The sequence below is a fragment of the Nylanderia fulva genome, unplaced genomic scaffold, assembly GCF_048542155.1.
Source record: "Nylanderia fulva isolate GAGA-0341 unplaced genomic scaffold, ASM4854215v1 Scaffold29, whole genome shotgun sequence".
NCBI lineage: Eukaryota > Metazoa > Arthropoda > Insecta > Hymenoptera > Formicidae > Nylanderia > Nylanderia fulva.
In genome coordinates this window covers 32,123-267,750 of record NW_028190358.1, presented here as the reverse complement: position 1 = coordinate 267,750, position 235,628 = coordinate 32,123, and the positions used below count along the sequence as shown (strand labels likewise).

The 235,628-nt window shown below is 31.8% G+C and overlaps 34 protein-coding genes and 2 long non-coding RNA genes across 93 annotated transcripts; 23 read left to right on the top strand and 13 right to left on the bottom strand.

Annotated features, from left to right (window-relative positions):
- The first annotated feature begins 4,265 nt into the window (after positions 1-4,265).
- Grd (GABA-gated ion channel) lies at positions 4,266-30,875 on the top strand. Of its 7 annotated transcripts, XM_085484083.1 has the most exons (10): positions 4,266-4,481; positions 7,421-7,502; positions 15,194-15,335; positions 17,171-17,363; positions 17,692-17,912; positions 26,606-26,688; positions 27,242-27,382; positions 28,332-28,484; positions 29,211-29,452; positions 29,888-30,875. In XM_085484083.1, the coding sequence occupies exons 3-10, from the start codon at positions 15,271-15,273 to the stop codon at positions 30,293-30,295; spliced, it is 1,506 nt and encodes a 501-aa protein (XP_085340209.1). In that variant the 5' UTR covers positions 4,266-4,481; positions 7,421-7,502; positions 15,194-15,270; the 3' UTR covers positions 30,296-30,875. The 7 variants fall into 7 exon arrangements, with proteins under 7 accessions (XP_085340209.1, XP_029161417.1, XP_029161416.1 ...); XM_029305584.2 differs by lacking the exon at positions 7,421-7,502 and having other exon boundaries at positions 17,171-17,327; XM_029305583.2 differs by lacking the exon at positions 7,421-7,502.
- On the bottom strand, positions 7,950-12,016 carry LOC114933050 (uncharacterized). The gene is made up of 5 exons (XM_029305484.1): positions 11,739-12,016; positions 11,042-11,265; positions 9,605-9,725; positions 8,908-9,115; positions 7,950-8,437 (listed from the first exon to the last, which is right to left on the bottom strand). The coding sequence occupies exons 1-5, from the start codon at positions 11,880-11,882 to the stop codon at positions 8,145-8,147; spliced, it is 990 nt and encodes a 329-aa protein (XP_029161317.1). The 5' UTR covers positions 11,883-12,016; the 3' UTR covers positions 7,950-8,144.
- Positions 30,876-31,168: 293 nt separating the features above from the next.
- On the bottom strand, positions 31,169-33,925 carry LOC114933073 (uncharacterized). Its single transcript, XM_029305517.2, has 3 exons — positions 33,635-33,925; positions 32,192-33,387; positions 31,169-32,043 (listed from the first exon to the last, which is right to left on the bottom strand). Exons 2-3 carry the CDS (start codon positions 33,373-33,375, stop codon positions 31,914-31,916), a joined length of 1,314 nt encoding a protein of 437 aa, XP_029161350.2. The 5' UTR covers positions 33,376-33,387; positions 33,635-33,925; the 3' UTR covers positions 31,169-31,913.
- Positions 33,926-34,160: 235 nt separating this feature from the next.
- LOC114933059 (fructose-bisphosphate aldolase) lies at positions 34,161-39,197 on the top strand. The gene is made up of 7 exons (XM_029305493.2): positions 34,161-34,275; positions 35,169-35,378; positions 35,979-36,295; positions 36,570-36,792; positions 37,085-37,264; positions 37,514-37,677; positions 38,962-39,197. The coding sequence occupies exons 1-6, from the start codon at positions 34,237-34,239 to the stop codon at positions 37,673-37,675; spliced, it is 1,131 nt and encodes a 376-aa protein (XP_029161326.2). The 5' UTR covers positions 34,161-34,236; the 3' UTR covers positions 37,676-37,677; positions 38,962-39,197.
- On the top strand, positions 39,047-48,994 carry Ald1 (fructose-bisphosphate aldolase). Of its 3 annotated transcripts, none has more exons than XM_029305494.2 (6): positions 39,047-39,197; positions 44,921-45,130; positions 45,339-45,782; positions 46,130-46,483; positions 47,200-47,326; positions 47,548-47,662. In XM_029305494.2, the coding sequence occupies exons 2-5, from the start codon at positions 44,924-44,926 to the stop codon at positions 47,293-47,295; spliced, it is 1,101 nt and encodes a 366-aa protein (XP_029161327.1). In that variant the 5' UTR covers positions 39,047-39,197; positions 44,921-44,923; the 3' UTR covers positions 47,296-47,326; positions 47,548-47,662. The 3 variants fall into 3 exon arrangements, with proteins under 3 accessions (XP_029161327.1, XP_029161329.1, XP_029161328.1); XM_029305495.2 differs by lacking the exon at positions 39,047-39,197 and adding an exon at positions 43,964-44,637; XM_029305496.2 differs by lacking the exon at positions 47,200-47,326 and having other exon boundaries at positions 39,049-39,197; positions 47,548-48,994.
- Positions 48,995-49,052: 58 nt separating this feature from the next.
- On the top strand, positions 49,053-50,711 carry slx1 (structure-specific endonuclease subunit SLX1). Its single transcript, XM_029305564.2, has 3 exons — positions 49,053-49,600; positions 49,743-49,794; positions 49,921-50,711. The coding sequence occupies exons 1-3, from the start codon at positions 49,416-49,418 to the stop codon at positions 50,497-50,499; spliced, it is 816 nt and encodes a 271-aa protein (XP_029161397.1). The 5' UTR covers positions 49,053-49,415; the 3' UTR covers positions 50,500-50,711.
- A 921-nt stretch (positions 50,712-51,632) lies between these two features.
- LOC114933121 (uncharacterized) lies at positions 51,633-53,438 on the bottom strand. The gene is made up of 2 exons (XM_029305601.2): positions 53,151-53,438; positions 51,633-52,900 (listed from the first exon to the last, which is right to left on the bottom strand). Exons 1-2 carry the CDS (start codon positions 53,196-53,198, stop codon positions 52,661-52,663), a joined length of 288 nt encoding a protein of 95 aa, XP_029161434.1. The 5' UTR covers positions 53,199-53,438; the 3' UTR covers positions 51,633-52,660.
- Positions 53,439-57,312: 3,874 nt separating this feature from the next.
- Positions 57,313-61,907, top strand: LOC114933113 (organic cation transporter protein). Of its 2 annotated transcripts, none has more exons than XM_029305581.2 (8): positions 57,313-57,903; positions 58,209-58,544; positions 58,873-59,120; positions 59,222-59,508; positions 59,574-59,916; positions 60,467-60,705; positions 60,924-61,099; positions 61,259-61,907. In XM_029305581.2, exons 1-8 carry the CDS (start codon positions 57,766-57,768, stop codon positions 61,556-61,558), a joined length of 2,067 nt encoding a protein of 688 aa, XP_029161414.2. In that variant the 5' UTR covers positions 57,313-57,765; the 3' UTR covers positions 61,559-61,907. The 2 variants fall into 2 exon arrangements, with proteins under 2 accessions (XP_029161414.2, XP_029161413.1); XM_029305580.2 differs by having other exon boundaries at positions 57,314-57,903; positions 58,209-58,550.
- Positions 61,585-63,215, bottom strand: MED31 (mediator complex subunit 31). The gene is made up of 3 exons (XM_029305582.2): positions 63,035-63,215; positions 62,633-62,722; positions 61,585-62,556 (listed from the first exon to the last, which is right to left on the bottom strand). The coding sequence occupies exons 1-3, from the start codon at positions 63,096-63,098 to the stop codon at positions 62,243-62,245; spliced, it is 468 nt and encodes a 155-aa protein (XP_029161415.1). The 5' UTR covers positions 63,099-63,215; the 3' UTR covers positions 61,585-62,242.
- Positions 63,216-63,858: 643 nt separating this feature from the next.
- Positions 63,859-67,364, top strand: LOC114933052 (alpha-tocopherol transfer protein-like). The gene is made up of 4 exons (XM_029305485.2): positions 63,859-63,933; positions 64,164-64,471; positions 65,450-65,813; positions 65,903-67,364. Exons 2-4 carry the CDS (start codon positions 64,185-64,187, stop codon positions 66,161-66,163), a joined length of 912 nt encoding a protein of 303 aa, XP_029161318.2. The 5' UTR covers positions 63,859-63,933; positions 64,164-64,184; the 3' UTR covers positions 66,164-67,364.
- LOC146722659 (alpha-tocopherol transfer protein-like) lies at positions 67,194-69,451 on the top strand. Of its 2 annotated transcripts, none has more exons than XM_085484035.1 (4): positions 67,194-67,259; positions 68,222-68,539; positions 68,680-69,043; positions 69,161-69,451. In XM_085484035.1, the coding sequence occupies exons 2-4, from the start codon at positions 68,244-68,246 to the stop codon at positions 69,416-69,418; spliced, it is 918 nt and encodes a 305-aa protein (XP_085340161.1). In that variant the 5' UTR covers positions 67,194-67,259; positions 68,222-68,243; the 3' UTR covers positions 69,419-69,451. The 2 variants fall into 2 exon arrangements, with proteins under 2 accessions (XP_085340161.1, XP_085340162.1); XM_085484036.1 differs by lacking the exon at positions 67,194-67,259 and adding an exon at positions 67,266-67,431.
- Positions 69,452-69,530: 79 nt separating this feature from the next.
- Positions 69,531-73,036, top strand: LOC146722658 (alpha-tocopherol transfer protein-like). Its single transcript, XM_085484037.1, has 3 exons — positions 69,531-71,794; positions 72,086-72,449; positions 72,676-73,036. The coding sequence occupies exons 1-3, from the start codon at positions 71,511-71,513 to the stop codon at positions 72,931-72,933; spliced, it is 906 nt and encodes a 301-aa protein (XP_085340163.1). The 5' UTR covers positions 69,531-71,510; the 3' UTR covers positions 72,934-73,036.
- Positions 73,037-73,585: 549 nt separating this feature from the next.
- On the top strand, positions 73,586-77,148 carry LOC114933053 (alpha-tocopherol transfer protein-like). Of its 2 annotated transcripts, none has more exons than XM_085484026.1 (4): positions 73,586-73,746; positions 74,652-75,059; positions 75,470-75,833; positions 76,061-77,148. In XM_085484026.1, the coding sequence occupies exons 2-4, from the start codon at positions 74,776-74,778 to the stop codon at positions 76,316-76,318; spliced, it is 906 nt and encodes a 301-aa protein (XP_085340152.1). In that variant the 5' UTR covers positions 73,586-73,746; positions 74,652-74,775; the 3' UTR covers positions 76,319-77,148. The 2 variants fall into 2 exon arrangements, with proteins under 2 accessions (XP_085340152.1, XP_085340151.1); XM_085484025.1 differs by having other exon boundaries at positions 73,586-73,804.
- A 57-nt stretch (positions 77,149-77,205) lies between these two features.
- LOC114933123 (alpha-tocopherol transfer protein-like) lies at positions 77,206-82,065 on the top strand. Of its 3 annotated transcripts, none has more exons than XM_029305603.2 (4): positions 77,206-77,534; positions 80,005-80,312; positions 80,457-80,820; positions 81,498-82,065. In XM_029305603.2, exons 2-4 carry the CDS (start codon positions 80,029-80,031, stop codon positions 81,753-81,755), a joined length of 906 nt encoding a protein of 301 aa, XP_029161436.1. In that variant the 5' UTR covers positions 77,206-77,534; positions 80,005-80,028; the 3' UTR covers positions 81,756-82,065. The 3 variants fall into 3 exon arrangements, with proteins under 3 accessions (XP_029161436.1, XP_085340153.1, XP_029161438.1); XM_085484027.1 differs by lacking the exon at positions 77,206-77,534 and adding an exon at positions 79,323-79,442; XM_029305605.2 differs by lacking the exon at positions 77,206-77,534 and adding an exon at positions 79,796-79,923.
- Positions 82,066-82,812: 747 nt separating this feature from the next.
- LOC114933125 (uncharacterized) lies at positions 82,813-87,788 on the top strand. The gene is made up of 6 exons (XM_029305606.2): positions 82,813-82,977; positions 83,625-83,805; positions 84,126-84,340; positions 84,780-85,864; positions 86,426-86,549; positions 87,459-87,788. Exons 1-4 carry the CDS (start codon positions 82,963-82,965, stop codon positions 84,936-84,938), a joined length of 570 nt encoding a protein of 189 aa, XP_029161439.1. The 5' UTR covers positions 82,813-82,962; the 3' UTR covers positions 84,939-85,864; positions 86,426-86,549; positions 87,459-87,788.
- A 686-nt stretch (positions 87,789-88,474) lies between these two features.
- Snap29 (Synaptosomal-associated protein 29kDa) lies at positions 88,475-90,328 on the bottom strand. The gene is made up of 2 exons (XM_029305530.2): positions 89,786-90,328; positions 88,475-89,495 (listed from the first exon to the last, which is right to left on the bottom strand). The coding sequence occupies exons 1-2, from the start codon at positions 90,047-90,049 to the stop codon at positions 88,971-88,973; spliced, it is 789 nt and encodes a 262-aa protein (XP_029161363.2). The 5' UTR covers positions 90,050-90,328; the 3' UTR covers positions 88,475-88,970.
- A 919-nt stretch (positions 90,329-91,247) lies between these two features.
- Positions 91,248-98,589, top strand: emb (exportin-1 emb). 5 transcript variants are annotated; one of them, XM_029305557.2, is made up of 14 exons: positions 91,248-91,428; positions 92,668-92,902; positions 92,989-93,183; positions 93,262-93,612; positions 93,711-94,436; positions 94,525-94,759; positions 94,995-95,158; positions 95,359-95,493; positions 95,605-95,748; positions 95,826-95,972; positions 96,074-96,322; positions 96,411-96,663; positions 96,753-97,003; positions 97,184-98,589. In XM_029305557.2, exons 2-14 carry the CDS (start codon positions 92,705-92,707, stop codon positions 97,328-97,330), a joined length of 3,195 nt encoding a protein of 1,064 aa, XP_029161390.1. In that variant the 5' UTR covers positions 91,248-91,428; positions 92,668-92,704; the 3' UTR covers positions 97,331-98,589. The 5 variants fall into 5 exon arrangements, with proteins under 5 accessions (XP_029161390.1, XP_029161388.1, XP_085340160.1 ...); XM_029305555.2 differs by having other exon boundaries at positions 92,665-92,902; XM_085484034.1 differs by lacking the exon at positions 91,248-91,428 and adding an exon at positions 91,436-91,793.
- A 2,054-nt stretch (positions 98,590-100,643) lies between these two features.
- Hecw (Hecw ubiquitin protein ligase) lies at positions 100,644-107,985 on the top strand. Of its 7 annotated transcripts, none has more exons than XM_029305539.2 (10): positions 100,644-100,771; positions 101,221-101,520; positions 101,609-102,630; positions 102,758-103,048; positions 103,224-103,419; positions 103,516-104,045; positions 104,178-104,515; positions 104,685-104,885; positions 105,023-105,982; positions 106,073-107,985. In XM_029305539.2, exons 2-10 carry the CDS (start codon positions 101,226-101,228, stop codon positions 106,182-106,184), a joined length of 3,945 nt encoding a protein of 1,314 aa, XP_029161372.1. In that variant the 5' UTR covers positions 100,644-100,771; positions 101,221-101,225; the 3' UTR covers positions 106,185-107,985. The 7 variants fall into 7 exon arrangements, with proteins under 7 accessions (XP_029161372.1, XP_029161369.1, XP_029161371.1 ...); XM_029305536.2 differs by having other exon boundaries at positions 101,198-101,520; XM_029305538.2 differs by having other exon boundaries at positions 100,644-100,781.
- Positions 107,986-108,800: 815 nt separating this feature from the next.
- On the bottom strand, positions 108,801-118,777 carry LOC114933069 (cilia- and flagella-associated protein 44). The gene is given in 27 exon segments (XM_029305507.2): positions 108,801-108,836; positions 108,839-108,973; positions 109,064-109,206; positions 109,327-109,544; positions 109,642-109,838; positions 109,915-110,198; positions 110,297-110,468; positions 110,574-111,086; positions 111,197-111,394; positions 111,493-111,681; positions 111,781-111,997; positions 112,078-112,215; positions 112,324-112,542; positions 112,630-112,796; positions 112,921-113,191; positions 113,297-113,534; positions 113,682-113,955; positions 114,043-114,181; positions 114,313-114,494; positions 115,718-115,957; positions 116,053-116,249; positions 116,336-116,480; positions 116,546-116,840; positions 116,968-117,107; positions 117,688-117,850; positions 118,176-118,405; positions 118,559-118,777. Coding segments are annotated over 26 exon segments (5,283 nt in total). The 5' UTR covers positions 118,349-118,405; positions 118,559-118,777.
- Positions 118,778-118,918: 141 nt separating this feature from the next.
- LOC114933071 (protein SPT2 homolog) lies at positions 118,919-123,919 on the top strand. The gene is made up of 7 exons (XM_029305513.2): positions 118,919-119,221; positions 119,364-119,510; positions 119,633-119,762; positions 121,792-121,949; positions 122,123-123,044; positions 123,136-123,345; positions 123,434-123,919. The coding sequence occupies exons 1-7, from the start codon at positions 119,168-119,170 to the stop codon at positions 123,517-123,519; spliced, it is 1,707 nt and encodes a 568-aa protein (XP_029161346.1). The 5' UTR covers positions 118,919-119,167; the 3' UTR covers positions 123,520-123,919.
- Positions 123,920-124,787: 868 nt separating this feature from the next.
- On the top strand, positions 124,788-131,957 carry LOC114933062 (uncharacterized). 2 transcript variants are annotated; one of them, XM_029305497.2, is made up of 9 exons: positions 124,788-125,273; positions 125,419-126,647; positions 126,933-127,035; positions 129,329-129,513; positions 129,771-130,114; positions 130,171-130,495; positions 130,670-130,754; positions 130,844-130,973; positions 131,061-131,957. In XM_029305497.2, the coding sequence occupies exons 1-9, from the start codon at positions 125,056-125,058 to the stop codon at positions 131,085-131,087; spliced, it is 2,646 nt and encodes an 881-aa protein (XP_029161330.1). In that variant the 5' UTR covers positions 124,788-125,055; the 3' UTR covers positions 131,088-131,957. The 2 variants fall into 2 exon arrangements, with proteins under 2 accessions (XP_029161330.1, XP_029161331.1); XM_029305498.2 differs by having other exon boundaries at positions 124,789-125,273; positions 129,774-130,114.
- Positions 130,234-134,411, bottom strand: LOC114933063 (uncharacterized). The gene is made up of 4 exons (XM_029305499.2): positions 133,801-134,411; positions 132,657-132,905; positions 132,354-132,518; positions 130,234-132,171 (listed from the first exon to the last, which is right to left on the bottom strand). Exons 1-4 carry the CDS (start codon positions 134,173-134,175, stop codon positions 131,752-131,754), a joined length of 1,209 nt encoding a protein of 402 aa, XP_029161332.2. The 5' UTR covers positions 134,176-134,411; the 3' UTR covers positions 130,234-131,751.
- A 3,213-nt stretch (positions 134,412-137,624) lies between these two features.
- LOC114933117 (uncharacterized) lies at positions 137,625-144,325 on the top strand. 5 transcript variants are annotated; one of them, XM_029305591.1, is made up of 11 exons: positions 137,625-137,754; positions 139,376-139,490; positions 140,103-140,380; positions 140,648-141,183; positions 141,336-141,598; positions 142,315-142,591; positions 142,783-142,914; positions 143,165-143,352; positions 143,538-143,681; positions 143,820-143,944; positions 144,083-144,325. In XM_029305591.1, the coding sequence occupies exons 3-11, from the start codon at positions 140,200-140,202 to the stop codon at positions 144,187-144,189; spliced, it is 1,953 nt and encodes a 650-aa protein (XP_029161424.1). In that variant the 5' UTR covers positions 137,625-137,754; positions 139,376-139,490; positions 140,103-140,199; the 3' UTR covers positions 144,190-144,325. The 5 variants fall into 5 exon arrangements, with proteins under 5 accessions (XP_029161424.1, XP_029161423.1, XP_029161422.1 ...); XM_029305590.2 differs by having other exon boundaries at positions 137,688-137,754; positions 139,308-139,490; XM_029305589.2 differs by lacking the exon at positions 137,625-137,754 and adding an exon at positions 138,330-138,485 and having other exon boundaries at positions 139,308-139,490.
- A 2,564-nt stretch (positions 144,326-146,889) lies between these two features.
- On the bottom strand, positions 146,890-167,199 carry unc79 (UNC-79 domain-containing protein). Of its 9 annotated transcripts, XM_085484092.1 has the most exons (48): positions 166,912-167,199; positions 166,632-166,751; positions 166,345-166,506; positions 165,935-166,105; positions 165,469-165,558; positions 165,085-165,270; positions 164,533-164,765; positions 164,190-164,404; positions 163,735-164,075; positions 163,026-163,167; positions 162,687-162,863; positions 162,312-162,583; positions 161,835-161,977; positions 161,499-161,723; positions 161,208-161,351; positions 160,670-160,799; positions 160,395-160,561; positions 160,016-160,164; positions 159,777-159,934; positions 159,522-159,703; positions 159,114-159,315; positions 158,821-159,015; positions 158,578-158,691; positions 157,593-157,741; positions 157,278-157,399; positions 156,144-156,375; positions 155,808-155,949; positions 155,528-155,729; positions 154,851-155,118; positions 154,260-154,495; positions 153,501-153,739; positions 153,252-153,428; positions 152,580-152,669; positions 152,290-152,469; positions 151,797-151,882; positions 151,268-151,518; positions 150,579-150,692; positions 150,360-150,500; positions 149,965-150,119; positions 149,616-149,710; positions 149,187-149,438; positions 148,814-149,041; positions 148,562-148,723; positions 148,283-148,458; positions 147,874-148,135; positions 147,632-147,772; positions 147,392-147,514; positions 146,891-147,309 (listed from the first exon to the last, which is right to left on the bottom strand). In XM_085484092.1, the coding sequence occupies exons 1-48, from the start codon at positions 166,931-166,933 to the stop codon at positions 147,121-147,123; spliced, it is 8,352 nt and encodes a 2,783-aa protein (XP_085340218.1). In that variant the 5' UTR covers positions 166,934-167,199; the 3' UTR covers positions 146,891-147,120. The 9 variants fall into 9 exon arrangements, with proteins under 9 accessions (XP_085340220.1, XP_085340219.1, XP_085340218.1 ...); XM_029305470.2 differs by having other exon boundaries at positions 153,252-153,739; XM_085484091.1 differs by having other exon boundaries at positions 153,252-153,739; positions 158,620-158,691.
- Positions 160,318-163,182, top strand: LOC114933037 (uncharacterized). The gene is made up of 3 exons (XR_003820011.2): positions 160,318-161,682; positions 161,844-162,451; positions 162,704-163,182. It is a non-coding gene; the product is annotated as an uncharacterized LOC114933037 (long non-coding RNA).
- Positions 167,200-167,445: 246 nt separating the features above from the next.
- Positions 167,446-170,946, top strand: LOC114933085 (ubiquitin domain-containing protein 1). Its single transcript, XM_029305529.2, has 4 exons — positions 167,446-167,664; positions 168,464-168,823; positions 168,910-169,028; positions 169,142-170,946. Exons 1-4 carry the CDS (start codon positions 167,583-167,585, stop codon positions 169,301-169,303), a joined length of 723 nt encoding a protein of 240 aa, XP_029161362.2. The 5' UTR covers positions 167,446-167,582; the 3' UTR covers positions 169,304-170,946.
- LOC114933084 (heme A synthase COX15) lies at positions 170,932-174,359 on the bottom strand. Its single transcript, XM_029305528.2, has 5 exons — positions 173,974-174,359; positions 173,711-173,837; positions 173,339-173,471; positions 172,624-173,251; positions 170,932-172,556 (listed from the first exon to the last, which is right to left on the bottom strand). The coding sequence occupies exons 1-5, from the start codon at positions 174,163-174,165 to the stop codon at positions 172,308-172,310; spliced, it is 1,329 nt and encodes a 442-aa protein (XP_029161361.2). The 5' UTR covers positions 174,166-174,359; the 3' UTR covers positions 170,932-172,307.
- A 619-nt stretch (positions 174,360-174,978) lies between these two features.
- On the top strand, positions 174,979-176,254 carry l(1)G0004 (RNA-binding protein pno1). 2 transcript variants are annotated; one of them, XM_029305629.2, is made up of 4 exons: positions 174,979-175,099; positions 175,176-175,233; positions 175,411-175,500; positions 175,627-176,254. In XM_029305629.2, the coding sequence occupies exons 2-4, from the start codon at positions 175,186-175,188 to the stop codon at positions 176,152-176,154; spliced, it is 666 nt and encodes a 221-aa protein (XP_029161462.1). In that variant the 5' UTR covers positions 174,979-175,099; positions 175,176-175,185; the 3' UTR covers positions 176,155-176,254. The 2 variants fall into 2 exon arrangements, with proteins under 2 accessions (XP_029161462.1, XP_085340241.1); XM_085484115.1 differs by having other exon boundaries at positions 174,979-175,116.
- LOC114933150 (EARP-interacting protein homolog) lies at positions 175,882-179,397 on the bottom strand. The gene is made up of 6 exons (XM_029305630.2): positions 178,824-179,397; positions 178,454-178,679; positions 178,047-178,267; positions 177,765-177,946; positions 177,351-177,650; positions 175,882-177,271 (listed from the first exon to the last, which is right to left on the bottom strand). The coding sequence occupies exons 1-6, from the start codon at positions 178,863-178,865 to the stop codon at positions 177,109-177,111; spliced, it is 1,134 nt and encodes a 377-aa protein (XP_029161463.1). The 5' UTR covers positions 178,866-179,397; the 3' UTR covers positions 175,882-177,108.
- Positions 179,044-183,830, top strand: Mms19 (MMS19 nucleotide excision repair protein). Of its 2 annotated transcripts, XM_085484113.1 has the most exons (10): positions 179,044-179,395; positions 179,844-180,082; positions 180,171-180,503; positions 180,581-181,175; positions 181,357-181,638; positions 181,726-182,441; positions 182,671-182,928; positions 183,008-183,172; positions 183,260-183,450; positions 183,694-183,830. In XM_085484113.1, the coding sequence occupies exons 1-10, from the start codon at positions 179,299-179,301 to the stop codon at positions 183,752-183,754; spliced, it is 2,937 nt and encodes a 978-aa protein (XP_085340239.1). In that variant the 5' UTR covers positions 179,044-179,298; the 3' UTR covers positions 183,755-183,830. The 2 variants fall into 2 exon arrangements, with proteins under 2 accessions (XP_085340239.1, XP_085340240.1); XM_085484114.1 differs by lacking the exon at positions 183,694-183,830 and having other exon boundaries at positions 179,048-179,395; positions 183,260-183,589.
- rtp (MORN repeat-containing protein retinophilin) lies at positions 183,769-185,398 on the top strand. 2 transcript variants are annotated; one of them, XM_085484117.1, is made up of 4 exons: positions 183,769-183,836; positions 184,010-184,193; positions 184,301-184,410; positions 185,239-185,398. In XM_085484117.1, exons 1-4 carry the CDS (start codon positions 183,827-183,829, stop codon positions 185,322-185,324), a joined length of 390 nt encoding a protein of 129 aa, XP_085340243.1. In that variant the 5' UTR covers positions 183,769-183,826; the 3' UTR covers positions 185,325-185,398. The 2 variants fall into 2 exon arrangements, with proteins under 2 accessions (XP_085340243.1, XP_085340242.1); XM_085484116.1 differs by lacking the exon at positions 185,239-185,398 and adding an exon at positions 184,622-184,926.
- A 902-nt stretch (positions 185,399-186,300) lies between these two features.
- On the top strand, positions 186,301-187,233 carry LOC146722657 (cuticle protein 76-like). Its single transcript, XM_085484118.1, has 2 exons — positions 186,301-186,520; positions 186,654-187,233. The coding sequence occupies exons 1-2, from the start codon at positions 186,509-186,511 to the stop codon at positions 187,062-187,064; spliced, it is 423 nt and encodes a 140-aa protein (XP_085340244.1). The 5' UTR covers positions 186,301-186,508; the 3' UTR covers positions 187,065-187,233.
- Positions 187,234-188,041: 808 nt separating this feature from the next.
- On the bottom strand, positions 188,042-190,548 carry CPF2 (cuticular protein CPF2). The gene is made up of 3 exons (XM_029305633.2): positions 189,459-190,548; positions 188,795-188,912; positions 188,042-188,485 (listed from the first exon to the last, which is right to left on the bottom strand). The coding sequence occupies exons 1-3, from the start codon at positions 189,465-189,467 to the stop codon at positions 188,265-188,267; spliced, it is 348 nt and encodes a 115-aa protein (XP_029161466.1). The 5' UTR covers positions 189,468-190,548; the 3' UTR covers positions 188,042-188,264.
- Positions 190,549-193,180: 2,632 nt separating this feature from the next.
- LOC114933152 (pyridoxal phosphate homeostasis protein) lies at positions 193,181-194,880 on the bottom strand. Of its 2 annotated transcripts, XM_029305631.2 has the most exons (5): positions 194,537-194,879; positions 193,993-194,353; positions 193,623-193,864; positions 193,440-193,528; positions 193,181-193,320 (listed from the first exon to the last, which is right to left on the bottom strand). In XM_029305631.2, exons 1-4 carry the CDS (start codon positions 194,606-194,608, stop codon positions 193,454-193,456), a joined length of 750 nt encoding a protein of 249 aa, XP_029161464.1. In that variant the 5' UTR covers positions 194,609-194,879; the 3' UTR covers positions 193,181-193,320; positions 193,440-193,453. The 2 variants fall into 2 exon arrangements, with proteins under 2 accessions (XP_029161464.1, XP_029161465.1); XM_029305632.2 differs by lacking the exon at positions 193,181-193,320 and having other exon boundaries at positions 193,353-193,528; positions 193,623-193,768; positions 194,537-194,880.
- A 210-nt stretch (positions 194,881-195,090) lies between these two features.
- Positions 195,091-198,698, top strand: LOC114933094 (uncharacterized). The gene is made up of 4 exons (XM_029305552.2): positions 195,091-195,262; positions 195,347-195,666; positions 196,381-196,646; positions 196,732-198,698. Exons 2-4 carry the CDS (start codon positions 195,644-195,646, stop codon positions 197,322-197,324), a joined length of 882 nt encoding a protein of 293 aa, XP_029161385.2. The 5' UTR covers positions 195,091-195,262; positions 195,347-195,643; the 3' UTR covers positions 197,325-198,698.
- Positions 198,699-207,912: 9,214 nt separating this feature from the next.
- LOC114935889 (uncharacterized) lies at positions 207,913-228,224 on the bottom strand. 18 transcript variants are annotated; one of them, XR_014924987.1, is made up of 14 exons: positions 213,680-213,835; positions 213,397-213,567; positions 213,167-213,229; positions 212,915-212,976; positions 212,569-212,646; positions 212,016-212,228; positions 211,792-211,917; positions 211,140-211,505; positions 210,701-210,910; positions 210,482-210,604; positions 209,531-210,193; positions 208,988-209,180; positions 208,302-208,556; positions 207,913-208,115 (listed from the first exon to the last, which is right to left on the bottom strand). It is a non-coding gene; the product is annotated as an uncharacterized LOC114935889 (long non-coding RNA). The 18 variants fall into 18 exon arrangements; XR_014924988.1 differs by having other exon boundaries at positions 208,302-208,553; XR_014925001.1 differs by having other exon boundaries at positions 209,026-209,180.
- Positions 228,225-235,628: the final 7,404 nt, after the last annotated feature.

The following is a 235,628-nucleotide window of genomic DNA, read 5'->3' as shown; positions in this document are numbered from 1 at the left end:
CAATTAAATGCGCGTACCCTTCGCTCTTTAAATTTAAACTATCGTATAATATACATATATATTCAAAATTTATCAAGGTTAAAAAAAAAATTCATTAAACGTTTTCTTATCAAATTTTTCGTACAATAATTAATTCAATCTCTTCGACTTTTTGAGTTCATAGAGATTACGAGATGACTAATGTAAATGGAAAAAGTAATTAATAGCGGCAAAAGAACGCGAATCATTCGACTGCGATGAGCTGCGGTGGTGTAATGAGAGTAAGAAATGAAATGGGTGACTCGCGCGGAGATTAGATTCGAATAGGAAACGATAGCACAGAGATTTCTGCTCACGGATGAGGGATTAAAGATCTAGGAGTGGCCCGCTTGGGATTAAAGTTGAATTATACCGGCAAACACGCGATATGGATGGCTGCAAAATGAGAAATGTCTTATCGGCATGATTGGAAAAATTTTTATGCAATTATGCTTCGTTAATCGTTTATATATACGTATAATATTTTTTTTCTTTACATAACAAAAGAGCATTATAAATAATTATATAAATAGTATTAATAATAAATTATATAAAATATATATATATAAAATAATATATAGAACAGAACACACAGCACACGCGCGCTATAGATGTTTAAAGATTGATATTGTGGTTCCCGAGACGCGATACGATTCATGAAAAGAGAATACCAAGGGTTCTGGAGAAGAGCGCGATGCTATGCGCCGTCTTTGGATAGAAAGTTTCATTCGCTTTCTCAAGTTCGACATATGGGTATTGCCTACCTTTCACTTTACATGTAAATTTACAAGTTTCGAGACAAAAGAAAAGGTACTTTTAACAGATAGAAGATGAGTATCTGTGATTTGATTCAATTTGATCAAATTTTTAATGTCTTGTATTTTATTCTGAAACATTTTCTAGATTTTAAATATAAAATGTATGACGCATCAAGTTTTCCAGTGGACGAATAAATTAAAATATGAAATAAGTGTTTAGAATATAGGGTGATTAAACACACGTGCGATACACAATCTTGAATTAAAATTATATAAAACTTTTGCTTGTGAACAATTCATATTTAATTAGTATATATCTAAAAATCAACATAATAACGTTTGGATATTTTGAGAGAATGAAAAGAGAAATACGCAGATCGATCATTGAAATTAAAGTCGAGCTTTTATGGGACGACCACATGTAGTGGGACGAAATAAATTTGGTATCGGCGACACGTCAGGATGCGTCGCGCATCCTGTTTGGAAATGCCGGAAATTGTGAGCACCGCTAACAGATCTGGTCCTCGAACGAAGACACCTCCGATGACGGAAGCTCCCGATTGTCTCAAGTAAATCCGTGTCGATCTTTTTACTTCCGTTTTTCGATAAAGACGATACGAAGACGTCGCGACGTCGCGGATGTCACGCAATATATATCTTTGCGACATTTTCGTTTATAGAAATGACCAGGATTCGTTGTTTCAGATAAATCGAAACGTTATCGAGATAAATCGTTTCAATTATTTTCCGAGTCTTTTGATAGCTTGCGTTTTACAAAGTCTCAAGATAAAAGTTTACTGCTACATTATATTGTATTGTGTATGTATACATGTATATATGGCGTTGCAATTTTAATGGTCAGCAGTGCGTATGTGTATACATAAAAAAAAAATACAAACATGATTTTTAAAACAATTTACATTTAATATGTACACGGCAAATATATTATCGTATTATCATATAATAATTAATAACGAGAAAAATGTCGAGGCATTCGATTTTCTGCGTCGTATTCTCTTATAAAAGAGTACGCATTTAAAATCCAAGCACTCACAATACGATTCGACTATTTGTCAAATATTAACGCACACATATGTCGTCCTGTAATGGAGATGCATCCTCGAGGACTCTCGTTCACGAAAGATTGACATGCAATTAAATCATGTCCGATACGATCCTCGCACATCAAAAGTTGTAGAATATGTTGTTATCGCTGCAATCAAGGCCGATGAGATCCCGCGCATTATAGTAAAAGGAGTTTAATAATCATTTTCAATTATTTCGACAAATTACGCGTAAAAAATCTAACTTAATCATTTTGTCACATAGTACAATTTTCTAAATAAAGGTCCATGTTGGCAATAATAAATCTAATAATTTAATTTATTTATATATAATATTTCATATAAAATTACAAATGTTCGTATTTAACTTTATATTTAATATTTACGCGTACGAGAGATTCGAGAGATATCTGCCATTCGTCGCTGGGAATTGTACGAGAGTTACAATGACAGAAAAATATGTATGTAATATGTAGACACCTATGAGGTATCCCCACGCGGGGAATATCCCGTTGTAGAAATTCTGATTCTCTCGGGAATGACGTGTGCGCAGCTTCACCATGAACGTATCGGATTTCGTATGGTCATTCTGCGAGAACGAATGGGCGCTTTCGTTGAAATCCCGATATAAAGTGGCCTTCTGTTTTCTTCCTTATTTCAGCGCGATTATTCCATCCGAAACTTCATATATTGCCTCTGTCGGCTTAATACCAATCTTTATTATTAGGAAAAGGTAGCGAAATAAAGTGACAGAGCTATAATGTGTGTAATCATTTTTTTCATATTTATGTTATATCCGAAATAATTTGTTAAATATTGTAGTATATAATAAATGTATAATAAAATTTATGTGGCAAAATTTGATATATAATTAATCTAATATAATAATATGTATTTTTCAAAAACACACAAAGAGACATGATATTATTCATTTTTAACATTTAGCTGCAAATCGACAGCGCTATTTGTTAAAATTACCAAATCATTTATCAATTCTTATGTATACAATTGAATCTATTTCTATATATACAAATATGGTTTATTTTAGATGTAAAAGAAACACATGCGTCACATTGTAATGAAACATATGCATGTGGCTATCTTGCTAGAGAATTTATAACGATGGAGAATAAATTTGTGGATAATTCCGATCATCGATACGCGTCATCAACTTAATCGACGGTAAAAAACAGCTTTGCTGATATTTTTGGCAGACAACGGGTGACCGTAATGTTGGATGCGTTTCCGACAAGCGAGGGACATGGTTTACTTTCTATATACGGATTTATTTGCTCGCAAAACTTATACGCTGGCTATATACTTGAAAACAGACAAGATCTTCCTGTTCTCTTTAGCAAAATGATCATTAATCTTAGATAATTTTCTTCTTCGTTTATTGTTTTTGTAGACGTCATAGAACATTTGTGCCAACTATTTTGCGGATATCTAATATTTTAAATGTTACATGTAATATTGTACTTTGAACGTTATATATACAATTAAAACGCACGAACAATTAAATAAGTATTTGTAATTCCGTCTTGTATTTAGTCAATTTGAAAAATTTTTTAAATTATAAATTATGATAATTGCAATGGAGTTACACTACAGATGGAGTTTGTTAATTGCAAGAAACTCGACACGCATATATTGAAAATACCATTATCGAACAAGTTTCTCTGGAACTGAAAGATTCAATCAAGGAAGAAAGGAAGAACCCTTAATGCATCCTTGGGAACGAAAGTAAAGTCCTGCATCGCGATGTCGTAAAATCAGTTCTGTCATTCCGCACTCGGCCACAAAAATGTATCCGAAGTGCTTCCTATTGATTGATTACTTACACAAGAATCTTTTTGTAGGACCATATATGAAAGATCATATATCACTCACTTTTTCCCCACACTACTATCTTCAAAGTAGAAGAGGATAATTAATTTAAGATCAATGAAAAGCCGCGGCAACTTGATGAGTTTATATAGACATAATTATGATTGTGATTGAGATTTATGTAAAAAGCAAATATTATAAAATCAATCTTTGTAATATTATTAGCATTTTCTACTTTATAAAAAACATCGATATTAATAGATAAAAATAATTTAAAACCCATCAAAATTTAATAAAGACCAGCACGACCAATCGAGTGTTTCGCGCATTCCATTATGAACCTTGTCGCTTCTTTTTTAAATAATTCATTCCCTTATAAAAATAATAACATATTCTCGTTCCAACTGATAAGTTAAATTATTTTTCTGGAATGCGAAAAATTTGTGGTGAGATCAACATAACGATTATGACGATCGAGAACATAAAGAATGGAGATAGAGAAAGGAGTGCGAGGCTGGTGGGGATTGATAGCGGAGGGCGGAAAGTGCGGCGTTTCCACCCTTCGTCAGCTGTCCTGTTTGGAGCAGTCAGTGCGCGTTGTGGCTTCGCCACGTGCTTCTCGCGATTCTTACCCTTATTTTGTCCAACACACGCATCGAGATCATACCGTCATTTCCACAATGAAAATAATTTTCCAGAAATAATTCGACCTAACATACTTGATCGGCTTTCAAAATATCGAGATAACATTCCTGCTATCATCGTGATTATGTGTCAAAAGCTTCACGAATTGGCACAAACACGTGCGCTCTTGGTAAGTTTTTGAAAAATATATGTATGTCAATTAAGATATTAAAGCTCATTAGAAATTCATTAGAATTTCACTCGATGGATTCACTTCCGTGTCATATAAAATAAAATGTTTGTATACGATTTGATTTATCGATGATACTCACTAAATTTATAAAACGTTTCGAAAATTTTCATTAACATCAGCAAATCACAAAAAATGTAGCATTATTTTTTAGAAATATCCTCTTTATACGTGTGTATCCTTTTCTAACAATATATATGTATATGTATATGTACAAGTGACAAAAATTTTCTCTACATGCCTATTTTCCTCTTCCTTCCTTTCCTTTTCTCTTTATCATATGCAAAAAAATGTGTTAAAAAATTTATTAAAATGTTGAAACATTTAATTAAAAGTAAAAATATTTATATTATTAAAATAAAATTTGCTCATAATTGCATATAATTTTTTTCTAATGAAAGTTTTCAATCTCAATTAAAATATTCCTTTTTAAAGCGTTATTTAAAAAATTCTAAATCTATTTTATAATTAATTTATTTTAAAGACTGAATAAAATAAGCATTTAAAAAAATTTCTTAGTTTATATTTCGTAATAAAAAAATTAAAATTTTTTTTATAAATGACAATATGATGCAATATTTAGCACGACGGATTTCTAGAACTCATCGATGTTTGTGAAAGAATTTAATCGTTCGAGTGTGTGCTCTCTTTAATCTCTCACAAAAAAATTGTACAAATCATGATATCGAGAAATGAAATGCCAAGAGTGATTTTTATTTATAATGTATTATATATATATTCTCTTTCTGATTTTAATATTATTTTATTATTAATTATTTATTATGTCACATAAAACATAATCTATTTTAAAAACTTTTAACTGTTACGTTTGTGAACGCGACGCGACGTGTAGCTCAAAGCATATTCAATAAGCGAGATGGATGTGAAATAACGTTTAACATACAAAAATAATTTTCTTTTATCCAAAATATTTGTACAAAAAGAGTGTCCAAGGGCAGATAAAAGTTGTATAATTTACAACTTACAATTTACAACTTTAAAAACCTATTCAAATTTAAAGACAATTTAAATATATATAGCAATGGTCAATATAAAAAATTACTTTTTATCTTTTTTATTGCAAAATATAAACTGAGAAATTGTTTAAAATGTTCTTTACTTTAAATACAGTATTTAATACATGAATTGATATATTATTTATAAATCTCTCCCTGCTTGTCTCTTCCCCACCCTTCTCCCCTTTCTTTCTATATATGTATATAATATATACGTAATATAAAATTTCTCTCTCTATAAATTAATTATTTCTATAAACTATAATTAGAGTATTCTGATATTTTTATTTAAACAGAATCACCTGAGTTTTAAAGTTTTCACAATTTTATCGACATAAAAATGTAATTAGCACAATCTGTATGTAATCTAAATATCTACATCTGCATATATGTATATTGTTTTATATATTTAGATACCACTATATTATAACAGTATGGTTTTATCTTAATTAGTTGATGTGCTCAAAAAATTGCTAAAAATGATAATTTCCTACATTTATGTCAAGAAATATGAAGTGATCTTTTTTCAGCAATGTCATAATTATCGGTTCTTTTGTCCGAGGAAATAGGTTTTTTCTGCTTTAACTTAAATGAACTTCGTTGACCAGTCCTTCAACATACCCTTGTTTTTTTACTATTTCGATTCTTTCAATCTATCTAACCGTTGTCGCATCTTTTTCTTCTGTCACCGTGAGGAAAAACGTTCTTATTCTTCATTGAAAACATTTACACAATTAACTCGAATGCTTGAAAAATATATATAAAATCATCAAATATACAATTGTGAGCGTAAAATAGAATAATAATTTGTTTTGATATTATTCGGTGCACAATCAAAAGACAAACGTGTGCAATATACTTTTTAAAAAATTTTGCGGAATAAAATTTCTGACAAACTTGAGTAAACAGTCCCGTACAGGGAGCCGAATCCGGGAGACTGTGCCCAGCGCGGTAAACTTTGCCAGCGAAGATAAAACGCCATTGGCTAAACCGATAAACATCAGAAAGCTTTAGTTACGTTGAAAAATGCGCCGCTTCGAGGCTTCGTTCGAGCGTGGTGAGAAAAATGTAAAAAGTGACGTTTACTATAGTATATTCGCTTCTGCGGAAGCTTCCGTACTTTGTTCAAGTATTTGCCCGTCATACATTTATCGGTTCCCAGCAGGGACGAAAGCGTCTATCCTTCAGCGATACGATGAGGAAACATCGCGATCAGAAACGAGCTTCGCTCAACGATACACGGAGAGACAGAAAGAGAGAGACAGTCATCTGTGTGCTCCATTGGAGAACTTGATCAATCACATCGATATCAATCCGTCTCTCTTCTCACCTTTCCCATAAGCAAAGAATCATGACAAGAGGCGCGAGAATATGCCATCTGTTCATAATATATCTTTGAGAAATGTCACATACCTATTCAAACGCGCAAATGTAGATTTATATTTGATATATAATATGGCTGATTTTTTGAGATATCATTTTTTTCCTTCATATTTTTTCTATTAAAAATAAGCATTTTTTAACAATGAATAATTATTAATGACATAATTCTTTTGCAGCTCTGATATGCTTATGAAACTATTATTATTTTATAATTTTTAAGTTTTTATAGAGAAAAAGAGATATTAATCTGAAAGATTGTCGCGTTTCCAATTCATTGGGTAATTTATTTTCCCTTTTTGTTCCTCATTAATTAATTTTCGCTTTCGATAATGAAGAGATGAATCTCTTGACACATCAGCCATAGCATATATTTATATTTGACAATGTAAAAGATGTAATACTTAATGCAAAACTCTATCGATAGATAATGCGACATTATTTGCGAACTTTGCTCTGAAATACAACATTTCTTTTTTGTAGTGAATATGTTCGAATTGCATTTGTTGGAAACATATGTCGAGACAAGTGCCTACAAATGACTATGATTATAAGAAATTTCAGAGTAAGTAAACCTCATTGTTACATTAGCAATAATAGACGTGTGGCTCACAATTGAACAATATATGCAATTTGTAGCTAACAAGCAGTAAGTGTGTTACGTATTGAGAATCTAAAGATCTGTCAATCTGTATTACGATGTCTGTGTTATTTTGAATCGTAGTTAATAGTGCATTATTAATATATTAAAAAATGAAAAGTCATAAATTACAATAAGAACCGTGCATAGTAGAGACATTCGATAATGTGTCTAATTGTAAGTAAACTTACAATTAAATACAATTTAAAGCTCGAGCAAAATATCGAAAGTCGACTGGTACGACCTTCTTTGATGTTCTCGTCAAGATAAAATTGATGTGAAATTGGTTGAGAGAAATCTATTGTTAAAGAATAACACGATAAAAGTGGGACACTCCGTATAACAAATAAGACTTCCCAGCAGACACACAGATATATATTTCAAGCTGTCCTTACACGATTAAAGCGCTCAAAAATTTATCACTTAAAACGAGACACATTTCAGTACAAGAAAATAGATAGAAAACAAAATAGATTGACGTGTACATACGCGCAGTCGTTAAAAAGGCAGTAGCAAAAGAAAGAAAGAAGGCGTGAGGGAAAAAACGTAGAATGGCAATTTTCTCCCTCAGTCTCTCAAATTCTCCAGGGTGCTGCCACTGTGGCTGTGGCTGTCATTCGGTTCGCATACTCCCGCGACGTCTTCCTCTTGGTGCGCTTCCTGAGAGTGTGCCGTGTCGCGCTCCATGGACCCGCGATTCTCGTCACATTGCTGCCTATCGTTTCCGACTTCCTCGATCGGATGCTGTCGCCCTTGCATTGTTCGTTGCAGTAGCTGCGGACTACGAGCTCGCGACGCCGATCTGCCCCTTTTTTCCTTCGTTTCTTTCCGTCTCGGTTGTCGACTCAATGCTTTACTCGCTGAAACGAACATCTACAGATTAAATGATAGGAAAGAGATATCATTACACTGAACAAAAAATTATTAAGTTCAAATAAATATTTATTTCAATATTGCCTAATAAATTATTTATTTGAAACTAATGATGATTTGATGTGAAAAATATTTATTTGTTTCAAATAAATGATTTACTTCTTTGGCAGTATTAAAATAAATATCTATTAATTTGATAATTTATAATATTTTTCATATTTTTTAATAATTTTCCTCGATAATGTATCTACAATTCAGATCATTTAAAAATGTAAATCCCTGATAAACATTTTCGCGAAGGCTGATGCGGTATTGTTACAAATATTTTATTTTGAATTAAAGTATCGAAATACCTACAAATTGTTGTTTAAGAGAATCGTTAAATGAGAGGAAGGAGCGCATAATTTTTATTCTACCACTCTATAATTGCACTCTATTCCAGTGTGCTATAAATTACATCGAGAGACGCGCTTCCGGTTCACGTCGCTTTCGCGATCGCTCTCGTCGGAAAAGTCGGATTCAAGCTCTCGCTTGGATACTCTCGAACGTTTCGTTTTGCGATTGAATGGTACGGGCGACTCGTTGTCTCTCCCGTGCAAGGTGTACCGTTCGGATGACTGATCCTCGACCTCCTCATCCTCGTACTTGCGCTTTCGCTGTCGTCGCTGCGAACATCAGAATTGTATTTCGTATGATTTGTCCAACCGAATGGACCAATAATCCTCGTTCGAACATGGAAGGAATTGTGATAATGTTATAATTATTCAACTTTAATTTCTTTTAATTTGTTAAAATTTCTTTCGCGTTGTAATATCACAGTTGCGATATTTATATACAATAAGTATTAATTCTTAGAGTTCGATAAATCATTTAATTTCGCCTTCTCTTTTTGCCTTACAATTAAAGTCTCATATTATTGTCGTTATGCGCTGCGATAGGTTCTTGTTACAATTCAGCCCCACTTGGGCTCGCTTAGATCAAAGTGTAATGAATAATGCAATATCAGTAGCAGTTATATACTATAGAAAGGCTAATACACCTAGAGAAAGAGAATTAGGGAGAAGGGGGAAGATGGCAAATATATTTAAATGATTATAATATTAAATAGCATTGTTAAGATAATCGAAACTGTTTAGGACGATAGATTGACCCACCTTTCGATTCTGAACGGTCTTATTGGATCGTCTGGGATATGGCGAACGTCGCGATCTCCTTACTTTGCTGCTATTACGTCTGCTACGATGTCTAGTATTTGGTTGCCTTGATGTAGTTTTTCTACATTCATAAATATTAAGCAGGGAATCGTAAGATATTTCCAATCATGTGTTCCATTCTCATGTTTCATTTATATACAATTATACGATAAGAGAGACATTTTTTGTAGTAATTTAACATTATTTACATAGATTATTTACAATTTACATAGACTAGACACGCTTCTCGCGTGTCTTTGATATTATTTCTATTATTTATTTTACAACTGTTATTGTTAATCTTCAAGATGACAGTTGGTATGAATATGATTATAATTTTGATTCGCCAAATTTTTATTATATACATAATTTTAATTCGCCGAATTTCAATTGTATTGTTTGAGAACTATTTTATATATATGTATCTCTTTATATGTATTTTTCTCATTTCGTTTAGTTTAACCGAATATACATATATAATTACGTGCGCGAAACGAAATTATATTATTCTTTCATAGTAAAACCTTGAAAATTGCAACGCATATATAAAATTATTATTGCAATGCATAGAAATATATTTATAATTATGTGATTTATAACAAATCAATATATAAATTTTTAACAGAAAACAAAAAATAGAATTTTCTACAAGAATCTTTCGATCAAAAAATCTACGCTTTCATTAGATTCGCGCGTCTGTACGCGTCTGCTACGCTGCACACGGTTCGCGCGAGACTGATCACGTGATCATCAGTCTCGCAATCGCAATGTCTCGAACGAGAATCAGTCTCGCGCGAGGCGCGCAGCGTGACGGACGTGTGGAGTGTACATACATAATTTTAATTTGCCGAATTTTAATTATGTATATAATTTTTATTTTTGAATTTTTGTTATGTACTAAACAACACAAGCGCGCGTTATTGATATTATTTTTATTTTTTATTTTACTGTTAACCTTCACGATGACAGTCGCTTGGTGCTATTAATAGTAAGATACACACTGTTAATCAAGACAACCAATCAGCATCGCGGAAAAGCAGAAACAATATTTGCGATAATCGACTTTGCATGCCTCTTTTAGAAAGGTATTGCAACTTTTCACAAAATTGCAAACGAGAAATAACTTTTCTAATATTTTAGTGAGATCTTAATAAGTTGAAAAAGATATTTTATGTTATAATAATAAATTGAAAAGGTTCTCATATAGAAATACAAAATTAGTCGATTATCATTCAACTGATCTGCTGAAGATGATCTGATGAAAGAACCGAACCGTTCAAAATAATTAGAGAAAAAATTAAAAACAAGTTTGTTGCGCTCAATGTCTATCCTTTAGCCTTTTTCATATCAGATTTTATATTTCATGTAATTCATCGATAAAAATAATACACGGCATACTTGCGTTCCTGTGTTCGACGAGAAGAGGATTCCGCGTCGGCGAGTGGCACTTTTACGTCAGATTTTGATTTTTTCTCCTTAGTTTTTTGATTGTCGTTAATTGTCTCCTTGTTGGCGGATGGAGTAGGGACAGAAGTAGGATTCAGAGTAGCCAGTGCCTTGTAACGACCACTCCTATGTCGTAAAAGTCCGGCATTCACCGCGTGTTTTAGAGCTCGATGCACCTGCAATACAGCGAGCATCATAAAAAAATATATAATACATATATATGTATATATAATTTGTAACAGATTATGATACATAAAAACTAGACAATTTTTCATTCAAAGAAATTAACATTTTCTCTTATATGGTATATCTGTTTCAAAAAATTTAGATACATGCACAAAAATAAATTTGTATCTTCTATGAAAATCTTAATTTATATAGAATCAAAAAATCTTAATTTTAAAAAATCCACAGAAACGCGTATAGAGTTCTTCTTTGCTAATATAACATGCTACTTCATTACAATGCAAATGCGAAGAATGTGATTTTAAAATGCCTCGAATCGCAAAGCAATTATAAATATTACCTACTAATATATGAAAGATATTAAATTATATTACAGAAAAATGAACTGCACATAAAATATTGATTAACTCATGAATTACCAGAGAAGAAAATCTCAAATCGTAATGCAAAATGTGTTACAAACCTGTACTGTCAGGTTCTTGGGTGATACGTTGCTCTGCCGGATAAAACTGAGAACTTCGCGAGCCGATGAACCTTTGGTGTCGCCCAGATTTGTCACTGCATCTAGCACACGAGCCATGAGTCGAGGATTCGACGGTCGAACCATCTTGAAATTTCGCGATTCGCAATGCTTGAGTAACTTGTTTCACTTTTAAGTAAATTTATATAAACCTGGCAACTAAACTTTAAATTATTACTTATGATCTTGAATAAAGGATCACTTATATATGGACGCTTGTATAGTTGGACAATCCTATAAATTGTCACAAACTTTTAATCTTACATATATATATTTATTGCATTTTTTATATCATTTTTATATTTTCCAGTTATATATGCAATGTAAAATATTTACATTTTATAAAGATAAAGGTCGTACATTTATTCGTTCCTCTGTGCGTGTGTGTTTCCAGTCGATTAATCACGGGATTACACTCGGAATTTTTGATGTCGCTTTGAATTTCGAGATCAATGTTACACATGCACACACATTATCCGACGAATGTTTGAAGCCAAGAAACATTCAATCGCTCTTTTTCGCGCAACAAACGGTCTTGATAAATCCGTCGTAAACGCGAGTCGATCTTTCTCTCACGAGCACCACAGCGAATTTCGTTGAGACATGTCATCCACGTCGAAGTTGTCGCCGAAATGTCCATTGTCTGCGATTGCGATACTCGCTTCGTCTGTTCGACGATGCTCCTTTTTCGGAATGTCCAAGCTTCTCATTTCGACACCTGCCATATGCGCAGGCAAATCAGCATCCCAAGTATTCCGATGATTAACTAACAAAGGAAGTTAGGTAGCCCGAAAATTCAAAAATTCTGAAACTTTGTGTACAAGTAGAATAGTTTATCCGTAACAAAACTATTTATTCTTTGTGCTGAATTATGGTCTGAGAGGATGAAACCATCCCTCATAAGTAGAATGGCTTTTTGCTTTTCTCGATATATATCTCGAAAATTATTCAAGATATCAAAAAATATTTTAGACAAAAGTTTTATAAGTTAAATAGAGGTTAAATAGAGGTCTTTTTACCATATATAAGACCTGTAACTTCCCTTGTAAGAAAGCTAATTGGTTGAGACGCGCGTACGGTTTGATTTCAGGAATCGAGATTCAGACTAAAGCCTCAGTTGTTCATTGAAATTGATATAATTCGACGAGAGTTTGAAACTCTTGATCTATTGGATATATGATCTCTGAATGTAATTGAGGAAGACTGGAAACGCGCGATAATCGACAGCTATATATACATACGTATTTTGCCACAGTTTACAAAGATGTTGAAAATTGACATTACTTTACTTATAATTTTGTAAACCCAAGTACTGTCAGGATACGTCATGATCGGGGATTTTCACGGTATCGCGATCTCGAATTACGAATTAAACTTTAAGGAAACGCCTGTTACCCTGTCTCGTTACATGCGTTCGTTAAACACCGTGTGACTTGTCTATTCTCTGCCGCTGACAGGGATACGTTGTACGTACACGACGCGCCGGAATATATTCGTATTATATAACGAAAATGATGTACGACAACACACGGTATCGTCGCTTTATATTATTATTTCTAAAAGATGTGCCATACATCTATTAAAAATTTTGTATCGATCTTAAAAAATTGTTCTCGTTGATCTCTAAGATACTACATGGAATATTTCTGAAAATGTTTTCAAGGATTATATAAAACACGTTATTGTTATCATATTTTGATTTAAAAGCATACTTTAAAAGAATGATTGCGCACACCGTAATGTAAAAAATTTGATTCTCACGCAACAGCCTTTTTCAAGGCGCATTGAGTAATTAAAATGTTTACTTGAAACGCTTCCGCTTTACGATACGTGGTACGCAAATAATCATGACGACGCTGATAATCAGACCGTTCTAGTCGCAAACTGTGCCCATCTTTCAAAGCCGCATCCCTGTATTTACGAATAGCTGTTTGCGTTGCGGAGCGGTTCGTTCGCTTTGAAATACACGTCGCTATCTTTCGCTACAAACTATTTTCGAGAGAGGACGTGGTACAGGCAGCGAATGTGTATGCATTTGCCGCTAGGATTTACCGATTCGACACCTGTCTATCCAGCGCACGTTATCGCGCGTCGACACGCCCAAAATTGCAACAACGCGTAAAAAAACGTTTAAGAGACATTTAAAAAACGCCTGAAAAATTAGACTCTCTGTTGAACATTCGTGTTATTTAGAAAGATAGTTATTGTATTATAAAAAAATAACAAAAAATGAAAACAACGCGAAAAAGATATAACTGCTTGTATTTAAATTAAATTTAAACTTGAAGTCTTTTTTTCTCCAATATTAATTTAAATTAGTTTACAAAATGTACACAAATTATCATGCGTAAATAATATAATCGTTCCAATTGACCGTTGTAATTCTTTTCAAGTTTATGATCGATGTTATTAATTATTTCAAAGGCACTTGGCAATCCGACACATGAGCGTTTATCGAACAGATTCACGTCATGTGAGATAATAGCATTATTAAGCTTCGAAACACGTCGTTATTTTCCACCTCGTTTATCGCCAAAGAAGAAACGTTTGTTTCGCGCACGAGCGTCATCATCGTGTTATTCATGCAAGCAAAATCAAATTCTAGCTTTCCGCCAACTCTCGCGCGAATCGCGACATTTTGTGCTATTGCCGAAGAGTGGAACTATTTATTTAAACATTATCGATTGGAATTTATAATCACTAAATAGCTCATCAATGTGAAAAATTGACAAACAAGAGCATAGAGCATATAAAATGACATGATTATGTTACTACGCATCTTTTGAATTCGATAGTCCGATAGTTATATAATAGAAGAAACTGACAATGAGACAGAAGATTTCTTAGAGTTAAAAGTTAGAAAAAAGACAATTAAACTTACTTATATTTTATATATAATATATTTTTTTTATATTTTCTTCATAAATGTAAATCTATTGCAAATATTTTTTTCTAAAAGAAGTCTATAGACAAAAATTTATATATATATATATATATATATATATATATATATATATATATAAAATATATTATATATAAAATATAAGTAAGTTTAATTGTCTTTTTTCTAACTTTTAACTCTGATAAATCTTCTGTCTCATTGTCAGTTTCTTCTATTATATAACTATCGGACTATCGAATTCAAAAGATGCGTAGTAACATAATCATATCATTTTATATGCTCTATGCTCTTGTTTGTCAATTTTTCACATTGATGAGCTATTATATATAAAGCTATTATATATAATTTATATATATATTATATATAATTTATATATATATATATATATATATATATGTGTGTGTGTGTGTGTAAAGAGAGAGACAGAGAGAGAGAGAGAGAGATTTGCTTCAACATAAACTTATCTTTACTAACGTTGTATCAATTTTTGTTGCAGCGCGAAATGTCGAGCGACTTTATTGTTAAATTGAATTGATGAACGAGTCTTCAGTCATAATAGAATAAAGCAAAGATATGGCCTGGAACATTATGAAGCCAAGAGTCTTGCTTGCTCTAATCAACCTCACCACATCATTTTTGTAAGTTTAATCTATGAACCTCTCTTTTTCTATAATTTATTATATTTGCACCCAATTGATGTTAATAATTATAAAAGTTAATACTTATTGTTAGTGCGAGATTGTTTATTTGACTTCAATGACACGTCGCAATTCATTAAACAGCTTGTAAATTCCGCAGATAATTATGCATTCATTTAACGAGAGGCGATACGGCCTTTATAGTGTATAAATCAATCTTATGCTCGCTCATTGTTGTCATTGAATACGCAGCTCGTATAATTGAAAGAAATAATTTTTTTACATATATTAAGTACAGAGAAGCCACTTTGATTAAAACAGTTTTATCATGAAATTGAATACATGAATACAAACTGTCGAGAGTAGATATTTTTTCTCCGTCCAATTACAATGAAACTGATGCTCCAATTAATTACATATTATGAATATTAATATAACATTACATTCCGCCAAAAGCGAACATTATTGACTATCTAATTAACATGATATGCATGAGAACCCCACGTGTGATTTATAAATATAACGACGATAACAGCAGGTCTATGTGTATAAGTATGTATGATTACACAACAAAAGTTTTCAACTATTTGATTGATTCTGCATTCCAATCTTGTTGGAATGCAGAATCAATCAAATAGTTTGTTTTTAATACTTACAATAATTTTACATATGCACACATTCTCTAGTTTTTACATCATTGTTAAGAATCTTAATAATAATATAAAGTTATTATTTGCGTTATCTATATAAATAAATAACAAGAACAAAGACGACTATATGGACAGTTGATATTTCTACAATATATGCGCAATTATTACGAAATTATTACATGCGGCTCATTTGTTAATTATTTGATATCCGATTCATTATAATTGCTGAATCACTTTGTAGTTATTACCGTCATTCCTCCAATATCGAGTAAAAATTTAAATCGCTTCATTTTTACCTTCTCCCGGCTTTAATCTCAAGTTAAGAGCTCCAGAATAAAAATCAAATTAAGAGTGTATTTTGATAATTAACAAAATAATTAATAATAAACGCTATTAAAAGCATACAATCAGTACAAAAGAGAATATAAGTTTTCTCTCTTATTTCTTTTAAAAATATAAATTCAAGCAATATGAAGTAAATTTAGCCACGCGACAACGAGTATATCGGAAGGAGAGAGCGGTTTTGTGTTAATGCGCTTTTAAGTATGATTCCGGTTTAATTTAGTTCTCTCTTGCTTGTGAATTTCGGTCGTTTTAATTGCGCGGGCCGTGTACAGAGATCCACACAGATATTCAGCAAGAATTCGGAACGCCGCGGTCGAGTGAAAGTAAAGCATGGCTTATTCCATACGTACTCGTCCGTATACACATACACGCGTATATACGAGTAGATGGATTAGTATTGCGGCGAAATTGTGTGAGGAGAACCAAGCCGGAATACGTATGCGAGCATTTAGGGCGCGATAATTTCGACTAGTTGCGCACCCTCTTACACCCGGAAACCGCTCGATTTCGATGTGTTGTGTTAATGCAGATCAACCGATCAATTTGCTCGCTGTACTAGACTTGTCTATAATCCTCCGACGAGATATCCGAATTCTACGTGTCGAATTTATCGACATCATTTACATCGATTCTTGCAAAGTAACTTTCTTTATACAATACATTTTTCCATGTTTTCACTCAATTTTAGGGGACTATAACTCGAGAAGAAAAGCATTTTTGGAAACCATGTTTATAGGATATTTTTTTCTTATTTTGACTCCTAGAATACGCCCTTAACACTCTGTAGAATGAATTGAAAGAAACAAGATCTACCGAGCCGATGAACGACGCTTATTTCAGAATGGCCGCGGGTACGAGAATCGCTGCCAGACAACAGACTCAGAGCAACAACCACGGCAACATTAGCGACCTGCTGGACAATCTACTTCGCGGTTACGACAACAGCATCAGGCCAGATTTTGGCGGGCCCCCGGCTACCGTTGAGGTCGATATCATGGTACGCAGCATGGGTCCCATTTCCGAAGTGGATATGGTCAGTCATACTTTTTCTTCATCTCGCGCGACGTACATGCGAGACAAACTTTGCTCTCGACTTGACTGTCTGAATCAGAAAATCAATCGAGCAGTAGGAGACTTGTCAAATATAATATATTGCACATGTCAATTGATTCAACTTTGCACCGTAAATTTTAAACATTTTTTCATTATTTATGTATCGCGTGCATATTTTTTCTAGACAAAGGAAAACTTGTATGATTGATTTCCTGAGCTTTATTTATTTTTAAAAAATACTATAATTGCAAAGATAAAATTCAGTATCAGTGACACAGAGTTTTATCAAATTTTTAAATTTTCCGCAGACATACTCGATGGACTGTTACTTTCGACAGTCATGGGTCGACAGACGTTTAGCCTTTCAAGGTGGTAAGGAAACACTCGCGTTGAGCATTTCCATGTTGGCAAGGATCTGGAAACCCGACACGTACTTCTACAACGGCAAACACAGTTATTTGCATACGATCACCAGTCCGAATAAGTTCGTCAGGCTTTACCAGGATGGCAGAGTACTTTACAGCTCAAGGTATGCATGATCGCGATTAATATTTCCAATATTATCATAATCTTTCTTTAAAAACACATTCATGACTTCTCTATAAATCTTGCATTTTCATACAAAAAACAGATTTATAATAAATTATCGCCAGTCTGGTCGACTTTAAACGTTGAGGAGTGGTTTTTTAAAAAACAGATTGTCACGTGAATGAGAGAAATTTGTTTTAATCGCAACAAGTGGAAACTATATTAGAAGCGTAAGAATATTTAGATGCTACTATTTTTTACTGTTTATATTTATTTATAAATATATTTTGTTTTATTTAATATTTGTTTATTATATTATATAATCGAAATATGTCGATACGGTATAAAAAGAGAGGAAACCTTATGTATCACGTTATAAATTTATTTTAAATCATTATTATACCGTCACGAGAAAAAGCGAGTCTCTGTTTCGTGTTACCTTCCATAAAAACATCCCTTAGGAAATTGTGAGAAGCGCATTCCCTTCTCACGTTTGTGGAAGCGTCGTGAGATTTATAACCCAGTCTTGGTCCGATTTCATCTCTTGACTACTCTATCATAACCGCTTATAAAGAATATTCTCTTCTCTCCCTCGTCGTCACGTATCATTCCTTTTTCCTAAATAATGCTTCTACATTACTCGAGAATATGCTACAACTAGATGCTTTATCAGTTAAATACACTTTTAAATTTTAATTTACAAAAGTCCAAGGAAAACCAGTAGAAGTTAATATAGAATAAATCAGCTTAAAGAATCAATAAACAGGAAAAACGCCTACAGTCTACAGTTTATTAATAGTGCATGATATCTTGTTTTCTGAACAAGGTGATAAAAAATCGCGCAGATAGGATCGCAGCAAGTAAGTACGTAATTCAGTGCTCACTCGACCGAATCTTTGCAAATCTTTTCTCAGCGACGTGACATGTGCAAGGTCTGAGACGTCTCGAACTCGAGGGTTAATTCTGTCATGGACACAATGGGACCGATTCGGAAGACTAGGTCAAGAGAAAGGGAACGGATTAACAAAGAGGAAACACGGGGTATATCGTTCGATCCAGCATCTTTCCTCTTCCCTTCATTCCTCTTTCATATTTGTATTTAGCTTGTGCAACAACGCGAAGCAGCGCCCGATGAAGCGCGACTCGGAAGGGAGGAAAATGTGACAACCTCAAGTATTTTGCGCGTTATTCCACTCCCCTTTTGTCGCCTCGTTCCTCAGGGAACAATTTCTTGAATCTCTAAACGAGCACGGGTTTAGCGAATCCAAGGTATCCGAACTATCGAACGACGGGAAATTTTTTAGCGCCCAAATCTCCTGGAAATTTAGATAAGGCATAATATAATATATGTTTCGAGGACAATGCTCATATTTTAAATATTAGTGTTAGAGTTGTCTTAAATAGGCTGTTGTTAATAGACATTTTCTTATATATAAGTTATGAACATAGATTTCCCTCTTATTTATTTCTCTTTCATTTATTTGTGTTTATTATTCCAGTTATCCAATTTGATTGAAGATTTCCAATTATAAAATTGGATATTTATTTTTGCTCGAGAATTTTTAGTCGTTTCTTTCAAAAATATTCAAACTATTTTAATAAAACATACACAATTCTCTGATATTATCATTCGATATAACTATATCCTTTGTTTATATTTTGGGTGGAAAAATTTTATAAAAGAAAATGATCGGAATAAAAGTTTATAGAAGTAAAAAAATACTGTTTTCCATCTTCGAATTTTTACGACGTTTTTCATGCGTTTGCTACAATGCTAATGCATCAATAATATCTTGTTTTAAATTTTTATAGTAATGAAATCATGTATAGATATATGCAGACTTGTAGACGCATATTTTTCGAGAAATTCTCATAATAATTTATTGGTTCGAATAACTTTCAATAGCATACATGTCTAATACTAGAAGAATTTTAATTATAATGCTCTAATTTGTTCATGTTGAAGATAATATTACAAGATAATATTACATATATTTACATATGTTATTTTAATCTTATATACATATATTGAAATATACAGTAAAGGTTGTTAGAGGTATTGCGAAATAATATATATTATAATTACAAATGATTTCTTTTTCATTTAATTTTCCGCATTTTATTCTAATTTATGTTTCAAAATCTACTTTCACAATATAATTATGTTTTATTTTAATTTAATATACGATATATGTGTCTTAAGTGAATTTTTATGGACGTTTACTCAATCTTTGAAGAAAATTATTATTTGATAAATATTAGACATAAAATAAGGAACATCTGCGGATATATAATTACACGGAAACCTTCCGTTAAAGAGCGGGAAACTTTTCTGCAATCGCTGTCTCATCTCGAGCGTTCTTTGAAAAAGGAAGTTCCGGACCTTCCTCTGACCAGCCGAATCCATTCGTACTGGAAAATGTCGCAATCACGTCCATGGTGTTATTTACTCAACACTTTATTAGCTGCCACTACCCTTTATCCGACCATCGAGGCTTATCTGAACTATCGAGAGAGGGAGAGAGAGCTCACGCAAAGTTTTGCCAACTTCAACATTTCAGAATTTACAAATACAGAGCAATCTTGTGTTATCAACTATGTCAGTTTATTATTACACGACTTTGGATTATATGCAAATTGCATTTGTTTCTTTTTGCATATTCTACGAGAGCATTAATAATGTGAACAAATTATAATGTTTTCGATTAATTAGTGTAATTAATACTCTCGTAGAATGCAAAAAGTAACAAATATGCAATTTGCATATAATCCAAAGTCTTATTATTACAATTTAAATTATACAATTAATAGTTTGTACAGTGGATAAATAAATGATTTGTAATAAACTATAATATACTAAATATTATAATTAATTAATATAAATGTAAAAATTTATTTCTATATAATTTAGATTATAGTGACAAAACACATGTGTGTGTCACAAAAAGAAAACAGTTTTTGAATAAAATTTTTATAAATTATTATTATTTAAATGTAAAAAGAAGAAGAAAAATTCAATTCCATCGAATATGTTTGTATCAGTTCCAGAAAAGAGAGAGTGTATCGAATTGATAAGTAATTGCATTGATTTAATATCATATACTTACTACTAGCAATTATATTGATATGTAGCCAAAATGTGATTATTTATTGTTGGTACATTCTTTTCGAAATTAAAGCAAACATATTCGATGGAATTGATTTTTTCTTTTTTTTGTAAATTTAAATTTTAAATAATAATATAATTTATTAAAAAATGGAATTCAAGAACATTTTACCCTTGTACGCACGCACATGTTTTATCATTGTGATCTAATTTATATATATATGTATAATAAATCTTTACATTAATATATAAATTAATTTTATTCTTTTTCATTCCGCGTTCTTCATCACATTCATGAAGCATGGCGGAAGAAAAGAATAAATTCTTGGCACGCGCTTAAATGTCGAAGTTAACCAAGTTTCGTGTTCTGGCGAGGAAAAATTAAGAATTCCGCACCGTGACTACCAACGTTGTTGCGGACAATCAAGTGCAATTGTGAGATTTGCATCTAATTTAATGCCGCCACACAAACGGCCACCTGTTTTATAAAATTTCACGATTAATGTGCGACGTTACGCAATGTCAGACTGATCGAGAATTTTTCATTCCTCAAGATACACAATTCTATTCTTTTCGACTAACAATGCATTTCAAACTTTTTATTGTAACTCTTAATTACTTTTTGCAAACAATGGAAAAAGAGAATTGTGAAGAATTGATAAAAAAATTTCTCAGAAACCAAACAACTGATTATGTGTGAATCCCTTTTTATAAATATATATTTTATAAATTAAACTTCGGCTCGTATACAATTAAAATATGTGATATAATAAAAGGCCAACTTAACGAGCTTATATGATATTAATTGAAAAATTTTTTTATTGATTTACGTCATAATATACAAAAGTTAAGATAAACGTTTTGACTGTACGACAGTCTTTTTCAATATCATGCTAATATGTCAAAAAATTAATTTAGTCATATCGACCTTATTATAAATACAACATTTATGAGATTATCATATGACGAACGCAGTACAAAATTCATGTTTGTTGGCTTGAGTTAGAGCGTCAGATTTATGTATGTCATGCTGTTATATTATGTAACGACATTTTTTGTCACGAACATAACACTTTTTTTAAAAAATTATTTCTTTTTACTTAATTTTTTGACATATTAGCATGATATTGAAAAAGACTGTCGTACAGTCGAAACCCTTTTTATAAATTTATTAATTTTAATCTTAATTAGAGCATTAAATCCAAAAAATAAAAAGTAAAATCGATGAGTTTTATATCTGATCGACAATTTTAATATAATTATGTGAAAACTGTACCTGCGTCTTTGCATATTTAAATAAATATAAACAAATAACAATTCGAAATGCAAAACGGAACATTGTATAACTCATCTACAACAGAGAGTTGCGTTTTTTAATTCATGTCCGAAATAGACAATTTTCGAAAATTCGGACTTCTCGTACCGATAGTGCAAGATTGCGCATTAGTTGCGCAAATCGGCGCTAATCGAACTCTCAACCCCATCATCATCATACCGGAAACACGCGAGCAAGCGAATATGTAGACCACACCGTGTACTAATAACAGCAATAACAGTCGAGGTAAACACAGATGGAAAGAGAAAAAGGGAACTAGTCTGAGAAGAGGTGGATGGATACGTTGAAAAGCGCATCGAGATCGAGAACGAGCTGCGATGCACGCATGAATGGAAGGATGACCAGTTGTTGGAAGTAACCCATTGCATTTCCAAGAGAGAAAGAGAGAGACCTTCAATTTCGTGGAATATGTCGAGCATAAAGTGTGTACACTATATACCGTGTAGAGAGTTTCTCTCTATATCCTTCTGCCGATTGAGAGACCTTATCCTCTTGGACCCGTTGAATTTTGTCAACTAGACTAGTCTGACATGACAAACGATCGAGCAAAGCTTTAATAAGAGCTTTTCGTGATATGAAATAAACTAAACTTGCCTTATATCTTGTCAAATTCTACCGCATATGATTTTTTAAACATTATTTTTATTGGAGTAATGTAAAATTGTCTGATATAAATCTCTTGAAATTTGATCAGTCATGAAATTGCAACAATTAATTCGTTACTTAAATTATGCATTTTATATCTATAGAATAAAATATGAAATATTAGATATTGAATAAAAGGACTGAATTATGTAAATTACATCATCTTGACGAATTAAAAAGAGAGAACAATTAAACTTTGAGATAATTTGTATATAATATTTATGAAAACGATAGTATATGTATGGTAGTAAATATAACAAATATAATCTGGTACTACAGTTTTTTATGCAAAAGATTTATTTTCTAACTCGAGCTCGAGAATAAATTTTCTTTTTTTTTCAAAAAACAAGCATCCCTAAAAAATATGAAAAAAAAAACAGACTGATAGACATAATGAAATATCGAGCGGCAATCATCGATAATCTATAAAAACTTCATTTTTTTCGCGTTCGTCAAAGCTGGCAACGAGTAGATGCGTGTGTTACCTACAAAATTTATTCGCGAAACGGGGTGAAAAGCGACCGGCTAAATTAATGCGGAAAGAAAATATTTGTGCTGATGGCATGGCACTATGTCCGTTAGAACGATCATTAGTATGCGCGCTTTCGTCGACAAGATCTCTTATTTGCATAAAAATAATGTACTTAATTAGCATAGCATACGCATTCTATGAGTTTTTAATATCATATCGTGCGGTGTGTGTGCCCATACGTCTCTCACAAAAACGTGAAATTTCGAATTCGGGAGATTTTCATCGGATGACATTCCGGAGATTGCGTACGAATGGTGAAAATCATTTCTCAACAATTTAGCTCTTGATGTCATGTCACGAGAGATTTCAAACGCAAAAGTAACAATTGTTTCGTTTAAATAAACGATATAAATTACACAATTTTACACAAATTTCAAAGCGAAAAGCAATATAGAAATCAAATATTTTTTAATTATTCTACCTACGTTTTATGAATTTAATCAATTAATTGTGAACTAAAAAAATCTGTAAAAATTCCCGAGTAAATTACATAAAAATAACTTGTAAAAAATTCCATTTTTTTTTTTATTTTGTTTTTAAAATAAATGATCAAGATATTGAAAATTATAATGATTTCAAGGGGATCAAATTCTTAAATAAAATATGAAAACGTCAAAATGATTATATGACATTTATAATACTTTCTTCTAAATGTTCGCAATTAACACTGTTATTGAAAAATTCAATTAATTCGCGTGCTAAGTCGAAAAATATTTTTTTCTATATATCAGCATATTATTTTTTATTCTGCAGTATCCATTTCCTCATTTGGCGATATCTACAAAATCCGCGTTGTTTATCACAGATTAAAGTTGAAACTTTATTTTAATTATCCATCCTGAAGCCAGACATCATCACCTGAATTCGCTCGTGACGAGATCAAAGAATCCGCGTTCAATACGATAGAAAAATCACACACTTCTTCCATAATTCCTACTTGAATCGCGAGAAACTCTGCGAAAGCATGGCTCTCGCTTTCCCTTTTTCTCCGAGTTGGACGACACCTAGTTTTCGGATGAACTTGCGTCATTCGAACATTTACCCGAGAATTGTGATATCTCGAAGAGAGATTAAAACGACAAATTATATCAAATTTCTATCAACACAATCGACATTTTACGATAGCTTGTGCTATTTTCTCGAAAGACATTAATTTCTATTATGTCGAAGCATTATTTTGTTAGAATTGCAAAATTGGTATTAAATCGCTTTCTTCATTTTCTTTGCTTTCCAATCTATCCATAGAAATTTACTAAAAGTGTCGAAAAAATGTCGCCGTTGCGACGATCCTGCCTTTAAAATCGTCGTAAATTATTTATTTTTTGGGCCGTTTAACTTTTCGCCGCTCGGTTGATTCTTTTCTCACACAATATCTCTCTCTTCCTTCTTTTAAAATCTCATTCCATTCGATTTCGTTTTATCTTACACTTCTCCCGCTCATCGTTATTCATGAGACAGAGGAAACTCGTCATTACAAAGGAATAAAATTTCTTCTTTTATTTCTTCCCATCAAAGTTTTCAAAGAGAAAAGAACGAGAAAAGAAGGAGAAAAGAATATATTTACTGTAATAAATTTTAAAATCACATACGCGATATTAAAGCAGTTATCTGTAGTATAACATGATCTACATCAGCTTAAAAAGAAAACTTTGAATTTTTGAATTATAACGAATGACGAAATTCTACAATTAAAGAATGAACAATACATCATGAATTTTGCAAATTGTAAACTCTGCGTGTGTCATAATTAATTTAAAATCATAGCATTTCATAATAAATTAAACAATTTATAATCGCTTAATGTGCAATGCGATCAAAGATGATCGACATCATACAAGATGAGTCGGTGTAAGAAGCAAAGCGACACTTTTTGAGAAATACGAACTTATTTCGAGAATATAAAATATTTTCTTCGATCAATGTCAAACTGACATTACCAAAGCATTCGATACACATTTCATACACATTTCAATAAGCTGACATAAGGATTTCTGTCTGTCTTGGGACATCGAATATAATCTAATTCAAGACAGCACGGCCGCAACGTTTGCTCGTGTTTTATGTATTCGAAAGCTCAACTTCTGTGTCTCAATAATCGGAATTCTTTTTTCGGTAACCGTTCTAACGATTTTGTTGTCTGATCCTGCCTTACCGAGAATAAAAAGCAGCCGTGACACACTGAAACCGAAAATGGTCCGAGGCAAATTGCCCGAGTCCCATCCTCGCACATAAAACGTGGCCAATCTCAAAGCATGTCGTCAAGATACGTGAGAGAAATATGTACATATTTTGTGACAAAGACTTTTTTGAAACCCTACTTTGCGCGAAATGAAAATTCTTATCTCATCTCTTTATTCTTATCATTATTTATTATCCTTTGACGTTTTTATTATTCATTACCCATATTCTACTACAAAAAAATTATGAAAAAATCTTTGAAAAACTTGTTTTAGTTTTCGTTATTTGTACTTAGAAAAAATATATATTTTGTCTTTATCCGTCAGATGAATCGAATAGATGTAGTCGCAAAGTTAGAGTAAACTGCAATAAAATTCTCCAAAATTGATAAAAATGCCGAGATGCAAGAAAGCTCTATGGAGAAAGCTATGTCTTTTGAGCGATCGAACGAGCAGCAGAGTGTTAGGGGATGATGGATCCGATCAACTACGGATTGCCTTATCCTTCGGTCCTAACTTCCTTAACGGAATTAAATCACGCATAGTGCAGTAACTCGATCAAATTCGAATAGATTAACTCTACTATCCACACATATGCATTTGCGCTTGAGCGAAATATTACATACATTTTATCGACTTTGCAAATATTACGTAACAAGAAGCAAGAATGATTCTGTTGTAAATGGATTCTTTTCATTTAATATGCAAAGTGCATCTCGAAATTGTCATCATCATCATTGAATATTGCAATTACTAGCGATCAAATTGAAAAATATGTTTCAATATCGAGGTATTGACAGTTTTTCAATTAAAAACGACTGCATTTATGTGTGTGTAAGTTACATGTTAAAATTATGTTACAATTCTGTTTTATTGAAATTTCTCTGCATCGTTTCAGACTTACCATCAAAGCGGGATGTCCGATGAATCTCGAGGATTTTCCGATGGATACACAGAGATGTCCGTTGCAATTCGGCAGCTGTAAGTTTAGTAAAGATTTATTTGTTCCGTCGAAGATATCATTCGTCTTTCTCTTTTTCCTTCTCGTTTGCGACATACGTATTCCTGTCGATCCATCGTAAGATCTCGACGACGAGGAAACAGTGCCAAACTTATCCAAGTAATTTGTAATCCTGTAGATGATCCTGATAGATACATGTAAAAATTGTGCGGCATTATTTCTCATCATATCAATTTGATATATTGTGGAACATAAGATTATAAAAATTCACAAATTAATATGTATACGCGTTTGGATAATTGATGTACATATGTGGGACACATCAAATATTAATAAATATATTTTTCATTTAGTTAAATATATATATAAATGAGTCATAAAAATAAAATTAATCGAATAAAATTATCGCCACGTCGAGTTTGACTCACTATATTTATTCTTTTCTCGTGCGTTTTCGAGTACTGTGAATATTGAAATGGTCAGAAAGGTCTTGCGAAGGCAGATTTCAATCGTCAACTATTATTAGATCGACATGTTAATCCTTTTGGCAGTGTGAAATTAATCCATTTATAGTTGGCTACACGACACGCGACGTAATCTACAAGTGGAACAGTGCAAGACAGGTCGCTATAGCGGAGGACATGAAGCTGTCGCAATTTGATCTGGTCGCCAATCCGACCGCAAATCATTCCACTGCACCAGGATTATCACATGGTGAGTGAAATCTTGCAGTTCAAGAATATCCGACGTGCGTGTGAATGTCTCTCTCGTAAAAATCGAAAAGAAAAGATACACACAATCGTGCTAAACACAAATATCTTATAACAAATCAATTATGCTATATAAAAATCGATAAAAATCTAACTCTGATGTACAACCATTTTTTCGACGAGATGAACAAAGGCTCATACGAATCAAAATGATTTAATTTTAATAAAGAGGCCTTTCTATAGAAAATTCGGTCGCGAGAAACAAGTATTCCGTGCACCTCACACTACCATCGAATATCGAGGACGAGGAAAGGAACACGTTCGGTGGTGATGAGGAGGATGAGGAAAAGTAGCGTCGAAAGTCGTGTAGAAGCGACTAATTGCAGTCTTCTCTTAAAGACGACTCTCATCTTTCTCCCCTTCCCCCTTCCTCTTTCTTTCTCTTTCATTGTCCTGAGTTATACCTGTATTCAGCAGACAAGATTCGACTACAAATTTTAATTGGATTATTATCGATTAAACGACAAATAGCCGATTTACCTAAAGATCTCCTTAAAGTCACCAAATTGATACTAATATTAAAAAATTCGTATAACTTTAAAGCAAACAATGTTATATTGTATAACACACACACACGATAAATTGTATAATAATTATTATATTCAGATCAATCTCGTTTTTAAACACAGAAAGAAAGAGAGAGAGAGAGAAAAAATGAGAAATTATACAAAGTTTATACAAATGTTTCTAAATTGCTGTAAATGTATAAGATTATATATGTTTGTGTTAGAGTTTTTAGTGATTCATCTACAGAGAGAGAAAAACTGCATAGTAAAATTATTCTTCTCAATCTGTCATGCTGATTAAAAGTGACTATAGATTTAAAGTTTTTAATTTGGCCGCATTATTCTCATAGTCGCACAATGTTAAATATACACGTTAATACATTTCAGCTGACTATTCGATGCTTCTGGTAAACTTCCACTTACAAAGGCACATGGGTAACTTTCTAATACAAGTATACGGTCCTTGCGTCCTGCTGGTCGTCCTGTCTTGGGTTTCCTTCTGGTTAAATAGAGAAGCCACTGCCGATCGAGTGTCGTTGGGTGAGGAGAGAAGCTACTCATTGTCGTTAATAATTTAAACGTTCTTTGAGACTTGTACCGTTGTAACATATGTGCCCCTTGAACATCGCTTTGGTGTATATTCATGGGAGAAGTGTGTATGTGTGTATGTATGCCGTAAATACTTATAGGAGAATATATAGTGCGGCGCGAAACAATGCATCAAAAGGAATCTACATTAACCGCAAGCGAGAAAGCGCGCAAACCGCATAATTTAATATGCAATGCTTTCTCGACGTACTGTAATTGTTATAACAATTTCTGGCATCGTTAAGCTCATAGCTTTCCTACATCGAATGCCAAAAATGGAGAATACATAGTTTCTTTAACTTATGCCATCTGTAAATTGTTATATGTTACGAATCAGATGTATAAAATAACATTGTATCTCTCGAAATTCTCGACCAAATTATAACAATATATTCTCTACCGATACAAAATCGGTTAAATGCCATTTTTTCTTTTTAATTATATTTATGTATTTATTTTATATGTCGTATTTCACGAAAATCTGTTGCAACACAAAGATTTTATGAATTGAAGAATTAAGAGTAAGTGACGGAAAAAACGTTTTGTAGACTAAATTATTGATAAAAGATATAATTGGAATTATACCTAAATTTTGTCACTACTCGCATTTAAATTCGAGCAAATTTGACTCTTTTAAGATTGATAATTTCGTTCGATTGTCATTCGTTCTTGTTTCAGGCATAACTACCGTGTTGACGATGACGTTCTTAGGGTTGGAAGCAAGAACCGATCTGCCAAAGGTCCCTTACCCTACTGCCTTGGATTTCTTCGTCTTTCTATCATTCGCATTCATCTTCGCTACTATAATACAGTTCGCGGTCGTACATTACTTTACCAAGCACGGATCGGGCGAGTGTTATTTCAGTTCTGATCTAAGCGATACCGAAAGTTCGAGCGGGGAAGAAGACATGGGTGGGAAAGTAAGCAAAGAATCAACTGATAAAAAATGCATAAACAAGCAAAAAATTATTGATTCTTTAATTTGTTCGATTTTTCTTTTGTTTCTCAATAATAAATATAAATATCCAGATCATATCGGCACAAAAATCATTTAATTTTATTTCGCTTTTTAAGGCTCCTGGATCCTCGCCACGGCCATGTTGGATTGTAATGTCAGAGGCGAGAAAGCACACGCTGAAAATTAAAGGATAGCCTTTGAAATATTTTAAGAGTATTTTAAAATCATCTGCATGAGATGCTGTTTCAGCGAAGTATCTTTTTATTTCGAAATTCAAGAATATTTAGCGCGTGTTTTCTCGCCTCTAACGTCACAATTCCAGTTTGGTCGGCGAAGAACCTTCATTCAATATTTTCATATAAATACTTGGATTCGATTGCGCAAAAATTTGTTTCAGACACGTCGGAGGAGTTCCGGCACGCGAGGACGCGAAAATCGTAACTTTGCGATAAACGGCGACAATATGATCGAAGTGATACCATTATCGGCGATCTCGATACGTCCCGATCGAGATCCCGCGGTAGCTGGTCACTGGCAAATATCCTGTGTGACCTGTAGCCCATCGTCGAGACAGACGACAACGACGACGCCGCCGCCTCCACCGCCGTTGTCATCTTCCAGACGAACAACGTTGTCCACTTCTAGAAGAAGACGACGTCGGAGAACGCCCAGGTACAACTCGGTATCGAAGATCGACCGTGCCAGTCGCGTGGTGTTTCCTCTCTTCTTCCTAGCCATCAACGTCTTCTACTGGTATGCGTATCTTTCGCGCAGCGAACGAATCCACTATTCCAATGTCGCGTGATATGCATTCATCGAAGAGTACATCTTGCTTCTCAAAGTTTTGCAAAGTTTCACGCGTTAAAATTGGTAATTAAATACATAAATCCGAAAAACTTCTACAAGAGTGAACAAGTAGTTATATGCAAAATGTCACATGTGAATTTACTACGTAATTTCTCTCTCGAATTATTAAAATACCGCCAGGAAAATGAGATTTTATCTCGAGTAAGATGGAAATTTGGAATAATGAAAAGCGAAAGCTGTAAAAGTTTATCGATAATAATGTGATGAGAAAATTCTAACATCCATTCCGAAGATGAATGTGAAGATTAGAAGAGACATCATAGTGTGTAAAATTTAAGAGCTAGAAACCTTCCTACAAGATAAATCATACTAAAATTTAGCCAAAAAGAATATTATCTTAATATAATAATTTATTTACACGTTATCTCTGTGGATGTGCATCTTTTGACCTGCCTAAAAAAAAGACTAATGCTACTCGAATATAATCAAATTAATGTAAAAAGTGAGAATTTTTATATTTTTTATATTAAACGATGATTTCATATAAAATTATGTTAATAAAAAATAGAATGTTATAACTGCAGATGATTATTTTTTTAAATATATGTATATATATATATATATATGAATATATCATTTAAAATTATATAAATTCAGAATTATTAAAATAAACTACCAAGAAAAATACTTAAGATTTTCTGATAAGAAAATAACAAATATTTAGTAAACATTGAAAACTTAAAAATCTAATAAAAGTTTAAATTGGTGATATTTATTTTACATATATTCTACTAGCAAGTATCTGAATTCATTTTAAAAATATGCGACATTTTGTGAAACGAACAGGACAAAACAAATAAAAAATCACTAATTTTTACAAATAAGTTGTTTTATAATTTGGATCGTGGTTGGAAATTAAATATGTTAACGATGCGTTATTTACACTATTATCGAATACCATATATGCAAAAATTACCAATAAGCGAGTATTTATCTTTTAGTGCTTTATGTGCACACGCGTTCGCACGATCACGGATGTGGCCTGTAGCGGCACAATATATATATATTACTAACATTAAAATAAATTTAATTTTATTTTTATTTCTACCTTAATAATATAAAAAAGATTTGAAATATATATAATAGTTTTTTATTTTTATTTTCAATCATATTATAACATTCTATAATAGCCACATTGTAAAAAAAAAAATTTAATCTTATTTCTGTTGCATGTAAATTATGATTATAATGTGTATATATACACAGATAAATGCATTTAGAACATAAAGGTAAGAAATATAGACTGCGCATATATTATATTTTAAATTTGTGTGCCAAAATTAGAAAAAGAAAACAATATCTATGTTTCTCTCTACTCTTTCATTTGAGAGAGAAAACTATACTTTGCAAAGTTTTTTTTTCCTTATTTTGATGTAGTATTTGTGCAATATGCGCAGTCTATATATTTCCTACATCTATGATTTAGAACGGCAATACAATAGAAACATATTTTAATATGAGATATCCTCACTGTATGTACGAGATGAAGATAAGTTTTATACATATATAACTTAAGTAAAGATTCCAATTATGATTAATTACATAAAAAAAATACCTTACAGAGCTTTCATCTTTAAATGAGCTTGAAAGTACTCGCCGTCTCCTTTGGTTGCTTGTTTATTTATTTCCTTATGACGTTCCCGGCTAACAATCTCTTCCAAAATTTCTCCATCGCCTTTGATTAATCTTTTCACGAAAAGATAAAAATTCATTTTAACAATCATATACAAAATGTGAGAGAAATAATGTTACAGATAAAGAACAAAAATAATTAAAAAATTTTTGTATATATCACTTTTATTATCATTGTTTTATTACTTAACAATATATTCACCTGTATCTTCCAGTTTCTTGGTCGAAAACTTTGCGAATTATATTTTGCCTCTTTTCCCATTCCTCTTTTGTCATGGGCGCCATAGCCTTTGCTTTTTCTGTTACTTCAAGTACAACTTCTTTGATACTCTCCTTTTTAGAATCCTGAATTTCTTTATTTTCCTTGGATTTCTTCTTACTATGTCCCTTTCTCTTAAGTGAAGATTTTTTTAACTTCTTCTTTAATTTCTTCTTCATCCGTTTCTTATTCTTTTTCTTCAGAGCTTTCTTCATAGCCTTTTTTTTAGCCTTCTTCTTGGCTTTCTTATGCTTTCTTTCATCTTCTGAACTGTCAGTACTACTAGTACTACTGTCGGTATTACTGCTGCTACCACTGCTACTGGAGATGCTGCTAGTACTATTACTACTGCTGCTACTACTACTACTACTGACACTGGAAGAACTAGAAGTAGAGAAAGATCTCTTTCTTTTTAATTTTTTACGACTTGGCTGAGTCTTATCTCGCGAAATTCTTGCTTTCTTCTCCTCTCTCTCTTTTATTTTCTCAACTGTTTCTATGTTATCTTTTATTGAATCAAGCCTTTCCATCATTAAGGTTCGTGATTGATTCATACGTTCTTTCGAATTGTCTTCTCGAACAGGCTGACTAGATGCATTTTTACCAGTATTTTTATAATAATCTTGCACTCTTGATCTGCCATAATTAGATGTTCTTTCGTAATTTCTATTATTATATCTATTATAATAATTATTATATGCATCCCTTCTATTTCTATCGTAATAATTCTGACGTCTATAAGGTCGTGAATTAAAATAACCATAATCTTTTTGATTATTATATAACACATGATTATTATACCGTCTCTTGTTATACCATCTTTGATCATTACTGTACTTGCCACCTCTTCGCTGTGAATCCATACCATTTTCATATCTCCTACTATTGTGCTCTATATCCTCATCTTTTTTTTCTCTATGTACATTTCTCTCTGGACATGCGCTAGAAGAACTGGAATTACTGGAACTACTTCTATGCTTTGACTTCTTTCTCTTGTCCTTACTACATACGTTCCGCCTCTTCTTATTTTTCTCAGAGCTGTCACTGGAAGAAGCTGATCGTCTTTTTAATTTGCTCCTTGTTGCAGATGACTCTATCAGCGTAGTAGGTTTCTCTGGATTATTCATTGTTCCAATAACCTGTCGACAAGAAAAATCTTATTTAAAGCCGATTTTATACACTCGAGTGTATTAAGGTAAATATTACGCACATAATTAAGTTTTACACGATTAAATCTATAAAATTATAGCATTCTCTGTATCAATATCAAGTTTATAATTCATAACGAAACGTATAATTGTTTATTTCCAAAAGACACATCTTCGTACACAAATCGCAGAGGAATTAGCTTTCATAAAGAATTTGAAGAGATGTTTATATACTTACCTATTACAAACCGTTACAGAAATAAAATAACCTCTCTCTCTCGCTTTCTATCTTTCTGTCGACCATAATCATTGACATTTCATCGTCAAAATTATCGCATCTCGCACCTTTCAATTTATCGATTAAAAAAATGACAGTTTGCAAAATCGCGCTAGTAGACATTTACTTGTTTCATCGACCTCTAATCACTAGAATCGTCCTCTCGCTGATTCCTATTTCTTCATTTCGAAAAACCAGAAGCCAGAGACTCAGACGAGCCGACAAGATTATACTTCTCATATTTCTTTATACGGACATGCGAGGAAGCAGAATTAGTGCGATAAATTATCTGACGTCGATAATTTTACATATCTGTGTTATCAATTAATAATAAGAAACACATCCTATATTATCGATTAATAGTAATATCACAATTTGCGGTGTTACATACGCGCGCGTTTGAGAAAAATTAAACGTCTTTATTTCGATTGTCAAACAAAGAGTTCTGTTTTGTTAATTATATTTATACAATCATGTGATAATAAGATATAAATGCTAATACATTGATTTTGAATTAAAAAATATAATATATGTATGTGTCATTAGCTCTCTGACGTCTGGAAATGATGCAATTGGAAGCGAAATGTTGCTGCAAAAACAAAGTAACCTTAATTGTTGCTTTTTAATTTTTATATTATTATTTACAAAAATACTCAGTAAAGCGAAGCTATTATATTTTTTATTAATATTTAGAAATAATTAAATTATATATAGGTATTATTTTATTATTTTTATTATGCAACAGAATATATAAAAAATGGAACAGAAACATTTTTATTTCTATATATATGTATAGTTATATAAAACACACTAATAATTCTTAGAAAACAGGAAATATATATAATATATTGATTAAAAATAATTAAAACAATGATAAGGGCAAAGTATATATATATCTCTTTCTTCTGAAAAAAACCAATTTCGACTGCGTGATAAAACGATGAGATTCACGATCACAAAATGTGATCGCGTGTTGTCCTATCGTTATTTGATTTTGCACACAAAACGGCTTTTCAGTCAACATATTTATTAATATCAAAATTCCACTCTTTGTACGATATCTCGCAGATATCGGTAATGAGCGTAAAATATGTCATTGGGTTATCAGAAATTACCAGAAATTTCATAACAGTCATCAAATTTTCATCAAATATATGTACATTTTCCAATATATTTAAATATTTGACGTCAATCATATATCTGCATCAGATAGAAAAAGAGAGAGAAAAAGTATGAGAATTATGTATTTAGGATAAAAAGTATGTCCTAGTTTAATATATACTTTCCAACATTCCAACTATTGTTAAAATCCAAAATATATATATATATATATATATATATATATATATATATGCTAAATACACTAAATAAAAATATATATAAAGAGCTGCTTTATTAATTATAAGTATTTTATTAACTCTAAATACACATTTTATTAAAAAATGTTATTTTACATCAGTACTCTTATCTTTCCAATAACATTTCATTCGTTTAGATTTCATCATCTACAAAATGCACCGAACTCGATCCCGCTCTCTGTTTGGAATTGCAAAAAATTATCGAGGTAATAAGCACACCTGGAAAAGGGCTGTTAGCCTGTGACGAGTCACCGGCAAGTTTGGATCAGAGATTCCAAGAGCTCGGTATAGAAAACACGGAAATCACAAGACGTGCTTATCGGGAGATGCTGTTGTCGGCTGATAAGGTCGCTACATATAATTGCGGTCAAAGTTTTAGATTACGTGGCAAAAACACACAACGCGATAGAATGTAAAAATAGCTTCAATATAGTAAACAACTTCTTACACTCAGTAATATTCAAAAGTATTAGCGTAAAACAATTAACGCAATTGAAAAATGTATTCTCTGCAAACAATAAAATAACAGTAAAAAACAGTCTCTTCTCTAATAGCACAACATATCCGAAAGATATTCAGAGAATATCCAGAGGACATTCGAACATTCTCAGGATGTTCTTTGAATGTCTTCGGGATATGTGTGCTAAGCTGTTAGGGTTTCTTCTTAATTATCGATATACATGTAAATTCGTTACAATTTTTGTTATTAAAAATACATTTATTATTCAGAAATAGGAATATGCAAAGATATTTTATATTCGTACCATTTTAAACTCTATATATCAGGTGTATAATATATATAAATAATATCAGCGAATATTAATTATTTCTCTTTTTCTCTAAATTAATATATAATTTTAGTACAATAACAACGTATAATATTTGATTTATTATATTTTTATTATACATATAATATTAATTTCTCATATATATTTTCGGTATTTCAGACTCAACTCTCGCGATACATAAGTGGCGTGATTCTACATCACGAAACGATCTATCAGAAAACATCGAAAGACGTGGAATTTGTCGAATTGCTGCGACAAAAAAACATTGTAGCCGGTGTCAAAGTCGATCGAGGCTTAGTGCCGCTCCATGGCACCGAGGACGAAAAAACCACACAAGGTCTGGACGATTTGAAGGAAAATTGTATTCGGTACAAAAAGGAGGGCTGTCATTTCGCCAAGTGGAGATGCATTTTTTCAATTTCGGAACGGTGTCCCAGTCAATTGGCTTTGAACACCAACGCAAACGTTCTCGCAAGGTGCCTAATTATTTCATATTCGTATTTGTTGCATAATAAACTTTATTTCATGAAACCTATATACATCTATATGCTTTTCACAATTGTGATAGAGGTACGATAATATTTGTTGTACATGGATTAAAATTCGCATTTAATTTGAAATTGTAAAAGAACAGTTTGCATATGGATAAACAGTTAGGAAACATATAGTCGTTACGCAACGTAGAATTCCCGTTGTGCAATGTCTAACATATTTTCGCTGATGTATTTTTGAATATCTCGTCTTATTCAGGTTCGCTAGCATCTGCCAGAGCGCGCGAATGGTTCCCATAGTAGAACCAGAAATATTGAGCAAAAGCGAATACGATTTAGATCGGGCATTGCAAGTTCACGAAAAGATGCTGTCCATTCTATTCCGTACTCTGAACGAACATCACGTGTACCTCGAGGGGATGATTTTGAAGCCAGCAATGGTGTTATCGGAAATTCAAAATCCCGCAAGATGCACCCCGCAGGTGTCATTTAACACATTTTGATAGAATAAAGCACATATACATATTGTGATTTTTATTCTTCTAAGAATATATTCTTTTTTAATATTTTTCTTAAAAAATTATAGTAATTTTAAATGTATTAAGATACTCCTATCATAAATATAAATTGATAATTTATATTAATAATTATTATTTTTGAAATGTAGAAACTTTGAAATTAAATTTCAAAAAATTTTTATATTAAATAAATAATTAATTCCGCGTAAATTGATATATGACAAAAATAATATTACAGAAAATAACTGCTTTTCAGATTGTCGCTGAATATACGCTAAGAGCATTACGAAGAACAGTTCCTGCAGCAGTTCCAGCAATCTTTTTTTTGAGCGGTGGTCAAAGTGATAAAGAAGCCGTACTAAATCTTAACGCAATTAACATGCACAATGATAAGAAACCATGGAGACTCAGTTTCTGTTACGGACGTGCTCTGCAGGTGCCTCAAAATTCACGTACCTTAAATAATTAAACTTATTTAATAACATCTTTCATCATAAATTCTTTGGCAAATTTGAGAATTCTTTCAAATTTATAATCTAAAAATTTGACTAGATTTTAAATTTCCAAATATATTAAAAAAATTTATGCAGTAAGAAAAGACAAGAATAATTTGAAATATCTTATAATAAAGTGTTGAAGCTTAAAAACTTGATTCATCTTTTCTGAAATTTACGTTTTGTTGTAGAATGCAGCGATGAAAATTTGGAGAAACAATCCGGAGAATGTAAATAAAGCTCGAGCGATCTTTCTTGAAAGAGCAAAGTTATGCTCCGAAGCATCTTTAGGAGAGTTACAATTAAACGAGAAGAACGACACGTGTACTCAAAACATCAATAATATCGTTTAATCGTAAGAACATTAAAAATTAAATTTATTATACACGAAGCACTTGTAAAATTTTACACAAATATATTACAAGCACATGTTTTTATTATACATAAAAAATGATAAAGGATAAAACTATTTTCTACATCTAATTTTCATACTTTTTGTTGGTATCAATAATTAAGTTTTTACATTTTTATTTTTTCTTATTAAAAAATATTCTTTAATAATTAAAAAATTAACTTTTATATATATATATATATATATATATATATCTTTTATTCAACTTTTCGTCGGTGGTTTTAAAATTGTACAAGTACCATATGAAAACGTATATGTATATAAAGAATAATAAATTATTTCACGTGATATTAAAGTCGCATGCCTACGAAAACATCATTTATTATTCAAAATATATATGTAGAAAAATTGAATAGCATAAACGTGTTTGCATTCACATTATCAGTACTTGCATTCGTGTATTCGAGAACGTATTAAAATTTCGACAACACATTGAATAAATATGATATAAAAAAAATGAGAAATTGGAGCTGAAAGTTCAAATCCTGAATTCTGACGAAATCATATCATTTGGAGTTCATTGATAAATAATGAGGTCTAAAGCAAGCAGGAGGCTCGAGTTCACTTTATCAGCAGACTTATCACTCGTGATTAGATTGTTTGAAAAAATAAGGGAGGCACGTCTCGACGTGATGATAAAGCGCGCATCAACGAATGTATCGAGTTTAATAGTGTTTAGAAAGCGCGCTTGTCAATTTTGGTGAAGATCGAGCAAGGTGCCCTTGACTGACCTTTAAAATAGCGGTTCTCAACGCGAAGCTCTCGTATGCTCGAACTTCTGTCTGTCTATGTACTGGTCGATATGTCGTCATCTCGAGTAATACTCCAATGCCCTCTTTCCTAGGTGGCTCATTCACCACGTGGTATACGGCAGTAACGTACCAAGCGAAAATATATCTTGTCAAACGATTATACAAGATACTCCAATATTGCATAAGACAGTTTTTAATTAATTGAGTTTAGCCGTGTTCATATATACACACGTATGTTTAGTCATGCGATGAGATAGTCAAATAATCAGCAAAATTATTCTGAAATAATATTTGATAATAAGGACGAAAGCGAATATTGATTGTCAGTTATATATCAAACTTTTTTCTGTTTCATATCACATACGCTTGTTATGCATTTCTCACATTTTTATCATTATTATCGCCGATCCTTTACAAATGTGTCTGAGAGAAATTGTGCAAGAGATTAAATTACATATTACTCTTTTGACTCCAGGTTTAAGGTCAAACGAGACCAGCTGATCGTCTGACCATCCCACATGATGAGTTGAGTACCCGTATAAATAAGCGAGCAGAGCGCATGCGTTCAACAAATACACTCTCGATCAGAAAGACTTTGAAACCGACAGCTCGCGTACTTCCTCTCAGTCGCACTCCAAGCATCAGCTGGATCCAACGCGGATTGACACGCACGATTTTCACACACAAATCAGTCCACATTTTCACAGACAGGTGAGTCTTGCATGCGCTATCACTCGGGAAGGTTCATGCCTTTCTTCGGAATATCGATCGTTTCGAGATTCGAGAGAAATACTCGAAATTTTACACGCTCAATTTTATCTATATAACGACCTTTGACCTTGACTGACATTTGATCGTCACCAATGTCGTGGCTCTCATCCGCTTGTTAATTGACGAGTATCAATCGACGTATATACATCATCCGTCTCTAAACCTTGCCTCGAAATCTTAACACGTCTTATCATTTCTAGCTCCAGAATTTCTATATGCACACACCATACACATGTCGCGTGACCTATCATATGACGTATATGAAAGATTTGCGCGAATCTCTTGTCAAACATGTGTGTTTATAGCAAAATTTAAATTTATCGAAATTGCATATCAGTTTCAATCTTTAAAGCTTTTAACCGGATAATATATATAATTATAAAAGATTTTTCACAACTACCGATATAATTAATGGTAAAGGTAAAATTATATTTTTGTTTTGAGAAACGTTTCTAAATCTCGATGTAAGATAGAAAATTTATTGATGTTTTTTAACATTTAATTTATGATAAAATAATAGACACGAAGAGATTATTCTTTCAGGTCATTTTTTCTACAATTTCTATTCTGATGATAATGATCACATGTTAATAAAGTGTACGGTATTTATGCTTGACAAAAATGTATACATATGCTATAAATTATATATTATACTATAAAAAATGACAAATAACATAATTATATCGCACTATTGAGAATATAATTTTTTATATAAAAAACTGACAAATATATTTGAAAAGATAGACTTTATATTTTTACCCAAAGTACAATTTTAGGACTCACGCCATTTGTCGGAATTAAAGCGCATAGATACATCAAAATTATATTATATTATATGTGATTATAAATTATTCCGCTATTCCATTCACATAAAGTGTTGAAAAAGTATTTATTTGTGCTTTAGAGAATTTTATTAAGCAAACTACAACTTTATTATGAGTTACGTCATTCACCTGAGAATCGGAAAAAGTGTCTCGTCACATGCAGTTGAGCACATTCACCTTCGTACACATGGTAACATACTAATACACGCTTCTGAAAGGGCACACATTCCGTACGATCGATAAGATTTGAGTGTGTAGTTCTAAGCACATGTATTTACTATATTTTTGAAAGATTATATTTTTTAATACGAAAAATTAAATGCAGACATTTTCTGTGACTAAAAACACTTCAGACTCATAAAACTCTTGAGAAAATAAATTGTTATTGCACAATTGCAGCATATAAAATAGATAAAAGTTATCTATGGACAAACATATATTTATTCAATATCTATATGAGTGAACATGCTGACAGATATTTTGACAAATGACGAAATAGTCACGTGCAAGTCGAATTATTAGCGCGTACCTATGTGCATCATGTGACAATTATTGGCGTGTATGCATGCATGCGCGAATGCACTTGCAGCTGTTGCACTCTCTCTCTCTAGCGTGTTACATTATATTATTATATGTATATTTTTTCAAATTATAAATATGCATGATCAAAATTATCACAATTACATTATATCTCTTGTATCTCAAAATCATTTTTTTTTTAATATTAGGAGAGAAAGAAATATTTGTTTTTTTAATATTTTTATTATAATTAAAATGGATAATTACAAAATGTTGACACTTGAAAATATTTTTCTTAAAAGAAAAAGGGAGGATAAAATTATATTTAAAATACTACAAAGGTGCTCATGCATTTTCTCACAAAAAAAATTGATCTACGTTTTCTATATGGTGCAGATTTTCTATTTTTCAAGAAAGGTAGATACACGTGTATGAAAATTGTTGCTATTTTACATTAATAATATTAAAATAAACTATTTCAAGTTTTAGCAATTTTATTTGACAATTCTCACTTTCACTTTCCTTCGATCTGATATAGTGATAATATTAAAAAAATATTGTTGGCCTAAATATATCTCGTCGCTATGCAAATTGCATTCGCGTTTGGCAAGTTAACAACTTCTACATCGCGCTATAATATGCACTTGTTTTCTCCGGTGATGCAATTCATTGAGTGCGCTGTTTTAAAAAAAGAGACTCTTTTTGCTATTTTATGGTTTTAAAAATTTGTTACGAGACTGAGTTTATATACACATATAGAGAAAGCTATTACTTGATACCTTGTGCAATATTCGTTTGCGTTACGTCAAAAATAATTTTTGCTGGTACAACTTGAAGCAATTTTCTAAATTAATTGTCAATAATTGCCAAAATTCTTAAAACTATGTGCATCTTTAGTCCTAAAGCGGTTTTAATAAATGATAATAAACGATGCGAATAGATTTAGTGGAAAATCTTACCTATTTAGTGGGTCTATTTATACAAAGTCAGCATCGCGAACTCGCGTAAACGCCTTGCGTGCTCCGAAAATAGCAAATGCGTTCGGAATTGGAATTTTCTGATGGTGAAGCTTTTCTAATCAGCTAAGAAATAAACGCGCAAGCGTATTTCGCGCAAACCTCCACGTTAGTCAACCGCAGCGCGGTTTCACCAGCCTTGTATGTATTATATTGACCGATCGAACAGAGGCTCAGTTTGCGAAGACCCCAGAGAAAATAATGCGGCAAAATCGCATCTTGCAACAGTAGCTTCCCATACTCGACGCACAATCGCCATTATATCGGCGTAAGACGCGGTAAAAATAATGCGTATACATAATTAAGCAAGTACAATCAGAAATATCCTTGTACTTGCCTCCGATTCGACATGCGCGTGGCTTAGCAAACATATCTTTGCATCGCATTGCGCCACGAAAGCGATTTACATAAGATCGTGCAATGCATACGGCGTTTTAATTTTTTTGGACATCAAATTATATCAAATATCTCTTCAAACAATAACCGCACATGACGTGCAAATTGCTTTTTATCCATTATAACTTTATTCCTCGTGCCGACTTCCGCGTCTCCTAGTATTTCATTTTTTTAATTCTATACTTTTCAGATGTTACTTGATAAAACCAAAAATTACAAAAACATTTAATTTGAAATTGAAAATAAACTTGGAAATTTCGCATTTTAAATAAATTATGAAATATAATCAGATAATGTAATTACATCTTATATTTATACCGTACTGTGCACGAAAATCATTTAGCGCTGCGGTCCAAATCCGTGGTTATTTTGGGCAGTTTATAACTGTCTCACACAATAAAAATAAAAATAACAGTTCTCATAGACTTTTTGTCGAAGGCCGTCATCCAGAATTTAGTTTGTATTCGATTACCTGCGCTATAATATTTTCAATCAATAGATTATATTTTTTTCTAATTTAGTTGTTTCCTAACTAAATCAATGATTTCCTCATATAAATTCCTCAATGCCTTCTAATATAAATTTATTTTATCAAAAGTGTACTTTGCATAACAAATTAGAAAAATGTTTCATTTTGTCAAGAGAAAAAAGAGAATTTAATTTTGATTAAATCTTGAAGCAAAACGAATCGCATCATATTTACGGTGCAATGCAAATGTTTTTTTTTTAATGATTGAGTATAGAAAAATAAAAATTTAATTAAATGTACAAATGAACAATTTCGAACTCTCGCAATTTTAGCTCACCATTTCATAGCAATTTTTGTTACAGTGACAACTGGATTGTGTGTAGTCTACACTTCCTTTAGCCTCCTATTTCTTTGTGATCATAAATTCTCATCTTTAGCCCCGCCGTGGATAACGTTACATTCTCCAGAGAGTTTTTCAAAACAACAAGAACAAACACGGCAACATTTCCGTATATAAATAAGTAATATTCTGAGATTTCAACAAAGTATCTCAAAATTATTCCAACACACCGGCAATAAATTGGGTTTACATGCGAAATAAATAAAATAGCATGCCACATTATTACTCTTTATTTATTGTTACTTGTTCTTACTGTGTTTCATAATACTTTTCTTCTTCAGGTATCCTCGGTCCGCGATCGAAAAATTGAATAATTTAACAATGGTTTCACTTTTATTTTTTTCAAAGTTTGACAAAATTGATTTTAAAGAATTTAAACTGAATTTAATCACAAATTGTGAGTTTATACATCATTTTTTCCCTACTTCTTAAGAAAAAGTTTTGCATCAAACTCTTCAATTTTTTCAATAATTATACATAATAATTAAATTATAATATTTTTCGCGTTTATATTCGTTTTCATTAATAATTTATAATCACATTCTCACCGAGATCGAGAAAATTAGTCCAATTTGCTGTTGAACTTTTTTTAGATCAAACGGAGCAACGATTGGCTAACTTATAGAACCAAAACCAACTAACTATAACCGGTACCGATTCCATGATGAATAAGTGTGCGCGTTTCAGGTCATGTGATGCGAAGGGTAAATTCAGGGTGAACGCAGGGTGAACGCAGGGTGAGGAACAGGAGCACTCGCAGGAAGAGAGAGAGAGCGCGCGCGCACGCACCCCGAGGACGTCTGCGCGTGCTGCATTGCGGCTAGCTCGTCCTCTCTCTCTTTCTCTCTCTCTCTCTCTCTCTCTCTCTCACCCTCCTTTCCCTCGCGTCGCGTCGGTATACAACGGTGCAGGACACCCCTCGTGCATCCACCCCTTCCCGTCGTTTTCGCCTTTCTTCGATTCTCCCTGTCTTGTGCGGCGTACGGCACGGCTGCAGTGCACTACTGCAGGCCAGGTACACCACCCATCCGCCCGTCATCCCCCTTCCTTCTCCATCAGCAGGGGTTGGGTGGAATGCGTCTCGGCGAAAACGACACAGTCGGCGAGTCGCGGCCGGACGAGACGCGCTCGCCAGATTCGTTCGCTGTCTCGAGAACGCAACGCGAACGAGATGTAGTCGAACAAGGGGATATTAAGCCGCGCCGGGGGCTTAACGCCACCCTCGTCCCCGTAGTCCACTTTCTCTCTCTCTCTTTTTTAGTTTACTTCTCTTTCTCTCTTTCTTCATCGTATTCGGTGCTCGATTCGTCGTTGATTGATTAAAGATGCTCGATTGAATCGCTCGCTGTCGCGGCTCTCTCGTTTCGCGAGAAGTGACGAGGGCGTAAGCAAGTGCAAAACGCCGATCATCTGGAAAAAAAACGATAATTGTAATACGTAAGGTATATAATATATATACCACGTTTATTCCACGTCTAATCGAATAACGCGTCCCACAACGAGATGAGAGACGCTACGCGTTCGCGACGAAGCTGCCCTGCTTCTTCGATCATCCCGTTAAGTCCTCGAGAGAGATAAGAGAGCTATGATGTTGTCCCGTGTGACATTCGGTTTTAAGAGATCGATATATTTTTATTCTACGGTACGGTCTTTCGGTCTTTATCTCTATAATCTTTAAAAGCCTTGGCTCTCGGTTATGTTTCGTTAATCGACGACAAACGCACATTCTCGCTATAATCCGATAAAGGAGTTACGGGTAAGAATAAGTGAGCACGATTCCTCCTTGAATCGATAGATTTGCAATTGTGTATAAATTTATTTCATTTTTTTTTTTTTTACTTTTATCAAAGCGGCCGATAATTGTCATCCATCAATGATTCGAACTTTTCAATCAGCTTTGCATCAGTTTTAATCATTTCCCGACTCATCGAAGACGCAATTTAATTCGATACAATGAGGATTATTGTTAACGATAAGGAAAACCGAATCATCGTCGATGTATGCGATTTTACGATAGAACACTAATTTGTGCGTTACAGAAAATGGTCGCAGAAACGTACAGTAAGGCCAATCCCGAGCTGAAGGAAGAACTAAGCGCGATCGCTCAACAGATCGTCGAACCAGGCAGGGGTATCCTAGCCGCCGATGAGTCGACCTCGACAATTGGCAAACGTCTTCAGGATATCAACGTTGAGAACAACGAGGACAACCGCAGAGCTTATAGGCAACTTCTTTTCACTACAACGAAAGTACGTCTGATTAGTAAAAAATTGAATATAAAAAAATGTTGCTTTCAGTGAGAATATTTATCTTTTAAAATATAAACTATGTTAAATTCATTCGAAATGAATCACTTGTATATTCTCTTTGCAAAAGAATCCACGTTACATTTAAACAATTTCGCTTGAACGAAACATCACAATCGTAATAAATACGTTTGACCTCGCTTTTCCTTAGGATGTTATCGGACAGCACATCTCCGGAGTGATCCTCTTCCACGAAACTCTCTATCAGAAGGCCGACGACGGCACGCCGTTTGTCGAGCTACTGAAGCAGCGCAATATCATCCCCGGCATCAAGGTCGACAAAGGTATTGTGCCGCTCTTCGGCACGGATAACGAATGCACAACCCAGGGTCTCGATGACCTCCAGGCGCGTTGCGTCCAGTACAAGAAGGACGGCTGCCACTTTGCCAAATGGCGATGCGTGCTGAAGATCACGAAGGACACGCCGAGCAAACTTGCCATCTTGGAGAACGCAAATGTGCTGGCCCGTTACGCTTCCATCTGTCAGAGCGCCAGGATCGTGCCGATCGTGGAACCCGAGATTCTGCCCGATGGTGACCATGATCTCGCTCGTTGTCAGCAGGTCACGGAAGAGGTCCTCGCAGCCGTTTACAAGGTGCCGCTTATTTCTACATTATTTAGAAAATTAAATTGCAACCGCAGTTCCGCTTTGTTCCAGATTCATTATCTACTCCTAATAGCACATAGCCGAAGGATATTCAGAGGATATCTAGAGGACATTCGAACGTCCTCAGGATGTTCTCTGAACATTTTCGGGATATGTGTTCTGTTAGGGATATATTAATAAAGCACATGATTTTAAATTGAAAGATCAAGATATTGTTTTAAGAATCACTTGTACACAATGAATTTATTGAAAATCATAGTCTTTCAATGATGTTCAAAAAACTGACTGAACTTTGATTAGTAAGCTTGATGTAATATTTATTTTTATTTTTTCAGGCACTCTCAGATCACCATGTATACCTCGAGGGAACGCTGCTCAAGCCCAATATGGTGACGCCGGGCCAGAGCTGTCCGACGAGAGCGACTCCCCAGCAGATCGCTGCCGCTACGGTGACAGCGTTGAGACGTACCGTACCAGCAGCGGTACCCGGCATCACCTTCCTCAGCGGTGGTCAGTCCGAGGAGGAGGCGTCGGTCAATCTGGACGCCATCAATAAGCACCCAGCAAAGAAACCTTGGGCGTTGACCTTCAGCTACGGACGTGCTCTTCAAGCTTCCGTACTTCGCGCATGGCAAGGCAAAGCTGATCAGGTCTCCGCTGGCCAGCAAGAGTTGCTTAAGAGAGCCAAGGTAAATATACGATGATAAGCACACGATAAAACGTCGGAAAGTTGTGCATTTATCGAGACGTTATTTAATACCGAAGCTTTATTAATTGCTGTTACGACTCTTAATTATTATTGTAATTTTTAAGCAATACAATTATTTTTTATCGTGTAACCAATTTGATTCTGCCAAACATGTAATGTGTATATAATATTATAACTGATATTAATAGAGATTAGAAAACAACAAAATTTATTTTTTCATACATGTTAAAATTAACTAAAAAATGTCGTTCTCTTCGATACTTTATATTTAAATATTTGTATATAATTTATTGCTACGATAGTAATTGAGAGTTGAAATAGTATTTATAATTAAATTGCGTGTATAAATTTGAGTTTGCACCAAGCACCAACTATTTATATTGCACATTTACATCTTTTATTCACTTATTCTCACTTATGCATCTGTAGATATATGTACATAGTTGTCATTAACTGTTTATCTTTCACAATCTTTATAGTCTTTCTATTTTGCTTTTTAAAATGATTGTTTTTATGGTTTTAATGGTTGTTGAATTGCGCGCTTTGTACTTTTATTCAATTTCTTCTATATACTCAATGCAAGCAAGAAAAGAATAATTTTGTGGTTTTCTCTAACTGCCTAATTGTTAATCACTTCTAGTCATACTTGAGTGTTTTTTTTTCTTTTGCATGTCTATGTAATGTGTGCTTATTTAGGCAAACACCGCAGCTTCCCAAGGCAAATACGTCGCTGGTAGCATTTCTAGCAAAGCTGCTCACACCACTCTTTTCACCTCAACTCTCGACTTCTAAAAATTTCTTTTTTTTTGCATTTTCTATAACGGTAAGTATGGATCTTAATATCTCGAATGTTGGCTTTTCTTGCTAATCTTTCTCTATTTTCTGTAATAAATCATTGATTTTTAATTGTAAAAAGTGACAAAACTTGTTTGCAGTATTTGCCCTCAAATATGCTGTCTCCGTTTATCATGAAATTTTATTTTGCATTTGCTTGTTTGAAAGGGACAATTAATAAAAACTATGTTTTTTCTGTTTCTACAATAGGCTAATAGCGATTCGGCACTTGGCAAATATGCGGGTGGTGTCACTGGCGCCGCAGGAGATGCAGCACTTTTCATCGCCAACCACGCGTATTAGATTCATCTATAGAGAAATTCGATGTAAGAGAGAGAATACCGTTAGAAACGTGGAATATTAAAACCTATCGTTGGAAGCACTTTGCAAGATCATCGTTGTCACCGTCCTTCAAGTTGCGCGAAAGAAGAGAGATTTTCCTCGGGGACGAACAAAACGCACACAAAGCCGGAAGTTGTAAACAAATTCTTACTTTTTTCTGCTTTTAAATATAGATTATTTCTCACGGAAATAATCTACATTTTTTAATCGAGTTTTAAGCAGCCTTTTACGTTTTACATAAAATCTTTTATAGTGATTTCTGTCGATTGATTGTGAGTATAATTTTTAATTGCTTCGCGGCTGTGATTTGATTCGTCGCTTGTTAAATCGATATTTGTGAGATTTTACCAATGAAATCTATCCTATTGGAACAAACTATTATTATTCAGTCACATAATTTTTTTTTTAAAAAAGATTATAAAGAAGAAATTTATATTTCTTTTTAACGATTTATAAAAATTTTCATTTAAATATGACAGAGAATATCAGAGAATAGTTTCTTCATACAGTTTGATATATAAAGAAATATATAAAGAAAGAAACAAGGACAATATTTTTCCGATTTTATCTAATTTATAATTAAGTTGGAAAATATGTTGCAAGAATTGATAAATAATTCAATAAACAAATAATTTTCATAATAAATGTATATAATCAAGTTTGAAATCAATTTTTTACGCAAGCAATAATTAATTTCTTGTCAGTGCATACTACTTTCGCTATTGTTTCGATTCGCCCAACAATCAATAATTTGACGAGATCCGATTCCATCGGCATTAAATGATCGAAGGACGAAGATCGAAATGTTACACACCGAACGCGAGTATATTTTGCATTGACATTCGATATTATATATACACATACAATACGTATTATTATTATATTCTATAATAAAAAAATGAATACACGCATACACATACACTCACACACATACATACATACATATATATATTGTCAATGTCGTTAATACGGTATTCTACGCGTATAAAATAAAAAGATATACAAAAAAGAAATAATATGCAAAATAAAGCGAATATTATAAATGTTGTTTAATAGCGACTGTGTCGAATATATTACGAAATCGTGCTATATATATTGTGTCATCTATACTTATAATAATATATATTATATGTATCTTGCATAGACACCTATAAGTAATCTATTGAGAATTATCTCTCGGTGTTAAATATATCTGTATAAATATTTTCATTGTAATCTAGGTCACCAAATACAACTGTGGAGGGCAAAAAAATTGCTTGATTTATTTGAAAATTTCCCCTAAATAAATAAATAAATAAATATAAAATATAAATAATATATACATGAATAAATTAATAAAGTTTATAAATATTGATAAAGAGAATGTAATGCTAATGATATATGATAATAATATATGTATAATATAAAAAAATGAGTTTTATATAATGTACTTTGTATATACATATGTATCATACATATAAGGGTGTGTTCAAAAATCTTACTCGTAGGGTAAAGACCAGAGGATTTCTTTATTCGATTGGTTCTCAAATGCTATTATACTTGACAGATAAAAATTCTGAACACACTCCAGAAGAAAGGTAGACGGGCAATACACCTCGGGACATTCCGTCAACGTAGCTCGGATGGGCTCGGGTTGTATATATTCAAAAGGACTACAAACAAACATAAAAACTTAATTTTATATGTTAAAATTGACTTAAAAATTAAATATACCCGAAAAATTAAAGAAATGCTCAATGATGGAAGAAGAGCCTGAAGTGGTGGAGCATTTTTTTGGAGTATATCTATTGTATTGCATCAATCCAAAATACAGTGGTAGAACATATATAGGTTATACTGTAGATCCAAAACGCAGGATCAAGCAACATAATGCTGGTAAGAAATATGGTGGGGCTTGGAAAACTAGCAACAAAGGACCATGGTAAGCATTAATATATACATTTATTTTTTTCCTATTATACAGCAAATTTTATCTATTTATCTACCTTCTAAATAAATTAATAAATTGAAATAAATACTTTCCATGCATATACATTCTAAATTCTGATCATTGTTATATTTAGGAACATGGTTTTGATTGTTCATGGATTCCCGAATAGCACTTCTGCACTCAGAGTAAGTTTTCAGTGATAAAAGATAAGTGTGAATTATATATATATATATATATATATATATATATATATATATATATATATATTAAAATAGGTGTATATTTGAATGTGTATGACATTTAAATTTTAGTTTGAATGGGCTTGGCAGCATCCACACGAGAGTAGGCGGCTGAAACATATTCCCAAGAAGAAGTCGATTCAAAAGAAATTTGATTTCTGTTTGACAGTTCTGTCTGAAATGTTGAAAGTTGGGCCTTGGTGCCGTTTACCCTTGACATTGCGTTGGTTGGATTACGAATTTTCCACCCGCTATCGCGGATGTATATCTTTACCATTACACATGCCTATATGCTATGGCAAAGTTACTAGTTGTAAACCTAAGCCAGCACAAATTATAAAAACAGATAATATTTTATCACAAGAGTCACATTTATTAGTAGAAAATTCACCTATATTTTGTTTTCTTTGTGGCTCAAATATGACGGAGAAAGAGTCTGTCACTTGTATAAAACCAAATTGTTTTTTAATTGTACACTTAATCTGTTTAGCAAAAATATTCAGCAAAGATGGAATGATCTTACCCCTTGAAGGCACTTGTCCTACATGCAAAACTAGTATTCTCTGGGGAGATCTTATAAAAAAAAAGAAAGGATGTTATCAAAATGTCGGCGAAAACACCGATTTTTCTTCTAGCGATAGTGACATTTAAACATTTCAAGTAATGTGACATAATTTGTATATAAAAAATACGATTTTTATCAAATTTTTATTTAATTTAGTTTATTGTAACAGATCATATAATATCATTAATGAATCATCTGTTATCTCGTTAACATATATCGTTAAAGACCGATAAGAGAAAAATTGTACATAAATATTTTTATATAATATATGTCATTTAATACATATGTGTCCATATATTACAGTAGTTTTATTTCAGCATCTGAAATCCTTATGTATATATTTCTCTTCTCTCCGTACGTCTATTTACTTTTACAAAATTTCACTTGCAATGTTATCATGTTGTATACAATGTTATTAGATTAACGTTATATGGTCAACAACGTGAATACACTACGCTATATCGACCTTAATTCGAACAATGTGTGACATGTAAAACGTTAACTGTTACACAGGTGCATTAGTGATTTCTATTCGGTGGACATTATTGTGTAATTAGCACGCGCCAAACCGTTAGTAGAACTCGTACGTGATCAAGCAATACCATTCACGAAGTGTATGCAAAGAGTAAGAACGTCAAAAAATACATTCTTTCTCTTTCTCGGTCCTAGATTCGTAGTCGCGTATTGATTTTCTCACACATTTAGCAACAGTAATATATTATACGGACTAATTCATACATTCTAATAGAAGCATAAATAATAAGAATTCTATTTGTCAATATTTAATTCTTCAAGAAAGGTAACGTAATAATTTTTCTTCAATTTTTTTCTTTTTGATGACGCAAAGCTTTGTCCTTTTACGTATATATAAAAGTTTATATATTTCGGAAAAAAGTCTCCATATTTAATCATATATATACAATAATTATGCATAAAATATGTCCATATATGTTCTTTCTCTTTTACAATTTCTGTATATGTGTGTACATACAGGAAAAATAATAAAAAGAATATAATGGAAAAATATTAAAAGAATAATTTTAGCATTGTTTTTTTATAGAAAAAGTAAGATTTAAAAAATGAAAAATTACTATAATGAGAAAATTATTATTATAACAACAGAAACTATACAAGAGATTATACATTTTACACACAATTATATACATATATGTATAATATATAATATAATGTTACATAAAGATTATATATGTATAGACTTTCTTCCGCGGGATATGCATAATGTTAAATTAAAAATATTATTACTTAAAGATAGAATAAATAAATAAATAATTACAACTTTGTTAATATATAGTAATAAACGCACTTTCCGTTTTACATTTACCGATATCGATATACAGAATATTTTTCATAAATGCAAACGTAGTAATTTTATTACATGTTTGAGCTGATTATTTTGAAAGTGGTTCACAGTTCTACATTTTAATTCATTTCAACGAGGTGCGAAATAAAGTAATAAAACCGTTGCGTCTTATCAAGATGACCGCGAAGCTAATGGTTCTTGCAAACATTTTCCAAACATAAACATGAAATTTATTTCTAGATTTTTATTTTTATAGAGATTATTATCGCGATTAGCAGATACGAATTTCATCGAACCGAGACCAACGGAATTGATGGGTACGATACGGAGTAAAACGGAAAGCGGTAACGAACGATTTGCTATCCATATCTCCACCTGTGGTAACCGATGCGCATCCATTAGCTTTACCGAAATTACGGATAACGGTACGGAAGACTTAAAAAGCCTCTCGCGCGCGAGCTCGACGGACTCACGTCTGAATCATAATCCGGTTGTTGCGCCATACGAGTGACTATTTATATTTTCCAATATTTCACGTTATTGTGATAAGTAATGTAAAATATAAAAAAAGAGAGAGAAAGAGCCTTTTTAATTCCATTGCCAACATTGTTAAGTTATATCTTTCTCGGAATCTCTTTTATACAAAGTTTGTTAAACATCATAAATTGATATCTTTTTATACAATTCTTATTTATCCTTCAATAGGCTACAATATCTTGCTAATAAAAAATAATCAGAATATTATAACTTTTTCAGGTATTGATTTACTTCATTCCGTTTGATTCCGGTAATTTTTCTAAGACGCAAGGCTATAGTAAAGAAATGATGTCTTATTATTCGAATCGATCGATTTTGTCGAAATAACGATACGATCGTCTTCGAAAACGCGCGCGCGATAATGAAGTAGGCTAGATGCGAAATCTACTCTAAAATAAATCAGGTACGAAACCGCCGACATCGTCGCCGTAATCTTCGTAGTCTTCGGCTCCAGGTGGCACGAAAATTCCGCCGAGTACACCCGAAAGATTTTCACCCAACCCCATTGCCGAAGCTACCCCGAAGACCAATCTCATCATCAGCAATCGCATAAAGTTCACCACGTTGGTCTCTTTGCTCTGCAGCGACAGCTGCGTCGTCTTTTTCGATCTACCCTCTGCATATCGCATCTGTGAATTATGAGACAATTTTCCGAGTGTTGCCAAAGAGCGATTAAAAATTTCGAAAGGAAAATTTACTCGTATAAAAAAAAGTTTATCGATCGTAAACATTTTACAATGATAATAATAAAATGGAATTTTTTGTTAATATATACTCTATCAAATTTCAGACTAACATGACTGACAAAAGGTGATTCGAAGGCGACTCGAATCTTGAAGAGAGCGGAAGGAATTTGAGGAAATTTAAGGAAAAACTCACGCTCGTGCAGACGAGTAGAACTCCTAGGAAAACTATCCTTGCTCTCATGTTGATGCGCTGGTTAGTAGTAGGCTCCTACGTGCGGATAATCACTTTTGGGCAACGAGTTTTGGGGAGCGGCCGGTGACTCGCGAGAGGGATCGGCGTTCACCCTGGGAAAAGAGTACGTAGGACGTAGTCGCGATATTTGCATATGAGACATCCGAGACGAAAGCAAGGAAGAAGAACGATCTATCGCGCTACGTTCGCCGAGTAGAACTGAGCGAGGAAAATCGAGCGAACGGCCAGTCTCTGGATCTGCGCGAGAGTCCGCGCTCTTTTTGTCCATCGCAACGTGCGCGCTTTGTGGCTCTCGTATAGAAGAAGAGAGGCGGAGGCGGCAATAGTCGAAACGCTATGACAATCCGCCTCCCCCCTGCGAGAATGCCCGGGCGAAATCGACACGTCGTCGATACACGCGGACTGCAGATCGCGGAACATCGACGAGTTACTCCGCGATAACGGTACACGACGAAAAAAAGGCATCCAGGCCAATCTCAGCTTCCTCGCGCATCCTCTTGGTCTTGGTCGCGCGCCATAAGGTTGAACGCCAGTCATTCGGCCTTTTATCGCTATGTCACTGCTCGCTGCTCGCGTGTGTGTTTTCCATACAAGCCGTATTCAGTATTACTCGCTACGATTGTTTGACGAAAGCTGTGGGAATTTATTATACATCTCTGTGAAAGTATTACGCTTATTTAGCGAAAACCGATACTATCGCTTAGCGAAATCCAAGTCGGATAAAAAACATGAAATACTGACCAATTTTCAAATTTTTAATTAAGCGGCATAATGCCTATACACTTATCTATGTACATATACAGGGTGTTAAAAAAAGATTACATATTCTGAGAGCAAGTGGTATTGATCAAGGTAGGAAAAACAGATCTAATGAACATGGGTCCCTACAACTTATCTCTTTTTTATCGATTGTATCCACTTTTATATATTGTAGTAAACAGAAGAACACTTACTAGTTTTGCTATAGTAATATTTTATAATAACATTACTAATGTAAAGATGATAAAATCAATAAGAAAAAGATAATAAGCTCAAATAGAATAAAGATAGCCTGCATCTTCGAAGATACATATTATAATTGTAGGATCTATATGTTCATCGGACAATTTTTTTATTTCGATCGATATACTACTCGCTCTCAAAATATGTAATTCTTTTTTAACACCCTGTATGTGTACACCTTTTTTAATTATCGCGTAGCAAAAAATTTTTACAACATGTAGCGAGATTTTTAGAAATCAAATAATTATTTATAGCGATGACAATGACAACTTTAGAGAAGAAAAATATGTCAATTATTTTAATGAAATCGTTCAAATGTTTATATTACTACGGAACAGAGGAGATATTTAAATTTTATAGAATCTATTAAATTATAGCTTTCATAAAAAAAAATAAATTGAATAAATGTGCTCGCAATGACGTTTGATACTCTGAATGGAGATTTATGGTCGCTCTTTCACTATTCTCGAATGACCTTTATTCCGATTATTACCACAACCCTGTGCTATTGGCCTGCTTACCGTTACGCGGGAAAATGATGCGCGGTAAATCCTGAGGAGCTGCGTGGTACTAGAAAACGCATACAAGAAATTAGCCTAAATCGTAAGAGCCAATGAAATCCGGCACGGATCGTTAGCCAGTGCATCATCCATTCGTGCCGTATATTACGCGATGTGTTACGAAATTTTTTTTTGCCCGCTGTAATAACGCTAGCCGCCATTCTCTCGCGATTATCTTACGTGGTTCAGAAAACCACTTACGATTCAAGCTACTTTGGGGATAAATCTATTTAGCGGTACTCTAATAATCTCTTTAATTGCGTAGCAAATTTACTTTTCAGTTTCTATTCACGTTTACACGTTTTTATGTCAACCGGTATTACCGCACTGAAAAAATGTGCTAACTTGACTAAATCATTTCAACTAAATTACTATTTTGTTCAAATTAAACATTTATATTAATATTTAAGTCAAATATACACGTTTTCTTAGATTTAATGTTATATTTAATTTAAATATTTTTACATGTTCAATTAACAACCTAATATTTAATTGAAAGATTTAGTAGAGTTAACAATTTTTTTCAGTGCGTAATTTATTTTACTAATAAACCTAATTGAAAAAAAAAAGAAATCTTAACAAGTATACTCTATATATACATATAGGCCCAAGTTACAATTTCAGACGAATAATTAAAGTATCGCTGGAAAAAGTATACAACTTTATTTGATTATTTTAAAATACCTGCAAAAATTATATATATTAACACATAGTAGCTTTTCATATATTTATTTATTATATGAGAATGATAAAATAATTCTATTATTATAGTTTATTTTTAATTGATATTCAACCGATGCTGTGCCTAACATTCTTTGTTGCACCGACGAAAGCGAAGAATAATAACTGAACGATTATGCGTTTATCAATAATCGAGTGGAATGAAAAGCCTTCTGTGAATGGCAAAGTATACGATCTGAAAATGTCGACATATATACATATGTATATCTGCTGTGACGTTCGATCAAATTGATGGATAACAATAATGCAAGAAGAGAGAGACAGCGAGTTTTCTTCAGATTCGGTCGTCCATCTCGGCGATAAACCACGAATGAAAGGCAGGATGTGACCGGGACCGGACGTAACGAGTCCGGCATACCTAAACAGTTCCAGAAACGAAGGAAACACCTTTGTCGTCATCGTTGTGTCGTGATGATTTTACACCCTATCGCGTACACCCACGTATATAATCACAAGTTAATGTCGCTAAATATGGCATGTCTTTTAAGTCGACTGCTAAAATAGATATTGTAATCGGTTCGTTAAGAAATCTATAAGGCTCCGCGCCTTTTGCATCAAACATGCTAACTAATTTCAGAATATACGTGTAATATGTATAATTGATTTTTATTACATTTATATAAGAAAAATCTCATCTTTTTGAAACGCAATTATCTCCGTTGCTGAAAAAGTGTCATCGCATCAAAATTATTCCGTTTTTACAAGATATATGTGAGATCATTATACACGATGTTTCTAAAACTATATAAGAGATTTTAAGGGTCTAATCTTGAGGTCAAAATAAGAAAAAGTTCCTATAAACGTGGGTCCAAAATTCAAAATTAGCACTCTCCCTCTCAAAATCGGATCAAATTGTCAAAACCGCGTAAAAATGAAGTATTCGCTACTAATTAAATTTTAACGATCTGTGAAAAAGTTTCCGAGAGCTATTTTGGATCTACACCCTTAAAATCTCTGACATGTAGTTTTGGAAACATCCAGTGTGTGAACTATACTAACAAGATATATAGAAATAAATTGGACAAAGTAATGAAAGTCGATATCGATCAGAAGTGTGCCTTTCTGGCAGGAGCAGAATAATGCGTACACTAATACAAGTGACGTTAAATGCAATTTGTAAAGTTTGTGTACCTAGCTGGGACATTATCTGTCTCGTCGCGACAGCTCAAGATAGATAGACATGACCACCATGAAAATACGCGATGTATCGTATGAAATTACATTTTCCACACACACTTTCCATAGAAATAACTATCATTTAGGAAAGTGGCACGTGCGCGTCAGAGGTACACATTGTTCGCGTGTATGCGCGTGTGTGTATTACGGCTATTTTTTGTGTCGGGTCTTCAATTTCGATCGCGACCGCATAAACCGGTGAATCGAGATTCACACCGTAATTATTCCGCAATTATCCCGCGAGAACGCGTCATTAAATTCAATGTCTTCCACCTGACTCGGCTCGAAAATTGAAAAATCCAGTATGTTCCGTTATCGTCGTCTGCGTCAGATGCAACTAATAACGAGGACGATTTAAAAGAACAATCTGTCGATAGTTGCGTCAGTCGCGAAAATATTAATCGTTTTTATTGACAGAGAAGATCGTTTTCTCTTCTCGCAATATATGTACTCCGCATGTCGATATATACGTGCATGTCGTTATAGGTGTCGGAACAATAGGCTGTACCCTGTACATCCTCCTGTCGTCCTCCTCCGTTTTCATTCGCCGACTTCGCCGTAGTGTGTTTCCTCTTTCGCGTCTCGCGTCCTGCGAGAGAAACGAGGCGTACTCCTGGCCGATCCTCTCTCTGTCAGTGCATGCTTTACCTTCGTGCATGACACTTTATTTCAATCTCGCGATATATTTCGTTCGCCGCTATCCGCGTAAATAAACCATTTTTTTCACCACTTTTATTCTAAACTTTATTCTCTCCGAGAGAAAAACGTACAATTTATTTTTCTCTTTAATTATTTTTCTAATATAAATTGTATTACTATAATTAAACATTTTTTTGTAAAAAGATTAAATTTTCTGTATGTCGCAAATGGATCGAACACACATTCGATATAAATAAAAAAAATGTTTTCTTCCTTTTAAAATCGTTGATTTCCATTTGAAGTGAAGAAACGAACAAATGTGATATATTGGATTTGGGTGATGTTGAAACTGCACTACGTACGTGTCGCATCTCTTGGACGGACAGAGTTACGGTCGTCGGATTATCAAGGGTTGATGTAGAGAGCTTGCTATTCGCATGATGAATGCCGAGAAAGTTAAAGTGGGCTGCTTTCAAATGATGCTGGTACTGTTGCTTGGAATAAACTATGTCATCGTCGCTATGAGTCATGCATTGTTGATTTTCCATAATTATACACCAAAATTTTATTGTCAGGTAAGATTAGATAAAACGTATGAAAAAAAAGAACTCGAAGCGAGTCGCAGAAATAAAACAGAGAGCTATTATTTTTTAATACAACTACACATATGTGAATTAAAAAAAAAAAATCTAATTGATAAATAACCAAAAATATATACGACAAATTTATTATATTCTCCATATCACTTTAGCTTTCGCGCTAAATATAAAAAAATTATAAAGAAAAAGATTATCCAAAAAACATACATGAAAACAATTTTCTCTTTGCTGCGATAATTTAATGAAATAATTTCATCAAACAAATGCATTACATATTCTAGACGACAGACTCGTCGCATAAAACCTATGGATGCCAAGAGACCGCAAATTTGTCGATCGTCGCCAATTCAACTTCCACGTTGTCGAAAGTACCGGTCCTTACGGCTTGTTCCGGCGAATATCGCTTCGTGACGGAATTTGCTGAGAGCAGCGTCGTCACTGAATGGAGCTTGATATGCGAGAGACGATATCTGTCCTTCCTCGGGCCGACTGTTTATTACACCGGAGTTCTCTTGGGTGCGTGGATCACCGGATTTCTGACCGATCGTATCGGCAGACTTCCGGTCCAAGCGATATGTCTTTACGCGCAAGGCACGATGGCGGTGGCACTCTACATGGTACAGGTGATAAACGTTTAACTACGATAATAAATTCAGAGACTTTTTAAATCACCAAAGAATTCATTCGAAAATCGAACAAAATTTAATTTTTTTTAATTCTAAAAAATGGAATAAATTATACATATTGCGCTCAATTCTTCAATTGTAAAACAAAATTATAATTTTAATCATTATTTTATTAAAAAATAGATGAGTTATTTTACAATTTGATGTCTGACGAGATAAGAAAAAGAATAACATTAGCAGCGCGAAATAACGCGTATCTATGAGTAAAAAATTAAAATTTGCAAATGTTAAAAAAGAATAAAAAATTCTCGTTTTTTAGAGTTATCCCGCGTTTTTGGCACTACGTGGTCTTCAGGGAGTATTCGTTCAGGGCTTACAAAACTCCACGTATATTCTTTCTATGGAGCTATTCCCCGTACGATTTCGCACCCTCGTCGCACTGATTATGCAGATTTTTTGGTCGATCGGTCTTATACTACTCGCAATGCTCAACTACGTGATTCCCGATTGGCGAATTTTACAACTGGTCGTTTCCGTACCCACCGCAATCACTGTGTTGTATATTTGGTAAGGAAATGAAAAAAAAACCTGGTCGACACAAATTGTGAATTTGCAATATAAAAAATAATATAAAATAATCTCGATCTAATTTTCCTATCACGTTACAGGGTCATACCGGAATCACCGAGATGGCTGTTAGCTAAAGGGAAATCGACAGAGGCCGATATAGCTTTTGAAAGAATCACAAAGTATAACAGCTGCTGCACCAGATCGCGAACGGAGGATATCTTTGTGCAAGAAGCATGCGTGAAAAGTAACACAACACCGATAAAACCAGAAAGGAAGTCGCGCGTCACTAGCATCGAACTAAAGAAAGCGAAGGCCGATGAAAACCAGCGGGAAGAAGCTACGAGTTTATTGAACCGCTCAGAACTGACTGAACAAAACGTTATAGGTACAAGAGATATTCTATCTTATTATTTTAATTCAATTTATTTCATATAGTACTATTTATTGCAGAAATAACTTCGGAAGCCAATTCGGTGAACTTGGAAAACAGATCTTTTAACTTGGATTTACAGAAAAAGACATCGAGTTTCATCAAAAATTGCGACGAAAAAAATCGACCTTCTAGTTCGAAATGCGATCAAAACTCGAGAACAATTTCACAATTAAATGACCAAAAAGAAGATCTTCACTTCAAAGATACGGAGGTAGTATTGCGTAGAATAAAGAAGGAAAGAATGAACGAAAATGAAGAAAAGACGGAAAATAAGAAGCGGAAGAACAAGAACTCGATATTAAAAATCATATCGGAATCATTGATGTTAAGAAAACACAGCGTTATAATGATTTGTCAATGGTAAACTTTTTTCTTAATCCGGTCTCCTGCCTCAATTTTAAAATTATTTCTTAATTTTCCTCTTTCTCGTCCTCTCGTCTCTGTTAAATATAATTGGTACATTTTTCTGAATGCATATTAATAATTCAAGACTTAAATAGTCGAAAAATAAAAAAATAAAAGTAAAAAAATTTATTTAAAAAATTTGTGTGTAGAAATATATCGGAAGTTAATAAAATTATTATTTAGATCTGAATGTTTCCAATAGAACATTTCAAACATTTTAAAATATATAATAAATTCGATTACAATCATCTAGGAATTAAAAATATGAATATGAAATTTAAATATTAAAATTGTACATATAGTAGATGCAATTGAGTAAGATAAAAATAAGTAAAATATCTATAAATAAATATACCTCATATTTATTTGCCTATTGAAACGTTCTTTATAAAATATGTTTTTTTTTTATATTCATCTAGTATATTTGTATTGTAGTCAGAAAAATTGAGGGAAATCTAAAAAGAATGGGCTCGCAAATAAAATTATAATCAATTTTTCATTCAAGGTGGACATCTGCTATGGCATGCGGCATACTTGATCTGATGCCAAATTTTCCAGTCAATAGACATGTCACGTTTGCCTTGGGAGGAGCTCTCGAGATAGCAACGTACATATTTGTATATTTTGTAATATCTAGATATGGTAGACGGGTGCCTATGTGCATTTACCAGTCTTTCAATGGTGCCATTTGTATTTTAATTGCAACTTTTCTCATTTTAACAACTGTCATTACACCGTGGTTCGGTACGTAAAACAAACGGGAGATAATTAAATGGTTTCTTTAAATAAATTGAATTTTATAAGATTTATGTTTTTTCAAGTTCTCTTATACTATAGATGACGATTGAGTTATTATATACAATATATTCTGCAAAATATTCTTTATATAAAATTCATATAATATTTAAGCATCTGTAACAAATCTTTTTTTTTAATATATATATGTAATATTTCTTTTTCAGATCTTGTGAAAACGATAATGTTGCTATTTGGCAAAGTGACTGTCACAAGTACCATATCTATTGCCTACTTATATACTATTGAAACATTTCCAACAGTGATACGAGGTAGCTGTCTAGGTTTATGCGTGGTATTCGCAAAACTCGGCAGCCTAAGCATGCCATATTTGCTGTTATTGGTATAGTATCAATGCTGCTTATTTCTTTCTATTTATTTCAACATTACAGTGTGTACCTATTGATTGTTACTGCTTTTTACGAATCGAGCGAGAACCGTTAATCGCGAAATAAGCTAATTAATTATACAAGTATTGAGATTCGAAAAATCTATTTATCAGGAACAACATGTGCCACTTTCAATACCGTTATTGGTTATTGGCACATTGTGCCTCATTGCCGGACTTTTGGCTCTGATTTTACCGGAGACTCTCGGTAGAATTCTACCAGATCGAATCGCGAGTATGGAGAAAATAATCGGTGACAACAATTGCAAGAGAAATAGCGTTAATATAGAAAATGATACAGAGAAAAGTTTAACAGATGGACAAATTCTGAGAGAGAAACTTTTTTCAGAGGACTGGGTGGATGCTGGCAATGGAATTTTGGTGAATTTTATGGAAAATAAAAATATCGAATAATCTATTGGATAAAGCAATTTTGTATAAAAAAAAAAACTAGTTTATTTTTATTGAGTAGATATCATACGCATATTATCTTCTCTCCCTCTCTTTTTCTCTCTCTCTGATACTACTAACTATAAGATATACATTGTATAAGAATCCAATAATCTTGTTGCATTTATATATAGCAACAGGTATTTATTTTAATTTGAAACATAAAAAATTTATAAAGAGAAGATTCAGGATAACGCGGCAGAAATTCGTGTGTGCCCATTTTAAAATAATGTGACAGATGATCTAGATAATTTTTAATGTACATATGATAGAATTTAAAGATAGCTTATGCAAATATAACGGATTGTTTATAGATGATTGCATTTTACTATATCTAAATACACACATGTACACTCATTATAATGTAATAATAAAAAACTGAACATTAGAATGAAAGAAAAGTCTTTCAAATATCTTTCTTGATGTTTAATAATGCTTTTTTATAAATAATTTATTCGCATGTATATGAGAAAGCGATATTATTTGATTATATAAAAGTGTATAAGAAATTTCATCAATTATCACAGTCAAACAATATACTTCATTTCTTACACAAATATATCGTGTCAAAAACAATCACGTAAAATGTAAATATCTATGTTTAGTATTTCGAATATGTGGAATGAGAACATGATTAAAATTGCAATTTCAGGGAACTTTAGATTGCGTGATACCGTTATTTTGAGGATTGATGTGTTGCGTTTGCTCAGCAGCTGTTTGCAAAAGTCTCGTTCGACGTCGTGTATAATGCTGCCACAATAAAATTTGTTGATCGTCGATAAATTTTGTGCACTGAGAATTTACAACTTCTCGTCTAAAGTGCTCGTATTGCAATAAATCAAGAAAATATAGGCACATAGGATATTTCAAATATTTGGCATACTCTGGCTCTTTCCAGTACAGTAGATATTTAAGGTAATTGATAAATGTCGAGTCTTTAAAGTAGCCACGTTGTGCTAAAACTACAATTATACATTTATTATGAGATTAAAATCTTTTTCCAACAATCTGATAGAAATAATAACTAATAATACTTACAGTTCAGATAATTTGGATTTGCAAGGCATTGTACAAACTCTAATTCAACTTGAAACCGTAATCGCTGTTGATCATCCGTCTCGGGAGCCCCTAAAATAAAATTAATTTCAAGTTACTAGTTCTTATTAAAGTAAAATCAAAAATAAAAACTGAGAGTTTATTGCAGAGAAAATGCAATTTACAATTTGTACCTATTTAAAAAAGATTATTATATTTCTTAACATGAGATATAAAGCCAGAATATAGAATACATCAAATAATTTTTCGAATTTTTTTTTTAATCATAACGTAATAAAAACTGTAATGGAAATTTGGAAAAAATTTATTAAATTTTAGGTTAAATATTTATTTTAAAGATTAAGGTTAGAACTGATAAAGACAAATTATAAGCAGTTGTCTCACCATTCATCCCAATAAAAGATGGTTTTCTGCCTTTCATGAGCCCCGAATCATCCAATCGATTCATAGTACATCAATTGTATTAATTGTTTCAACACAGCAAAGTATATACGAAAATACAATTGCAAACGTTCAGAATTGATCATCATCACAGACGACGTAAAAAAAACAGACGTGTGATCATACGACGTCGACGCGCCGAACGCAGCGCTAAACTTGGCCGATCGAGGAATTAATTTGAGCGTAATTTCTGAACGTGCACAAAAATGCAAAATATTTAAATGTTGCCTAAGTACAAAAACTTATAAATAATATTGACATATATTTGTGAAATAAATTTCTCTTCATAACACGATAATTTTAATCGGTTAATTGTTATTTAAATTTTAAATTATATGGAAAACAGGTAGTGTTTATCTTTATGGATGTAATAATTTTTTGCACACAAGCAACAATAATAACTATATATTTCCATCAAGTTTCTGCAATAAGGTCATCTGTTGCAGCGTGATTTCTTGCAATTATAGTTCTATTTATACACTTATTATATCTCTGTTTTTAATGAGATTCGATGAATTATACATTGACGTAATAGTACAAAAGATTCAAATTGAATAAACATATACAAAAGAATAATGTGCATTATTTTTTCTTATAAATGATACGGCAAAATTATTAGTTAATAATTTTTTTGTCAATAATTTAATTTATGATTACATGTTATGCTGCATAATCACATGTTTAATTGTAAATAAACCGCCTCCACCATCACCCTGATGCTTTAAAACACAAGTGCTCGAGTCGTGGCGCTTAGTGATATTTGAGATTTTATAAAGAGTCGATATATAGACAGTAGTAGAACAGATCGGTTGCGCGGGCGCTTATAATCTTCGAGGAAATAAGTATATATTTTGTCATTTAAGTGTTATTTAATACTATTAGTGATACATTCTGTAAGAAAATTTTTGCTCTCTAGTTTTTCTTTTTTCCTTTTTCTCGCTCTTCGCTTTTTTTTTTTTTCTTTACAGTGCTACTTAATTATGACTTATAGATGAGATACAGTATTATAAAAGCATTTTTACAGAATAGATTTTATTAATAATTTCATTCTTTAATTTTTTCGAATAATTAGTAGAAGATTGAAGAGAACGTCATGTCTCATGAGAAGAAGAGAATCTCCTATGACGAAGAGAAGAAGAAAAATCCCGAGTTGAAGGATTCCGACGTACAAATTTTAAAGGACTGGTGCGCGAAACAACCGCATCTTCCGAAAATCTCGGACAGTGAATACGCGTTGTTTTTACACAGCAATTACTATCGTATCGAACCTACTAAGAGCACTATCGAGGCATATTATACATCTAGGACTCATCTCGTAGAATTTTTCTCCAATAGAGATCCGCTTGGAACAAAGCAGTTGCGGGAAGCGTTTAAAGTTACGTAAGTACTCCAATATCTATTTTAATATATTATGTTTCTTTTTGAATAAATATTATATAAAAAGTTTAGTTGGCCTACAATATTTATTTCTTTTAATTTCGTTAATTTATACGAGCCTTTTATTAATTAAATTTAAATATTATATAATTAATATAATGTCAAGGTTTTGATTTCGTAATAACACGAATATTTTGCATATTTAATTACAAATTTTTATACTTGAACTGTAAATGTATTTCGAAAGGTAAAGAAATTTACACTACAATATTTACAGGATAAAAAAAAGACACAATAAATGTGTATATATGTGTTTATTAGGATCTGTGTCATTAAAATTAGGAAACGTACGTAAATTTAATTATAAGAAATCATTTATTTGTTTAGAAATAGTTTCGACATTATAGATTATTTATAATTGAAATAAGTTATTTATATTTCAAGTATTCTTGTAATTTATGTTCTTTATGTGAAAATATAATTCACGTAATTCACACATGCATAATGTACATAAATAATGATGTGTACATTCAGTAACGATCAATCTTTTTTTTTTTGGTAGTAATTTAATCAACCAACTCTGGCTATTTAATAATCTTTATTTAATATTCACGACGTTTCGGCCATAGGTTTCGGCCCTTATCAAGTGCTACAAATTATAATAATGACAATTATTAGAAAATTAAAAAATTAATTAAAAAGTAACTGAGTAACAATAATATTTCCACACATTAATATGTAGGTAGGATACATATTAATGTGTGGAAATATTATTGTTACTCAGTTACTTTTTAATTAATTTTTTAATTTTCTAATAATTGTCATTATTATAATTTGTAGCACTTGATAAGGGCCGAAACCCATGGCCGAAACGTCGTGAATATTAAATAGCCAGAGTTGGTTGATTAAATTACTACCATTTTTTAATTATCATCTGGTGACTTCAGAGATTTTTACATCACTTTTTTTTTGTTTAAAAAGAGGACAGATAGTATTGTCAATGCCGACGAAGGAAGGATACATAATCTCCTATGGAAAACTAATAGATTATGATCCGTCACATTTTGTTTACAACAACATTATGAAATACTTTATTATGATGATGGATGCATGGCAGTATACCGAAGGAACCACTAAGGGCCATATAATAGTCTTAGACATGGAAGGTGTCACCTTTGCTCACGCTGCCCGTCTTAGCCCTATGGGAATTAAGAAATTTCTTTTTTATCTACAAGAGGCTATACCGATCAGACTCATGGGTTTGCATTTTATAAATACCAACGCGGTTATGGATATCATTTTGGCGATGATGAAGCCGTTCATGAAAAAGGAACTGATGGAAGTGGTGAGAAAAAATATAAAGATAAACAAAAATTAATTTTCACTCAATTGTGTGTGCATGTATAAGTCTAATGAAAGTAAAAATATTTTTAGTTGCATATTCATACGTCGAAGGATACGTTCGCAAAGTTTGTACCATTGGAAGCGTTTCCGTGCGACATCAGTTTACATGGAAGTTCTAGGCCGCTAAAAGAACAGCAAGAGGAGCAATTAAAAAAGTTGGAAAATCATCGTGAATGGTTTCTGAAAGATGAAGCTACGGGTCGAGTGAACGAATCCTTGAGAGTAGGCGAAAATAAGACAATGGATTTGTTCGGTGTTGAAGGAAGTTTCAAGAAACTCGATATAGATTAATTTTCTGAATTCCTTTATATAGATAGAGAAGGTTGCCAATCAATGGAAAATGTTACATAAAATGTTGATATCTCTCTCTCTATTTTTTATGGTCACATTTGTTTTAAAAATCGAATAGTTCAAATATGCATAATACAATGTATGCGATAATTGTAAAAAGTAAATGAGAAAATGCGATGCTTAACATACGACGCAATAAACATGCTAGCGAAAACACATAACAGTGATATCAATATATAATTTAAAATTTGATTTAAATTTATGAATCTGAAACTATTTATTTTTGTAAAAGTGCCGTTTATCGAGAATATAATCAAAAGTTTTTTCAAAATAATATGCAAAGTATATGATAACTATAATATATGCTGTAAAAAATCTAAATAAATTGTTATTACGTGAAAATTACATGAAACCATTAAACATGATTTACATAATAACAGACATATGAGAATGCTAATAAAACTTTTTATCTACAAGGATTATAATTTACATATATTGTAGATATTAAAGTTTAAAAAAATGGAGCATGTGTTAATATTAACGTTCATAATAAACGTTCAATGATAAATGAATGATCTTTTAAAATTATATAGTGTCATCCTGCGTATTATGACCAGTTATATAAGTAGAACTTTGTTACTCATTGTCAGAAGATTTTGAATTATGATTTTATAATCATAAGAATGGCATTCGTGTCAAGTGTCAAATGTTATTAAAAAAATTAGAAGAGAGACATCTATGATACGTATTTTATTAGTACAAAAATGGCCTCGATCTAGTAATGTAATATAAAACAGAGAACAGAATTGATGACTCTGTTTCCCGAAGATATACATATATGCAAAAAAGATTTTCAAAGAGATAAGATGGCACCTTCTTTGAATGGAATTAAATCGATGTTTTGTCATTACGCAATTATATCATGTTTGCTCTTTCAACGACTTTTTATACCATTCATTATTTGATTGCAAGTATATATACGCAGAATGTTTTCCGTGTGCTGAGCTAGCTTAGAACGATCATTCTTGCATTAAATCTGACTTTCTCAACACGTGTCAAGAGCGTTCAAACTTCTAACATTCTCCTCGAGAAATCAGTAAGTTGTCGACTTATCGCATGCGTAGCAGTGTTATTCTGCGCTACCTGGATTTCTAGGACAAATATATCTGTGAATAAAACGGTTAAAAATATGTGATCTTGATATGCAATGTGATATAATTATTTTCGCTCAACAAAAATTTTATTTTAATTTGTGAAAACGATTAACTGTACGTGTCAAATGACTATTAAAATATATATATATATGTACACCTGCAAATTACAAATGCAAGAAAAGTTATAATATATACATATCCGCGTGAACAGAAAATTATTCATGAATGAGTGGTTCTGAAAAATAATTGTTTTTAATGTTCATTTAACAATCAATATTGTATCGTAGTTAAAAGATATAATATATCAATTAAAAGATGATAATACAATAATGAAATGAGAATATCACTTATGCACGCTTTTATACATATACATATATAAATTACTTGAAACAAAATATTTATCAATTCTACATAAATATAAGAAATCAATGTCGTACAATGTTTATTTAGAAATTATAATACATAAATTGTAAATATATTTAAAATATGTGAATGTTGGAATCTCTAAAAAATAAATTGCTATTTCATATTTGTATCTTTTTCTTTAATTATATGACATTACACAAAAATAAATACAGATTTAAACAAATAAAATTATACTCGTGTATCTAATCAATATATACAATACATATTAGACGAATATATTTTTATTAAATAAATCATAATATCAACAAAAAGATATCGCACACACGTATCAAGTAGATGCAGTAGAGAGCAATATTTTGCCGAGACTTTGTGCGTGAATTAATATTATGAATTTATACTATTTTATATTTTTTTTTTGTCATAATGTTGTTATAATTTTTTTAATCAAAATGTTTACATGCAAAAAACATCTGCATTAATTTCTTTTGCGCGAATATTTTAGGAAAAAATTATGAACAAAGTCAAATTTGCCTTACAGATTACCTTCGAGCTTTGCAATCATGTCAGGTGTAATATCACCGCCTCGATACATTACTATAGAAGAAGAGTGCAAACGGAACCCGGAACTCAAAATGTCAGATCTGCAAATGTTGAAGGATTGGATGGACAAGGAACCTCATTTGCCTAATATAGAAATACTATACTTCGTTCTATTTCTTCATAGTAATTATTATCATCTAGAGGCAACGAAAAAAACAATAGACACTTTTTTTACCGTAAGAACGCATGTGCCGGAAGTGTTCTCCAATAGAGATCCAATTGCATGGAAAGAATTGCGGAAGACTTTTACCGTCGTGTGAGTATATAATTTGTATTAAATTAAACTGTATGTACAAATTAAATTGTATTTGTATTTAATTATTAAGATGAAAAAAAACATCCGCGTTATTATAAAGGTGACAGTATAAGAAAAATATTCTTTATTCGATAACACAGAGCGGCTATACCATTGGAGCAGAAAACCAAAGAGGGATACATCGTGGCATTTGCCAAGCTTTTGGATTCAGATCTGAGTAAATTTGATTATCTCGAGTGTATGAAATATTTATTTATGACATGTGAAGTACAAAACTTGATAAGAGGCACTAGTGAGGGACTAGTTGTCGTCATTGACGCATCGGGTGCAACCTTTGGTCATCTCGCTCGTATGAATTTAATGAATTTGAAAAAGATATTGTTCTATATACAAGAAGCTGTCCCAGTTCGATTAAAGGCCATACATATACTCAATACCGCACCTGTAGTAGACATGATGCTAAATATGATAAAGCCTTTCGCGAAAGCAGAATTGCTAAAGCTTGTAAGTTTTCACACATGTTATTCGATATTAATTAGAGTTCTGTTTGAGAAAAATGAAAAAAAAAAACAGAAAGAATGAAAAAGAGAGCGAGATGTAAATATATATTTATTATTTTAGATACACTGTCATTCCAACTTGGAGACTGTGCAAAAGTTTTTGTCCATCGACATTTTGCCGAACGAATATGGCGGGAAAGCGGGATCTATCGAGGAATTAATTGCTAAACACATCAAATTATTGGAAGAATTCCGCGCATGGTTTCAGTACGAGGAACATATTGGGCGGGTGAATGAATCCCTACGAGTTGAGAAATTTCAAAATGCGGATAGCTTGTTCGGTGTGGACGGTAGCTTTAAAAAATTAGAGCTAGATTGAGCCGAATAAATACAAAATCAAAGATTTTTAAAAGGATTTCTAATTTTTTATCTCCTTCAAATATATATAGTAAAAGATCATATTCTCATGTTAATCGATCATTTCTTTTTATTATTGTAACTCGGATTATATTTTTGTACAGATAAATAAAAAAAAAGAAAAAATGTAATTTAATTTATATTTAATTACTTTAATAATAATAACTTACTTTGCACTATATACACACACATAATTTACTATATATATGTATAGTTACATAATTAAGTTATTCGATAAATTATTATGGTTTATTATATGTACATACATATACGTTTATTAACTCATTTTAATTGTTTCTCTCCGGTTGTTATAAATACGCGCTACTGAAACCTTGATGTATGCATTACTATCTTATAAGGCCCAGAAGTTACACAATGCATAATTTCATGCACGCTACTCTAATTACGATTGGTTTATAATACAAATTAGACTCGTACACTCGCGGTAAAAGAGTATTCTAGCAGTATTCGCTAGATCTTTGAATTGTTCATAACATCTTTGCTATATAGCTTTGAAAGAAATTGCGTGAGAAACACGGACATAAAAGTGTAAGATAATATCGTATTATAAATTGATGTTATAATTGATTTATACAATACCATTGAATAATTTATGTATGTACATATATTAACTTGTGTGTATCATACTTTTTAAGAAAAGGCAAAAAGCCGCGAAGTACACTCGCGCCAGTGAAAAATTACCCATTGCAAACCGATGTAAAATCGTAATAATTAAAAAAAGAATAATACAAAAATACAAAATTATAAATTAATAGAAAAATTAGAAAATAAGACAAATAAAAAATAAAAAATTTTAATTAAAAAAACTTGGCACTGCTAAATTTAACAATATGTTAAAGTTAATTTTAAAATAAACTTTATCTTGCCGTGCTTTCACTTTCTGTCAAATCTCAGAGCCCCACCAGCGCAATCTTTTAATGAGCGGGTCACTGTACATGATTATTATCATTAGAATTGCATGTGTTGTGTACATGTATATGCGTGTGGTACTATACCATTATATTTTTTTGCATGTATATTATGTATGTGTATAGCACGTGTAAAACAACGGTGACAGTAATCACCGATGACGTTTCTTAAAGGAAAATATATTTATATTTTATATCACTAGACAACACAAGCGCGCGCTTTGCGCTTTAGCAGTGCCAAGTTTTTTAAATTAAAATTTTTTATTTTTTAATTTTTCTATTAATTTATAATTTTGTATTTTTGTATTATTATTATTTTTTTAATTATTACGATTTTACATGGGTTTGCAACGGGTAATGTTTTACTGGCGCAAGTGTACTTGGTGACTTTTTGCCTTTTCTTAAAAAGTATGATACACACAAGTTAATATATGTACAATGAATTATTCAATGGTATTGTATAAATCAATTTATAACATAAATTTATAATATGATATATCTTACACTTTTATGTCCGTGTTTCTCACGCAAATTTATATGCTTTGATTTAATATTATTTAGAACAACTGTCAAACTATTAATCTTAGCAATGACAGCTGTTTGATATGAATATAATACACTATGCGAATCGAGACAACGAATCAGCAACGCAAAAAAGCGGCAAGATTACATGTGAGAATCGATTTTGGATGCCTTTTATTATAAACAGATGCAAAATGTTTACATTTATAATGGAAGTAAAGAAAAAATAAAGATTTTTCTTATACAATTCGCAAACCTAGTAAGAATTCGAACGCTTCAGTCGTTATTGAACGCTTTAATAACGTATTCGATTTGTTGATTCTATCCGACTACTCGCGACTCTTTTCGATTCTGACGATGAGTCAAGTCTGGTCCATCGGGTTCATAATTTAATATAATTTACAAATTATACTGTTGATTCTTTAATTATTAATATAATTTACAAATTGAACTATATGATATTCTTTTATCTGTCCGATTCGGGTCTAGATACACAGAGTGTCTCATCGCTGCTGCACGCGTGATTTCGACTGTGCGGTATTATTTATATATACTGGTTGTAACAAAATATATTTTGTACCACGGTTGAGCTGAATTTCAACAATGTCAATGGTAAAATCCGTGACACTGGAAGAAGAATTGAAGAAAAATCCCCAATTGAAGCTATCAGATATACAATCACTGAAAGAATGGTGCGAGAAGCAACCGCACTTGCCAAAGATTGAAGACAGCTTCCTTGCAATGTTTCTTCATAGTAACTATTATCGAATGGAACCGACAAAGAACACAATTGAGAATTATTACACGACTAGGACGCATGTACCAGAATTTTTTTCCAATCGGGATCCACTCGGGGGAAAAGATCTGCGACAAGCTTTCAAAATTGCGTAAGCATATAATTTTTAATTTTAGTAGCATAAAATTTGTTCATATATATATATGTGTGTAGTAACAATTTATATAATATTTTAAACTACAAGTATTTTATACATGTGTATTTCTCTTAAAATCCGCACGTAGAAAATGAAATAAAAATTATACAAATTGTATATTTAAGAAAATTATACTTCTAATATTTTCTCAGACATATATCTCAATCAATGTTTTATATAATATATCTAATATATTAAAATATAATAATTTAAAATTAAAATACAATAATTTTTTATTTAAAATAGAGCTAATCTTCCCTTAAAAAAAATAACAAAGGATGGGTATAAAATCATGTACGGTGCATTTCTGGACACCGATTCTTCTCGTTTCGTCTACAATGACAATGTTAAATATTTCCTAATGGTGACCGACATATGGTTTCTGACTGAGGGTACGAATAACGGATACATTTATTTGGCCGATGCTAGCGGACTATCCTTTGGTCACCTTACGCGACTTAGCCCTTTGGGTCTCAAAAAATATTTATATTACATACAAGAGGCAGCGCCAATACGTCTGATGGGAATCCATTTGTTAAATGCGCCACCCGCTATGGAATTGCTAATGAATATGATGAAACCATTTATGAAAAAAGAGATGATAGATATGGTAAATATTCAAAATGAAAACACATTAATGTTGAGCAGACCTAGCTTATATGTATGTAAATAGAATTTATACAATGCTTATCTCATATTAACGAGAAATATTTTCGCGTATCCATAATTTATTGATAGCAGCAAAAAACTCGCAATAAAAATTAAACTGATTTATACCAATATTTCTTTATTTTACACTCAAAGGAATTTTTTCTCAATTTACTCAACTTTTTTAGATACATTTTCATTCATCGCTAAAAAGTGCTGCCGAACACATTCCGGTAGACGCGTTACCGAACGAGATAGGTGGAAAAGCCGGTTCCATGTACGACCTTGCCGAAATTGAAGTGAAGAAGCTCGAGGACTATCGCGAATGGTTTTTGATGGACGAAGCAACTCGTCGTGTAAACGAAGCGTTGAGGATCGGCAATAGTAAATCGGCGAGCGATTTGTTTGGCATAGAGGGTAGCTTTAAGAAGCTCGATATAGATTGATCAGAATATATTATTTAGTATATTATTAGTATGAATTTTTAGAATTGTTTAGCACACTGTTGTACATTTTTGGAAAATATAATACAACTCTATTTATGCAAAACTCTATTTTGTATGTTACAATGCAATTTTATGTAATGACATACAACATGCACTTTGCGTCTGAAATAAAAAAAAACCTCTTATGTAAAAGTGTTGTTTTTCTATGATTAATTAATCATTTTTACGCCGATTATAGAGCGTCTTACAGAATCAACATCATTACTTTAACGAGATATCAATTTCGATTAGAAAGGTATATAGCGTCAAAAAAGAAGAACAATTAAGAAATCTCATTTTATCAGAAAAAATAATTACTTTTTTATACTTTTGTTAAAGAAATAAAATTGACTAAAAGATCATCTACCTAAAGACATAATCAATTGTTTTTGCAATACTCTGTACGTTAGAACTGTTTAATTTGCATGACTCGTCATACGAACGAGCAATTAGAAGGCGAATTAAAAAAAAATGCGATTGCTCGCTTATCTTTTGCTATACGCGTGATGTGGATAAGTCAAGGCAATCAAGATGTAACAGGTTTTTATATTGCAACATATAAAACCTGAATATAATTTCTTCCTTTGCTGTTACGATATATATACCTATTACCTATATATGCTCGTGTTAGAAAAACTATAATAAGCTAACTATGACTGTTGGGCAAGTTTCATAGTAGTTTCTATCTTACAATTAGAGATGAAGCAGTTTCAATCTTGTGAGTGTTCAAACTAACAGACGACGTATAAAGAAAAAAAAGAAGAAGAAGAATTTGTAATTCAAATTTATCGCATTGTAATATTGAAGTGAGAGCATATATAATATTGATCAAGTGAGAGAAACAACGAAGAAGTTCGTTCTAAAATATATATCTATTGTGTTCCTTATTTTTGCAAAAAATAAAAAATTATATAAAAATCCCTATTAATTTAATGATTTAGTTGATTTATATTTAACAAAATTAATGATTCAAAATGTTCAAATAACCATCCTATACTAAAGAATATCCAGCCAGAAATGATATCGAATCAATGTCAATTCGTCGTTGAAAATCGATGTCAATTCGATCGGGTAAATCGCCATCGAATTGATGTTGATTCGACGTCGATTTGATCATTCATTTCTGGCTGGGTAAATATATGTATATTAAATAAAGTGAGAAGCAATTCTAATAGATTATCTATAATAAAGGAGAAAAATTTATAGCAGATTTGAATCAACAATGTCTTATTGCACATTAATTTACATATATGCTTTGATTTAATATTATTTAGAACAACTGTCAAACTATTAACTTTGACAATGACAGCTGTTTGATATGAATATAATACACTATGCGAATCGAGATAACGAATCAGCAACGCAAAAAAGCGACAAGATTACATGCGAGAATCGACTTTGTATGCCTTTATTATAAAAAGATGCAAAATATTTACATTTATAATACAAGTAAAGAAAAAATAAAGACTTTCCTTATTATACAATTCGCAAGTAAGAATTCGAACGCTTCAGTCGTTATTGAACGCTTTAATAACGTATTCGATTTGTTGATTCTATCCGACTACTCGCAACTCTTTTCGATTCTGACGATGAGTCAAGTCTGGTCCATCGGGTTCATAATTTAATATAATTTACAAATTAAACTATGATATTCTTTTATCTGTCCGATTTGCGTCTAGATACACAGAGTGTCTCATCGCTGCTGCACGCGTGACTTCGACTGTGCGGTATTATTTAGCGTAATTTATATATACTGGTTGTAACAAAGTATATTTTGTACCACGGTTGAGCTGAATTTCAACAATGTCAATGGTAAAATCCATGACACTGGAAGAAGAGATGAAGAAAAATCCCGAACTGAAGATGTCAGATGTACAGATTCTAAGAGAATGGTGCGACAAGCAACCTCATTTACCAAAAATGCAGGATATCCAGCTCTTTATATTTTTGCACTGCAATTACTATCAGATAGAGCCGACGAAGAACACAATTGAGAATTACTTTACTGTTAGGACACACGTGCCGGAATTTTTTTCCAACAGAGATCTACTTCAAGTTAAAGAACTACAAAAAGCCTTTCAAATTGTGTAAGTATAAATTTTGTTTTTTTCGATATCGATGATAGTTAAAAAAAAAATATATATATATATATATATATATATATATAATCTATATATGTATATCATTTATTATCTAAATATTGTATAAATAAATCTCAGCTATTATATAAAATATGTATAAACTTTCTTCTTATAAGTAATTTCTAATATAAAATTATAATCTAAATTAATCATATAAAAGTGAAAATCTTGTGCATAAAAATAATTTGTATTATAAATGAAGAATTGAAACGGATTGTAATTTTGAGTAGAGTTTGAAAATTGAATATAAATATTGAATATTTGAATCTACAATTATGGTGCAATGCAATGCAGTCTCATAATTGAATTCAAATACAATAATTATAGTAACATTTATTTGTGTGTTAAAACAAAAGGACACATCTTCATTTGGAGAAAAAAACAAAGGAAAATTATAACATAATGATGGGACGACTTTTCGATTGTGATCCGTCGAATTTCGACTTCAATGATCAACTAAAGGCTGGCTTCATGATATTCGACAAATTGGTTTGGACCCACGATTTGAGTCCCGGATTCATCTACATCGGCGATGCTACTGGCTTCTCGTTTGGACACGTGGGACGTATAAATCTAATGTCCTTAAAAAAATTTGCATATTATATACAGAATGCTTTACCGGTGCGCCTAAAGGCGATTCATGTCCTAAACATGTCACCAGCTGTCGAATTATTATACAGTATGCTTAAGCCTTTCATTAATGCAGAATTGATAAAGTTGGTAAGATTTTAATTCAACATATTTTTAATTAATTTTCTTTTACGTAACGCATCAATATAATTATGGATTTTTGTAATGACAACACTCTGTCTGTGATTGCAATTAAAAGATTTGTACATCGATAAATAAACAAAAATAGTTATTAAGTTAAAAAATATTATACAAGATGCATTACATTGTAATTTAATTAAACCAGTTGAAGATGTTTAACACTTCATTTCTTTCAGATACACTTTCATACATCAATGGAGAGTACAAGGAAGTATTTTCCAATAGAAGCACTGCCCAATGAACTCGGCGGAAAAGCTGGTACTATTCAAGAATTATCGAATATGGAAGTAAAAAAATTGAATAATTTCCACGAATGGTTTTTGGAAGACGAAAAAATCAATCGAGTAAACGAATCATTGCGGATCGGCAAGAATCAAACTTGCAACGATTTGTTCGGCGTGGATGGTACTTTTAAAAAATTGGAAATAGATTGAGACACAAAAAATAATTTTGGGATAGAGTATAGAGTATGCCTTCTATATAATTATTATTCAATCGAAGAGATACTTTTCCAGAAAAAATCTATAGAGGAATTTCACATTGTGCACTTCTTTTAAAATAAATAAACTCACTGGGTTTAATCATATAATCGTAAAGCTTGCAAAAAAACCTATAATTTAAAAAATAAAAATTCTTATATAAAATAATTGTAAAAAAAAACACAAGTTATTGTGCCTTTTTCATTAAACTTTGATTATAATTTTCTACGAAATTTTACGATACCTGGTATAGCGCCAGATGCGATAATACATATATTTATTTTGTTAATAAAATATAATTTATATATACTTTTCTCTATCATTGTTGATGTTAAAAATACGAATCATATATCTATCAAGTCGTGTCGACTTCACCGCTAAATATATCGTGAATTGACAAAACAATGTTATTTTTCTTGCATTCGTTTTAATACTTATTTATTAAGATATAATGATGCAACCTTTGCCATATCAATGACAAACATTATTTTCACACAATGTACTTGCATATCTCTTAATGTCATTCCAATAGATTTACCGAGCGAGGACATACACGTTTCACTTTTGTGAGAAACATGTTTCTCAAGATATGTATAGTCATGCGCATAATGAAAAGATGTTAGATATAATTATCACATGTAGAATTTTACACGTGTATATGTGTTCAAATAGAACTATATATGTAACGAATTATTGATATTATGATACGATAGTATGCATATATATTATTGCGAGAAGTATTGGACACCGATTGGAATAAATATATGTTATATTTTTCTTATAAAGCTCTCTTATATTATATGTACATACATGATATATGAAAAATGCATAAATATATATCATTATAAATGTGCACACACACACACACATACACACACACACACTTGTTTAAATTGCATGTTTCTCGTTTCTGCTGCTTGGGAAAATTATGTATTCGACATTTCTTCGGTGTCTAATGAAACCGATGATGAATTTTCAACGTGTATGTTGTTTTCCATACTATTCATCGCGAAAATGGCACGTTACTGTCACGCTATACTCATCTGTTGACATTTCGGTCCCGCGGGGTGCAACTTAAGAAGTCTATTATATTTCAGCACAGATCTCAATCAGTACTCTTCGAGTTACCGAGTGACATCCTTTCATCGCATCCTTGTAGAACATATTCGAGGTAAAGGGAATTCATTCAGACGCGCGTTTATTCGCTAATAAATATTGAGTAAATTAATAAAATATGCCTATGATAAAAAAATGTGTCTAATAATAGAACACATACTGTACAGTATATATATATATATATATATATATATATATATATATTAGATAAAACAATTTTTTTCGATAATTCGAAGAATATTGATTGAGATCTACATTGAAATATATTGTGTGTGTGCATATATATGTATATATATATATATATATATATATATATATATATGTATATATATATATATATATATGTATATATATATATATATATATATATATATATTATACAATATATTTTAATGTAGATCTCAATCAATATTCTTTGAATTATCGAAAAAAATTGTTTTATCTAATTAGCACATATTCGAGATAAAATTAATTCATCTGAACACGCGTTATTCGCTAATATTGAATAAATTAATGATGAGTTACACCTATATCATAAGATTGCATCTAATAGCCTAACATAGAGTGTATATCTCATCAACACAGATTTCAATTAGTACGAGTTACTAAGAGGAATCTTTTTATTTGATTATCACATTATAATAAATAAAATTTATCTAAATGCGCATTCTAATAAAGATATATATTTTAATTAATTTTTTAATTAATTTGTAATTTATAGTAAATTAATAATCTATATATACAATCATTACATACACACACACACACACAAATACATAATGTCCCATTTTACCTTTTTGATTAAAATTTCTCGAAAACCAAGACTTCCAAAAATATTTCATATCAACAAAAGTTGTAGGATTTTAATTTATTAAAAAAAAAGAAAGAAATTATGCAGTTGCACGTTGCAAATTGCAATTTTTTTAAATTACTTTTTAATAAATTATTTTTTATAAGACTATACTTTTCTTACACAATTGATTTATCTCATTATATATCTATACAAAAAATCATTGAGATTATCAAAAAAATGAATTTATATTACATGAGAATATATTACAAGAGATTTCATTTTTTTTTGTCAAAATATATCAGAATAAAGCATAGAATCTCGTAAGGTAAACCATTCATTTTTTGACTATTTCACTCCAATAATTTTTTATCAAATATTATGAGGAATCGACTTATGTAAAAAATTATAGTGGTTTCGTTTAAAAAAGGTAATGACCTTAAAATCTTGAAAATATATCTCTACCTAGAATAAGACTACCTGGAATAAAATGTTTATAACAAGATATACATATATCTCTCTCGAAATCCTACAATTTTTATATGAAAAATGTTTCGATAAAAGCCCTTTCATTTTCGAGAAATTTCAATAAGAAAGTTAAAATAATACACTCTATATGTGTATATGTATATATACATGTATATATACATGTATATATACATGTATATATATATATATATATATATGCATGTATATATATTATATACATATGTCCCTAAAGTCTGTTACCCTAATATTTCGGAAATGAATCAAAATTTCAAAAAATCGATTTTCAAGGGGGGTCGCCCCCTTTGGACCCCCTTGAGGGGCGACTCCCTTCGACCCCCTTAAAAAAGCAGCCCCTTGAAATGATCAAACACGTGTTTTGCAATTTTTCGAAATTTTGATTCATTTCCGAAATATTAGGGGTGGTAATGGACTTTAGGGACACCCTGTATATATATATATATATATATAGTATATGTATATATATATATATATATATATACATATATATATGTCCTCGGGCCAGTCCGGTACTAAATCCGGTTTCCAAGATATTGGGTTATTTATTTTTCGGCTTTAGTTGTGAGTGGTATGTGACGCAGAGCGATTCAAGATTCACGGTCACGGTCCATGGGAGTAATATATGTATTGTATACATATATATGTAATAGTATATATACAATATATGTAATTAGTTCAATACATTATTGTAATTATACACGCTGGCTTAAACGCGTTTGTTTATCAACATTATTACATATAACAGAGAAAAGTATAGAATCGAAAGGATCTGAATAGCTCATCAGTTGGAAGAGCAGTCGCCCGGCAAGCGAAAGGTCTCGGGTTCGATTCCCGATTCAGCGACTTTCGGATCTATATTTTTCTCTTGCATTTACTTATTTCCGTAGGGGGATGAAAGGATTATTGAAATTAAATTTCAAATATGAGATTATTTCATATTTTAAATCTTGGCCGTGATCAAGTAAAATTTGGTGCCTTGTGCACAGATACTTAATCCTAACAAAAAATTTAGTTTTGTTAGGATAACGCACTGTCATCTGCGAGTTGGCTCTTATTGCTTGACATTATTGTAATGTTTATGATCTTTTGTTAGACATCTTACAGAAAAAAAGCGTGACTCATTTTACTAGCTCATCGCAATAGACACGTAAACAAAAACACATATGACCAAGTCAATTTTGCCAGCAATTTTGCTAAAGATATTAATTAATTTCAATCCTCTATACAGGAAGAAGTGCGGAAAGTGTGAATCATGGCTTCGATAGATTTAGTACCATTTGAAGAAGAATTGAAAAGAAATCCTGAATTGAAAGAAGCAGATATACAAATGTTAAGAGAATGGTGCGAAAAACAGCCTCATCTGCCTAAAATATCAGACAGCGAATTAGCATTGTTCTTACACAGCAATTATTATCGATTGGAGCCAACAAAGAGTACCATTGATACCTTCTTCACGGTCAGAAGTCACGTACCTGAGTTCTTTTGCAATCGGGATATTATAAACAACAAAGAGCTCAAAAAAGCGTCGGAGGTTGTGTAAGTATACGCGTGTGTATTTACGATTTTTTCTCTTTGTATTTAATCTATTTAGAAATTATACATACACAAATACATACATAAATATTGTCTCGTACAAGAAAAATTTCGCGTATAAAGTAAAGATTATCCAATTATCAATAGAACACAACAGATTTTGGAAGGATCTACTAAAGAGGGCTACAAAATCATCTTCGGAAGATTGCTGGATAGCGAGCCATCGCACTTTGTTTATAACGATGCAATGAAATTGCTAAATATGACAATAGATTTGTGGCTCTACACGGAGGGTACCTGTGACGGCCACGTGATATTATTTGACATGAAAAACGTTTCTTTCGGCCACGTTGGCCGTTTGAGTCCTATGGCACTCAAAAAGTTTCTTTACTATTTACAAGACGGTTTGCCTGTCCGCCTCAAGGGTTTTCACTTTATGAACGCTTCTCCGGTAATCGATGTTATTCTAAACATGATGAGACCCTTTATGAAAAAGCAGCTGATGGATATGGTAAGAAATCAAATTATACGTACAATAGATCTATACAGGTTCTTTCTAAAACTATAACAGAGATTTTATGGGAGTATTCTAAAAAGAAGTTCCTATAAACATATGTCCGAAAATAAAAATCAGCATATCTTCCTTTTAAAATCCGATCAAATTATCAAAACTACATTCAAATGAAGTATTTACTACTAATTATTACGCTGTGAAAAAACGATCTGTGAAAAAATCTCCGAAAGCTATTATAATACACTTTTCGATTTTTTCCCCAATTTTATGAGCTATATAACTCCAAAGAAAAGCATTTTTAAATCAATGTTTAGGATGATAGGAACTTTTTTTTTATTTTAATCCGTAGAATATCTTTAAATCTCTGACATAGTTTCAGAAACACCCTGTATATATCAGCATGAATTAAGAGATCTGAAAGCGAATCTATATTTTAAAAAACGAAAAATAATAACATACATAATTCTTTTCAAGAGAATATGCGTGTTTTAAAATACAATATAATTTACACTTTACTGATTAAATATATCACGCGCGCGATATAAATTGCATTCTTCGTATATGTATATTTATATATGTACCTATATCCTTTATAGTTGTTAAAAAAATAAAATAAGCAAGCACAAGTATATAAAAAGCATACGTTTTATATTAATTACATGTGTAAATTCTAGTTTCACATGCATACCACAAATGACACTTTGGAGAAATTCGTACCACTCGAAGTTCTTCCGAATGAATCGGGCGGTAAAGCCGGCCCGATACAGGAATTATGCGACAAGCAGGTAAAGAGATTGGAAGATCACGTTGCTTGGTTTCAAGAGGAAGAGGCTAATCATCGCGTCAATGAAGCTCTGCGACCTGGCAAGGCAAAGACAGCGACAGATTTATTTGGCGTTGAAGGAAGCTTTAAGAAGCTCGAGATTGATTAATGGAATAATAATAATCTTTCAATCTTTTAATACGCACTTTGCGTTTTTATCTTCGAGATAATCCAATGTCCGAAGATAAAAATATAGTCTAACAATACACATTTATCATATTATACACTAATATTTAGCAGTATTTCAGTATCAATATAGCATTGAATATACAGTGTAGCGGTAGCAACACGTGATATTCTAATTAATAATCGTTGAAAAATTATATATTAAATATAACATATATATAATAAAAAAACACATTATACAATTGCACTAAAAGTTTAATTATAGCAATTAAAACATTATTAATATCATATTACTTTAATCAGATTGCTTATTTATCCTTCGTGCCTATATTTTTCATCTCTACGATACTTTATTTTTATATGCAATATTTTTATAATCTTACTGTAGACTTGATTACCTTGACAGTCACATAAAATAAGCCGTATAGAAGAAACCATGACCGAATTTTACTATCGACCGCTATTTTTAAGCAAGATAATGAAGATTTAATCTCTCTTCACAGTTATATCAAAAAACTTTTTACATCAGAAAGAATTTTAAATCATGCTTTATATATATATATATATATATAGATGCACACACACATAATTAAAAATACTTGTTTTTTGTCTTCAAATCTTGTATTATCTCATGTGGCAATAACATAATGACACAGTTGCACAATATTCTACTTTTACGTAACCAACTGCATGATTAATAATGGACTGATCTCTCTGATTTGAAATTATCGTGTATGTATCTCTTCACACAATGCATGACATTTTATTATTAAAACGCGAGACGTGAAACGTCACAACTTTTAATCGTGACAAACAAATTAATATCTATAATAGTACCTATAAGAAATGCACGATACATTATTAACCGTTAATATAATCATTTTAAATCTAATCAACATAATTGATTATGCCTGAATAAAAAAATATAGCGAATAAAAAAATACGCTAATAAAAAGCAGCAATAATTTCTATTTATAACTTTCGTCTCGCTCACATTTTATGTATCAGTTTGAATGTATACATATATGTATATGTATACAAGTTGCATCGTGGTGTGGAGAGACCTTTACAATATCTCCTTTTCGACAGTTTCTTATAATACTTTCACCATCAAACTATCCGCGCAGTAAACGACAACACTCGTATGCGAACATATCGATCCTGATAAACAATCCAGACTTCATCTCGTAATGAAACGTTTAATAGTAAGTATGTATAAATTTATCATTTATTAATAATATAAATTTTAAATGCATCTTTGCGCCTTGAATTTAATGATATTAGATATGTTTCTTGCGATAAATTTCTGCATATATATTTTTTTATATAGATATATGTCATTGTAAATAAGTTAAATACGGTAATAATACAATGTTTTTAACACGAAATTATTTAAAATAAAGTAAGAAAATAATCACAAGATTATCCGCGAATAAATGATTCCATGTGAAAAGATTCTTCCAAATTAATACACGCAGTGCTTTTTATGATGAAACCAAATGATTTCACAATTCGCCTTGGAATTTTAATAATACGTATTCGCTATGTTGCCGCGTCCTTTGCAATATAATGACTAATATATCATCAGATATCATTAGTTTTCCTCTAATAAATTGAATAAATCGTCAAAATTTTATCACTCTGATTATTAGTAGTTAAATTGTATATGTAGAATTTCATCACAAAATATTTTAAAAACTTTCTAAAAAAAAAAATAAAATACTTTTGCCAAAATTATATCTTTTAAATTTAATCTCAAACTTTAGATATAACTGTATATACAGAAAATTTACACGATTAAGATTACAATATTATTTGGCGTTATTAATATATATTGTGTATTAAATTATAGATAGTCACCGCATTGGTTAACATTTGCTTGGCGGATGTATCACATATTTTATCGGAATACCAGACAACGACCACAACATTACCTCCAAAACCGTACAGTTTCCAATATGAAGCAGGACGATACCCGGGACACATTGATCGGGTTCATCAAGAAGTCGGAGGTGGAGATGGAATTATTTATGGTAATTGCAGTTTATAAATATATATACATCATTCAAATTGTTCAGGGACGATGCGGATCTAAAGCTTTATTTTCTAATCTGTCTCAATGTTTCAAACTTGCTCATTAAGATTATACCATGATTCTTCATCGATCACGAATCTTTTTCTATTTAATCCAAGTGCAAAAAAGACGCAGAAATTGTAACAGGAAATTAATTCTAATGCAAAATAATTATTGATTCGTCAGATAGTAAACGGAAAAAATCTTTAATGCTACTATAATTAGAAAGAAGATTGTATAGTGCAATCATTTTAATAAATAAACGTGTATCTCTTTCAGGAACATATTCGTATGTTGATCCAAAGTACAAAGTACGAACAGTCGAGTACAGAGCTGACAAAAATGGATTTCATCCTGCATTAATCAACTTTGAAGACACTTTTGCTCAACCTGTCGATTCGGAAGCTGTAAGATTGGCTAAGGAGCAACATATGCGTCTTTACCAAAAAATTGCAGAAGCAAATGCTCATAATATTCCAGTAAATTTGCCACGGGTAATTGTTTTATACATTCATTGATATAATGCATCAAAGATAAAAAAAAGGAGGATTTCATTTTCAAATCATTTAATTTTCAATCATATTTAAAAATTACAATTTCTTGGAAAAGAAGACAAAATCCATATCTTTTTTTTTTATTTTTTAACGCGTTTGAAGAATTTTATGTACGTATATCTAATACACCGATTGTTTAAGATTGTAAATAACGATAATTATATATAATCAGTAATAATTTTCTAAAACTGATCATAATATAAGAAATATGAATAAGCGATTTAATTATTTTTCTGAAAAATACGCGTGTTTACATTTTTCAAGAATTGGAATATTTTTTGGATAAATAGTTTGATTAAATCGCTCGCGCAGTTTTATTTGTTTTTTCTTATACCTTTCCTTATACTTTACTTCGTTACTTGACTTAATTACTCCATAGGATTCAGCCAGCGTAGCAAGAGCGAAGGACATGCACAACGAATTGTACCACAGGATCGTGGAACAACACGCGGCGATTGCCGCGCAGAGGGAAGCTGAACGACTGGCTTATGAAGCGACTTCCGTTGCCAATGACGTTGATGATCATCGGACACGTTAATCGCGTATTATGCACGTGTTGGCATCACGTCCGACACGTAGTGTATATTCTAATAACAAGAAATATATATTACGCGTGATGTCATCGAAATGCTCACATATAATGATTTTCTTAAGCTGATTCGAATAATAGAGAAATGTTTTCGTTCGATGACTTACGAATAAAAATTTCTAATCTTTGCTAATCTATAATATAATAATATGTGCTTCTTGTGTAAATATATAAGACTATAGTTATTTTATACTCTCACAGTCCTCAACATGTATACGGATAATAAAAGACTTTAGAGGCATAGAAAAAGAAAAAATATAAAACATTAAATATGCTATAGTAAAATGAGTGTCGTGTTTTATAAACGAATCTAGAATTTATGATAGATAATGCGAAAAATAAAAGATCAATATACATTTATAATAATAAAAATTGTAATAATAATTGTAGAATCAAACGGAAAATTAAATTTTCATACAAATTGTTTTTTTTATCTTCTGAAACAGAATTTAAATTTATTTCTTATCAACTTGTAAGATATTATAATTACAAAATTATTGCGTATTCCCCATAAATATTCCAATAAACAACAAAGATATAAATAATGCACTGCAGATAAATAATTACTCCATATGTTGTATTTCTTCTTTTGACATATAATTATTCGCAAATTTAACAATCTGATTACGAGAGAGCAGTAACGCGAATAGTTACATACACGTCGTCATTTTTAAATGCCGGAAATGCTATTGCGCTAAACAAAAAAATTGCCGATAAAAGATAATGAAAAATGATAATTTAACAAACACACAATTATTTTGTATGATATAAAAACGACCAAGCTACACCAAAAGCGACATTAGTTCGAGTGAGTATCTTGATGAAAGATGAAGTTCCTGAGCCAACTATTTTGTTTCTTTTTGCTGTGCATCGCGGTAGGAATAATATATATTTTTGTCACGCAATTCAAAAATATAAATAAGCACATTTAAAACATTTAAAAAGTTTCATAAAATAAAAATTTTTACATATACACACGGAATCTATAAATAAATTAAAACTTTTAAATTTATTTCCTGTGTATGTATAACAATAAATTATGTCTCAATAAGAGCAAAAAACTAAAATCTGAAAAAAGAAAAAATCAAATATTAGGAGAGATAAATAAAGTTTCAAGTATCTATAATGTGTGCATTTCTATACATTTCTCAAATTTTTTATATGAAATTCTATATATAACAATGTAAAATATTAAATTATATATATATATATTAGTAAATATTAAAATATTATATATATATATATATATATATATATATATATATACATTTTTTGATAATAAAAATGACATTAACTCCTTGATATATATCTATAGGAGTTATAATGTCATTAAAACACGAAATATTTGATGCAAATTTAGTACGATAGAAGAATTTATATTATTGCATGTTATTTACAATATATACTTATCTTATATTACTTACTTTTTCTTCTAGGCATCGATGTGCATGAGCATTGGAAATCAATCCCCAGGGAATCCAACTTCTGCGCTTACAGGACAGAGTAAAGTAGCTTGTAGGAACAGAGGGACTACTACTACCGCAGCATCTACATAAATGAGTAAAATTAAATTCTCTCTAATAATGTGTAGTACATTCTTAAATAATAATTTAAACGGATTAATTTACACACACACACACACACACACTTCTCTCTTTATTCTTTTATCTCTCTCTTCTCTCGCCTTTTATCTTTCTTTCCCCTCGTTATATTTACTTTATTTTGTCTCTATGGATTTTAATTGTAAATCAAGCAATGCCATAAAATCACTTTTCCATAAAAAATAAAGCGAAATTTACTTTAATTACATTCAATTACATATATTTGATTTATGTTCGAGCAATGTCACTCACCTATTAATTTTTCCTAACTTTATTTATTAAGCACTTCCATTTTACAGTTATTGGTTTAATTTTTAATTTATTTTTTATTTACATTTTATTATTTTTATAGTTTAATTTTGTTTATTTTTAATTTTTTTATTCTATTATTGGTATACGAATACACTTTTTATATTGATTTAAACAATTATATCTATCAAATTGAACTTATTATTGTATTTATGCGCGCAAAATTACCAAACGTTTCAAAGAGACGCACTCTTATATTAATTATTTTCCAATTAAAAGATATCTTTTCATACTGACAATTTCGATACTCATTTTTAGCAAAAATATCACTTGTTTAAAGATTATAAAGATACCAATTTGTCATTTATTGTGATCACATGACATCTGTCAGTACGAAAAAATTTATTTTATTTAAGTCCGATTTTTCAATAATAGTTTAAACTTGAAGTTTTTAACTGTATACACACATGTATTCTCTGTGCAAAGTTTAAACTTCGTGTATATTGATTATTTTTAATTCCTCTTTTTTGTATATATCAATTTATACATATACACACACGCTAGCGCACACGCATTTTTAAATTACAAATATAATAAAATTCAATTAATCATGTTTTAGGTAGAAGACAATGGAGAAGTTTTATGACGATGGATTAAAATATCTAGAAGAATCTAAAATTATTATGTACAATGAATAATATAAATCGATTTCTCTATATATTTTTCTAAAGACAAAGTATAGAAATACATGTGAAAAAGTTATTCATCATGATTTTCCGCATGCTTCATAACTTTACATTGTACTTAAAAGTTTTCAAAACTAATTATATAATATAAAAATTAAATAAACATAAACAAGAAATAAACAAAGCAACATTTTCAAATTATTATTTTTATAATATTAACAAATAGTAAATGTTTTGGCTTAATAAATAACAAAAAAACAAAATTGTATGGATTTTTATTAAATAATCCTGGCAGTCATAATATAGGTGTAATTTTACTCGTACACATATATATTTTTCTTGCATGTAAATTAATGTAACAATATGCGATTTTCTCATATAATTGTTCATAATCTTAATATCTATAAAAAAAAAAAAAAAGAACAAAATTGAAAAATTGAAAAATTATAATTATACACAATTATTGTCCTCTATATATATACTATTACTTAATTTCATAAATCTGCTTTCTTATATAAACTATCTTTTATATACATAGTGCATATATATATATATATATATATATATATATATGATTTCTAAACTATAAAAGATTATAAGCATAATTTTGAAAAGTGCTTGTAGAGATTCACTTTAACATCGAGTATTTTGAATATCTTTACAAAAAGAACTGAATCACATACATATAAATAATTTATAATTTATGCACTATATACACATAGCTTTATTAAAAATTAAAGATAATCAAAATAACATTGAGATAATTAACGATCATTTTCAGTATTATATAAAAATGTGTGTGCATATTTGCATATATATAAAATATATAAAAATCATGTACTTTTATATTGATAATAAATTAAAGAATTAACTTGGAATAGAATTACGAATATGGGTGCTTATCACAGAAAGTTTTCATCTCAAAAACCTACAAAATCTTGACAAATAATTGAAAGTTTTTCAAGGATTATAATCATTTGTATTTGTACATTGTATAAAGATATTGCCTGTATTCTTATAGTATCGACAATCATTCTCAAAATGGATTCTTTCTCTAGGATGATATATTGACACTCATTCTATTACTGTATCATTATATTATAAAGATTGCGCAATTATTTTATGAAAAACTCTATAAAACTTGTTGCATAACATAATTACATGATTGATACATCTCAGGGCAGCTATTATGTATCTATTTGGAAACATTTCTGATTAGAAAAATTTTATTTTTCTCTAGATTTCTTACATTATATTATCTAGGAAAAAATAAAATTATTTCAATCGGAAACCTTTTCAAACAGTTTCATAATAAGTACCCAGATTCGACAGTATAAATTAATGCCTCAAAGATTCACTTCATTGTATTATGTTTATACTTTGTAAAAGTATAGTTAATATTTTGTTTTATAAACGAAATCTCTGATATATAACGGTCTTCTAATTTATTTCTTCAATAAATGTAACATGTCTTTATTTTGTTGTTGCAACATTATATCTGCGTTTTCAGTTTTATCAGTAATATTATCAATCAGATCGTTTTGTGAGTCTATTTCTTCGGATAAACCAATTGCCAGATGTTTCAATCTCGCCAATGATCCGCTCATCTCACTTAGATTTTGCTCTAAAGCTCTGGTTACTCTGTCATTGGCAGGCTTAATATCTTCACGATTGTTGTCGTTGTAACTTTCTTGTATCTTTGATGATGAATATGAATTGCTAATGTTGCTTTGTACTTGTTCTAACGTATTGGATAGCGCAGGGGATGTTATGGATCCAGAACTGGAAGACTCTGATAATTTTGTCGATGGTATTGGCGCATCCAGAGATTTACCACTGAGATAATTTTTTAGACTACCAAAGACACTCTTTATGCCCTGTATATGTTTCTGACTAAATCTTAATGTGCTATTAATATCATCTAGTCTCTTTTCTGTTCTCTGCAATTGTTCTCTTTGTCTAATTAATTCCTGAAAGCAGAAATTAAATATTAAATGTATCATATATCACTGGCCAAGCAAAACACATTGTGTTAGAATTATCTTAAGCCTGTTCTACAAATGCAGATGTGTTTGGTTGTACGATGTCGTAAAAAGCAGTTGTAAACCATTACTACCGTTGGCAAACATACAACTTACATCTACGTTTATACAATTGTAAAACAGGCTTTATGCTTATCGTATGTTTCATATATATCTCGCGATATTGGTTGTACTATCTGTACAACGGTGATACAATGTACAGACTGATATATCGTTACCTCAGCTGTAGCTACGCCAATTTGTTCAGAATCTCTCAAAAGCGAGACGGATCTTTCCGAAGATTGTATGGTGCGTTCCTCTATTTCTTTCTTACGTTGCACCAATTGTTGACGTTTCTGTGTCATGTCATCGTCAAAATTCTGATAATGCCCAGCAGGGAAATTCCTGGGGGGCGCACTCTTCAGAAATGTCTCATCGTCTATGTCGTCTTCCAACGAAAAGAACGGATTCTTCGGATCGCTCAGATAATTATGACCTGCCATTATTTATTCGATTCGACTTTTCGCTACGCACGAGATCGGCGGACCTTTCGGTCGAATTTATTCTCGACGTCCGTTTATCCTTTTTCGCTCGACGCTTCTCCGATGACAAGATATCAATGTATATTATACATATCGTATATCGTATCACGAGAATCGAGAATGCACGACACAACTCCCACAACCGAGTTTCGGATTTCTAGATGCGAAGGAAACTGCGCATGCGTTGATATAACATAATGCAGATTCATACTACATTCGAGATCCGATATATCGATACGATATATCTGATATCCAATAGAAACCTTTCGCGTTTCTAGGATCTCAAAATATTACTAATAATTAGAATAATTAAAAAACACACTTTTATTAGATATCGAATATCGGATAAATGTAATAATATAATCGCGGATGTCGGACATAGAATGAATCCTGCATAAAACCTTGTATCTATGATATACTGCAACTCGAACAGAGTTCTCTCCGAGACTGCGTTCGAAAATGTACCGTCAAAAATAAAATATATTTAACAATTTAACCAACAGTCATAATACAAAAATATCTAGGCACGATGCATTCGAAAATGCCTAGTGTAGATCTCAAAAATATTAAAAAGCATTCTTTATTGTTGCTTTTAGCTTGCAGAATATCAAAATTTAAAAATTTCTATTTTACATATATATAATAATTATGTGATAATAATATATGATAATTATATATATATATATATGTATGTATGTATCACAATAAATAATAAAGCAATTTTTTGGAAAACTTTATTATTTTGGAAATAATACTACTTGAATTAAAATTTGTTTAATCTATTAAACGTTATGAATAATAAAATAATGAAGTTTTATTATGGTGTAAGGTTGCCAAAAATTTGCATCATTTCAAAATCACACAGATAGCTGTATAATATATTGACATACCTTTAAAATATCTCCCGTTTTTAGAGAAAGCAAAACGCGGTGGTAATCGCAATAATTCATTATTATGATATAATTGTCGTATTATTAATGATTGAATTTCGTAGCTCGATTTGTGAAGTGGAGTACTGGAAAGCGAAGCGCACGTGTATGTACATACGTGACGTCAGACGACGCTGCCGTGGCGTCACGGGAAACAGCCGTTTAGCGTCAGCCTGATTGGCCGAAAGCGGCTAGTAAAGCCAATCGTCGCAACGGTTTGTCCGCAATGGTCGCGTAAACTTTTTCCGGCCATCTTGTTATTATTTTCGAAAATCTTGAGGTTGGATTTTCGGGAAGACGCAGTAGTAGTAGGTGCGAACGCCTTCGGCACTTTGTTCCGAGCGACTGGCGAGAGTAAGACGCGGCTCGTATGAGGTCAAGAGCACAGAGTTACGACGAAGAACAGTATCGGTGGGTATCACGCGAACTTGAATCTCTCCTCGCCTCGCTACTGTGACTGTCGCAAGAGTAGAGCGGAGCGAGCGAGCGAGAGAAAGAGAGAGAGAGAGAGAGCGCGCGCGAACGAGAGAGAAAGAGTACGAGAGATAGAATGGGAGAGAAGAAAGAGAGAGAGAGAGCGAGAACGAGACGGTGAGGAATGACTGCGTTGGAGTGCGTGAAACGAGGTACGAAAGTGGTCGTGCGCGGGAATCGGCGGTTGTGTATTTGCCGCTTTACGCTTGTGATCTTCCGCGATATACCGCGATCCTCGGTGTGAAACGTGTGCCCTTTTTTAATTCCTGAACGAAGAATCGTCGTGTATGAGAGTGAATACGGTAAGTTGGCGCGTTGTGTTCTTCGCGCGGCGCTTGACCGACGCAACGGCCGCGAATACTCCCTACTTCCCGAAGCTTAGGGGCTGGGTCTGGGCCTAAACCCGGGGCCTAAGCCTGGGCCCGCGGACGCCAATGATTCCGCAAATTCTTCGCGATTCGTCTCCTCCTTCTCCTTGCGCTCCCGACTCCAACTTGTTTACTTTTCCCTGTGATCAATTTATCTTCGCCAACCGTTCACATAACCTTGCTTCCGATTGTCAAATGTAGGTTAGATCGGTTCGGAACGGTCGTCTCTCCTGCGGCGCATCAGTCCTACTCTTTATTCCGCTGCTCCTGATTTAACTCGCATTTTCCTCTCTTCCTTATCGAATATTTATTATCTTGTCCTTGCGTTGTCGCGCATTTTTCACGATCCGCGATCCATTTCGATTCATTTTCGATCCAATACGGACACGTGCGACGCAAACACCTTTGACTTTACGATTCCCTTCGATTCCCTCCAACGTTTCTTTCTTTTGGCGTAAACTTTTATCACATAATTCTGCTAAATTTCACTTATTTTGTATGCGCAACATTTCCAATTACCAACACGACAGGATACTTATTCGTTGAAAAGCAAATCTCGGGGGTGTCAAAATTGGCTCGTTACATATTTGCTTCGTTCAATTATAAGTACGTATTCAACTTTCTGCACTGTGCGCGCCAAGGTTCACGATTGTTAATTGTGAAAGTTTAGAATTTTAAATCTATAAAAATCAAAATGCCCATGTACATGTGTAATTAACATGCGTAAGCATTTCATTATTAAGAATAACATTTTTTACATGTTTTTTCTCTTTCTCTTTCTCTCTCCCTCTATTTTTCCATTTAGAAGATAAAAGGTACGGAAGAATATATAATTACGCGATACAATGGCAACTTTGGCTGAGCAAGCATCTAAATTATTGGACTTCAATCAGAAATTGGATATAACGCTCCTCGACAATATAGTAGGATGTATGTATACTGGCATAGGTGAGCAACAAAGAGTCGCCCAAGAAGTGCTAACAACCCTCAAAGAACATCCAAATGCTTGGACACGAGTAGATACCATTCTAGAATATTCACAGGTATAAATATATTTATCTTTTATCTCTCATTATCAATCGTGCATATATTTATTCGCAAATAGCTCTATTGTTGCGTTATTCTACAGAATCAACAAACAAAATATTACGGCTTGCAAATATTGGAGCAAGTTATAAAGACACGATGGAAAGTGCTACCGAGAAATCAGTGCGAAGGTATAAAAAAGTATATTGTAGGCCTTATCATAAAGACAAGCAGCGATCCTGAGACAATGGAAGCTTCCAAAGTTTATCTTAACAAACTCAATATGATCCTTGTGCAAGTGAGTAGCTAATTTTACTCATTTATATTTTGTGCCAGGAATATATATAGATTATTACCATTGCTCTTTCATTCTTAGGTATTGAAACGTGAGTGGCCGAAAAATTGGGAGTCCTTTATCAGTGATATTGTCGGTGCGAGTAAAACTAATGAGAGTCTCTGTCAAAACAACATGGCTATTTTGAAACTTTTGTCAGAGGAAGTATTTGACTTTTCTAGCGGCCAAATGACTCAGACAAAAGCAAAACATTTAAAGGATACAATGTGCAGTGAATTTTCACAAATATTTCAGCTTTGCCAATTTGTGATGGATAATTCACAAAATGTTCCATTAGTAGCAGTCACATTAGAGACGCTACTAAGGTTTTTAAATTGGATACCTCTTGGATATATTTTTGAAACTAAATTGATAACTACTTTAATATTCAAGGTGAGCTTGTGTGTGTTTCTTTTTCTTGTCTTTATTACAAATTTGTTTCTACTATGTTATTTAATATCTAATAATCTTTGTTTCTAATATATTTGCAGTTTTTGAATGTACCAATATTTCGAAATGTTACTCTGAAGTGTCTAACTGAAATCGCGGCCGTTACCGCCACTGTGCCGAATTATGACGACATGTTTGTTATATTATTTATCAATACGATGCAGCAATTAGAACTAATGCTCCCGCTAGAAACCAACATACGCGAAGCATATGCAGCTGGCCAAGACCAAGAACAAAATTTTATCCAAAACCTAGCTATGTTTCTTTGCACTTATCTCAAAGATCATGGCGAGCTAATAGAGAAGAAACAATTGAATGAAACGCTAGTGAAGGCATTACATTACCTCGTTCTCATATCTGAAGTAGACGAGGTTGAAATATTTAAAATTTGTTTAGAATACTGGAATGGATTAGCCGCCGATTTGTATAAAGAAAATCCTTTTGTTACCTCTTCGCCACTTTTCATGTCTAAGAACATGACGGTTCCTCCTCGGAGATTATTTTATGGTCCAGTTTTAACAAAAGTACGATATATCATGATCAGCAGAATGGCAAAACCTGAAGAAGTGCTTGTCGTAGAGAACGAAAATGGAGAGGTTGTCAGAGAATTCATGAAAGATACCGATTCTATAAATCTCTATAAAAATATGAGAGAAACTCTTGTATATCTTACTCATCTCGATTATTTGGATACGGAAAGAGTAATGACAGAGAAATTACAGAATCAAGTTAATGGTACAGAGTGGTCCTGGAAGAATCTCAACACGGTACTTGTCTATTTGAAAATATGCTTGTGATAAAATCTTAAGCGACATATACAGCGATTATATTTATCATGTTTTATTCATTTATTAGTTATGCTGGGCAATAGGCAGTATTTCTGGTGCTATGCACGAAGAAGACGAAAAACGCTTTTTAGTAACTGTAATCAAGGATTTACTTGGTTTGTGTGAACAAAAGAAAGGAAAAGATAACAAAGCTATAATTGCTAGCAATATCATGTATGTTGTTGGCCAGTATCCACGATTTCTTCGAGCTCATTGGAAATTTTTAAAGACTGTTGTAAATAAACTTTTTGAGTTCATGCATGGTAAGAATATATATATATATATATATATATATATATATATATATATATATATATATATATATACATATATATATATATATATATATATATATATATACATACATATATATATATATATACATACACGCACACGCCGCCCCCCCCCCTCCCCTCTTTCTCTGTCTCTCTTTCTTGTAAAAGATCCCTTTCTTAATTATATAATGCAAGTTGATTAGAACTAAGTTAATTGTTGTAGAAACACATGATGGAGTGCAAGATATGGCCTGCGATACTTTTATTAAAATAGCACTGAAATGCAGACGACATTTTGTTACTATACAAATTGGAGAAGCAATGCCATTCATTGAAGAAATTCTTTCCACAATTAGTACCATCATATGCGATCTTCAAACACAACAAGTAAGATAAAAACACATTTATCTAGTATATATTCAATTACTGTATATATAATAAGCTATGTATTTTTATACAACTTTGTATATTACATAACATATTGCAACATTTATCTTTACATCAATATACTTTTTGTTTCTCTTTGTCTCTCTTTCTCTCTAATGTAATATTGTATACTGTAATGTAATATTGTATTACTGCAATAGGTACATACATTTTATGAAGCAGTTGGTTATATGATAAGTGCTCAAGCTGATACTGTAATACAGGAACAATTGATTGAGAAATATATGCTTCTTCCTAATCAAGTTTGGGATGACATTATAAGCCAAGCATCCAAAGTATGTATCCAAAGTTTATTAATAAATATTTATTTGTAAATTTTCAGACTGTACTTTATAATGCATTTATGTATAATTTATATTTGAATAAAAATATTAATTTTTTTCCAGAATGTGGATGTCTTGAAGGACCAAGAAGCTGTAAAACAACTCGCCAGCATCTTAAAAACAAATGTTAGAGCTTGCAAAGCTCTTGGACATCCGTACGTGATACAATTAGGGAAAATATACTTAGATATGTTGAATGTTTATAAGGTATAATTTTCTTTCTATTTGTGTGAAGTTTTTAAAAAGAAAATCGTTGATACACTGAACAAGCGAATTTGCTTTAGGTTATGAGTGAAAATATAAGCGCTGCGATATCTGTAAATGGTGAGATAGTAATGAAGCAACCTTTAATCAAGAGTATGAGAGTAGTGAAAAAGGAAACGCTGAAATTAATCTCAGATTGGGTGAGCAGGACGAATGACCATCAAATGGTAAGTTTTTTTAATTGAGTACATTTTTACAAGATTTTTTTTACTCTACAAATGTATTTATTTTATTTTACATTTTTATATAAAATTTCTTTGTTTGTTAGGTGTTGGAAAACTTTATACCGCCATTGTTGGACGCCGTTTTACTGGATTATCAAAAAACGAATGTTCATTGTGCTAGAGAGCCTGAAGTGCTTAGTGCTATGGCCACCATAGTGAATAAACTAGAAGCCCATATCACTAGCGAGGTGCCCAAAATATTCGATGCAGTATTTGAATGTACTTTAGAAATGATAAACAAAGACTTTGAAGAATTTCCCGAACACAGAACGAACTTTTTTCTTCTCTTACAAGTAAGTGTGTGGGTGTATGTGTGTATCAATTTGCTCTTCATATATAACTTGACTGCATTTTTAAGTTGTCATTTTATTTTCACTTTAGGCAGTGAATGTTCATTGTTTCCCTGCATTTCTTTCAATTCCGCCAGCCCAGTTTAAACTGGTTCTTGACTCAATTATCTGGGCCTTTAAACATACAATGAGGAATGTAGCAGATACAGGATTACAAATTCTTTATCAACTTCTGTTAAACATTGAACAGCACGAGCAAGCGGGTCAAAGTTTTTACCAAACATATTTTACAGACATCCTACAACATATATTTAGTGTTGTCACGGATACATCGCATACAGCAGGTAAAACAAATTTAACAATTTGCACAATTGATTAATATATTATTATTATTATTATCTATATTTATTTAATTGATATTATTGTGATACAGGCCTTACGATGCACGCTACAATTCTCGCTTATATGTTTACATTAATTGAACGTGGGAAAATTCAGGTGCCACTTGGCCCTGTACCTGATAATACTTTATACATACAAGAATTTGTTGCAAGATTGCTTAGAGCAGCCTTTCCGCATTTAACTGATAATCAGATAAAAATAACTGTGCAAGGTTTATTCCATCTTAATCAGGATATCACTGCGTTTAAGGAACACCTCAGAGATTTTCTCGTGCAAATCAAAGTAAGCGACATACAATATTGGCAAGATTTATCTAAAAACGTATAAGCATGAAACAATATTTGTTACTTTTTTTTTAAATTTAGTAATGTAAGAAAGATCTAGCGGCTACTTGACTATATTTGGCTCACAAAGGTATTTTTAAAAAACATTGCTATAATGCATTTCTTTTCCCTCATTTAGGAATACACAGGCGAGGACGATTCCGAGCTTTACTTGGAGGAACGAGAAACAGCTTTACGGCTAGCCCAAGAAGAGAAAAGGCGGCAACAAATGGCTGTACCAGGCATTCTTAATCCCCATGAAATGCCAGAAGAGATGCAGGACTGAATTAATCATAGTCCGCGTATCCTATCATTTTATGCACATTTGATGAGAAACACTCTGTTAAAGGAATTCTTGTATCCTTTGAGCTGTAATTATCCCTTCGACATCACCGTCATCACCATCATCAAAAATAGATAAAATATTAATTACTTACTAAAACCGAGTCTACAAAAGTATATCCTTGTTAAGGAGGTAAGCCCGAAACGTGGTGACTGTTTGTTTGTCTGTTATAGGATTTTAAAGAAATTCGAGTTTCTGTTGTGGATATAATGGGACAATTGCCTGCTAGCGATGCTATTTCATGTAACGAGATAAAAAGAATTGTTTCTCTCAGAGAGAATCGATTATTTAAGAAACCTAGGATATAAAACTTTTACAGATTAATTCCCATTAATCAGAATTATATAAAAAAAAAAGAAAAAAACGGTGAATATGGCAAAAGTAACGTTACCATTCTTCAGAATTATCCTCAAAAACGACTCGATATATTGTATGATAAATTTCTGTATAAGGGATTTCTACACGAATACACACACACACACATACACACACAGATATGTGAGAGATCTATAATACTATTATATTAAGTTTCGTTTTAGCATTTCTATGCGAGTTAAGAGAATGCCTGTAGTCCACAGAATTGTTTTGTGCACACTTTTGGCCATTTAAATTTACCGTTGGATGGATATGAATATGTATGTATGTATGTAAGCTTACTTGTGATAGCTTATACTAATGTATTGATACATGAATTTGTTATAATATAAATAATACACAAAATTTTTTCCTGTTCCATATTTTTATTCAGCAAAATGATACATTCTTTGTATAATTAAAGATGTATCTTATTGTTCAGCTATGAGCAATAAAATAATTTCTATTTACAAAAGATAATAAATAATTGATGGAATATATTTATAAATACTCTGAGAAAGAGAGACATAAAAAAGCGCGGATGATAAACTACATCTATTCTACTTTATCTATTTATATATATTAGATGAATGCAAATATATCATATATCTAATTATTTAAATCATTCAAAGCCATGTATAAAAATATACATATATATACATACATATATGTATACATAAAATATAAAACAGCGACCTATATTTAACTTGTTAAATGACTAATGCATTTATTTGTGATCATTATAATTAGATTTCAGTAAATATTTGGTGAGTTAGTGTACTTTATTGAGTGTGAACGCGCGAATAGGATCTTTGGTATAATACAAAATATATTGTGTATAAAATATAGTCTTGGTGATATTTGATTGATATACAAATATAATTCCTGTTGCAATGAATCGTACAGTGACTGTCGTATGTATGTTTAAATCAATGTAGAGCGCGTGCGCGCTTTATAGTATATATAGAGCATAATATTATATTTAATTATACTTGATAGAAAAGAATACAATTGGATATTTTGTGAATAATTTGCATAAAATAGTATCGTCACAGCAGGCTTTGAAGATAATGTGTAAATGTGTGTTTTTATCTAATGATCAATGAGCAGTTGTAAAGTAATATTATTATTATTATATGAGCCATACAATAGATACTTGTAAATTAAAATGCTCGCAACATACATTTAGCGCTTATTTAGGTCCTCTCTTTGATTTGTATTCCCATATATAGTTCAGCAATTATATAAAGCAATATGTTAAAAAACCTATCATTGATGAGAGGCAAGAGTTATAAAAAAGAACAATTAAGTTTTTTTTCAATATACATTCTGTGTTTATATATAAATCATATATCGTACTATTAGTCATGTGCGACATTCTATTAAGGTTTTCTATCAAGTTGTTTAATGACAAATTCAAATAAATGATTTTAGTTCATTATATGATTGCTTTATTGTCTTTTTATCTGAAACATTAGTTTATCCACTGTCACTTTTATAGTTTTAATAATTTATCTTTAGCTTATCAAGAAAAATTGCTAAAAGCAATATAAAAATACAATAAAATTTCAAATATTATATAAATATTTAAAAGAGTCTCTCTACATACAAAAGATATATATTTAATAATTGCTTGTGTAAAATCAATATAAAATTTAAAGCTGAATAAAAAAATTTCAAATATATTTTTGATACAACCTAGATGAGATCATAAAAAAACTGTACTTATACATATATTAAATCAAATACAAATACTTTGAAAAATATTCCCAAAATAAAATAAACATAATTTTCAAGTTTTCTCGTCTCTATTAGAGAAACTCATTTTAGTTAGATTTCTAAATAAATAAGTTAAAATATAATTTATAGTAAAATTGTAAAAATTATTATATCACATTTATTATGATAAATAGAAATATTTTATATATATATATATATATATATATATATATATATATCTTTCTCTATAAAGAAAAAGAAAATATAAATTTCATTCTTTTATTTTACCGTCGTCATATTTATATACTATTATATACGACACAAAATCAAGCGATGCCACAGTATATCATGATGCACCTGCGGATACGAAAATTTTGTGAAACCATAGGGCGGTATTCATAGTCCGTTCTTATATTTAAGATCGTCTTAAGATCTCGTTCAACCAATCAAGAGAAGCTATGCGGCCATTTGATTGGTTGAACAAGATCTTAAGACGATCTTAGGGCCATTCTTTTGCGGATCAATCAGCTGATAAGTTGCTATGCTCTGATTGGTCAATCGGCAATTGTCAACTAGCAACGAGGATATTTGTAACCTATTGTAGAATGGTCCTTAAATATAAGAACCAACCGTGAATACCGGCCTTAAGCGGGAAGCACATACTCTTGCATAAGCGTATAAGCATACGCATAAAAGAAATTCGATTGATTGAATTTCTTATGTATACATTTATAGACCAATCAAGATTCTCATGTTTACGCTTATGCGCATAAGTATATGCATAAGAAATTCGATTGGTTGAATTTTTTATGCATACGTTTATAGACCAATCAAGATTCTTATGCTTACATTTATGCGCCTATGCAAAAGTGTGTGCTCCCCGCTTTAGGCTTGTTTTCTGTTTCTGCACTAATGAACTATGTAGTACACACTGGTGCAATAAGTTAATGAGACAATAACTATATTTTGGATTTGTTCTTTATTGCTGCATTGGTGAATTAATACAATATGTTAAAGTGAGACAAATATATTTTGTTTCACTCTAACTTACTGCACCAGTGTACACTAATTTACCAGTGCAGCAATAAAGAACAAACCTCTATTGTAGACCCGGTCTAAGTGCTTTGACAAAAGTGTTTGTAGTGTCAAATGTACCGCATCCAAAAATTACTAGTTCGTATAGTCTGCTACGTCCGCTGTCAAAATTACTTGTTCACGCGTATGTATGTATGTATGTACGTAATACATATGTGTGTAATTAGTAAAAGTAAAGTCATCGCATAAATAAAGCAGCGAATGCTACATAAAATGGTTATTTGAAGTAATATTTTACTGCATTACATGTTAAATATGCGATATTAACGAATAAGAAACCTTTGCGTAGCGGCTCTTTCGTACAGCTTTTACTTTACGTATGTAGAGTGAATTGTATTATAAGTGTCATTACGGAGAAATTAGATATCAAAAACATTTTTATTCTCATTTGAGCTACTCATTTTAATTATCTTTTATACGTGCAATTTCATAAATTGTCAATTGTTTCGATGTAACAATCTTTAACCTCATCGTTCTCCTTCTGTTCTATATTATCATTTATTATCTCATTATTAATTGTGCTTTGCTTGTGAAATATTATATTGTAATTATATAAATTCGTATTCACAAACAATTTAATAATTATTTTAACAATATGGATTTTAAGTTTTTGTAAAATTTCTTGTTTGTATGATTTTGTAGAACTTTTAAATATGTTTTAAAAGAAAAGATGCCGTCTGAAACAAATGCTATGGACAGTATTTCTAAGCAAGAGGAGGATGCTGAAAAATCTAATGAACAATCTGTTACATTAATGACATTAAATTCTACAAGTCAAGAATCAAGTATAACTACAAAACAAGTAGATGCTGATCTAGCAAATGCTGTTAATAGTGACAAAGTATCCACATCGGATCATATTAAAATTAAGTTTTTAAATTCAACTGGAGATGCACTTTCATCTACTAGCTCTATAACTACAAATGATTTACTCGAGAATATATGTCTCCAAGCTCAAACAACAGGTAATAATCAGTATTAACCTTGTAAACTACTTGTAATTTCTACTCTTTACATTTTAAATATATAAAATACTGTTGATTTAATTTTTAGATTCAAATAATGATAATAAAAATATACCTTCAAAAACTAATTCTGATTCAGTATTGCTTAAAGAAACCGAGGAAAATAATGATGCAAGTACTACATCCAATGATATAATAGAAAACTCTAGTCAAAAATCAATTTTTCTTGGTCATAAAAATCTAACTAGAAAGAAATGTTTGTTAGCAGAGAACATTCCTGAAATTTCTAACACTTCAGAATTAACAATGTGTCCTGACAATTTCTTAGATGGGAAAGCTTATAGTCATGAAAAAAGTCACAATATTGTTGATATAGAAAATGACTGTGAACCAATGGCAGAAAATTTATGTAATAACAATGATGATGATGATAATGATGATGCATCAACCACTAAGCACAAAGTAATTGAAGAAACAACACTTTTGCATACATGCAAACAGTTGTCATTAGGAGATAATGATTCTGCTACAAATTATAACAGTCTTACAAATATGTTATTAAGAATGCCTAGCGATAATACGAAAGATCCCAGCATTGATTGTGACACTAACTTATCAACAAGTGAATTAACATCTTTGCCTTCAGGTGCATCTAAAAAATTATCAAATTTGCAAAGTGCTTCATCAACCTCGACGCATTACAATGACACAATTGATTCAAAAATATTTATAAATCCATTAAAGAATAATAATAAGAATTCACTTGAAAATGTAATTGATGCAAATGAATTACCTGTTTCATCTGAACTTGTTTGTAAGGAATCAGCAATATTGCAAAGATGTAATTCCTCGTGTTGCAATGATTCTGCAAGCACAAGTAAGCCATTTAAACTGCCAATTTTAGAAAAGATGTCTAAAACTGCCAATATTCAGCAACCAGAAGTCGAGGAAAATGCAGTAGCGCTTGCAGAGTCATCATTCAGCGAACAAAACCAATTGGAAGTAGTTCGTTGTCTAGATTTGGAACCTCGTTCGTCGAATAGTAGCGAAGAAAGTAATTCGGATATAGAATCCCAGCATGCAAGTACAAGTCATGACGATATTAAAAAAGTTAGTAGATTTCGTTTATTCTATTTATTTTTAGAAAATTTTAGTACAGTTCATTTAATCGAATACATAGTCCAATTACCAAAACGATTATCCAATCGATTTGATAAAGACGAGACTTTTATTTTAGAGACAATGCAGACCTAATGGAGTTGTAACGAAGGAAGGAGTGGAATATTATCAGCTATGGCGTAGCACGGGTGGCCACTCGTCTCCTGAATCTTTGTATGAAACTTTGTACCCAATGCCACCGCCGCTTCCACCAAGAGCAGCGCATCGACCATTGCACAGAAGTAACGCTTTACCAAGTGGGGCACCAGAATTACCTAAACGACATCCTCAGAGGCATCCTACACCATTGCATCCTGAGGATTGTTTTGGATTTGAGATTGTAGACGTTGACGAAGCTTCGAATCTTAAGGTTAAAAGATCATCGCTTGGTTTTTATATTCAATATATACTTTTGGCTATAATATATATATATATATATATATATATATATATATATATATATATATATATATATATGTATGTATGTATGTATAGAAAAAAATAATATGTATTTTATTTATAAATTATTAAACTTTTTTTTTAAGTTAAGGACAGCAGTTACAAAAAGTATCGCGTTATTGAGCTCTCCGAGGTCGCACAGACAACGAGAAAGGCCAGAATCGGCACTGCCTCAATTAGAGTGTCCGCCTACGCCGACACATCGACCCAAACCTTTATGTCCGTTGCCTGTATGCCAAACATCAAATGTATCTTTATCATCGGAAGAACCTCTGCCTCCATGTAATTTAATATAATTTCTATTCTTTAACGCTAAAATTAATCTTGTTAATTGTTCTTTTCACTGAGTTAATTAATCTATCTTGGCGTACATTTTAGCATGGGAAGCGAGGATAGACAGTCATGGTCGAGTATTTTATATAGATCATATTAATCGTACTACGACGTGGCAGAGACCAAATTTGACAACACGTAACACCGGTTGTGATCTACGAAGACAACAGTTGGACAGGCGTTATCAAAGTGTACGACGAACTATTTCACGTCCCGATAACATAGATCGCGAAGTCAGCAATTCAAACGGCAATCCTTTTGAGAATACCGAGCGACAGAATGATACCCGGACCGACAGGAACGAATGCGAACCATTTGACATCACCACAATACCACCAGTATTATTTTTAACACGGCCCGACTTTTTTACCGTCTTGCATACCAATGCAGACGCTATGGAGCTATACAATCGTAATCCAAGTCTGAAACACATGATTAGCAGAGTTAGAAGAGATCCGATAGTTTTTCCAAGATACGAACACAATAGGGATTTAGTCGCCTTAATTAATTTCTTTGCCGATCCAAGCAAGGAACTCCCAAGAGGGTACGAATCAAAGCTCGACAGGACGGGTAAAGTAAGTTTTTTATTATAATAATTCTCACAATCACAAAATAATAATTTTAAAAAATCGAGAGAGAAAGAGGGGGAGGCAGCATATACATGCTATTGGAAGATATTAACAAACTTAGCATTTTTTTTATTTTAGAGATTTTTCATATGTCATGCTAGAAAAGCTACGTCTTTCATTGATCCACGGTTACCTACGGAAGCCGCTCATGCACGTACGTTATTAGATGAAGCTCCCATTCCACCGCCTAGACCACAGCAAGCATCTGTAACTGCTACTCCCGACATACCCGTAGCCTACAACGACAAAGTAGTCGCTTTTCTACGTCAGCCTAATATAATGGATATTCTAAAGGAAAGACATTCCGCATTAGGACAGAATATTGCGCTTCGTGAAAAGGTTAATACTATAAGGGTCGAAGGGACTGCAGCGTTACAAAGATGGGGTCATGATGTCCCTTTAGCATTATTGCTAAGGTAAGAAATAGATATTTTTTATTGATATTATATATTATATACATATTTACACACACACGCACAATATATATGTAATACATGCATACTTGCATGCATATATACTATATAATATAATCTATATATTATATAATAATGTGGTACCATCGCGTTGTTATTATTATTGTTACAGTTTGTTCGAGCAAGAAATAATGTCGTATGTACCTGGTAGTATGGGTAGATCACCACTTGGCAGTCCACATGCATCACCTGGACTAACAAGAGCTTCCGCTAGAGCTCCAGCGCCATACAGAAGAGACTTTGAAGCAAAGCTTCGAACATTTTACCGAAAATTAGAAAGCAAGGGTTACGGGCAAGGACCGGGTAAATTAAAGTACGTCTTATCTTTCAATTATTATCTCATGTATTCGTAAACATATGGCAAAAATTTTATCGAGCAATTTTCTCACATATCACACACACACACACACACACATATATATATGTATATGTATATATATGTCTGTACAGATTACACATCAGGAGAGAACATTTACTCGAAGATGCTTTCACGCGCATAATGGCCGCATCGAAAAAGGATTTGCAGAAAGGTAAACTGGTAGTGATTTTTGATCACGAAGAAGGGCTGGATTACGGCGGACCGTCCCGAGAATTTTTCTTCCATCTATCGCGCGAGCTATTCAATCCTTATTACGGATTGTTTGAATATTCAGCCAACGATACTTATACGGTGCAAATCTCGCCAATGTCAGCTTTCGTAGACAATTATCACGATTGGTTCAGATTTTCTGGCAGAGTTTTGGGCTTGGCATTAGTCCATCAGTATCTACTCGATGCATTCTTCACGAGACCGTTTTATAAGGCGCTTTTAAGGATATCGGCGAGTTTGAGCGATTTGGAAAGTTTGGATCAAGAATTTCATCAAAGTCTAATGTGGATCAAGGAAAAGGATATAAGTATCGAGCCGTTAGAATTAACATTTTCAGTAACGGAGGAACTTTTGGGACGAGTCGCCGAGCGCGAATTGAAACCAGGTGGGAGAAATATCGCAGTCACCGAAAAGAATAAAAAGGAGTATCTCGAGAGAGTAGTACGTTGGCGTCTTGAACGCGGTGTCGCGGAACAAACAGAATCACTGGTTCGTGGCTTTTACGAAGTGGTGGATCCGCGTTTAGTGTCTGTTTTCGACGCTCGCGAATTGGAGCTGGTTATCGCGGGTGCTGCTGAAATCGATCTTAACGATTGGCGAACGCATACCGAATATAGAAGCGGTTATCACGACGCGCATCCAGTGGTGGAGTGGTTCTGGAGCAGCATAAGTCGATTTACCAACGAACAACGTTTAAGATTACTGCAATTTGTTACCGGCACTTCGAGTATACCTTACGAGGGATTCGCGGCTTTGCGAGGATCCACGGGACCGAGAAAATTCTGCATCGAAAAATGGGGCAGGCCAAACAGTTTACCAAGGTAAATTTCATTTTTTTAATCCGGCACTAACGGTACCTATCTATGTACATTAAGCATCCTACTTTGCATCATTGTCTTTATTTGTTTCAGGGCTCATACATGTTTTAATCGCTTGGATCTTCCACCTTATCCTACACCCGAGATTTTATACGAAAAGTTGCTGTTGGCAGTGGAGGAGACAAATACATTTGGTATAGAATAAAGTTTAAAGACGAATTGGATTTATAATTATAAAAAAATTGTACAGTCGATAGAACGTGTATTCTTTTGCACTTTGTGCTGGAAGATTTTGTATAGGCCTAACAGCTTACAAGAGTTGTATCATTACACCAACTCGCTTTATTCACATTGATTATAAGATGTAAATAATTAAACAATTTGCAATCTTTCAGAATTTTCGGTCAAAAATGTAATATTCATGTGTGCGAAAAATTGAACATTTTTTTGAAGAAAAACTTCAACTTTTTTTTACGACTACTGTTGACCTTAGAAGTTTGCACTCTTGTTGATGCAATCGTTAAGTATATAGAGATCTCGTAAATTTCACATATTCTCTTCTTCCGCTTTATTATCATGTTAGAGCAGGAGAAAGCACTATTTCATTCTCTATTTCTCTTTCCTTTTCTCTTTCAGTTTTTTTAAGAAAGGCATATATATTGGAGTATTGATCATTTTTAGAAAACGTCTCAATTTATAATCAAAAATAAATCGTACATTAATTTTAATAACAATAACGTATTTTAAAGATCATTATATTTCTTCAAAGTGAGCTTCTATGGTTAAAGAAATCAATTTAGATAAATATAATAGAAAATGTATGCTGCTGTTGCCATTACTATTATCGCTCTTGCTGAGACTACTATTGCTACTAATTATTGAGACAACTATTAATATTACTTATATACTATTACTACTACTATTACTGTCACTAATACTGTGTGCTAATCATGATTATTATTTTTATCATTAGTATTATAATTATTGTTTTTGCTTACAGTCGCGCGGATCTCGATATGGCGATAGATGTAATATTAAATTGATTATAATAGTACATCGGTGTTTATTTATAGCGTTATTAGTCGAGTTTCATACCATGCATGCATTAATAAACCAAGCAAAACTTAATTTTGCTACAAGGCTATCCATATTTCTACTATCATTATTTCGTATGTAGTATGTACATCGAGATCCGAGTATGCTGTTGGTACAATTTTTAATTATATGACCATCACCTGTTTCTAGTCTACGAGTTAAAATTTTATGTGCAGCTGCCTTTTAATATATGTTTTAACATTCCGAAGATTCTTGTTAGTCATATTTAAAAGAGTTTATAGAGCAAATGTTTATGCAAAATATAAATATCACATTTGCAAGTTGACTGTTTCAAGCTGTTAAAAACTCACAAAAAAGAAGCACTTTTATCTTATTTTTACTTTCTGCGCTTAGATACAAGATGATGTATAGATTCTTTTGACAACTTTTGCACATAGTAAAACAGATGACATTAAGAAATATCACAATTCATACACGAGAATTATAGACTTATTACAATAATTTTTTACTAAGCAAATATGTTATTATTTATTATTAGATCGATATACATACATGAATACACACATACATATATACATGTATCAAAAGTTATGTATTTGTACAGCTGTCATATAGTTGTTATATATTAACCATGAATAAAATACAACAAAGAAACAATGTTTTCAACAAATAAGCCTTAACAATAAATATTTTTAATAAATAAATTATTTTGTATTGTGTGTGTGTGTGTGTGTGTATTGTAAGATATTATCATAGAATTATGAATGGTTACATTTTATTGTGCATTTTTTTATTTACATTCATGCTATGTGTATTTAGCCAATTATTATTTATCTTCTGAATAATTTTACAGATGTATGTGGATAATGATATATAGTGTTTAAAAATTATCATTTTTTTCTCAATTATTTTGGCCGATAACATCACCCATACATGCATATATATGTGTGTCTGTCAGTGAAAAAAATTCCTGTACATATAATTTAATAACATTTTTTTAAATATACATGCGTATGTTTTCCTGGCGAAGAATTTATAATTACTTATAATGTCAATTTACTTCCAATATGATCACTGCATTCCTACATGCTCATCATATATACAAAACTTTATATATATATATATATATATATATATATATATATATATTATATATATATACTTAAATTTTTCAAACAAATTAATAGTATTTTTAATAATGTTAATACTAGAAAAATCCGATTTATTTTTAACATTTTGTTAAATGTTTTATTTTGTCAATTGCAATTAAAATTTTTCCCGTTCTGATATTCGATATCTAAAATACATAAATTTATTATTATTATTTAATAAAAATATATATTAAAATGTAACATATATATAAACCAATAAAAACTTATTAATATATATATTCACATATAAAGATATATAATATATAATCGATAAAATAATTGCTATATGTAATTAAAAACAAGAAAAGAAATTAATAAAATTATAAAAAAGTATTTTTTTTAAAAGTCAGCCATATTTTTAATAATTTTAATTATTTTATTTATTTAAATCAGTTGCTGATTTTTTATCAAAGAGAGAGTTTAGCTAACAATAAGAAATTAAGATTTTCTCCTCATATCTTTTCATTTTTAGAATTCAATATACATATATTATTATGCATGCAAAAATATACTTTTTTATGATTTTATTAATTCTCTTCTTATTTTTAATTACATGTAACAATTATATTATTAATTATATATATACAAATATTTTTTTTATTTTATCATTACCTTTATTTCTGGGCATTATTTCCTTCAACTGGATTGAATGTTGTGATTTTATTTTTAATTTAAGATTTTTAATATCATTTTGAAATAGATATTTCTGCTTTGTTTGATTTTCAAGAATTCTCTCCAACTTGATTATATCACTTTTATATTTTACTTCTAATTGCAGCATTTCCTCCTATAAATAGCAATAATGATAATAAATATATATGAAGTAAAAAAAAAATATTGAAGAAATATATTAAATATATGTGATTTATATATGTACATCTGACATGATGTGTTGCTTTGATAGTTTGTGAAGCTTGGATTGTTCTTCCACTAAAATTGTCAGAAAGCTTAACTTTTGTGTATGTTCTTGAATCAGCCTATTAAGTATAACTAATTCTTCTGCATAACTTTCTTTGACATCTGTAATAAAAATATAAAATACAAATGTAAAATATAAATACAAAACAAAGATAAGAATTAAAAAAGCAAATTAAAATACACGGAGATATATTTGCGTGTGTAACTATATGTGTAACTTACGTTTGATTCGTTTAGTAAAATACATTGTTATCTCATTTAAGTTGGCTTTAATATCATACATCATCCGACGAAGTATTGTTTCGTATAATTTATTTAATGATATATTTTGACCAAATTTATTTATTATTTTTAATTTTATTTCATTTTTTAAATTGTTATTATTAATCCGCATATGATTACAATCGAGCTTTATTCTCTGGAGGTGCATTCGAGCGCGTCTATAACATGTATAATCCATTATAATTAAAAAATCCATATATAAAAAGCTCTTTTATCTAATATTAGTATATACATATATGTGTATAATAAATTTACTTGTGTTTGGCATGTAATTCAAGTGTTTCCTCTTGCAATTCTTGTATTCTCGCATATAATCTAGACAATCTATTTTTATCGAATACAATGCAATCATGCAATTTGAATGGAATCTCGGATTTTTCAAAATATTGCAACTGATGCAATTTCATTATTACTGTGACATCCACATCATTTAATTTTTTTTGTTTCTCGAGCTGTTGTGAATAGAGTGTATAATTATGCAAATGACATTATTCTTCTAATAAAAAGAAAATATAAATGATATAATACCATTAATGTATTTAAATCGTCTTCATTCTTCTTCAAACTACTCTCTAAAACTTTTAGCTTTTTTGTTTGAATTTGAATTTCCTTGTGAAGAATCTCCACAGTTTGTTGCGCATCTTTGATTTGATGTTCGCACGAGTATCGTTTCTCTCTCATTAAAAATGCCAATTCATACAATGTCTTGTCGCATCCTGGAGGACATACGTTTTCGTCAAAATAAATTAACTCCCCGGTGTCAATACTATTTGTTTCATCTGAACTTGTTTCAGTTGTGGTCGTGGTGGTTTCTAAAATAATAAACAATCTTTGAATTATATATGTTGGTAAAATTTTTGAAATTTAGACAAATAGATCCTCTGAGGCATTCTCAAAATGCTTTTATTACCGTCCTCTTCCTTCAATTCTTTATACTTCTTTTTATATATTCTACATAGAAAATTACGAAACTTGTTATCGTTTATCCTAGTCATGTACTCGAGAAAAATATTTTTGATCTGGTTACGTAATTTTGTAATTTCCTTAATTTTAACATCAACTTTCTCGGTAGTTATTTGTATCTGAAAATTTTATTATATATAAGTTATTCTCTCTTTCTTTCTCTTTTTTTATATACATATACATATGATTGTTGCTGGATAATAAAAGTAGTAAAATTTATTAACTTTTTGTCTTATCAGCGCAACTTCTTCTACTTTACAGTTAACTTGATCACGCAATACACTTTCCCTTATTTCATATTCTCTTAAAATAATATATTCTTGACGGAGTGTTAATAAAAATAAATTGATATTAACATTCTCGGCAACAATATCTAATCTATTGCATTCTAATCTGTTTAACTTTTCGTCTAAATTTTCGCAACTAGTCTGTATGTATCTTAATATGCAATCTTGTTTGTATATTTGGCATAATATACGAGAAATTTTCATTTCTCGTTCCCACGGGCTGTCGATGCCATCGCTCAAATAAAGTATATTATCTTGAGTAGTAGATTGAATTTTTAATTTCTTTTCGGAAACTAATATCGATGGCTCGCTAGAGATTTTTGCATGTTTTGGAAATGTATCATCTAGAAGTAATACTTCGTATTCCTCATCCGAACAAACAGGTGTCTGTTCAGGAAGAACCGATAATCGTCGCTGTGCTCTGTCTACTTTCAATATGTATTTTTCAACCTGTACATAAAAATATCAAGGAGTTATATTATTTATGTGCGCGCGTATATCATCAAAATCAAGTTGACAGTTTTATTATTTTGTATAATACAAAATATATTAATACACACCGTCATTTTTCTCTCGGGAAATTCTTTATTTATATTTAACGTAGGAATATCTGGGAAAGGTTTTATACTTTTCAATGGTATTTCGACATGAATATGTTTGAGAGATTTTTTTAAACGTACAACTTCCATATGCAAATGTTCTTTCTCTGTTCTTACAGCTTTCAATCTCGCGTTGAAAGCTTCTTGTAGGTAATAAAGCTACAAGTACATAGGTATATAAAAGCTTTTTCTAACTGATATAGTTTCTTGTATTGTAAATAAAATGAGCAATCACATAAATGAGTAATTATACAAACCTTTTTTCGACAATTTAATAGCTGTTTATATTTCGAGAAGAGAGTATCTCGTTCTTCCGATAACAAACTAAAAGTTGACGATGTTTTTAATTTGTAATCACCAATAGTTTTTTTTGCTTCTTCTATGGCTGATATGTCATGCATATGATTAATAGATTTATCCGGTTTTTCTTGGTATATGATTTTCCACTTAATAAAACAAAATTTTGTAATTAAATTACAATAAATAAGAATACTTTGCAATATACATATATGTGTTACACAAGATTTTTATATTACTGTACTAACTTCTTTCTCGCGTTGCTCTAATCTTATTCTTCTCAAGTTATATTTATTTAACATTTGATTTAATTGAATACCCAGGCTGCTATCTGTATCTTTGTAATCTATATCCTTTAGGAAAACTGCAACCGATTGCTCTCGCATTGTACTAATCTCTTCTTCCTTTTCTTCTTTTTTTGGTTTTTCTGGTTTCTCTTCAGAATGTTGCATTTTATCTATTACACTAAGCGTATAATAAATAAAAATACATTTTACATAGACGTGAGTTGCATTCAAGACATATTCAATATTCAAACATAATACCTATTTTCATTCGACCTTATATCAATGTATGATGTATATTTCTGCATGTGTGTATATTTTATCATTTCGATATGCGGTAAAGTAATATCATTATTCAAAATCGGTTGACGTAGAGAATACACTATATTATCTGGCTTCCTATATCAAGATAGTTTTATTAATAATAATAATAAATTTTTAATAGATTGTTATTAGATTAATAATAATAGATTATTTGTTCATATTCTTAAGATAATTTTTACTTACAACATTTTGCAAATGGCAAACGGTAAATGTACAATAGGTTGAATAAAGTGTTCCAAAAGCTTTTGCAATCCAAGTTTACTTTTTTCTACTTTAAAAGCTAATTTTTCTCGTGCTGTAATCATTTCTGCTTCTAATTCTTCATTTAAATCAGCTGTAATTCTAAGGTCCAATTCTAATTCTTTGCGAGTTATTTGATGAGATTTGGGTAGAGCATTATTCCTAATAAAATATGTAAAAATGTGAATGCACCATCTTATTGTAATTTACGCTCAATAATTATTTCTACATTTGACATATAATTTAAACCTCTCTATAATATTGCTATATTCTTCGCTCAATTTAGATAATATTTGCAAAGTATGATATTTATTCTGCTTTGCTATAGTCGCAACCCTATCATGTTCAGCTTGTTGAATCGTCTCTTCTAAGGTCGCATGATCGATTTCTTCGATATCTTCAACGCTAATGTTCGGCTATATTTTTGGAAAATGTATCACGAATTCGTTAGGTTAGTGTTCAAGTAAAAAAAATAACACATTACAATAAATTAAATGTTTTAAAATATAAAAAATAAGAGCAGATTGCGCGAATTCTCACCAAAGAAAAAGTTTCTTTTATTATTTCAAACTCGATTGCTTCAAATGGAATGTCATCGTTTACTTCATAAGAAAATAAATTTCCATCATATCCGCATGTAAATAATGTCTTTTGATTATGGCTTGTGATAATTTTTGGGATATAACCATTAAACGGATCATGCATCGAAAGTATCCAATAATCGGATAGATCTGTATAATTTTCAGGTTTCCATTTACAAACCCGTATTTGTCCGTGTTCCATTCCTAAAAATAAGTACTTCTTTTCCTTGCTAGTAAAAACACATAAAAAAATAACAAATTATTATGTAATTGTGTAAAATGATATGCTTTTCTTCTATGATATATATATAATAATTAATTTTATTTATTCTTACTAAAATAAACAGCTTCGTATTTCTATGTCATCTGCATCATGTATTATGGTACTTTTAACAGGTTTCTCGACAATAGTTTCACTAATTTCCGGACTTGGATATTCATATATATAGCCTGCATCAAATCCTGCCATTAACAACCAAATAATGTCATGACTAATGTACTGCGCTATCAATATTTTGTTTGGTATTTTTGGAATATATATTTCTGGTAGTAGCTCTTCTTCTTCCATATTTACTGTAATTTTTATCATTGCTTTATTTTCACAATTTTTATTAATATGTACATCATATCTTGGAGTAAACTATAAAAATTAAACATAAATAATACACTATATTACTATATTATTAGACAAGTTATAAATAATATATGATATAAAATTACTGAGAAACGCTTCTTCGTTAATTTCCATTTCAGGGCTTTCAGCGATTAATCGCGCCATTTCTTCACGTTTCTTCGCTATTTTTTCTTTCTTTTCTTTCTCTCGATTTAATCGAATTAATTCGTTTCGAATAGTAGATTTCATAGAATGAAATTTAAATGCTTTTGATTGACATTGAACAAGTTCGTATGAAGCAGTAGTGTACGATTGAAGTGTACTCGGTAATGTAATTTCTACACAATCTCCTTTTGCGCATCCTATAATTATTGTTGTTTCCTAAATTCAAATTTAATTAAGAGCAATAATTGTGCATATATCTTCAATGAAAGAAAAAAATAATTATATAACACATATATTATTTACACTTTGCGGTTTCCACACAAGACATGTGACTTCCGAAGGTACTTTGATAAAACCAATTGGTGTAATGACAGGATAAGTATTAGTAGCTGTAATAGTAAAGCTAAATACAGTTGAATCTTCACCACCAGTTACCAGTAAGCTGAAATAATGCACAGTTTACATATACAACTTTTATATGTATAAAACATTTTTTGATGAAAGCCTTGATTTTCGAAAAATAACAATAATTTAAAATGAGACACCCTGTATATAAGATTGCACTTTTAGTACCTGCACGATGGATTTAAAGACATTGCGGTTATTGCCATTTTGTGCGGTTTCATAACTTGAATCAGTCTAACATAGTCTCCCCGTATATTGTTAGCGGAATTAGCCGCTGATACCGCTACAGCAATTATACGAATAACACCACTCTCAAAAGCACATGCAAAAGTCGAGCCTGTTGCTTCAATCTTATTTTATATATATATATATATATTATTAATACATACAGGGTAGGCCATTTTAATCTTTCCACTAAAATTTCTCAAAATCCAAAAATTTAAGACAAAAATGTTTCAGATAAAAGTTGTATGGTTTCAAGGGGAACATGAGATGGTGTCATTGATTTGACCTTGAATAGCTATTTGAAGGTTACGTGAAGATCAACTTCAATTTCTTAAATGGAACACTATATTTTTTCTTGCATACTTTTGTAGCTGACTTCGAGATCTTTCCAAAACACTACAATAAAATATTTTTTTATTAAGTATTTTTCAAGTTATTAAGGCTGCAAATTTGCAGTATTTTGACATAAAATACAAAATATCTTGGGAAATATTCATTTTTCGATTATCATACCTTAATACTTTTATGCACAGAATAATGAGATAAATCAGTTGATGTAAAGAAAACACATAGTTACCTTTAAAAAAAAATATGAAAATTGCAATAAGCAGTTAGATAATTTTTCTTTAAGACAACTATGTGTTTTCTTTACACCAATTGATTCGTCTCATTATTCTGTGCATAAAAGTATTAAGGTATGATAATCGAAAAATGAATATTTCCCAAGATATTTTGTATTTTATGTCAAAATACTGCAAATTTGCAGCCTTAATAACTCGAAAAATACTTCATGAAAAAATATTTTATTGTAGTGTTTTGGAAAGATCTCGAAGTCAGCTACAAAAGTATGCAAGAAAAAATATAGTGTTCCATTTAAGAAATTGAAGTTGACCTTTACGTAACCTTCAAATGGCTATTCAAGGTCAAATCAATGACACCATCTCATGTCCCCCTTGAAACCATACAACTTTTATCTGAAACATTTTTGTCTTAAATTTTTGGATTTTGAGAAATTTTAGTGGAAAGATTAAAATGGCCTACCCTGTATATATAAAAAGAATTTTATGTGTATAATTTACAGAGATATTTAGATACATATGCAAAAGATTTAGATTCTAGAAAATAATTAAGGTTCTATGAAATTTTTATCAAATTGTAAAAATTGGGTGATATAAAAAGAAATGAACCTTTTCGTGTTTCATTATTTACATTTTTACATATAATAGAGTTTGCAATTGATTGTATGTATGCGTGGGAGAGCACACATTTCTGCTATATATTAAAATATCTTGTAAGAAATAAATATTTATAAATCAATAAACTTTTTTTTTTTACAACTAATTTTTACCTGGCATGGAAACCAAATGATTTGACTGCCACTGTCATCAAAATTATGTGCCAAAATTAATCTTTTCTTTATATAATTATAAATATGCAGCTGTCCAATTTTACTCAATGTAACTATAAAGGGACCCCATGTTGTACAATCCATATCGACTATAACTCCAGCATGACATGTAAATATTTTTTGTGGTAATTCTGCTTTTGTAGTATGTAAATCTATTAACCAAATCCCACCGTTTCCATCCTAGAAAAAAATATTACATATTTGAAATATGATGCGAACGTTACGCAAAGAACGATTTAAAATATTGCGAGCCTCCAAGTGAAACATAATCTTACCTGAGCATACCAGAACATACTTTCTGGATTATTTGGTTCTTGTTTACGTATGCACATAAGTATCGAATTATTTGCTTCATCGCCTTCATTAACATAATATTCATAGATAGGTTGAATTTCTAAAAAACGTTCTCCAGTACGAGAATCCGCTTGATCTATCGTTTCGTAAAACCAAATTCTAATCCATCCATCCATACCTACAATTCATTCATAATATCTATTCATTTCTATCATGGAAAAAGAATTGAAAATCTTGCTACATAATTATAAGAAATTTTTTTACCAACTGATATGAGCTCTCCATTTATATACTCAAATTGTGTAATTGCTTTAGTATGACATGGTTGCCGATTTTTCTTGCATATTTCAAGAGTAATCAGACCTTCTTCCCACAGTAAGATATTTCCCCATTCACAGCCTGACACAACCTGAAAAAGATATAATAGCTTTAAATAAATAAAAAAAACCAAATGTGCATTTAAATAATACTCACTTTTCCATCTGGCATAATATATACACCGATAATGTCAGATATTTCTGTCTGACCAAATCTACCAATTTCGCCTTTCAATTTAAGCCCAGTAAATGTTTCAGAGATTTTCCAAAATTTTATATGTCCCGAACCACTGGTCACTAAATATCCAGGTAATGATGAAGATATTGTAATATTATAAACATTCCGATTATAAGATTTGCACTTCAATGCAATTGTAGACTTTTGCCAATTCCAAAGAGTAATTGTATAATCTGGTTCTCCCCCTTGCGATACTAGTAATAAACCATCGGCACTGCAAAATAAACATAAAACATATACATATGTTATATAGATAAAACACATACATGATAATACATAGAATTATTTGCAACTATATATTATGGATGATTTTATTTCCTAAATTTTTACGATATATATACCTATAAGTTAAATGAGAATAGGATTTCAATGTGCCATTATATAAAATTGTCACAATGTCCATTGAAGGCCATTTATAAATAATTATTGGAGGTTTAATGCCATTTTCACCAACAGCAATGTGATCAAACACAGGATTTTTCTAAACAGACAGAGTATCATGACAAATAAAAATTACACTTTTTTTTTTATATTTCACTAAGTTATTCTTTTTGAGAAAAATATACTTGAAGTTAATTAAAGAGAATTAGCTTATTAGTTGTTTTATTTGAATTTTTTCCCCTCCCTTTTTCTCTTTCTTTCTCTAATTGTGTTAAAACTATATCTTATTTTTAACTTTCTCAAAATAACGATAAAATTAATGAAATCGCCAGTGAAGAGTAAACCATACAAATTTATTAAAATTTCGACCTAACTGGCCAGTACAATTTAATTAGAAACACTACGTTTCGACCCTTAGGTATGGGTCCTTTTCAAGTGTAACTATCTAGATGTTAATTCGACAGCAGTAAAATTACTAATAATTTTAGTAAGTAGTACATTAGTAATTTTACTGCTGTCGAATTAACATCTAGATAGTTACACTTGAAAAGGACCCGTACCTAAGGGTCAAAACGTAGTGTTTCTAATTAAATTGTACTGGTCAGTTAGGTCGAAATTTTAATAAATTTGTATGGTTTCCTCAAAATAAGTAGTATACAAAATGTGAACAATATATATACTGTCACATGTCCAATTCCATCACCAGTATATCCTCTTCTAAACCACAGCTTGTTTGTTGTAACATTCCAGAAATGTAGTATATTACCAGAAATAAAAATAATGATGTTTGGTTCTGCTACACAAAGATTAAAATATTTTTGACAATCGTATGAAAATGAATGACTTATATATTATCTAAGGAATATATTGTCCATATTTTATAACATTTTATATCTTATTAAAATTATTTAAGAGATACTCCTTCAAACTCTGAAGTTTATGCGTATATAAATTGATATGAAAATAGGAAACAAATTTTATTATATTATTAAAATTAGAAATTATTATTAAATAATTTTCATCATAAAATTCGTGTAATATATGACAGAAAATGCTCTAAAAAAGATCATTAAAAAATGCAATCAAATGCAACATATACAGTTCATATATTTTGCAATATGATTTAAAAAATTGTGTCTATACTCGGTATACATATATAAAAGGATACTGAAACTCCAAAATATTCATAGGCACTGTTCCATTTTGCACGCGTTTTGCTCCTGATATATATTTGCTCGAATCGTAAATGTAGTCTTCGTCATATACTTTTTCATCGTTTTCTTTTTGTCCTACTTTCTGATGGTTTTCCTTCCTACGAAATTCAAATTTATCTTCTTGCATTTTAACGCTTTGTTGTTCCCTTACGTTTTCATTTTGGCAATGTTAAACTTGAAAATCCTGTTATATATAAACTTTGCTCAAAATAGGTTCAACGAAAGTTACACTTTTATAAAAATACGATGCGCTTTTTCATATAATACACATTGTATGTAAAGTCCTAAATATCTAGACCTCTAAATTCTAATTAATTGTATGTACCTATGTACTTACAAATTACAATATAGTTTCTATAGATACATTTGTTTAATCGATATATCAAATATATATATGTATATCTATAAGGAAGATCCTAATTCATCTTTGTGACCCAGTCGCAGATACGACTTTCGCTTATCAGCGGGTTGGGTATAATTAATTAATATTTATATTTTATCCGTATATTCGACAGAAACAAAAAAAGTTTTTTGAGACAAAACACGTTTGAACGCGTCGAAGGACGCTAATAAACTAGAGATCCTAATTCAAAATATTTTCGATTTTTCAGAATCGAAAAATAACTATTTGCCCATGTCGACAGTCGACAGTCGATACCTAATTTCATCTGGTTCCGTGTTCCATCTATCTATTTTATATATCCTATGGACGTAAGTAGTACGTACATAGTACATACATATGTTCACAAAGTGAAGTTTGACGTTTGACGAAAATTATTCATTAGGAAAGCGAGGAAAATCGAAATAATTAAATAAAATCATAAAGGATATCTCTTTATTATATAGAGAATACGTGTTGACTCTGAATCAAAAAATCATATCTACGAAGAGGATATTAGGTTCTGAAAAAAAAAAAATTTTCCAGTAAACCATTTCGATTGATAAAATGGATTTTGGTGCTTTGATAAATGTCGCGCAAGAGAATGAAGCGAAAAAACAAGTAAGTCCATTTTGTTGATCTACTATCTGCAAGATTCGAAAGTTAGATAGCATAACTTAAATAGAATGTAGGTCGATTATAAAAATAGGTTAGATTAAATACCTTCTGTTTTGCATCTTTAATGATATAATTTTTTTAACAGGCTATTCCGTGCTATCAAACAAAATTTGCACCACCAAAAAAGCAGACTAAACAATCTAAGACTCTTTCCGATAATATTAAAAAATTTCTCGCTCGAAAGGAAGAAGAAGAGAGACAAAAAACCTTGGAAGAGAAAAGAAAGAAGGAGGTGATTTTATTAAAATAATCATGCAGCTGTGTTATGCACTATGAATAATTTATATGCATCTTTTATAATTCTGTGCATTAGATTCATTACTCTCGCATTTATATAAGAAACTATACTTTCAGAATCTTCTGGCTTTACGAGATTCTAAAGCCCAAAGTCGGATAAGTAAACACTTGAAAGTATGTAAAGCAGCAAATAAGTCAGTGATTGCAGATGCCATTGATAGCGAACATACAGCTATTACTATAGCAGGTAATATTACATGATACTTTATATATAAAAATTATAATTTTTAACAAATAATATATAATGATATTTTTATATAATAGATTAAACAAATCATCATGTACTCTCTCTTTTTCTATGTTTTCACATTTAAAATATATTTTAATAAAATTATTAGGATCTATCATTGGGAGACTAATATTGAAGAAAATGTAAAAATAAAGTTCCAAACAAAAAGGTGCATTTATGTAAAAGTTTATTCTTATTTTTCATATTTTCAATTATCTTTTTTTTTTTGCAACAATTTTTATTTTTAATATGCTTGAAAATTTATGTCAAGATATAATAGAAATAAAATACTGTTGACTGAACAATGTTAGAGCAACATGGCAAATAGGTCCTATGCAATTACAAAATAATAAAATAAAACAATGATACATACTGGTAAACTTCAAGTACACAGAACAGATTGATATTAACAAAAATCATTTGGCAATTGGTTTTTACATATTATCACATCAGTTTAACGGTAATATCCTTATCCATAATGGGCAATATTTTTGCCCACAGGTTATGTAATATATTCGAGCAATATAATGCATTAATTATCCATCATCCCAAATTGATGCAGAACAATTTCACGGATTTATACAGCGATGGATACTAAGGCATTGATTAAGGTCAGCCATCTAATTTTAGAGTAGTCTAGAGAACTTACAAGTATAAAGTTTGTGCTGTTTTTATCATATTTGTCAATTTTCTCAAAATTAAAGCAATATAGAGCTATAATTTTATTTACACTTATTCTATTAATGCAAATCACATATGCATGATGCTTCATTGTTATATCATTTCTTTCTTCTGTCAGTCAAGATTATTTTATTCTTATATACTTTCTAATATTCAGAAGAGAGAATATCAAATATGATTTTTAAAAATGTATTTTGTTCCTTATATATTTGTTTATTATTGGTAAAGAAAATAATTAAAATTTGTTTACAGTTTTGATGAAATATATATGTATTTCTTCTATATTTTTCAATTCAATTTAACATTAAAAATTTCATTTTGATATTAAATGTAACATATAAATATAATATGTTTAATATGATGATTATAATGAAGTAAAAAATATTTTCATAAAATATTTACTTTATATATTTTAAATTATATTGCTCCATTATATATTTTCGCCATGATTTCTCAAAAATCATATATTATTTATTTATCTATTTATATATTTTTTCTACTGTTTTTTATATTTAATATTAGATATTTTATTTGAATGTATTGAACAAATTTTATGTTTGGATGTATTAACAATTTGTGCTTGAGGTACTTGGAACTTTCTTTTTATATAATAGATGAGAGATATAATTCACTATTTTCTCTAAAAAAATGATATATCCTTATATTTATGCATAAACATACCAAATGTATTATGTGATTGTACAAGAAATAGATAAAGATATTTGTCAACTAAAAAGATGTGAATTAAAAATTTGTTTAAATAAATATGTAACTACTTTGTTATGAAAATATGACAAGGTATAATTTTTTTGAGAAATGTTTATGCCATACATGTTGCATTCTACATTATCTATATCTTGGTCCCTCGTATTGTTAGGAATATATCACGAGCGACTAATCTTGATGCAATTGTAATAGCCGATATTATTATTTGCCTTAATCTTAATATTTGAGAGAGAGAGAGACAGAGAGAGAGAGAGGGGGGGAAAAAGCGAGGAGAAAGAGAGAACCAGAAATTATGACACAGAAGAGTTGAGCTTTATTATGAATGTAACAGAAATCACTTTGAATATCTTCTTTAAGATTATAGTATAACATAGAGTTGTAATACTTTTTCTGAATTGTCTCTTTTTCATTTATTATAACTCTACATATAATAAAATGATAATATAGATATAACTAATCTACAGATTCATATAACAATTTTTTTTAAATTACAGAACATTTTGTTTTATTTATTCTATACATGATAAAGCTTGCATAAAACATATACAGAGATTAATTATGTATAAATAAAATATTCCAGGTCCTTCTCAGCCTGATGAAGATGATTACGGATATGAATCGCAAGAGGCTTCTAAATTTTATAATCAATTAATGAACAAATATAATAGTTTACCTCCAGAGAAACCTATTTTTAATAATAATGAGAAAAGAACAATAAAAGATATTGCATCTACAAAGGTATATATCTAATAATCTTTCAATAAACATAATTGAAGAAAAAATATTTGTTAATAATATAAATAGATATTAAGTAGACATTCTGAATAAAATAATGTGCTGGTTTGGATTAAGTATACATTATTATATTACTATGATTCTAACTATATTAAATATAATTTTGTTTGTCATAGGATAGAGTAAAACAAGCTTTAAAACAACAAGAACTTGAGGAGAATAGTGGACATAGGCGAAAAAGGAAATCATCCGCTTCGAATGTAAAAGAAACTGATGTAAAAGAAATTGATGAGAAAATGGAGAAAAACGTTGCTAATAAAATCAAAGAAGAGAACAAGGACGAAAAGCCCAAATCGAAAAAAAAGTCATTACCACCGCCTATGGCTTTTGCGGACCTATTAAAACTTGCAGAGAAAAAACAGCACGAGCCTGTCATGATAGAAGTTAAACCAAAAGTAGAAGAGGAACGACCAATGACAAAACGTCAAAAAATGGAATATATACAGGAAAAAGAAAGAAAGGAGCAACGAGAGAAAAAAGATTTAGAGACAAATAAAAAAACAAACATTGGAAATACAAACAAACCTAGTAAAACACAATTAAATAAAATGCTCAAAACTGATGAAAAATCTCCAATCTTAAATTCATTATTAAATAAAAGCTGCTCTTCTAAAGCTGCAACAACTATTTCTAAAAAGGTTATTGACAAGTCCAATGAAAAACAAAACGCAGAAAATTCCAACAAAGTTTCATCTAAGAATGAATTATTAGAAGAACGAAAAAAATTAGAAGCCGAGAAAAGACAATTGGAAGAAATGCGACGCGCTATTGAAGAAGAAAAAAAGAAATTAGCGCAAAGTAAAAATAAACAAGAAGATGTAAAGTTTCATTCTTCTAATAAAGAAATGGCTAAATCCAAAAACAGTAATAGTGTAGATAAGCAAATTTCAAAGCATATTAAGCCACGACAAATTCCACCTTCGGATTTAAAAGTACACTCGTCATCAACTAATAATAAAGTAAAACAATTTCCACCACCTGATGTTAGACCCATTAAATCTAAAGAAATTATGAAAAAATCGCGTACATCTAATAAACGTGAGTTTATTTGCGAGAATATTAGTTTCAGTTATAACACTTGATTGCAAATTAGAGAAAGTTAAACATGTGAAATAAATTTAATTTACAGGACGTATCTGCGACGAGGATGAAGATTCAGATTTAAGTGATTTTATAGATGATGGATCAGATGATAATGAGGAAGATTATAGTAAACATATTAGTGAAATATTTGGCTATGATAGAAGCAAATATAAACATTTCGATAATGAAGATGATACTGCTATGGAGAGTAATTTTGCACAACAACTAAAAGAAGAATACATATCCACTAAAATAGGTAAAATATTATCAGTGTTTTGAATTTTATATTTTGTGTATGTACAAAGTATGAATAATTCGATGTATATAAAATTGAATATTTTCAGGAATTATGGAAGATTTAGAAGATATGCGTAAGGAAGCATTAGAGAAAAAGAAAAAGGACCTCTCAAAGATGAGGCCAAAAAAATAGTACAAAATATTTTGACTTTATACATATTTATATTTATTATCTCTTTTACGATTTTGATATATATTGAAAATATTTAAGTCGTAAAAGTATACATAAAAAAAAAAAAAGTAAATTTCTAGATTTTCTTTTATATTCTCTTTTTTCTCTTTAAACGGGGAGCATACACTTGCATAAGCATATGCATAAGAAATTCGATTGGTTGAATTTCTTATGCATACGTTCATAGACCAATCAAGATTTTTATGTTTACGCTTATGCGCCTATGCAAAAGTGTGTGCTCCCCGCTTTATTATGCTTATGCTTATGCGCCTGTGCAAAAGTGTGCTCCCCGCTTTACTGCACCAGTGTGCACTAGTTCACCAGTGCAGCAATAAAAAATAAACCTATAGTTTCAGTGTGGACATCACGTTACAGGACATCCTGTATATAAGTTGATTTTATGTATAAAAGCTTAGAACTATAAAAGTCTTTTTATTTCTAAGTTATAGTTATAGACATATTCCTATGTCTATGATTTATGATAATTACATTAAACCGGGTCTACAATAGATGTAAGTTCTAAGTCTTAAGAAATTGATCAATCACAGTCAATTATTCCCCTCATTCTTGATTGTGATTGGTGAATTTCTTAAAGCCTAGAGCTTACTACATCTGTTGTAGATCCGGCCTTATCAATTTTTTGAAAACAAATGATAAAAATGCAATTTCTTTTTCAAAAAAATGAGATCTTATTGGAGCCACCATTAGGCTAGTTCTACAATACGTCGTATGTCGCAGTCGGATGTCGGAACGTAAGCGATTGTCCAATGAGAAAATTTCTTTTTCGATAACAAAATTTCCTCTGGACCATCGCTTATGTTCCAACATCCGACTGCGACATATGACATTGACTTATTGTAGATGCAGGCCTTAGCTGCGTTCCGACATACGACATATTGTAAAACTACCTAAGAATTAGGATTTAGGGCCATTCTACAATAAGTTGCAAATATCCTCGTTGCTAGTTGACAATTGCCAATTGACCAATCAGAGCAAAGCAACTTGTCAGCTGATTGGTTAATCCGCAACTATCAACTAGCACGAGATATTTGCAACCTATTGTAGAATGGTCCTTAGATTGGACTGAAATATATAACCAATCAGAATAAAGAAAACTAATATTAAGTTTAGTGAACTTTGCTCTGATTGGTGAATTTTCACTCTAAACCTATAATCCGTAGATTATGAATACGGCCATAAGGATGACATGCACATATAAAAGCATGTACATATGTTAGCAGACATCGTTACCGTTGACATTTTATTTTATTCGATGAAATATTTGCGTGCAAAGAACTAAGCATAATTTTTTTGTATTGATCAATATCCTTGATTTGTTATATTCCAATCGAAAAGACAATTAAAACATATTTATAAATTTTTTTATTATTGCGTATTAAAAATTACTTTGTAAAATTTCATATTTATATGTAACCTATAACGGCGTTTAAAAATATATACATTGCCGAACAACTGTGATTACTGTGAACAACAAAAATGGCGTATCGTGGTGTGAAGGGATCTGATCCGTTCGTGTCAAAAACTTCGCGAAATGAACGTTTTGCGCAAATGTCAAAGCAAGAACAAATCATTCAACAAAAAAAGTTGGAAATTCAAGCAAAAATGCAAGAGCAGAAAGCAAAGGAAGCAGAATGCATGAAAAAGTCTAATTCGTCAGGCTCGACCACAACAATTAGTAAAGGCAATGGTCTAAAGTAAGTCTTGAGTTCATCATATGTTATTCAATCGATTTAATCTCGATGAAGTTTAACATTATATAATTCACTCGTTTAGTATCTGTACAATGATCTATTAAAAAATATAAGGAGTAGAATTAATTATTTATTTCTATATTTATAGGGAGGAAGATGAAAAGTCTATCGCATCCCTTTCTATGAATGTATTTGCCAATGATGGTAGTTTTCTTGATCAATTTAAGAAAATAGCAAATAAAACAATCAGCAAGCAAGAAATTCAGCAAGATAAAATTGAAGATAAAAGAAAAGATGAGAAAAATTATGAAGCTGTCAGAGAAAGAGAGAAAGACAAAGAAAGAAAGCGCGATAACGAAAAAAATAGAGATTGGGACAGTAGAAGAGATCGTAGGAGAAATGATTCACGTTGGGGAAGAAGTTTGGATAGAAAACACAGTTCCTCCTCGAGTCCGTCACCTACAAGGCGGAGATCGTCGCCTAGTCCTGAGACACGGCATAGCTATAATCAATCACAGAATGGACAACGTGCACAATTTAATCAATTTCCAATTCAAAGTAATAATCACGCCTCTTCCATCCCATCTCTCATGTCTCAACCAGTGCAAATACAAATGACAAATATACCGCCCCCGAATATAAGAAACTTGACACCGAGCGTTCCATCCACACATTTACAAAGGATACCAGTGTCGAAGAATTTTAACAACAATTTTACAAATATAAATGATCATTCTAACAGTGTTAGAATGCAAATCGCACCGCCGCATATTATACGTCCTGCTCTCCCTCCAATCCAAAGCATTCCGCCAAATACAAATATTCCACCACCAAACATGCAATTGTCCCAATCTATGTCCAATCTATCCCAATCTAACTTATCTTCGTCATCGAATGGACAACAGCACATGATACAAAATCCACAACAATGCAATATACCACCCCCTTCGTGTAGCACTAACTTACAGCATCCAAATATTCCACCACCTAATATACCACCCCCGAATATTTTACCACCAATGTCGCAAATGCCACCGACCATGATACCTATTACAGGCTCGCAAGCCATTGTGGTGACAGTACCAAGCGTAGCCAATGTTCCACCTCCAAATGTGATAACATCCATGATAATGTCAGCACCTCCACCAGTGCATACTGTTCCATCGACGATTAATTCGGTCCCACCACCAAATTTGAATATTCCTCCACCAAATGTTCCACCTCCTACTGTCATTCCTAATACAGCACCATCGCGTGGTCTTATGTCCACTGGCTATGCTCTTTCTAATCAGGTATCCATCTCAGTGGGCCCCCCAAATGTTCAAATACCACCACCTGTGAGACCACCGACTAGTCTACAGAGTTCCGAACAACAAGGTATGATATCACAATTAAGAAATATATATATATTTTTTGTTATTTAGTAACATTATTTATTAAGCACAAAAGAGACTTTGCTCCTTATCTCTTGTGCAATTTTAATATTACGTATTGTTGTCAAGATTTTTTACGAGACATGATATTTTTAAATGTTACACATATATATATAAATAATTTTTATTTCTATCTGAATCAGTATGAATGTGTGTATGTGTGTGTATAAAATATAAAAAGTGCGAATTGAAATATTATTATACAAAGTATCTGACAAAAGATTCTAAGTGTGTCTAGTAGAGGCTGAGCAGCTGGCACGCATTGTGGCTGACTGTGGAGATGAAATTGAACAAGAAGTGCGGGAGAAGAATGCTCAAGATCCTAAATTATGGTAACTACTGTCCTCACTGGTCCTTAGTATTTCCATTCCCCATTCCTAATTTGTAATACAATTAATACTTTTATAATATCTCTTTGAAACATTTTTTATTTTATAGGATATTGTACAAATTTCTATTATACAATTCTTAACAATATCTCAGTAATACAGAAAGTTGAATAGACAACTTTGTTAACTGTCTGCTTAATGTGAATTGTTGCATATGCAGATGAATGTGCTTGCAATCCTGCAAATATCATTTATTGCAAAGATATTAATTTATTATTAGCAATATGCGCGCGTGTATACACATTTTTTACACTCTCTCTCATAAAGCACAATTTACATAATATATATTCTAATTCTTGATAAAATTGACACTAATAATATGCATCTTTACATTGAATGTAATTCTTTCTTGCAATAATGGTCATGATAATGGTATTACATACATATTATATATTTAACACATTTTCTTACGACTAAAAAAAATGTTGAAAATTGTTTTTATCATGTTTTTATTATAATAGAATTATTCCATGTATATATTCTGCTAAATATAATGGATCTGTTCTTTTTAGCCAAACTAGTGCAATCAGTTCAGCTAAAAAGAACAGACTTAATATTTTATGTGTACATAAAGAAAATATTTATATGCAAAACTATGGGAAAATGTTACAAAAGATATAAATTTTTGTAAAAAAAGTTTAAAAATATGTAATTGTTTTCTTATTGAATTTTTGTATATAAAAATGCCATATAAAATTTGTAAACATACCTGTAGGCTATCTATTATCTATTTATTTATTTACTTATTTATTTATTTATTTATTCTAATCTTCCATCTTATGTATTAAATTCTTCCATCTTTTATATATATTTATCTTCAACTGTACTTTTTTTTATTATTTCGTTTTCAACATATTCAGCAAAAAATATATCTATATAAAATGGATAAGTTGAATGAATCAATTGTGTGAATCATTGAATATAATAAAAATAGTATACAATATTGATACAATAAAAAGTTCTAAAGTAATTATATATATATATATAAATGTAAAATTCATTATTTATTTAATAAATCAGTCTTATTTCATTATTTTATTTAATAAATCAGTCTATTAGATGTCTATACTGCATGAGTAATATAAAATGCTTAACATTTTTTTAAGACATTTGATTACATATCTTTTAAGTTATAAATTGTATATATCTTTTGAAACATGTTACATATTCTTTTAATCTTGTGTTATTTCTTAGTTTTGGCATGTATATGCATATATATGTGTATATATATGTGTGTGTGCGTGTGCGTGTGCGTGTGCGTGTGTGTGTGCGCGCGCGCGCGTGTGCGTTGCGCGCATGTGATATATAGATATACGTGTGTACATATGTGTATGTATATGTATATTATATGTACATATATGTATATACATATATATATATATATGTATATATGTATGTATATATATATGTATATATATATGTATATATATGTATATATATATATATATATATATATATATATATATATATATATATTATACACATTTTGAAATGTAGACATAACTAAATGTAATATGTTATATCAATGCTTTCAATTTTCATTAATCCAACTAAAATTTTATATTTTTTTATATGCATTCTGCTATATTTCAAATAAATTTAAGCTATATAATTGCTTAATTACCATTGACATAAATAATAATAGTATTTCTTAAAAATTTAATACAATTTTATGTAAATAATGCAACAATTACATCATTTTTATATGCTAATATACTGTTTTATATAGATTTACAAACGTTATGTACAATATTACAGATACACTAGTATCCCGAAAGATAATTACAGACATTGTTAGATACGTTTTATAATAAAATGCACGATTTTTTGTCTAAATTTCTCAATTGAAGACGATATCTGTATATATATATATATATATACTTGATTGTATATTTGGCAATTGGTGCCAACTAATTTGATATTATATTTTGTAGTACAACTTTTAATTGTTTTTAAGTTTCAAGAATAGATATTAAAATTAGAAATTAACAAATATAGTCGCGAATCTTTAATTAAACTTGGAATGAATAGCAATATTCCAGCGAGTATCATGCGATACGGGATTCCAGTGTATCAGTGATAAGAAAATATTACAATTTCAATGAAATGCAATTACAGTAATCAACTTGTTTATATTTTATATGAACGCGTTATGTCTTTTATTTTATTTTTTTTATAAAAATATATCTAGGAATACATGTTGCTAGACAGCGTTTTAAGTATCATTTTAATCAAGGTTTCTGCACCAAAAGCAAAGTGCAGCGTATCTGCAGTACAGGGGATTGGTTTCAAAATTACGTACGGAGAAGTCAAAGGATAAGGATAAAAAAAATAGTGGCGCAGAACTTTATTGTCCCGAAGAAGCTCTTAGTGATAATGACGAAGCGGATAAATTACAGAAATCTCATGCAACTTTACATGGTGAATAAAATTCAAATAATACAATTATAGTTATATTCTTTGGCATATAATCAAATCGAGAAAAAATAAGAACAAATTCAAGCATAATATAGTGATTTATAAAATATACGCGGCGCCTTATAATGTATATACTCCATTTGATTCCTATTGCTATTTTTTTTACATCGAATTGATTAAAATACAAATATCTTGAATGATTTTGATGATATTTAAAATAAAAAAGTATTATATATAATGCATATATACTGCATCGATAGCAGATCAACCAAAGGATGATAACAGGGAAGAACGGAAAAGAAAAAGACGTAGTCGTTGGGGCGATCCGGATGCTAAAGTTCTCCTTACGGAAACAAATGTGTCTTCTGGTAATAGGCCAAGTGCTGTATTTTCTCAACCTGGTATAGCTATACCGGGGCAAATTGGGCAACCCGCTGTCATAATACCTTCTGGCTCATCAAAGGGACAAGATATTAAATCAAAAAATCCAATGCTTACTAAGATTTCACGAAACGATCCTGCACTTATCCATTATGCAAGACAGACGTTTGGCACGCTCGATCTAAATGAAGAACAATGGAAGAAAGCAGAGGACCATTACAAGGTAGATTATTGTAACATTGATTTTTTATACACATCAACAAGATGAATATGTTTCAGATAAATCTCTTATACCAAAATCTCTTGAGAAAAAGAGAAGAAGTGAAACGTTTGGAAGCACAAGGAAAACATAAATACGAATATGATAGTGATGAAGAAACGGAAGGTGGAACTTGGGAACACAAATTGAGATCTGCTGAAATGGAGGCGACACAAATGTGGGCTGAGGAATTAACTGCACAGGCAGAAGGCAAACATCATATTGGCGATTTTCTACCACCAGACGAGTTAAAAAAATTTATGGAACAATATAATGCCGTAAAGCAAGGAAAAGAACCTGATTTAAGCGACTATAAGGAATACAAGTTAAAAGAAGATAACATAGGTATATTCCAAGAAACTCTCTTTGTGTGTATTTTCATTTTTATACAACATAATTTATATAAAACAAAAATTTGATAATTATATTCTTAGCTTTTACTAAATACTAATAAAATCTTGTTTTCCTCAAATTTGTTAAAATTAATGGATCTTGTAACTTAAACTTTTTCACTTGTAGGATTTCAAATGTTACAAAAACTTGGATGGAGCGAAGGACAAGGTTTAGGTAGTGAGGGTAGTGGTCGTATTGAACCAGTTAACAAGTAAAAGTTTAATTTTATACATAACAATATTAAATTTGTTCTGTTTTCTTACAAATATTTTCAAATTTTTTATTAATAAATATTTCCAGAGCAACAAATAGACTCGATAGTGCAGGTTTAGGTTCTGAAAGACCAGATGGAGTATCTAGGGACGATGACGAATTTGATGCATATAGGAAACGAATGATGCTTGCATATAGATTTAGGCCTAATCCACTAGTAAGTACTATCCTCTTACATTAAATGTCGGAAGTTGTTCAAGAGTTTATATACATATTTATACTTAAACCGTTGTTTTCTTTTCAGAATAATCCGAGAAGACCTTATTATTAAGTCTAAGAGATGTAACTCTAAACACATATTCTTTTTATTACAGGACAATTATAGAGTAGATTTTATTTTGTATATTTAAAAAAAATTATATATTTCATTTTAATATACATTTCTTATACAACTTTCACTTTTCTCCGAATGAAAACGTTTCAGAGAAAATTACTTTGATGTATTCAAATGAGATATATTAATATAGAGAAATTTATGAACAAAAATGATATTTTACATATTTTTTTCCTTTTCTTTTGTTATCTTTATATATATATAAGAAAACGTAAATACATCTTTTCTCGGTTATTTGGTTTCTCGTTGGATGTGCCATCGATTTATCCTTTGCGAAAATTTTATCATTATTTATATACAACAGAAATTTTTCACGACTACATACTATATTAAAAATAATAGCGTTATTTGCATTTAAAATCTATATTTTGAATTATAATGTGAGAAATCCCTAAAAGGAAAACGAGAACCCATTCTCGCAAGTTTGCACGTGCGCACGTATACCATTATCAATGAAATTTTTTTAGTAAAATATATAATTATTTGGTTAAAATTCTGATTATACCTATATAGTAACCCTTCCCTCAATACACACATAAATATATAGATCTTCTGGACTACAAGTTTAATACTTTGCATTTTTTAAGATGCAAGTATTAATTTATATATAATTTTTGTCGACAAGATCTTTGAAAGTGCCCTTTATCATATTTTTATAAAAGCTATCATTTTTTAATCTTTCTTCGAGTATACTTGTATCATTATATATAGCTTGTATATCGCTATCTTTAGCAGTAAATAAATGTAAAACGTAAAATGCCATTCCCGCTGCATATTTCCCAAATCTAATCAAATGTTGAAATAATATTTTGTAAGGGAAGAGAATGTTAGAATCGTAACCGAATCTTTCGAGAAACTTGGATAATGTTTCATAATATTCATTTATCAATTGATTGTAATATTTGCTTCTTATTTCCTGTGTACAACAGCAAAATAGTATATAAACTATATCTAAAACGGGCGATGTGTAACGACATAACTGAAGATCTAGGAAACGCAAATCATAAGGAGTCTTTCCCTCCTGAAATGGAAATATATTATACATATATGTGTATATACTGAAATAAATGTTAAAAAGCAAGACTACAACTATTGTACTATTTTGTAATAGCTTATTTGATGTGTACATGCGTATGTATGTCTAATCGATGAATATTTAATAGATTTGAGAATAATTTTTGAACATAGAAAGATGGAGAATACCTGATCATATTTGAAAAGCATATTATTAGTCCAACTGTCACCATGATTTACAACGGCATAAGGTTCAGCAGCTTTTCCATCAGTCGCATCAATCATATTCTGTAGCATATTATCTGAGAATTGTTGAACTCGTTCGGAATAATGTTTATCTTCATCTACTAAAGCCTATATATATGTATGTGTGTGTGTGTGTGTGTATTATATGAAAAGTAGAAAAAGAAAAGTATAATGTACACGACGCTTAAATTCAAAACTCCTATATATGTTCCATGTCGAGAATTTTTGAGATTTAACAAAGGTTACCTTTATTACAATGTTGGTGAGATTTTTGATAATACTTTTATTATTATCATCATAAAGTTGTTGACAAAATACGGGTTCTTTCATCTGCTTTAATTTGTCGAAATCTGTTGGATTCGTCGAACGCGTAATAAAGCTATATGCATGGAATTCACCTAAGCATTGGAGTGCCAAAATGGCATGCGGATAATCTAAAATTTTTGAATTTTTCATTACGAACGCTTGCTGCGTTAAATTTTCCAACATCAATACCTACAATAAATTTTATGTAGTTATTGAAATATTTTCTTCTTGTCAATAATTATTTTTTTAAAGAATAATATATAAGTCCTTTAATATAATCTCTTTTACACTCATTATAATAATATATATATGTATAATATATATATAACACATGTAAAATTTTTGAAAATTTATAATCAGAATAACCGAAAGTAACGATTGATAATTTTACCAAGTTATATTAATTTAGTTTGTGATTAAAATATTTTTTTATATGATTGATTTAATTATATATATATATATATATATATATATATATATATATATATATTATCTGATAATGAGATGGCTGATAATATTTAATTGTAAAAGATATACGGCTTTTATTAATACACACATACTCGTATACTTATATACATATTTTTGCTATATATGCATATATATATATATACTCTATTATCGCATACTATATATATATATATATATATATATATATATATATATAGTATGCGATAATAGAGTATATATATATATATATATATATATATATATATATATGATAAATTTTATATATATATATATATATATATATGTACTTGAGAAAGAGAGAGATATTATATATATATATATATCTTATATTATATTGTTGCTAAATATAAAGCGCACGAAAAAATTCCAAAAACATATTTTTGTCTTTTAGGACCATTGTTTTAATTGTTGCTTTGTAAAGCTTTGCGAATAAAAATCAAGAAATTGCAAATATAGATAGAAAAAAGTATTACACACACGCACACGCACGCACGCACACGCACATATAATTTACATGTGATTATATATTTGACTTACACCCTTTATTAATACGTTTCACTAAGATTTATATTAAGCAATGATTGTTTAAACATAGCAAGTAGAATACAATAATTACCTCTTTCCCAGGTTCATCATTAGTATAATACAAAGTAGGAAAGCGATAAACAATTTCGCCATCTTCTTTTAAAGTTTTTTTAAAGATAGGTAATACCTCTCGATAGAAGAATATTTCACGTTGGAACATTTTTCTAACTCTGCTGGATGGAATCAAATCGGATGTAGGCATAGTCTTCAAAATAAGCTCGATATTCTTGGTTTCGCCATTTTCAATGCCTTCGATTGTGATACGATAAATAAGGCCAACATAATTATCGCCTTTATTGGTACCTTTAGTTATATGAAATTTAGGAACTGTCAACTTGGTGTTCTTCACATACATTTTTAAATGATCATGTAACTGTTTATTTAAACAAATTTCTTCGTTTGTCATTTTTTCTTTCGCCTATTCGTTAATATTTTTATCTTGCAAAAAGATCTGTGATTATATAATATATTTTATTTGTTGCGTTTTATTTGTTTATTTTTATTATAGGATCAACTTTATCTTAAATGTCATTAAAATATGGGGAATTAAATAAATAATAATTTTATAATGCGACAACTAGAGCTGATATAAGCCCGATATTATACACTGAGATGATTGTCAAATAGCATCACTTTATTATATCATTTTCGTTATCGCATTCTCGATTCTTAATCTGCGTGTGACGTCACACACGTATAATGCATATCATGCACTTAGAAAATAAATATTGATCTCAATATATAGTTTTAGTATATGAAATAAATTTCTGTATGTTTTTCTCTCTTTCTCTCTCTCTCTGCCTTTTTTATTTTTTAAATATACGTATAAATAAAATGTGAAATTATTAAATTATATTTTTAATTGCGTATTTGGCGTATACTCGTTAAAAAGGTTATTCACTTTTAACATTATACATATGTAGAATCGAAACGTTCGTAAAGATAGAGCTCTATGTATATATAATGCTTATATATGTATATATATATATATATATATATATATATATATATATATATCCGTTGGAGTATGTTTACATCAAATATAGAGAAAGGGAAAAAAAGAGAGAGGAGTGAGGCGTGGTGAGATACTGACTACCATTTCTCTAATTAAAGTGCCTTTACCCATTTTCAGTCAAAAAATAGTATTTCATATAAATTTTTACTTGTCAATATACAATATAATTCTGTGTAAAGATAAAAAATGTAAAAAAATTGTTGTTATCTCAAGATTATTTTACAAAATATTCTTTTTAATATTCCTAAATATTCTTTTAAACAACTTAACTTATTAATTTTATGCGCCGAATTAACTTAATGTAATTAATTTAATATATGTCGATAATAAAAAAATAAAAAATTTAAATTTGAAATATCTACATCAAATATACAATAAACAAACTATATAAATTTGTTGGCACATCGCAAAATAAAATTATTAATTAGAAGAGATTAATTAAATTGAAAAAATTGATTACAACAAAAAATCTTTATATTTCAACGTTTTTATATGGCGACCCTATACAATTTACGAACTTACCAACTTGTACTAGCTTATACTTACGTAATCATGACTTTCATACGTTGCACTTTCGTTTTCGAAAGTGTGATGTAATTCACTATTTAGATAGAGGAATCCAATGAAATATGAACTATCATCATAAAAATATTATAAAGTTTGAAAAAATCTTGTATAGCATTATGAAAAATAAGAATTATAGAAAATGCTTATTAATTATATGTATATATGGTATATTATTTGGAATATTATAGAAGTATACATACTGCGTGAGAATTGTGAGAATATATCATATTTTTTGCATATAATATATTATATATATATAATTTTACATTAATAATATGTCATTAAACTTTAAAATATTTATTATACTAATTATTATTTTATATGTATAATATAAATAATATTATATATAATATATGTGTTTCGGAAGTCCGGAAATGGTTGAATATCTCATAAACAATGCATTTTAGAAAAAAGTGTTTCAAATAAAAATTATAGAATTTAAAAATATCAATTTAAAATAATCAAACAATACAAATCTTATCGTTTTGACCTTGAATGACGTTGCCAGAGCATAAAGGCAAAATCATCTTGATTTTTTTTTTAAATTACATCACTATATTTTTTCATATAAATGAATTCTGCGCATATATTATTATATAGAGAATTTACTATATATACAGTAAATTCCCTATATAATTATTTTTCCAATTTCTCTTATTGTTTAATTGTAATTGCGACAATTTGGTTACACTTGAAAACTATTTTACGTTCCAGCTTTATTGTACATATGAAATTTTAATTATGTCGTAAAATAAGCTTGTATCTTTGCTCATCTTATATATCTTGCATATTTTGATCAATTATAATGAGACATTTTCATGACCGACCAATATGATCAAAAACACCACCATGTATTTTTCAAATATGAACTGATTTGCGAGAGCCTATGTATTTTCATCAATCTTGATTGCTCAACGACAGATTGAGGGTATATACATAATAATCTTGGAGATTGTATCATAGCGGGTTGGAATATTTCAAGGCGATATAACCATTCTCCGACAGAGAGACGTAATTCGTGATTCGGCCTTACTCCAGTATCCTTAGTATTATAAACGAGTAAACTTCGCGCCTGAAGCTGTCTTATTGTCTCGCTCTCGCGCTCTCCTATAATCCCTTTAATCTTTCCAAATACAAATATAAACAGCGCAATGAACCAGTGATGAGATTGTTGATAGACATAATCAAGTGTCGATCTCTCGTACTATTATATGTATATATCTAATAATTTCTTTTTTTAAATTTTTTCTTCTCTTTTTGTTCCACGTATTTTTCGTAATATATTCGATTCACTACATACTTCTTTGTTTCCTTTACTTTCCCTCGTTATCTTTACCTTGTAGCACGATCTTTGGAATTCCGATACATTCGATACGCATTGTTGACCACCGCGAGATGGGCATCATTTATCGGTTACGGAAAAAGATCTCGCGTAATTTTGTAATTTACATATTATAGGTATTCTTGTGCGTAGCTATAATCGTCTCATAGTTGTAAATAGATCAGATGATTACGATGCGTTACAGTTTTATGAATGACTACTGACTACTGTATCAAATAGGACATTATGCATTGGAAAAATTAGGTATTAAATATAAATATTAAAGTTCTTGTGCCCAAATATTAGGTATATAACAACATAATTGATATTCTATGGACATTTATTAATATAATATGAGATTGCAAGCTATAATCGAAAGAACAAGAAAGTTTCTAAATAATTTTTAAAGTTGACAATTTAATTGTTAAATTTTATTTTGCAAGAAAAAGATCTTATATATTCTCGATAAAGAATTTCGAGAATATCGGAGTTGTATTTCGATTGAAATTTGTCAAGCGATATGCGACAAATTATATATATAAAAGTTGTTTTCTCTGCTAATGGATAATAAGATATCTTGCATTTCCGTAGATGTGCGCGTTTGAAGAATACGGCGTGAAATAATCGCGATGAAAAGGAATCCGAAGTGGCGGTTGATATTTCCTGAATGAAACTTTATAATCGGAGCAGGGGCCGGGGGCCGGTCCCCTTTCATCGGAATAACGCTCTCTCGGTTTCATTTCTGCAAAAATTGTCGTCTCAACTCGTTGCGCACGCCTCATGTACACTGTACACGGCAGTACCAGGCAAATACGGAAAAGGTTCCCGCGATTCCTGGCAGTACCCCACCTTTCCGTTACCTTTATCGTCACCTGTATGGGTCGAACGAGAATGGGACCAGGACCGCAGGCTGATACGAGAGTTGGAAAAGGAATGGTAGTGAGAGTCCAAGTCAGGAGGGAAAGGATTCCGCGCACGCGAGAGAGGCAGACCCGAAGTCTGCGCTCGCGTTCACGCTCACGCTCGCAAGAGCGCAAGCGAACGCGCGCGGACACTTATTCGACTTGATGTTGGATGTGAAAGTGAGTCTGTCCAAGTCTGTCTTGTACAGTTCAACTGCGAAACTGCGTGCCGCGTATACCCGTCTCTCGGTTCGATTCGCGATCGACGTGCCATGCCGTAACGTGTGTGTTTCTGTTCGTTCGATCGTGGGATATATGCGCGCATCTGTGTGTATATATATGACTTTGATTGAGAGCGATTTGGCAAACCGCAGAATCTACGCAGAATCTAATTTAAAGATAAAAAGAGCGACAAATTTTTGTTTATCATTTTGGCCTCCGTATATATATTTTATATTTATTTACCTGTAAATCGTATTCATTCATCACGTACAACACATATTTCACGATCGCGCGTCGCAGTTCTCGACATTTTCTTTACACTTATACCTATCCGTTTTACTTTCATTTACGAGCAATTTGAACTAAAAATTGTTTGTCAATTGTATTTCTCACTTTGCTCACATTTTTCAAGGATTCGATCAACAATATTAGCAACAATGAAACTCTAGGAAAGAGAAAGAGGAAATCAAAACAGAGAAAAGAAAAATGGAAGACGATAACAGGCAGTAACGCGCAACAAAGTGAAAGATATGTACAACATTTTATACGGAGGCTCGATTATCATTCCAATTGAATAGTAAAGAAAAAAAGAAAATTGGTTTCCCAAGTCTATACGGCAAAGTAAAGCTCTTTCAAGCAAATGGGACACGTTTCTTTTCGCGTACAAATGTTCCGGAGTGTGTTGTTTGGTATATATGTTTTTTTTCTACAACTCGACGTCTCTTCAAACTATATTACAGTTTTCTGTCTTTGAAAAAAGAGTGAAAATGCGCGCGAGTAACATTCCGTTTCGCGAGGGTATAAAAGTGGAACTTGATTAATCTCCGGATAAGTATGTGGTTTGGTGTATAGATTTCATATATCTTATAGATCTAACAATTAAAATATTCTGCGGTATTTTCAAGTGAAAATCGTTCCGACTGTGCGATGCATCGATACTTTTTCAAGATGTTATTTTATATGCGTTTATCAAGTTGTATAAGAATCTATGCGGAAAAATTTAGAATAGTTACATAAAAATTGTGTTCTTTAATTTGCGTTATATATACGCACGAATAAAATTTGCGATATAATTGAATTTTAATCGCATTTTTACTTAGCAACAAATTATGTAACAAATCAAGGTATTTACAATAATATAGAAAGGGACAGAGTGAGCGTATTACTATAAGAAAAATTAAATATATATGTATATATATATTATATATATATATATATATATATAAATATATGTATATATATTTATATACTACATACAACAAAGATAGACAGAAGAAGAAAAAAAGTGAAAAGTGCATATATTCAAAGTCGCGTATATTTATTAAAAGTTTAGCAAATTTTTAATAAATTGACTTACTTGTGAAAATTGGAGAATTTACATGTATATATATATATATATATATATATATATATATATATACATATTACATATCTATTGTATGTAACTGTGTATTCTTTGCATCTTCAAATGTAATTATTTGATCAAGATTTCTTTTCATCGAAACTTACAGTCCGCAAGACTTTGTAATTATGAGACAAACGGTGTTCGTTATCGTGTGCTTTTTGGGCTTTGTCTTAGCGGGAAGTCCTAGATTACCACGAACATCCGCTGATCAGCGCAGCACACGTAGTGCGAGCCATAATAACACCGGCGCTACGCTACAGTCGTCTTCTCGCAATTTTCAACGAAATAGGTGAGAGATAGCATTTGTATTCTGCTTTTCTGCTTTTTTTATCAATATATCTTTTAGCTTCCTTCTTATTTCGATTCGTGTATATAAGTACAATTGAATTGATGAAATTTCTTTATTAGATGGGAACATTTTCTGACAATATTTTAAATTGTATACTCATTACATAAATTAAAATCAATATATTTTCCCTCAAAACTTACCGAGATTCCGCTTACGAAACTTTTCACTCATAATGTTACTATAGTTTGCAAATGTGTTTCACACGTGATGTTATCTTCAACAACATTAAATGTACGCGATATATCGTCTAGTAGGATATAATTAAAGCTAATGCGGCAAATATTTAGTTCGAAACAATAACACTTTTTTATTTATAATAATTTAATTTAAAATAGAATATCAAGAGGAAGAAGAGGAGAGGAGTTGATAATTAAATAAATTGTTCAACGATAAAATATAATAGCAATTATTATATTATTCAGAAAATTATTCATTATTATTAATTGTCACAAAAACATGAAAAAGTTGTAAACGCGATTGATTACATCATTATTAAAGACTGCCTTATTAATAAAAGATAGATAAATACTAAATATATATTGTTTGTTTTAGAGAACAATACCTTTTCAATGTCTTCGAAGTAATAGTATCAACTTTGGAGTCAAAATTGCAGCGAATCGAGAATTTGGACAAGGCGGTGGAACATTTAATGAGAAGAGTAGAGGCTTTAGATTCACGCGTAAACGATAATATTGATAAAACAGACGCGGTAATTACTAAACTCAGAACATTAGATTTGAAACTTTTTAGTGCATATCCTATCATGTCATCGGAAACTATTCACGCAGCGAGAATTACGGAAAATAAGGACGGAAGACATACCGAAGACAGTAAGTGCGCGATATACATCTTAAGCTAATTATATACTTGTTGTTTAAACGATTTCGTTTCTTTTTCTTTATACACAATAAAGATTATATTTAAACGAATGTTCACACGCGAGCACATGCATGAAAAAAAAGCTTCGTTATTGAAGCTCTAATTTAAAGCATGAATTGATATTTTTCGTGTATCCTATTTTCTCTTTATTATGTTATATTATTAATAATTTTGAAAATTTGAAGTAATTATATAGTTATTTATATAATCCATCGTAGCTCCATCGATACGTGTAATTCATGACGATCGAAACGATCGGACTCCTGAAACGCTTGGCGAAAAATTGGTTTCCTTGGATCAGAAAGTTTCCGATATCGATCATAAGCTTGTTAATCTGAAGAATCAGCTCGACAACAATTTTTTACAAAGTGATGATATAAATGCTGAAGCGAGTGAGAAGAAACCTGTCAGTATGAGTGTCATCGAAATCACTAAAGCTATGAGTAACGAAGTGATAAATCATATGACGATTGAAATTGAGAATCTTAGGCAAGCGACAGGTAGTATGGATCGAAAGCTTCAATTTCACATGAATTTGGTATCGGATAATCTCGGAGCGTTATATAATATGGTTAGCGATGTGCACGAAGCTATTGTCGAGAAAAATTATGAAAATAATCAACGACAAAATCATCTTAATTTAACAACGACTGAAGCCCCTCCAACGAAGCAAAGTAAAATCGATCGTCTTGTCGAGCAAATGTATCCAATGCTTACTGTTTCTGAAAAAATGGATCAAGTTTGGAATGTAGTGGTAATTTTAAGTTTTGATACGACAACAGCCGATTTGATGGCAAAGTGCAAAAGTGCACTGTACATATAATGTTGTTTAATATATACATATATATTTCGATCAACTTTACGCACAAATTATATTAATGTTAACAATTTATTGGGTAATATTAGATGGGGACCAAGAGCTCGGTGGATGATTTGTTGCCGAAATCCGACAAATTACTTACTCAGACGCAAAGGCAGGAGAGGGCAATTAGCGAAATTCATGCCGATTTAAGATCAAAAACAAATAAGATTATTGAGAACCTGGAGGGTGTCGAGAGCCGTTTGAGGAAGCAAGAGGACGATGTGGCCACTTTGGCGCAACGTCCGATTCCGGCTGAATTGCTATTAGATCCAACAATAGATCGACTCGTTGAATATGATCCAAGCAGGTACAAATTTCACTCTTAAATTACTTGTATTGTAATATATAGGGTTTGTGAAAAGTGTGGAAACCCTTCAATAATTTTTGTAAAAATGAAAATATAAAAAAACGATAAAACACGTATTTTGATTTTTCAAAAAAGCTACCCTATGATATGGATACCGATCATCCCCCATCCCCTGGTATGCGGAGGTAAAAGGGGGGTTGAAAATTTTAAATTGGAATAAGAATCGAGTAGGGGCTCAGTCGTAGCGACTTAAAATTTTAAGGGTGTGTTTGTTATGAAAAGACATTTCAAATAAGCCCCCACTCGACCCTTAGTCCAATTTAAAATTTTTAATCCCCCTTTTACCCCCGCGTACCAGGGGATGAGGGATGATCGGTATCCATGTCATAGGGTAGCTTTTTTGAAAAATCAAAATACGTGTTTTGATATTTTTCGATATTTTTATTTTGATATTTTCATTTTTACAATTATTTAGGGGTTTCCACACTTTTCACAGACCCTGTATGTAATAATATATGTAATATATGGGGATGTGTAAACGTTATGTTTCTCGACACGAAGAAGATTGGATAATAATGTTGTTGTGTCATAAAAATAATGATGTGATTCGTGGAGCACAATTTGGCACTAGAAAAACAAAAAATTTTTCTTTTTCTAGTGCAAAAGAAACATAATAACTTATACACACACAATATATTATATCATTATATTTTAAGATATGTAACCGAAGATTTTGCAACGGAGATGCCCTTAACATCTATGCTGCCTACCGCTGCACCACCTTTGTCAACTACAACATCGATATCGTCTGTTGCTTCACCCTCGAACAATCCTACTAATTCTACGACACCTATGACAGCAACATCTCTGAATATTACTGCTAAACCAAATAATAGGAATCGGGGAGTTATATTTCCGAGCGTAAAGAATAAGCCGAGCTTAACAAATTCTACTTTTACAAACGAAGTATTAATCAACTATAAAGATGTCAAGGTATTTTATTAATTTTTATCCTGCGCAAGATCTTTCTTCACCCAAAGTTGTACAATCATTTGAGCGTGAGAGATTTATAAAAAAATTTCACCGTACCACAATAATTAATGTATAATAATAATTATTGAGGACATATTATTGGAGGCTTTTAATTTTCTGTTATATTTCTCTACTATATTGTTAATTTCTAGGGTTATTCGTGTGTGGATTTATTAAACGGAGGAATGAGAGACAGCGGGGTCTACTATTTGCAAATACGCGGTACGACATATTGGTTCCTCAAGGTATACTGCGAACAAGAAATTGCTGATGGTGGTTGGACAGTGAGTTTATTGATTGCATTATGTGACGTATACGATTGAATAATCTATAATTGCGACGTTAAAAATTGTATTAAAAAGAATTAAAACAAAATTTTAATTTAAATTATATTGTCATTTATCGAGAGATCGATTAATATCGATATATATGTTACTGTATCTATAATCTGTTCCAATAAGGAAGAGACCGTGTAATCTCAACAATCGATAATAAATCGAAAATGATATATTTACGATAAATTTTAATTTCAAGGTTATTCAAAGGAGGGATGATTTTGGAGAGCCAAGAGAGAATTTTAATAGAGATTGGGGAGACTATAAAAATGGGTTTGGAGATCCTGCTAAGGAATTTTGGCTGGGCAATGAAAATATATACATGTTAACAAATAATGAAGATTATATACTTAGAGTTGAACTTGAAGACTTCGAAGGTAACAAAAGGTATATATATGCAGTATAAAATTTGCAGATTGATTATGATTTGATAGTTTTTCATAACTTTAAAGAATTATGTCAATATGTATATAGTTTACAACTTTTATTTTATGCAAATGTGTAATGTAATAAGTTTGAAATTTATCAAATATATTGCAATTGTGTAATTTGATTTTATTATCGACTATTAGGTATGCTCAATATTCGCATTTTAAGATTTATTCAGAGGGAGAATATTATAAATTAGAGATCGATGGATATGAAGGAAATGCTGGAGATTCGCTAAATGATCCTTGGTATGGCTCAAACAATAGCCCATTTTCTACATACAATAGGTAAGTGATGCACATACACGTATAACACTTAATGAATTACATTTTTGCATCTTTTTTATTATTAGTGTAATGATGCGCAAGATACATGTGTGCTTGCTGCAAAAATGCATTTGATTTAGATACATTTTGTGACTTTAGGGATAACGATAGATCATCTTTGAATTGCGCTTCGATGCTTAAAGGTGGTTGGTGGTGGAAATCTTGTGGACGTGGTTTGAATGGTCTTTATTTAAATGATCCACAAGATCTTACTGCACGACAAGGTATGTTTACAACTTTTTAATGTAAACATAAAGAAAATATTCATTAATAATGGAAGGAACATAAACCAGAGACTGTAAATATAGAAAGTCAAATTCTCGTCTTTGTATTAGTAAATAAGAGTCGTCTTATTTTTAAAGGTATTGTATGGTTCCGCTGGAGAGGTTGGGATTATACTTTAAAACGTGCATTAATGATGATTAAACCAAAAGGTCCAACAACAACGACAACAACAATAATGATATAAACATAAAAACGTGCGTGTGTAAGCTTTAAAACGTTAACTTGATCGAAATTTCTTGCGATTGTTAAATATACAATCTTGCACATATATCGTATTTAAATTATGTATTGCAAATATACACAGACAATTATTATATATATGGACATCAAAAATATCTTGTTTTTTCCTCAATTCTTCATTCACTCTACATCTACAATTTTTATAAAAAATATTACGATTCGAACTCTCTTTGTGTATTTATGGTATAATAAAATGATGCTATTTTCAATAAAAATTATATTTTTGACAATATTTTGCGCTTTAATATCTTGTAAATTTAAATAAAAGTTTGAATCTACAAAGTCAGTTTTGAAATAATTTTGTCATTTTGAATTTGTAATTAAATATATGATGCTGAATAAGTGACAATAACAAGATGAACAGATTCATTATTATATATTAATTATTAATTGAAAAATATCTGTGAAAATAAGTTACACAGAAATTATGTGAAAAGAGAAATATGTCGAGCAGCAAAATGAATATGTGTATATATTTTATCGTTTTACAAATTTTTAAATAAAATATTTCTTAAAATATACGAAAAATGCGATATTGTATATATCGAAATTTTAAATTTCAAAGATAAGAAACAAAATAATCATTTCAATTTAAAAATATGATAAGGCATATATGAGTTTCGATTAATTTGATTAGTGAACAAAGAAAGAGAAAGGGAATCTTAATTTCCCTTAATTCTTAAATAAATTCAGAATTTCTAATAAGAAAAAACGTAAGTTATACAAAAAGCTGCTGATTTTGGTTAATTTTTTTTAGGCTCGACAACACTTGCTATTAATATATATATATATATATATATATAACTAATATATTTTTTTATATATTTGCGCTTGTGTATTTAGATGATGTGTTTTAATTAATACATTGCTTATATATATTTTCGAGCCATGCCGATAGAATTAACAAAAGCCCCAAAGTCAGTGTACGCTCGATCCGCTTTATCAGCTTTCCTTTGTAAAAGGTTCCAATTATAACATTTTTTTACAATTCCATCCCTTATGAAAAAAAAAAAATTACATATAATAATAGTTCTTCAATAATATATATTATTTGTTATACCATAGTGAGTTTTTCGTATTTTTGGTAGTTTTTTTTGTAAGGCGGGATAAGTACTTTACTAACAAAAAAAACAAATGTTATATGATATATTATTCCGTATATCTTTTTATTTTCTATTTATTTTTTTATTTTCAAAAATTTTAATGAGCGAATTTTATATATAGGTTGTTCGCTACATTATATATACTTAATTAAGTATCTTATTTCTATTCACTATAGCAGATCCGGCCTGGAAGGGGGTTAAATCTTCTCTTGCAAATTAAAAAAAATTCGTCGATGATCCTGGAATAATAGCTAAGCAAAAAATGAAACAAAAAATATTAGATAATTTTGCAGAACCTCCCCCCCCATTATCGATATCAGGATCCGCTAGTGTGTATATTTGTATGTGTGAAAATAGAAAAAGTTAGTTTTTCTCGATTATAATTATTCTGGATTGCATAGCGATTTCAAAATTCGTTAGATTATTCAGTTGTCGCACGATCGCAATGATATAAATATAAGTGGTGAACAGATATAATAACTCCGCAGGTATAACAAGCTGACGTTATAAACGTCAAAATAACATCGAATGACGTCGTTGACGTCAGCTTGTTACCTGGGAAGCTTTCATATATGATTATCAATAATCTTGGGTATATATTTTTCTATAATTAATAAATAATGAAATAAATCGACTAACCTTTCCCCGGCACCATTTTTCCTATAGAAACCTCTTCGTCGGGAACTACATCCTCGTGAAAGTTTGGAAACACTCGCGTTACTTTTTTTCGTTGGTGACGAGCGGCGACGCTCGGGTTTTTAGTTCTCACATCTTCGACGCGTTTCGATAAAACGCGAGAGCTTTGCGAGTGACCGATGCTCTGTTTTCGCGTCGTCGCTTTTTTTAAGGCCATTTATCAGAGGGGTTCATCGAACGACGACTTCCCCGCGACGCACTCAGGAGTCGCCGATATTCCAGAATGGTAAACGCGCTACAAGAGTGCAAAAATGTTGTGATTGTGAGATTTGCATATAATTTATATTATATAGATTCTACAGATTTCTTAGAATCTAAAATCATTTCTCCTTATATGACATTTGAATGAAAATAAATATATTTATTTATTCATAATAGAAGAGAATTACAATAAATACACTGCAAATAATATTCTATATATAACATCTGATAAATAATAATATTCTATATATATTACATTACCTTTATACATTATTATTATATATTCCTTTTCCACAAGCAATTATACAATTTCCATTCTGAGATTAAAAAAAGACGCGAAAAATTTTCTAATCTTTATATAGAGAGATATTTGTCCATTTTAAAGTAATGCATATATATACATATACATACATACATATACATATATATATATATGAATATATATATATATATATGAATATATATATATATATATATATATATATATATATATACATACATATATGTGTGTGTATATATGTATATAGTTATTATATAATTGTCTGTTATATAAATGTAAAAACTATATATATATATACATATACCCAGATAGCCACAGTAATTATTATAACATCATTTGACATCAAAATGATGTCATAATAATTACTGTGGCTATCTGGGTATATGTATATATATATAGAGTTTTTACATTTATATAACAGACAATTTATACATATATTAAAATTATTTATTCATAGATTATAATTTAAAGAGTACCTACCACCTACACATATATAAGTAAACTATTTTTTATTTAATTTATCGTGCTTTTGATCTATTTATAATTTGTAATATTTATAATTTATAAAGTTATCATCGAGTTTCTTTTTTCTTCTTTAAATGGAATAAAATTGCGTGGCGGTGGATGATTGCATTTCTATTTGACCCATTTTAAATTGTAATCGATGTAACCATCGTAGGAGTACCGCATTTGATTCTCTTCGATTAGAAACAAAATGTTCCGCCATCCTGCTTGGTGGAAAATCGCGGCAATTCTGCAAACGCACTTGTAAGTTACCAGGTAGCTGTAAAATATAATAAATCAAAGTTAATCGAAACACCTTTTCGCTTTCAAATTATTAATTTTTATTGATTTTGTTTTTTTACTTGAACATGATGAGAAAATAAAATGGCGTTCCATAGAGGCAATAATTTACTTAGCAGAATCGATCCGCATTCCAACAAGGCCTCTAATAAGCTCAAGAAATGCAAATTGAGCATTTCAGACAACTAAAAATTTAAAAAATTATCTTTTTCATACATTCTTATTCAAATTTATGTTAAATGTGTCTATATATTAGATACAAGACCTTGAGTCAAATAATGTATATCAAAGATTGAACTTACGGCTTTCGAATAAGAAACGAGTTGCAAAATGCAGGGCGTTATCTTGCCCCAAAATTTTAGCAAAATATTCATAGTGATATTATGACTCTCGCTATTCGATGCGTTATTTTTTGATAATTCTTCCAAATATATCGTCCAAAGCTAAAAGTGAAACAAAACTTTGTTAATATTAATCAACATGTTAATATTAATGAACGCGTATGTATATAAAATTGTAAAATTTAATCTTAATGTATAGTTACTTGACAAAGAATAAACGCATGAAAGAGCGACGACATGTGGAGAACCGAGGTTTTGGATTGTTCTGGAAATCCTGAGAAAATCACTTGTATGTGATCGGCAATATGGCAAGATACTTCTTGCGGTATCGGTTGTGCTAACGGTACGGTTGAATGAGTATGACTATTCGTATTGCCAGCATACATGGCAATATGCGTCAACGATCCTAGCAGTAACCAAGATAAGAGTCTAATATGGGAGATACAATCGACGTATTCACGAGCACTAAAATATAAATATACGTGAATCCAAATCAATGCGCATCTAAATCGATTTTCAGAATTAAGATCAAGATCATTAAAAACTTTACGTCAATCTTGTTAATATCAGATAATGAGCAACCTAACAAAGAAAAGAAAAATATTAACATACCCTTGTTGTATAGAAGATGGTGCGGTGTATAACCACGGTAAGTAACGCGCGACAGCTCTGTTCTCTCTGTTGTTGCCCCTCGTAATTTCTAAAGCTACATATTGAGCAAGACCACACTTTAACATTCCACCTAACGTATCTTCGTTCAATCCAGCTTGCATACCTTTGCTATAACTCTGAGGAAAAAAAACTTGTTTAAAAATAGCACGAATGTTATCAATTGTCAATCGATTTACATTACACATATGTATATGCATGCACATCAGACGCGCGCATTACCTTGATCTTGCTTAAAGTGTGAAAATCAGCTAAAAATTCAAGAACATCTGATAACTGATTCTTTAAAGATTCAGAGGCGTTTGTATTATAGATCGGTGACATATCTATTTGAATATTATTTTCCATCGCGATAATAGTATTAGGCAAGGACCCCCCAATATCCTACACATTAACGGCATTATATTAATATTTTTTATTAGATTGCAAGTTGAAAACTACACATACGCTACAATTAATGTCATAATTAATTACCTGAAGCACAAATTGAAGAAGTAACAAAAAATTTGAATCCGGTATTGTAATTTTAAATTTAATAGCTTGAATTAATTCAAATACAATTGTCCTTCCAAAAAAGTGTTTGTCACGATCACGAGTAAATCCTCTGTGACATAAGTAGCACAGATCCGTTAAATAATTATATCGCAATGTTGAATTTTGTATGGCGTAACTTAATACTTTGGAAAATGGATCCAACATTCCCTAAAAGAATAATTGGGATACAGCAACATGTCTAGTGTGTAGAGATGTATTATTATTAAGGTTAACAAAATAGACAACCTAATATTTAATTTCAATAACCAAGAGGAGAGATAACTTTGGGTGAAATTAAATTCGATAAAAGTACCTTTGACTGCTGAATCCCTGGTACCTTCAATATAGAAATTATAATTCGTAAGAGAGGAGTGATATCTTCAATGGAAGAAAGCATAAGAACAAGTCTTCGAAATAATCCATCAAACTGCGCCAACAATCCGCTCCATGTAGCTGCACCAGGACCCAATCCTGCTTCCAATGGTAAACAATCCAAGTAACACGCAATATTGTACAGTATTATCGGCAGCCGTTCCAATGGCAATGATTTTTTCATATTTAACGTCTGAAATTGGAATTGGTAACATAAAACATGTATATAATTTATTTTCTCATATATTTAAACGATTAAAAAATACGCTTATAATATAAATTGTAAGTAATAATTTTGAGAATTTAATAATTGAGAAAATTTATTTGGCGCGTAATGTGCAATCCTCACAATAATTTCTTACTTTCTTACCTCGAGTAATAATTGCAGAGGCGCAATAGGATTTAATTCATTAAAATCGACTAAAGCTTGCGCGACACTTTTAAAAAACTGCAATCTCGTCGTTTCTGCAAATTGAAAAGAAAATATATTAAAAGAGGCAAGAACAAGAACTTGTTGTTGTTATTATTGTTATTATTATTCAAAATCTTTCAGATATCGATGTTGAAATAGACGCATTAGTAAAGTTTAATTGATAATTTTAGTTGAAACTTTCTACAGTTTATAATAAGCGATTAAAATGGGAGATTATTTTTGGAACAATTTTTTTAAAGCAGTTGATTAGTCACAATGTAACGGGCAAATCACATTAAATCTTTACCGTTTAAATGAGTCTGAAACATTTGCATAAACACTCCATTAGGTGCTAATTGGTGAAGAACACATCTAAGAAACTGATGCGCTACGCTAACCGCACCACCTGGCAGATGCATATTTGTTTCGCTTTGCCAAGGATACATTGCATTAAGCCCAACTCTGTATAAGTGTATTAGTATTAGTATATTATTTTATTAATATTTTAGAGTATATTACTATATAAGACCAGAGGCGATAAAAACGATAAAGACTAGAGTAGAGAGTGCATAAAATTGTAACTAGTGTGTATATAAAAAGCTTCAAAATGTGTCATATATAAAAAAATCAAATGTGTCTTATAAAAATATATTAAAAAAATCAAATAGGTCATATATATAACAATACTTTATTACATCTTACTTGGTAACTACGCCGAGTATTTCCGGCAATAATGGTGCCGCTAAAGATGGTTCTCGATGAATAAACGTTCCCAAGGTTATTATACATAATCCGAGCTCTTCATCGGAATACTCTTCTTTTATCGTTCCGCACTCTGAGCACCTGTATCATAGTTGATTGAATTCGATTCAGTACGATGCAAAAATAACTGCTAATAACATCTAGCGTGCCAAATTATACCTATCATAAACGCAATCGTCGCCGATGCGAAATAAACTCTGCTTTAAATTGAAATCTGCATGATATGCTTGTTGAGAGACAAAGTCTAAATTTTGTTGAACTTGTGGGCCGGACCTATCGGATAGGAGAGCAATTTACCACTTGTGGTATGATAATTATTTGAAATTGTAAATCCGTATATAATATATATTTGTGCAATCGGCGCGTGAAAAGTCGCCCCTTTACGCACATGATGGGATTTTAGGAAAGGCTCCCTTTCCACGCACCGGTCACACATAATATCGTAGCCAACATGTGCGGGTCATAAATCGGCCGATCGTGCGGATTGTCACACGCGGCTTCGCCTCGTGCGCCCAATTTCCGCACTCTCGGCCGATTTACGATGCACTTGTTAGCTAATACTATTTTTGTGTTAAAAAAATACTACTAAGAAAATAAGGATATATATATATATATATATATATATATATATAGGTGTGTGTGTGTGTGTATACACACATACACACACACGAGGATTAGTCCAAAAATAAATTTCCCTACTTTCCCTCCCCCTCCAAAAAACCGACAATGAACAGGTTTCTTGGGTAGAGATTCGCCCATTGTCGTTTCTTAAAAAACTTACTGTTGGATTAATCGTCGTATATTAATAACGTAGCAATGTATTAGATATATGCTATGGAAAACGTTACCAAGACTCTGTCCGTCTCGCATGAGTAATCGCATCTTGATCTGTAGTCGTAATTTTTCGCATCCTGTCACGTTGAATACGAAACTGATCTCTCGATTTAATCTTCTGGTCGTAATCTGCTACTTTCGAGAGAAAATCTCCCGAATCAACCGCTGGTGGAGATGATTCTAGAGCCACTTGTTTAATTAATCTTCTCGGACTTGGTGATCTGCTCGAATTAACTTCATTGCACGTCGGTACGAGTGACGCTGACTGTAGACAAACGTAATCGAATAAGCGTTCATTCTTTTATTAATATATTTTATTATTAAAATTAATTTTCATTTAATAAACATTTTTAAAAACACTAAACATTTATTTTTCTCGATATATTAGTATCAAACCTTTGTTTTAGTTAAAAACGATAAACATTTTTGCAGATTTATCTTTTAAATCTGTCTTAACAGATTGTCCATTTCATATAAATTGGAATTGTATATTAAAATCCAGCAAAAATTTATATTTATAAAATAGGAGAGGCATTGCATTACCATATTTTCGGATGTTCCGCTATCCTGTTTCGTAAGTACTATGTCACGAGTGTTATGTTTTGCATTGTCATTTGATTTATTTGTATCTGAAATATTTTTAAGTACATTAATTTGTAAAGTATTTATTCGTTTGATGACAATTTTCAAAAAATATACAACTATATATTAGTCTCTATCTCTATAAGATATTTACACGAAAACAAAAAAACAATCAAAGTTTTTTTAATAGATAAGATTTAGAGAAGAGTTTGTGTTGCCTGTTATGTACAATGGAAATTTTTTCAATAAAGGCTGTGTGGCAAAAATTAATTTAAAGAATGCACGTCTAAATGTATATATATATTTAGACGTGCATTCTTTAACTTAATTTTTGCCGTACAGCCTTTATTGAAAATATATGTATACATACATACATACATACATAGATACATATACATATATATATATATATATATATATATATATATATATATATTAGAAAATTAACGTATACCTTCGACATCCGAGATATCGAGAGCCTGACGTACTCGTTCGACGAGACTGGGAAAATCTCTCTGAGGACCACCAACCGGCAGTAATCGTTCTGGCGTTGGAAACTCCAGCTGAGAAACGCTATGTAGACTCGTAATGTCGCTGGACATGCAAGTCTCACTGTCTTGCTCAAATGAAGAACCTAAGAAAAAAAGGAAATTATAATCGAGTCTTTAAATTATTCTTTTCTTTTACTATTAGAGCTCTCATTTCAGTTATTATCTATTTAATTATTTTAAAAATTTTACTCACTGACTGTCAAAATGTCCATCTTTGAGAGTGGTGATTCTGGAGAGCCATATGTGTCTTCGCATTTCAATACACGTTGCGTAGTTCGCGATCCTTCAAAGAAATTTCATTTAAGAGTGTTATACGCAATATACGCAAATAACATCACTGTCACGACAACGTAAGAATATCAAATATTCTTACATGGAGTTTAAAACAGAACAATATACCCTGATACTCGTAAAATCGGACCGACTTGAAACCCATGTGAGAATATTTGACATTTACGTTTAGCGTGATAGTGTGTTAGATGTTACGTACATATACATATAGTACGTCATGTTTTATTATTTATATATTTAACGCATTTGCACAAAGTACATTATTTGTATTATGAATAATACAAGTAAATGTGCGTGAGAACTTGCATGTGATAAAAAAAATATTAAGAGAAGATATCTCAAGCATAGATATGAACGTAAAGATACGAGATATCAGTAGAGTTATAGAGTAACGAATAGTATACTCATGCTTGTTTGTGGATTTTAAAGTAGCCAACTTTCAAGTTGTAATATTGTAATAAAATAAGTTGAAATTTAAAGTAGACATATAAAGTTTAGATACACCAGAAGAAATTTTTCTCTTTGTTCTTGTTATATCGCGCTGTAACGTGAATTGCTGATAAGAATCGCTTACCAGTCGCGCGAGCTATTGTACCAATAGGCAATAATCTTTCAACAGTCGGAGTAGTCATCAAGGGTTGCGGACTAATAGGAAAACCTCCCGTTTGTTGTCCATTGTTCTCCATGCTTATGACTTGCGATGATATAGAAGAACTCAGTGCTGGTGAACTTGAATGATCACTGTTGGTCACTGTAATCACTTGACAAGGTGAAACTGGCGACGTCGCTGTAATTGTTATTTGTTCTATATGTTTTTGTCTACCTAAATGCTTCGCATTCAGCGACTCGGTGTTATTAACAGTGCCTGTAGATTTTACAAGCATTTTATCCTCTTCCTTTTCTTTCTCCGTTTTCTTTTCTTTGCCCTTTTCCTTCTCTTTTTCTTTTTCCTTCTCTGTTTCTTTTTCCTTTTCTTTCTCTTTTTCCTTTTCCTTCTCTTTTTCCTTTTCTTTCTTTTTTTCTTTTTCCTTTTCCTTCTCTTTCTCTTTTTCCTTGTCAAATCTAAAAGTTTATATAAAAAGCATATATATATATATATGTGTGTGTGTGTGTGTGTGTGTGTGTGTGTGTGTGTGTGTGTGTGTGTGTGTGTGTGTGTGCGCGCGTGTGTGTGTGTGCGTGCGTGCGTGCGTGTGTGTGCGTGTGTGTGTGTTAATAAGAATAAATATTTATCTTTAACAAGTTACATTGAACAACACAATTAAAAAGATGATTGATGTTGGATACGATAGAATTACGATAAAATATAATAAAATATAATATTTAATATTAAATATATGTATAAGCATGGTGGGGATTATCAAAGACTGAAACTTTGTAGAAATGTAGAAAAAATAAAAATAAGAAAAGTGCGTACAAAAGCGAGAAGAAATAATTTGTACTAATTTTCAATGAAATAATTCAAAGTTTTACATCTTTAATCATTGTTGATAAATAATTTGTCGATTGTAAAAAGAATAGAACAAACTTGATTACATACAATTATTTCTTTTGAGTCTGTACGCAAAAATCGAAGAATTACCTTTGGATATGAGAAATGCTCGTAGCAACGGCTAAAGCGCTCGATAAATCATAAGGTTTTGACGAAACAGTATCTCCATTATACGGCAAATGTCCTTTTCCATTCTTTAGCGATGGCATAGTTGTCTTAGATTGAATTTTTGGAAGCTCCTGTTGTCCGGTTAGAAAGGTACCCGTTACCATCATTTTCACTCCTTCGTACACGCTCCATTTTTTTTGAGATCCGGTTTTATTTCCCTGGAGCAAAAGATGACATGTTTTTAAGTTATCGACAATTTTTATTTATTTATGCTTTCATTTCAAATTGTTTTACTTTATTAGACATCAAATTCTTAAAAACAGTACGTTTATCAAATAACGCTTTGTTTTTCTCTATTTTTTGTCCTTAAAGTAATATTTATCGATTGCTTAAAGTAATTATTATCGATATTTTTCTGCAAATATTAATTCCTTTATGTTTAATTATAAAATATTGAGTTTTTATTTCATCCAATTGGACCTTTTTTCTCCAATAAACACATATCAACTAAATACTAAACTAAAATCTTACACGCATGTTAATTTACAAAACAAGTATTGTATAATTACTGACCTGACAAACTTCGTCTTCGTTTCCTAAAAACCATATAGGTTTCGTGACAGATTCTGTTCTTGACTTAATAATGTTTCGATTATTGGATTCAATATTCTTTCCGTCCGATATCGACATACGTGGCTCTTGAAGAAGCATATTTTGGGGAGCCGTATCCTCTAACTCACCGAGAGATCCGCCGCTGTTGTCATGTAAGGTGCTGTCAGATTTTGGACTCTCAGGAATCGCGGCCAGTTCAGACTCCGTATCATCCGCATTGATCGAATAACTTTGCAAAAGCATTCGCAATAACGACAAATTGTGACATTGAGAACAAAGGCGTAACAATAGTAATATGTGATACGCCTATCTTAAATATTACTGAGAAAAATATATGTAAACAAGAAAGTCAATCAAAGTTGAAAAGTGTAAATTATGTATAAGTTATGAAATAAATATTTTTAAAAAAATTCAGTACAGCGTACCGTCTTTCGCGTAATATTTACCAAGATTTATGTCAATACTGCACAATACGTCAATATTGCTTTTTCATAATTTTATGCCATACAAGTTAATGTGTTATAACTATATGATTTCTTTCCATTCGTCAAATTTTTATACAAAAATTACAGATTGTTTCAAACAAAGAAAGAGAGAAGGGGAAAAGAGAGACTTGTATGCACCGGCGACAAATTTACCTAGTGAAATGTTTGCTGAAATAACGGCAGATTGGACCATTATTTTCTTCCCAATGAGTCTCCATTTGTCCGTGCATTCCTCCAGGACTGCGCTGATGCACCGAGACCATTGATGAACGCATTGGCGGAGTTTCCGTGTCCATCTCCCCCATTGCATTCGTTGTCAACTCATGCTCCACTCCAAGAGAAGGCTGAGATACATCTGAAATACTTATTTTTAGTACACTGTATACAAATTACCTTGTCATGTAACATTTTTTTTAAATTTTTTAATTTTTACCACGTGATCTGGAAGGTGGCGCAGCCATAACTACAGTCGCTGGAATTCTTTTACATTGATGATGTTGCGTGTCAAGTGTATTCATCACTATCTTTATTAATGCTTGAAGTTGATTGCACCACGGTTGTTGCCCGTACTGACACTGAAGGAACAATTTATTATTTGTGTAAAAAAAAGCTTGTATCTATTTGTTTTGTAAAGATGTAAGGATTCATAAATAATGTAGTAAAAATGTAGTTCTTTGAAAAGAAATCACTTTTTCGCGTATTTTTTCATCTTAGAAATATGTACAACACATGTGCATTTTACTTTACTTTTTGAATAAGCTTTCTTCACCTTGTATAAAATAACAAGCAGAGACATCAACCAAGATCGCCTAATGTGTGGTTCCAAATACCAAAGACTGTAACTTGGTGGTTGATGATCAGTGGGAGGTGTAGTTTGCGGAGGGCAAGGACAATGTTGTAGTATTGCCAGAACTGGCGGCGTCATTACCCAACCCATGACATGATTCTGGTCTAAGAGTTGTGGCAAATTGGCGATAAAGACGTTAAATACTGGTGATAGCCTATAATTTTATATTTTATTGTTATAAATTTTACCAGACCGAAAGATGAAAATAACAAATATTGTACAAGTACAAATTGATCAGATTGATTGCGCAATTTGATGAATTCATTGACAAAATCTTTTTTCGTTTGTTTGTGAAAATTTTACATAATTAGATATAATTTGTGTTTGAAAATTAATAGACTTGTCTAATATATTATAATTTAAATAATTAAATAATTTATATATATAATTTAAAATGTGTGCATACACAAGGTGTTCCAAAAGTTCCAGGCCTGGATATTTCGAAAACTAAGCAACGTAAAAAGAATATAATAAGATAGTCAATATAATAAAATCAATCAATTAGTATTAAAGAAAATAGATAATTGTTAAAAAAATATGTAATATTCAATATGCAGCTGCATACTTTTATTTATAAGCAACTATGTGCTGTTTTACACTAATTCATTGGTCTTATTATTTCGTGAAAAAAATATTAAGGAATGATTACCGAAAATGAAATATTTTACATTTTATGTTAAAAAATTGTTAACTTCTAACCTTTATAACTTAAAGAGTACTCTATGAAAAAGAATTTTATTATAGTGTTTTGGAAAGCTCTCAAGATAAGCTATAAGAATATGGAATAAAAAATAGAGGGATCCATTAAAAAAAATTAAGTTGATCTTGAAATAACCTCTAAATTGGACCCCAAGGTCAAAGTCGAGGTCATCAATAAATGTCTTATTGTGAGCCCTACAAGTTATTGGAAACATTTTTTTCTACTATGCTTAGCATTCAAAATATTCAGGTAGCCCGGAACTTTCGGAACACTCTGTATATAAAATGTGTATACATATATACATTATAGTACTTTGTGTGTATAATCGCAAAAAAAAAGTTGTATAGAAATCTCACCTTAGACGTTGTGGAGCAGTATGAAAAGTGCGCTCAGTTTGATTATATCCTAAAAGAAGATACAGGTGCCGCAAAACTATGCCCTGTGTTTTTGATAATGGTTTTTCGTCCGTCGGATAAGCCTAATGAAATTGTATCGATACGTAAGTTTGGATACACTAGATTGAAAGAATGTGTTGTTCGAAATATTTTATGAATATATATATATATATATATATATATGTATATATATATATATATATATAATCTTGTTCGATTATTTTTTCTTAGTGTACAAGTGTATTTCTGTATCGTTCGAATAAATTGACATTTCACCTGATCCTGTCTCGAAAGAAATTGCATTAACAGAAAGATTAATAGGTGCATCGTTTCTTTATCCGCTTCTTCCAGATCCACAATTTTGTGAGTGTATCCTGGTAACGCGCTAGCTTCATCGACCATGTTCAGTGAATGTATATGACCATCTGTAAGATTTACCAATATTAATTTTCTGTTCATTCAACACATTAGTTTTATACAGACTGAAAAGAAAAGAACAAGTTCTACTATATAAGAACAATGTATAATATTAACTAATTCTACATCTATTTGTAATTTTTTTACGAATCAAAGAATTAGTTTTGTAATATATTTTATATATGTATATATATATATATATATATATATATATATATACATATATAAAATAAAATACGAGTTAACGTTTAACAACAAAGGAAAAAACATGCGCATTACATTTCATCTCAAAGGCTCAAAGTCGAAGCGATCATTTAATGAAGATGATTTAAAGCAAAGTTATATTTTGAAAATATAAGGAAAATGTTTATTTTTAACATAGAGAAAGAAAAGGGAACACTTTCCGTTATTTTAATTCACAAGAAAAAGGCATCCTCTTATAGTTTCTATCGATAATATGAAAAGAAAATTTCTTTCGAGCTAATCTAAAAATTTTACAAAATAGAAAAAGAAGGCTTTTATATGACTTATACAAATAGGAATGATACAAATGTGCAGAATGTTTAGAACAAGTCTATCGAAAGCAATATTTTGATATTGTACAATTGCTTTAGCGAGCATCGTCAAAGCATACCATCTAGCAATCTAGCAAATTAGCAACTATAGCAATGATGCAACTCTGCATTGCTACTTACCGTTTGATCTGTTCGACCTACTCGAACGACCCAACTGCAGTCGAATGCTTTAACATCCGTATAATACAAACGAGCAACATTTTGGCGCATATACACATATTTATCTCTCGTCTCGTCTACAGCTACGCAGGCAACACACGCTACTCTACCTGGGATACTGTTATTAGGCGGGGTAGACCCCAACAACTGACCCAATCCAAATCTCGAGCTCTTCCTTTTCAAGATGGGCGCGGAATATTGTCGGTTGTACACCTTTTCCTTTTCTGCGTGAAAGATGCGGAAAACAAAAGAAAAAAATAACACATAGTGTACGACATAGTCTGTGGAGTGCGCGAAGAGGCAATAAAATGAATTTAAATAAAGCATAGGAACGCTTATATATATGTTTGTACCTTGTTTAGTATCTTGTCGAGGTATCATCGACGCAGGCGCGGACATTGTACGCTTGTAAGGCCATTTTGTGCCGAAACTCGCGCTCAGCGTTTTTACGGAACTCGTCCCGCTACCATCCGATTGAGATAGCGCTTCATGCGCCCGATGCAACTTCTTCATAAACACTTCGCTATTCAAATCTGTATTTTTCAAATCTGAAACGAGCGGGAAAAGCTCCATCAACTATCATATTTTACTTCCGCAAATGCAATTAAATACAATGTTAATACTTATTAGATATAACAATACTAACCGCGCATATAAGCTACATCTCCCGATTTCTCCAAGTTGATTTGGGCTTCGAGGAATAACGTGTCGAATCGATTCAAGAAAAATTCCCACGTTAAGATACGCCGATCGCTGAGGCTATTGTGTAGCTGATAGAGCGATTGTAATACCATCGGCCGGTCTACGATTACAGAATCGAATTGTGTCTCCAGGCATAAAATTAACGACTGAAATCGTTATAAATAATATAGAAATACAGACTTAAAATACATATCTAAATTAAATTCTTTACAAAAATTAAACGATCGAAACGGTAGATTCGAGCAAATCAATTCTTTATTAAAAATATAGATTTAAATATATAATGATATAAAAATTCGTCTTATTTAATGTCTAATATTTGAAACATAAATTTAAAGATAGTAAGACTCACTCTGATTGCTGCGTCATGAATAGTTCCGAGATATAAGGTTGCACGTTGCGCGACATACACATTATTGTCGTCCATGCTTGTAATCAAGTAACAAAACGCATTTGTTAATGCAGCTTGAAGACTCAATATGTTTCGCAATGGCGTCGAGTCCATGAATCTTGCAATTAATGTAACACGCTCGACTGAAATAATATATATATATTCTCTATATTTAATCTTTCTCTCTATTTAATCTGTCTAAATATATGCGATTACCTGCGACGAATCTAACGCGCCAATCAGAATTGTGAAATTCTTCTTGTACAAGCCGCCAAAAAGTATCAGTGCCACAAGGTAATGTCACGCAATGTAACAATAGTGGAACAGTCACTTGTGCAATATGCGAATGTTCTGCATTTAGGAGTTCCCATAAACTATAATAAAAATGAACAAATATTAAAAATTGAAACATACAATTCTTATGATACTTATAAAATATATAAAATATATGTTACTTTTTTATCAATAAGTTTTCCTGGCACCATATAAAGAATCCTTGATGATCCTTCACGGCCGTGTTAAACGCATCGCCATATAAACACATTACATTCAAGCATTGCAGCATATAGTAAAGGATGTCAGGTTTGTCAATTGTCATTATCTCCTATAAATAAAATTTTTATACAAGATTATTTTTTTTAATCTTATGAAGTTATAAAATTAGTCTTGGTTGACTTAATAAAATTTATTCTTGTATATTTGTAAGTCTATTATAATATTATAATTGCAATTAAACTTTTTAAATACTTGTAGGATTTAACACATAGTTATATGTGAATAAATAAGCAGAATATATGTATATATCAGTATATAACATACAACCCCATATATTACCTTCAATAGTTTATGGATATACTGAAGTTGTTCCGGCAATTCTTCTATCGTAAAACGAAACTTTCCTACAGAGGTATGCCAAAAATCATCTAAATCAGCTTCTGGACTTACAGGTTCATCGTTTTCGCCAATCAAATGTGGTTTTGCTACGCTTACCGTCGCGGTAGCTAAAAGCGCATGTGTATTTTTGTGTACTCGTTCATATAACAGACACATAAATTTCAAAAATTAAATATATAGTTATTAAACAGATGCGATATAAAATATTGTCTTACCGACATCAGTTTCGGATAACGTAACAGTTCTCGCGACAGCAGACATGATCTTCTCCGTTGGCATAATAGCTGCGAGATCCAGCTGTTCCGAAACTGTCTCTACTGTGGCTGTCATAATCTGTTCGAAAAACTGACATAAACGATCAAAATAGCTAATCCGGTAACATAGATTAGCCTACCGTGTTTTGTGATCAGGCCGTGTCGCAGAAGAAGAGACAAAGAGAGAAAGAGACAGAGAGAGAAAAGCACATATACGGACATATATTGTGTGTATGTATTGATATATATACACACACGCACACATAATTAAAACAGTTCAAGTCTGGCATGCGCTGCTTCATTAACGGAGAATTAGTGTGAATAAGCAGCGAGCTTATAGAGACGACATGATATTTGTCTCATTGCAAAACAAAATCTTCATTTCCAGTAAAATCATAGAAATTTAATCCTCAATGAGACAAACATCAAATATGTTATTAGTTGGTGCTTGAGAGAAAGTTTGTCATTATAGAGAATTTATTTATTAAAAAATACATACGTGTGGCATGTGAACTAAAACTCCACCTACGGAATGCATTTCTGGCACTGGCATGCTGATAACTACATCTGATTTCGAATCACTCTTTTTCGTTTCTGGTGAGCTCTTACGGCCATAATCTTCCGCTGTCTCATCCACAATTGTCTGAAAGATATATAGATTTAATTATCTTTTTTCATTTTTGATCTATAATGTTAAGAATGTCAAAAGTAATTTATAAATTGCCATTTATCAATATTTATTCCACTATTATTATAATTAATAATCAAATAAATCCAAGTTTTAACTAACATCAGGAGGATACGCCGGATTTTCCGGTGCCATGTAAGTAATCAATTGCAGACACAATTGATGCCAAATCACTCTCGACTCGCAATAAGTGCATTCGGTGTCCGATACATCGCATATATGACAGTTGTTCCAATTAGATGCAACTATGGATTTCATCAAATGGCAAGCATCTCGGCAAACCCAGGTATTAATTCCAGTATGCTTATCCATATTTTGAAGCTCCATCTGCCAAGACCAAACTTTTTACTTTTCTTTATTTCGTTGTTTCTTCATTAAATCAATAAAAACTAAAAATTCTATGCACCACAAATATATGGATATTTACTTCTCTCTTACCTGTTTCAGCAATATATCGAGCATGAGAATACAACAAGATAAATTAAGTTCGGCATTTGTCGAAAATTCCATATGTCTTGGTGTTGGTACCATATCATCGGACAGTGGTGTCGACTTTCCCGAATCATTTTCCACTATGGAACCTAGATATTTTAAAAATATATTTTCAGAAATCACATAATATTCAGGTCGTAAAGAGATTTGCAAAAGAAATCTCGTTCAATATATAATTAATTCTTGCCACATTTGTCGCAAAAATATTATGAACTTTGAGATATTAATTTTTAATCAACAGAGAATGCGATTGCAATTGAAATATTCATATTTTTTCGTGTGTATATATGTATATTACTCAAACTTTTGTCTTGTACACTCATTACGTATTAATTACGAGAGATATATTTTAATATCGTCAATATACTAGGGAATAGCTTTAGAATATGACACAAAAAATGTATTATAATCCTAATTACATACATGTAATATTTCCATCGTTATCCTTTGTAGATTTGCTTGGTTTTAATTCCGATTCCGCACAACTCATCGATTGCATTACGGCAACTCCGTCACTGAATATCGAAAACAGTTGGTCCAGAGGCATAGTTATTTCCAGCATAGTAAGTGTCTGCAACCAATTAAGAGCCTGTTCTTGTACTTTTGCGCTCGTATTGACAAATCGCTTCGCTACGAAGTTATACATCTTCTTTGTATCAAACCCCAAAGAATTCATATCTCGATCCAAAATTTTGCTGTTAAAACGCAAAAATTTATAAGAATAATTTTTATAAAATTGGAATTTTTGTTATTAATTAATTAGAGAAATTGGGATAACACACAAAAAACGATCTATACCTCAATATTATTTTTAGCTCTGAAAGTTCATGTTCAGGAACATCATTTACTATTGCTTCCATCCAATGTGGCATTACGTAATCCCATACATCGGACGTGATCACTTCATATGGTACCAAACAAAATAGCCGATGAAGTCCGTCTTTCAAATGTGACGTTCGTGAAGCCAAGGTTTCCCTTTCACAAATAATTTTAATTATATTCATGTAATGTCTAATGATAAATAATAGTTATATTCTAAAAATTTTCTATACAGCACGCGCACATAATTTTTATTTTACATATAATTTAAGATAAAAACTTTTCATTTGTCTTGAGCAAAAATAAAAATCTCCTTACCAATGACCTCCAACCCTGACATAATCCGCAGGATGTGGTAAAAGACAGGAAATGAATACTTCATAATGCGTCTTCATAACTTCCGAAAGCCAGCCACAAACGTGTTCCGTTTTCAATTTCTCGAGCGCGCTTTCCGCTTGGCCTGAAATATTATCAATCGATCGAAAAATTAATGATGACAAAATAAACATTAAAATTAATTTAAAAGAACACTATTGTAATTTTTATCATTAGACTACTAATATAATAGCGTCATAAGATACGATCGAAACACAAACAAATTCAACTTTTCCTCATTTTATCATACTAGGATACAAAGCTATCTCCTTCAAAGTATTCATTATACATATTTGAGTGGAAATTTCGAATGTGTGTCGAGTCGTGTGTAGGCAGCTATCTTTGATATACATATTTTGCGTGCAATTATATATTGATAAATTCTTGAATCAATGGCATCTATATATTTAATCTTTAAGACGAAATAGATCGAATTCGGCTAAATATTTCGTTAGGCATATTTCTGGCCCATTTTCCAAAGGCGCGATTTTTATATCGATACATATAAGTTTTAATTCGTAAAATTAAAAAAGTGCTTACACTTTGTGGATTGCACATATTTAGCCGACATACCACGCTCTACCCCGCTCTACCACCTACGTCTGGCTACGTCTACTTGAGTAAAGTGTATATATGCAAAGTGTTAAATTACCAACAGAAAAGATAAGATGTATAAGTCTTTTTTCAATACCATCGAAACAGTAGGCAGTGACATGAAACCAATGAAATAACATTGACAATAAACGGCCCAGTATTTCAACCGGGGTATCCTCATTAGGGGTACAAAGTCCCACAAGCAGCCATACGCCATATCTGCCGAGAAGTTGTCGCTCTTCTAAACTCGTAGGATCGCAGTGACTTCCGAAAGTACTTCCGATAGCTCCACCTCCGCCACTTCCTGAGAATCCCATGCCTCCCCCCTTGTTAACGCCGCTCATTTCTGTCATGTCCCGATTACTGTCGACGTTATGCGGTTCGGCTTCCTTCAGCAAACTGTGAGCAAAGTGAGAGAAGACGCGTCACTTAACGTCTTTACGCCTTTACACGGTGCATAAATACGAATAAAATCGCGATATAATTATCCTCGACAGTTCAAGTAGCGCTTGCCTGACGATCGCTTGAACCATATAAGTTTGTGTTTGCGGATCCAGCTGCGAGATGTGTGGAAGCGCCATGTGATAAACATGATCACCACCACGACGATTATTATGACGGATATTATGACATTGCTGACAATATCGTATAGGATGATTTCCATTGTAACTCGCGCATTCGGTCGAAAAACAAATGCTGATGGCCGATTTGTCGGCGGCTCTGCAATTCTAATTGTAAAATGGAAAATTAATCCACTTGAATCGAATATTAGTTTAAATTTTTAATATTCGAGCGATACACAAATGTGACACGAAATTTATTATTACTCATTCTATTCAGTTATGCTTATGCTTACCTTGTTTTCGCAAACCATGGATACTTGTTGCATCGGATGTAAAATATCGTAAAACATTTGATTTGGATGCTCTCGATGGATCTCGTTGGCACATTCGATACAAAGATAGAGAGGTGGCGGAGATTCTGTGGCAAATGTGATGGAAATGCGATGATCGTAACAAACTTTTCCAGCTTCCGCGTTGCCAGCATTCGGACAGCTGTCCCGTTGACATACAAACGGAATAAGATCGTCTGAAACGCAAATAAGTATAAGTATTCTTTCACATCTCAAGAATATCGTTAATTTATAATAAATTTATATGTAAAAAAAAAAAAGTATACAGGGTGTCCCATTTAAACTTAGACACCAAAATATCTTTCGAACAATGCATTTCAGAGAAAAATGTTTCAGACAAAATCGATTTCGAATGGAAAAAAAATAAGCGTTATTGACTTTTTCCTAAAGATCACTTTTCAAGATTACTTATGTTTTTTTAAATAGAACCATATTTTTATATATCATATATCTATGCATGCACATACATATGTGTATGTATATATAAATACTCACTCGCAAATTTTACCAATACAGCACGGCGATCAAATAGATTTGGATTAAACGACGGCCAATAATAAAAAAGCAATTTTGCAGCTGATGCTCTCGCCGGGGCAGTACCATAAGCGATAACGCAAAGTATATCTTTTACGACTCCTGGTTTTCGAGCCATCAGACATTCCAGCAATTGACAGTGATGCGCTAAAGAAAATATTTATTTTTATATTATACATATTGTAATGTTTATATATATAATTCTTCTCATACAAAACAAATTACATACATCATTGCACCAATTTTTGTAATAACAATAGACCTCCGAAAAACTTTAAAATGCCGACACATGGCAAATAATTAATTCAATTCTATAATTTTAATCTATAATTTTATATGAGATACCTGGATTATTAGAATATTGAAACACCATCATTATAACAGCAGCCACCGATTGACTAGCAGCATTCTTATCACCAGCTTCAATTCTTCTTGCTACAAATTAAAATATTCGTTATATAAAATCAATCAATCTATTGTTAATTAATTATAGTTATTTAATATTTGATGGATGTTATGTTATAAAAATAAAAGTAGTAAAATTATTAAAAAATTATAATTTAAAAATTATATTAATTCTAAAATAATGAGTTATTCTACATATTATCAACCTGTTTCTTACTTGGCTAGCGGGCCAATTTCTCGTTCAATCGGAAAAACTCCTATCTTGGTAAAATAATAAAACTTTCTTTATGCACACAATCTCTCTCAGATGCCATTCTCTCTTGGAGAGAGAAGCAAAGGTGCTTGTCATATAAGATGTGAACATCAAGTGATACAAATAGGACAAATGTATAGTAAAAGTACTTACTGATAGTAAATGGCAAAATGTAAAAACAGAGGTAATTGACGATTTCTTCATGTAGTTCCATAGGAAGTACCGATATTGTACTAGCAGTTAAATATGATAAATTGTCAATCAAGTCGTGATCAAGAAATGGCAATAGGCATGCTAGACATTGCAACAAAGCTTTTCCAAATGCTAGAAAATAAATATTTTACATATATATATTGTGTACAAAATTATATATATCAGTTGTGTGACAAGAACAATATTGTTTTTTAAAAAAATGGAAAATAAAATTATTGTAATATATTGAAAGTAGATAAAGTATAAAACTCTTGCTTGAAAAAAATTTATCAATGGTTACCTTCAATTACTGTTATAATGACAGTATGGAAAGATATAATACACATATATGTATACATATATTTATAAACCTTGCAAACCAATGTGGATCAATGGCACAACATCAATTAGTTGTGTTAATGCATTGTAAAGTTGTTTATAATCCAAATTTGGATACAAAGCCATTCGTTCTCCATCAAACTGCTGCGATTTGATCATCTCAAATGGCGCTTCGCGTACTTCTTTTAACAAAGCTAAAAAATTTCAATCTTGTTGCATTATTAGATGGATTTCAAATTATAATATGCATTAAGAACAATAACACAAATATTAAAACATATATATGAAAATACCCATTATAATTTATACAATTACTTACACAACAAAGTTTGAGAAAAATATTTTAGCGTATTTGCAATGTCCAAGCCAGAAGGCATCGGCTGAGTCCCGTGAAGTAGCCGTTGATAATAATCATGTAGACTAGTCAATTTTAGACTGTCTGCAATTTGAAAAAAATATTTTAATATAAAAAAATACAGAACGTATATCGTTAAAATTTTAAATATTACGAAATTAATTTAAATTTGTTCTCAATAGATAAAAAGTCATACATATATATGAAGAATATGACAGAAGTAATATATAAATATGATAATTACATGCTGCAAATCTGGTTCCCATCGTGTAAATCCACTTGACAAACTTTTTCTTATATTGTATACAAATATATTTGCATCGCAATAATTAAAATTTAATAAATTATAACAAGATGACCGATTTAAACGCGTTAGTTGTCGTAAAACATTTTGAAATAGGCCTATGTGCAATGAAAACAATCTTGTTCCCTACGTGCAAGCGAAAAATTTTCTTCCTACTTCCTCGAAGGAAACCGAGATCAATGCTGTCAAGTTGTGTAAATTTTTGTGTCCCCACTCCCACTCCATAATCAAATCAAACAACATATATATATATATATATATATGTATATTACACCAAGAGGTCTGTTCGTTTTGGCTACACTGGCTACACTAGTTCAGAGGTTGTCTTTTTTTGCTCGGCATTGGAAGGAAAAAGATAATCTTTAAACGGACAGGTTTCGGTCCAGAAGACGCTACAGATGCTTCCAAGTATTGCATCAACCAATCAAGATTATCGTACAGAGAGACTAATTCCGATAAGGTTGGCCATCTTTAATAAATGTCTGGTCGGTGGAGAATGGAGAATGCAATAAATGGCTACGGCGAGAGTTCGATTGAATAAGATGGTAGAAAATGGCATGCAAAGTGTTATTAAATTTTAGTGAAATGTTTACTTGTTCCGGTTGTGTAGAATGGGAGGCTGCATAGGTATAACTAGGGCAAGAAATGCCTCAGTTAATGACACGTCAGAAAATTCGACGAGAACTAATTCGGGTGAGAGATTATGTGATGTGTCAAAGAGATTCGAAGATTAGAAATCAAAGATATATGAAATGTCAACTAACCTTGAAATTACTTTATTTTTATCTTTACATTCGAGATTTATATGGTATATATATGTATTGAGGTGTATGCATCACACACATTTATCTCTGCTTAATTATCAAGTATAATATCTATAAAAGTAAAATTTTTATTTTTTATATATACATATACACGCATTTATAAGTGTGTGTGCATGTATTTTACACATACATAGCATACTGCAGATTAGTTATAATCCAAGAGATTTAGGATTGATTTTTACAATAAATAGAAAGATGTAAATTAAAATTTTTGAAAACTTTTATACTAATTATTTTATATTACAATAACTTTTGATTCCTATATATTGTAAAATTGAGATTTGATAAGATTACTGTGCAAATGCAACTTTGAATTGTGTATAACTGTATACAATTATAAAAAAAAACTTAAAGATTAAAACAATCTTTATACATTATTACAGATTTTTGTATTGTTCTAGTATATTAGAGATATTATAGCATAATATAATAAGAATCATAAACATAAGAAACTTTTAATACAAGTAAATAAAAAATTGTTCTATTCAAATGTGTTACATTATAATGTATATTTATATAATTAATTTAATATAAATTTATTAAAACAAATATACAAATATATATAAAATGAAAGCAATATGAAGATATATAGAAAGCAATATATATATTTGTACATATATTTTGATAGAGGAAAATAAATTAACTTTCGTTTAACTTTGTTTCTGTAGGAAATACCAGAAAAAATCATCTCCTATGTCATGAGGTAATTAGATGGAAATCAGATGTACCTCTAACCGAAGGTCAGTTAAGAAGTAAGCGAGATGAGTTTTGGGACACTGCACCAGCGTTTGACGGTCGTAAAGAGATCTGGGATGCATTGAGAGCAGGTGCAACTGCAGCAGAAGCACAGGACTATCAATTGGCACAAGCCATATTAGATGGAGCTAATATTTCTGTACCAAATGGTTTCTTAACAGAATGTTACGATGAGTTAGGAACTCGTTATCAAGTACCTATTTATTGTTTATCCTATCCAATTAATATTGTAAAGGAAGATAGTGGAAGAGATTCACCTGCTGATTGTTCTGGTAATTAAATTTTGTAGATATTTGTTTGTAGAATATAAGAAGAATTTAAATTCAATTTTGCTCTTTATTATATTAATTTTGTGTAGAACCGGTTGATGAAGGAACAGAGCAAACTTTAAAACTTAGACTATCGTCTACTTTGGGAGAAGTTAAATTACCTGTTTATAGCAACGACACTATTGCTATTGCAAAGAAAAAATTACAGGTTAGTACAATATCAATGATATTTATAATTCTTATTCTTATCTGAATATTGTGTATGTTTGTGTATATGTTATATATACGACAATCGCTATTAATAATAATTGTGATTCTCAGAGTCAAGAAGGTTTGGAACCATCGCGTCAAAGATGGTTCTTTGGTGGTAAATTATTAGGTGATAAAATGCATATAGAAGAAGCAAAAGTGCAGCCAGGTTATGTAATACAAGTAATTGTAAATCCAGAAAAAATGGATAGCAATTGTGCAAAAGCTAGTTAAACTTGTGTGTAAACGTGACAAAAAGTATGTTATGTTTTATCAGAAATCAATAATAGGTATATTTTTAATCTTTGACAAAATTCGTTAATTGCATGTGAAAATATTTTTTAATTTTTTATCTGTTATTAAAAAACAACTTGGACAAAATAAAGTTTTGTATTATGAATTTCTATTTAATGAAATTGTGAATTAAAAAAAGTGCAATTATAGTTTTGTTTAATACATTTATATTTATCCATATACATTACTGTGCAATGTAAAAGAAATATATAAGAATAGCATTTAAGAAGAGAGAGAGAGAGAGAGAGAGAGAGAGAGAGAGAGAGAGAGAGAGAGAGAGAGAGAGAGAGAGAGCGAGCAAGAGCGCAAATATCAAGTAGTAGCATATCTTTACAAATTTGGTTATCTTGAATATTTGCTATAAGCAAATTGACTGAAAAATTATATGATTTATTTATATTTAAAATATATAAACATTTTTTACAATTTATGCACTTTCTAATAGTAACAAAAATTTTTCACGTTATAAATTGTATATAAAAGCCATTGTACAAAAGTTACATATTATTAAATTATACATTAAATAACAGTAGTTATTTATGAGATGTTTCGAGTAATATAAAGTGTGTACACATATAAAGCATATAATATTATTTCTTGTGCAAAATAAGAAGAAAGTAACTTTTGATTTTAATAGCATTATTATCACATTACATTACTTACGAATGCAAAGTATATACCAATATTGAAATAGACAATACTGGACAAAAACAAAATATAATACTCACATTGTAAAATATATCTGAATTACATCAGAAGATGTCTAATGACTTTGTACTTGCAACACTACTGAGTTATTCCTTATTCTTTTATAATTTCTATTATAGATTAGTTTTATGTAAGTAAATAATACAAGAATTTATTTCTGTTTATTTTTTTTTAAATACATATTCTTCAACTATATCTCGGTTTCAAAACATTAATCATTTTATTAACATTATAATATATAATACATAAGTCTAAATGCGTTTGTATTACCATATATTATTTTATTTTTTCGAACAAAAACTTAAATTTATAGGCCTAATCATTTAAATAAAAGTTAAAATGTAAAAATATAAGATTTTAACAACTAAATCATATAGAAGACACATATAATAAGACTAAGAATAAATTTGCATTTATCTTATAAAAATAAGAAAAAATTAAGAATTTTATATATAATGTGTGTATACATTACACACACACATACATACATATAAAACCAATAGCTTTGTTATATGCATGCAACACACATACATAATATAATATTGTATATATTAGGGAGAAAGAGAGAGTTCTCAAAGAGTGCTTTGCATCAAACAAATCAATATTTATCAAATGAAAAAATTTGTTCATCATGCTTTTGTCTTTTATATATAATACTTAAACTGTATATATAAAAAGAGAGATGTACACTGCCCAGTCTCGATTAATTTATCAAAATTTTGAAATTGTAATAGTATTTATATTTAATTTTTCGAATTGTATCAGTTTTTTTTTAATGTTTAGTGGACGAAAATTTAATCTATTAAAAGGCAACATAGGGAAGAGGATCAAGAAAATTTATAATTTAATATAATTAACAATTATAGAAAAATTAATCAGTGAAATTATATTTATACATATAGTATGTAATATTAATTATTAAGTATTGTTCACATTGCAGAGTTACAATAATGCTAATAAATTTTTTTATCAAATTAATGTTAAGCGTAGCAAGTGTGTATAATTACTTTGCAACAATTTTATAGGCACCCAAATAATAAAAAAAGAACCAATACCAACTTTTATATGATAAAAATTGAGCGCAATAATCATCTATTCTCTCATCAAATGTTCCATGTGCATAATACATAAGCACATTGTAACAGCTCAAAGCATATTAAATAAGATATCTATATTACATAAAATTTATATAATAAGTATATGTGCGTGCGTGTGTGTGTGTTATTGTAATTATGTCTAACGATAATTAGTGTCGATAGAAATTTGTCGGTTTTTAATAGTTATATTTTTGTTTGTAACTATAATATTTAAAATATGGTTCTTAATAATATTGACACTTAGTTTAATATATTAAGCAAAAGTGTGATGTTACAATTGTCGCAAAAAGTAGGAAGAAAACAACTCTTGTATAAATAGAAATGATACAATAATGAAATGTAATTTTAACTGCCTGATAAAAAAATGGTACTTAATAATACTGTATTGGACCAATCCAAAACATTCTAAAATTAACAAATAATTGGCGATAATAGAATAAGTGCCCTGTAAAGATTGTCTTCTTCTATATGCGAAGAAGAGTTAAATAGTAAATTAATATATTTAATAGAAAGAAGAGTCTGTGTGTGTGTATGTATATACATATACACATACACAGACACATATATACCTATATCGCTTAAATACACGATTTACACATATTTCAGAATAATTGATTAAACAATATCGAAGCACTTGTTTTTATTTCAGGACACTGCTATATGGAAAATATCCATTTTATTTTATATTGGTATTCAGATTGTCTTTTAAGATCGTGTTCGTGTGTGTATGCGCGTGTGTAGTTATAAACATAAAACTAAAATATTGTAATATTTTATATAAAAAGCTATATAAAATATTTCATGTTACACATGTATTTGATAATATACATGTTGTTTAGAAAAGAAGGTTGTGTATATAATATATAAGATTCCTAAGATTAATTATTATAAAATTCTCTTATAAAATAAAGCATGAAAATATTGAATATAAGTTACACTTCCTAATTGCTTGGATATAATTATATGATATAATCATGTTATAAGAAAATGAATAAAAAGTAGCACATTTTTCCATGGATAAATATCTTTTTTTATTTATAAAGAAACTTTTTGTTTCTTCATAAAAAAAAGAAAACCAACATATATAAGTTTTGAAATTACAGTGTTGGTATACATTTTACTTAAATAAGATTTATTCATTAAATTTTCTTTAGATATTTCAATTCATGACATAACCATATTATGGTACTTAAAAGTATAAGACTACCAGACTGATGAAATGCAGCTAATGTTAAAGGAACATGAGTTAACAAAGTCGAAATGCCTAACAATACTTGAAGATAACCAGCACAAAGTACAGCAATCATTGCCTTTCTTCCTCGATTAGGAAGTTTATATTTACGGGACATAATACCCAAACAAGTTATTAATGTTAGAGTAGAAATTCCCTGCATAAAGAAAAAAATATATATACTGAAATATGAGGCAATAAATGGTTGTATATACATAGCTTACCAAAATTCTGTGATTGAATTGGACCGTAGCTGGATTTTCTGTGAAATTACTTAATGTAGGAGACATGGCAAATACATCATCAGGTATCCATTTATCTGCCATTTTTGGGAAAGTATTATATATTAAACCAGCATCCATTCCAGCTACAAATGCTCCTGACAGAGCAGTGAAGAATATCAATCCTTTTGCCGAATAGATTAATCCTTTAAACGTTCTTATCGTTTTTACCGCATTATTTGTAACTTTGGTATCAAAGAAATTGGTAGTGAGTTTTTCAGCAGGAATCAAATGATCCAAAGCATTATAAAGAAATCCGATATATATAAGCAATGCTAATCCAAGATGCGCAGCTAAACGATATTGCGATACCCGCGGCACATCAGAGGGTTCTACAAAACGATCTTCTAATCCAGATTTAACCATATACCATCCCATGAGTCCTTGTAAGCCAATTAATAAACCTAAAGCAACAATACGTGTCTTCATTCCATGTTTTAGCATACCCTTAAACCAAAAATATGTTGCCGGCATTATAAATACAGCTCCAATTAAACGTCCCCACATTCTATGTAAATATTCCATCCACCAAATACGTTTGAATTCTTCTAACGTCATATTTAGATTCGTTCTACACAAAATATATATATTAATAATGTATATCTCCCATAGTATTAAGTTTTTTTTTTTAATATTATTGCATGTATATATTTCTTACATTTTATATTCAGGAAATTGTTTGTAACGTTCAAATTCTGCGATCCATTGAATTTCATTAAGAGGCATTTTTTCTCCTAGTAATCTCCAAGTAACCATAGATAAACCTGATTCTGTGAGTCGTGTAATACCACCTGAATATATATATATATACACAAGAAGAAATAATTTTCTGCTATTTCATAAATTTTATTTATATTATACATGTAATGCTCATCATAAATATTAGATAAATTTTAATTAGATGTTGATATATTAGATTGTGAAACATGAATACTGTTATACTTAAAATTCTATTTTCCATATGTTTTTTCTGTAATAATCTTCATTATGTTACAAATACAATAATAATATACAAAATAAATAATAGTACCTAACGCAACTGCTACAAAAACCATACCGCCACAAGTGAGCAACCAAGAGCCCACAATTTTGTCATATTTATCGCTCCTTTTTGAAACATAACTACGAATTGCGATATTTGCTTGTTTAAACGGTCTCTGTCAATTAAAATTAATATGTTCATACATCTATTAATATCTTAATACATCACAAAATTATTTATATTGAAAATGCAAAATTTGTCACGTGTCATGATATACGCCAGGCATATATAGGTGGAAAGAATTTATTTACCTTTTGAAACAGAGATGAATAATATGTCTTGAAGGAAATATCGTTATATCGAATGATGTGGGTTCTTGAATTCGTGAAAAGGCATTGTCGGCTAAGAGTATATTTCGTAATGTTATACGCTCCGAATATCTTTGTACGATATCTCGCGATATTCAACATGTTGTAGTTTATCAAACAGTTTATTATGTACATATAACAGATATCGACTAAATCATACTACACGCATGAGACAAGTAGAAGTTTTTCTCAAAATGCAGTAAACAGGTGCGAGGAGAATACATTTCCAACTGCAGTACATATACTCCTCTCGTATAACGTGTATGCCGAGTACCGTCAAGTGTTTTCTTGCGTTCTTCTTTTTCTGTATGGCTGCTAAGGCATCTGGGGGATTCGCCTATATGCCACAATGTGCTTGTTGTAGGGAATTTGTTGCAGGTTTCATAAATTATATGGTGATTTCTGCTTTTTTTGTGAAGTTGTATAGATTTCTGTATGCCTTGGTGTTATTGGAGAATGCTAGTATAGGGATGTCCACATTTGCTCCAGGAATAAAGCGGTAAATGGAGGATTAGGGTATTCGAATAGTCCGAGAATGAAAAAAGATGTGGTTTAGATCTTGTGGAGCATGCTGGGGAAGAGACAATGTCTTTTTCCCAGAGATGTTCGTTTGTACAGGCACAGATTAATAGACAGATCGCCAAAGGTTTAGACAGGCCTTTGGGTCGGTAACTATCAAATTCCTATATATTTATATATATAAAATACTTATATATATATATATTTAATTATTAATTATGTTGAATATAAACTATATAATTATAATTTATAATATAGTAGAACGAATAAAATGTTCTTATTAGCTATTTATTGTCATGATTATCGACCGATGCCGGGCCCACCGGTCCCACTTGGTAGGGACAAAAATTTACCCAGAGCCGATGGTCTTTAACAGTAACCTTGTCAGTGCTCTAACTTACTGCACCAATGTACACTAGTTCACCAATGCAGCAATAAAGTACAAACCCAATTATTCAAAACGTGTAATTTACGTATGCGCATGACTTTCACTTGCTCCTACACTTCCACGTTGACTCTCGGTCACGATTCACGTAATACTTTGCTTGAGGTTAATTGATAATTACGGTGAGCGCTTCAATGTAATTCACTGTGTGATTTATAAGAGTACATTCTGATATTTATAGACGCTCTGAAATGGCAAGTCTAATCAAGAAACGCCATGCGGACAATAATTACATGGAGGTATTGTATCGTCTTGAATATCTTTGTTTAATGAATGTGTTTTCTAAATAATAAAATTGATTAATGGAAACGCGCGTAACTCATATTTAAATTACTCATTACTCAATACTTTTTTACATAAGTTTATTACATGTTAAATATCATACATTTTATTAGTTTATTATATTTATTTTTTAGATAGAGACAATTAATGGTATACAAGGAAAAGTAAAGCAGCATACAGCTAAAAAAAGAGCTAAGAATGTACAAGATGGAGAACAAAGAAAGGTAAATTGATAAATCTTATGTATATATGTGTATATATATATATATATATATATATATATATATATATATATATATATATAGTTCAATAACATGTGTCCAATATTAAATAATAAATGTTTGTCATAGGTATCAGTTCCAGCACATAGATATTCACCTCTAAAAGAAAATTGGTTGAAAATATCTGCACCTATTGTCGAACATTTAAAATTACAAGTACGCTTTAATCTGAAAACTAGAAATGTTGAAATTAGAATGGCACCAGAAACTCCAGATATTGCGCATCTCCAAAAAGCAGCAGATTTTGTGAAAGCATTTATTTATGGATTTGAAGTGGAGGATGCTTTAGCTTTATTACGTCTGGATGATCTTTTTGTGGAATCGTTTGAAATACAAGATGTTAGACAACAGATAAAAGGTGATCACCAATCTAGAGCAATCGGCAGATTAGCGGGCAAAGGTGGAAGAACAAAATTTACTATTGAAAATGTAACAAAGACGAGAATTGTATTAGCAGATACCAAGATACACATACTTGGTTCTTTTCAAAACATACAGTTAGCTCGTAGGGCAATATGCAATTTAATTTTGGGTAGTCCACCTTCTAAGGTATATGGACAACTAAGAAATATAGCTAGTAAGATCTCAAAACAATAGTTATCTATATATTATATTTGTATCACATATATGCATATACACATTTTTTTTCTTGTATCGAAAGTTTGTTAATAATAATAATAAATGTTCTTAACTGGAATTTTATGTGCACATTCCTTACATTTAAATTAAAACTATTATATATTATAAAATATAATTAAGCATATTGCAAGTAACGTGATGAGAAAAATGTGCTTATACTTATAAAAAAAATTTATAATAAAATACGATAGTATTACCACTGATGAGGTACTATTCCTCGTCGGTGGTATTACCAATTGCGAGGTCTTATATATACAATATATATAATCTCACAATTAGTAACATGATACTATACAGAATGTTTTTAATTTTAATCAACTACCTTATATATATATACACACACACACACACATTATATATATATATATATATATATATATATATATATATATATATATACAGGGTGAGCCATTTTAATCAATGCATGTAAATATCTTATATAGTAAAGATGGAAAAATGTTTCAAACAAAAGTTTTTTAACTATGAGGGGAACATAAAATGGTGTTATTGATTTGACCTTGTATAATCATTTAAAGGTCACGTAAAGATCACCTTCAATTTCTTAAATGAAACCTGCTATTTTTCATTACATATTCTTATAGCTTATCTGAAGAGCTTTCCAAAATCCTATAATAAAGTGTTGTTTGATGAAGTACTTTTCAAATGATAAAAGTTTAAAGTTTTTACAATTTTTTAGCATAAAATGTAAAATATCTTGTAAAATGTTCAGTTAAAATCAAGGACATTATCTTATGTCCTCCTCATAGTCAAAAAACTTTTGTTTGGGACATTTTTTTCCATCTTGCTTACTATACGAGAAAATTTACGTGCATTGATTAAAATGACTATTTATATATATATATATATATATATATATATATATAAAAATCTCATCTATCAAATAATTTAGATTCATAAAAGTATTTGATATTTATATTTACGTGGTACTTTGTTAAGAACTAATCTACCATCGTAACTAAGAGAAGCAAATGTCCAGGGATCAGCAGACGACCATTCCACTGCATATACGCTATCTTCATGCTCTTCGTATCTTCCTACAAGGCCATCTTCTAATCTAGAACGTCAAATATAATTTCTAGTCCATTTGCAAATTAGTTTTAAGTATTATTACACTGTTAAATATATCTATTTACTTTCTTTTTCCACAGGATTCATCATTTTGTAAAGGAAATTCATCTTCAGTTGACACCATATGTCCAAATGGTTCAGATGAAATAGATGCAATACTGTATAATATTATTCTAGAATCACTACTAGATGTTAAAACCAGCTGATCGTGAAAACGATTAATTCTTATATTCCACACCCAATGTGAATGTTCCATACGCGATAGTACGGGTTCTGTTGGTAATCGAATATCCCAAAATTTCATATATCCATCATCTCCACAGGTGGATAGAAAATACTGACGATTTGCATTAAAATCTAAATCCCTGGAAAAAAATTGTAAAAATAAGAATTGTAAAATAAGAATATGCTCCAATTTCTATTAACATCAAGGATTAATATTTCATAACGTCAAGGATAATAATTTTTATATTTATTACCTAATAATTTGCGAGTGTGCAGATAAAATAGACCAAGCAGCATTGGCTGGGCTTCTAAAATCCCATCCACGAACGTTATTTTCATTTAAAGTTACAAACTGATTGGCACCATTATGAGGATTCCATTTACCATTTGTAAATCGTGGCTGACCCTTGCCTGTCAAAGTACCAGAAGCTGCTACCTAAATAGAACATGGAAACATTATTAAATGTGTTTCTAATGTCTTTAAGATTACATTCAAACAATATAATCCTGTGTAGAATAAAGCAAGGAATTAATACCTGTGGCCCTTTGTTTGCTAAATCCCATAAAATAAAATTATTGTCTACTACAGATACAATCTTTTTACAATCCGTAGGATGATAAGCAATAGTTTTAAGATCGGTACCATACAGGGTTGTATCAATATCTGCTAATTTATCGAGTTGCAAAATGTCATTTGTATATTCTTTTATCTCGGGAAATTTCCAAATAGCTCCTTTCATTTGACAAGTGCCTTCTTCTAAAAAGGTACATAAACTGATAAAAATTATTAGAATACATGTAAAACTGCAAAACCCTAATTATTAGTAAATCCACTCTCTAGTTGATCTGACAATAAAAAAAACTTATAATTTAGAAAATTGAAGATGTATTATACATATGTGTGTGTGTCACATAATATTATTATATATATGTAAGCATTTACCACTCAAATGATTATAACACGTAATAAATACATCAGGTTCAGCTGGAGAAGCTTGTAGGGACCAAATTTCTCCTAATGGATGCTGAAATACTTGAGTCTTTAAATTACCCGTTTCCTCATTAAGTTCCACCAAATGAATTTGATTATTGCTAAAGTTTAAAGATTGTGTACCTATCAAAAATCTTACAACATCAGTTTCAGCTGTTTGAGCAGACAGTGCTCTAGTCTAAAACATAAAAGAATGGAGAATTACTTTAATATAATTTATTTACATCATATTTAAATAAATAATTGTATTAAACTTTATTATTTAGCAAAATAAAAGGAAAACTATAGGTTCTTATTTAGCATTCATAGAATTAATATATACTTGGAATTCGAGTCCATATATAACAGGATTATCATTTTCCATTTTGAAATAATGCGTTGCACCAAATAAACTATGAGATAATTATAGATACATTAGAGAACTTGTGTAATATAAACAAATGTATATATATTTTTTGCTCAGAGTGGAGTTAACCTTTTCACAATCTGTCAAAAACACATATAGTGACATAGACATACAAAATACATAGATGGAACATCAGCTATGACAGATATCGCAAGATTTTGTGTGTTGATTGGCTCAAATGTTTCGAAATAAAAGTAACATCGATAGAGTGCATCTTACGATATATATATGTTCTAAGGATCTAGCAAGATCTAGCACGAAAAATCGCGCCGCGAGTCGATATGTACATGTTGTTTTGTGCAGTTTAATATTTTGCGGTAGTTGTGATTAGTTGATTATTGACTGATCGAAGCGTTGTGGTAATCTGTAGACAGATAAAGCGTTTTCGATTATGGCTACGTCACCAAATTTTGATTTAAAAGAGAGATTGGATGTTTGTTTCAAGGATACAGCAGCTCTGAATTTACTATGCAGAAGTGTATCTTCTGGTATGTTACACATTTCACACACAACACACATACACACATAATATACTATGCAGATCTTATTTTTTTAAATATTTTTTTATTGCGATATTTTCTTAGATTTTAACTTATTGAATAATAGTAGCAATAAAATGACCAAAATTAAGTTTTAAGAAAAAATAAGGTTTGCTTAATAATATAATTATAATTTAATGTATAATAATGTAATATTTAATTCCTTTATTATATCTCTAGCACAAGAAATTATAATTTTATAATTTTAGGTCATATATGTGTTTACTACTTTATTTGATTCTTTTTGTAGCTCCCTTGTGTAATCTATTGTGACTTTTTAAACTTTGATTTTATTTAGCGTATCAGAAAAATTTATAACTTTATTTATCTTATACACATATAATTAAGACTCAATCCATTTATATGTTATGAAGAATATTAAAACGTTTTTTTTCAGAGATAGAATCAGGTTCTATGAAACTTTGCACATTAGTGGAAACACTAGGCCTTTATATGACAGACCAAAATGTTCTTACAAGAGAAACAGGGGTTACAGCTCTTTCTTCTGTTTTGTCACAATTATCCCAAGATTATCTTACAGAATCAGAATTGTATTTTATTACAATCTTTTATTGTGACAGGATAAAGGATCATTATAGTATTGTACCATCTGTATTAAATGGTATTTTAGCACTTGTGAGCATTTATTTTAAAGATAATTTCTTTTTATAACTCTTAAATCTTTTCTTCTGACACAAGTGCTTATTTGTAAATTTTGTTTTAGGTAAACATGACTCATTTACCTCAAAATGCACCACTATCACTGTTAAGAGTTATGTTTGAGCATGTTCAGTGTCAATCTCAACTATTATCAGAACGTCGCAAAATATATTTAATATTCAAAATCTTGATAGAAAACAAATTAGACGACTTAAAATCTATGGGATCAGATTTAGTTTATGGTATTATTAGTTCTATCGATGGTGAAAGAGATCCAAACAATCTTATGTTATTGTTTAATATATTACCACATTTCATAAAAAAATTTCCATTGGGCCATTTAGTTGAAGAAATGTTTGAAGTTATGGCATGTTATTTTCCAGTTGATTTTAATCCTGTAATTATATTTGTTTTTCTTCGCTTTGTGCAATATTTAAAAAGATATAAATATATGACTTAAAATATTATTTGCAGTCTGGTACAGAGGATCTAAATGTGACACGGGAAGATTTGGCAAAAAGTTTGGCTCCTTGCTTATGCATTATTCCAGAGTTTGCAGATTATTGCATTCCTCTTATAATTGACAAATTATATTCCACTCATAGGATTGCTAAACTCGATTCTTTAAATTTATTACGCGAAGGCGTTCAAACATTTGGGCTGTTGAAAGTTAAATCGTATCTACCAGAACTATGGACAATTTTAAAGAAAGAAATTATTCCAGGAAAGGATGTCGAAATAAAAGATGCTGCTTTAGAAACAATAACATCTTTAATTAAAGTTATATCAATTGATGAAGCTGTTTGCAAAAATTTTATCGACACAATAATTATTGACATAAAATTGTCTCTATCTGATGTACAACTTAGTTTGTATAGACCTGCTCAGAGATTATTAGAGACAATAGCAATAATTAATAAAACAATATGTGTGCAAATCTTGCAAGTCGTAATACCTTTATGTATCGGTCAATATTCTACAAGGAATTCATCAAATGATAAAATTTCATTGATAGAAACTTTAAATAATTTTGTGAAAATTTGTTCCTATTATGGCTTTTGCATTCAAGGTAAATTGCATTAAAACATTACAAAATTAATGTTGCATATGATAGGAATTTTTGTAACTTGTAACACTAGATCACTATTTTTTTATTGCTCTTTATGAATTGTGTATGCAATGATATATTAATATATTTGATGTATACATATGCATAACATATGTTATTAATGAAAGAAAATTTAATTTAGATGTTGCAGAATTAGCATGGACAAATATACTTCAAATATATTTAGATGGTTTGAGAGTAGAGAATATTGAGCTGAAAAGCAAAATATTTGTCGGTTTAACAATCCAAAAAGCTTATTTAAATGACGTACAACGTACTATATTCTATAATGCAATATGCAACGAAATTGAAACAGGTTGTGACGAAATGCAGATTATATGTCATACAGCTATTATAGATTTTGCTACATTGTATCTTCAAGAAATATTATTGCTAGTTAAAGACAGATTATTATCAAATATAGGTGAGTTACATTGTATACAAGTGTATATAGTTAATAATCTTAAGTAGTTGTTAATAGAGTGGGAATAATATTATTGGAATGTTCCAGATGAAACGGGAGTAGAATTATTGAAACGTAGGATAAAAGCTTTGTCAGCAGTTGCAAAAATATATGAATTAGGTTATGCAATTCTTCCAAAAATTGTTTTAATGTCGACAAACAATATTAATACTGACATTAGCATTACAGCATTACTGAATATCCAGAAGTTAATTGCCTCAAAGAAATCTGATTTCAATATACATCGATTTCTATATAAGGAATGTCATATTATTGAGAAATTAATTTCGTACAGAACAAATGTCATCAATCAAAAAATGTTGATATCTAATATTTGTCAATTAATTGTACGAAATCTTACAATCGAAGAACAATGCACAATTCTAACAAAGTACGCCGTGACTTTAAATACAAAAACTTCGAAAACTGACGTTACGATAATAATGAATCTTTTCATTCCTTTGCGGAAAGAGATTAACTTTAATATTACCAATGATATGATAGAAAATTTGTGTAATCTAGCAATCGGCAATTACAACCCGGATATAAAGCAAATAAGCTGTAAATTTTTATCCGTTTTATTAAATAAAATGGAGATGGAAGATCTTAATAGAGTTGTACCTCATCTTGAAGACAAGATAAATAATAATTTAAAAACGGATAATGATATCGAACTAAAGCAGCATACAGTTAATTTTCAAATTTGGATAACTAAAGCGTTTGTCACGAGAGGATATTGCAAGTCTCAATATTTTTTGGAGAAAGTACGTGCGCGATTATATATATATATATATATATATATATATATATATATATATATATATATATATCCAGATAGCCACAGTAATTATTATAATATCATTTTGATGTTATAATAATTACTGTGGCTATCTGGTATATATATAATTATAATATATAATACTTTAATGTTTAATGTGTAAAAAAATGAGCAAATATACATACATAATATAATATATTACTTTGTTTTCACAGCTTACACATTTACTAACTCATGATGAAATGGGTCAATTTGTAAGTGAACAATATCAGATTTTAGTAAGTAAATATGAAGATACTTTAATAGTGGAGAATTTCTGCAATGTAAAAATTTTTTATAAACAAAGAGTATTTGAATATTTGTTACGACAAACTATTAATTTTACAAGTTTAAATAGACAGAATTATCTTATCGCTTTGGTACATTTATTGGAACAAATGCCTGAAGAATTATTGTTCTTGCATTTGACCGAGGTAAGTTCTTTATCTAATTTTTTACATAAAACATTGTAAATGATAATACAATTTTGATTATTATATTTCGCGTTGTTAGTTGGTGCCATTGCTGATCGAATCTCTAGCTCTTAGTAATGACTATTTAATTCTGTGGACTTTGATGTCGCTTAAACTTTTGCTCGATACAAAACACGACATATTTTTTGATAATGTACAGTGTGTTATACCGAGAATTGTGCAACTATCAGCACATCAAATTATGGTAATTACTCGCATTACCTTTAATTTTTTTTTTAATTTTATTTTATTTCATTACTTACTATATGTAATCTTATATTGATATTAATAGGGTATTAGAATAGCAGCTCTTGAATGCCTGACGCATTATGCTAATTATCCCACTGTTTTGATCAATCCATACAAGCAAGTTGTATTAGACAAATTGGGGATAGTGATCGATGATCGCAAACGTTTAGTCAGGAAAGTTGCTGTAGAAGCGAGAATACGATGGTTTATAGCAGGTGCATCTGAGACTAAAGAGTAAATGATATTGCAGTTTAGTTTTACGTATAAATGTAACATGATTGATTATATATATATTTTTTTGCATTATTTTATATATTCTAAAAAATGTAAATTTCTTATTGTTAAATATACAATCGTGTTATATATCTAAAAAGTGTGTGTGTGTGTGTGTATATATATATATATATATATATATATATATAGAGCTTTTATTTGGATATTTAATCACAATTTCCTAAGCATCTTGTCCTCCTCTAGGGTTTCCTTATATATATATATATATCTCCATCTCCCGGATTTCCCTTTCTTAATTGAATAAAGAATTGATTTTCGTGTAAATGGATTAAAATCACAATCAGATTAACTTAGATATGTTCAGTACGAAGCAAACATGGGCGATGGTGAGAATATAATATTATTCATATCACTTATTTGCTTTAATCTACTATTCTACTATTATCAAAGTATCAAAATTAAATAAATGTGAACTATTGGAGACTTTCTTCAATTTTTAACTAGAATAAAATTTTTCTAATCAAATATTTGTGTGATACATGTATATGCGTATTTGTAGGTGTGGTAAAGAATGGCGCGTATAAATATGATGATAGTACAAAATATATCGGAGATTGGAATCGTAAAGGATTGAAACACGGCGCTGGCTTATTAGTTCTTCCAGACGGGACACGATACGAAGGAGCATTTCAGAATGGATTATGTTCTGGCTTGGGAGTTATCATATTTTCCGATGGAGCAAAGTAATTAAGTCTACATAGCAAATAAATTTACTTTAATATCGCGTTTCAGTCAATTATATCCTTATACACGTCTATAAAAAAATATATATATCTTTTTTTTTTTTTAGATACGAAGGAGAATTTATGCAAGGATGGTTCCATGGCCATGGTGTATTTTGGAGAGCTGATGGAATGAAATTCGAAGGGGAATTTCGCGGGGGTCGTGTCTGGGGCTTAGGCAAGTGTGAATCAGATTATAATAAATAATTATGAAAAATAATCTCTTTTAATATAAAACGTTGTGACTATTTTTAATAAAGAGTTAAGAGCTTTTTATATAATATATAATATAATTTGCATATTATATATGTATATATATATATATATATATATATATTTAATAATTGCACTTACAATAATGAGTTGTATATATATTAATTATTGGATAGGTTTAGTGACTTATGCCGATGGATCGCATGGATTTCCAAGGAATGAAGGTTTTTTTCAAGATTGTAGATTAGTAAGACGACGACGTTGTCCGGATATAGTACAAAAGGCGCAAAAAATTTCTATGATGGCACGTGCTCAATGCATTTGAACATAAATAGGTGTATTTTAGTTAAAATACATGATTAGAGAAAACAATGAGACATACATGGGTCATACATAGATAGTTTTGTTTGATAATTCTCGTATTTCTCTTTGCAAATATTTATATAATTTTAAGAGAAATAAAATCATTTATTTAAATATACTTTATTTATATTTTTATTTGAAACCTGAGATGAAAAAAAGAAAGAAAGAGGGGGAAGGAAGAAAGAGAGCATTTTATTCGGTTAATTACGAGCAAAATTTTAATTTCTTACATTTGAGCAATATTCAATGCACGCGCATAGACATAAAAATGTAAGCAAAGATACATAATATATATGTGTATATATATCTTTACATATTTATAAAGTTAAAATTTTAATGCAAACAATTAATATTATTTATGATGTCAATTTTTTGAATTGATGTAATTTTTCGGAATGAAATGTTATTACAACGAGTTATGTTTCAAAAGAAAAAGTTGGAGAGGAGGGATCAACAAGGCTAGACTACTTTCCGCTCAGAGAGGCGTGGTCTCCAAGCCGGATGTTCCAGTTTTGAAGGTATGAAGGTACGGGGTAATATAAATCAATGTGTATAAAAATTCGTCCTCAATGTTTCGGTGCAACAATAAAATCTTATTCAATAAATTCTATTTCAATTTTATATTTTGTTATACATTGCGCTACTCTATACCGAACATTCTATTGCAACTTGAAGATCGAAATTTTAAATTTAGAAACTTTTAATTTAAAAGTTAGATATGTATGATAGATTATATAGATGTATAGACATGCAAGATGAGAAGTAAGTTTTACATATTTTTCTACCTTTCGTCTTTTTTTCTTTTATATTATTTACAGAAAGATCGTCTTTAAAATTTCAAAAAATTTGTTTAAACATACGAGGATTAGCATTTTAATCGTATATATAGAATGTAAAGAAAAATAAATTCAAATAAATAATTGCATGATGCCATATATGTGTATATGAATACTCTTAAAAATTTAATGTATTCTTTTTCAATGTATTTTTAAAAAATTAAGACCCAAATAGCAAGCACATACGTCATTTTGACGTTGATCAAATGACATATCATTATAGACAGATGTCAATTTGCTATATGCTTGGGGAATAAATTTAAATAAATCACAAACAACAAACAATTGGTGTTTTCCATTTAGGAATACAAGTCGACACAAGCGTCATTTTATCTTTGTTCTACATTCTATAAGAATAAAGATAGAATGATGCTTGTGTCGATTTGTGTTGCTAAATGGAAAGCACCAAATATATGCAACAAAATAGAACCATTAAATGAAGTTATTTGAAATAGAATTAATAGAATAATTTTATTTAATAAATTATTAAATTTACTTTTCGAAAACAGTATTTACTTTATCTGCTGTTATTCTTGTGTAATATCGAAAAAACTTGATGAAAATACATATTTTAAATAATATATGTATATATATAAATTAAAATTCTTATAATTATGTTGAATGAGGTATATCAAATTTAACGAGAAGTAAGACGTTTGCGCGCACTACAATGGCGCAATATTAAATTTATCCTTGACACTATATCTCCCACCGTAACGAAAACTGTATATACATCGAAAGATTTCGAGGCTCGTCGTTTGTCCGCCAAGTATAAAAGTACCGATTGTCACCGAGAGTAGCATTCGTATTTTGGCACAGACACAAATAAGATAGTCTCATCACAAGTTTTCCTAAATAAACAATATGGCAGTTAAGGTAAGTACACGGTTCATATATTTAATATAATTTACAACTATTATAGTTTTTTTAACAGAATCATAAGAATAATGTATAAGAATACAAATATTGCATGGTTCAAAATTTAAATTAATGAAATGTAACATTTCAGCTATTCATAATAGTTTGCGTTTTGGCTGCGGCCAATGCCGGCTATGTCGGAGTGTCTCCCTTACAATATCAGATTGCACCAATAGCGCATGTTCAACCCCATGCTATTACGTCGACATCTGATAATATATTACGCAGCCATGGTAATTTGGCACAAGTAGCTACGCAAACGAAAACCATCGATACACCTTTCTCTAGTTCAAGCAAAACTGATATTCGCGTAAGCAATCCGGCGGCTGTTACGTATGCGCATTTTGCTCATCCAGCTACCCCATTGACGTATACTGCTGCTGCTATACCGGCAACGGCGGCTATACGTGCTCCGGCCGCTCTCGGAGTCGCTTATTCACCGGCAGTCGAGGTATCTCATATGAGTTACAGCAGTCCAATTGGAGTTGCTTACGCCTACTGAATAGAATTGATTACATATACTTGCCGACTCTGTTTATATAAAATATAATATATATATATATATATATATATATATATATATATGCATATACCTATTTATAATCATCAAGTATTCTGCAACAATTGTAACTTGTCGTGTATACGTAATAAACTACATTTTTTAAATAGAAAACGCATTAATACACACATTAATTGTGCTACAAAAATCAATCAAAATTTTTAATTAATATATATCTTTTATATATAACTACGGTGACCATACGTGCTTTATTCTAAAGAAGGGCAGTTCTTTTTATTTCAAGTAGTCTTTTTAAAAATTCATTCGTTTCTTCAAAACTTTAAATTTTAACCAATTACTTTTACAATTTTATTATCCTTTATTTCTTACTTAGCGTTTAAACCTATATAGAAAAAAAACTAAAAAAATATGAAAAAACCATTCTGACATAATTAATAGTTCTTCAATAACATATATTGAAGAACGAAAAATGCTGCCTAATGTCAAATGTCATATCTTTAATAAGAAATCAAGAATTTATTGTTTCAACATGTAATCGAATCGCAGTTTCAAACTGCAAGAGTACGTAGATCTCTGATAATCACAAACAGGATCGATAGTAATCGTTTTTTTTGCTTGTCAATGTCCAAGCCAAAGTGATCGAAAACATATTGAAACAAAAAGCCCTTTTTCAAGTTTGTCCCTTTTATTTTTTTATCCAAAATTTTCAGATTTGTTATTCTTTATAGTCATCGTATTTATAACTTTTTTATAAGCTGTGAATTTTTCAATCTAGAAATTAAGTATAATTTAATTAAGTCAATTTTGAATGACGAATAATGTGCGCGCGCGCGATATAAATTATATACTGTAAACATCGTATAGATAAAACAATTTTTACATAAAAGTTATTTATTTGCATATGATGGAAGCATTGAATAAAATGTTTACTTTGAGAAATAGAATAAAGTTCAAATATATATATTGATAAGTTTTTTTTATTATGTCTTTTGTTTGGTATTTTCTTATTAAGAATAATTTATTATTTAATAAAATTAAAAATTAGAAAAAAATCTTTTTGATAGAAACAAAATTTAGTAAATATCTTTTCCAATATTAAAAGCCATATTTGTAAAGATTGCGACGTATATGATAATAGGATGTAGCGATGGCATATTTTATATATTTCATTCAACGCGAAATTTAGCCTAGTTTAATTCCTAATCCCAGAGGTGCAGCTCCGATAGCAGCGGGTTGGGCCCATACAGCGGCGGGTTGAGTCCATGTAGCGGCGGGTTTAGCCAATATAGCGGCGGGTTGAGCCCATGCAGCGGCGGGTTTAGTCCATGCAGCGGCGGGTTGGGCCCATACAGCGGCGGGTTTACCCCATGCAACGGCAGGAGCGATAGCGGCGGTCAACGGTGCTGCAACATTTAATGTTAATTAATAAATTAAATAGACAGAAAGAGGAGTGGGGAAGAAAGAGGGAGAAAGACTTATATTTCTTCGCAAATTGATTGTTTACAAGAAAGTTGCAGAGCGAATTTAACTATTATGTATTGCTTCACAAGTAGCAAATTGACGTCATTAAACGTCAAAATGACGTGTGCTTGCTTCCTGGGTTGATTGAGAGCGACGCACACCACACATACCATTACATACTCCATTATAATTTTTTTCAATGCTATTGTATAATATTTCGTGCTTTTTCATAATGAAAGATTTATTTATACCTTTTAAAAGAGGAGCAGTAGCAATAGATGGCAATGCAATCGCAGCTGGTGCCGCAGTCAAGCCGCCGAAAACGCCAATATTTGCGATAGCCAAAAGGCAACCACAAATTATCAACAACTGCAAGTTTAACAATGCTGATTAATCTTCGAAACATTTACATTTCTATAAAATATCTCATCGTTACAAATGAATTAATATAAATTTTGATTGCGTTACTCTGTATTTATATATATTGGAGTATTTTATATGTTATAAAAGCTTTTATCGATATACATATAATGCGCTCCTTCTTCTATAGGATTAAAATACTATAGTAATTGTGCTTAGTGTATGAATTGTTATCATATTTCTTTAATTATTACAATAAATTATGAATTTCTTAACAGAAACAAATTCAAAAGATGTCCATATAGAACACACATATATATACATATATATGCATCCAAATAAGGATGTCATCTTTTGAACTTGTGTTCTGTTATAGTGTTGTGTTGTAGCATATTTTTAGGAATATATACGTATAAATAATAATTGACAATCTTGAATCAGAATGTTGATTTTGCACGCGTAACTTTTATTATTTTCTGTAAAACTAGCGAATTTGTGCAAAAATAATTAAATAAATCTTAAACAGAGGCTGTTAGCCACTCCGCAGAAACTTACTTTGAACATGTCGTCCTGTTTTTCTATTTTCCGTTCAAGTACGAGAAACGTATTGAATGCTCTATCTAAATCTAACAGCCTATTTATACGTGTGTTGCAGCGCAAACCTGTCTAGTATACTTGCGGTGCATTTTTTCCCAAAAACTTGGCGTTTATATGTATATGCATACTATTAGCGGACGTTATACTCATAGTAAGGTGTTATTGCATCACATTGTGTTGTAATGTGCATTACCTCTTGTTAAGCCATGAATAAATTTTATGACGTAGATATATGATCATATCGAAGAAAAAATAATATTACACAAACTTTAATTAACATTTTCAATCTTTAATTGCAAAAGTAGAGCTTCAAATGTTACAAAAGTTAAAAAATCATGAATTTATTCTAACAGAAGATGAAAAATAAATTAATGTCCTTTATCATAAATTTTGACGTTGCATTATTATAGGAGTACGGAAAGAAAAGATAATCGTCGCAAAAACAATTTTATTTTCTTTGGTAATAAAAAATTTTAATTGTAAAGATTACAGATAATATATTACAAAAAATGTAAACCACATAAGAATTTGAATAATATTAATCGATCAGTTTTTTCGATCTCTCGCTTAATCGCGACAACTTCATCCATCTACCATCTGCTTAAGGGCCTGAGCACAAAGATTGTCGTAGTCGTTTCCGACAGAGTCGTAATAAACGTAAATCGGAATTTTAAATTAAGACACAATGATTTACGTAAACGTAGATCGTATTCATATAGCTGTTTACATGGCCTAATGAATATGGCTTACGTTTATATAATCATTGTGCGTTGACTTACATCTACAATTTACGTTTACGACTTTGTCGGAAACGACTACGACAATCTTTGTGCTCAAGTCCCAACTGTGTTTCTATAGTGTGCTATATTTTTATTTCATTTACATATTATTATTAAACACGGCTAAAGTTTTATTGACAATAGATTAAATAGATAATTTTATTTTTATTTCTTATAATGTGTTTTATAACATATATAATTCATGGGTTATAATACTTTATTTTTATAGTATGAAAAAAATAAAACAAAAAAATTATTTATAGCAATTTTGTTTAATTAACATGTAACAATTTATAAATTTTATAATATATATAATATTGGTTACAATAAGTCATTTACTCGCGCACATATAAAAAAATTGATATTTGTACATATATATATATATATATATATATATATATATATATATATATAGATACACACACACACACACTCACACAAATATCAACTTATATATATATAAGTTGATATTTGTGTGTGTATATTATATATATGTACAAATATCAATTTTTTTATATGTGCGCGAGTAAATGACTTATTGTAACCAATATTATATATATATATATTTTTTTAATATATATATAACTTTGTGCTAAACTACAATGCAATGTCTATACTCTACATATTGTGAATATTGCATCATAAGAATGTACAGGTCTATGTATATCTCATTTATATTTACGATTGTCTGATGCAAGCTTTCATCAAGTTGCGCTGAAGCAGTCGAGAGAAGCCGTCTCTTAATTGATACATAAGGGTAAAAGGTGTATATATTGCTAATGTAGTTTTTGTTACTTGCTTCACACACACATGTATGGAAAAGCATAAGAGCATCAGTATGTCATTCGCGCGGGCGTGTACACATATACACGCACACGTTACACGTACAAATTTAAAATTTAAAATTTAAAAAAATTTTTGCGCTATTCAGAATTGAAAATATTTTGCTTTTGCTAATGCTTGGTATTTATTTCGATTAAGTAATAAATTATATTTAGGAAATTACACATTAATATAATTGTGTATACGTTAACAAATTGTTTCATATATTAAAGAATATAATATAAAATCTTTGAAAATATATATTTATAAGGTTTTAATTTGAAATGGCGGGATTGTATCTTGTGTAAAAAATAAAATTATTTCATATCAGAGGGAACCGAAACACTAGCATGTTTTTCTAAAAAATGTTTAATTATTTTCATTAAATTTTTTTAGTTATTCACTTTTTTACGTTTTCATAAAACATTTATTGTTATATAGCGAATGTCGATCGATTAATGACGGAACGTATATTGAGATTTTTTGCGAGAAACAAAAGTAAAAACAATTTCGGTAACTTTTGAGAAAGATAACTTGCACAATTCTTGACCTTGCATAAGATACATTTAAATCATGCATGTTCTTATAAAAGAAAATAGAAAGAAAAACGGTGAAGGTGACCTACATATATATATGTATATGAATGCATAATACATACATGCACACATGCATACACATAGGATATATGGCTAAAGATTGGAATTGGACCGCCCTTTTATCGTAATTTTTTCGTACACACGATAAATTAGGATTTTGAAAATTTTCTTTTGCAAACGTTTAATAGTAATATTTATAAATGCATAAGTTGTAACTACAAACGGAAGATAACTAATTTAAAAGTTGAAGAAAAAGAATAAATATATAATAATTGATAACCAAATATCTCAATCTTTGAAAAAGCAATTTATCAAGAATTTATTATTTTATTGTTAAAATTGTCTTTGTTATAATCCCATGTTAAAAATTAAGAATATTATCGAAAAATAGGCAAAAAAAACTAAACAAGACAAGAATAAGTTATTTACAAAATAAATTGTAATTCCATTCTAGAATAGATATAGAGAAAATATTTACTAATAATATAAATGTTTTATATTCTATGGCTGCGCGACCGACAGAATGCATGCATAGCAACATATTATTTAAATTCATGGACATATATCTAAAAGTGGCGATAACTGGATACATTTTCTTTAATAATTTTTCTTTTATTAAATACTGCAGAAAAAAAATAATTCAAGATTTTTCGATTTATTTTTCATCAAAGAATACACTATGCAAATGATGGCGCAAGTTATGAAACATCTTAATGTACATATGTAGCTATATAAAATATGTACTTGCTAGTTGCAAATTATAATGTTACCTAAAGTGATAAAATCTAGAAATATTTTTAAACCTTACAATTTTTATCTAAAACATTTTTTCTTAAATGTATTGTTTATATTGAGATATTTTCATTCCAGACTTTTGAAAAACGGTGTGTGTGTGTGTGTGTGTATATATATATATATATATATTTTTTTTTTTAAATTGTATATATATATAGATATACTTTTAAAAAACTGTATATATATATATATATACTTTTAAAAATCTGTGTATATATATATATATACAGTTTAAAAAAAAAATATATATATATATATACACACATACACACACACACCGTTTTTCAAAAGTCTGGAATGAAAATATCTCAATATAAACAATACATTTAAGAAAAAATGTTTTAGATAAAAAAATTGTAAGGTTTAAAAATATTTCTAGATTTTATCACTTTAGGTGTCATTGTAATTTGCAATTAGCAGGTACATATTTTATATAGCTATACATATATGTACGTATGTATGTATGTATGTATGTATGTATGTATGTATGTATGTATGTATGTATGTATGTATGTATGTATGTATGTATGTACGTATGTATGTATGTATGTATGTATGTATGTATGTATGTATGTATGTATGTATGTATATATGTATATATGTATATATATATACACAATATATTGTTTATTGTATATATTTATTGTACATATATTGAGATGGATTGTACAATAAAATTTTCTCGATATTTCAAAATGTACAAAAATTTTATAGAATTGTTTTTGCGATTTGTATGTTTGAAAATCTTCAAACGAAAAAATGTTGCAACTTTGATATAATAATTACAATGTAAATCTCATTGCATATCAGATAAAACAATATCATCTACTGCAAGAAAAACATTTATATAAACATGTTTTTCATTATCAATATAATTCAGTTTATCATGTATCTTATTTAATCATTTTGGTTTTTATCTTAAAGCAAAAAAAAATTATAATTCTTACGTTCAATCTTTTTTTCACAAGATATTCTTCTGTGGTCTATTACCAAAAATAGCTGTTCCTACTCTTACATTTGTACTGCCAAGTTCAATCTATAGTAGAAAATGATAATTGTATTTGATGTATGTGTACATATAAAACTTATTAACATCATTATAATAAGTAGATTGTATTTAAATATCTCACCGCATGTTCATAGTCGTTAGACATTCCCATTGATAATTCGATATTTTTTATATCAATCTTTAATTCATCACTCATCTTTTCTCTGCATTTTATTAAGCCGACAAAATCTGGATTTGGACCATTTGCAATATTATATCCAAACATTCCTATTGTCATAAGACCCATAAATTTTAAATTATGGCAATTGTTTATAATGTGCTTTACAAGAGTCGATACTTGTGTAATATTACAGCCATTTTTTTCTGTAATTGCAATCTTTTTTATAATTTACAAAATAATAGATGAATATTATATATAAGTTGAATAAAATGACATCTTATATAATTTTTTTCATGCCAAAAATACAGAATATAAATACTTATTTCATTACCCTCTTCTTCACTTGTGTTGACTTGTACCATAACATTTAATTTGCTATCATCGCTCTTTCGAAATCTTGGCCACGAGTTATTAAGCACATTTGCAAGTTTGTCATTACTGATAGTTTCTATGATATATAAATTTGGTATATTTAAAATCTTATTGACCTTATTCCTTTGTAAATTGCCTATGAAATGCCATTGAATTTCCTTGCATTTTTCAAGAATCTGTGGGTTTAAAGCCTTTTCCACCAATTCATTCACATAATTTTCACCAAAATGTCTTTGACCAGCTTCATAGGCGCATAATATCAATTCTACCGATTGTAACTTGCTAACTGCTGTCAATCGCGGTTCATAATATCGATGTTCCTAAAAAAAATTATATATGTATATATTTGGATTCGTATCTCATCTAAACCTTGGCATTAATTTTCGTAATTTTATGATATTCTTTTATTATTTCGCAATGTAAAAATTTGGTGAAAAATATTAAATAAATATATTTAGTAGTATATATAAGCCTGAAATATATAAGAAGAAAGAGTAAAATACCAATGATCTTTTCGTAGCAGCACATAATATTTTATCGCAGACTGATCTCAAATTTGCTGCAATTTCTGCCATGCTGTATTTAAAAATCTCTAATCGATTGACTAATCACAGTTGAGCATTCTCATAACATAGGTTAAGTTAGGTTACGATTAAACTGTTTCACGTGATATCACAGATTGAGGAACGGTTGTTCCAACTGTTGGTAAGTTTTACCCAACAGGTAGCATATCTTTTTTTTAGAATTTATTTGAAGAGACACGAAAATATGCTACTTGTCGGGTAAAGTCGGAGAGAGCACACACATTTTGCATAAGCGCATAAGCGCATAAGCATATATACATATGAAATTCGATTGGTTGAATTTCTTACGCATATGTTTATAGACCAATCAAGATTCTTATGCTTACGCTTATGCGTCTATGCAAAAGTGTGTGCTCCCCGTTTAAACTTGGATGTGTTCTGTTTGACAACGAAAGATCTCTTTTTTTGATTGGTCAATGAAAAGTTTCGAAACGCTTACGTAGCGTGAAATGGAACACATCCATTGTCGCATACATGAGCATAAGCTATAAAGGAGCCATTTGTGACTTGTGATCGTGTTTGTCAATCACTTTGATTTATTAATACTGCGTTAATTCACTACTATTTTCGTCTAAAGTCAGAATCGTAATTATGAATATAATGAATATAATCGTCAAATTTTCAATTATAAATCTTAATAAGAAAGTAAGTATTAAATTATTTTTGTACGTGTTTCTTTAATGTATATTAATAGATTTTTCTATATTCTAAACATTTGCCGAATTGCAGATCTGTCAAATGATAATTTGGTCTAAGCTTTAAAAAGTGGTACTGTTGTTACTAAATTTTTACATCGTATAATTGCATAAACAATAACATTACATATGTCTGTACAACAATGCAAGATTAATGGATAACAAAGCCTGGATATTTTTTGGCATGTATTTTGTGTACCAATATATTATTGATTAACATAAAGAATTTAAACTTGCTATTCGATTCACAAAATTACAAAGTTATACAAAAATAGACAGTTCAAGACAGCAAGACAGATCTCTCAGCGGTGGAATTTCATTGCCACAATGGATGAAAGGGAAAATGGATAATAGGTAAGTTTTATTATTTTATCATTGCGTGCGTGTGTGTGTGTGTGTGTGTGTGTGTGTGTGTGTGTGTGTGTGTGTGTGTGTGTGTGTGTGTGTGTGTATGTATGTATGTATGTGTGTGTGTGAGCGTGTACGTGTATCTTTATATATAGGAAATAACTTGAAATTACATTCAAGTATAATTAATATCATTTAGCTAAGATAATTGATATCAAAGTAATTGTGTAAAATCGTTATCGTGTTATATAGTTTGATATTCTGCCAGATTAGCCAGTGTTATTTATAGTTAAACATATATATAGACATGCACACATATGTACATACTAATATATAAATTGCTTTTCATAAATTGACTCGCTTGTATCATTGTTTTTCAAGTACAAATCGTATATATAAATATGTGAATATATGAAACATTGAAGATTAATTGTTAGATTATGTGTATGTAAATTATCTTTGATGCATAGAAACTTAATTACTGTAAAATCTTTCTATATGTAAATATAATATTTGACTTGTTTATTAATAAATGATATTTATTGCTTTATATGGTAAAAATTTATACACTTTTAATTTTTAATAATTTAAAACATTAAAATTATTATATTTAAGAGGCATACACTTTAAATCAAGCATCATCTTATAATAAATAAATAAATTAATTAATTAATTAATCACATCTTGTGTTGAAGCAACTTTGCTTGAATTTTTTTTTAGATTTGACTTTGATGAAGCTGCATTCAGTCCACCATCTTACGATGATAGCTTCTTTTATATAAGGTATCCAAAATCACAAAATCCTGAAGTATCGCAACAAGGATTGAAACATATTGTAACTGAGGTTATGAATGAAAATATTACGGGTTCTACAAATCAAATAGCGAATGAAAAATCCATTTCCAATTTGAAAGAAGTCAAGGAGATTGATTTTAGTAAACACCCTCTGCCATGTCAACCGTTTATACCGATTATAAACAATAAAGGTATATATTACTAAAAATACTTTATTCCTTAGAAATATAACATTTTAGAATATTGGTATATTTTTTATGCATAATTTTTTTTTAGCTAATGATATAAAATCTCGGAAGATTCCGGAAGCAGGAGGAAGTATAAAACCTAAATCTCAGGGAACGGACGATGGTTTTCACGGTGAACCAGCTCTTTGCGGCAAATCAATCGTCCATGTAGCAAATCAAATGATGTCCGGTAAATTTGCTAAAATATTTTCGTCAGATCCGCAATCTCAACAGACGGATGGTCAAATAAAAAATGTCAGTAAGTCATTACCAGCGACACCACTGACATCGCCGACAGGAACACCAGATAATTCACCAAAAGCACGTAGAAAGCTTCATGCCAACAGATACTTTACAGGCGCATTTGTACCAGACAAAGAGAAATATCAGGGTAATTGGATTTTGGCAAGTATATTAGGTCAATCTAGAGAAATTATTACTGCAAAAATAGAAGAAGAAGACGAACCTTTCGTCGAACCACTCAAGCCGCTTAATCGAAAAAAATCGATATCTTCGCAAAATCTTACATATATAGGAAAAGAAGAAAAAGCAGCAGATAAGTCGCCAGTTTACGTAAATATACTCGAAGCTAAACCATCTGAACTAAGAGAAATGAATTTTTGGTCACCGACTTCTATGTAAAATTTTGATTTGATTTAATTATACAATTATATATAGCTATTAATATAATATAAAAGTAACATATTTCTACCAAAGTGTATATTTTTTTGATTATTAGAATTAATTTAGATTAATTGCACAATTTAACAATGGATAGCTACATATAATTCTTTATATTATTATTATCTTAGCAACGATGTCTTTCGAATGTATATTACATGCTTAACACACATTTTCGGTTTTTATGTTATATTCTAAATTAAATATTTTGAAAATGATAAATATTTGAAAAATGATTGGTTATCCATAAATTTAATTCAAATATAACGAATATATATATATATATATATATATATATATATATATATATATTTATATGTCTATTTCAGAACAATTGTGAAATTGATGACGTCTCTGTTATTTTTACATATAGTATGCATCTGCAATTGCATTATGCGTTTAAATAAACCATTATTAATAATGAATAATAAAATGAACATATACTGACAAAATATAAAATATTTGAAAATAATTGTTTCGCAATTTTATTTTAATAATTTTATATACGTAATTCAATATCATGAATGAATTAATGTAAAAAAAATTAATTTTAAATGAAAAAATATAGTAAACATTTGGCAGATATATTATTGCATCTCAAAAAGTAATTAAGTGAATTAAAGGATAATTAATTTAATTCGATAGATTAATAAGCTATTCAATCTTTTGAAAAATTTGTTTCCATTATTACATATAAGCGAGATATAACACGCTCTTAATTACACTATTAATTCTATGTATCATACTTAACACATTATACTTGATATAACTTTAGCTATAATAAACTATAAACAAGTAAGATTAAATCATCGGTTCTGTAATATATTCAATATAAATCACAAATAATAAAGGCCTAAAGAGCCATACATGGATGTTGCTGTGTACATTTCCAACGAAAATTAAGTTTTTAAGTTTTAAAGTTTCGTTGGAAATAAACTTAATTTTCGTTGGTAATTTTAATTGGAAAACTTAATTTTTGTTGGAAATGTAGACAGCAACACCCACGTATGGCTCTTTAGGCCTTTATTATTTGTGATTTATATTGAATATAATAAACTGTATTTTTCACTATTGAAATAAAAGTATGACAAACCAAAACGTAATACGAAAGTTAATATATTGTGTATATAATGGTATAATTTATATAGAAAAAAATTGGTATCTTATATTAGTATTATATATTGTTTTAGATTTCACTATAATTGACGTAACAAATTATTAAATTTTGAAAATTCCTGTAAAGACATGTTTCACAGAAGTATTATGTACAACGTTGAAAATGAAACGAAATGCGACGTGTACAATGAATAAATAAATAGATATAGATTTCAATTATTTGAGATTTTCCTATATTATTTGTATATGTATTGAAAAAATATTAAGAGATTTTTATGAAATGTAGATGAGACGTATATGAATAAACATATAGTGAATGTAAATTTATTTTAATCAATAAAGAGCATAAAATAAATATATTTTATATATTTTCATTATTTAATTTAATAAATATAAAATAGAGCATACAATGATATTGCAAACTTTAAATTTATTAAACAGATGTAAATTTTGCTCGATTTACAATCCTCGACAAGTTTGGAAATATTACCTTACATCTTACAATTAAACAATCGCATTGCAGCGATTTGTACAGATTTTTTTTGCATGAATATATCATAATATGTTTAAACGACAAAATTTTTATTAATAGCATATCTTTTCTCATTCCATCTCCAGGTGGCGGAGATATAGCACCTCTTTCCTCATTCCATTTCCACCACCTGAAGATGGGATGAGGAAAGAGGGGCTATTCTGGTAATATTTTTAAATATTTTTAACCAGGCTCCTTCATTTTTTAGATAGTTTGAAAAGCTAATTGGGATAATTAATTTTTTTATTATTTTATGATCTCTATTTAGATATCGTAATGTTAGGTCATATGCTTTTCCAATATTTTTTATTATTGAGGAGAAGACTATTCTGTTAAGATTTTCTTATATTCTTAACCTGGCTCTTTCATTTTTTAAAAAATTTAAAATGTTAAATGTGATAATTAATTTAGTTATTACTTTAGGGTTAGCATTTAGATATCTAACTTGACGTTAGGTCTCTGTCTTTTCAATATTTTTTATTATAGAAAAAAGGGCTATTCAGTCAATATTTTCTCATATTTTTAACCATGCTTTTTCATTTTTAAATAGTTTAAAACGTTATTTGGGATAATTAATTATTTATTATTTTAGTGTCTTTATATTTAGATATCGGAATGTTAGGTCATTTGTTTTTCCAAAATTTTTTATTATTGAGTGAAGGATTGTGCTGTTAATATTTTTTTACCAATTTATTTTTTAACCAATCTCTTTTCTTTCTTAAATAACTATAGAATAATAGAAGCGTGCGCTATGCGCCCGCCGTTCCTCACTTATTTTATATTAAAAAAATTAATCAAAATTGAACTTCATTAATCTTTTGACAGAAAGTAGCTAATAGATGTTAAATTAGCGCTATATAATTTACAAAAATTTCAGATTTTTGAATTCAAAAAATTTTTTTAATTATAATTATTATTATTAATTCTACAATTTACAGGAGCAGTCGGGAGACGCCGCGCTAAGTGTGTGTTCCGCAGCGTCAGTATACATATGCGTGTGTGCGTATGTGAGTGCATGTCAGTATGTGTATGAATGCGGGTATTCATATGTTCGTATGCGCGTGTTTGCGCGCATGAGTGCGTACATATGTGCGTACGTGCGCGCGTGACTTCGTGCGCGTACATGTGTATGAGTGTGTGAGTACGTCCGTTGAGTATCGATATTTGTGTTTGTGTCTATTTATTACATAAAACGTGCGCGTGCGTATATGTCTCAAATTTAGCGCGGCGTCTCCCGACTGCTCCTGTAAATTGTAGGAATTAATAATAATAATTATAATTAAAAAAATTTTTTGAATTCAAAAATCTGAAATTTTTGTAAATTATATAGCGCTAAATATGTATTATAACAATAAATTTAAATAAGAAAAAATATATAATAAACAACAGACTTTATTTATGTGTGATTATTTCAAACTTTTACAAGCTTATTTTTTATACTTATAATTTTTTTGTTCTTTTATTATTTTTAATTTTTGTTTTGTTTTTTACTTTAATTTTGTTTTTTATTTTTTATTTTCTAATTTTTATTTTTATTTTTAATTTTTGTTTTGTTTTACTTTAAATTTTTTGTTTTTTATTTTTTATTTGTAGGTGGTGTCAGGATAGTTTTAGATGATGTCAGGGCGTAATTCTAATAAGGCTTCTAGTGGATCTTAACAAAGGATCTTTATTAGGTTAAACTGTACTCGATAGAACACGCACGACGGCTCACTGCCGTATCTCTCGGTCCAACGGCTCTCTCTCTCCGCGGGGAACTGACTTCTTCACCTTTTTCTCTTCTTTCTTACGCAGCGCCGCCAGCGGTAGAAGGGGGGGAGTGGAAACGCAATTCGCCGCTCACGCGTGTATATAAATGAATATCGGTAGAATAATAATTCGCCTACATATTTTAATTTTTTATTTTCTAATTTTTTATTTTCTAATTTATTTTTTATTTTCTAATTTTTGTTTTAATAAATTAATTTATTTTTTATTTTCTAATTTTTTTATTATTTTAATTTTTTATTTTTTGTTTTTTATTTTTTATTTTCTAATTTTTTATTTTCTAATTTATTTTTTATATTCTGTAATAACTGAACTAAACCTATCCTTATCGATTTCGGAGCGGTTCCTCCAGCGTCTGGTAGAATCTCTTGGTGTCAGGAAAGCCTCGTGAGCCTTAGAGATCCTTGAGAAGGCGCGTGGATGCAGCTTATTTCCGAAGGATATCGATACAAGGTAGGAATCTTGGAGTCAAGGGAGAATAACTTTGAGACATTATTGGAATGGTAAGTTAAGATATAATTCCTTCAAAATTAACTCGTTTACACAAATTATCACAATGACCCTCTTGCTCGCGCTATTACCTATCGCTCGCAAAACCCGAAGGAGAGTGACTCCCTTCCGATGCCGTAAGAATCTCGTGGTCACGCTCTCGCGTGCGCGCGCATACGTGCTCACCATCCAGTATACTTTGGTGGCAGCACCGCACGGTTGACGTCAAACGTAAGTTCCGCTGACAGCCGCGCGCCTCTTACAATTCTAATTTATTTTTTCTTTTTTTTTTTTTTTTATAGTCAGGAAATTTGCCTAAACCAAACTTCGCCGTCCTGACCCCTGAGGGAGGGTCAGGAGGCTTTGTGGTGGATTCCCGCCCGTAGTATCCCGAGGGACTATCGGGCGGGGGACCGACCTAAAACCTGACTGAAGCCCCTGGTCGTATGGGTATTGTCCACCGCGGAACCGCGTTAGCATAACTTCACGGTGGACACCCGACCGGCGTCCTTTAGGAAGGACACATCCCCCGAGAGGATACTACAGGTATCCCCCCGGAGAGGACATCCCTTGCCCCGAAAGGGCATCGAGGGGAGCCAATTTATTTTTTCTAATTTATTTATTTATTTTTTATTTTATTATTTTTTTTTATTTATTTTCTAATTTAAACATTATTTTCTAATTTAAACATTAAAACTTTGTAGGCAGCAGTCGGGAGTATTTTTTTTTTTTTTGGAAAAAATTTTTTTATTTTCTAATTTATTTTATAATATAAATATATATGTGTATACATATATGAATATGATAAAACATTTTAAACTTTTTTTTTTTTTTTTTTTTAAATAATAATTAAACATTTTTTTTTAATAATAAAAAAAATTTGTTAATATATCTATGTTCTTAATGTTTCTTCAATTCCTCATTTCTGCTTGTGATTATAATCATATATTAAATGAAACATTATGTTATGTCAATGTTTTCCTTCACCTAGTGCAGTGGACAAGTCCTTTTAAAAGTCGGCACACTAATCACACCTCATTTATCCTACACACACAGCAGCACGAATACCTCAAGCTCGCGACATCCGTACATTACAGAAATGAGTGCCCCTGAAGGATCTACTTAGTTACCTTTTTTTTTTTTTTTTTTTTTTAAGTCAGGAAATTTGCCTAAACCAAACTTCGCGTCCTGACCCTTGAGGGAGGGCCAGGAGGCTTCGTGGCGGATTCCCGCCCGTAGTATCCCGAAGGACTATCGGACGGGGTACCAGCCTAAAACCTGACTATAGCCCCTGGTCGTTAACGGGTATTGTCCACCGCGGAACCGCAAACGCATTACTTCACGGTGGACACCCATGACCGGATCCTGTTAAGGATGCATCCCCGGGCAACTAAGTTGCCCGTCCAATGCCCTCACCCCGAGAGGGTAAATAGGGGGAGCCGGGCTATCAGCTCACCCCCGACCATCCCAAGGCCGACGTGCAATGGGATTGGAGCCCCCACTCCTTTCCCTGCCAGCCTGGTTGGCGAGATGACCGCAGTCATCAGCCCCACATGAAATGACGTCACAGGACATCACGAACTCAACGTGTACACTACATGTATACACAACCACAGTAATAAATAGAGACCAAGTAAGGGCCACAGGCCCGACTCCTAGAGAGAGCCTACATTAAAAGGCCGACATAACAAATAAAGGTGGGGAGAGATGTACACCCCACCTATTGACGAAAGACAAAAGGACCAGAACAAACATGAACTTGGCGTAGGTGAAGGGGCCGCAGAGTTACCTCTCGGCAACCTCCCCGGCACCCAAACACCCATCGCCGCTACCTACTAAACAGAGAACGGACTAAGGACAGAGAACGTGACCGGACCAAAAGTCCCCATATTACTGGGGAACAGCATGGCCGCAGTTCTCATAACAACAGTAGACAATCACGAGTCTGACATCAACTCTGTCGGGGCACAGGAGGAAGCCACGGATGCACCTCTCGATACACTCCGCCGCCCCCCCGCAATCCCCGACGGGCCCGCCACTGGACTGAGGGGCCGATCACCAGTCCCCCCATCAGGGCGCCCCGGAGCCTGTCCACGATTAAAAGGGACATTTCCCTTACCTGTAAATGTCCTGCAAGGGGGTACACCTCTCCTGGCACACGCCCCCGAGCCCGCACGGTGGTTTGCCTGCCTCCTACTGATGGCGCAGGGGACACAATGGGGCCGCGCCTCACAGACGGCCGCCAAGTGCCCCTCTTTCCCACACCGGAAACAGCAGCCGCTGCGAACAACCTCAGAGCCACACCTGTTAGACGAGTGTCCAAAGGCGTGGCATCTGAAACACTGCATGGGGCGACGGGCCAACGGGGTAACCGTCAGCCTCGTCCACCCCATGCGAACACTACCTGAAGCGCCCAATTTGCGCGCAGCTCCAGCAGGGCACCGGATCCAAAGAGACCCGATGTTTGATTTGGGAGATACACGTATCTCCCCCGCCTTGAGGTCAACGACACCGCATCCACCAGCCTCAGCCACCGACGCCAGGATGTCTTCCCTCCTCATGTAGGCTAGGACGCCACGGACCCGTATCTCCTCCGTACGAGAGGGACGGCCAACCCTAACTTTGCCTTCGGGCGAAAACAACCTACGAAGCTCGCCCGACAGAGCATCCGCCTTGCCAGCCGAGTCCTTCCCCGGAATGGAGACCAAAATGCTCCCCGTCACACCCCGACGGAGACGGGAGTTGGTGATGCCCAGACTGGGCAAATCGATCGCCTTCATGGCCCTGGAAAGGACCGCCGCATAGGACTCCTCCCGTCCCTCCCCCTCGACCGTCAGAGAGACCACTGACTTAGAGGGGGGCTTGGCAGGAGGACACACCCGTCTCCCCTTCCGTGCGGAAGTGCCTGAGGGAGCAGCACCATCTTTAGAGGAGGCACGTCTAGGCCCACGCCCACGACGACGCCTCCCAACCTTTTTGGAGGACCCGGGACCAGGGACATCCGCCGGGACCTCCGCAGAAGCGGAAGCGGCGGAGCCCCCGGCCACGGGACCAGACCCTGGCACACCAACGCCACCTCCTGTGCTTACCAAGGGCGCACCCATGGAAACCTCTCTCGATGGAGAGGCCCCAGACCGCCCCACGAGCAAGGGCCTCAAATTGGCCAGAACTGCCGACGTGATGTCAGCCCTCAGGCCGGCAAACCTTCTGTCGAGGATGGCCGAGAAGTCCGCAACCGTAAGAGGATGCGACCCCGGCAGCACCTCCTCTCGCTCTGCCTCGTCCTTTGCGGATTCCGGAGAGACTTCCGTACGTCGTCTCTTCTTCGGGGCCTTCTTCAAAATTCCGTAGAAGGCCGCATCCTCCAGCTGCGGCATGACAGCTCGGACGGCAGCTATCTCGCCAGCCACCCTGTCACGCTCCCGCTCGAGAGCCGAAATTCTCTCCCTAAGCCCCAGATTTTCGCTCCGGAGAGCTTCAATCTGGGAGTCCGACTCAAGGACAATTCGTCCCTTCATTTCCTGGAATATACTTCCCAGTCTCATTGAAGAAATCCGAAGGTCCCTAGCCACGACCGAGTCGAGACCGGTAACCTCAGACGCCTTCTCAACTTGGGAAGCAGAAAGCTCCGCCAACCTCTCGAGTTCCCGGTTGGTAACTCTTTGCAAACTGGCCTGGAAGGCCGCGTCAGACGGGATATTCTCCACGCCGACCGCGGACAACTCAGGTCCCAGGTCAGGGTCCAAAAGCCTACGAATATCCGCAAGCTGCAGCTCACGCTCAACGGCACGATTGAGGCGCTCCTTGGCCTCAGCCAGACCAACATAATCCCCGGTCTTTTTGGGACGACCCCGCGTTTCCTTTTTCGCCTTGGACGCACCTGATTCTGCCCTCCTGGAGTACTGCTTTCGTCCGGTCAGCAGCCTCTTGTCTGAGGGCTGCCACTCCACGTCCATCACGTCCTCAGCTGAAGAAGGGGACGAGATGGAGAGGACAGAGGGTCCCGCAGCCTGCTGGTCTTCATCACCACTGGCACCACGCACCATCTCCGGCGACCGAAGATACTGTGAGCAGTCGCCCTCAGAACCTATTGACGCACACACTAAAGGACCTGATGCACATTTAGCGTCTATCAGGTCCATAGCGTCCACACACACGTGGGACACACAGTACCGGGTCTGACCACGAGAACACCTGTTAAGAAACTCCCTGATATGCATCGCCAATCTGCGATACATACCAAGGGAGCAAAAAACACGCACTTCGTCGTCCCGAAGGACTCGGTAAAAGCACAACGCGAGTTCCTTCGGATCAACACTTAAGTCACGTTCCTCCCAGTAAGTCACTAGGTCAATCAGTTGTAATTCGACCTCGTCGATTACACTTCTCGGCACTGTAGCGAACAAATCCCTGAGCCCAGCCGGCAAACTCAGGGACGACCCGTCACTCGATGACGACGAGGGGAGAGCCAGGCCTACACCCCCCCCACGCCGGCTCCTAGTTACCGACCCTAGGACGATCTCTTCTTTTTCGGACGTCATCATAACTGAAAAAGAAATTGGTTTTTTCTGTCGGGGGTTTTCCTTCCCCTTAGGAGGTTGCCTTACTCAGCTAACGGGGCCTCCCCCCCGGGTGTTATCTTCGGTGTTTTCCTTCACCTAGTGCAGTGGACAAGTCCTTTTTAGGGCCTGCACGCCCATCGCACCTCGTTCATCCATCACCAGACACTCCAGCTAGGGTACCTCGGGATTGCGACACCCGTACACTGCAGGGATGAGTCTGCAGTGCCCCTGAGGGAACAGGGATGAGTCTGTAGTGCCCCCGAAAGAATATGCCTTTTTTTTTTCTTTTTTTTTTCTTTTTTTTCTTTTTTTTTTTTTTTTTTTTGCTAGAAAAAATCCGGTACTAACCACATTTTGTCCGGTACTAACCACATTTTGTCCGGTACTAACCACATTTTGTCCGGTACTAACCACATTTTGTCCGGTACTAACCACATTTTGTCCGGTACTAACCACATTTTGTCCGGTACTAACCACATTTTGTCCGGTACTAACCACATTTTGTCCGGTACTAACCACATTTTGTCCGGTACTAACCACATTTTGTCCGGTACTAACCACATTTTGGGGTTAGGTTAGGTTAGGTTAGGTTAGGTTAGGTTGGAGTCCGTCGAGAGACTATGTCCTCGGTACACGTGTACTAAGTACGCTCCGTATAGTAGTACATATTAAAGTAAGTTAAAGTGCGTTTTGAGTGCAAAAAATAGTTCTGGTCTATTGTTTGTAGTGCAAAGACCAACAGCAAATGGAGTCAAATTGTTTAAACAATTATTTTAATTGTTATAAGCCTCCAAAGTCGTCACACGTGCTCTGCCTGTCTAGTGATTTTTTGACAGGCAGCTTGACACTTAAAGTATAAGTTAAAAGTTTATTAGAACTGATGTATTTTGTCCTGGGATTATTTGTTGCATCGAACTTTATCGTATACATTAATTTCAGGCGATTCTATAAAGTATTTAATTGATAATAAGTGATTTTCTGTTGAGACTATTGATGTCTCTCTTGCACCTATAGACACGTACTATAGGCGCATATTGTGAATACTACACAGTTGTTAAATGTGGGAAAGTAATTTTAACACATTTCTATTGTCAATAAGTAGTGCCTGTGGAAATTTGCATTGTCAGAATTGCATAATTCTGTTTAAATCAGTTGTTTTCAACTCTGACTGTCGCTGTCTCTCTTGCTCCTATGGATCTGGAGTAAAAGTTTACTTTTGCGGTGATACATACTTTTCCTACATGTGAATACATTTTTAATGTATTGTTGCTGTCATTTGTCAACGATCAGTGAAATTTTGATAGTGGAAACCTGCTAGTTTAATAATAAAAGGCAGCTAAAATATCGGACTATTGCTATCCTTGTTGCACTAGGGGCAAAACTGTCAAATATTTTTGGAGCCTACAACAGCCCAGTCTGGATTTTTCACGGTAAAGTGAATATTTTATATAAGTTCCTTATGACGGCAAGGAAGCTTAGTTTGTGATTGACAATTGATTGAAATCATTCCGGTTATTGTTAAATTAGCTTTAGAAAATCAACAAATTTTCTACCTAGATCAATGCGCTCGCGTGTTCAATTTTGAGTTGGCTACATTGCCTCTACAATTGTTGGCGACATATTATTGGCCTAGTTACATATGGCAATAATCATTTGAAATACGCCACTTCAATCTAATATTCAGTGATATTAACACTTTTCTATGATCTATAAATATTGAAAGTGAAGTCACATTAATTGAATCTATAGAAGAATTGTGTCATTTAGTAAATTTGAATCAATTTAATGATATAATGAAATTGACACGTGGCAATTGAAATATACAGCGCATATGTTCTGCGCAGTGCGCGCGTGCTCAACCAGGTTGGCAGCTTGCTTGCTATACGCTGGCAACTGCTTATTGGCTGGCGAGGAAAACCGCGAATTTATGAATTATATAATAGTTATATGATAAACTTTACTCAGCTATATTAGTCATTATTGTCTGACCTAACAAACAGTTGATCAACTAATCAGTGTTAATAGTTAAATTTGGATTATATATAATTAGCGCTTGTAGTTACAAAATAAGGAGTCTGTGAAATTTGACGTGACATATGGGACTTTATTATTATTTTTGTTGTTGCTATATAAACAAGTCATCGCTATAATTATTACTATTATTATTTGGTGTAGAGTTCTATACTTCAATTAAGATTGTTTTAAACTACGAGTGCTTTTGGTTTGCTAGCAGTACATTATACTTTTGTCCCTCGATGATGCAGCTATTTTTCAGGCCATCTCCATCTAAAATTTACAAGAGGATTAGTAATCTTTCATTAGTGTACTATTGACCATTAGATATATAAATTGATCAATACTTGACGAGTATAATTGTAATTTATAGTGATAACAGTCATCAATTATTACTCCTAATTCATTTTAATAGCAAACTATGAATAGGTACATGGTCAAATAAGCTCTTAAACTTACTTGTGATATAGATAAAGTAGGCCTAAATTTCATTTCTGAATGAACTTGGAGAAGATTTCTTTGTAGTGTAGTTATTTGCTTTCTTGATGCAAACATATATTGGTGGGATGGAATTTCTTCTCGTTCGTGACTTCCTTGTGCAACTGTGCTGATGTTTTGCCCTTAACTGATAGTTTGTGATATAGAAATCCTCATAAGATTGTGTTGACTTGTGCGGGGATCGCCACTGTATCTTGATTTCCCAAGTCTTTTCTACTAATATATTAAATTTATTAGTATACAGTAATTCTATTAGGACAATTGAATTTAGTGAAGGACTGACAATTGAATATTTATATTGTTCCTATTTATAAGTTATACAATGTCTATATGACATATAGGTATAGAAGTACATAGGAGTTATTCCGTTATATGAAACTACATAAATATAATCATAGACATTTAATGTGGGAAACGATTATTTGAACATGAATTTGAGTGTTGATCGACAAAGGTAAATCCTGGTGTTTTATGAATTTTTTATAGCAAGTAGTGAATAAATAATACTGTAACTATAAATAACAATAATTATTAATAGTATTTAGTAAGTGTTATTCAGCAGTCAGTGTGTGAATTGAACATTTGAAAATTCGAATAATATCTATCGGATATTAATAGGCTTATAATATTTAAGTAAAATATTTAACACTTGATAAGTAGTTGTTGATAAGAAACCTTTTCTCACTGATGATCTCCATACTTGTGATAATATTGAAGAATGGAAATACTATCCGTCGAATAACAATAATTATGGGTGTCCTGATCCTGTGTAGAGTGAAGCTTACATTGACTTGTGTGATCTGCTGTTGAGTGTGGTTGTAATCTTCTCAAGCCTTTTTCCTAATATTAACAAATTGCCAAAGTGGAATCAATATTTAATCAATACAATACTTAAATAATCTACTCATTTATATAATCGTCTTGAGCATAAATCTAAATTGAACAACTGTGAGGTATGCATATTCTGTGTAATTTGACACCAATGTATATCTAAAAGTTAGTATTAATATTTATATTAATCCAATATATTATTAGCTCATTGATATGAAACCCTGAGTTAAACTGATAATTATGCTAATGTGGTGTCTTACATAACTTTAGGTTGTGTATAGTGTATAAGTCTCAATATTGGAAAATAGAAATATCATCCATTAAATAAACATAGGTTTATAGTATCTATATTGATATACCTGATAAGTAAGTGAATAAGAAACTTTTGTAGTTGATGATCTCTGTATGCTCATTATGGTATTGTTGCGGTGATAGAGTCCTATATATTATCTGATCTTGTGAAGAATTGGCAGCCTTTATTGGTCTGCGTGAACTTGAATCAAGCTTGTACCTTAGTACAGTTTTTCTTCTCAAATTTTTCCTAACATTGATAAGTAATTAAATTAGGGCTAATAGTAATTGATAATAATTACTCAAAGTAGGTTTAATAGTATATTCGATTAGAGTGGAAAAGAAAATTTAATTAATTGATAATTAATTAATAAGTAAACAATGATGTTGCTTTCTGATTTTATAAATTATAAGTAGTGAATAGATTATAATTATCAATATATAATCAGCAAATTACAGTCTTATACATTTAACTGATAGTTTAAGTTGGTGTGTGCATATATAATACTCGAAATAGGAAATGTTACTTAATGAACAATTATTGGTATATAGTGTCTAATTAGGTTCACTAATAAGACTCGATAAGCATTAGGATGGAATTTCTTTACTTTGATAGTCTTCGTATAGGGCTGATTCCTCCTGTCATCTGAAAAGAAGACCATTTGGAACTTTGCCTGGTGGTGTTGACTTTTATGAGGATTGTCAATGTTTTTTGACTCCTCAAGATTTATCTGAAAATAACATACAATAAGTTATTAAATATAATAAATATTAACCAGATTGAAAGCAAGCTGCTATTAAAATTGTAGTAACTGACATATTATAGTTTTGTGGTCTACAAATTGTATAATAGATATTAATAATCTTATTAGGATAAACAATATAAGTGGAAATCCCAATATATAATATAAGTGGAAATCTCAATATACATTTTGGTGCTTCTATGATCTATAGTTACGGAATTAAGAATGTTATTCTCCGTACAAGTATAGATTTATAATATTTATACGTTATAATACCTTATAAGTAATTGTGGATATAACTTTTCCATAATTTGTGAAGATTATTAAGAATTCATCTTGGTCCGCAGTCATTTAGTAATGCTGCTGGACATGGCCTTGATTTGTTCCCAATCTTTGTGACTATAATAAATTAAAATCAGAATTAATAAATAATTAAATAATTAATTAAGATTGATTAGCTAAATAATTAACTTAATTAACTTGAGTGAAACTTACTAAGTAAATAATCGTACTGTCCCTTATCACAATATAAGTGAAATAACGATACGTGAAATGTGTTTACTTAATTGTGAACGGAATGTTCCTTGATACAAGTTTTCTTGACTGGGGTAAACTGTTACGGATGCTGTTGAGTGCTGCTAACCAGAATATGCTCAAGAAAACTCCCCTAGGACTGTCTGGAGTTTAGCTGTTGATGTGCACCTACTGAAAGTGGCACAAATTATGAATTTTTCAATTTACCCTGTGTAACATCATTTTGACTAGGACTTTTAAACTATAGCCTAATTCAATTGAAATATAGGCTATAATAATTTGAAATCACTAATTGACGCTATAAAGCAAATGAATTCAGTTATTTCGCTTACTATAAATTTATAAATGATGATAGACTAATAAGATATTAAATCAAAATAATCAATGCTAACTCACTTACGTTGTGTTCTGCTTTGTGAATAACTTGAGACGTGATCCACCTGAGTATTGAAGATAATAACTGGGATTTATCCTGGGATTTATCCTTACACTAAAGTTGCGATGACTTATACTGCCTTCGTGACATGATAGAATGGTACCTTAACAGCGATGTGAAGAATTGGCAACCTTTATTGGTCTGCGTGAACTTGAATCAAGCTTGTACCTTAGTACAGTTCTTCTTCTCGAACTTTTCTTAATATTGTTTGATAGTCTTCGTATAGGACTGATTCCTCCTGTCATCCGAAAAGAAGATCATTTGGAACTTTGCCTGGTGGTGTTGACTTTTATGAGGATTGTCAATGTTTTTTGACTCTTCAAGATTTATCTGAAAATGACACAATTAGTTATTAAATATAATAAATATTAACCAGATTGAAAGTAAGCTGCTATTAAAATCGTAGTAACTGTCATATTGTAGTTTTGTATTCTACAAATTGTATAATAGATATCAATAATCTTATTAGGATAAACAATATAAGTGGAAATCCCAATATACAATATAAGTGGAAACTCCAATATACACTTTGGTGCTTCTATGATCTATAGTTATGGAATCAATAATGTTATTCTCCATACAAGTATGGATTTATAATGTTTATACGTTATAATACCTTATAAGTAATTGTGGATATAACCTTTCCATAATTCGTGAAGATTATTAAGAATCCATCTTGGTCCGCAGGCATTTACATGAGTAATGCTGTTGAGCATGGCCTTGATTTTTTCCTAATCTTTGACTATAATAAAAATCAAAACCAGAATTAATAAATAATTAAATAATTAATTAAGATTAATTAGCTAAATAATTAACCTAATTAACTTGAGTGAAACTTACTAAGTAAATCATCGTTCTGTTCCCTATTATAATACAAGTGAAATAACGATACGTGAAATGTGTCTACCTAATAATTGTGAATGGAATGTTCCTCGATACAAGTTGCTCTTGACTGGGGAAACTGTTACGGATGCTGTTGAGTGCTGCTAACCAGAATACGTTCAAGAAAGCTCCCCTAGGACTGACTGGAGTTTAGCTGTTGATGTGCATCTACTGAAAGATAAGTGGCACAAATTATAAATTTTTCAATTTACCCTGCGTAACATCATTTTGATTAGAACCTTTTAAAAACTATAGATTAATTCAATTGAAATATAGGCTATAATAATTTGAAATCATTAATTGACGTTATCAAGCAAATGAATTCAGTTAATACGCTCATTATAACCTTATTAACCTAAGTACTTAATTGACATTTAAATAGCCGAGAGTGTCTGGCTTTAATTTATTCGTCATAATATAACAAGGTAATACCTAAATATCAATTGATATTGATAGATTTGTAGTGTTAGTATACTGACTTTGAGTTGGAGATTTTTGTAACTAGACTTACGCTCTAGTGCTATTCTTGCGATATCCTGACTTTTTGATAAGCGACATCCTCATTGGATACTGGCCCTTGCCCGTGCTCCTAAAAAGTACAAATAGTTAGGGATTTGTGCTACGATAAGTAGAATTCTATACAGTTATCTACCAATAATGGTTTGTACTAGTTACTATTAATTTAAATACCTAAATTAATATTAAACAGCTTAGAAGTTATATTGACTCTAAATAGTATATTTACTATAACATTATAGACAATATTTAAATATTAAATGATAGTGTAAAATTTACAGTGCTAAAATATTGAATTTTGAATAAGTAACACTAAATAGATCTGTGCCGTAGTGTCTTACCGTGGAGACTCGTTTTTGATATCTAATGACCTTGTCATATTGTTAGTCCTCCGCTTGAGTGTCTGAAACACACAATTAATAAGTAATTTGTGATGTGATAGTGGAATTTATATAACTACACATCAATTATAGACACTTATGCCAAATATTATCAACCTAAATACTTAAATTGACATTAAAATAGCCTTAAGACATTTGGTCTTAAATAATTCATTTATCATAATACACTGGGGCTGCGTCTCAGTTCCTCACCTGTGATATTTGACGTTGATATCTAATAACTTTACCAATATTATTAGTCTCCTGTTTGTGTACCTGAAACATACAAATAATAAATTATCTACTTAATGATTGAATCACGGATGATGGGCTGCGTGACCATATTAACCCCAAGTTATACTGGTGATAATCGGCTATAATAATTAACGGACCTACAATATATTGTAATATCTTTAGTTAATTTTATATTGTTTAGTTCATACCTTGTTTATGAGGATTCATTTATGACTGTACAATTAATGATTGCCCTTGACATCTGTGATGCGATAGTGCAATTTGCCTTTGTAAGGTTATACGCGTTGGTTGCATTCTGTGTGGTTGGAGCATTCTCCTTGTTGTTGCATTTGATGTGTGATAAATTCTGGGAGAGTGTTCTGTCCAACAGTGCTAATATATTAGTATTAACCTAATATAGTTTAACATATATACATTAATTCTGAATTTTGACTATTGTTGCCATCATTATTGATGATTGAGTAATATTACCTTGCACTGCACCAATTGTGTGCTGTTGAGATGATATAATTATTTAAATGTGTATCCTTTGATTTGTTATCGTTGAAGTGACATGTAAGAGTTGAGGTTATAGACTCTCTCCCAATTGAATTCTCTCTCGGGAATAGTAAATGTAACAAACGGACATCGACGCGCCATCTAGGTATTGCGAGCGAACTCCGTATCCAAACTTTTGTACAATCATTGAGTATGACATAGATAGGCAACTCGACGTGACTTGTACATTTTGTCCAAGTCACTAGATCTAGGGGAATTCACTAAATCTTTATATTTATACGTTCTCCTCGCTTTATAAGTGAATTTCAATTCCAAAGCAGTATTGTATTACATAATTAATTAATTTTTTATTAAATAATCACTTTTATGCGTATTTTTCTTAACATAACAATTATATACCCAATGTTATAAGCGTAACTTGTTATACTTCATGTACTTTGCCTAATTTACTAGATATAGGGGAAATTCTCCAACTTTATACTTTAGTGCTTTCCCTTGTTATATAAGCGATTATTATACCAAAAGCGGTACTTAATTTATAGTTTCCATTAAATGACTGCATCATGTATGCAATTTTTCGTTATTTAGCAAATATATACATAATACCATAGGTGTTACTTGTTATACTTTAAGTACTTGATTAGGTTACTAGATATAGGGAAAATTTACTAGATTTCATATTTTTGCGTATTTTCAATGCACAAATGATTTATGGTGCTAAAATAGTATAATTACATCTTATTTTGTTCAGTTTTTATATAATATAAGCACAACTTGTTATATTTTTATATTTTTTGTCTATGTTACTAGATATGGGGGAATTTTGTTAAATCCTATGTCTTACGTTTTTCTTTGTTATAGAAGGGATTCTTAACATTGAAATATTATCTTGATGTTTAGTTATTTACAGAATTTATGTTAAGAGCTTAATTAAGCCAATAAGTACCCCCATATCTGGGGAAACGCGATATTTGAACAATTGCTTTGAACTTTCTTTTCTTTTTGCGTTTAGGCGTTATTTGCACACAAAGCATTGTTAGTAATTAATCTTTATTAATTTTATAATATTTAGCATACATTTGTATTGATATGTACGGAGGTTCAGTGCATTGTGTTACTGGTATGTATCCTGATGTTGAATATTAGTGGCGTGACTCTTGCGGCTTCTCCTCCTCAATTAGTTTTGAGGAATGGTTGATGGCTATTTCTCGCGCCCTAAATAAATAAATAAACTTAAGCGTTGTCTCCCTATATATCAATTTGAGTTAATAATGCTGCACGGATCCCTGATGTTGCCTGTTTAACATTAGGGGAATCTCTGTAGATCGTTCTACTGCCTTGTAAATTATAATTTAATCTAAATCTAATTGCTGAACTTCAGTTAATTAAGTAGTTGTGATTTTTGCATTGGTTCTCTGTGTTATTGCGTAACACTAGATGAGCCTCGTGCGACTTCCATTATCACTATTAGTAACATATTTAACACCAATATGGAGTCAGTAGAGGATGTTATGATGCGTTTATGTAAAGCTAGGCTCACACCCACCATGCTACTGGGAAGCGCGCTCAATTCAATTATTAAAATGCGACAAAATGATGTTAAATGTAATCGTTCTTTATCTTCGGATGACCTTAATAATGTTGAGGCATGTATTAGGATTATTTATAATCAAGGTCACAAAATGTTTTGCGCTCGTTCGTACTTGCTTGGTAAAGTTGCTAAATATGAACTTCTACTTAAAAATGTTAATTCTGATGAAATTATACGTACAAATTCTCCACCGAAAGATGAAGAGAAGGAAATTGAATTGAGCTCTCGAAGGATACACAATACTTCGCTGGATTCAAACGAAATTAACTCTTTCAATCGTTTAATGGTTGAATCTATAGAGTCTCAACTGTCGGATCTTAATAGAATGATAGAGCTTGATAAAACAGAGGATAACTTGATATATATTAGTCACTCGATAAACAATAAAAGAGCAGAGCTAGATAAGATTAGTGAAGATTTACATGCTATTTCGTGCTCAGTGACTTGTAGCACTAACAACGATACTCTGGACGGATCCCTTTTATGCCAACCCTGCAAGTCTCTGGATTATGAGTATGAGGGAAGGCCACCCTCTAAAAAACCGATTAATTATGATAACATGGCAGACACAATGGAAACGAATACGAACTTACCGTCGCAGGAGGAATTCGGAGCCTCCAGTGATCGGCTCGGCGGAGTTGTTGTCCCCGGCTCCGCCCAGTCGTCATCTCATGAGGGGCTGACCTGTTCGTTGCCGCCGGGCGAACAGGTCAATATGGCTACCGCGGACGATAGTGGACCTGGTGATATGGTCTGCGAACGAATGGAGACTGCCGTAGCGGATAATGAGGCACCAGTCGATCTGCCTGTAAGCAGTGCACTAATGGTGTGTCCGCCTGAAGTTGGCAGAGTTGGCTCAAACAGACCAGCTGTCGAGTTTGTAGGGAATGTTGCACCTACAGAGCAAGCAGCAAAGCGTAAGGCTGATGAATCCCCAGAAAATGATATTTTCGCTCCAGTTGGTAGAGGTCGTAAAACTCGTGCAATCGAAAGCTCTGATGAACAAGATTCTGTTGATGAGGCACCAAGGAGTAGGTCCAAACCAAGCCCAGTTAAAGAGCGAGTATTGAGCTCTCCCTCTTACGGTAGAGTCAGATTGCATCGTAGATATAAATGTGATAAACTGAGACGTAGTGGCAGGCTTGCGGCTGCTGATAATCAGGAATTGATTGAATCGAGTCCTGTGGTGATCTCAGACGAGGAGGACAATACGGATACTGCTGCGACAAATCCTTCCCTCAGTCAACCTGATGTGCCCAAAACGACGGCTAGGAAAAAGAAGAAGAATTCCCCGCCTAAAACGACGAGTGGAAATATTGATCCCGGATTGAACGACTCGGCCCTTACTGGTGAATCCGATGTTGATATTAGGATTAGTATTGATGAGCTTGTGTCCATGAACAACGCGGAAGTCGCTGAGTATGGTTTATCCTTACTTAATGAAACTGAGGCTTTGCGATCTAAGAGTAAGAACCTCTCTGGCAAGTACAGTGGCCGTTGGAGGCGATATTTAGTGCAGCTAGAGGATGTCGTGCGTGCTTTTAGCCGTAAGGTGCAATCTCAGGGCGATGTCAACTACCTGAAACGTAGGAATCAGGAGCTCCTGGATCAAATGAAAGACATGCAAAAACGCGAGGAGGAAACGCAAGCTGAACTCAGACGCGTTAATAATATGATGGCTGACATGCAGAAACGGATAAGTTCGCTTGAGGAAGTCCGTAATGAAATGCCCAAAACAAATAGGGCTAATAAAACTAGAGTGCATATTGCCGAGTATGATGATACTGGCTCTTCTTCGGCTCGATCCCCCTCTGTAGATTTTAGAGGGAAGAATGAGAACAGCACTGTGGAGCGGGCTTTAGAAACTGCAGGGTCGACATGTAGTCCGCCCCCATCTACAAGCAGAGACGGCCCATCTTATATAGCGTCTAGGGTGTTTCGTAATACGAAAAATGAACCTAAGGTGCCTGATAATAGGGCTTTTCGTCCTCCCCTGAAGACTTCGCTGGACAAAGGGATCAGGATTGTTGAAAACAGACAAGTTTGTTCCCCCTAATGTAGTGAGGCGTAAACCTTTTTCCCCAGGGTTTTTGCTCGTTTTGGGGGGGGGGGGAAATTTTCCCCCCCCTTTTCCCTTGCTTTTCCACTCTCAGCATTCCCGGAATCTTTGAAATGGTTAGTGGCCACGGCCGGGGGGGGATGCAGGCCTAGAAATTTTTTAAGCCCAAGGTTGGGGGGCGCAAGGTTTGTTTACCCTTCCAGCAAAAAAAGGGACAAACCCCAATTCGGGGGAAATTTTTGGGGCAAGGGGGGGAAACCCTTTGGTCTCTAGGGAATTCCCAAAAAAGGGTCGCCGGCCTTTTAAGGAGGTATAAGATTGAGGCCCGGCGTAAAAAGGTCTGGGTTAGCCGGTTTTGAAGGCCAAATGGAGGGGATTTTCAAAGTTTAAAAAGGATAAACCCCGTTGTGTGGGGGAACTTAAAATAAATGCCTGGCCCCTTTTTCCCTTAAAAATGAGGAGTTGGGGGGAAATTTGGGGGCAGTTTTGCTGTTTTCCTCCAATGGTTTTTTGGGATCCGTGGGGGAAAAAAATTTTCCCCTGAGGGGAAAGGGGGTTGGGGAGGGTACAATGCCCTTTTAAAGCTGGGGGGTTTTCTTTTTCCGAATTTGGGGGGGCCCCCGCGTTTTTGGGTGGGACATCCCGGGGAGAGTCGAGTTACTGAAAAAACCCCTCCAGCCCAAAATTTTTCCCCAAAAGTTGGAGTTTTGGGGGCACTTTTCCCTCAAACTGTGCCCCCCCCGGGATAGATTCGGGTCGTTTTTAGACCCCGGGAACAGTGCCCCTTTTAAAATAAGGTTTTTTTCTGCCCCCCCCACTGTGTTTTTGTCTGTTTTTTTGGGAAGAGCTGAAAAAAAAAGGGTTTTTGGGTTTTTTTAATTTTTCTAGTCAATAAGGGGGTTTTGTTTAAAAGCAAAGGGTTTTTGAATAAAAAGGGAAAACCGGGGAAAAAATCCCACAATGGTTTTTAAAAATATAAAATTTTTAATCTTAAAGGTCTTTTGGGAAACTTTTGATCCCCCGCGTCAACAACTTTGGGGGCTTGGAAAAAAATTATGGGATTTCTAAAAAACCTTTTCGGCTCTAGGGGTTCCTGCGACTTTATTATGGGAAAAAATGGCACAGCCGCCTTTTAAAGGTTTTTTTAAAAAAAAATTTAAATAAAAAAAAGTATATAGGGATAGTAAGTTTTTTGGGAAAAGTGCTCTGTTTTTTAAAGGGGGATTTTTGCTACTATCACCCAAAAAGTCTCGAATTAATTTTTAGGTTTTTTTTTATAGCCGGGGGGGGTTTTAAAAATTAAAAAAATTTTTGCTACAAAAAAATTTTGGGTTTTTGCGGAGTTTAAAATTAGGTCTTTTTTACTGGGGGGTTTTAAAAATTAAAACCGGGGTAGAAGAGGTTTTTTTATAGACCTCACTTTTTATGAATGGGTTTTTTTTCTAGTAACAAGGTGATAAAAACCCACCGTATTGGGCCCCCCGGGTTCCTCAGTCGGGCCCCTTTAAATTGGTCTTCCTTAATATGATAAAAGATATTGTGAGGGGAAGTTAGAACCCCGGAAAAGGAGATTTTTTTCTGACCCCTGTTTTTTTTTAACATTTCCCTATCGCGATCAATTTTGGGATTCGGTCGTCTTTTTCCCCCTTCCCCCAAAAAAAGCTGGAACTTCAAAAAAAAGGCCCCAAACCTTTTTTTGGGGGGAAACCCTTTTTGGGGGTTTTCTGCGCTTAAAAATTTTTACCCCTTTTCCCCTTTGATGACAATTAGTGGCCCCCGGGGGTTTTAAGGGGTCAATGGAACCATTGCTGGGGGGGGTTTTTAACGATTTTTCACCCCGCTCAAAAAGGAACAACAAAAGGTGTTCCCTTTTTGGGGGTCCGAAAGAAATTAGTGTTTTTGGGGAGAGAAGCTATTGTGACAGAGGGGCTCTACTCGAGCAAAAAACGGAACAAAATGATGTGGTTTTTTGAAGTTCATATGATTTTAAAAAAAGAGGTCGAAAAGGGAAAAATTTTTTTATTTGCTATTTAAAAAAAGGCAAAAAATGCGGCGGGGGGAAAGGCTAATGGGGGGCCCCAAATTTTGATTTTCCCCCGGGGGGAAATGCCGTATAAACTGGTTCTTAATCGGGGTGCGTAAATTTTTTGGTGACAATTGGGGGCCCCCTCTATCTCTTTTGGGGGGGAATTGTCTAGGCTTTTGGAGACTTGTTTTCGAAAAAATTTGGGGGTTTTTTTTCCCTTCCCCTTTTTTTTTTTGTTTGGTCTTTAGGAAGGGAATGTAACCCCCCCCGGCGAGGGGGTTTTAAAAATTTCTTAAAAAGAGATTTTTCCCCTAATGTCGAAACCCCGGGGGCCCCCCGGAATAAAATTACGGCCCTTAAAGCGGGGTTTCCTTTTGGGTTTTTTTGGGTTTTTTTTATTTTTGGAAAAATGTTTTACCCCCGCCCCCGGGGGGGGGGATCTTTCCAAACCAAAAGGGGGGAAAAAAACTAATTTTTTTTTTGATTTCCCCAAAAGGAGTTGCCCCCGGGGGAATGCTCCGTTAAAGCGAGACCCCAAAAAGCCTTTTTTTTTGGAAAGACTAGGGGAAAAAAAAATTTAAAAAAATCATAGTTTATAGGATTTTTTTATTGGCCCCCCAAAAAAAAACCCCGGGTTTTGATTTTTCTCCATTTTTAATATGGCTTTTTTCGAAACAAATCAACTGTTTTATGCTCTTATGAACTTAAGGGGAAATTTTTTTTCGTCAGGTTGGGAAAAAAAAAGGCCAAAACCCCCCCCCCGCAATAGCGTGAGTCTTTTACATCCAAAAAAATGCCTTTTTAAAATTCCCCGGTCCCTTGGGGTAAATAATCGTAAGGCAAAATTTAAAAAAAACGTAGATTTTGGGTTTTTTTTTGCAAAAAATTAAAAGTATTTTAAATGATAGATAATTATTTTTTGGATGGGGGGGGGTGCAGGTTTTTGAAGGAAGGTGGGTTCTGGAGTTCCGCGGGTTCCGTTTAAAGGGTTCCCTTTTTTTTTGGGAAACCCGGCTTTTTTTGGCGTTTTTCATTGTGGGGTTTTGGGTGGTTGTCAGGGAAATTTATTTGTTACGCATGATACCTTTTTGTCTCTCCCCCCGGGGGCATTTATATGGCAGTTTTTTTAAAAAAAGAATTCAAAAATTTGGGCCCCGGGGGGCTTCGGGTATTCGTTTTTAAAAAAAATGAAAAATTGTGAGGCTAAGAAGAAGCCGTTTGTTCCCCCTTTTAGGAAAAAACCCCGCATGCCGGTCATTACATGTGGGAACTCTAATATTTTTAAAAAAAAACCACCATGAAAACTTAGGTGTAAAAGGTGGTTAAAAGGTGGCCTTGGTGCTTTTAGCTAGGGGTTTTTGGGAAAAGGCGTTTGAAATTTTTACGCCCCCCTTTTTAGGTGATGCCTAAAAATTTTTTAGGGGGGGCCCATTTTTAAAAAAAACGGGGGCCCCCGGGGCCAAAAATTTTTAAAGGCCATTTGTTTTTTTGCAGCTCCAGTGTGGGCGGGGGAAATATTACGTTCCCCATAAAAGGAGGGGGCGCATGTTACGTGCACTGCAACTAGGACTGCCCCAAATTTTTGGGGATATCGGTTTTTTCGGTATTATTAATTTCGGCATGTTTAATTTTTTTGGGATTTCCTTTTCCGGCCCCCAACTGCCCCAAACCCCTGTAGAAGAAGAGTTAAAACCGGTGTGATAAAATCCCAGGGGGGGTCCGGGGAAGGGAAAACCCCCCTCAATCTTTTTGATCAAAGGGGAAAAAAGGGGGGAAATGATTATGATGCGCCCCAAGGGGGGAATTTTTCCCCGACGTGGGACTCTCCCGGGGAAATTTCTATATCGGCTATTGGGCCGGTTTTGGTTAGGTTGGAGCCCTTTTGGGGCCCCCAGTCCTCGGTACACGTGTCCCAAAAATCCCGGCCCCCATGTAGTACATATTAAAGTAATTTAAAGTGGGGTTTTTAGTGCAAAAAATTTTTTCCCCGGCCCCTTTTTTTTTTGTAGTGAAAAAGCCCCAAAAAGAAAAAAGGGGGCAAATTGTTTAAACAATTTTTTAAATTTTTAAAAGCCCAAAAAATTTTACACGTGTTGGGGGGTCTAGGGATTTTTTAAAAAGGGAGTTGGGGCATTTTAAGTAAAATTAAAAAATTTTTTAAAAAAATGAGTTTTTTTTCCCGGGGAAATTTTTTTTTTGCATCGAATTTATCGTTTTCCCATTTTTTTGGCGATTTATAAAGTTTTTAATTGAAAAAAAATTTTTTTTGTTGGGGGCTATTTATGTCCCCTCTTAAAATAGGCCCGTACATGGCCCGCATATTGGGGGAAAATACCCCCGGTTGTTAAAGGGGGGGAAAAAAAATTTTTAAAACCCCTTTTCCCTTTAAAAAGTATGCCTGGGGGAAAATTTTCATGTCAAAATTGCATAATTTTTTTAAAAAGGGGTTTTTTTCAACTCTAAACTGCCCCCTTTTCTTTCTTTCCCCATGGATTGGGGGAAAAGTTTTTTTTGGGGGTGATACATTTTTTCTTATAGGGGTAAAAACTTTTTTAAAGTTTGTTTTTTCTTTTTTCAACGACTTTAAAATTTTGAAAAGGGGAAAAAAGCTGTTTAATAAAAAAGGCAAAAAAAATTTTTTTGGGGCTATTTCCCTTTTTAAAAAAGGGGGGGAAAAACTGTCAAAATTTTTGGACCCCCAAAAAAACACCCCCCGTCGGGGTTTTTTACGGTAAAGTGAAAATTTTTTTTAATTTTTTTGGGAGGGGGGAAGGGGAAAGGGGCTAGTTTGTGATTGAAAAATTTTTGAAATCTTTTCCCCCGGGTTTTTTTTTAAAAATTTTGGCTTTAAAAAAATAAACAAATTTTCTACCTAGTTTTAAAATGCGCTCGGTGTTCTTTTTATTTGGGGGTAATTGTTTAAAACAATTTTGGCGAAAATTTTTTGGCCCCGTTAATTGGCAATAATTTTTGGGAAATACGCCATTAAAAATTTTTTAAATTTTTAGTTTTTTTTAACACTTTTCTATGTTTTATAAATTTGAAAGGGGGAAATCACTTTTAATTGAATCAAAGGGGAAGGAATTTTGTAAATTTTGAAATTTTTAACCAATTTTTGTTTAAAATTTTAAATTTTAAAAAGTGGAAAATTTAAAATAAGGGCAATGTTTGCGCTTTTCGCGGGGGGTTTAAAACCCGGTTTGGCAGTTTTTTTCCCATACGGGCAACTGTTTTTTTGGGTGGCGGGGAAAAAACCCGCGAATTTAGGGAATTATAAATGGTTTTTGAAAAAATTTACTAGTTTTTTTTATCAATTTTTGGGGGTCTAACAAAAATTTTTAAACTAATCTTGTTAAATTTAAAAAATTGGGGGTTTTTTTTTAATTAGTCCTTGTGGTTAAAAAAAAAGGGGGTCTTTAAAAAATTAAAGGGGCCCTAGGGGGCTTTTTTTATTTTTGTTGTTGCTATATAAACAATCATCGCTATAATTATTGCTTTTATTATTTGGTGTTGAGTTTTACTTCAATTAAGATTGTTTTAAACTGCGAGTGTTTTTGGTTTGCTAGCAGTCTTTATACTTTTGTCCCTCGATGATGCGCTTTTTCAGGCCTCTCCATCTAAAATTTAAAAGAGGATTAGTAATCTTTCATTAGTTGTACATGACTATGGATATACAAATTGATCAATACTTGACGGGGTATAATTGTAATTTTAGTGATAATACAGTCATCAATTATTACTCCTAATTCATTTTAATAGCAAACTATGAATAGGTACATGGTCAAGTTTTGCTCTTAAATACTTATGATATAGATTTAAAGTATGCCTAAATTCTATCTGAATGAACTTGGAGAAGATTTCTTTGTAGTATTGGGTTATTGTTTTTCTTGATGCAAACATATATGGTGGGATGGAATTTCTTCTCGTTCGTGACTTCCTTGTGCAACTGTGCTGATGTTTTGCCATCAACTGATGTTGTGATATAGAAATCCTCATAAACTGTGTTGACTTGTACGGGGATCGCCCACGGGTATCTCGATTTCCCAAGTCTCCTCTACTAATATATTAAATTTATTAGTATATAGTAATTTATTGGACAATTGAATTTAGTGAAAGACTGACGATTGAAAAATTATATTGTTCCCTTAAAAATTTATTACAATGTCTATATGACATATGGGTATAGAAGTACATAGGAGTTTTTATTCGTTATAAAAAAACTACATAAAAAAAATAATCAAAAACATTTAATGGGGGAAAAACGATATTTGAACATGAATTTTGGTGTGATCGCAACGATAAATCTGGTGCTTTATGAATTTCATAGCAAGAGTGAATAAATAATACTGTAATTATAAATAAAAAATAATTATTAATAGTTTTAGAAAGGGTGTTTTTTCAGCAGTCAGTGTGTGAATTGAACATTTGAAAATTCGAATAATTATCGGATATTAATAGGCTTATAATATTTAAGTAAAATATTTAAAAACTTGATAAGAGTTGTTGATAAGAAACCTTTTCTCACGATGATCTCCATACTTGTGATAATTGAAGAATGGAAAACTATCCTCGAATAACCCAAAAATTATGGGTGTCCTGATCCTGGTAGAGTGAAGTTACATGACTTGTGTGATTGCTGTTGGGGGGTGGTTTAATCTCTCAAACCTTTTTCCTAAATATTAACAAATTGCCAAAGGGGAATCAATATTTAATCAATACAATACTTAAATAATCTACTCATTTATAAATCGTCTTGGGCATAAATCTAAATTGAAAAAACTGGAGGTATGCATATTGTGTAATTTGACACCAATGTATATCTAAAAGTTATATTAATATTTAATTAATCAAATATATTAGCTCATTGAAATTTAAACCCTGAGTTAAACTGATAATTTTGCTAATGTGGTGTCTTACACAAAATTTTGGTTGTGTATAGTGTATAAGTCTAATATTGGAGAATAGAAATATCATCCATTAAATAAACATAGGTCATAGTATCTATATTGGGTATACTGATAAGTAAGTGAATAAGAAACTCTCGTAGTTGATGATTCTGTATGCTCATTATGGTATTGTTGCGGGGATAGAGTCCTATATATTATCTGATCTTTGAAGAATTGGGAGCCTTTATTGGTCTGCGTGAACTTGAATAAAACTTGTACCTTAGTACAGTTTTTCTCCTCAAATTTTCCAAATTGATAAGTAATCAAAATTTGGGCTAATAGTAATTGATAATTACTTAAAGTTTGGTTTAAAAGTACATTCGATTAGGTGGAAAAAAAAAATTTAATTAATTGGAAATTAATTAATAAGTAAAAAAAGATGCTGCTTTCTGATTTTATAAATTATAAGTAGGAATAGATTATAATTATCAATATATAATCAGCAAATTTCAGTCTTATACATTTAACTGATAGGTTAAGTTGGTGTGTGCATATAATACTCGAAATAGGAAATGTTACTTAATGAACAATTATCGGGTTATAGTGTCTATTGGGTTCACAACAAGACTTTATAAGTATTAGGAGGAATTCTTTACTTGATAATCTTCGTTTTGGGGCTGATTCCTCTTGTCATCTGAAAAAGAAGACCCTTTGGGGAAATTTCGCCTGGTAGTGTTGGACTTTGATGAGGATGTTCAATGGGCTTTGACTCCTCAAGATTTATCTGAAAATAACATCAATAAGTTATTAAATATAATAAATATTAACCAGATTGAAAAGTAAGCTGCTATTAAAAATTGTAGTAACTGACATTATAGTTTGTGGTCTACAAATTGTATAATAGATATTAATAATCTTATTAGGACAAACAATATAAGTGGAAATCCCAATATACAATATAAGTGGAAATCTCAATATACATCTTGGTGCTTCTATGATCTATAGTTACGGAATCAAGAATGTTATTCTCCGTACAAGTATAGATTTATAATATTTATACGTTATAAATACCTTATAAGTAATTGTGGATATAACTTTTCCATAATTTGTGAAGATTATTAAGAATTCATCTTGGTCTGCAGGCATTTAACGAGTAATGCTGCGGGAACATGGCCTTGATTTTTCCCAATCTTTGTGACTATAATAAATCAAAACCAGAATTTAATAAATAATTTAAATAATTAATTGAGATTGATTAGCTAAAAAATTAATTAATTAACTTGAGTGAAACTTACTAAGTAAATAATCGCACGGTCCATTATCCCCAATACAAGTGAAATAACGATACGTGAAATGTGTTTACTTAATTGTGAAGGAATGTTCCTCGATACAAGTTTCTTGACTGGGGGAAACTGTACGGATGCTGTTGAGTGCTGCTAACCAGAATATGCTCAAGAAAACTCCCTAGGACTGTCTGGAGTTAGCTGTTGATGTGCACCTACTGAAAGTGGCACAAATTATGAATTTTTCAATTTACCCTGTGTAACATCATTTTGACTAGGACTTTTAAACTATAGCCTAACTCAATTGAAATATAGGCTATAATAATTTGAAATCATTAATTGACACTATAAAGCAAATGAATTCAGTTATTTTCGCTTAGTATAAATTTAAAACATGATAGACAAATAAGATATTAAATCAAATAATCATTGCTAACTCACTTACGTTGTGTTGCTTTGTGAAAACTTGAGACGTGATCCACCTGAGTATTGTAGATAATAACTGGGATTTATCCTTACACTAAAGTTGCGAGACTTATACTGCCTTCATGACATGATAGAATGGTACCTTAACAGCGATGTGAAGAATTGGCAACCTTTATTGGTCTGCGTGAATTTGAATCAAGCTTGTACCTTAGTACAGTTCTTCTTCTCGAACTTTTCTTAATATTGTTTGATAGTCTTCGTTATAGGACTGATTCCTCCTGTCATCCGAAAAGAAGATCATTTGGAACTTTGCCTGGTGGTGTTGACTTTATGAGGATTGTCAATGTTTTTGCTCTTCAAGATTTATCTGAAAATGACACAATTAGTTATTAAATATAATAAATATTAACCAGATTGAAAGTAAGCTGCTATTAAAATGGTAGTAACTGTCATATTGTAGTTTTATTCTACAAATTGTATAATAGATATCAATAATCTTATTGGGATAAAACAATATAAGTGGAAATCCCAATATACAATATAAGTGGAAATTCCAATATACACTTTGGTGCTTCTATGATTTATAGTTACGGAATCAAGAATGTTATTCTCCGTACAAGTATGGTTTTATAATGTTTATACGTTATAATACCTTATAAGTAATTGTGGATATAACCTTTCCATAATTCGTGAAGATTATTAAGAATCCATCTTGGTCCGCAGGCATTATATGAGTAATGCTGTTGAGCATGGCCTTTTTTTCCTAATCTTTGACTATAATAAAAATCAAAACCAGAATTAATAAAGAATTAAATAATTAATTAAGATTAATTAGCTAAATAATTAACCTAATTAACTTGAGTGAAACTTACTAAGTAAATCATCGTTCTGTTCCCTATTATAATACAAGTGAAATAACGATACGTGAAATGTGTCTACCTAATAATTGTGAATGGAATGTTCCTCGATACAAGTTGCTCTTGACTGGGGAAACTGTTACGGATGCTGTTGAGTGCTGCTAACCAGAATACGTTCAAGAAAGCTCCCCTAGGACTGACTGGAGTTTAGCTGTTGATGTGCATCTACGGGAAAAATAAGTGGCACAAATTATAAATTTTTTAATTTACCCTGCGTAACATCATTTTGATTAGAACTTTTAAAAAACTATAGATTAATTCAATTGAAAAATAGGCTATAATAATTGAAATCATTAATTGACGTTATCAAGCAAATGAATTCAGTTAATACGCTCATTATAACTTTAACCTAAGTACTTAAATTGACATTTAAATAGCCGAGAGTGTCTGGCTTTAAATAATTTATTTGTCATAATATAACAATGCAATACCTGAATATCAATTGATATTGATAGATTTGTAGTGTTAGTATACTGACTTTGAGTTGGAGATTTTTGTAACTAGACTTACGCTCTAGTGCTATTCTTGCGATATCCTGACTTTTTGATAAGCGACATCCTCATTGGATACTGGCCCTTGCCCGTGCTCCTAAAAAGTACAAATAGTTAGGGATTTGTGCTACGATAAGTAGAATTCTATACAGTTATCTACCAATAATGGTTTGTACTAGTTACTATTAATTTAAATACCTAAATTAATATTAAACAGCTTAGAAGTTATATTGACTCTAAATAGTATATCTACTATAACATTATAGACAATATTTAAATATTAAATGATAGTGTAAAATTTACAGTGCTAAAATATTGAATTTTGAATAAGTAACACTAAATAGATCTGTGCTGTAGTGTCTTACCGTGGAGACTCGTTTTTGATATCTAATGACCTTGTCATATTGTTAGTCCTCCGCTTGAGTGTCTGAAACACACAATTAATAAGTAATTTGTGATGTGATAGTGGAATTTATATAACTACACATCAATTATAGACACTTATGCCAAATATTATCAACCTAAATACTTAAATTGACATTAAAATAGCCTTGAAGACATTTGGTCTTAAATAATTCATTTATTATAATACACTAGGCCTGCGTCTCAGTTCCTCACCTGTGATATTTGACGTTGTCTAATTACTTTACCAACACTATTAGTCCTCTGTTTGTGTATCTGAAACATACAAATAATAAATTATCTACTTAATGATTAAATCACAGATGATGGATTGCGTGACTATGAATATATTAATATACTGTGATAATTGGCTATAATAATTAACGTACCTACAATATATTGTAATATCTTTAGTTAATTTTATATTGTTTAGTTCATACCTTGTTTATGAGGATTTATTTATGACTGTACAATTAATGATTGCCCTTGACATCTGTGATGCGATAGTGCAATTTGCCTTTGTAGGTCATACGCGTTGGTTGCATTCTGTGTGGTTGGAGCATTCTCCTTGTTGTTGCATTTGATGTGTGATAAATTCTGGGAGAGTGTTCTGTCCAACAGTGCTAATATATTAGTATTAACCTAATATAGTTTAACATATATACATTAATTCTGAATTTTGACTATTGTTGCCATCATTATTGATGATTGAGTAATATTACCTTGCACTGCACCAATTGTGTGCTGTTGAGATGATATAATTATTTAAATGTGTATCCTTTGATTTGTTGCATCGTTGAAGTGACATGTAAGAGTTGAGGTTATAGACTCTCTCCCAATTGAATTCTCTCTCGGGAATAGTAAATGTAACAAACGGACATCGACGCGCCATCTATGTATTGCGAGCGAACTCCGTATCCAAACTTTTGTACAATCATTGAGTATGACATAGATAGGCAACTCGACGTGACTTGTACATTTTGTCCAAGTCACTAGATCTAGGGGAATTCACTAAATCTTTATATTTATACGTTCTCCTCGCTTTATAAGTGAATTTCAATTCCAAAGCAGTATTGTATTACATAATTAATTAATTTTTATTAAATAATCATTTTATGCGTATTTTTCTTAACATAACAATTATATACCCAATGTTATAAGCGTAACTTGTTATACCTTCATGTACTTTGTCTAATTTACTAGATATAGGGGAAATTCTCCAACTTTATACTTTAGTGCTTTCCCCTCGTTATATAAGCGATTATTATACCAAAAGCGGTACTTAATTTATAGTTTCTATTAAGTGACTGCATCATATGTAATTTTTCTTGATTTAGCAAATATATACATAATAGCATAGGTGTTACTCGTTATACTTTAAGTAATTGATTAGGTTACTAGATATAGGGAAATTTACTAGATCTCATATTTTTGCGTATTTTCAATGCACAATTGATTTATAGTACTAAAACAGTATTATAGTACATAATTGATCAATCTCTGGTGAATTACATCTTATATACATTTGTTTAGTTTTTATATTATATTATAAGCACAATTCGTTATATTTTTTGTCTATGTTACTAGATATGGGGGAATTTTGTTAGATCCTATGTTTTACGTTTTTCTTTGTTATAGAAGGGATTCTTAACATTGAAATATTATTTGATGTTTAGTTATTTACAGAATTTATGTTAAGAGCTTAATTAAGCCAATAAGTGCCCCCATATCTGGGAAATGCGATATTTGAACAATTACTTTGAACTTTCTTTTCTTTTTGCGTTTAGGCGTTATTTGCACACAAAGCATTGTTAGTAATTAATCTTTATTAATTTTATAATATTTAGCATACATTTGTATTGATATATACGGAGGTTCAGTGCATTGTGTTACTGGTATGTATCCTGATGTTGAATATTAGTGGCGTGACTCTTGCGGCTTCTCCTCCTCAATTAGTTTTGAGGAATGGTTGATGGCTATTTCTCGCGCCCTAAATAAATAAATAAACTTAAGCGTTGTCTCCCTATATATCAATTTGAGTTAATAATGCTGCACGGATCCCCGATGTTGCCTGTTTAACATTAGGGGAATCTCTGTAGATCGTTCTACCGCCTTGTAAATTACAATTTAATCTAAATCTAATTGCTGAACTTCAGTTAATTAAGTAGTTGTGATTTTTGCATTGGTTCTCTGTGTTATTGCGTAACACTAGATGAGCCTCGTGCGACTTCCATTATCACTACTAGTAATATATTTAACACCAATATGGAGTCAGTAGAGGATGTTATGATGCGTTTATGTAAAGCTAGGCTCACACCCACCATGCTACTGGGAAGCGCGCTTAATTCAATTATTAAGATGCGACAAAATGATGTAAATGTAATCGTTCTTTATCTTCGGATGACCTTAATAATGTTGAGGCATGTATTAGGATATCTATAATCAAGGTCACAAAATGTTTTGCGCTCGTTCGTACTTGCTTGGCAAAGTTGCTAAATATGAACTTCTACTTAAAAATGTTAATTCTGATGAAATTATACGTACAAATTCTCCACCGAAAGATGAAGAGAAGGAAATTGAATTGAGCTCTCGAAGGATACACAATACTTCGCTGGATTCAAACGAAATTAACTCTTTCAATCGTTTAATGGTTGAATCTATAGAGTCTCAACTGTCGGATCTTAATAGAATGATAGAGCTTCGATAAGACAGAGGATAATTTGATATATATTAGTCACTCGATAAACAATAAAAGAGCAGAGCTAGATAAGATTAGTGAAGATCTACATGCTATTTCGTGCTCAGTGACTTGTAGCACTAACAACGATACTCTGGACGGATCCCTTTTATGCCAACCCTGCAAGTCTTGGATTATGAGTATGAGGGAAGGCCACCCTCTAAAAAACCGATTAATTATGATAACATGGCAGACACAATGGAAACGAATACGAACTTACCGTCGCAGGAGGAATTCGGAGCCTCCAGTGATCGGCTCGGCGGAGTTGTTCGTCCCCGGCTCCGCCCAGTCGTCATCTCATGAGGGGCTGACCTGTTCGTTGCCGCCGGGCGAACAGGTCAATATGGCTACCGCGGACGATAGTGGACCTGGTGATACGTCTGCGTACGAATGGAGACTGCCGTAGCGGAATAATGAGGCACCAGTCGATCTGCCTGTAAGCAGTGCACTAATGGCGTGTCCGCCTGAAGTTGGCAGAGTTGGCTCAACACACCATCTGTCGAGTTTGTAGGGAATGTTGCACCTACAGAGCAAGCAGCAAGCGTAAGGCTGATGAATCCCCAGAAAATGATATTTTCGCTCCAGTTGGTAGAGGTCGTAAAACTCGTGTCAATCGAAAGCTCTGATGAACAAGATTCTGTTGATGAGGCCACAAGGGGGAGGGCCCAAAACCCAAGCCCAGTTAAAAGAGGAGATTGAGCTCTCCCTTACGGAGAGTAGATTGATGTAGAGAAAATGTGAAAAAAATGAGCTTTAGTGGCAGGTTTGCGGTGTGATAACGGGATGATGAAAAATCGAGTCCTGTGGGATTCAGACGAGAGGCCAATACGGTTATGCGCGAAACCCTTCCTCAGTCAACTGAGGTGCCAAAACGCGGCTGGGAAAAAAGAAGAAAAAAATTCCCCGCCTAAAAACGACGAGTGGAAAATTGACCCCGGGTTTTAACGCCCGGGCCCCACTGTGAATCCGAGTTGTTATTTAGGATTAGTATGATGAGCTTGTGTCCATGAACAACGCGGAAGGGCGCGGGTTTGGGTTACCCTATTAAGGGAAAACTGAGGTTTGCGTTGAGTAAGAACCTCGGGGCAATACAGTGGCCTTTGGAGGCGATTTTTGGTGCGGGCTAGAGGAGTGGGTGGGGTGCTTTTAGCCGTAAGGTGAAATCTCAGGGCGTGTAAAATACTAAAAAGTAGAATGGGAGCTCCTGGATCAAAGAAAGACATCCCCAAAAACGGAGGAGGAAACGAAAAGCTGAACTCGACGCTTTTAAAAATTTGTGGCGCATGAAGAAACGGATTTAAGTTCGCTTTGAGGAAGTCCGTAATGAAATGCCCAAAACAAATGGGCAAAAAAAAAGAGTGCATATTGCCGAGTATGATGAACGGTCTTTTCGGCTCGTCCCCCTCGAGATTTAGAGGGAGGAATGAGAACAGCATGTGGGCGGGCTTAAAAAACGCAGGGTCGACTGTAGTCCGCCCCCACTAAAAGGGCAGAGACGGAAATTCTTATTTTGCGCTGGGGTTTTAATACAAAAAAATAAAACCTAAGGTGCCTGAAAAGGGTTTTTGTCTCCCTGAGATTCGCGGGAAACAAAGGGATCGGATTGTTGAAAACAGAAAGTGTTCCCCCCAATGTAGTGAGGCGTAAACCCGTTTCTCCGGGGAAAACATGACTGCGGTGGGGGGGGGGGGAAAATTCCCTCCCTTCCTTGTCTTTCTACTCTCGAGGGATTCCGGAATTTGGAACAGTGGTTGTGGCCCACGGCCTGTGGGATAGAAAGGGGGATGATTGGTTAGCCTAAGGTGGCAGGCGCAAGGTGCTGTTTACCCCCCAGCAAAAAAAGGTTTTCAAAGCTATATGCGGATTTTTGGAGAGCAGGGGAACACCTCTTTTGGGTACTCTTTTGGAATTCAAAACAAAATAGGATTTGCCGGCCTTTTAAAGGAAAGGTATAAGATTGAGGCCCGGCCCCTATGGTGCTGGTTAAACCGGTAAATTGAAGGACCACTGAGGTGATTTTTTCCCAAAATGTTTTAAAGTGGATAACCCGGTGGTCGTGGAAAATTAAATAACTGGCTGGCTCCCTCTACCAACTGAGGGAAAATTAGGGAGCAATTGCGCAGATTTGCTGTTTTCCTCCAATGCTTTTGGGGAAACAGGGAGGTCAAAAAATATGCGTGACGGCATGGGCATTGTATGGGTACATGCCCTTTAAAGCTGCGATTTCCCGTTTCGAAGTTGGGGGGCGCGTATTTGGGTGGACATCGGCGAGAGTGAGTTACGAGAAACGTCCAAATCCAAAGTTTCAAAAAGTTGGAAATTTTGGGCACGTCCGTCAAAATGTGCGCCCCGAGGATAGATCGGGTGGTTTCAGGCGGGGGGACAGGGCGCATAAAGCTAAGGATTGTTCTGCCCCCCCCACTGTGTATTGCTCGATTGGTAAAAAGCTGGGAAAAACAAATTTGGTTATTATGGGCTGTCAATAAGGCTATGATAATTTCTAAGCTGTGAATCAAAGGCAAACCCGGGACCCCAACCTAAATGGTATTAACATATACAATGTAACTTAAAGGTCCCTGGCAAACATTTGATTCCCGCGTAAAAAACTTTGAGCTTGGAAAATTATGTGGGGATTTCTGAAACTCCTTACGGCTCTAGTGTTTTCCTGCTGACTTATTATAGGAATGGCACAGCCGCCATAATGGTTGTTAAAAGTAACTCAAATATAAAATGTATATATGATGTAATGTTATTGAAGAGTGCTCTGATTTTTAGTGGTATTTTGCAAAATATCCCCCAATGCTCTCAAATTAGTTTGGGGGTTTGTTGATAGCATGGAGGTATACTTAAAAGTTGTTACAAAAAAAGTGTTGTATGCGGGGGGTTTCAACTTAGGTCTCTTCACGGGGGTTCGAAGTTAAACGATAGAAGGGTTCGTTATAGACCTCGATTCATCGAGGGGTCTATTGCTATTTAACAAGGTGATCAACCTACCGTATTCGGCCCCAGGGTTCCTCAGCGTGGACTTAACTGGTCTTCCGTAATATGAAAAGAGATATTGTGATGGCAAGTTAAAAACCCGGTATGGAGACTTTCTTGATCATGGTATATAACATTCCCCTATCGCGATCAATTTGGTATTCGCCCGTCATCCGTTTCCACCCAAAACGCTGAACCCTTCAAAAAAAGGACAAGCCTCTTTTGGGAAGCCTGAGTGGAAATGCGCTGAACTCATCGCCTTTCTAGATGAAAATTAGTGGACCCAGGTTTACGGGATCAATGAACCATTGCTGACGCGTGTAACGTTTAAAACCCGCCGAAGAGGAACAAAAAAAAGGTGTTGCTTGGTGGTCCGAAGAAATTAGTGACTTGGAGAGAGCTATCCCTGACAGACGAGCTTTTATTTCGAGCTAAAAGGAAGCAAAATGATGTGCGATTGAAGTTCATATGAAAATATAGAGTGCCCCGAAAAGAATTTACGTATGCTTTTAACAAGGCAAAAAATGCGGGTGGAATGGCTAAGGGGCCCCCCCAATACGATCCGTGGGGACGCCGTAAAAAAAACTGGTTCTTAATCGGCTGCGAAAATCTGGTGACAATCTGGCCAGGTCTATCTCTGGTTGCGAATTGTTTTAGGTTTCTTGGACTTGTTTCCTCAAATTTAGATTTGGGTTCGATTCTTCCTTAGATGTTGTTTGGTCTGAGGAATGGGATGTAACCCCAGGCGAGTTACATAGTTATCTAAAAAAAGAGATTAGCCCGTAATGTCGCCAGGGGGCCCCGATGGATAAATTTTACGGCCCTTAAAGCTGTTCCCTTTGGGTCACTGGTCGTATATTGGCACCCTGTTTTACCGAGCCTAGACGGGGTATCTTTCCATAAAGGGTTTAAAAACTAGTTTATTATTTATTGATTCCAAAGGGGTTGCGAGTCTATTGCTCCGTTAAGCGAGACCAATATGCTATTGGATGAGCTAGGCAAAACTTTAAAAGAATCATATTTGTGGATTCAAAGGCTCACAGGAAAAACGGGTTTGATTTTCCCATGTCAATATGGTTTAGGCGCAACAAATAAAATTGTTGAGGCTCTTTTTAAACCCTAAGACATTACGCCCGCCCAGGTTGGAAAAGGAACGGTTCGGTAGCAATAGAAAGTGGTTTGACATCAAGAATGTTTTAATTTTCGGTCCCTTGGGGAGTAATTTTTAAGGATAAAACGATGTAGACCCTGGTTACTTTGTGCAAAATAATTAAAAGCTACCTAAGTGATTTGATAATTATACCTGGATGGAGATGGTGTGCCCGTGTAGAGGAAGGTGGGTTCTGGAGTTCCGGGTTTCCCTAATGGGTCCTTAATTGGAACCTGGCTTGACGCGTTTTTCATTTGTGCTTGAGCCTGGTTGTCAAGATTATTGTTACGCTATGATACCCCTTTAAGTCTCTCTGCGAAACATTTATATGGCAGTTTTTTTTAAAAATTGAATTCAGTTGGCCAGGATACTTCGGCATATTCGTTTATTTCCCAAAATTTAAGTTGTGAGGTAAGAAGAAAACCGTTTGTTCTGTTATAGGAAAACCCCCAGCTGCCGGTCTCACATGTGGAACTCTAATATAAAATCAAAACCCCCCATTTTAAAACTTAGGTGTAATGGTGGATATAGGTGGTCTTTTGGGGTCATTTTAGCTTTGTGAGGAAAAGGCGTCGAAATCTACGCTCCTTATTGGTGATGCCTAATTGAGGGACCTCATTCAAAAGAGGGCGGCTCTATGCCAACGTTTTAAAGTCCATCGTAGGGAGCCCGTCCAGTGTGGGCGGACAAGTATTAAGTTGCCCCATAAAGGAGACACGAAAGTACGTGCACTGCAACTAGGAATGATTCGGTGATATCGGCTTTTTACGGTATCATTAATGCGGCATGTTTAATTGCTGGTATGCCTCCAGGCCCCTTAACTGCAACGTGTAAAGAAGAGTTTTCCGGGGTGTGATAACTCCCAGAGCTCCGGAATGGACCCTCGTCACTCTTAGAGATCAAAGGGAAAAAGGGAAGTGATTATGATGCGCCATGGAAATTCCCCCCCCCCAGGGCGGGACTCTCCCGGAGGGA

Coding starts and splice junctions, on each gene's coding strand:
- LOC114933050 (XM_029305484.1), bottom strand. CDS start 11,882: ATGGTTCGACCGTCGAATCCTCGACTCATGGCTCGTGTGCTAGATGCA. Junction 9,726..11,041: donor CGTCGAACACAGGAACGCAA/GTATGCCGTGTA, acceptor TTATGAATGTAG/AAAAACTACATCAAGGCAAC. Junction 9,116..9,604: donor AGACCGTTCAGAATCGAAAG/GTGGGTCAATCT, acceptor TGATGTTCGCAG/CGACGACAGCGAAAGCGCAA.
- Grd (XM_029305583.2), top strand. CDS start 15,271: ATGGCCTGGAACATTATGAAGCCAAGAGTCTTGCTTGCTCTAATCAAC. Junction 15,336..17,170: donor AACCTCACCACATCATTTTT/GTAAGTTTAATC, acceptor CGCTTATTTCAG/AATGGCCGCGGGTACGAGAA. Junction 17,913..26,605: donor AGAGTACTTTACAGCTCAAG/GTATGCATGATC, acceptor GCATCGTTTCAG/ACTTACCATCAAAGCGGGAT.
- LOC114933073 (XM_029305517.2), bottom strand. CDS start 33,375: ATGAATAATCCAGAGAAACCTACTACGCTGATAGAGTCATCTGCAACA. Junction 32,044..32,191: donor CAAGAAACTGGAAGATACAG/GTGAATATATTG, acceptor TTTCGTGAAAAG/ATTAATCAAAGGCGATGGAG.
- LOC114933059 (XM_029305493.2), top strand. CDS start 34,237: ATGATGCAATTGGAAGCGAAATGTTGCTGCAAAAACAAA. Junction 34,276..35,168: donor AATGTTGCTGCAAAAACAAA/GTAACCTTAATT, acceptor TCATTCGTTTAG/ATTTCATCATCTACAAAATG. Junction 36,793..37,084: donor CCGCAAGATGCACCCCGCAG/GTGTCATTTAAC, acceptor ACTGCTTTTCAG/ATTGTCGCTGAATATACGCT.
- Ald1 (XM_029305494.2), top strand. CDS start 44,924: ATGGTCGCAGAAACGTACAGTAAGGCCAATCCCGAGCTGAAGGAAGAA. Junction 45,783..46,129: donor TCCTCGCAGCCGTTTACAAG/GTGCCGCTTATT, acceptor TTATTTTTTCAG/GCACTCTCAGATCACCATGT. Junction 46,484..47,199: donor AGTTGCTTAAGAGAGCCAAG/GTAAATATACGA, acceptor GTGCTTATTTAG/GCAAACACCGCAGCTTCCCA.
- slx1 (XM_029305564.2), top strand. CDS start 49,416: ATGATGGAAGAAGAGCCTGAAGTGGTGGAGCATTTTTTTGGAGTATAT. Junction 49,601..49,742: donor ACTAGCAACAAAGGACCATG/GTAAGCATTAAT, acceptor TGTTATATTTAG/GAACATGGTTTTGATTGTTC. Junction 49,795..49,920: donor ATAGCACTTCTGCACTCAGA/GTAAGTTTTCAG, acceptor TTTAAATTTTAG/TTTGAATGGGCTTGGCAGCA.
- LOC114933121 (XM_029305601.2), bottom strand. CDS start 53,198: ATGAGAGCAAGGATAGTTTTCCTAGGAGTTCTACTCGTCTGCACGAGC. Junction 52,901..53,150: donor TTCTACTCGTCTGCACGAGC/GTGAGTTTTTCC, acceptor CATAATTCACAG/ATGCGATATGCAGAGGGTAG.
- LOC114933113 (XM_029305580.2), top strand. CDS start 57,766: ATGATGAATGCCGAGAAAGTTAAAGTGGGCTGCTTTCAAATGATGCTG. Junction 59,509..59,573: donor GACTGAACAAAACGTTATAG/GTACAAGAGATA, acceptor TATTTATTGCAG/AAATAACTTCGGAAGCCAAT. Junction 59,917..60,466: donor GTTATAATGATTTGTCAATG/GTAAACTTTTTT, acceptor TTTTCATTCAAG/GTGGACATCTGCTATGGCAT.
- MED31 (XM_029305582.2), bottom strand. CDS start 63,098: ATGAATCGATTGGATGATTCGGGGCTCATGAAAGGCAGAAAACCATCT. Junction 62,723..63,034: donor ATCTTTTATTGGGATGAATG/GTGAGACAACTG, acceptor ATTTTATTTTAG/GGGCTCCCGAGACGGATGAT. Junction 62,557..62,632: donor AAATCCAAATTATCTGAACT/GTAAGTATTATT, acceptor GTATAATTGTAG/TTTTAGCACAACGTGGCTAC.
- LOC114933052 (XM_029305485.2), top strand. CDS start 64,185: ATGTCTCATGAGAAGAAGAGAATCTCCTATGACGAAGAGAAGAAGAAA. Junction 64,472..65,449: donor CGGGAAGCGTTTAAAGTTAC/GTAAGTACTCCA, acceptor TTGTTTAAAAAG/AGGACAGATAGTATTGTCAA. Junction 65,814..65,902: donor AAAAGGAACTGATGGAAGTG/GTGAGAAAAAAT, acceptor AAATATTTTTAG/TTGCATATTCATACGTCGAA.
- LOC146722659 (XM_085484035.1), top strand. CDS start 68,244: ATGTCAGGTGTAATATCACCGCCTCGATACATTACTATAGAAGAAGAG. Junction 68,540..68,679: donor CGGAAGACTTTTACCGTCGT/GTGAGTATATAA, acceptor TCGATAACACAG/AGCGGCTATACCATTGGAGC. Junction 69,044..69,160: donor AAGCAGAATTGCTAAAGCTT/GTAAGTTTTCAC, acceptor TTATTATTTTAG/ATACACTGTCATTCCAACTT.
- LOC146722658 (XM_085484037.1), top strand. CDS start 71,511: ATGTCAATGGTAAAATCCGTGACACTGGAAGAAGAATTGAAGAAAAAT. Junction 71,795..72,085: donor CGACAAGCTTTCAAAATTGC/GTAAGCATATAA, acceptor TATTTAAAATAG/AGCTAATCTTCCCTTAAAAA. Junction 72,450..72,675: donor AAAAAGAGATGATAGATATG/GTAAATATTCAA, acceptor CAACTTTTTTAG/ATACATTTTCATTCATCGCT.
- LOC114933053 (XM_085484026.1), top strand. CDS start 74,776: ATGTCAATGGTAAAATCCATGACACTGGAAGAAGAGATGAAGAAAAAT. Junction 75,060..75,469: donor CAAAAAGCCTTTCAAATTGT/GTAAGTATAAAT, acceptor TTAAAACAAAAG/GACACATCTTCATTTGGAGA. Junction 75,834..76,060: donor ATGCAGAATTGATAAAGTTG/GTAAGATTTTAA, acceptor CATTTCTTTCAG/ATACACTTTCATACATCAAT.
- LOC114933123 (XM_029305603.2), top strand. CDS start 80,029: ATGGCTTCGATAGATTTAGTACCATTTGAAGAAGAATTGAAAAGAAAT. Junction 80,313..80,456: donor AAAAAAGCGTCGGAGGTTGT/GTAAGTATACGC, acceptor AATTATCAATAG/AACACAACAGATTTTGGAAG. Junction 80,821..81,497: donor AAAAGCAGCTGATGGATATG/GTAAGAAATCAA, acceptor TGTAAATTCTAG/TTTCACATGCATACCACAAA.
- LOC114933125 (XM_029305606.2), top strand. Junction 83,806..84,125: donor TGGAGATGGAATTATTTATG/GTAATTGCAGTT, acceptor TATCTCTTTCAG/GAACATATTCGTATGTTGAT. Junction 84,341..84,779: donor TTCCAGTAAATTTGCCACGG/GTAATTGTTTTA, acceptor ATTACTCCATAG/GATTCAGCCAGCGTAGCAAG.
- Snap29 (XM_029305530.2), bottom strand. CDS start 90,049: ATGGCAGGTCATAATTATCTGAGCGATCCGAAGAATCCGTTCTTTTCG. Junction 89,496..89,785: donor TTGGCGTAGCTACAGCTGAG/GTAACGATATAT, acceptor TTCTGCTTTCAG/GAATTAATTAGACAAAGAGA.
- emb (XM_029305557.2), top strand. CDS start 92,705: ATGGCAACTTTGGCTGAGCAAGCATCTAAATTATTGGACTTCAATCAG. Junction 95,159..95,358: donor GCGATCTTCAAACACAACAA/GTAAGATAAAAA, acceptor TTACTGCAATAG/GTACATACATTTTATGAAGC. Junction 97,004..97,183: donor ATTTTCTCGTGCAAATCAAA/GTAAGCGACATA, acceptor TCCCTCATTTAG/GAATACACAGGCGAGGACGA.
- Hecw (XM_029305539.2), top strand. CDS start 101,226: ATGCCGTCTGAAACAAATGCTATGGACAGTATTTCTAAGCAAGAGGAG. Junction 102,631..102,757: donor GTCATGACGATATTAAAAAA/GTTAGTAGATTT, acceptor CTTTTATTTTAG/AGACAATGCAGACCTAATGG. Junction 105,983..106,072: donor AGGCCAAACAGTTTACCAAG/GTAAATTTCATT, acceptor TATTTGTTTCAG/GGCTCATACATGTTTTAATC.
- LOC114933071 (XM_029305513.2), top strand. CDS start 119,168: ATGGATTTTGGTGCTTTGATAAATGTCGCGCAAGAGAATGAAGCGAAA. Junction 119,511..119,632: donor AAGAGAAAAGAAAGAAGGAG/GTGATTTTATTA, acceptor CTATACTTTCAG/AATCTTCTGGCTTTACGAGA. Junction 119,763..121,791: donor TACAGCTATTACTATAGCAG/GTAATATTACAT, acceptor AAAATATTCCAG/GTCCTTCTCAGCCTGATGAA.
- LOC114933062 (XM_029305497.2), top strand. CDS start 125,056: ATGGCGTATCGTGGTGTGAAGGGATCTGATCCGTTCGTGTCAAAAACT. Junction 129,514..129,770: donor ATCTCATGCAACTTTACATG/GTGAATAAAATT, acceptor CTGCATCGATAG/CAGATCAACCAAAGGATGAT. Junction 130,115..130,170: donor AAGCAGAGGACCATTACAAG/GTAGATTATTGT, acceptor AATATGTTTCAG/ATAAATCTCTTATACCAAAA.
- LOC114933063 (XM_029305499.2), bottom strand. CDS start 134,175: ATGACAAACGAAGAAATTTGTTTAAATAAACAGTTACATGATCATTTA. Junction 132,906..133,800: donor ATGATGAACCTGGGAAAGAG/GTAATTATTGTA, acceptor AATTTATTGTAG/GTATTGATGTTGGAAAATTT. Junction 132,519..132,656: donor TCACCAACATTGTAATAAAG/GTAACCTTTGTT, acceptor ACATATATATAG/GCTTTAGTAGATGAAGATAA.
- LOC114933117 (XM_029305590.2), top strand. CDS start 139,327: ATGAGACAAACGGTGTTCGTTATCGTGTGCTTTTTGGGCTTTGTCTTA. Junction 141,184..141,335: donor ATCAAGTTTGGAATGTAGTG/GTAATTTTAAGT, acceptor GGGTAATATTAG/ATGGGGACCAAGAGCTCGGT. Junction 143,353..143,537: donor GACTTCGAAGGTAACAAAAG/GTATATATATGC, acceptor ATCGACTATTAG/GTATGCTCAATATTCGCATT.
- unc79 (XM_029305470.2), bottom strand. CDS start 166,933: ATGGGAACCAGATTTGCAGCAT. Junction 163,168..163,734: donor ACATCTTATCTTTTCTGTTG/GTAATTTAACAC, acceptor ATAATATTTCAG/GCCAAGCGGAAAGCGCGCTC. Junction 152,670..153,251: donor TACAATAGCTCGCGCGACTG/GTAAGCGATTCT, acceptor ATTTCTTTGAAG/GATCGCGAACTACGCAACGT.
- LOC114933085 (XM_029305529.2), top strand. CDS start 167,583: ATGGGAGGCTGCATAGGTATAACTAGGGCAAGAAATGCCTCAGTTAAT. Junction 167,665..168,463: donor TTCGACGAGAACTAATTCGG/GTGAGAGATTAT, acceptor TTGTTTCTGTAG/GAAATACCAGAAAAAATCAT. Junction 168,824..168,909: donor TTCACCTGCTGATTGTTCTG/GTAATTAAATTT, acceptor AATTTTGTGTAG/AACCGGTTGATGAAGGAACA.
- LOC114933084 (XM_029305528.2), bottom strand. CDS start 174,165: ATGTACATAATAAACTGTTTGATAAACTACAACATGTTGAATATCGCG. Junction 173,472..173,710: donor TTTTGTAGCAGTTGCGTTAG/GTACTATTATTT, acceptor ATATATATTCAG/GTGGTATTACACGACTCACA. Junction 173,252..173,338: donor CAATTTCCTGAATATAAAAT/GTAAGAAATATA, acceptor TATTTTGTGTAG/AACGAATCTAAATATGACGT.
- LOC114933150 (XM_029305630.2), bottom strand. CDS start 178,865: ATGGAAAATGATAATCCTGTTATATATGGACTCGAATTCCAA. Junction 177,947..178,046: donor TAGCAAACAAAGGGCCACAG/GTATTAATTCCT, acceptor TGTTCTATTTAG/GTAGCAGCTTCTGGTACTTT. Junction 177,651..177,764: donor GCACACTCGCAAATTATTAG/GTAATAAATATA, acceptor ATTTTTTTCCAG/GGATTTAGATTTTAATGCAA.
- Mms19 (XM_085484113.1), top strand. CDS start 179,299: ATGGCTACGTCACCAAATTTTGATTTAAAAGAGAGATTGGATGTTTGT. Junction 181,639..181,725: donor CAGATTATTATCAAATATAG/GTGAGTTACATT, acceptor GGAATGTTCCAG/ATGAAACGGGAGTAGAATTA. Junction 182,929..183,007: donor TGTTCTTGCATTTGACCGAG/GTAAGTTCTTTA, acceptor TCGCGTTGTTAG/TTGGTGCCATTGCTGATCGA.
- rtp (XM_085484116.1), top strand. Junction 184,194..184,300: donor ATATTTTCCGATGGAGCAAA/GTAATTAAGTCT, acceptor TTTTTTTTTTAG/ATACGAAGGAGAATTTATGC. Junction 184,411..184,621: donor GGGTCGTGTCTGGGGCTTAG/GCAAGTGTGAAT, acceptor ATTATTGGATAG/GTTTAGTGACTTATGCCGAT.
- CPF2 (XM_029305633.2), bottom strand. Junction 188,486..188,794: donor TACTGCTCCTCTTTTAAAAG/GTATAAATAAAT, acceptor TAAATGTTGCAG/CACCGTTGACCGCCGCTATC.
- LOC114933152 (XM_029305631.2), bottom strand. CDS start 194,608: ATGGCAGAAATTGCAGCAAATTTGAGATCAGTCTGCGATAAAATATTA. Junction 193,865..193,992: donor CAACACAAGTGAAGAAGAGG/GTAATGAAATAA, acceptor TTGCAATTACAG/AAAAAAATGGCTGTAATATT. Junction 193,529..193,622: donor CTAACGACTATGAACATGCG/GTGAGATATTTA, acceptor TTTCTACTATAG/ATTGAACTTGGCAGTACAAA.
- LOC114933094 (XM_029305552.2), top strand. CDS start 195,644: ATGAAAGGGAAAATGGATAATAG. Junction 195,667..196,380: donor AAAGGGAAAATGGATAATAG/GTAAGTTTTATT, acceptor ATTTTTTTTTAG/ATTTGACTTTGATGAAGCTG. Junction 196,647..196,731: donor ACCGATTATAAACAATAAAG/GTATATATTACT, acceptor ATTTTTTTTTAG/CTAATGATATAAAATCTCGG.